Genomic DNA, 288358 nt, shown 5'->3' on the forward strand with positions numbered 1-288358 from the left:
AACGACAGGGGCATTTCTTGAAGGTTAGATAAAATGCTATGGGTGCAACAAAGAAAAGTGTGGAGAAAGCTTCACAGGGAGGAGGAAATGAGGGGAGGAGAAGATAGTAAGAGCTGCATTTATGGATTTACAGGATGCTAGATACTTTTTTTATAATTAAAAAAATTTTTTTTCAGAGAGAGGGAGAAGGGAAGAGGGGCAGGGGGGACAGAGAGAGAGAGAGAGAGAGAGAGAGAGAGAGAGAGAGAGAAGGTGGGAGACAGGGAGGGAGGAAGAGGGAAAGAAAATCTCAAGCAGGCTCTGCACTCAGCCCTGAGCCTGACATGGGGCTTGATCTCACAACCCTAGGATCATGACCTGAGCCAAAATCAAGAGTCAGATGCTCAACTGACTGAGCCACCCAGGTACCCCAAGGCACTTTAATGTCACCTCATTGTAATCTCCACAACAACTTGTAAGGTGGATGTTATGATTCTCATTTTACCATAAAGAAAGGAAGCTCAGTTGGGAAAGTCCCTTGCTAGAGATTACCTAGTAAGAGTCAGGTATGGGGTTTGAATCAAGCCCTGTCTGATTCCAAACCCATGGATATAACCACTCCAGAAACTTCCTCAGAAAACCTTCGATGTCTGTCTGCTCTTGTCCATAGTCCTGATACTATTGACAAGGACATGAGACAGGGAATGCAAGCTGGAGTTACCTTGTCAGGTGAACTGGCCAAATAAAATGGAAGATTTCCTGTTAAATTTGAATTTCAAATAAACAATGAAACTTTTTCTAATTTATTTTTGAGAGAGAGAGTGAGTGGGAGAGGGGCAGAGAGAGAGAGAGGAAGACACAGAATCTGGAACAGGCTCCAGGCTCTGAGCTGTCAGCACACAGCCCAACGCGGGGCTCGAACTCACGAGCCATAAGATGACCTGAGTCGATGAAGTCAGACGCTCAACCCACTGAGCCACCCAGGCACCCCTGAAACGTTTTTAATATAAGTATGTCCCAAACATTACATGGGACGTACTTAAAAAATTCATTGTTCATCTGAGATTCATATTTAACTGGGTGTCCTATATCTTTATTTGTACGTCTGTCCACCATATCAACAGACCAATTCATTTCCATTTATCTTCTAACTAGAGCTTTGAGGACCTAAAAGTTCTCCCATTGCCACATTGAAATTGGATTTCAGCAAAGCAAGATGGATTTAGGTGAGCCCCTGCCAACCCCCAAAACTTTCTGAGCTGTCTATTTGTTTCACTCAAGCATATGATGTAGGGAGAGAATGTCATGGAACAGACTGATTTCCAACAGTCTCTAAAAGAAAGGCAGGGGCAGAAGAGTTCTAGACCTTTCCAATTTGAGGATTCCATGATCCTATGGGGGCTTTCTGCTTCCCACCCCATCCTCACATTCTCTCCTCTTCTGGGCAGCTGCACCTCAGCTTTTGCCTCCTGTTTCAAGAATCTCTTTGTAGGCATTGGTGCACCTAACCAGTGGGAGCTGGGAGGGAGTACACTTTCAGAGCACTTAACAGCGACAAGAGCTTTCCTTTCTTCTCTTCTCCCTGCTATTTGACAAACAAGAGGGTTGTTTAATCACAGAAAGCAGACTGAAGTGGAGTTTTTATCTTGAGCCATTCACTAAAGGGATCAAATTTGGGTTGCCTTTGAAGAAATGAAAAAGAATGGCTTCTTTCCCTTCTTCTTTCCTGTTCCATCAGCTTTAAAAAAATTGACAGTTTGAAGGGAAAATGCTTACTGCATGGAAAAGGCATAGAAAGTTCCCTGTTGGTTAAAGATGCATAATCAAACCTTTCAGGCTAATGAAACATAACACTGTCCTACAGAGTTCTTTCTTTTTTGTTCTACCATATTTCTGCAAACCCTCTGACCCAGAGCTTCACATTTTTGCCCTCTGTATTGCTAGGACTGCCTAAAATTTGGGGTCTGATAGTTACGTTAATCTTAAGATTGCTAGGAAGTGTGGACTACTGTATGGGGAGAAGGAAATATAGAGGCAAACCCTTTGCATACATTATCTCATTTAATCCTCCCAACAATCCTATCAGATAAATACTGTTCTGCCTGCTTTGCAGATCAGGAAACTGGGGCTCAGGGAAGCTCTGGCCAGATGATGTAAGATGAAGGTTTGGGGAATCATGGTCATCAGGTGAGAGTCAGAACACAGAGGCTCATGCTGCAAATCTGACACCCACTGAAAGACTTTGTTGACTCACCCTCCTTGCTCTTTGCCTTCAGGGTTACTCACCCTTACTCTAATAATATTAAACCCAAAGCTACTCTTATAATGTAGGTATTTTTCTTCTCTCCTCTTCACATGGGATGATGTAGAACAAGTCAAAGTCTTCCCACCTTCCTGACAGTTCAGAAGGAATAATCCAAATAAGGGCAACTTGCTCATTAGAAAACAGATATCGGGATTTTCCAAATACAGGTGTGAGTGGCATGCTGGTGCTGGTCAGTGATGGGGTTTGCTGACCACTTTGGAAAAGTCCCTGGATTCTAGCCTATAGACTGCATCTGTTCACTAAGTGATTAAAAGCATCGATATATAGCCACTAGGGCAGGCTTCAGAAATATGCCTGGTATGGTCAATTCTCTGCTGCAATTTTTTTTCTACCGTGTAATGGGCAATGATCTGGTTATCAAGGGTCAGAGCTTAAAATACACAATGAAGAGTTGGAGGAGGGTTGGGATTAGGGCTGAGAGGGAAAAGAATTCAGGTAGTAATGATTAACCATGTCAGTCCACTCATTCATTCATTCAAATATTCGGGCAATCACTCGGTAATCTTTATTGAGTCCCCACTGTGTGCCAAGACTTGTTGAGAGTGTTGGCATTACAGCTATGAACACAAACAGATGCTATCTTCCAACAAAAAGTGTGTATTCTAGTAGGTGGGAGGGATACAGATAGCTTTGAGTGATGAATTACATTATTCATTATGTAATTAAACATGTGGCAACTGTTTCAAAGGAGTTATGAGTGTGTATAATGGAGGGGGCTGACTTCATGGGAGAAATCAAGCTAGTCTTCTCCAAGGAGGGGAGATTTTGAGTTGAAATCTTAAAGATGAATAAGAATTAATTAGGTGAGACATGGGTGGCAGCAGGGGTGAGAAAGAGTGTCCCAGGCAGAAAGAGTTGATGTGCAAAGATTTAAGGGAGAAGAAAAGAACAGGGTGGTAAGCTCTTCCTCTATCACTGGACCCCCCATCCCAGGGTTTGGGACATTTCCTTGCCAAACAGAGCTAGCGCTAACCAACAGGAGGCTTAGAGCCCATCTATAGCTCCCAGGATTCTTACCCGTCTGGAGCTCTAGAATCCATTGGAGTCTGATGGAAACCCAATAAATAGTTTTATCCCAGGATAATGCACACAGACACATAAACACAAACTTTGCAGAGAGCTTCAGGGGCTTCAGTGACCCCATAGACCTCTGGCTTCAAATACCTTAGTGTGACATTCAAGTCCTCTCTACATCTCTAGGTTCTTTTCTGGCTGCATCCCCAGCCCCAGTACCCATAAACTAAGCTGCTTCTGGGAAGAGGCTCTGTTCTCTCCTACCTACCTGCTTTAGCCTAGGCTCTCTCTTCTGTCTGGGACCTTATCTGCTCCCACCTCCACTCTTGAATAATTCTTATTTATCTTTCATGACTGAGCCATTGCTTCCTCTAGGAATCTTTCCATAACTCCCTTGAGCTGAGCCAAGGACCCCTCTCGAAACTTTTCCCATTAGAACATCAGTTATTCTGAGGGGCGCCTGGCTCAGTCAGTTAAGTGTCTGACTTTGGCTCAGGTCGTGATCTCACTGTTCATGAGTTTGGGCCCCGCATCAGGCCATGTGCTGACAGCTCAGAACTAGGAGTCTGCTTTGGATTCTGTGCCTCCTTCTCTCTCTGCCCCTCCCCTGCTCGCTCTCTCTCTCTCTCTCTCTCTCAAGAATAAATAAACAGGAAAAAAGAACATCAGTTATTCTGAATGTTGGATGTTGCCTGTTTAATGGTTTGGTTTCCTCCTACTGGATTGTGAGTTCCTTGAAAGCAGGAGCTATAGTTATAGTTAGACCCCCAGTGCCTAGTACAGCACCTTGCATTAGTAGATACTCAGTAAAAATTTCCTGAATAAATTAGTAAGGTGCCCTAACTTGTCCCCAGAAGTTCACTTCCTAGCCTCGTAGCTTTGATTCCTGTGGACCTGAACCTCCTTGGGTAAACACAGACTCCAGCTGACTTCTAAGCAAGGGAAGCTGGTTCACAATTATCATTACACTCAGGCCTTACAACCCCCATCTCTCTGAGCAACAGGAGCCACTCTAAAGAGTTACTCACTTCAAATAAGCCCCACACTGAAGCACCAGACCCCTTGCATCTTCCAGGAGTCTTTAGACTTACTCCTACTGCTGGATCACTCCCCATGACTCCAGAACTCACTAAATATCATTATACTTATGAGCTGACATTTACCAAAGCACTTAATGTGGATGAGACCACACTAGACTAGGCTTTTTTTTTTTTTTTTTTTTTTTTTTTTGAGAGAGAGAGACAGTGTGAGTGGGGGAGAGGTAGAGAAAGAGGAAGAGAGAAAATCCCAAGCAAACTGCACTATCAGCGCAGAGCATGATGCGGGGCTTGAACTCACAAACCAAACTGTGAGATCATGACCTGAGCTGAAATCAAGACTGGGATGCTTAACTGACTGAGCCACGCAGGTGCCCCTAGACTAGACTTTCTTAAACCTTGCTAGCTAGTCAAAGGTCTCTAGACCAGCATCCATGGCATCACCTGGGGGCTGGTTAGAAATGCAGAATCTCTGGTCCTACCTCAGACCTACTGAATCAGAATCTGAATTTTAATGAGATCCCCAGGGGATTCTTGATAAGCACTGGAACATAGTTTTTCATTTTGGTTGCACATTAGAATCACCTGGGGATCTTAAAAAAAAGTGGGGGAGGGGACCGGACACCATCTCAGACTAATGGAATCAGAATTTGGGGGAGTGGGGCCAGCCCAAGCATCAGGAATTTTAAGAAGTGTCCCAGTGATTCTAGTGTGCAGCCAGGGTCACCAGGGATAGAGGACCCAGCTGCAGAAGCAGCATCGCCATTATCATATCAATTCCTGGTCAGTGTTTTGCCCCACTTTACAGATGGGTAAACTGAGGCTAAGAGAGAGGTTATCTCTTACCAGGAGTCACAAACTTGGTAAGTGGAAGAGCCAAGAATTTGTATCCAGGTCTTCAGGCTCTATCCCCAACTTGCATTTAAACAAAGAAGCTTTTCTATTTCTTGCTGTACTAATGTGTGAGTTTGTCTCATGGGTGGGGATCTTGTTCCCCAAAATTTGGCTTTTAATTTGTTTAGGAGCAAGCCTTTCTTTAACATAACTAACCCAGAGTTCTAAAGCCAGGATGTTCACATCAGTTCTCTCTGTTTCCTAACTTTTCCCTAAATGTAGGAGCTTTCCCCCAAGCACTTGAGTGAAACTGCTTTATTTGCTATCCATTCATGACCTCCTTTCTTCTGCAACATACTGCTTACCCAGACTCTTAGGCATACAGTTGTAGACTCTTAACTGTGTGTGCTGTTGGCTCAGTATCAGAAAAACTGGCTGCCAAAGGGTAGACTCTTCTTCCCAGAGGATACCCAGCACCTGTCACTCTCCATGATGGTGGCCTGGCCTGGCGGTTTCTCCCCTGCCTTGGTTAATGCCCACGGTCTGGAGTTGGTAGACAGTTCAGGAGTCCAGTTACAACTCTTAACACCTCCTCAGTGTATGGCCTTGGGCAGATCCTGAACCCACTCCAGCCTTCTTCAGTTCCTTGACATGTAAAATGAGAGATAGGTTTCTAAAAACATGAAACATAGAATTCCCATATGATCTTAGCAATGCCAGCAACTCCCTAACTCTGTTCCTAGGCATATACCCAAAATAACTCAAGCAGGGGTTCAAGCAGATGTGTGTATACCAACATTCATAGTGGCATTATTGATAGTCGCCAAAAGGTAGAAACAACCCAAGCATCCACTGATGAGTGAATGGATAAGCCAAAGGTAGTGTGTATATACAATGGAATATTATTCTGCCTTGAAAAGAAATGAAATTCTGACACATGCTACTACATGGATGAACTCCAAAAAGATCATGTAAGTGAAATAAGTGAGGCAGAAAAAGATAAATAGTGCATGTTTCCACTTATAAGAGGTACCTAGATTCATAGGGACAGAAAGGAGAAGATAGGCTATTGGGGTTGTTGGGGAATGGAAGAGAGGGACTTAGTGTTTAATGGGTACAGAGTTTCTGTTTGGGATGATGAAAAAGTTCTGGAAATGGATATTGGTGATAGTTATACAAGATTGTGAATGTTCTTAATGCCGCTGAGTTGTATACTTAAAAATGATAAAAATGGCAAATTTTAGGTTATGTATATTTTATCACAATTCAAAATGCAAAAACAGTTGGGGGAGGGGGATTGGACAGGTGGGTCTGTAAGGTTAGTGATTCTGTGAACTTAACTTCAACTTTCTAGGCTTGGTTAGAAGCCATTGATTTTACTATTTATTTTAAATACATGCATTTAGCTGTGCCTGGGTGGCTCAGTTGGTTAAGCCTCTGACTTCAGCTCAGGTCTCGATCTCACAGTTTGTGAGTTCAAGCCCCGCGTCAGGCTCTATGCTGACAGCTCGGAGCCTGGAGCCTGCTTCAGATCCTGTGTCTCCCTCTCTCTCTGCCCCTCCTCCGCTCTCACTCTGTCTCTCTCTGTCTCTCAAAAATGAATAAATGTTTAAAAAATAAAAAATAATAAATACATGCATTTAATCCACATTCCAACCTCCTTTTGGCAGCTGGCTATAGAGCATCTAAGGCTCTGTTCCTGATGCTTAATCCTGATCTGATGTGGGTCTTTTCCACCAATCTGTGGCAAAAGGAGTAAAAACCCACTATGGACAATATTGTGTGTTTTTCAACAAGTGAGATTTATCAATTCAGGAGTAAATTCTTTATTCTGAGGTATTTTCCTGTCTCCTACATTTTGGATATAAAGTATACTTAATTTTGTGAAATGATCATAATTATTTGCACCTGACCAAAAAAACCTGGCAGCCTCTATTTATTTTGCTTATTTATATTCTTAAAGTTATATTTGCTTGTGGAAACCCAATATCTAGGAACACTCACTTCTAACTTAGAAGAGGTCAATAGTCTGGGTGTGATGGATGGACAGAGGGACAGATGGCTCAGTGGTACCTGGAGTGGTGGTTGAGAAGGGACACTCATCAGTGGTCTTAGAGTTCATGAAGATCCCCTCCTCTCCTCATACCTGCCTTCCTGCCCCCACCCACACTTTCTAGCACACTTAACTCGCTTGGACTCCTTGCCTTCAACTGGCTTTTTTTTTTGGGGGGGGGTGGATTTCACGGTGGGAGTTGTCATGGTCTTTGTGTGTCTTTTATTCTCTGAGTTTAGTTACTGAAAGCACTGCACAGGGTGAGGGTGGCAGGTTGCACAGGAGTGAACAAGGCAGACTGGTTTCCTCCTTTCTGGAGCTGTGTTTTAGCAGAGGGAGACAGGAAAAAAAAAACACATAATAAACAAGATGATTGCAGGTGGAGATAAGAGCTGTAAAAAAAAATAAAACAAGCTGATTGGGGAAATGAGAGCAGGAGAACTGTTTACTGTGTGGTCAGAGGAGACTAGCATTTGAACTGAGATCTGAATAAGGAGGAGTTAGTACTTTTAAAAAACGTAGGGGTAGAATGTTCCAGGCAAATGGAACAGTGAATGCAAAGGCTTAAAAGTATGAACCAGCTCTGTTGTTTTGAGGAACACTTAGGAAGGTAAAAGTCATGTCCTGCTTTTCTTAAAGTTCCTCGAAAGCTCCTTATTACCCTGAAGATAGAGCCTTGATCATATAAGGTTTTTTGGAACCTTGCATCACCCTCCTATCCAGGCATACTCTGGTCACTCATCCACAAAATCCTGTTCTCAGTGTTTCCCAAAGATAAACTTAAATCAGTCACCTGGAAGGCTTGTCAAAACACAGCCCTCTGGGTCCCACCTCTTAGAATGTGCAATTCTGTAAGTCTGGGGTGGGGTGGGGGGCTGAGAATTTGCATTTCTATCAAGTTCCAGGAGATGCCCTTGCTGCACTTTGAACCCCTGGTGTGCTCTAAGCTCTGTCTTATTTCTAGGTTCTCTCCCAGGAGAGAGTTCTCTCCCAGGAATGTTCTTTCCCTCTCCCTGCCTCCTTCCCCTGGATACGTCAAACTTTGGCTCTCATTTTTCCCTGATTGCCCCAACGCAGAGAAGAGTGCTCCTTCCCTGTGTATCTTCAGTTCTCTGAGTCTAGCCCATGATATCACACCACAGAGTCACGGCCAGTTGACTTGTCTGTCCCCCACCCCGGATTGTGAGCCTATCGAAGGCAGAGATTTTCTTCTTATTGAAACCTCAGCATTTGGTACAATCTCTGGCATGTAGTCTGTGCCCAATAAATTTTATAAGTGTGTTATAATAATTAAAAGGGTCATGTGACGGGAATCACTTTTCTAAGAGTCAGCCATACTCTCCGTGGTTTGGGGCCAGAGCCACATTAAATGGTCCATTTAATATTAATTCTGGCTTCCTTCAGCTCATGTAGAAACCCACAGAACTGTCTTTCAGGTCTTCCTTCCTTATTTCTTCCTTCTCCCTTCCTTATTTCTAAGTTTCTGACAGCAGGGAGTCTGGCTTTTGTTTCTGAGTTTCCCCACCTCCCCACGTCTCAGGAGACCTGGCCACCCCCAAAATCATCTGGCATGGGTCTAGTCAGCACCATGTTCTTTGTGTTCAGTGAACACAGGTTCTAAAGATTGTTCAGGGCCTCTGACTCAGCAAGACTCGCGAGTGGAATGGTTAAGAGCAGTCCCACCACTCAGCCAGAAAGCACATTTATAGCCACATTAGACATTTCATATTGAAGTACTTTTACTCAGCTCAGTAAATGATTTCCCCTCTGATCCCTCTCCAGGGCCCACTGTCTGCACTGTCCTGGCCACCAGAGCCATATCCTTGGTACCCAGACTGCCCTATACCTAACATCTATCTGATCAGTCAGCTCCATGCTGTGCCAGTTAAGTATATTGAATATCACCCCTGGTTAAGAGCATGGGCTTTGGGATTGGAAAAACCTAGATCTAAATCCCAGCCCTTGTACTAACCATCACCTGTGTTTCTTTTCAAGCCTCACTTTCTTCATACCCAAAAGGTGGATTACAATAATAGTTTCCCTCTTGGATTGTTATAAGGAGGGAACGAGATGATGTGTTAATTAATTGATTGGTTTATTAATTAATGCTTAATCCAAAGTGAGGCAGATAGTAATTGCTCAACAAATGCTAACTTCTGCTATTATTAAAATTGTGGTTATGAATAGTCTAAGCAGAGAAAAACATAAAGAGACTATAGAATGTCACTTCTGAGGGGGGGTTGCTGATTGGTGCTCAAGCCTCAGAGCTGCTACAGAGGTCAGGTGGGAAATATATACGCATGAAGAAGCTGGATGAGATGCAATTAGGAGTGGTGGCACTAGGTGGCATTAGGAGGGTCTGTGGCAAAAAGGAGAGCATCTGCCTTTGACCTGTCATCACTCAAATTTCCTATTTTCACGTATTTTGCAGAAATCCATCTGTAGGATAGAACACATCTGTAGGCCATATTTATTCTGTGAGCTGCCAGTTTGAGATCTCCAGGAGCCCAACCCCTAAATTTCACAGATGGGGAAGCTGAGGCCAGAGTTAGGTGTAAGAGTTGCTCAAGTTCAGTGAGGACAGGAGTCTTGGCCCTTCAAGCCCTCTATGCATTGCCCAACCTCACATAAAGATCCCTTGAAGGATATGGATGGGGCTGGGAGTGATAAGCTGTGATTCAAATTCCCAAATAATAAACCTAGTGAATTCTCCATAAAGTCTAGTTGGGAGGGAGTTCTTAAACAATAGCATTTATCACTTTTCTAAAAACAAAATTCTAAGACACATGTATTTAATCAGCTTCCTTTCCAGAGAAAAATGGCACCCTAGCCATTCTGGCTATATACTCTCAGACAAGTGCCTTCACTTCTACAGAGCCTGCTTCAGAGTGTCACTGCAAGAGGTAAATGCTCTTAAAGCGCTTGTCCAGAGAGAAAAGATTAAATACACCAGAAGTTATTCTGGGCTTTTGGGTTGTCAGGAGCTTGTGTAGAATCCAGCTTGCCTATAAGGCAAACTAAGTTTCCAGGAGGAAAATGATGCATTAACAACCGTGGTCACATCACTACACTGACTATCGATTTGTTTGGTAATTATTTCTGCAACATCCAATCCAGGGGCAAAGTGGGAGGAAGGGTGCTGCTGCAGAGAGGTATCCCCAAAGGCCCTGGCTGCAGAAGATGCCTGACTCCGGCTCAGCCTCCACATCTGCAGTGTATAGGGGCGTATGAACAGACTTTGCTTTTCTCTTTCTTGTTCTTTTCTTTTTTTTTTTTTCTCTCTAAACCAAAGGTCAGTTGCCTTTGTCTTCTGCTTCAAAACATTCCAAGAGAGAATTCTGTATTCCTTTCAGTAGAAAAGAAGTAGCAGACAAGACAAAGTGAGCCACATTCAGAAGTTGCAGCCTATCTTTAAAAGCAGAAGGCACTGAGGCAATGTAACACCACATACACACACACACACGCGTGCACGCGCGGACACGCACACGTGCGCACACACACACAATAAGGTGAGCCGTGGCAGATGGAAGGCTGCTTTTAGATGCAAAACTGGATTCTCTCAGCCAAGTTCTCTTTCCAGCTTCCTGTTTAGAAGAACGTGGATTTGTATGTGCACACACAAATCTAAATAAGACATCAGCTTAGTGTAGTAGATGTGATGCCCAGTGTGTACATGACAAATACGCGTTGCTTGTAAATCAAGGAGCTATGCTCTACACCTCTGCACGAAAGGCTGTTGCATCAGGGGCGCTTGGGTGGCCCCATGGGTTAAGCATCCAACTCTTGATTTTGGCTCAGGTCATGATTTTGCGGTTTGTGGGTTTGAGCCCCGCATTGGGTTCTGTGCTGAGAGTGCAGAGCCTGCTTTGGATCCTCTCTGTCCCTCCCCTGCTTGCCCTCTCTCTCTTACAAAATAAATACACTTAATGAAAAAAAAGGCTGTTGAACCAGACGCTAGCAGTGCCTCTTCCCAGGCCAGGAAAAGGTAGTGTCAGGCTTTTCCACAGAGAAATAATCCAGTGTGCCCTGAACATTAGTTGTGTAAATACAACTTCAGAATTTCTGTAGCATTTTGTCTCACCTGTGCTCTTATGATTTGCACTGTTAAAAAATGAAATAATTCTGAATGAGAAATATTATTTTAAGTAGAAGGATAAAGCATAAAAGGTTTTAAAATTATATATGGAGGGGCGCCTGGGTGGCTCAGTTGGTTAAGCGGCCAACTTTGACTCAGGTCACGATCTCGCGGTCCGTGAGTTCGAGACCCGCGTCGGGCTCTGTGCTGACAGCTCAGAGCCTGGAGCCTGTTTCAGATTCTGTGTCTCCCTCTCTCTGACCCTCCCCCGTTCATGCTCTGTCTCTCTCTGTCTCAAAAATAAATAAATGTTAAAAAAAAAATTTATATATGGAAGGGGAAAATGGGGGTAGGTAGATAGGGTGTCTAGACTTGTCCCACTATACCTTTTTGGCATTTTTGACTCTAGAAACATATAAATATTTGACATAATTTTTAAAAAGTTGTATTAAAATATAATCCCTAAAAATCCAAAGTAAAAGTAAATAAATAAAACTTAATGTGATTCTATTCCAATTGACTTAATACATAGTAAGTTGACAGGTTAAAAAACTCTTAAACTGGGTCACCTGGGTTGCTCGGTCAGTTAAGTATCCAGCTCTTGATTTCCACTCAGGTCATGATCTTGTGGTCATAAGATTGACCCCTGCATCAGGTTCCATGCTAAGCATGGAGCCTGCTTGAGATTTTGTCTCTCCCTCTCTCTCTCTCTCTCTCTCTCTTTTTGCCTTTCCCCTGCTTGCGCGCGCGCGCTCTCTCTCTCTCTCCTCTCTCTCTCTCTCTCTCTTTCTCTCTCAAAATAAATAAATAAACTTAAAAAAAATCTCAAACTGATTTTAGTAATCATATTATAGGTGGCAATGTAAGTCTGAGTGTTCCAAAATAGGCATGTGTGGTATTTGGGGAGAAAGGAAATGAGTAATTATGTTGGTGTTGCTAAACTTGGATTTCTGGCATGTCAACAAGGAAATACAAATGTAAGATTTATGATTTATAAGAAAAACCTTCAGCTCTTATTTGAGCTAGACATGTCAGTAGAAACTTGATATATTTTTTGTCTGAAAATAAAACTTCCTAGGTCTCTACGCTAAAAAGTCCTAGAAACAATGACTTACTAACTCTGTCAGGATGAATAACCCTGGAGCCCACTAAAAGGAACCAGTTCTGTTTGGAGAAATGGCTGATTCCTGATCTGGGCAGTTGAGTTTGAGACATCTTGATATATCAGAAAGCAACAGAGGGCCAAAGGCTTCTAGGGTCATATCAAAGGACTCAGAACCCAATTGAATACTCTCCTGACTAAAGGTGGGACAATTATAGCATTATTGAGAATACTAATAGAAATTAATTGAAACATATTAAGTATATTTAAATCTGTAAGTTCATCCTAAGGGAAAAAAATAACACTCAATAATACCTTAATGAGGTTGGTTAGTACACCAACCCATTATTTTTTTAACTAGTAAATAAAGGGAAAGGATCAAGTATTTATTCTGCCTTTTCTATACAAGAGTCCCCTGAGTTGCCCAGATAGTTGATGAGAGGATACTTCTCTATAGAAGTATTATAGCTAATACATGAAAATTAAGTGATAGAACACCACCACCATTTTGCAACTTCTAATACGTTAATAAATTAGGCAAAGATTTCAATGTCAGTTAGCATGACAAGAAAAGAGAAAAAAAATCACACATTATTAACTGGGTGGAATTCTTTTGAACATAAATCTGATTAAATTTCTAGGTCCTACCATCACTTAACAGGGAATAGAGGGCACAGAGAAACATTATCAATGCTACAGGTATACAATCAGAAACATACAGATTATGGGAAAGTTTGCTAGACAAACAACCAAGTTTCTTATCAAAAATAAAGAAAAAAGAAAAATGGAATGTATATATGTAGGAGGTGGGGGATGGGTTTACAGATTAAAGGATACTTAAGGAGGCTGCATCAACCAAGCAAATTAATGGGCCTTATTTGAATCTCAGTTCAAACAAATAAATAAACAAACACTGAAAGACAATTGCAGGAAAAATGGACATTAATGAGGAAATTAAGGAGCTATTGTTAATTTTGTCTGATAAGATGATATTACAGTTACGCTAAAAAAAAAAAAAGCAGTTTCTATCTTTTAGAGATACAGCCTGTAGTATTTCCAACTGGAATAACACAGCGTCTTGGATTTGCTTCAAAATAATTTAGAAGTATAGAAAGTGGGTTAGAGTAAAAAAAATCAACTATGGGGCGCCTGGGTAGCTCAGTCGTTTGGGCATCCGACTTCTGCTCAGGTCATGATCTCACAGTTCGTGAGTTCGAGCCCCGCGTCGGGGTCTGTGCTGACGGCTCAGAGCCTGGAGCCTGCTTTGGATTCTGTGTCTCCCTCTCTCTCTGCCCCTCCCCTGCTCGCACTGCTATCTCTCTCTCAAAAATAAATAAAACGTTAAAAAAAACAAGTATGTATCAATAGTTGTTGAAATTAGAAGTGGATACAGGGGATCATCATGCTAGTTCCTTTACTTTTCTATCGGTTTGAAATTATCTGTAGTAAAAAGTTTTTTGAAAAGTGAGTCACCTCTTTACCTAACAAGTTTATTTAAGAGGACATTTTAGGAAATGAAAAACCAGAAAAAAAAAAAAAGAAATGAAAAACCAGTATCACATGCCCATAGTGGAAGATAACTATAAAAATAAATTCAATGAAAACAAAACTATGTTATTAAATTTTAGTTGTCCAAGCTTCTGAACCTGAAGTCAGTTTTTCATTGTTGAAAAGTAGGTACTAATAGATGTGTTCAAGACATTTCAAGGTATGGAGATTTACCTATAATGGTTAGGAAGAAAATTGATAAAAAGGAATATTTTCTCACCACATATGACCACACACTCCAATGGTAGTTAAAGCTCCCATCTGCCTTGGTACCACCTAAAATTTTCTCAGGGAGTACCACCAGGGTTCCAAGGAATATCACTTTGAGAAATAATGGCGTAATTATCATTGGCTTTTGAAACTGGGTTGAATAATTGCATAGAACACACTCTTCCATCACTATTTTCTCTGGTCTTTCAGCCTCTTCCTTGAGTATATGCAACTCTTTTTCAATGGGAGGTCATTGCACATACCAGATCTTCTTACCACCCTGAGACTCAGTTTCCAAATCTGCAAAATTCAGATAATGGTAGTTCGTTGCGAAGATTAAATGGTGATTATAACATCCAACATAGTAACATATATATGATAAGTGCAGCTATTATTATTATTATCTGAGACAGCAATGAATGTGTTTGTCTTATAGACTTTTGGGAACTATCTGTGTTAGTCTAGTGGCATTGGAAGCAGTGTATATCTATGTACTAGAAATGTACAATCGACAGCAAAGGTGGGATTCAGATTAGCCATAAGGTGAAACTTTCCAGCAGTGAGGATTAGTAAACCCTGAGTAGTGCAATCATTCTTTCCTCCCCAAAAGTCTATGTGAAGAAGTACAGAATCTTATAATTCGCATAGTTTAGAACAAAGTTTAAAGGCACAAGGACAGATGAATTGGTCTCATTATCATATTTCCTATTATCTCAGAAATTATTTGAATCATTCATTGTTCATTGGACATCTGGAAATGGGAACAGACTGTCAAGTACCCTGATGTCCCTTGATGCTGGTGGATAATGGTTAATTTCATTATACTCAGAGAAGTCATGGGCACAGAGAGAATAAGGGTTTTACCTAAGGTAACACAGTAACATTAGTGAAGTGGGGTGCAAACTGCTTCAGAATGAGGGGTAGCTATTTTTCTGAGCTGCAGATGCTGCCCTTCTTGAATCACTAAGAGGAAAGATACATAAAAATATCTTAAGCTCATGTCCTAAAGTGCCTGGATTTGCAAATCATGGAATCACTTCTCCCTGTTTTCCCCTTTCTCTAATGAAAGCACAATACCAAAAGGCAAAGAAGCACCTTTTAGACATGGATGGCAAGTTGATTTTATCTGGAAGGCCAACTTTGGCCAATTAGTGGTAACTTTTTTTTAGTTTTTTTTTACATTTATTTATTTTTGAGAAACGGTGAGACAAAATGTGAGCAGGGGAGGGGCAGAGAGAGAAGGAGACACAGAATCTGAAGCAGACTCCAGGCTCTGAGCAAGCAGTCAGCACAGAGCCTGATGCGGGGTTCGAACCCACGAACTGTGAGATCATGACCTGAGCGGAAGTTGGACGCTCAACCGACTGAGCCACCCAGGCGCCCCAAGTGGTAACTCTTCTTTTTTTTTTTCAATTTTAGCTGAATTTTTATTCCATTTTATGGATATACTACAATTTATGTTAATCCTTTCTTTTTTTTTTTTCAATATATGAAATTTATTGTCAAATTGGTTTCCATACAACACCCGGTACTCATCCCAAAAGGTGCCCTCCTGTAACTCTTCAAAGAATGTGTTGAGAAGGATTCTGAGGTCTTGTCACAGAAAGAGTGCTGTGATGGACTGACTGGTAGACTGCTGGTTGGTGTCTGCCCCAGCCCACCACAGAGGATAGGCAGCAATTGTGCACATATTTGTTTTCACTAACCAGCATATCGACAGGTCTCAATTTATGAGGTGGACTGCTTGTACCTGGGAAAACAAAGCAATTCCCTGAGGGAATGAGAACAAGATGGTTATTTTTTTTTTATTTGTTAATGTTTATTTTTTTGAGAAACAGACAGGGACAGAGACAGAGTGTGAGCAGGAGGTGGGGGCAGGGGCAGAGAAAGAGAGGGGACACAGAATCCGAAGCAGGCTCCAGGCTCTGAGCTGTCAGCACAGACCCCGATGTGGGGCTCAAACTCACAGACCAGGAGATTATGACCTGAGCCGAAGTCAGACACTTAACAGACTCAGCCACCCAGGTGCCCCTAAGATGGTTATATTTTGATAAACTGATAGAAGAACTGGAGTTTATGTCATATTAGAGAAGCCACACCTACAGTCTAAGTCGCATGTGGCACAGTCGCTGCCTATCTCTGTGCTCTGCTGGTGGCTGAGATCACTAATCCATCATAGTACTCTTTCTGGGACAGGACTTCAGAATCTTTTTTTTTTGTTTTTAATTTACATCCAAATTAGCATATAGTGCAACAATGATTTCGGGAGTAGATTCCTTAGTGCCCTTTACCCATTTAGCCCATCCCCCCTCCCACAACCCCTCCAGTAACCCTCTGTTTGTTCTCCATATTTATGAGCCTCTTCTGTTTTGTCCCCCTCCCTGTTTTTATATTATTTTTGTTTCCCTTCCCTTATGTTCATCTGTTTTGTCTCTTAAAGTCCTCATATGAGTGAAGTCATGATTTTTGTCTTTCTCTAATTTCACTGAGAATAATACCCTCTAGTTCCATCCATGTATTGCAAAGGGCAAGATTTCATTCTTTTTGATTGCCGAGTAATACTCCATTGTGTATATATACCACATCTTCTTTATCCATTCATCCATCATCGATGGACATTTTGGCTGTTTCCATACTTTGGCTATTGTTGAAAGTGCTGCTATAAACATGGGGGTGCATGTGTCCCTTCGAAACAGCACACCTGTATCCCATGGATAAATGCCTAGTAGTGCGATTGCTGGGTCGTAGGGTAGTTCTATTTTTAGTTTTTTGAGGAACCTCCATACTGTTTTCCAGAGTAGCTGCACCAGCCTGCATTTCCAAGGACTTCAGAATCTTTCTCAACACATTCTTTAGATAGCCACTACAAGTCAGTTGGTGTTGGCTTTCCGGACTTGGTAAGGTGGAAAGAGGACAAATGTTAGGCAAGGAGGCCCCAGAATGTGAGTTAGACTGTGTACCCCTTCAGGGAAGGCACCATGTCTTGTTTACCATTGAACCCTCCGTGCCCAGGATTATACCTAACCAATGTAGGTATTGATGAATGATTATCAAGCCAAAAATGGGCTGACTTACGATGCTAACAGGTAATGATTCCAACAGCAGCAGCAACAATACTTCCCATTTAATGGGTATTTGCTAGGAACCAGACACTGTGCTACATCCTTTACAGGTAATATTTCACCTAATCCTCACAAAAACCATCGAAATACGGGTTAATATCTCCATTTTGCAGATGGAGAAGCTCTGGCAGAGATTTGTAACTAGCCCAACGCCATCCAGCAAAACTGTGAGAGAGCCAGACTTCATACCCTAGTTCTGTCTGACTCTAGAGGCTGTGCTCTTAACAATGCAAATAATAACTTCCTTTGTAGTAAACTATGTTCCAAATGCTGTTCCATACCCTGCACGTGCATTAGGTCCTTTAATCCTTACATTTAAACACACGATAGTTACACTCTATGGAACCTTCATTTTACTGATGAGAAAATTTAAGCACAGACATGTGAAGTCACTTCTCCGTGATCATGTAGTTAGGAAAGGGCCGAGCTGGAATTTGAACCCAAGCAGCCTGGCTTTCAGGCCCTGAATTTATCTACCCAAGACTCTCAATTTAGAAGCCTCACCACCATGGGTTATCTGATTGTTTTGGAATGCCTGGTATCCCAAGGACCCCCAAGCAAAAACAGAAGCTATTTTTCGCAGACATCCTTTGATCCCGACAGAGTCACTGTAGGTAAGTCACTTGACCATCCTACACCTCAACTTTTTCACCTTTAAAAGAGAGTAAAAACAGCTTTCCTTCCCACCTCCTGCTACAGTTCCAGGGTCAAAAGAGGCAATGTTATGCAAATGGCACTTTATCAGCATTCTGGGAACTTAGAACTGGAACGGGCTGAGAAATGTTGATTGATCTTGTGGGGGTAGGATCCCAGCTACATCTCCCCTGCAAGTGATTCAGTTCAGACCCCAAATGTCATGACTAAAGACGGTTTTAAATATCCCAGGCTACTTAAGGGGCCAGCCCTCAGTGGCATTTAAAATGACAGTCAACTTCAGGGTGGGCACTTGGGCCTGAGAGTAATAGCAGAGTGAGGTTGGGCTGGAGGGAGGGCAGGAGACCTGTAAAGCCTACTCTCCACTTTCCTCCACCTCCAAGCTCCCCAGCCAGAACCCCACCTCCTGGCTGCCGCAACCCACTTCAAGAAGCCGGCAAATGCATAGTAGTTGCCGACCAGAAGGGGTCGCTGGAGAGCGAGCAGCGCTCTCAGTCTCCCTCATAAGCGGGCTCACAAATCTCCAAATACACACATATCCAAAGCTATATATGTTTCTGAAGCCATACTCGGTTTCTCCAGGGTTCTTTCTTCCTTCTTCTCTCCCATCTTATTATCTTTGCCTTCGTTCTCCCCTTTCTCTCCCATTCCCCACCTGTTCCTTTCAAAGAATTTCTGAAGTTCACATGGGTGTCCAGGTCTCTTGGTTCCTGTCCTTACCAGCATCAGCAAGAAGCATGGGTTTATCCTGGCTGTGATTCAGACTTGGTGCCAGGCGCTTGGAGACCTTTAGGACTTGGCAAGGCTTCCTTCCAGGAATTTGCAACCTGGGTAGGGGGAGTAGTAACTCTGCTGAAATTAAAGGGCTCCAAGGGAGAGATGCACCGAGGGGTCCTGCTACTGTCTCTTTTTCTTAATGAAAACCCTGGAGGTGACACTAGGGAAATTTTGGCCATACCCTCTCCTCTAAGGGTTTATTTGTGATTCTAGACTCTTACTTTCTGGGATTAGTGTTGAATTGGGATGGGGTAGAAGATGGGGAGAGAGATCTAAAAGTAACTCCCCCTGTAATCCTGATTTCCCCCTCAAATCCCTCTCCCTACCCGCTTTACTTTTCCCAAAGGGACTCCTCTCCTGAGACAAGCTATTTTAATTTCTTAGCATTTCTTAACCACTTTTCAGTGGTTACAGCTGAATTCCCCAGGAGTGGATGGGATGGGGTGGGGTGGGGTGGGGACACTTTTTCCTTTGGACGGGTTTGGCAAAGGAGACATTGGGCTGGCTGGCTGTGAGGGACAAAAGAAATCTTCCTTACAGCGCCACATGCACAGATGTATCGCTGCGCCCCTCTGCGGGCGGGGACCCGGCTTGGCAGATGGCGAGAAGCCGAACTGGGTAGGGATTGTCCATCAAATGGCACTTTCTGGGTGGCGGGGATCTCGCGGCGTCCAGGCGCAAAGAGGAATACAAGGGACCCCCTTTGCTGGCCTAGGCAGTGCCTCCCAGAAGTGAGGGGGTCATGTTGGTTTGGGCGGATAGGTTAAGTTTTTTTTTTACTTCCCTCTTCAATAAAAGATCCGCTACAAGACTTGCGAAGGGGCTGAGAAGGGAGGTGGCCGGGCCCAGAGGGCACCTGCTATGGTTGGCGAGGAGAGCAGGCTGGGAAGCAAGATCTCCTGCACGGTTCAGTTCGGGGGTGCCGGGATTGCTTCTCTGAGGGGTCAGCGCTGCAACTCTGTCGCCTCGGGGCAGCGGTGACAGGCACACGCCCCGCCCTTTCTCCTCCCAAGACCTGCGGGCTTTTGTTATGCAGATGGCGGCAGGAGGCTGTGCCGGAGGAGGAGGGGGTTGGTGGGGAGGAGGAGAGACGGAGAGGGGGGAGGAAAGTACAGCTCGCGCGACCAGCCTCCTCTTCCAACGTCACATTGTGCGAGAGACAAAACCCGGGCGCGCCTGAGCTCACACGCGCACGCACACACAGACGACCCTGTCGCCTCTTCTCTCCTGGCGCTGCCGAGAAAGCCAGCCCTGCCTTCCCTTCCTGGGGCGCGGAGGCTCAGCAAGCTCAGAGCTCAGCCCAGAGACAACACAGAAGGCGAAGAAAGACGGTGGATAAGCCTTCTTTCTCCCCTGCCTGCCCGGGCTGAGGCGCCCCATCCCCCGCCCTGAACCCCGATCTCTCCCACCCCACCCCTCTCGCTTTCACGCGAACTGAGCCCGGAGCCCGGTGTGCCCCCGTTTGGAATCCACGTTTCAGCACTTCGGACAGCGCCCGGGCGCCCCGGGCCCCTTTGGGTTGGCTATGGCGAGCGTTCAGCAAGGCGAGAAGCAGCTTTTTGAGAAGTTCTGGCGAGGAACCTTTAAAGCTGTGGCCACCCCGCGTCCCGAGAGCATCATTGTCGCCAGTATCACGGCCCGCAAGCCGCTGCCAAGGTAATGACCTCCTTCTTAAGAGGAAAGAGACCCTGATGGTCCTTCCTTCTGGCCTGTGTGCCCCAGAGCCCTGAAGGGTGGATGCAGGCGGCTGGGCCAGGGCGCCTGTCTTTTCCCGTCACTACTCGGTATCTCCCGCTGGAACATGGGAACTAATTGCCTGTGTGAGGTGGCGGCTGGTGAGAAGGGACAGGGAGTCTTCAGGGGGAGCAACACTCAATAGTCTGCTGACCTGGCAACTGCTATTTGAGAGATTTTGCTTTCTTAGGGTGGGCAGTGTAGGTGAGATAGGACTTAACTAAGAAACTTTTCTTGGTATCAGAGCCCAGAGGATGGGGGGAGGGGGCGGGCAAAGGAATGGTGGTTCAGGGTGGTCGGGGGTGTTGTACAAGAAGAGAAAAAGAGGGCTGAACGAGCTCTCAGCAGTGTTCAGAAGTAACGGCACATTTCTATACTCCGCTCAGAAACTAGCGAGCTCTGAACATTCGACAAAAGCCCATATGCTGTTCCCTCAAATACACCCTAAACAGCACCCTCCTCCACGCCTTTCTGGCTGCCACCGTTGCTGAATCCTCTCCTCTCCTGCTTCCAAAACCAGTACTCTGAGCTCTGGAGTCAGGGGGGAGACTTCCAGGATCATGAAGATGATCTTGGAAGAGTTTTATTTGGTTTTCAAAAAGGATCTGATTGCTTTGAACTCAACCCTTAGATGGTGAAAACAGTGTGATGGGAGGAATAAGGGAAGAAAAGAAAGGCAGAAAGAAGGAGAAGAGGTTGTGGGGTGAAATGGAGAGGAGGTGGGGAAGAACATTCCAAGACAGAGAAAACCCAATCCTTTTCATAAAGCATCCAGTTTAGAGGAGTTTGAGAATGAAAGGAAGACTGTGCCCTCTGTCAGGGAAAATCAAGGCAGTAGGAAAACTCATCTTTTGCTGGTGTTGGATGAGTGGTTCGGTGGGAGAAAAAGAAAGAAGTGGACCAGGGGAGACCACTTGGAGGATTAATTGATCCTGGCTACATTAGAGAGTAGATTGAAAACATGTCTGTGAGAGTGGTTCAGAGAGAATGCCTGTTCTGGCACCACTGGATCTGAACTTTCCAGTGGGTGTGGTGTGGATGACAGGGAATCATATCTAAAGAAGCAAACTCAGACGGGAGAACTTTTCACAGTCTGATAGGAACCTAGCTCATACAGGTCTTTAGAAAAATGGGTACCTCATGTTGGGAATGGGTGGACCAGAGTCCGGATGTGGCCAGTATTTGTGGATTGGGGAGGGTGGGGGGACACCTTGTGACACAGTCTGGAGAAAAGGAATCATAGCAGCAAATGCCATCAAAAACTGGTGTTTCTCTGCTTGAAGAAAGGTTCTTTGTAGAGAGTTTTGACGTCAGCAGGTTTATCTTCCTGGGTTTCAGCCATCCATTCCACCTTTGGAGTGAACCTATGTTGGCAAGTCCATTGCTGTGTTAGCCAAAGAATATGCCCTTGTAGAAGAAACTAAAGACAATTTCATTGAAAACTACAAGTGTGACATTTGGTCCGGAGTCTTCCATATATTTAAGGGATACAGGAAGAGGAGAGGAGATTCCTGGTGGTATTTTAGTACAGAAACTACCTAAGTCCACCTGACCTGGCACGTTCACCCTTTCCCTGTCTGTCTGTGACACTGTCATGCCCCTTTCTTAGTCATATTCTCAATCATATGAATTGCCCAAAGTCTCCAAACCCTCATGCTTTCTGTAGCAAATCTTAATATCATGCATCTGATACTCCTATAATAGCCAACCCTCCTCCCCCAGGTATCATTTAATGTCCTGGGTCTCCTTTCCCCTGGAAACCACCCCTGGAGTGAAAGTCTGAGTCATAAGCCCCTAATTTATGTCATGCTGGGAAGGATCCCCTTCAATACTTCTGTAACAGGTGTGGCCTCTCTGTAGGATAGATTTGTTTTATAGCTGTTACTCCTGGTTTGGGGTGGAAAGTGAGTAGGGAGCTTTTGTATCCAAGTCTTCATGGAAGGCTGGGTTTGAGTGGTCTTTTAACAGACTGTCTATAAAACCGGAATCATCCCCATTCTCATTGAAGCCAGCCACATCCAGTGCAGAGGTCAATTTCTACCTCCTTCCTAATGTTGCATGCTTACTTAACAGTGGAAGTACCATGTTTCCAAAGCTGAGTTCTCAGGAAGGAAAGAGACAGAGACACTGGCATAGCATCAGCTGAGTGCCAGTGGCTTCATCTAGAGGCAAGCTAGGGACTTGGTCTCATCAGAAATGTCTTTTAGTTCCATAAGTCAAGCCCAGCACATAGTTAGCAGATCTGTAGGGAGATGGAGGAAGGAAAACACCAGACAGTTCTGTTGGTTACACACTTAATATGTGTTTATAGATAAGGGTTACCCTTCATCTGAATGAACTTCCCCAGGATATTTTCAGTGTATCTCTGAGGATAATTTAGTACCAGGATAGAAGCTTACATTCAATTGGTTGATTTCATAGCGCTATGCATACATCATACAATCGCACTCCAAGCAAAACCTCTCCTTACCTCCCCTCTTCCACTCCCCCACCCTCCATGAGGCATACTTGATGAGGCAATAGCTTTATATGTATCAAATTGCAAGCAGATGTCTGACTCAAATGTCAGAACAGTATAGCAGAGTGGGAGGCAGTATATCATAGTGGTTAAGGGCTCAGACTTGAGTTTCAGACAAACCTGGATTCCTGTTCTGGCTCTCCCATTTAGCTGAGTGTCTTAGACAAGTTTCTTTACCTTGCTGAGTCTGTTTTGTCAGCTGGAAAATAGAAATAATAATAGTAGCCATCTCAGACATTGAGTTATGAGGATTGAGTCAGGTAAAACACTTCCCACAGTGTGTGGTACATAGTGATTGCTTAACAGACATTGCTTCTAAAACAAACAGTTCAGAGTTTATAATGGCCAAAGGAAATGAACATTTTCTTTCAGTATTGTGTTCTTCAGGCCTACCTGTTTCTCCCCCAAATAATGCTGGCAGTAAACATTATGGGATTTCAGCTTCTGACAGGCAATGCATTGAGATGGAATTAACACACAGGAGGTGGGTTGGGTGTGGTCCCATAATTCTGTTCCCTGAGGGAAGGTTAGCTGCTTTCTGAAATGACTTTTTTAGTTATCGGGTGGAGGGCTGCTGAAGAATCATCTAGATCCTGAATGGATTGGTATAACATCGCACAGAGTATTCTTTTCATTTGTGTAGCAATGACCGGGTACTATTGTCAATCTAAAGAAGGCTCAAACTCCTTGAATATCACAGTTTGAGCCCCTAGTTCCAATATAATTTATTATTCATATCAATAGTGAAAAGGTTTGCTGTGAGTGGTTATCCAATGGAAGACCTAACAGGGACTACCCCAGAGGAACCAGGACGTATGGTTGCCATAGTGAAGCCTCACCCTATACCAGCTGGAAGACAGTCAGCATGAATCAGTAAGACACTTGGAGAGTAAGAGACCCCTCTTTTGTCTCCACCAAAGAAGTATAGTCATTTTTCCTGACATTAGTTAATTCTCTTTGTTAATTATTTGGTCCAGAAAAGTTTGCACCCAAAAGTTTAGGCTCAAAGTGGGAAACTTTAGTGTTTGAGGCTAACTCCAACTGTAATAATCGTATCACCGAACAGTAGCTGAGGGCTTAATGAATGAGTAAAAAACCCATTTGAAATTAGCGTATCAATTGTTTGTAGATGCAGGAGTGTTTGCAAAGGTCTAGAAAGGCGGCCCTCTTAAACAGCATAAGCAATTCTCTTTACAATTCTTTTGGCACGCTATTAATTTTTGTTCGAAAATCCTTTCTATGCAGAATAGTCCAGAAGCAGACTTCAGCCCAGGTCTGTCTAAAGGATCATAAATTCCAAACTATTGCAGATTTTACTGCATAAAGGGAAAGATGGCCAAATTGTAAGGCAGGAAAAATGCCTTTGAACCGTTTAATTCCAGACTCCCCCTTTGTGCCAAGAGATCAGTTAGCACATTTGTGCTGACTCTGTCCTCGGGAGCAGAGTGAGGGGCAGCTGGGAGGTGATTTCCTGACAGCCTGTGGTTAAAAACCAAGGTACCAAGGGTTGTGGAGAATGCTTGCCCTGGCAATGAATGATCATTTTTCCCTGGAAAGGGAGTGTTATTGTTTGGTCGAACCTTTCTCCTTCTGAAAGGTGAAATTTGCTGAATGGTGTACAGGGGTCAGTGGGGGTGTGGGGGCGTATTATTTCTGACACGGCTGTTTTCACTTGGCAACTGTGCTGTCTTAGAGACTCGGGCTGCGGTAGATGCTGAATGAAAGTTGGACGCATTAATTGAATGAGTCCACGCGGTCCAAATCCGTATCAGATTCGCTCTCTCCCAGCCCACCCCCACTCCTGACGGGCTGGGGATTCTGATCAATGCAGCCTAAGAGACACACACTCTGCAGATAGATTTGACTCTGACTAGTGTCAGAAGGAAGCTCTCTGGATATAGATGTCTGGCTGGCTGAGTGAGTAGACACGTCGGCTGGTGTGGGTACAGGAGGTTGGACTAAATACCACCTGGAAGTGTTTTCCAGGCCTGTGTGAACCTCTGTTAACTCCATCCCCACTCCAGGCCGCCAGAAAAAAAAAAAAAGAGGGGGGAACACCCCTAAAAACCTAACTCCTCTGGTAAGGAAAGAAGCCTGGGTCACGCGCCTTCCCACACTGTGAGCACCTCCAGCATGCCGCAGGGGCACAATAAATTTTTAAAAATATCCTTTCTTCCAGAGTGGCTGGATTTACCTTCCTGTGAGGTGGAAAGGCTTTCAGGGGCTTAACAAAACCAGAGTTTCTCAATTGCTCGTTACCAAGACTTATCTGAGATGTGACAGAACACCTCTGAAGGGGAGAATGTGGAACAGTTAAGAATTTGGGCTCTGAAGGGGCGCCTGGGTGGCTCAGTCAGTTAAGCATCCAACTTCAGCTCAGGTCATGATCTTACGGTTTGTGAGTTCGAACCCCGCATAGAGCTCTGTGCTGACAGCTCAGAGCCTGGAGCCTGCTCTGGATCCTGTGTCTCCCTCTCTTCTCTGCCCCTCCTCCTCTCTCTCTCTCTCTCTCTCTCTCTCTCTCTCTCTCTCTCTCTCTCTCATAAATAAACATTGAGAAACAAAAAAGAATTTGGGCTCTGAAGTCAGATCTGCTCAGGCTGAAATCCTGCTGTGCAATTTGTACCTTTGGAATCTGCTAATCACTTCAGCTCTCTATGCCTCAGTTTGCCCGGCTATGAAAGACTGATCTCATGGGGTCATAGTGAAGGGTGGATGAGATCATTTATATAAAGAACATGACACAGTGCCTGGCCAAAACCTCCATTTAACGTGCTCTTGTTACCAAGACATGAGTTACCTAATGAGATGTCGGGAGAGAGTGCTAAGCCCCTCACCACCTGAGCTGGGTGGGCTGCTTGGTGGTGATGGTTGGCATTCCTTGGCCTTACCACTTGACCATCCCAGTGCTCTGTATAAGTTTTTGATGTGGTTTTAGGATTCCCTAAAGAGCCACTGGAGATGTGTAGAGCTGTTTTTAAAACATCTGACAAACTCCAATGGCAAACTAACCAAAACACATGTTTCCTTTTACTATTTTCACACACTTAATAGCTCCATGACTTTTGGCCAGACCTTGACCTTCTCAATCTTGGTTTCCTCATCCATAAAACGGGGCTAATATTAGCAGCCCCCTCCAATAGCTGTTGAGAATATTGACTGGGCTAATTTATGGAAAGTGTTGTTTGGCACACAGTAAGGGCTCCATCAGTGTTAGCTCTTACCATTAGTAATGAATTGCAGTTTTTATTATTACTATGTGCCAGGCCCATCAAGGAGGAACAGATGAATGAAAGGCAGTCTCTCCCTTGGAGGGCCTCAGAGTTTAGCAGCAAAGGTGGGCACAGACACCAGTATATATGACATGAAGCAGATTGTCTTAAGTACTGTAATATAGGTAACAATAAAGAAAAGGAGATGTGGAAAACCAGAGGAAGGAGGCACCCTCCTTGAGGCATGAAGTCCTTTGCTGGTAGTCACACAGTTAGCCTTTGTTGTCTGACCTGTGAAATGGGAATGATTCTTTTATATTGTCAATTTTACCTACAAATGCAATGAACATCAGAATGATTAAGGTATTTGTCGCTAGTAGAGTCTCAAAAAAGACCTTCTCCCCACCCCACCCCCCCCCCAGAAGAAAAAGCAATTTACACTTTCGGGAGGGGACATTATCTGTTGTGGGGGAGGGGGTCATAGTCAGTGCTATTAAAGGAGGATTGTGGAAAGGAACTGCCCTTATATAAAATTTCCAACTCCTCTGTCATTGGCTCAAGCATGCAGACTCTGGTGTGGGCCATTAGGTTTCTTGTCCTTCATGGTCTAGCTCTGGCTGAAACAAAATCCAGTCTGCATTCCTTGAGCAGCCACCAATGGTGGGGGGATTGGAGTGAGCCCATACATGTTAAAGAGAAAATAACCCAGAGGGAATGAATCGCCAAAGTGAAGAGGCCACATGTGGCTAAAAAATAAAGTTATGCTTCCATTAATTGGACACTTTTATTGAGCTCCTACTTGATATAGCCGTGAACAACACCAGTCCCTGCTGTCACGAGGGAGAAAGGTAATAAATGAAGAAACAAACAAACAAACAAATCATATAAGGTCAGGTTGCAATGAGTGCTATAAAGAAGAATAAAGCAGGGGAACGGGACAGCAGGTGAGGATGGGGCTGCTTTGTTGGATGGAGTGGTCCAGGGACCTGGATGCAAGGAGGGAGCAAGCCATGAGGATAACTGAGGGGAAAGTGTTTGAGACAGAGGGAACACCAAGTGCAAAGGCCCTGAGGTGGAAGCATGCTTGGTGTATTTATTTATTTATTTTTAATTTTTTTTAACGTTTATTTATTATTGAGAGATAGAGAGAGACAGAGCATGAGCAGGGGAGGGGCTGAGAGAGACAGGAGACACAGAATGTGAAGCAGGCTTCAGGCCCCAAGCTGTCAGCACAGAGCCTGATGTGGGGCTCGAACTCACAAACTGTGAGATCATGACCTGAGCCGAAGTCGGACGCTCAACCGACTGAGCCACCCAGGTGCCCCGCTTGGTGTATTTAAAGATAGCAAGGAAGTCAGTGTGGCTGGAGCAGAGTGAGTGACGGGAAGACTAACAGGGATGACTCCCTAGATGCAGGCAGGAAACATATCGAGCAATTAACATTGTAAGCCAGTTAAGGACTTCCCAGACCCTCGGCTTCTAGACTGGGAGCGGGAAGAGGGTAACAGGGGTGCTCCTGCCCTCTCCCTCGGGGTCCTGGGTCTGATCTGCTTCTCTTGGCTCCTCTCACTGACTCGAATGCAGCCAGGATGACTTTGAATAGCAGTGTTAGAAGCTTAGCTGGGCCCCTGCATGTGTTATGGACAAGCATGAAATTTACAATCTCTCTGATTGTGATCAATCAGATTAGGAAATTGAAAAACACACTGTTTAGACTTCCAAATAGCAGTGGCAAATCTTGTTCCCATGACGGTGAGGGTTCGGTCTATCTCTCATATCCATGCGTGCAAATTTAGACTATCCCTCTCACCCAGCCACCCCCCTTCACTGCACACCTTTGAAGCTACAGTCTGCTTACTCTCAGTCTCTCCCTCTCTCCCTCCACCGCCCCCCCCATCTTCATTTGAGATTTTGCTGAGGGAGCTCCCATATGTCACAGCCTGTGTGCGGAGCTCCGTGAAATAAAACACAGAATTAAGATGTCATAGAGACAAAGCCAAACCAAATACAGGAACAATGCCGAACCCTAAAACAGTCATTAAGTAATTCACGTCTACATGTGTCTGTTCAAAACAAATATTAAGATCCTCTGGACGCAAATGTTTCTCATCAGGAGAATCCCCTCGTCGCCGGATTCCCTGGGCTTACATCCCGCTGACAGCTTCGCTGAGCAGAAACACCAGTGGATCACTGTTCTCTGGCTTCATTAAAAGTTGAGCTTATGCAAGTGAGCTGGAATTTTACAAGACAGTCACCACTCCTGCGGGAAGAGAGGTGCCATCTGGGCCTGAAGTGTGTATTCATGGTGTGTGTGTGTGTGCACACTCACTCATGGGAGAAAGTGTGTTTGGGGCTCCTTATGGCATTATGGGCCCAGCCCTGTGCTAAGCAAGCATGTTTGCTCTGTTAGCTAATTCTGTCTTCACAGTAACTCTGGGAGAGACGTATTTTTAAGACTGTCTTAGAGATGAGGAAACTGAGGCTCAGAGAGTGGCAGTGACCTGCTCAAGGATGAATGGCTGGTAAGAGTCAGAACTGGGATAAGAACCCAGAGCTCTTGATAGATGTGTGTGTAGTCCAGTACACTTTGCAGAGGAGGAAAAACAGGCCAGGGAGGCGGTGAAGGCGTGTCTTGTTCAAGGTCATACAGTTTGTTAAGAGGTGAACCTAGGATCTGAACTCGGGTCTGCCTGATTACAACTACATTCTTCTCTACCTGCTGTACATCCTGTCACTGTGGTTTGGCTTTTAAGGTTGTGGGTGTTTTTGTTTCATCTTGCTCATCTTGTTTTATGTCCCGTCGGCTTAGGCAATAGCTACTGTTACAATCCCAACTCATGCCACTCTCTAGAACACTGCCTTTCCCTCCTTACCCATTCTCCACATCAAGCCAGAAGAACCTCTTTGAAAAGCAAGTCAGACCATATATACCCCCTCCACCCATCTAACGCCCTCATCACTGACCCTTGGTTTGCAGAATACAGAGCTGATCCCCTGCTAAGGCCTAAATATTCTCCATGGTCTAGCTTCTGCCCACCTCCCCAAGATTGTTTCTGAAATGCTTACCCTCATTCCTTCTGTTCGGCCATATCCCTCTCTTTTTGAGTCATCCAAATTTCCCATGTCCTTTCTACCACAGGGCCTTTGCACATGATGCCAGGAAAGCCCCCCCCTCTCCCTGGTGGCTAATTTATATCTACCGCACTTTCTGATCTCAGCTCAAATGCCATTTCCTCAGGGATTCCTTCCACAATGCTGTCTGAGTTACAGACTTTCTTATCATCCCAGTACCTCTCGTGATTCTCAACATGGCTGTAATTTTATATTGATTTGTGAGATCATTGTTAAAGTGTACCTCTCCTAAGAGACTGAAAGCATCATGGGGACAGGGACTACGTCTATGTGCTCATTGGTGATCTCTCTCATCTGACACAGGGCAGGAGGCTAAGCAAGTGCTTGTTGAATGCATGAATTATAACACTTTCCCCTCATCAAGTCACTTTCACACCTAATAGTCAAGCATATGGAATTGCCAGTATTAAAAAACAGCAATATTAATTCCTTTGATTTGCAAGAGAAACATTGGAACTGCTGAGGACAGGACCATGTCTGTCTCTTTCCTGGCTGTATCTCAGCACCTAGGACAGTGGTCCACAGTTGAGGATCTTTGTTGAATGAACAAATAATGAGGACGTGCAGGAATAAACACATGGTACCGAAGGGGAAACCCAGAAACTTACAGAGGTATGGCATCAGAATTTAAAAAAAAAATTTATTTAACATTTATTTAGTTTTGAGAGACAGCGTGAGCGGGGGAGGGGCAGAGAGAGAGGGAGACACAGAATATGAAGCAGGCTCCAGGCTCTGAGCTGTCAGTGCAGAGCCCAACGCAGGGCTCAAACTCACAAACCATGAGATCATGACCTGAGTTGAAGCTGGCCGCATAACTCACTGAGCAACCCAGGAGCCCCCAACATCAGAATTTTAGAGCTAAAGAGACTTTCAAGATCATCCAATCTCCTCCATGAGGAGGTCTGAGGGCTATGTTTTATACTATGTGTAATGTATTGGAACCACAGTGTGCATGTATTTCTTACTGAGACCGATGTAAGATTAAAAGATCTTTAGGAACAGGGTGCCTGGGTGGCTCAGTTCGTTAAGCGTCTGACTCTGGTTTCAGCTCAGATCGTGATCTCACCATTTGTGGGTTGAAGCCCTGCATCCAGCTTTGTTCTGGCAGCACGGAGCTTGCTTGGGATTCTCTGTCTCCCTCTCTCTGTCCCTCTCTGCCCCTCCCCCACTGGCACTGTCTCTTGTCACTCTCAAAATAAATAAATAAACTTTTTTTTAAGTGCTTAAAAAAAGGTCTTTAGGACTCACTGCTCTAATTCAGATCTTCATTTTGCAGATGGGGGACTGAGACCCACAAAGGGAGAAGGATTTGCCCAAGTTTCATAGCCTGAGTCAGCCTGGGTGAGCTCTGGGTTCAGTGAAGTGGTGTTTGCCCAATGTCGTGTTTGTGTTTGAACTTCCCTGCTGTGATCAGGTGACCAGACACTGCTCTCTCTTGCCACCCTATCCCCTACTGTGAGATAAGGCATCCTGCCCCATAAAGACCTCCTGTGGCATATGCTGCCTGAAGCCTGGTCTGGGAATCCTGATGAGATGTCCATCTGTACCCATCCTGTGCCTAACAGAGCAGGTGAGCAGCTCTGGCTGTTTCTGGGATCATGTTTCAGAGCTTCCAGCTGATAAGGAGGATTTTGTTTGGCCAGCTTCCCTTGCACAGCCAGGTGGCAGGTGATTCTGGGGCTCAGCCCACTCCCATAAGGGGTAGGTGTCTGTGCAGTGGTGCAGGATGGGCTCAGGGCCACTGTTCACCATGTGGAGAGCTGTTTCCAGCAGGAACCCACCATCATAACAGCACCTTCTATTGGTCAGCTCCTTACAAACCAGTGTCGCGTTGCTGTGGCATTCAGCCTGCAGTCAGGATGGGAGGGCCAGAGGGCATCTTTGAGGAACTCAAAGATGGGGAAGCTGAGGCACAGAAAGAGCAAAGGAAGCTTCACAGAGCATCAGAAGGTCACTTGCGCAGTTATAGCTGAGATATGGGCCACTTGACACCCAATCCTAAGATATCAGAGTGCTCAGAGTTCCTTGGGGAAGAAGGCAGAAAAACGAATTTATTCCCATTTTACAAATAGGGTGAGTGAGGCTCAGAGATGTGAAATGACTTGTCTGAAGTCATATCATGAAATAAAGCTGCATCATCATTGTTCATTCTCATTTGGCCCTCACAACAGTAAGTGCCAGTTTTGTGTCCATTTTGCAAATGAATAACTGAGGCTCAGGGTCTCCAGGAACAAACCCCGGGTCTCTTGACTCCAAGTTCAGGGTCTCCATCCCACCGTGGGACAATATCTCTGACCCCACAAGCTTGTGCACTGAGAATGGATCCAAATTCATTCCTATCAGAAACAAAGAATCGTGATTGCCAGGATCCCTTTTTTAACTTATGCAAAGGATTTTATATCTCCCTTCTGATTGTTCATTCATACCTCCATCCAGCAGAGAACTTCTACTCAGGCAAAGCATAATAATGAATAAAATTTTCTCTTACTCTCAAGTTGTTTACCTGTCTATAAATGTATAAAAAAAGACATGTCTATAAATAACAAGCAATTAGCAGGCAGAGCAAGAGTTAATGTCATCAAAAAGTGAATCAAAGTCCAAACAGGTAAAGCGACTTGCCCAAGATCATACAAGTTAGCTGTGATGCCATGCAATTTTAGATCTCTCCTATTCAATAAACCAAGATCTATGCTAGGCAGTTCGTAGATATTATTTCACTTTATCCTCATGCCAACCCTATGCAGTAGATACCGTTGTCCCCATTTTGTAGGTGGTAGAAGTGAGATTCAGAGGATGTAAGCAATTTGGCCAGGGTTCTCACCTTGTGGGGGTCTGAGTTAGAATTACAGCCCAGATGTACTGCTCCAGACTTCTCTCTTACCCAACATTTTCTTCCCCAGAGGCGAGATATGGAGCACAAAATGTCACTTGTGAGACCTAGCTATTCTCTTGCTTTTAAGGTTCTAGATGATCACGCTGGTGGAGGCTTACTCCAAGACTGGGCTCAGGCAGAAGGGCATGGGCCTGTCCAGCAGTGACACTGACCTCACGGGGGTGGATGAGGGCTTGCCCCAGGGTATTGATGGTTCCCTCCCACACTGGGCAATCACTCAGAAGGAGAATCAGCCAGTGGGAAGTGCCTTTCACGGTAGAAGTGCTCTTCCCAGCAAGAGGATTATTGAACCATCCCTGAAGAGGGATAACCCTTTAAGACAAGGAGACAAGAGATATTGATAGTTAACCATGTGTTTTCTTGACCAGAACTAAACTCAGAGACGGCAGTGAAGAGGACCACAAGCTGAATCATTGGTGTTGAGGAAGAGGGTCGGATAATAGATATTTGTTAAGCACCAGGATTTCCTACTTCCTTGCGCTAACTTGGAGGGTGATTAAAAATAGCCTTCTTTACATTATAAGTGAGAACACAGGTCCAGAAAGGTTATTTTACTTGTCCAAGTTTGCCCGGTTTGGCAGAGCTCGGACTATTGGCCATCGGTTCACACGTTACCATGGAGACATCCATCATTCCTGCCTGCATGGCACCTTTCTGTTCTTGTGGGTTTCCCCACCTTCATTCTGTCTCTCCTCTCCCTAGCCTGGAGGCAGTCTCTTTCTACTCTGGAGAAATCTTTCTTCCCTTTGTGTTTCTTCAAGACTCTCTCCTAAGTCCATAAATCCCCCTACCTCTACAGGCTTTGACTTTTTCAAAAAGAAAAAGCTAAAAACACTCTCATATTCTTCCTGTTTTCAACCCATGATGTGCTTAAATGGTAAAAAAAAAAAAAAAAAAAAAAAAAAAAAAAAAAAAAAAAAAAGGAGAAAATACAGGGAGAAAAAAGCCACACAGGTCAGTATCTCAAAATATTATCCCATTTCATATCTCCTTAAATCCCTTAAGCTTTTGAGATGGTAATGTTATTATCTCTAATTAATAAGAGAGGAAGCTAAAGTTCAGGAGGATTATGTGACTTCTCCAAGGTAACACTTAGATCCAGGATTCAAACCCAAGCTTGTAAGGCTCCAGTAGTCAAGATTTTAACCACCATGTCCCACTAATGCACTACTTGTGAGAAAAAAAAAAAAAAAAAAATCAAAATTGGCCGGAGACAAGGAGTGACTTCCCAAAGATCCTTCAGCAAGTCAGCAGATCGGGAACCCAGTTTGCTGATTACAGGCACATCAATGAGTACTGACATTTAATGGGCATCCCCTGCGTGCATCTGACCTATGCTCCCATCCTCCAGTCTCTAAGGAGGTTATATTCAACTGAGCCCTAGAATAAAGTTCAGAGAGGAAAAAGACATTCCTTAGAGTGTTAACCAAACTATAGACCTATGTACCCGAGTGGGTAAGGACAGGATGGTGAAAAAATGTTTCATAGAAAGTGTCAACAGCTTCAGCTTCAACTAATTGGTAGTAGTTGCCTGAAGCACTGTGTTAAGATGACTTCTGGGGCTGAATCAGTAGCAAAGAGTGTTTTGATTGATTAGTGATGTCTGTCATTAGTGCAGGAAAGGGAGGTGACAGTATGCATGCCATATATTTATCTTTCCCAGGATGGGAATGCTACAGTTCTTGGAAGGAGCAGATCAAGTACCAACCATTGAATACTTACTCTGCTGCCATGCTTTTTACATTCATTGTTTCGATGTCTGTTGATCTCAGGACACCCTCTCTCCCCCATTTTACAAATGAGAAAACAGAACCTCAGAAAGATGAGGTTCCCAAGGCTAAAGAAGCTAGTCAGTGGTTAACCAGCTCTGATAACTACTGGTAAATACATAAGCTATTAGAGTGATGAATAGACTATCAATAGGTGAGCAATCCCAGAACTTGTTAATTAGTGTGTAAATGTATATATTTGACCAGAGGGCTTTGTCTTGTTTATCCCCATACACTTAGTAGCTAGCACAGGGCCCAGGACACCCAACATGTTGGACAGCCAGCACCCAATGCATAGTTACTTAGAACTACGGACAGGCACTGTGCTAGATACCCTTAAAGGGGTGCTTCAGAGAGTAAAGAGATTTGGCTATGCATATATTGACAGGGAAGACAGGATCAAGGGCCAGCCTGCCCACTGCTGATTCTCAAGATGCCAAGCTAAGCGGACACATTTCATGATCTCCTCAGGCAAGTCAGGGAGCTGAAGCAGGACAAGGGGGAGGAAACGGGTGTCCTGCACCAAGGGAGCTATTTCTGGCTTTGTGTTCTGCCAGCAGGATGCTGGGAGGCTGTAGGAGCCGGATCTGCTGCTGGGGCTTACTCAGAGTCAGGACAATGCCAGCTTCGTCTTGCCTGGAACACCTGAATGCCATGTAAGAGGGGGACGGCAGTGGGGAGGGTTGGCTCCTCATGGAGACCAATCTTCTTCCGCCACATCTTTTCCCAGCTGTGTCCAGCCTCTGTCAAGTTTGGGGGTGATTTATCTTATCTGCAGAGTTGGCATATTACATTTTTAAAGAGTTTCAAATTATGAAGCATTATGAGATGAGTAGAATGATTTTTTTTTTCTGTTTCACAGATGAGAAAACTAAGACTAATCAAGTTATTTATAACAGCAGTAACAACTACAACAGTATAAGTCAGACATTATGCTAAGCATTTCATACATGGTAACTCATTAAAACTTCACAATATTGAGCTTTATTCCCTGTGAGACAGGGAATATTGTCTCTGTTTTGCAGATGGGGAAACTGAGGTCCAAAGAGGTCAAGACTTCATTAGGCTCAAGTCCCATCTGATTCCAGAGCCCATGTGGCTTAATCTCCGTGCTGTACTGCCTCCTTGTCAAGCAACTAATTCACTTACTAATTAAGAGTTTGCATTTATGTAGTGTTTTATGTTTTCTGCATACTTTATGTATATTTGTGTCTTTGAGTTGTACTGTGGTTGAACTCTCATACTATAAAGGTAGATGGAAGAGGTATTCTTTTTTGCTTCACATCCTTTGACACATCAGAAACGGTGCCCTGAGTCGGAAAGATGCTTCTACTCTGCTCTGTACCGTGCTTTGTACGGCACATTTGATATACACGATACCTTGAATAGTACAGCAACGTAATCTCTGCACTGTACTGTGTTTCTCTTCCCCAAGCCTCAATTTTGTTATCTCTAAAATGGGAGAGAGAACCTTCTTCCAAGGTTACTGTGAGCATTGGAGACGATAAACTAGAAAGAAGAGCCTAATATACCTGATACATCAAAGAAGCACCCAGTTATATACTGTGGAGTCTGCCATTTTATAGGAGTGAGCAACTACTTCCCTTGCTGGTTCTCTTTAAAGATGGGGATGAACAATTATGAGGTGACTGGCTGGAGCTAGCCTGGTCATCTGTAACTGAGAAGTTGCACCAAGTTTATTCTTAGCATCCTCTTCTCTCCCCTGTGATCCCCTGATCACCAGAAAGGAAGGGACTCGGGCCCAGGAGCCATGAAATCTCCGATATGTTTAACCCCGGTGGATGGATGCAGCATTTCCAGTGATGGGTCCTGTGTTCAAGACCTTGGTGGTGTTGGTTTCCACCTGAACAGTGCCAGGCCAGAGCTTTAGTCAGGATTGGGTTAAACTGTTTCTAGGTGCAAGAGGCACCTCTGAAAAAGTACAGGCAAAAAGAACACAGAAAATGTATTTACCATTGGAACATAGATTTTGTGATTACAAGTCATCTAGCCACGCACAGCCCTATCCTCGGGCTGTAATTATGCTTGTTCTGAGGTTTCTCAAGAAAGCTAGAGACGGAGGCATTTCACCAGAGCCTAACCTAAGTGAAACCTTAGTGCTATCTGGAGTCATTGGATTGTTTGACCATTGGAACCTGGGAATCAGTGCCACTGGAGAGATGAAGACTTCCACTCCTCCCTTTCTTTCTTATGAATCACTCAGACCACTGCAATCAATTCCTAGCACTCCTTTCTCCGAGAAACATATTCTCTGACCCTGTCTGCTGGCTGCTGATACCATTTGGCCTCAAAAAATAAGCAGACTAGATATCACCTTGGATGCTGCAAGGTCATTAAATGAGGAAAATGTAGTTAGGGTAGGCAAGAATGACAGCTATAACAGATAAAGCTTGGGATCTCAGTGGCTTAATATGATCCAATCATGTCCTGCTCATATCTCCATCCTATGTGGGTTGAAGAAGGGTTTTTCTTCATGTAGCCATACAGGGACCCATTTCCATGGCATGGCTTCAAGTTTCTATGGCATGATCCAAATGAAAGATGAGGAAAATGAACCAAGGTGGAGAGATCCCACTTGCTCTTAACTGCTTCAACCTGGAAGTAACCCAGCACTTTCATTTACATTTCATTGGTGGAAGCTAGTCACAAGATCCCATCTAGGTGCCGAGACAACTGGGAAGTGTATCTAGTAACATGTCTGGGTGGAAAGGGAAGGGAGTTTGGTACCATCCTCTCTCATAATGGGAGTTGCCTGACATTCCTGAAATCACATACCAGTAAGCATCTGAGGTCTGCCCAATAAGTTTTTTCTCCCTATGAGAAGAGGGAAAGAAAAATAAGTTACTGTCCATTGAGCATTTACTACGACTCAGGTACTGTGCTAAACTCTTCACAGGCATTAGCATGTTTAATGTACATATTTTTTTTCAAGTATATGCTGTTGTTCCCATTTTACAGACAAAGGGAGTCCCAAAGAAAGGAAGAGAATGATTAAAATCACATAGCTAGAAACCTCTGGTGCCAGGATTTGAAGATAGATCTTAACCCTTTGACCACACTGCCCACATGAAGTACAGCATTCCAGATGTTTGGGGGAGGATAAAACATGGTGACAGACAAAGCGATTAGCCAGTGCATGGGCCACCATTACTGTTTATTTAACACTGGTTACAAAAAAGAAAACAAGAGAAGAACTTAGCCTCTAGAAAGTTCCTTTTTGATCTTTGGGAAGTAATCTCCCCTGATTGTTTTTTCCTTTGCAAAACCACTTACTCACTTGAATGTTCAGTAACTTATTTATTCAGTGTGTTTTATGTGACAGGCCTGGTGCTGGATGCTTGGGAAGTAACGATGAACTAGACACAGTCTCTTCTCTCAAGGAGGAGAGGTAGGGTATCGGATGGATTCATTCTCCCCAAATTCTTAGAGATTATGAGAAAGGACACCAGCGTTGTCGGAAACTTGGGTTCTGATTGGCTGTTGGGATGGGATAGAAACCCAATTGACTGGAAGGGTCTCTTTCCCATTCATGGGACAAACCAAGTAAGAAGGCAGATATAAAGGACTGTAGTAGTGTTTATTTAGGTCTTTCCAGAACGTTTTCCTTTTCTGGATAGTGACAGTGCCTTACTTCCATACCATTCAGGGCCACAATAGACACAATTATATTTCTCAATTACCATAGACACTCTATTGATATAGAGCTAGCATATGATACTAGGAGAGCCAGTCTCAGCCCTTCTCTGGGATCAAGTACAAGGGAGGGGCTCTCATTGGACACAGATGGTGAGAAAGGCCAAGCTGGATAGCAGTAGTAATAGTAACACCTAGCATTTATTGAGTGTTTACCCCATTGCCAGACACCATGCTAAGCATTATATGTGAACTACGTTGCTTAATCCTCACAACCACCCTATAAGGTGGGTACTTTTTCATCATCCTCATTCTACCATTGAGAAACCTGGAGCTCAGAGAAGTGATAGCACTGATTCAAGGTCACACATTTAGTAAGAAATAAAACAGGGATTTGAACCCCAGACCCTGTGCTCATAGCCACTCTACAATATTGCTGTATTATGTCTGTATAGTTATATCTGTGTCCTAGGGAAGAAAGGTATGTGAGAAAGCTCTGTTAGCCTTGGGGTACAGCCTGATCAAGGACCAGGGGTGAGTGGATTGAACTCATTCACTTGGGCTACACTCCTCTGCCTCCCCTTATTCCCCAAGAACTGTGTCATCCGATCAAACCCCCAAACTGCAGGGCTTTTTACCCTCATTGTCTCTAGCCTGCCTGAGCCCTGGTCCCCAGGGTTCTGTGACATCCTTGAATTCCTGATGCTCTCGGGGACATGCTGCAAAAGATTGAAGTCAGCAATTGTGTAGATCGCTGACTGTCAAAAATGAGGGCAATTTTATATATTTTTTCGGTTCCTATTTCTTCTACTTGCTTTCCCTCAAGGGTTTGAGATTGTTAAGCAGGTGAGCTGGTAAAGGTTACAAGGGGAGGTCACCAACTAAAAGTGAGATATCTCCAATGCATGGATATCCAGACATAGCTAAGATACCACTCCCAGCACGGCCCCAAAAGGAAGTCCTTTTAATGGGCAGTAGAAAGATTGGAGGGACACAGGAAGGTCCCTGTCCTCTCATATCTCAGTGGGATCTTTGGACCTGTCAACTACACACCACAAAGTCTTCCTAAGCAAACCATCATAGAGAAAATGCTGAATTATCTTTGTATTCTCTCTAGGGATGACAATATTACAAAATTGTCATATGAAGAGGCGATCAGAATATACAGCCAAAAATTCTAGGGAATAAAGTATGATAGATGTGTTTCAGAATGTTAATCAATAAAAAAAAAAGTGCTATAGGGGCGCCTGGGTGGCGCAGTCGGTTAAGCATCCGACTTCAGCCAGGTCACGATCTCGCGGTCCGTGAGTTCGAGCCCCGCGTCAGGCTCTGGGCTGATGGCTCGGAGCCTGGAGCCTGTTTCCGATTCTGTGTCTCCCTCTCTCTCTGCCCCTCCCCCGTTCATGCTCTGTCTCTCTCTCTGTCCCAAAAAAAATAAATAAAAAACGTTGAAAAAAAAAATTAAAAAAAAAAAAAGTGCTATACTCTGGATTTGGCATGTTAGTAGGTTTTCCTGGGTTTTAACTTTTTATCATGTGTTACCTTCTCATTCTAAATAAATATTCACATAAGGACCTAACTTCATTTTTGAGATTTCATACTCTTTTTCTTTAAAAAACGGCTCCCAAACTGTGTAAGCTTCAGGCCTCACACACTTGGTTATGCTCCTGGTTCAAAGATTCCAAAACCATAGGATTCTGTCTTGTTGTTATTGTTGTTGTTGTTAAGTTTATCTATTTATTTTGAGAGAGAGAGAGGAGGGTGGAGGGACAGAAAATCCCAAGCAGGATCCACGCTGTCCATGCAAAGCCCGATGCAGGGGCTTGAACTCACCAAGCATGAAATCATGACCTGAGCCAAAATCAAGAGTTGGACACTTAACCCACTGAGCCACCCGGACGCTCCTAGGATTCTGTGGTTTTTATGCCACATGGATCCAGCGTTTGTCATCAGCTGAGCCCTTTGGGGTTATTCCTACCCTCTAGGAGACAGTGTCCATTAGGACCTTTGGTTCTTAGACCTCACAGTCCTAGAAGTTCCCCCTTTGTGCCCCAAATATTTGTGAACCAGGACGGTGAACGCCAAGGGGTTCAGCAAAGCCCTGCAGTGTCGATGGCATCTGCTTCTCAATGGAGGAGGGGCGAATGAGGCAAAGAGCTCTCCGAGGAGGCCTGCTTTCCACTGGATTTCTACATTCATTGGGGTTTCTCTATTTTCCATCCCACGCTGACAGATCGAGTGAGAGAACTAGGTAGGTCAGAGTGAGGAGAGGCTCCAGCCCCAGGCAAGTAGGCCGGAGTGTGGCAGCCTACTCAACAAGTCGGCCAAGAGCCAGGACTCAAACCCAGGGAAGAGACCAGCTTTCCTGCATGCTCTGCTCCCTCAGATGCAGAGAAGGCTCTTTGCTTCCTGCTGGGGAAGAAGTGGAGACAGTTTCCAGAGCCTGGAAAATAAGTATGTCCCAGATGCCACCAAGCCACAGGCTCTGCTTCAGGAGCTATTTTCCTTCGTTCTGTTGGCAATACCCCAGGCTTCCTCCTCCATTATGATTTCACTATAGTTTGGGGGCACCCAACTGGTTTCCCCAGAGAAGATGGAAAAAAAAAAAAACCACTGCTAAGCCGTATCACAGTCCCTGTGGCCGCAGATTCCAGTGTCTACAGTTGCACAAAAGCCTAATTTGAAATAAACAGAATGAAAGTTGTACAACAGGCTTGGTCCTGGGTATAGACTCCCCAGGCCCTAGCTGACTGTGGGGGAGAGGGGAAGGACATGGGGGGACCATTCCCCCTTCTGAAGTTCTCCACACGAAGTTCTAGGAGTGGGGGGGGGGGGGGGGCTGGTGGTTAACCGTTTCCTAGCCTGAGCCTAGAGAGGCTGGATCCTAATCTCTCAAAGCTGAATGGGCTCCATTTTGCAGATGGAGAAACAGAAACTCAGGAGCCCTTCTGAGATGTTAAGTGGAATTGTCCCCAGGGAGATTGTAATATGACAGTTGCCAACCTTGGCCGCACGGTGGTATCCCCTGGGGATCTTTACAAAAATACGGATGCCTGGACCCCACATCCAGACATTCTGATTTAATTGATTCGAGGTGATATCTGAGCATCAGGAGTTTTTAAATGCTCTTTAGGGAATTCTAATGTGCAATGATGATTGTGAGCCGATGGGGCAACTGTGAAGGAACAGAGAGATCTGTGTTTGAGTCTTCGCTCCACTGTTTCGTAACTGTGTCCTTGAGCAAGCGATTTCATTCATGTGCACCTAAGTGTCCTTCATCTGTAAATTGGAGCTAATGGTAATATCTACGCCATATAGGGTCAAAGTAGGAACTAAATGAGATAATAGACACTAAGTGCTTAAAGCAGCGCCTATCACATTGTAAGTGATCAACACTTGTTGGTTTTATCATTGTCATTGTTGTTGAGATTGTATTACTAATATACATCATTACCCCAAGCCCCCATGTTGGGAAACGGAGGCTCAGATTGCTAGTCCGTTGATGGAGGGATTGGAATTCAAGAGACCCGATTCTCTTGTTCTGACAGGAAACGAGCTGTGTGACCTTGGGCAGATCTCTTAACCTCTCTGAGTTTAGTCGCCTCATCTTGCCAGATGGATCTCACAGCCCTTGGCCATCTACCATCCAGAGAAGTTGTGAGATTCCAATAAGATAATGGATTTGAATGAGCTTTGAAAACGGGAATGCACCAGAGGAATTTCAGATATTATGATTATGATGGCCATTTCATCCCCCTCGTGCCCTGGCTGGCCCATCTGTTCTGGGAGCTTTTGGGTCTCTCTCTGCCTCCTTTGGCCGCCAGTCCTGAACTGCTCAGTCTGACATTTGGGCAGGTTCCAGGGAGGATTCTGCCCCTCCTCCATCTGCCCCTCAAGTTAACTCTTTTCTGTCTCCTCATTTGGCCTACCAGGCCCAATATCTGACTCCAAAGTGTGTGGTGATGGTATGTGAGGAGAGGTGCTCATATTATTCTCTCCCTGGGGTTAGGAATGAGCCAAAGATCTTGGATTTCAGCCAGTGGAAGAGTTGGAAGTTTCCTGAGATGTTCTAGATGGAACAGCAGGTTCCAGGCAGAGTGGAGAGGTAGAGTGGGGATTTGAACCCAGTGCCCTGAGCCCCCATCTAGTGTTCTTGTGCTATACCATCCCCACCCCATGGCTCTGAATGCTGAGTGCTTGGCTTTGGAACATGGGTCTCCTCTAGTCCCTAAACTTCTCTTGGAAGAGTTAGTGCCTGTGGCAGAATATCAGAGAACAGAGCAGGGATGTGGGAGGCGGGGTGGGGGGGGGGGTTGGAATTGGGTGGGTGGGAGGTGGGAGTTACTGCTTCCCCCAGGAGCCTGGGCTGTCTCCCTAGGGGAATTCGTGACCTTGATGATCTTAGCCAAATCATGTAACTCCTCTGAGATGCAGGTTCCTCAGCCATGCGATAGGAAAACCACCACCTGTATATCTACTGGTCAAATGAGACCATTAGTGAGGAGGTTTGTAACCTCTCTTCCTCTCTTGCCTCTGATGCCAGTACTACTGCTGGGGATGAGGGAGATGAGCTGATTCTGCCAGCCCCATCCCCTGGCCAGAGAGCAGAACGGGGTGGGGGATGGGGGGGAACCAGGCACAGGCATCTGGGCTGCTCAGAGCTGTGTGGGCTGGGAGGAGCCTGGGAGAAGGCAGGGCCTGCCTGGGATTGGCAGCTGCAGACCTGCCGGCAGATGGTCTCCTAAGTGGGCCACCCCAGGGTCAGCTTTATGGATTTGTGCATTAACCCTTCTCTCTCCAGCAGCCCTCAGACACTAGTTAGTTTTGACTTTGACCTGACCCACAGAAGCTACCAGGTCTCTAACTGAGCTGTAGACTAGACCCTGGCCAGCATCTTACCACTCCCTTCCCCCCACCAAGGGACAAACCATTCCTTGCATGTATGGGACACTTAACAGTATGCAGAGCCAGATTCTTTGGATCCTCACGATACTCAGGGCTGGGCAAGACTGATGATTGAAAATACTTCTAATATTTGTCATTTGTCTTAGTACCAATTTTGGTAAATATTAATGTACAAAAAAGAAAGTATCACTACACACTGTGAATATTTTGGAGTTTAGTCTTCTGGATTCACTAACTCACTCTTATTCTTTCCCCCTCTCTCGTTTTCTTATCTTACTACTTCTTTCACTATGTCTTACTCAACGTGGGATAATATTGGGTATGTTTTTTTCACTTCATATTTTTTTTCTAATTTAACAATATAGTCTGAGTATGTTCCCATGCCAGTAAATACCCATCCACCTCATCATTTTTAATGCCTGCATAGTCTTCCATGGCAGATATTTATCAAAAGTAACTCACTCATCTCCCATTGTTGGGTGACATCATAGGATAGAGGAGGAAGCAAATTCAGAGAGGCTCAGTAACTAGCCCAAAATCACACAGCTTGTAAATAAGAGCTTGAACTTGAACTTGCGTCTTGGGACTTGAAATTCAGTTCTCTTTTTTAGGGTAAAAGAAGTTAAGGTTTAAGAGTGCTAGTGCTCTACACCAATATGGAACCAACCTCACTCCAAGGGGGAATCCAGACAAGCCTTGCTTACTGATTTTTCAGTTCACTCAATTCTGGGTTAGAGTCTCAGTCCGATCTCTATTGGCTGTGTGACTTTGGGCAGCCTCACTCCCCTCTCCGAGCTTCAATTTCTTCACCCATAAAAAAAAGACTATTAAAATCTAGCTTATCAGGCCATCGGGGGGATTAGAGTAGACAAGAAATTGCTTGCCAAGTATGTGACACATAGTGGGTGCCTGACGGTGAAGCTAATACTATCCCATTGTTGCTAGAATTTTTGGTATTATTACTTACAAGAATATGAATAATATTAATAATATAATCTAATATCTATTAGCATTTTCTAATATCTAATATCTAATATCTAATAATAATATCAGAGCTCTAATAGTAGTATTAGCCCCAGTCCCAGGGGCTGTAAGACTTCCAGCAAGTCCCCTTACCTCCGCTGACCTCAGTTTACCTGTCTGAAAGCAGGATGCTTCCCTTGATGATTTCTGAGCGTGATTCTATTCTCACTCCCAGCTCCCTATGAGAATGCATGTTAACCCTTGCAGGCCTGGTCTGGCTCCTCTCCTCCATCAATGATTTTTTTCTCTTCCCCCACCAGCCAGAGCCAACTGGCCTCCCCTCCCCCACCAGCTCTCTGGGCCTTTGACACTAATTGATACGGAGTATTCCCTCTAATCCTGCCTCTGCCTCGGGGGCCCTTGTTCCTAGGGCATCTGCTTGGTGAGAGGAGGAGGAGGCAGGGCCTACCGCCACCCGCCTGTCTGCCATCTGGTCCCCTTCCCCTCCCTCTTCTCAGAGCCACCAAGAAAAATCTGTAATGAATCTGTGGCCCCCCGCCCAAGGGGGTGGGGTGAGACCAGGCACATGCTGGCCGCAAACACGAGTTCGAGCTGGAACACACACACACACACACACACACGCTTATAGACACAATTATTAGCAAAGCTTTTGTGCAGCTCTCTCTGGCCTGCTCCGGCTGAACAGCTGCTAGGAGGGCTCAGGAGTGAAATGCTAACAGGAGGGGAACTTTAATTATCCTACCGAATGGCATCTTTGGCAGCCCCCAGGGACTGGACGAAATGGGGAAGAGGGAAAGCAGGGGAGAGAAAGACAATTAAATAAGAGAATCCATCCGGGGGCAAGAAGGGGTGCGCTAACTAGCTAATGGAGAGGAGTGACGGGGAGATTCACGTGGCTCCTCACCACAAAGAGCCAGACCTTTCTCAAATCCAGGGGTTGAAGAAAAGATCTGGAGAAGTTGCAGGTTCCCTCTCTCTTCCTGGGTCCTTCTGCCCTGCATGGCTTTCTCTCACACAGGCGACAGGTCCGCCTTCCAAAGCTTGGTGTCAAGGGCAGGACTTTGGACTCTGCACATCTGGGTTCTAATTCAGCTCTGCTCCTTGCTGGCTCTGTGACCTTGAGCCAACTACTTCACCCCTCTGAGCCTTGGGGTTCCTCTGTGTGAAATGGAAATAGCAGTAATACCTACTCACGGGGTTGTTGAAGCAGATAAGATCATTCATTCAAAGAGCAATGTTTATGGAGGGTGTACCAGGCCCTATGCTAGTCAGAGTTACAAGAGAACATAAGAGAGACTGGGGAGGAGGGGAGGTGCAAACAATGCACAAGGAAACCAACTAATAAAAAAAAGTAAATTGTGACTAGGGCCCCAATGCCAGTTACTTCAAGGAACTTTTCCTTCCTCTCCTGTCAGCCACAATTTTTCCCCTTTCTTTCTTAGTTTCTGAGCTGGTGTGTGGCACTTCTGTAAGGGGATATTCTAATGTTTCATGACTGTTTGCCAATGCAAGTATATTTTCCCTGTGTCAAACAGCATCAAGCTCAGCGCCTGGTACATAGCAGGTGCTCAGAAAATATTTTCAGACACACCTACGTATCTTAAGCAGTGGGGGGTGTAAAGGACCAGCCCTTACATGGGAGGCCAAGAGGGGATTATGCACTTCAAAAATCCTCTTTGTTCTTTTAGAGTTAAAAACTAGACATTTTGCACCCTCCAGATTGGCATAAACTAAAATGTGTGATAACAGCATATTTTGATGAAGAACAGGTATACCTGTACGTTCCTGGTGGGAGTATAAACTTGTATGATAGTTTGGCATTTGTCAAAGAAAAAAAAAAGTTGCCTACTCTACGCCCAGCTTTTGATATCATTTCTAGAGGAAAAAAGGAAGTGAGTTCGAGAGTGTTCATTGCAGCCAGGTTTGTTGTGGAAGAAAGACCACGAACAGCCCAAATACCCTTCAGGAGGAGAAATCGTTAAAGAAACACTGTGTAACTGTGAAATACAGTGCAACACTTGAAAAGGATGTATCAGTATAGATTTCTAAGAGATTGCGAGAGAAAAAAGCAATTTGCAGCATGATGATAATATTTTGTACGCTGTGCATACACAAAAGCGTTCTAGGTGTCTGTATAAGTAAGATACCAAAGGGCACCATATACTGTATATAAATATATATGCATAGAAAAATTTCTCAAAGGCTGTATACCAAACTGCAGGTGACATGTCACTGCTGGAGAAGGGGCCTGGGACTTGGTGGGTTTTTAGCTTGATCTCGGTGGCTTATGTATTTAATGAGAATGTTTTCATAAATGTCAAGATTCTTCTCTGTTTTAGTTTTGTACACAAACATTAATTTTAAAAAAGAATGGGTAGAGGGCAAATAAATAGCAAAACAAACAAACAAGTCCTACAAAGAAGCTTAGGATTTCCATAGTCAGGTTTTTCAACCTTGGTGCTGTCAACATTTGAGGCCAGATCGTTCTTCATTGTGGGGACCCTCCCTGTGCACCCTACACCCTAGGATGTTTAGCAGCATCCGTAGAATCTCCCTTGCCCCCTAGTGTGACAACCAGAAATGTCTCCAGAGATTGCCAAATGTCCCCTGGGGAGCCAAATTGCCACTGGTTGACATCCACTTATCCAGTCCTGGAAGTCCAAAATGGCTGGACAATCAGGACTTTAGGGCAACTGCTACAAATCAAAAGATGTCTGAAAGCTTTGGAAATTAAAAAACAAAAAAAACACATTGAGTGGTCTCTTGCCTTCCTATGGGACTAGGGAGGAGCAGTTGCTCAGTGGAAGGAGCCCAGATGGAGTCTGACAGCCTGACCTACAGCTTCCTGGGTAGCCATCTTCACATTTATGAAATGGGGAGACTAGCATCTCTTTTATGTGGGTCACTGTAGGTCTTGGGCATCTTGATACAAATGGCGTGGGTGGAAATCAACATACCTAGTTTCAAATCCCAAGTGAGTAACCTTGGGCAGGCCACTGCACCATCCTAAGTCTCTGACAGGGGGATGATGATAATACCAATACCAATCTTGTGGGTTGGGTTTGAAGATTAAATGAGATAATGTCTGCAGGCCCTTACCAGTGCTCTGGTATGGTTGAGTGCTCAGTAAATGGTGGCCATAATGCTTTGGACGGCAATGTTGTTGATTGAACATTAGCCACTGACCTGATATAAGCCAGTAGGATTTCCATGGGGAAGGGCATCAGAGTTTTTCTTTTCCACCTCCCCCCGGAGGCCAGATGTCTGCCCTAAAGTGAATGGGCACCGTTCATTCATTCATGCAGCAGGTGCTCACTGGGGACCACTTCCTTTGGACAGAGATGAATCACACAGGGTTCCACCCACAGAGAGCTCCAGGGCTCCACTATAACCTGGCATCTGACATGGGACTCACCTGGGTGTCTTTCTAATCAAGGTTCCCATGACACAATTCCCAGGAGGACGTCCCCTGACACAGCAACACTGCTTGGAGACAAAGCTTTCTGTGAACCATTCTCTACCACCCATCTTCCCTGCCTCCATAGTCAGCCTTTTCTACCTGTCTTCCTTTTCCCATTTCAGAATTGGAGGGCAAAATGATGGCAACCTTAATAATATAGTTTTCTGTTATTTTTCCTGTTTTTCAACTTGTCTGTCTCCCCTCTTCTTTTAATCAACCCAGTGATTATCTTTGTCTTCGACAGTGGCCCTCTCTCTTTTTTCAGCGTCACTCTAGCTGACTCAACCAACTTCTCCCTTCAATGCCACGTGGCCTCCATCTTTGCTCTTTAAACCATGGTTCTTTGCTATTTTTTCTGCAAAGACCCTGCAGATTTCCTTTATTGTTTTTTGTCGGTTACCCCTTACCTAAGCATTTCTAGTTTTCCTGTCCCAATTGATAATACCACCCCTGCTTAGTGATTTTCTCTGTTGACATTTCTTATGTCTCTGTTTACTCCTACCCAAGACAGAGTCTGACCCAATTACCTTCTCAACTTTAGGGAAGGCAGGAGAGAAAAATCTCACCAGGTGTTTTACATCAACCCGGGAGATAATGCTATTTACTCCCAGCATGCATTGGGCTACAGGTGTAATTAACAGAAGGATAGGTGAAAATTGGATCCCCCTCTAATGTCTCCAAATATTCCTGCACAATGGGGAAGCATCGTTATTATTTCTTTAACTAAGTGACATGAACTGCAAGAATATCAGATCGATGTTTGCACATGAGTAATAAACAAAACAAATTTTGGAGTTAAACAATTAAGCTGCTTACTTTTCTGTACCAATTTATCCCTCCAGCAGCATAAAGAACATCAGCAATGACAACACCACTAAAGGACTCCTAGTATCTCTAGTTCAGTGATGAGAAAATCGGGCCCAGAGAGGTTGAGCAGTTAACTCAGTGTAACATAAGTGTAAATAGAACATGAGCTGGGGTGAGTACTCATACTGATTTCTAGATTTTAAGGGCAGTACTGAATCATCAGCTTTCTGCTATTTTTAAAACAAGTTTTAATCATGAAAGTAACACATGGCAATAGTTTATCAAAAATACTACAAAAGTAGTGAAAGGCATTTCACTACTCATATCTGCTAGAGACAATTACTATTTTGCTTTCTTATACATCTTTCTAGAAATGTTTCCTATGAGAATACTATATACTGCATCAGGAAATGTGTCTCTTCTTCTTAACTTTGTATCTTGGGTTTTAAAATATATCACAATAGGGGCGCTTGGGTGGCTCAGTTAAGCATCTGACTTCAGCTCAGGTCATGATCTTGCGGTTCGTGGTTCGAGCCCTGTGTTGGGCTCTGTGCTGACCGCTCGGAGCCTGGCGCCTGCTTTGGATTCTGTGTCTCCCTCTCTCTCTCTCTCTCTCTCTCTCTGCCCCTCCCCCGCTCACACTCTGTCTTTCTCTCAAAAATAAACATTAAAAACATTTTTAAAAAATCACTACATTTGGAGTTTCCATGTTCTTTGTTAGAAGTAGCTACATTGTATTCTTTTGTGTGGATGTACTATTTTTTATTTAATCAATGCCCTGTGACTCACAATCAGGTTGTTTTCAGGATTTTTGCTACAACAACAAAAAAAATACTACAATAAGCATTTGGGTACATCTTTGTTATACACTTTGGGAGTAAGTATATATGCTATAAATTCATAGAAGTTGAATTGTTAGAAATTCCCAGAAGATACTGCCCAATTGCTCTCCCCACAGTTTGCAACCCCTGCCCCTCCCAAGGGCATGGTCTTTTTTCCTTGACCTTTGTGAGACTGCGGGGGAGGGGGGGGGGAGTGCGGGGGGGGGGGGAACGGGGAGGATTATCAATCTCTTTCCTCCATGCCCTTCTGAGAGTTAGAAGTAGTGTCTGCCTATTTAAGTTCCCTTACTTTAATAATGAATAAAAGCACACATCTTCACATATTTGTTGGTCATTTTGTATTTTTCTGTGATTGCTTTACCTCTGATGTCCTTCATCCATTTGGTAGAATCGAGTTGATTTTTTTTTTTTTTTGTAAGAGCTCTTTGCATATTAAGGGAACTATTCTTCTATCTGTCATGTGTGTTGCCTCAAATTTTATTTTGTTGCTGATGAGAATAGAGATTCAGAACAGACCAAAAAAAAAAATCATAGGTGGCTTTTAGAGAAAAGATAGAAAGTGAAGCTGGATTCTGTCTCCCTCCCAAGTCCTACTCATACCAACAATGATTTGCTGTAACAGGTAGAGAGCCATGAGTCAGAACAGGTATGAGGACTTAATCTCCTCTCCTCCTACTGGACCTGGGTTCCAATGAGGGCATGTATTAGGACAAAGAAAAACCATCTGCAAGGAGGATCCTGCTATTTCCCAGATCCAAGGTACAGTTAGCAGCCTGGCCCCCATTCCCAAAATGCCACTCCCATGTTTTTAAAGACCAGACATAAGGTAGTATGTGGCCTACAGGAACTCCATAGATTTTAAATTTAGGAAGGCACAGGGGCGCCTGGGTGGCTTGGTCGGTTAAGCGTCCGACTTCGGCTCAGGCCATGATCTCACGGTCCGTGAGTTCAAGCCCCGCGTCAGGCTCCTTGCTGACAGCTCAGAGCCTGGAGCCTGTTTCAGATTCTGTGTCTCCCTCTCTCTCTGCCCCTCCCCTGTTCATGCTCTGTCTCTCTCTGTCTAAAAAATAAATAAACATTTAAAAAAAATAAATTTAGGAAGGCACAGGAAGTGAAGAGGTGGGGGTTCCTCTGGGACTATTCAGCTTCAGAAGGTGGGGAAGGGATGTGCTTTCTCTGCTCAGTGAGGGACCAGCACATCAATGGCCACTGAACCCATGGGAATATATTTTGGCAAAAACCTAAATCCCATTAGAATGAGAATTTCCTACAACCCAGTTACACTAGCCTAGAGAAATCCTCAGATGTGTCCAAATTCTGTTCAAGAAATTGGTTGAAGACATGACCGATTGGGTTAATGTTTCTTACTATAGGATTGATGCAACTGTGAGAAATTAGGAACAACCTAAGTGTCCAACAAAGGAGAAATTTATAAATGATAAATCACCATCTACCCAAACTATGGAATGCAACGAAGCAATTGAAAGGACTGAAATGTTAAGTTTGGGCATGGAAAGAGGGCCCGAGGGTGTTTTGTTGGGTGAAAAATGCCAGCTGCAGGTGGACAGATGGATAGGAGAATAACTAGGACTGAAGGATCCTCCTTTGCTTCCCCAACATAGAATCGATTCATCAGCAAGTCTATCAGTTCTATACGTAGCCTGAACTCCTTCTCCATCCCCAGAGCTTCTGAACTAGTCAGAGTTGCCATCATCTCTCACCTGGGCTCTTAGGGACCGTCTTCCAAATCTCTGCGTCTATAGTCACTGGAGTGGTCATTGAGAAACCAAGCCAGTGCCTGTCACTCCTCTGCTCAAAACCTGCTCTCCTCTACTGTGATGAAATCCCAATGGCAATGACCTCAGCCTCTTTCTACCCTTACTCCCTACCCCCATCTGCCCCCGACTGTTCCTTCCTCCACATGCTGCTGCATCCACAGGGGTCTCCTTGCTGGCCCTCCTGCATACCATGTTCTTCCCAGACTTAGAGCCTGCACACTTTGCCCTGGACTGTTCCTCCACCAGATTTGTGCATGGCCAGGTCCTCCCTATTCTTTAGATCTTAGCAAACACGTCACCTGCTCTGAGAGGACCTCTCTGGCCATCTGTTGTGAGTGGAAAATGTCCCCTCTCAAATTCATGTCTACTCGGAACCTCTGAATGTCACATTAATTGGAAATAGAGTCACTGGAGTTGCAATTTAAGATGAGGCTGTACTACCCAGGGATACAGGAGTGCTGATGCATAGGGGCACTTGTACCCCAATGTTTATAGCAGCACTTTCAACAATAGCCAAATTATGGAAAGAGCCTAAATGTCCATCAACTGATGAATGGGTAAAGAAATTGTGGTTTATATATACAATGGAATACTACTTGGCAATGAGAAAGAATGAAATATGGCCCTTTGTAGCAACGTGGATGGAACTGGAGAGTGTTACGTTAAGTGAAATAAGTCATACAGAGAAAGACAGATACCATATGGTTTCACTCTTATGTGTATCCTGAGAAACTTAACAGAAGACCATGGAGGAGGGGAAGGAAAAAAAAAAAGAGGTTAAAGAGGGAGGGAGCCAAAACATAGGAGACTCTTAAGAACTGAGAACAAACTGAGGGTTGATGGGGGGTGGGAGGGAGGGGAGGGTCGATGATGGGTATTGAGGAGGGCACCTATTGGGATGAGCACTGGGTGTTGTATGGAAACCAATTTGACAATAAATTTCATATTAAAAAAAAAAGATGAGGCTGTACTAGATAGAGTACAGTGGACCCTTAAGCTAGTATGACTGGTGTCCTTATTAGAATAGAAGAGTCACAGATATACAGGAAACAGCCATGTGAAGGCAGAGGCAGAGGTGGAGTGACGTAGCCACAAGCCAAGGAACACCTGGGCCACTAGAAGCTGGAAGAAGTGAAGAGAGACCCTCTCCTGAGTCCTTGGAGGGAGCATGGTTCTGACAACACCTCGATTTTGGACTTCTGGCCTCCGGAACTGTGACAGAGTCAATATCCATTGTTAAAAGCCACCTGGTTCATGATGCATTGTTGTGGCAGCCCTAGGAAATGAATACACCCCTGCCCCAATCAACCCTTGCCCCCAAACACCTTCCACATCACTCTATCAAGGGATCCTTCCTAGAAATGCATAGGCTGTGCTCTTTGCCCTCAAGAATTCAGGGGCCAGTAATATATGATTTTTAAGAAAAACAAAAGGCTATTGCACTTCTCCAAAAGAACTAGTTTTCTAATCAAGAATTATGCAAATCCTATAACTCAGACTTTGTAATTTTCCTCTTTGTCTGCCAGGAGACTCACACCCCAATTGTGGATGAACACTCGTGACCCTGGGAAAGATTGTACCTTACAAATCCTTGCTGTTTTCCCTTCATTACCCTTGACTTCTGAGTGTCATTTATTTCTCTTAATTCTGATTTTGCATCCTTTATTTGTGTGTTTACCTATTTTACTGTGGCTTGAAGAGCATATTGGTAGTTTTTTTTTTTTCTTCTTTTACACCATCATGCTATGAAAGTGCTTGAGAATGGCAAGGGGACATAATGCAGCCAGGCAGCCTGAGTCTGAATCCCAGCTCCAACACTTACTGGCTCGGTGGCCTCACTGAGTCAGGTTAGTTCACATCTCTGTACCTCAGTTTTTTTCATCTGCAAGCTGGGAATAAAGTAATACCTACCTTATAGGATTGTGGTGAGGACCGAATTAGATAATATTTATAAATACCGTGGGGTCTGGAACATGGTAAATACTATTATGCTTGTTAAGTAGCCAACTTCAATATCTTTGTGAAATAAAACCTCTCCTGAGGTGGGAGCTGCATTGTCCATCTGCAGCCTGGGCTACAAGCTCCTTGATGTTCTTTATTCCATTTTGTATTTCCAGCTCCTATGGCTGGCACTGATAGCTGCTTGAGAAATCTTGGTTGGATGAGTGAATGAATGAGTGAATGAATGGATGAAACCTAGTTCTTTCACCCATCAGGTGCACCACGGTAGACAAGTCATTGTCCCCTTCTGGACTTCACTCTCCTCAGCATGAAACTGATATACCTTAAGGTTTCTTCCACTTCTAAAGTTTCCCTGATTCTATGCCTAAAGTGGCACACTGTGCACTAAAGGGTCCTTGGGTGAGACATTGCCCTGTCTCTGGATACTTTCTTCTGCAGTTTTCCCCTACAGACCATGGGCCTGGGTGTCTGGGCTGCCCATGAAGCACGTGCTCAGTGGGCAGGCAGCTGCTGTGCTCCCTGAGCTGGGGAAGCCAGGAGGAAAGCAGGAGGAGGTGAGGGTGGCAGGATTAGAAGGGTCTTAGGAAGCAGGGGTGGAGACATGTGTGGGTGAGTAGCACTATGCAGGGGACACTGGGAGACTAGAATCTTGGGGACTTGGAGATTCCTAAAAGCAGGAAATAGGAGTGAGTTCTTTACACTGAAGGAGGTGAAGAATGAAAGCGATCCAGAGTGAAGGTTTTCTGGCATCCTTTGGGGAGGGGTCCATCTCATTTTTTTTTTTTTTTACATTTTTATTTATTTTTGAGAGACAGAGCACAAGCAGGGAAGGGGCAGAGAGGGAGGGAGACATAGAATCCAAAGCAGGCTCCAGGCTCTGAACTGTCAGCTAAAAGTCGGATGCAGGGCTCGAACCCATGAACCGTGAGATCATGACCTGAGCTGAAGTCAGACGCTTAACCGACTGAGCCACCCAGGCACCCGTCATTTTAACTCCAGCATAGACCCTCCCTCAACACCCTCTTTCCCACCCTCGACAAGTGCAGCTCTGTCTCACTCCTCCCAGCCCTCTGCTCCCACCCGCCAGCTGCTCTCTGTCCCATCCTCTGGACTCAGACTGCCCTGTGTTCACTTCCTGCCTCTGCCACTTACTGGCCCTGTGATGTTGGGTAAGTTACTTAACCCATGTGAACCTCAATTTCCTCATCACTGATGGGGGGAGGATAACTTAGTAGGTTGTTGTGAGTGTTAGATGAAATATTATAAACAGAAGACTTAGCACAGCGTTAGGACATAGTATGAGCTCACAACATGCTAGCCATTATAATTATCAGAAGAAGAAGAGAAGCAGAGAGAGAGAGAGAAAGAGAAATGGGGAGGGAGAGAGAAATGCACTTGTTCAGGCACCTGAAGAAAGAAGACCGAGATGAATGGGTTTAATTGAAAATACTGGGTAGCACTCACACTGAAGAAGAATCCCATGGCCAGTACTCCAGAGTAACAGAGGGAATTACTCTGTCCAATTTTCTTTGTTATAAGTTGAAGTTTGATATCCTGGATTTATTTAAAGTGGGGCGTATCCACTCTCAAGCCCCCTAGGAGTCATGAGGACCCCACTGAAGATTCTAGAGCATCCATCCTGCCATCATTCCTAGTGGTGGCTGAAGTTTGTGTCTCCCTTAGGATGCTTTGGTTGCAAGAATCCCAGACTCAGTAGAAAGGGGTTTATCACAGAGAGATTCCCCCAGAACACAACCGCTCCAAATTGCCAGATACAGCCCTCGCTCTCCATCACCTCCTAATCTGCTCCCCACAACCGGCAGACTGAGTCTCCTTGTCCTCAGTTTCACATTCCCTGAAGAGAGGACCTGATTGTCAGAGGCGACGTGCAAATCAATTTGACGTAAATCAAATCCTAATTTAAATGCTCTAGGGGCTGGCTCCTTAAATATTTTAAGAGAGGCTTAAAAAAAGGAAGTTGAACACAAAATCCTTTGTGCAATATCAACAACGAAGCCCTAATCCAAGACATGTCGACCATCCCTGGGTTAAAATCACCAATTTTCTGCAGGCGGAAGCTGCCTGCAGACCCAAGCCTGCTGTCTCCTTTCCCGCAACCAGCATGGGATTCCCGCAACCAGCAGTCCCTGCAGATCCCTGGGATTTAAGTTCCCCCAAGCATTTTCCCACCACCCACCCACCTCAGCTACGTTTGTTTTCATTTTTTCACTCGCAGCCCGAAACCCCAAACAACAGCAGCATTTTGCCTTCTGTGACAGCAGCTGCCACTTCACCCTGTTACCTCCCCAAATAACACATTATTCATTTTTAACCCCACGCTTCAGAAAAGCCCCTTTCTCTGTTCACACAGACATCCTGCCTCAGTCTCCCTGAAGTCAAACTGTCTCCCTGAGAAATGCAATCTATGGCCCCAGCCACACATCTCTTCTCCAGCTATTTTTATTTGAAGAGGAGGGCTCTGTGAGTATTGAGCATTTCAGAGCGGGAAGGGGGGTGTTTGAAAGGGAAAGGAAATACTAGCAAATTCATAGAATGGCAGGGAATCAAGGGGTCCAAGAGGCTACATGAAGTAACAGTTTTGAATCCTGCAGACTAGGGTGTTTCGTGCAGCTGGAAAGGCATTTTTCCCAGAAAAAAATCACACACATATCACAGCACCAGGGCTGCTGCATAGCCACAAGGTGCCTTTGTGAGTTAGAGAAGGGGGTCCCCTTCTCTGGATGGACTTCAGCCTCCATTTACCCCCTGAATAGGGTATCCCTGTGCAGATAGCCACTTGTACAATTGAGGGTGGTAGCCCTGTGTGAACTCCCTGCTAGGGCTTTCCCTCTCCAGTTTAGTGCATACTCTCATGTTGCTGATGGAGCGCTGAGTTCTCAGGGTGGGGAAGTGACATTCTCAAGGTCACACACAGAGTCAGTTACCTAGGCTGAGAGTCTTGACTCTGTGCCCTTCTTGTGTTATCCCCCTCACCCCACATACACAGACCCTCCCACCTACCTCCTGATTAAATAGCCAATTGATTATCCTCACTCTACTCCGAGGCAAAGCCACCAGTGTAGCAGATAAAAATCTGTTGTCTAAATATCTAAATTAAATCCTTGTAGAAGATGCTTACATTGAAGTGTTGGTAAACCCAGTGGCCCCAGGCAGGGAAGAGCTATTCGCCTTATCAGTACAGTCTGGGTTGAATGATCCGTTTCCAACAGCGCAGGGAATGAAATCATGAAAAGGATAAGAGTCAGGATGGAGGGGGCGTGAGTCGGGGCTGGTGGCACTGAAAAGGTGCCACTCGGAATGGGGAGGCTGTCCTGAAGAGGGTTGTTCAGGTGTGTTAAAGACAGGCCCAGTGTGAAGGCACAAATGAATCGCCCAAAATAGATGAGATTTCTCTCAGTGGTAATTGCGGAGCCGGCGAAAGGTTTTATATCAAGAGCACCGGAAGGAAAGAGCTGGGGAAATAAAGAGGATCTTATTTTGGAGCCAAGAATGAGGAAGGGCTCTTTTTTTTTTTTTTTTTTTTTGAAAAGGGGTGAAGGTGGTCTTTTCCAAAGAAAATGTGGTCCTGTTGGATGGATGCTGATTGCCCTGCAAAAGGGCACTATCGTGGCAACAGGTGAGTGACTCAGAGGCAATGGAGAGGAACCCTGGGTTCCATTGGTTGCCTGACTGACTTTGCTTGTACTTGCTCCTTCTCAGCCTTCGTTTCTTCAATGAGTGAATTACTCTATTAGGCAACAACAGTTGCAAACTGAGTGTTGAACCAAGGAAACTAGGCATGAAGAGCACCTACTGTGTGATTCCATTTCCATTTAAGCGCAAAAACAAGCAAAACTCATCTAGAAGTTAGAACAGTCAGCAAAGAGAGATGAAGGAGTGACCAGAAAGAAGTGAGCACGGGAGAGTGTTTCCAGGTATTGGGAATATTCTGTTTCTTAATCTGGTGGAATTCATTGAGCTCTGCCTTGATAATCTGGGGACTCTTCTGTTAAGTCTGTATCTTTTTCTTAAAAGTTTGCCTAAACAAAGAAAAGGAGCTGACCCTGTATTCAGAGTCTCTCTGAGGAAATAGAATCTGTAGGGAAAGGGCCACCTGGAATTCAAGGGAGACAACTAAAGAGTTATGGAAAAGAGGCACAGTGACAGTCAGGAGAGATCAGCTGATTTGTAGGTAGGGCAACGTATGGTTTCATCAGAGAATAAGGACTCTTGGGACACCTTGGGTCACCTGGGCAGGCAGGAGCCTGGGCAGACCAGAGAAGTACCTATGAGGGGATATGCACACCACTGCCCCCCAGTGGCCGCTGAGGCCAGAATCCCTCTCCTACAGGGCTGTGAATTCAGGCTTTTGTCCTATCCCACCAGGGGTCCTATGCCTGAACTGAAGTTAGTAGACTTGGATGTGTTTATGTCTCAATCAGAAGAGAAGAATGCTTGTTTTCTTTCTCTAACAGAGAAACCTCCACTCCACCCTCTGTTGCGGGCTTCATGTTTGTGTGTTCATTTCAACACTCACTCTGTGCTGGTCACTGGTCTAAATGCTAGGGATATAACCACAGCCAAGGCAATCACCCCAAGGGCCAAGATTCTAGGTGGCTGTTGAAGGCAAAGAGAGGATCTCCACAGGATTTTCTTCACAGACAAAGAGCTCCTAAGTCAGCAGTAAAAATTTAAGCCAGATGCCAAGCAGAACTTCCTGACTGCTGGATATGAAGGAGGGAAGCTTTACTGGACATAGATTTCATATATCATGGAGCTGAGTTGCAGGCCATAGCCTACCCAGTATTGGCAGAGGGATTGTGAAATTTGTAAATCATTATATACACCTCAAATTGAGGCCCAGACCACTGCACCAGTTAGAGTGTTTTCAGTCACTGCCCTACCCCTCCCCCAAACTATAATGGAAAATGGCTTAAATAATAAGGAAAATGTATTCTCCCACTTACAGGAAGCCCTGCAGGAAGATTGGTTAACTCATCAACTCAACTAGATCTCAGGTTTGGTTCTGCCATTCTCAGGGTGTTAAAGATGTTTCCCCTCACCATGACGCGAAGGCCACCGTACCTCCTTCCATTATGTGCAGACACAGTAAGACAGAGCATACTTTCTCATGTCCTCTTGTAGAATTATATCACGTGCTGTACCTAAGCCAATTACTGCTGAGGAGAATGGGCATCCATGATTGGTTTCAATCAATCAAAATTCATTCTCTGGTACGGTGGGAGAGCCCAGCCTCCCCCCAGTGAGGCATGCTGTCTTGCCCCAGCCCAAATGCCTGAACAGAATCAGGATTCTGGTTAACAAGGAGTCATTCCTGGATCACTTGGCAAAGGGATGAACACTGTGACTGGCTTACCACTTGAGTGGTAAGGTATCTTTATTCTTCCCTCACTCCTTCTAGACCAGGAGTTAGGGGGACTATGACAGCTGAGATCCCAAAAGGTGTAGCAACTCCTTTGGTCCCAGTTGAGAGCCATATGACAAAGAAAGAGGCCACAGGTCTCAGGTCACATGGCCAAGGGCCACCTGTTGTGTCTTGGGGGAGCAGAGCTAGGCAAGTCCTTAATATCATCCCAACAGCAGCCCACAGGCACTGAGCCCTTAGTGCATACCAGGCTCTGGTCTCCTGAAAGCATCCAGTGTGATCTCACATGCAGATCAGATCATGTCACCAAGCTGCTTAAGACCTTCCAACATCTTTTTTTCTTATTATTCCGAGAGGAAAACTCCAAATCCTTAACTTACCCTCCACAGTGCTGAATGATTTGCTTCTCTATAAACTCACACCATTCTGCCTCTCCTCCATTTACTCGACTTCTTTCCCTTTCTTCATTGCCCCAGACCCAATACATAATAGGTGCTTAATAAATATTTGTTGCATGGATAATTGCTTTTCCCCAGCCAAAAATCTTACTTCCCCTCTTCCACATTCTAGTTAACTCCTATTTATGCTTTTTCCTTAATGATTCCTTCTCTTCTTGCAAATGAAACCCTCGCTGCAATTCTCTCACAGAATGCTAGACTTTTCTTCACTGTGCTTATCACAATTGTTTTTGGTATATTTATGTGGTTATTTATTTAATGTCTGTTTTCTCCATCTATTTGTGCATTTCAAGAGGACTGTCTATCTTTCTGTCTTCCCTGTATTCCCAGTGCCTGACACATAATGGGGCTTAAAAATAGTAGCTGAAGCCCTGGGAACAGGGTGGTCTGGCATCATCCAGCATATTAGGGGCTGATGAGGGCCAGAACCCAATTCTGCTGGCTTCCAGCCCCAAGTTCTTTCCTGGAGCCTGGGAGGCTCATGGTGCATTTCTGTGTGATTACCAAAGGTGCCCTCTCTGGGTGGTTGAGTTCTGGCTGATGCAGCCTGATAGCAGGGCACACAGGGTGGTGGAGAGAATGTGGGCTGGGTTCAGCCTCTACAAGTCCTGTAGGCTGGACACCTTTGTGCAACTCATCAATTGCACACACACACACACACACACACACACACACACACACAGAAACCCTGCTCTTCACAAGTCCCTGCGCTGTGTGTATTCTACTCTAAACATTTCCTTATATGTCCTGGCTGGCCCCCTCCTCCAACAGGCAGCTTGTCAGCTTTGATCTTTTAATCCAGGATTCGCTAGAGCATGATTGACGTGCTTTTAAACTGAGCCTCCCTGGGGCTGAGAGCTGCTCCCATGGAAGCACAGGGACAGACAGTCTGGCCAGGTCTCTAAGCTGGATCTTGGGGCCTTAAGACATTTTCTGGTCCCTCTACATTCCAACCAGGCCAATGTGGGGGGCATAACATACATGTCTTTCAGAGCTCTATCAGGGACTCTATGTGTCTCCCCAGCCTTGTATTGGGGCTATAAGAGGAGAAGGGGACCATCAATTGATAAGCATCTATTGTGTGTCAGGTACCGTTCTGGGTACTGGGCGAATAGGAAAAATGAGAGAACATGCTTCTGCCCTGCACAGAGCTTGCATTGTATGTGGGGAGGCACCTGAGTTAAAAAAAAAATACAGCATAGACTAAGGAGTGCCTTGACAGGGGTCTGGGAAGACTGTTTTGGGTATCCAGAGCAAAGGCATGGAACCTCAGTGTGTGTGTGTGTGTGTGTGTGTGTGTGTGTGTGTGTGTGCACAAAGGATAAGGATCTCCACAAGCAATGACACTTGTACTGTGACGTTAGCCAAACATGGAGTGTAGGAGTGGGGTAGTGTTGGGGCAGAGGAGCAGTGTGTACAAAGACTAGGAAATAAGGGGGAGTTGTCTGTATTTCAGGGTGGTCAGTGTATCTAATGCAAGAGGTAAGCAGTGAGAGCTGAGGCTAGACATGTAGACAGAATCCAGATTATAGAGGTGTTAGTTCTGTGAATCCAAGTTTTCTAGAAGCAGTTGCCAAGACAGGATTACACATGGAAGGGTTTTACTAGGGGAACTGCCTGAGAGATAAATGGGGGTGGGGGGAGGGAGACTGGGAAGGCTGGGAGAGCATCAGACCTTGGAAAGAGGGAAAGGAGGAGGAAGAAAGCTTGAGTGGAAGCATCGTAGCCAGCTGTGCAGTCTGTGGAAATTTCAGCAAGGTTCTTGAGGAGTCCTCAAGCCAAAGTTGGCCATTAGAGGAGTTGTGTGTGTCCCTGCTTTGGTATCCAGCTAGTTTTCCAGCTTCTGACTGGAAGCAGCCAGTGGGAAGTATGACCTTCCCTTCTACAGAGGTCAGAGCTCAGCATTGCAGGTCTTGGGTCAGTTATGCTGCCCGTGGTTGGAGATATGGGAGATACATGCTTATGACTGTCACATCTGAGTTTGATTTTCTTCTAGGGAGAATGGGAAGCCACAGAAAGCTTTAAGCAATTTATGTTATTTTTTAAAAACATCACTCTAGTGGTGAGGATAGGTAGGGAAAGATCAGTCATAGAATAAGTTCAAAACCAACAATTATGGGGTGGAGTTGTTGTAGAAACACAGGGAAGAGATGATGTTGACCTGGACTTGAGGGTTATGGGTCAGCCACATGCAGAAATGGACAAATTGAAGTTATATTCAGGAGACAAATAATTAGAACTTGGTGGCTGTATGTGAGAGGTGAAACCAAGGACTCAAAGAGACAGAGACAGAATGAGGAGAACATCCATCACATATCATTGGTGTGCTAAATATAGTATGTGGTACAACAATTTCGTTTAATTGTCACAACAACCTGGTAAATGTTATGGTTCTAGATAGTGGCATCGGTGCCCCCCAGTCCATCCACACCACACCAAGTGATCAGCCTAAGCTAATTGTGGACATCCCATTCTCTTACCTGCAGTTGTTTTAGGAATGAGTGTGTGACCCAATTTATGACAATAAGACATAAAGAGAAGTCTGCTGGGAGACTCTGGAAAGATCTCTCCTTTGTAAGAAAAAGTCATATTTAGAGATGGTCTTTTCCTTTCTCTGGACATTCTAGTAATTTGCGTATGATGTCTGGGACTGTCAGCCAATTTGAAATCATGACAGAGCAGCCTGAGAGCACAGCCCTCACATCAAGGATGGGAAAGCAAAAAGATGGAAGGAACCTGGGCTCTCAGTGACATCACTAAGTCAGTTGATAAACCTACCCTGTAGTCCACCTGACCAACTGGACTTCGTGGAGTTAAGATCATATATATTTACTTACGGTTTGCGGCAGTTTGAGCCAGAGCGTTCTGTTTCTAAACACATACAAAGTATAATCCCTGTTTTATAGATAAGTAAATGGAATCTTAAAGTTATCTATCATGGATGATAGATGTCAGAGTCTGAACACAATCCCAGGTCTTCTGACAAGGTCACTTTCTTTTGTCAATGACATTTTTCCTCTTTGTTGTTTTTTTAATGTTTATTATTTTCTTTAAGAGAGAGTGGGGGAGGAGCAGAGAAAGAGGGAGAGAGAGAGAATCTCATGCAGGCTCTATGCTGTCAGCACAGAGCCAGACATTGGGCTCAAACCCACAAGCCACAAGATAATGACCTGAGCCGAAATCGAGAGTTGGACACTTAATCGACTGAGCCAACTAGGTACCCTGACAACTTTCCTCTTTGATGTCAACTCAAATCAATTAATAAGGATAAAGCTAGATCTCTTGCCCTGTATGATCTTAAAATACAGGGCAATGAGAGTCAGATCTACAAGCACTAATTGTGCCCTTGCTGTATACTCTGCATGATGCAAATCATTGGGGAGGAGATAGATGACCTAGTTATTAGCCCTGCTTTTGAAGTTTATGATATAACTGAGGAGAAATGAACATAACTGGAGACTAGAATAGTAGATCATTTTTAAAGAGCACTTATTGTGTACTAGAAAATGGGATAAGTATTCAATACATCTTATAGTTTATTCCTCACAACAAACAACAGAGTATTTATTATAACTATTATTACTATTATTATTAATAAATTACTATTTATTATTTATTATTACTATTTATTATTACTATTATTGCTATTTACTATTACTATTATTATTATTACTATTATAATAATATCAGATATAGAGGCACAGAGAGGCTATTAAGTCACCCAAGATCACAAAACTGGTATAAATGGAATTTAGGGCAGCCTGACTCCAGAGCCTGTACTCCTAACCACTATGCTATACTGCCTCTCCTAACAGAGATTGATTCATGCAAGATAGAATGAAGCCAAATGGTGTACATACAGGTTGATAATAGCTAAAATTCTTAAACACGTATGTGTAGGTACTTTGCACATGTTATTGCTAATCCTCAGTGGTTCTCAAACTTAAGCATGCATTAGAAACACCTGAAAGGATTGTTAAGGAAAAAAATTGCTGGATCTTACCCCCAGTTTCTGATTAAGCAGGTATGGGATGGGAAGGGGAGTCTTGGGATTTACATTTCTAACAAGTTTCCAGGTGATACTGAATGCACTGTGAAAGCCACTGCCTTAGAATAACTCTGTAAAGGAGAGATTACTACCCCACCCCCCGTTTTGCAAGCGGGGAAACTGGCTTATAGTAAACAAATCATCTGCCCATACCTCACAGTGGGTAAGTGCCAGACCCAGGATTTGAACTTGGTTCAGCCTGACTCCAAAGTCCATGTTCTATCTATTGCACCACAATATCTCAAGATAGAAATGCACCACAAATTTGGGAGAGAAGACTGTGGGCTGCTCAGGGAAGGTTTCCTGGAGGAGGAGGAGACCTTGAAGGAAAATGAATTTAAATTAGCCATTTCCGGCTATAGACATGACCAGAGGAACACTGGTCTTGCCACATTATAGCATGCAAACACTCCTGCTTGGATTTCTACTTAGTGGGAGGCATTGTGGTGAGGACACACAGTAAGAGCTGCTCCATAAAAGGGAGGTATGGGCAGATTACATATCCTGGAGAAGGATAATAGCAGGGATCTCAGAGGCAGGAAGGGACTGATTAAGGAAACCACTTAAAAGGTAGACACAGGTGGGAAAGTAAGTACTATGCCCCATACCCAAAGGTGAGGAACAACTTGCAATATCTTCTTTCGTGAGAGGGGATGAGTAGCCTTTACACCACCCCTATTCATTCCCTCAAGTAAGAATGAAGAACATGGCTTGGATATGTGCCCATCAGAATCTACTCCCTTATTCCCATACTAATTTCCTCAATCAAAGCCAAGGACAAGGGCAGTGATTTCTCCTTTGTCATTGAATGAAAAGTGATAATATTCTGTGACTGAAGGCACTGCAATTGTTAAGCCTCAAGGAAACAATCAATGAAGACAGAGACACAAGTGTGAGCAAACACTTCAAAAACTATAAACCGAAGAGAGAAGGTTTATGCTGTGTGGTCATCAAGGTTAGAAATTGGACCAATAGGTGAAAATCCCCGACTAAGAACGTGCTAATAATTCTTGATGTCATCTGTCAATCCGGTCATCAAGCCATTCACAATTTCTAAGTTTGGGATTTATTTTTTTATAAATGATCTGCCAATATTCCGCTCTGTGCCAGGGATGGTCCTAAGAGCTTGTTGTGTCAAACAGAAATGGTTGTTGCCTTCATCGTTGGTCTAAGTCCATCTTGTTCCAACTTAGGCTTAGTTTTGAAGTTAAAATATTTTAAGCCATTTTTCAGTGAGAGAAAATGTGTATAGTTACAACTAACCCTTGTCCTATACCCCCGCTTCTTCCTGCAGTAATAATACACGCTTTGGTTGTAATGAAACTTGCTGAATATGCCAAAAGTCACATCACTCCTAGTCCTTTCTCCTCCAGGGAGCGGGAGCCTTGGATTAAATGCAGACATGACATGGTCAGGGACACATTAAGCAGGCTGCACCACATAAACGTGATAGGAGTGCATTCCGATGTAGGAGAATGCGTTTCTCCATGAGGACGACCTCCCAGCTAATGGCCCATCCCTCAGGGACCCACACAGCTGTCCCAAGGCATTTCTGGGGTCTGAGAGAGAAAATCCATCAGCCATTCACGACGAAGCTGGGGAGCGCTTCAGCTCTCTAATAGGGTCATTAGCTGGGTAACAGATGAATCTGAACAGCGACAGAAGGGCGGAGGTAACTGAAACACGAGAGAAAAATACACAGTGAGCTTCCATATTTTCTCAGAACACATGTTGTCTTCAGAATTCCCTCTACTGCCCAGCATCATGAAATGTCAGAAACCAAGGGATTTGTAAAGAGCAACTCAGAGAACCTGGGGTATGCCACAGGATGAGAAAGAACCTAACCGCAAGGGAGGGATGACAGATTTCCAGAAAACGGCAAGCTAATCCGGCAGAGCTGTTGATGATATCATAGGGCACTTATAAATGCACTCTTAGTGATTCTGTAAGCCCAGGAAGTCAGGCAGAATGATTTGTGAGAAACCAGGGACCATGTTCTAAGCAGAAAGTTTAGTTCTGGCTTAGGAATTTATTCCATTGTTGACTTGTATTAATTAAGCCTGCTTTCTGACTATAAAAAAATGATACGTGTTCACTGGGGAAAGTACAGCAAAAAAGAAAATAAAAATTACCTCAAATCCCATAATTTAAAGATAAATGCTGTTAACTTTTTATTGATATCCCTGCAGTCTTTGGTCTATGCATACGCATACATCTCTCTGTTTTGCGAAATTAAAATCATATTTTATAAATTCATAGTTTTAGAAACTGTCTTTTTCACACTTACCAATATATCATGAAATTTTCATGAGTTCCCCCCCCCATATTGAAAACTATTTCTCGGGGCGCCTGGGTGGCGCAGTCGGTTAAGCGTCCGACTTCAGCCAGGTCACGATCTCGCGGTCTGTGAGTTCGAGCCCCGCGTCGGGCTCTGGGCTGATGGCTCGGAGCCTGGAGCCTGTTTCCGATTCTGTGTCTCCCTCTCTCTCTGCCCCTCCCCCGTTCATGCTCTGTCTCTCTCTGTCCCAAAAATAAAAAAAAAAAAAAAAAAAAAACGTTGAAAAAAAAAAAAATTTAAAAAAAAAAAAATAATAAAAAAAAAAAAAAAGAAAACTATTTCTCATGAATACTATTTTAATGCCTATATTGTATAAATACATCTGGTTGAAACATACAATAAGTGATATTCAACCGGTTTTAACCTACAAAAATGGCAATTTCATATGGTTCACTGGTATTATAATTGATTTCTCCAGCCTTATATTCATTGACATTTAGACTGTTCCCAAATGTTCTCAATTACAAAAAGTTTGCAGTGAACTTCATGTGTCCAGATCTTTGCACACATCCATGATTATTTCCTTCTGGTAAATCCTTATGTGCAAGTTATATATTGCTGTGTAACAAATTAACTCTATACAAACTAGCAGCTCAAACAACACACATTTTTGGCTTAGTTTTCATGGATCTGGTTTAACTGGGTCTTCTGCTTCAGGATCTCTCATAAGGCCGACATCTAGGGGTGGGCAGAGCTGAGGTCTCCTCTGAAGGCTCAGCTGGGGTAGCATCTGCTTCCAAGTTCACTGAGGTGGTTGTAGGCAGGATTCAGGCCTTTGTCAGCCATTGACCTGAGACCTCCCTCAGGTCCATGCCATGTGGCTTCTGCATAGAAAAGCTCACAACATGGTAGCTGTCTTTGTTAAAGCCAGCAAGTGAAAGAGTCTGCTAGCAAGATGGAAGTTATAATCTTAATGTAACTGAATCACAGAAGAGACAGCCCATCACTTTTGCCATTTTCTTTCGGTTAGAAGCAAGTCATAGGTCTCAAGGGGAGGGGGTTACACAAGAAGATGGAGATTTGGTGGGGAGGGTATAGTCATCTTAGAGTCTGGCTATCACATTCCAGAAGTGACTGCTAGGTAAAATTGTAAGAACAATTTTTAGTGTTTTGAGATTTATGGATGAATTTCCCCTTGCCATAGTTGCATTAATTTGTCTTCCCACCAGCAGTAAACAAGAGGACCTAGCTGTCTGCAGTCTCACCAATGCTGCCTATTTTCATTTTTTAAAAAGTCCTTTCAATCTGATAGGGAAAAGATGTTATCCTGTTTTTATTTGTATTTTTTCCATAACATTTTTTTCATGTATTAATTGGTCATTGTATTTCTTCTTTTATAAATTTCTAATTCATGTCCCTTGCCCATTTTTTTTTAAAGGCTGTTCACAGTTCTAATATAATAAGTGTTTCAATAACTATCTGTAATGCATGTTTTAGATGTTTTTCAGGTTTTGTCATTTGTTTTAAAATCTTGGTTGAGGGGCACCTGGGTGGCTCAGTCGGTTAAGCGGCAGACTTCAGCTCAGGTCACAATCTCGCGGTCCGTCAGTTCGAGCCCCGCGTCGGGCTCTGGGCTGATGGCTCAGAGCCTGGAGCCTGCTTCCGATTCTGTGTCTCCCTCTCTCTCTGCCCCTCCCCCGTTCATGCTCTGTCTCTCTCTGTCTCAAAAATAAATTAAAAAAAAAACGTTAAAAAAATATATATATAAAATCTTGGTTGAGAAGTTTACAAAAATATTTAATATTCTACATGGTCAAATCCAACAATCATGTGCTTTGTGATTTCTTCTTTTACCTTTATTTCCACCCCCAAATCAGGTATGTTAGCATCTAAAGTTTATTTTTTATAATTATTTTATTGTTGCCTTATTTATCTTCAACTCTACAAACCAGTGGTTCATCTTTTCTCTCCTGTCTCAGCTGGGTGATGGTGTGATAGCACCTCACTAGTGTGGATTTCTGACTGAGAGCAAGGGGCCCCAAGTAGGGTGTCAGAATCTATCTCAGTGGCATGGAGGAAAAGGATGGAGGGTGGAGACACTAGTCCTGTTATTTCAGGATGTTGTTTTTAGTTTTGTTGTTGTTGTTGTTTTGCTTTCTTGCATTGATTATAACCTTTGACGGAAATTGTAAAATAAAAGAGATAGTAGCAGGTGTCTTTGTCAAAAATGTTCCTAGTGTTTTGTCATGAAGCATGATGTTCTTTTGTTCATTCGAAATTGATATTCTTTATCAAATTTATTCCCAGTTCAGCAACATTTCAAAATTATCTATAATGAGTGTTGGTTTTTAAGGGGGCATTAACTTAAGCAACCCCAATATTTTTTCTTATTTGACTTATTGGGATAAATCTTATGGGTTATGGCCCTTTTATCTCAATAAACTTCTAGTTTCCATTGGGTGTTATTTGATGTAGGATTGGCATTTGCATTTACAGTGAGATAATTGGTTGTTGTTATTATTATTATTATTATTATTGTTACTATTATTTTGGTACTAGGTTTATATTAATCTTTTTAAATACTTTGGGAAACTTTCTCCTTTTTCTGTGTTTCATTACATTTTATAAGATGGGATTGCTGATTTTTGGAAGTTTGAAAGATCTTTCTCTAGAGCTATCTGGGTCCAAGACTCTTAACAGAGTTAACTATGTAACAAACTGTTCAGATTCTCTGCCATCACTGGTCTAGTCAGTTTTTCTGCCTCTTGTGCTAATATGGTAATTTATATTTCCCCTATAAGTTGACTATTTCATTGAAAGTGTTTAAAACATATCAGCTAAAAGTTATAATTATAGTCCTGTCATAAGTTTTGATCTGTAATTATGTTCCTAATTTTATATATATTCATTTCTTTTACCCTTGATTAGATATGATGAATTATCTATTTTAGAATGAAGTTTTGTATTTAAATATCAATTCTATTAGCTTTTAGTTTTTTTCTAATTCATTAATGTCTTTATTTATTTGTATTCCTTTCTTCTCTTGTATTTGCTGACATATTTTAAAGAAAACCCTAGAAATCATTTCATTTAATCACTGCATACTTCAGAATGCATCTCTTAAAAAATATTTTTCTAATTTCCTTAGATATATTTTGTGGTTCTTCTTCTACTTTATTAGATTGCTTTTTCTTAATTGATTTTTTATTCTTTCTTAAAAGAAAAGCATTTAAGACTATGAATTTACTTCTGAGTACAGAACTAGCAGCATGTATTAATAAATTTGATGTGTAATATTCTCAATACCACAGTTTTCAAAGTTAGCTACAGTTAAAGTTTTGGTTCTTAGTCTAATAACTATATGGAATTAATACATATGTTCATATATATCCCTCTAGCTTTCTTGTTTAAGTATTTTAGAAGCAATTCTAGTTTTATTGCAGTGTGACCTGTTTTGCAGGTTGCTTTCCCTGGGAAGCAGGTTCTGAGGAGATTAGCATGCAAGGAATTTATGACAAGGGATTCTGGGGTCAAGTGACACCTGTGGTAGGGAAGGGAAGGAAGGGGAACAAGTTGAGCTGCAAGGGAGTCTCCATGGAAGCCTCATCTAACCCCACAGAGAGCTTTGAAGTTGGGAGAACCCTTCAGAGTTGCCTGGAGTTGGGGTAACTGTGAGGGAACGCATTTATTACCCGCATCAATCACTGAATGCAGGCTGCCTCTGAAAGGGGCAAAGCTTTGGACTCTTGCAGTAGGAGCAGTCTCTGAAGGGTCTGACAGCTGAATGCTGTCTGCTGGCAGGACTCCCAGGGGCTGGGAGAATACACTCTCCATTATTGAAAATGGATCTGGGCAGGATATCCGAGTCTCCACTACAGTTGCAGAAATTTCTAACTTTGGGATTTATTTTTTTTATAAATTATCTGCCAATATTCCGGAATCATGTTTATTCTTAAGAAGGCTAAATGTCTAACATATATAATCTATATAATTCAAACTCACTGGTTTTTATCTACTTGGTTTGTTGAGGAATATTAAAGTATTCTCAAGTAATTATGAGTTGACTGTTTCTCCTTGTATTTTTTATTTTATTTATTTATTTATTCATTTATTATAATTTTTGCTTTATACCTTTTGAAGTTGTGCCATTCAATACATAAATACCCACAATATTGTATCTTCATTATGGCATGAATCTCCTGCCCATGAAACCCCCTCTTTGAATATTGTTTTCCTTTGGTTTGGATTCTGTGTTCATTGATATTTTCACCCCTTGTTTCCTTTTACTTGTCTGATATATCTTTGGCCATACCTTTATTTTCAAGCATTTTGTGTTATTTTCAAGGTATGTCCCTTATAAAAAGCATATAGTAAAGTTTAATTTTTGGTTTTTAATTTTTGACACACAACTGAGAATACTGGTGTTTTGATAATGGAATTTAACCCCTTTATAATTATAGTCATAACCAATATAACATCTTACTTTATGTCTTATTTTAATATTTGCTTCATTTTCTGTTTTCTAATGTATGAACTATAGAATTCATTATGTTGATTAATTTCTTACTGGGCCGCACTATATTCTTGAATTTTTTTCAGAATATATAAATTACAACATTTAATACTTACCTTTTTTAAAAATTTTTATTTGTCTTTAAAAATTTTTAAATGTTTATATCTGGTGGCAGGCGGAGGTAAGGGGAAGAGAGAGATGGAGACACAGAATCCGAAGCAGGTTCCAGACTCTGAGCTGTCAGCACAGAGTCTGATGTGGGGCTCAAACTTATGAACTGTGAGATCATGACATGAGCTGAAGTCAGATGGTCAACCGACTGAGCCACACAGGTGCCTCAATACTTACCTTTTTAAAATGTGGACTTTTTACTCTTCAGTTGGAACATTGACTTCATTAAGTACGTAATCTCTGGATCATGATACTTCCCCTCAAAACTGTACTGTTCATTACATTTCTTGGTGTAGAAGTTTGAGGACTGCCTGATTTGGGATTTTTCCCCCCTTAATATTAACCTTTCTTCCTGCTTTGCTGGTAAAATTGCTTCTTATCATTGAAACTGAGAAAATTTCACCAAGATATATAGTTGTTTGTCTTTCTTCATTTTTTTCCTGTAACTTGCTAAGTCTGTTTGATCTGCGGATAAAAGTAATTATTCAGCTCAGCAAAGTTTTCTTTATTATTTATTGGTGCTCTTGCCTCTCCTCATTCCACAATGTTGGATGTTGTGGATCCATTCTCTGTGTCTTTTATTTTTCTTTTTTCCTTTACATGTGTCTGAATCAGGGGATATTTTCTTGAACTTATCTATACATTTTTCTTTTAATGCTCTGTAATATGCAACCTACTGTTTAATGCTTCTATTGCAATTTTATTTTGAATTCAGCCAACATGATTTTCATTTCCCTGGAATTTTCCAGATTTCATGGGTACCACTCTCTGATGATCTATTCTAGCTATATAGATGCAATGCCCTCTTTTATCAAGAGGGCATTTATATTAACTCTTTATGGTTGAGTCTTCTTATTCCCCTCTTCTAAACTTTGAGTCTTTTCATATGGCCAAGCATTATTCTCTGTTTGCCCATGCTTACAGAGTAAGGTCCAAGCTTGTTATAAATTGGAAGCCTGTGTGGGTTCTAAGAGGGATTTAGTAGATCTTTGGTAGGATATTTCAGGCCAGATGGAGAGAAAAGGGAAACATTTAGATTTATTGTAATTTTCCTTTTCCTTTTCATAGATTCAGCTGCTTGGAGAGATAAGAGAGGTAGCTGGAGCCAAAGATATCTTTGGCAAGGAGCTTTGCCTGTACAAAAGATTTTCTTTTTCTTATTTGTAGGGAAGCCAGAGTGGCCTCAGTTTTGGTCAGCAAGATCACAGCAGTGCCCTGACTTTCTTCATGACCTAAGTATGAATCAGTGCCATAGTGAATTCCATCTGGTATGGCCATTGGCTTCACTTCACTTTCCAGAGATACTGGTGGGTTCCCAAATTGTTCCTTGATGACTTCATAGCCCACCCTGGCTTCTTGCCAGGTGTTTATAAGGTTCAGCTATTGTCTCTTCCATTTATTTCTACGCCCTTTGTTTTCAGCACACAGTGGCTTAAAACTGAGCTTGGGCCTTTCTTCGTGTCAACCCTATACCTTGCTGATAATTTTGTATGTTCTTCTGTCTTGTGAGAGTTGCTCTTCTTCAGCTTTTAGCATAAACAGAGCGTCTTATGGTCGAATAAAGGAACAACACTGTTTTCTCTCTATGTTTATGGTCTGTTAGTCATTTCAGATGGCATTTTGGGGGCCACAAGGGGAGCAAGATGGATAACGCCCCTGGGGAGTTCTTGATTGCTTGACAGCAATTATGAGTAGTGCCTTAGGGAATAACTGTCCAAGTTTAAGGGAGAAAGAAAGGGGAAAAGAAGTTGAGTGCAGAAAGGTAAGGAAATGAGAGGTAAAGAAAGAAGACACAGGACAGAGAGGAGAATGAGCCTACAAGTTGGTCTGTGATGCCCACTTGAACCTTATGGTATCTTCCACTGCTCTAGCTAACTATGTCGAGGGTCCCTAGGATGTCCCCAGATCCTCTGGTGGTGTTTGAGGAGAATGATGATGCCAAGGGTACTGTTTTGGGTGAACTCCTTGCCAGTCTTCTTCACTTCTGCTACCTGCTGCTCGAGGGAAAGAGAGCACCCAGAGGAATTTTTTTTGTCTTGTTTCCAACAGGTCTTAAAAATAGGTTGTGATGGGGCGCCTGGGTGGCTCGGTCGGTTAGGCGTCCGACTTCAGCTCAGGTCATGATCTCACGGTCCGTGAGTTCGAGCCCCGCGTCGGGCTCTGTGCTGACAGCTCAGAGCCTGGAGCCTATTTCAGATTCTGTGTCTCCCTCTCTCTCTGCCCCTTCCCTGTTCATCCTCTGTCTCTCTCTGTCTCAAAAATAAATAAATGTTAAAATAAAATTAAAAAAAAAATAGGTTGTGATGGGAGCAACAGGGGATGCTGAAGGTAAGGCAGATGTCCACACCTCCTGCTGGTAAAAGCAAGCAGTAACACCATCTCTTTTCCTCCAGGTCTGGGGTAGATCACTGGTTTGGCCTCTCTTGCTCAGATGGGGACAGGAGGAGGATGGGGGCAGAAGGGGAAAGGGAGGGAGGGAAACAGAGAGAGAGAGAAGTCTCATAATGAATGCCATCTAGACTGCAAAGTGCCATACCATATGAGAAAGGAAATGCCCTAGGAGTTAAGGACTGTTATTGGAAAATAGACTTTCCTGTTTAGAATGCAAGAGAGTGAGGCCATGTGGTTGGAGCTGGAGGGGACACTAGAAGACAAGAAGAGAGACAGGGCACCACTAACCCTTCAGAATAAGGATTGGACTTCTCTTAAATTTATATAGATGTCTTTGTGCTTCTCCATCACATTACAGTCTGGGTGAAAAATTATCCCAGGCCTACCAAGGAAAATAGTTCTGTGTGAATCAAGGTTTTGTTGCCAAGGGCCACGTTAGCACATGGAATTGCTTTATGGGTCAACATGGCTGATTTATTTATATGTGTACCCTGTGGGTGTCCATTAGGCCTCTCAGACTGTGATCACCACAGGGACAGCTGGCTTATATATATGTTGCCTGAGCACGTGGTAAAATCCCTGTAACACATTTGCTAAAGATAAGGAGAAGGAAGGCATGAAAATGTATCTGGGCTGCCTCTGAGTCCAGGGCTGCTACCCAAGACACCTGGGTTCTTATTCAGACCCCTTAATTGCTGGGCACATAAATGGTAAATAGCATCATCTGGCTGAATTTCAGTTTCCTCAACTGTAAAATGGGGGTAGCAATATTCCCTGCTGGTCTAGAATGTCAGCGAGGTTTCATTGTGGCTGAAAGACTATAGGAATGACTAAGTTTAAATATATAGGAATGGAGGCACTTGCGTGGCTCAGTTGATTAAGCGTTCGACTCTTGATCTCGGCCCAGGTCATGATCTCACGATTCATGAGACAGCCCCACTTTGGGATCTGTGCTGACAACGTGGAGCCTGCTCGGGATTCTCTCTCCCCCTCCCTGCCCCTCCCCTGCTCATGCTGTCTCTCTTTCCCTCTCTCAAAAATAAATAAATAAACAAACTTTAAAAAGAGTACTGTAGGAATACTACAGCAGGAGGCAATAATACTATTATATCCATCTAGTTATTCATTCAGCAAAACCGTTACTGAGTGGAAGTCATCTCCACTACTATGGGCCATGCCCTTTGGTAGGTGCTGGGGACACAGCCATGATCAAAGTAGGCACCATCACTGTCTTCACTATGCTCACAGCCCAGTGGCTGAACGCATAACTAATCCTTCTTCCCTGTCTTGCTTGTAGACTTGCTTCTTTATCTTTGAAAGTCGAAACATTTACCAAGATTTTTAGGTGTTTGTCTTTTCTCATTATTTGTTCCCAGAACTTGCTAAGTCTATTTGATTTGCCGATAGAAGTCATTCTTCACTTGGCAAAGTTTTCCTTGTTTTTCTGCCTGATCTTTTTTCTCCTTCTTATTAGACAATATCGAGTGTCCTGCATTCATGCTCCCCATCTCTCTTTTTTTTTTATCCTCCTCTTTTCCACATCTTCATGGAATGTTACAAGGATATAGTGTCCCCAGGAACTTGCTAATGAGTCCTCTCACTGCCCACGTAGACCCAGGTTATTTTCAGCTCTTCCTGGAAAGCTTAGGATTCTCCCTCACTGTCCCTCACCTTCCATGAAGATGGGAGGCAAGGGGGTGGGAAAGAGTTGGATTGGCCTCTTGATGTCCAGCTGATCTCTTGGTATCTGGCACCACTTACTAAGAGCAGATTTGCCTGCCTCAGTCCTTCGTGTCAACACTGTTTAAATACAAGAAGCCACAAGAATTAAGGAAGTCAGGGATGGGACTTGGCTCAAACACAACAGGCATCATTTCAACCTTTATTTTTCAGAGCACTCTAACAGTTGAATCAAATGAGTTCTCATCACCAACAAGCACTGACATATGATGTTCTGCCATAGAGCTTTCTGGTGCTCCCCTTAGTGCACAAGACCATGATGCTGTGGTTGGTGTTGACATATTGCACAGTGCCAAGAAGGCATGTTTACACTGTAGCCCGTGTAAAGGGATGTCCTTGAGCACACAGGAATGTCTCCAGGTGCACCTGGCTGCAGTAGTCCCCTAGTGATAGGATTAGGGGTGACTTCAATTTCCTCCTCCTCTTCTTCCCCCTCCTCCCTCTTCTCCTTCTTTTGTTGCATGTTTCACATGTTCTATAATTTTCATGTTTTAGCACTAGTATCACCAATATTATTATTATTTGTTTCGGGAACTTAGCATATCACTCCTCACATCAAAGTTTGAACCAATGTGCAGGGTGATCAGTTGGTGCTGATTTGCTCACGACTTTCCTGGTTTTAGCACTGAAAGTCCTGTATATCAGGAGTGCCCCCCACCCCCAGTCCTGGATAAACCAAGATGGCTGGACATCTTACCAATGTAATATATAAGCAATGTGGCAGCTGAATAATGAAACAAAAAAGAAAATACTGACATGGATATTCAGTGCTGGACTTGGGAAAGCTGGAATAGAAAATGTGACCTGGAATGAGGCTGAATTGTGACGTTTGCCTTTGATACCTGAATGAAATACTGGAACTTGACATCCACATTTTCAGAAGCGGCTGGAGATGGAGAAAGCTTTCCTCACTCACCTAGACGTGGGGACAGGAGACAGTGCGTAGAGCATGTGCACTGCCTTTGTATGCAATGACCTCACACACTGATTAAACATGACCTAGTTATTTCCATACTCTGACCAATTGGACTGACAATGTTCACCTGGCAGAAGAGGCCAGAAATTCTCCTAATAACCTTCCCAGAATGGAGAGAGAATGGGTGGAAGTCACCTCCGCTAAGTGGCAAGGTATGAATGTGAGGGAAGGAGGAAAGAGGCACCTGTCCCAACATCAATGGCAATGAGAACAACAGTAGTAATAGAGGCTACACTTTACTGATTGTTCATTATGATCCAGGCATCGTATTAAGCTTCTTACCTATACTCTTATTTGATCTTCATAATAATCCTTACTGTCTAAGACATGTTACCCCCATCATTCAAGTGATGAAACTGAGGCACAGACAGGTGAAGCCGTTTGCCTAAGACACCCAGCTAATAGGTGCGCATCTGGGATTCAAATCCAGTTCCATCTGAGCGTAATAAGCTGATCTGGTCCTGAAACCACAGACCTCAGAATCTAGGAATGACCTTGGAAATCACATGGCCTAATGTCTTCAAATCGGAAGATGAAAAGAGCCTCAGGAAGACCCCAGGACTTTCCCAAGAACATAAAGCCAGTTAGTGACAGAGCCAAAAGCCAGAGATCAAGCCTCCTGACTCCCAGGTCAGTGCTCTTTCCAACTGACCAGCAGTCCATAATGTAGTTAGAATCCCAGGTAGGCGAAGCAGGTTGTGCAGTGGGGTGAGTGGGCGTAGGGAGCTGCAGGCAGGCTTGGTGGGAGAGAGAAATGAGGAAGAGGCTGAGGGTACAGGATAAAGAAGGAGCCAAGAAGGAAAGGGGTGAGAAGAGGGGAGATGGGGAAGGAACAGGAGGAGGCATGATGTTAGAGAAACAAGATCTGCAATAAATAGGAGGGATGCTACAGAAATTACTTTTTGAATGGCATTTAATTGGTTTATTAGTGTCATTCAGTTGTGGTTTGATTTGATTCAAACCTCTGATGTGTGTGGTCCACCATCCACTGAGGACACTGCTTCACAAACAGGCTTCACAAACAGCCACAAATGGCAGACGTGAGAGGAGGAGGTGGGGGGGGGGGGGGATGACAGAAGATGAAAGAGAGGAAAAGCAGGGTGGTGTGGAGAGGTAGGATGGATGGAGGTGAGGGAAGGGGATAGAGACAGAGAAGGAGGGGAAGGGAAAAGAAATGCGGAGGGTGGGAGAGAAGACAGAAGAAAACCAATGCAGCAAAGAGGAATTCAGGATCAATGGAGACCAAGGGGGTCAGAAGGCTACAGAGTATGGATGCTCAAAGGGGCAAAAGCAAAGAAAAGGCAAACAAGAGAGATAGGAGGCAGGGAAGGAAGAAAAAATTTCAGGGGCACCTGGGTGGCTTAGTCGGTTAAGCGTCTGACTCTTGATTTTGCCTCAGGTCATGATCTCATGGTTTGTGGGTTCAACCCCCGCATTGGTCTCCATGCTGAGCAGGGCGTCTGCTTGAGATTCTCTCTCTCTTTCTCTCTCTCTCTCTCTCTCTCTCTCTCTCTCTCTCTCTCTGCCCCTCCCCTGCTCTCTCTCTCTTTCTCTTTCTCAAAATAAATAAATAAACTTAAAAAAAAATCAGGCACACCTCAGAGATATTGCAGGTTCAGTTCCAGACCGCAGCAATAAAACAAGTCAAATGAATTTTTTAGTTTCCCGGTGCATATACAAGTTATATTTGCACCATAGTGTTGTCTATTAAGTGTGCAATCATATTATGTCTAAAAAGAAACCCGATGTCCATAACTTAATTTCAGAATACTTTATTATTAAATTCTACCCATCATCTGTGCTTTCAGTCATTATCACTGATCATGAATCACTATAACAAATATAATGATAATTAAAAAGCTTTAAATATTGTGAGAGTTACCAAAATGTGACACAGAGACACAAAGTGAGCAATCCTGTTGGAAAAAAAAAAAAGGTGCCAATAGACTTCTTTAATGCAGGGTGGCCACAAACCTTCAATTTGTAGAAAACGCAGTCTCTAACAAGCTCACTAAAATGAAGTACAGTAAAATGAAGTATGCCTGTGTAAGGGGAATAATGAGTTATAAACACACACACACAGCTATGTCCCAGGCATCTCCTGAGGACTCATTGGCTAGACATTCTCTGGACTAGCGGGCACCAGGGGTCTGCCTGCCATGGTCCAGGCTATTCTCCAGTCTCCTGCAAAGGAAGCCCTCCTTTGTCATCAGTGCTCTGTCCATCCGAATGATGGATGAGCACATAGATGAGCAGCTCCCTGTGGATACCTCTGGAGACAAGGAGATCCAGCTGGGAGGTACAGACTGGTAGCATCTCAGATCTGCAAAGACACAGTGTTTTTCACAGATAGGGAGATGGGGGCCCAAAGAAGGGAATGGAATCAGAAGTGAAGTTTCCAAAGCTGCTTGTTCTGCCTCCTAGATCAGAGCTGGAACCCCAACGTCGGGTTGTTGGGATAATTTCATGCAATGGTTGTGGGTACAGGTGTTGGACCCACACAGATCCAGCTGTGCAGCCTTGGCCAGGTTAACTTACCTCTCTGAGCTGCACTTTCTGTAAAACATAGATCAAGGTTGCTATAAGGCACCAGGGAGATAAAAATATATCAGAAGTATTTGGAAAAAGCCTGGCACATGCAAAGTACTTGATATGTTATGATTTTTATTATTAATAAAAGAAGGCACTGAGACACCCAGAAGAGTCAGGCAGATTCTCCTTAGCTAGGACTTGAGAAGGGCTGTATGGCATTGTGATTATGAAAATGAATCCTGTAAACCAGAATGGCTGTGTTTCAATTCCAGTTCTGCTACTGAATGACCTTGGTCAAGTTAATAACCTTGCCGTGCCTCAGTTTCTTCATCTGCGAACAGGGATGACACTAGTTCCTACCGCACTGGGTTGTTCACCAGGATCAAATGAGTAATACGGAGGAAATGCTTAGAGCAAGGTCTGATCTGATCCCTAGTAGGTATTAGATACTTTTAGATCTCAGTATTAGTATTTCTGGGGTATATGGATGTGGGGACCAAGGACCAAAAGGTGGATACACCCAGAGGCACATGCAGTTGATGCAGAGCTGAGATTTGACCCCAGACCTGACCGTTGGCTTAGGATTTCCCAAGACCCAGAATCCCTGTTCAAGAGTCTTCGCACATTGCCACACTTTCCAAAGGTGGTGACCCTCCACTCCAACCCTTCCCCATTGCCAGCAATGTGTAGCTTCTCAAGCCTTAGCCACATCGTTGATGCAGATGCCTTCTTTTGAGGAGAGATAGCAGAGAGTGTTGTGACCCAGACTTTGGAACTCCCAGACCTTTCTCTACCGCCTCTCACCCCCCCACCCCCAGCACACATAGGCATCCACACCCAGATACACACATGGACACGCCTCCCTCTCCAAGTGTAATTACAAAAGCTAAGTCAACGTGGCTGATAGTGACCGACTGGGAACATGGCTGGATGTGCTTCCAGTGCTGATTCCAGGGGCCAGTAATTTTCATATTCATCTGTGAAATGGGGGTGACATGACTTTTTATGGAACAGAAAAAATGCATGTGTAGCTAATGAGCTGTAATTCGGAAGAGCTCCTGTCTTGATTGGGACTAACTCTTTTTATAAAGAAAATAATTAACAATCACAATGATTCACTGGTGGAGAAAAGAGGTCTGCTTTGGGCACCATTAATTATCCCAGAGCTGGTGTTCTGGGCCTTTTTATCTCTTCTTAGACTGGCCTGGACAGAATGGGAGGGAAGCAGAGATCCTGCTTTACCCCCATCGAAAAGCCTTTACCACAGCCCCTGTGAGGGTGGGAGGGAGAGGAAATCACAAGTGTAACCTCTTAACCAGGGTAAGATCTCTTGGCTCCTGTCCACACTGAAGCTCACCCAGGGAATCTTGGAGCTGGAAGGGACTCTGAACTTTGGGTTAAGTCTGGAGGTCTGTGTTTGAATTCCAGCTCTGTGGCCTTTAGCGAGTTACTTAACTTCTCTGAGTCTCAGATTGCCAGCAGGACCTGGAAGGGTCATTGTATGGATTAATTGAGAAAACCTCTGAAACATTGTGGAGCTTAGCGGACATTTTATAAATTATTTTCATGAAGGATTCAGAGTTCAGTCTCATCATTGTGCAGTTAAGGCCCGGAGAAGCAAGAGAACTTGACCAAGGACACACTGTTTGTGGTAAATCTGGGATAAGAACCCAGGTTTCTTTTGGACCTGTTGTTACTATCTTTTGTTTGTGTCTCACTTCACCATGGTGTACCTGAACTGTTCATTATCTAATCTCTCTTGATTAGATCTATCCAGATATATCCAGAACACTGATGTGACATTGCTTCAGCCTCAATTATCTGAATACAATTTGGCTTCTATTTCACAGGTGTAAAGGAAGTATGGCCTGAAGTAGAACATGGGAGGATTCTGCACTCACAAAGTTCAGTGTTTTATGGCTTGGCTATTCCATTTTCTTACTGGATGGCATAAGCAAACCTCTCAAACTGGCTGTTCTTGTTTCCTTATCTTTAAAATGGAGATAGTCATTGAATCTATGACATAGTTCAGGAGATAATGTCTGTAAAGTAACATTTAGCAAATATGTTTATTAGCTATTGCCACAATAGTGCTATGTAACAAATCACCCCAGGATGTCCTTTTTAAAAAATTTTTTAATGTTTATTTATTTTTGAGAGAGAGAGAGAGAAAGTGTGTGTGGCGGGGGGGGGGGGGGGGGTGGGTGGGGAAGCAGCAAGAGAGAGAGGGACACAGAATCCGAAGCAGGCTCCAGGCTCTGAGCTGTCAGCACAGAGCCCAACGTGGGCTTGAACTCACAAACCACAAGACCATGACCCAAGCCAAAGTTGGACGCTTAACCAACGAGTCACCCAGGCACCCCTCACCCCAGGATGTCTTAAAGCATTAATCATTTATTCTTATTGATGCATCGGCAGGTTTAGGTTGAGTCTAGCTGGGTTTGGGTTTAGATCATTCATTTCTTTGGGTCAAGTGACTACCCAGGACAAGTTCTCATGGGATAGTAGAAGTGTAAGAGAGACAAGCAAGAGCACACGATGTCTCTTAAGGCCCAAATTTGGAACTGACACTGTCATTTCCACCCACACTCCATTGGCCAAAGCAAGTCATATGGCCTCCCCAACCTTAGTGGGGTAGAGAAATAAACCTACTCCTAGTGGGAGGAACTCCAAAGTCACATGAAAAAGGGTGTGGACGGAAGGAAGCAGGAAGAACAGAGAACAATAATACAATCTACCACAATATACAGTAGATGCTGGCAGTTCTTACAAGAGGCAAATATTTGAACTCAGTAGTTTGAAAACTAATACTGCCTTATGTATGCATGACATTTTACAGTTTTCAAAGTTTCCCTTTCTCAAATGTTCTCATATGTTGCCTTCACCACAACACAAGAATTAGAACATCCGTTTTACAGTTTGGGAAACTGGGTCTCAAGAGTAGTAATGGGGTGGGGGGGGAACTGGGTCTCACCTCCCAGATCACAGAGCTGGCCTAAACCTGGGTCCCTTTACCTCAGCCCCATATCAGAGCTGGATCCAGGATCTCATATGGAAGGAGATGGTTCCCAGTCTCTCTTACCTTCCTTCTTTTTTTCTAGAATCAAATCATCAAAACATATTCAGTCTGCCCATGTGATGGGGAAGAAGGAGCTAGACAGAGCAGGCAGAATAAGCATAAATCATATGCTGTGGGGTTTATTCTCACTATCTTCCTATGGTAGAGTTCTCTAAATGCCACCTGGTGTTGAAGGGCATGGAAAAGAGAACTGGGTTCAAATCCTACCTCCAGCTCTTATTTGTAATTTGATCTTGGGTGTGTGAATTGATTTCTTTGAGCCTCAGTTTCCTTACTTGTGAATGGGCATAATAATAATAGCTATTGCAGAAAGAGGTTGTGAGGACCCATTCCTTAATTCAAGAAATATTTATTGAGTACCTACTATGTGCCAGACACTATTCTAAATGTTAGAGGTATAGCCATAAACATAAGAAAGTCTTTGCCCTGTGGAGCCTAAATTTTAGTGGAAATAAAGAGGCTATCGGCAGATGTACCAGAAAATACACAGTATGATAGATGGTGATAAATGCCACGGGAACAATAAATCAGGGTATGGGGGTAGGGAAAGCCTGGAACTGGACGGGGGTCCCAGGTACCTTTTATATCATGTTTAAGGAAGGCCTCACTGATGAAGGGATATTTGAGCAAAGATTTGAAGGAAATGTGGGAACAGTCCAGGTGACATCTGGGGATGCTTTCCCAGGCAGGGATGTGCAAATGCAGGATGGTTGGGGAAAGTTGAGAGAAGAGGAGAATGAGAAAATTGGAGAGTCAACAGGGGGCCAGTTTGCACAATGATTTTAGGTGATTTATAAGGACTTTGATCTATACTGTTTATATTGGAGTGAGATGGGCAGCCTGGGTTTGAGAAGAACAGGGACACAGTCTGACTTCCATTAGAAAGGGTCATCCCTTAAGAGAACAGACTTACGGGGACTAGGGCAAGGATTTAATGAGATACTACATGTGAACTACTTAATATAGAGCCTGATATGTTTTAAATGATCAGGAGTGCATAAGTTGGCTTGGGCTGAGGGCTTTGGTAACAAGACCACAGAGCAGATGGCTTAAACTCTAGTTTATTTTCTCACATTTCTGGAGCCTGGAAGGCCAAGATCAAGGTGTTAGCAGGTTCAAGTTTCTCTGAGGCCTCTCTCTCCTTGGCTTAGAAATGGCTGCATTTTCTCTGTGTCCTCACATGGTCCTCCATCAGTCTCTGAATTGTCTGTGTTCTAGTCTCTGCTTCTTAAAAGGATACCAGTCATATTAGATTAAGGCCCACCCATAAAACCTCATTTTACCTGAATTACCTCTTTAAAGATCTTATCTCCAAATGCAGTCACATTCTGAGGTACTGGGGGTTAGGACTTTAGCATATGAATTTTGGGGAGACATAGTCAATTCAGTTTATAATACATAGTAATAACAAATGCAGTAGTAAATTGGGGTGCTGGGGTGGCTCAGTCAGTTAAGCGTCTGACTTTGGCTCAGGTTATGATCTCACTATTCATGGGTTTGAGCCCTGCATTGGGCTCTGTGCTGACAGCTTGAAGCATGGAGCCTACTTCAGATTCTGTTTCTCCCTTTCTCTCTGCCCCTTTCCCACTCTATCTCTCTCTCTCTCTAAAATAAATAAACATTAAAAAATTTTAATACAAAAATAAAATAAATTTTTAAAAACCTAATTGTAAATTATTGTTACTATCTTTATGCCCCATTTAGGACGTCTCTTGTCTCAGCCAATTATACACTCTTCTGTCTGAGCAATACCACCCAAGGACTGACACACACTTTGAGCCTTTTCCTACCCCCTTCCCCACACTCTTTAGTCAACAAATATTTATTAAGCACAGACTCTGTTTCAGGTAGTGGGATACTGTACTAAGCAAGTACAGTCAGGCTGTTCAGTTGTTCTTGACATGACATGGTTTTGAGAACCTTCACCATATTTAACAGACTGTTCGAAATCTTGTCTGGATCTCCTTTCAGGAAGTACTCGCTGGGGAGTCTGGGTGGTTCATTCAGCTAAACATCTCTTTTTTTTTTTTTTAATTTACATCCAAATTAGTTAGCATATAGTGCCACAATGATTTCAGGAGTAGATTCCTTAGTGCCCCTTACCCATTTAGCCCATCCCCCTTCCCACAACCCCTTCAGCAACCCTCAGTTTGTTCTCCATATTTATGAGTCTCTTCTGTTTTGTTGCCCTCCCTGTTTTTATATTATTTTTGTTTCCTTTCCCTTATGTTCATCTGTTTTGTCTCTTAAAGTCCTCATATGAGTGAAGTCATATGATTTTTGTCTTTCTCTGACTGACTAATTTCACTCAGCATAATACCCTCCAGTTCCATCCACATAGTTGCAAATGGCAAGATTTCAGTCTTTTTTTTTTTTAATGCTTTTATTTATTTTTGGAGAGAGAGAGACAGAGCATGGAGAGAGAGAGACAGAGCTCTCCTTTTGGAGAGGAGCAGAGAGAGAGGGAGACACAGAATTCGAAGCAGGCTCCAGGCTCTAAGCTGTCGGCACAGAGCCCGATGCAGGGCTTGAACCCACAAACCATGACATCATGACCTGAGCATCCTGAAGCCGGACGCTCAACTGACTGAGCCACCCAGGCACCCCAAGATTTCATTATTTTTGATTGCCAAGTAATACTCCATTATATATATATATATATATATATATATATATATATATATATATATACACACCACATTTTCTTTATCCACTCATCCATCAATGGACATTTGGGCTCTTTCCATACTTTAGCTATTGTTGATAGTGCTGCTATAAACATGGGGGTGCATGTGTCCCTTCGAAACAGCACACCTGTATCCCATGGGTAAATGCCTAGTAGTGCACTTGCTGGGTTGTAGGGTAGTTCTGTTTTTAGTTTTTTGAGGAACCTCCATACGGTTTTCCAGAGTGGCTGCACCAGCTTGCATTCCCATAAGCATCCGACTCTTGATCTCAGCTCTGGTCATGATCTCACGGCCCCTGCTTGGGATTCTCTCTCTCCCTCTCTTTCTACCCCACCCCCCCCCACCCTCTCAAAATAAATAAACTTAAAAAAATAAAGTAAACATAAAAGAAGTACTTGCTGATTACTTACATGTGCCAGACACTGTTCCAGGCTCTGGTGATGATAATGCTGAGCAGGACAGGGCTGTACTTTCAGGAAGCTCCTAGAGATTTGTTCAGGGTATCCAATCACATAAACAAACCCATCCTGATAAGTCAATGGGTGCTAATAAATGTTCCTCTTTTAGAGATCTTGCAGTTCTTTCGAACCTGAAGCATATGTTGTCTTGGATGCTAGCTCACTTGTTGGCATCTACTAGTTGGTGAGGACAGGCGTCATGGCTATCATTTTTCACTACATATCCAGTATGTAGCATCATGGTTGGCATACAGTGGGTGCTCAGCAAATACTTGCAGAATGAATAGATGGACCTCAAGGTGCACTATCTGATATGGTAACCACTCACCACCTGTGCCTCTGTCTGTGTAAATTAAAAATTAAGCAAAATTAACTTTCATTATTCAGTGTATTATTTACTTAAGATTAAAGTTATTACTGAAATTAAAAAGACATTTTCTCCGTCACCCTAGCCACATTTCCAGTGTTCAGTAGCCACGTGTGTTAGTGATTACCCTAAGGACAGCACAGATACAAGATACACAGCGTCTCCACCAGTACAGAAAGATCGCTGATCTGGAACACTGCTTCTCAACCGGGAGTGATTTTCTCTCCCAAGGGACATTTGGCCACATTTGGAGATGTTTCTGGTTGCCACAACTGAGGGGTTGCTACTGGCATCTAGAGAGAGAGGCCAGGGATGCTACTCAACATCCTGTATCCACAGGACAACAACCCCCTGCAACAGTAGTATCAAGATTAGGAAACCCTGTCCTGAATTATCTGTCTCCATGAGGGCTAGTCCAAAGGGTGTCCACCTGAGGCACTTTGTATCTGCATGAGGTTGTGCTGCGTCTTGGTGGATGACAGCTCACATATCTATAACACTCGACAGTTTACAAAGTTGAGCTGTCCTATGTAATTCTCTAGGGCTAGAATCACTCCCACTTTATGAGAAAAAGAGAGCAAGGCTCAGAGATGTGATGTCTCAGGAGGGAGCAGAAATGGAACTCAAGGGTGCAAGTTAAAAGGAGGCTAGGTTTTCTCAGTTAAGGAAGAATTTTCAAGCCATCAGAGTTTTCTTCAAGTAGGAGTGAGTTTCATATCATTGAAGGTATTCTGACTGAGATTTCTCCATGGGGCTGTGTTGCCCACAGTACTCCATGGAATACTAGCCCGCAAGATTACAAAACAAAGGCTCTATTGCACAGATTTTTGAGAAAGGCTGCATAATAACCCATTCCCTTCTGGGCTTTCATATTGCAGTGAATACATTACAGGCTCTGATAAGTCCCAGCAACAAAACTTGATTTTTTTTGTTTAACCCAGTGTTTCTCAATCCCATTTAAGTAGACGGTCCCATTCTCATGCCATATAGGGGAGCAAGCAACCATTAACATAGAGCCAGTGTTCAGTGCAGCACTTTTCGGTAAATGCAGCTTTATAGCTTAGTCAAGCATGGAATGAATTATCAAACAATCCCCCTGTCCCTTGGGTCTGTGTATACTTCTGTTACTGTCTGTGTGACCACAGGCAAGTCTTGGTGTTTGGCGAGTCATCTGGTGTGTCTGGATCTGGGCTAAATGACTTATCCAGGGCCACACAAGTAGCATGTACAGTTCGAAGCTTGGCAGGCATTTATTTATCATTTTCCTCCTTCTGACTCTTGGGAGTATATTTGATTCAATGCGAAGTCTTTCTGCTCCAGAGCCTAAATCAGACGCAGTGGGTCCCTATCATCTCTCTGATGCCACATTCCCAAGGAGAATTACATCACCTGCCTTGTTTAAAATATATCACCGTGGCAACAGCGGCTGTTCTTGTGTGGATGTGGATGGCTCCCATGTAGCATTGGATGTGGGTGGGTGCTGGCTTTTCCAAAAGAGAGAAGTAGGGCATGAGTTTCATCTGATAAGGACCATGTGTGTCTGTCAGGTGGAAATTGGGTGGATGTATATGTCAGCATGCAATGCAATGTTTGCAAGACGCACCTGGGGTAAGACCCTTGGGAATTGAAGACTTTTGTTTTTAGTTTAGCTTAATTCCAACCAAGTACCAACATAGAGATAATCTAGGGTGCCCAACTGATGAGAGAGAGTGACAGAGAGAGAAGACATGGTGGAACATAGAAAGAAAAGGTCCTTAGAGGATAGATAGAGTTTGGGGTGTGTGTTTTCCAGGGTACTGGACCCCTATTATTTTTTGTCAGAGATATTTTAGGTGGCCCGATGGACACAGCTTGAAATAACATGTAATAACAAGGAGAGAAAGCAACTGCCCTTTCAGTATGCTTTCTATCCTTCCCTGTCGTCAAAGAGTTGTCTCAGTTTGGGACTACCATGTTTTTAACACCTCTCAACACTCGCTAATCTTCCTTTCTTAACAAAAGAGGGAGCAGGTGTCAGGCTCAGAGCCTGGGGCGGGTAGCAGTAGATAGCTAGAATTTAATAATGTTCCTTTGTTTTCATCATATCTATTTTTAGGGCTATCTTCTGTTTCTGAACAGGACACTGGTTTAACAGTTTCAGATGTGAGATGAGGTTTCTTTTGAAACTAAATGTATTAGGTCAAAAAGCAAGTCAATTTCAAAACTAATATTAAACAAATACGGGTATAAGAAATACATGCATAAATGGACAAAAATCACGACTGGCCTTGTGTGAACAGCTGAGGTTTAGGAAATGTTTCGAGTGATACGTGGCTTTGGAGAAACCAGGTCTGGGTTATGGGCCAGCTCCCTCATGTACTAACTGTATTGTCTTGAGCAAGGTTTTGAGTCTCAGTTTTATAGTCAATTAAGTAGGGATAGAAAATTACCTATCTTATATGGTTAATGTGAAATGATTATATAAGATACATAGTAAGGGCTCAAAAAGGGATAACTCCCACTATACATATTTTGTGATTAACATTAGTTTGTATACATAGTGCCTGTAAAGGTATCAGGTTTGGGGTAAAACAAACTTCTCTCTGGGGCGCCCGGGTGGTTCAGTCGGTTGAGCGACTGACTTCAGCTCAGGTCTTGATCTCACAGTTTGCGAGTTCGAGCCCCGTGTCGGGCTCTGTGCTGACAGCTCAGAGCCTGGAGCCTGCTTCTGATTCTGTGTCTCCCTCTCTCTCTGCCCCTCCCCCCTCTCATGCATGCTCTGTCTCTCTCTGTCTCAGAAATAAACATTAAAAAAAATTTTTTTAAACTTGCTGCTCAACGTCCTATAATAGGAATATTTATTGAGTACTAACTCTGTGCCAAACCCTGTTCTAAGCCTTAGACATGTCTAATCTCATTTAACATTCCCAGTGATTCCACAAAGTTAGGGGATATTAGTATCCCACTTTACAGGTAAGGCACAGGTAAGTAAAGTAACTTACCAAAAGTCACACAGCTAAAAGGCGGCAGAGGCAGGCCTCAAAACCAGGCAGCCTGATTCTAGCATGCATCCTCTTAACTACTCTCATGGAGGGGTGGATCAGTCAGTTAAGCATCTGACTTCGGCTTGGGTCATGATCTCACAGTTCATGAGTTTGAGCCCTGCATCAGGCTCTGTGCTGATAGCTCAGAAACTGGAGTCTGTTTCAGATTCTGTGTCTCCCTCTCTCTCTCTCTCTGCCCCTCCCCCACTCATGCTGTCTCTCTCCCTCTCTCAAAAATAAACATGAAAAAACAATTTTTAACTACTCTTGTGGATACCAGAAGCCCCTATATTTTGTAGATGCACAGTAAATTTTTTTGTTGATGATGAGAGAGATTGTATTAGTTAGGAGTCCTTTGGTTTCCAGGGACATAACCACACCAAGGTAGCTCCAGTAATGAAGAGAATTGTTGATTCTCATAACTTAAAAGTTGAAAGGCTACAGGTCTAGCTGGATCCAGGAGCTTAAAGACTTGTCCCCCTATTGATTTCTTAGGCAAGCTCTCTTCTTGGAGTGACAAGAAGGCTTTCATTAGCTCCAAACTTTCATCTTATCCTTTTTAACAACTCCTAGCAAAGGAAGGTCCCTTCCCAATGGTTTCAGTAGAAGTCCCAGAATTGATTCTTACTGGGTCTAATTGGCCTGGTTTAGATAGGTGCCTACCTACGAGCCAATCACTGTGGCCTGGAGCTGGCCTGAAAACACCTTTGCCTGAGTCAGGTGGACTGAAAATGAAAAGGGGTGAACCCTCAGAGAAGAACCCAGTGCTTATGTTATAACTTCAGCAAATGGATGCTCAGCAGGGCAAACTTTGCTGCCTGCAAAATCTTATAATCTTCATTGGGAAGATTCATGGGCTGGGGGCCTGCATCAGGAAGGAGCAGACTGGGGTTTCATGACCTTTCTTCTGCAGATTTGCTCTGTGACCTTGGACAACCCTGTAAGCCCTCGTGGGTCTCTGTGTCTTTGGTTGTTCAGTGACTTCTTGTCATCATGCCTCCCAAGATTATTTTAAAGAGCACATGAAATAGTGTTATTTATAAATGTGATTAACATTGCAGCTTTTCTTCCTCCATGGTTTCTATAAAAAACACACTTTAGTCCAGGTTTTGGGGGTTCTTTTCCCAAATAGCTAATAATCCTCTCCCAATCCCCATGTTACCAGTCCCTGCTGGATTTTTAAGGCTTGCCTTTATCAAGAATAAAGTACCACAAGAATAAAGGGCCACAACATTCAGTATGCACTTTGAAATAAACAGTTTCAAAGAGCACAAGTGAAATCAAGTGACATCTTACCAAGATGTCTACATGCCAAGATACTACAGGGCAAAAGCTGTGCTCACTATTTTGCAAGCACCACCTCCTTCTGTTGCCCTGACAACTGTTTTGTCATGGGTAACAAGAGGCAGGGAGAACAACACAGGAGAGCCGCGTTCAAATAACGCCAAGTTTAAATAACACAAATAATGCCGGAGAACTGAGTTCAAATCTGCCTCTAAAATAGAAGCAGGACCCACCACAAGCCTGAGCTTCAGTTTCCTCATCTGTAAAATGGGAACAACACAGAAGCTATGTCGTAAGGTTATTGGAAGGACACAATAAGCTGTAGAACATAAGGTGCTTAGCAACATGCCTAGCACCTAGTGGACACCTGCCCTAGGTCACAGGGTGGGTGGGCTCCAATTCCAGCCCTGTCTGCCTCCAGACTCAGGCCAAACTGCCTTACAACAGAAACACATCTCTTCTGGGGTCATCTTTAGCTTCCAGCGATTCAGGGTCTCTGGCCCCTCCAGTCTGTCCAGATTTGCTCTGTATACTCAGGCTACAAATTGCTGCTGCAATGTCCTGAAATAACTCTGCTCTTCCGGCCAGCCCCCCTCCCAGGCTCCCTCCCACTAGGCCCAGAATAGCCACATACATCATGGCTCCAAAACAGCCTGCAGGATGCTTCCTCCCCTTTGATAATAGCTCAGCCCTGTCTAAATGCTGGCATAACCAGGGCCACAGTGCCTGATGCAGCCACAATTAGGCTTAGGTATGCTATGCCATCATGTAGGGATACACTTTGATTTCACTTGTGAGGAGAAGTCACACCTGTCATTATACTTGGCTGGGGATGGAGGCTGGACAGATGATGTTATCTCGCTGCCTTGATAGAGAAACCAAAAGGCTAGTTACAGGTCCATAGCCATGGTCTTATGTGACATTTCCACATGGCTTTCCCATTTATTAAGAAAGCCAACATCCCTGTCTCGCTTATAATTTCCATGCTGTGGCCTGTAAGGTTTTGCCAGACCCGATTCCAGTGCCCACCTTTCAGACATGATCTTACTCCTCTCTTCCCTTTTTTCATTTTGCTCATGCCTGTTTCTCCTCTTTTTAGGTCTTCAGACTCCCTAAGCACTCTCTCTCCTGCCTCAGGGCCTTTGCTCATGCTGCTGTCTCTGCCTGGATGCTCTTACCTAGCCCTCTTTTGAATGACTATTTCCTTATTGCCATTCAAATTTCAATCAAGTCTTTCCTAGTCCCTCTCAACCCTGCTTTCCTTTGTTGCACATACTGCAAATTATAATTATATTTTTTTCAGAACATTTATTTCTTTAATGTCTGTCTCCCATACTAAATTGTGAGCTCCATTACAGTAGAGACCTTACCTGTCTTGTTCACGAAGTTTTCTCCAGATCACAGTGTGTGCCTGACCCATAAGAGCAGCTCCATAAATATTACTGAAGGAGAGATAATGTTGACCACAATGTTATATGGGAAGCATCACCACCCCCCATTCAACAGATGAAAAGACAGAGGCACAAAGTATTGAGGAGTTTTCCAAGGTAAACTTCAAGGCTAGGAACAGAACAGAAATCAAAACTCATTTCAGACTCTCAATCCAGGGTTCTTTCTACCCCTCACAGCTGCTTTTAGAACAGTGATGCAACCATGATTTTCCCCAAGTGATGCGAGGACAGTCTCCTCCGAGCAAACAGACTGAACTAAATCTTAACTCATGGATACTTGATCACTGAAAAAGAAGAATGGGGGATGGTGGTCCCAGCAGAGGGAATAGGAAATGCAAGGCATGTAAGTGCCTCATAGCAAGCACTGAGCATATAACAAATATTTCCTTAACTTACTCATCCATCCATTCATTTATTTGTGCCATATTTCCTTGAGATCTACTATGTGCCAGACATTTGGGGGGCACTAGAAATACATAGGTAAATAATAATACAAGACACCTATAATATTAGTTAATATTTATCGAGCCCTTATTGTTTTAGACACTGTTTTAAGTGCCTTATGTGGACTATCTCATTTTTTAAAAAATGTTTATCTACTTATTTTGAGAGAGAGAGTGAATCCCAAGCACACTCCATCCTGTCAGCACAGAGCCTGACGCAGGGCTCGACCTCACGAACCATGAGATCATGACCTGAGCCAAAATCAAGAGTCAGACACTTAACCGGCTGAGCTATCCAGGCACCCATGGACTATCTCATTACATTACCATCCTAAGAATGAGATCTACTCCCTAAGACTGGTACGGGAGTCATGCCCATTTTACAGAGGGGTAGGTGGAGGCTTAAAGACATTAAGTAACTTTCTAGGGGCGCCTGGGTGGCTCAGTCAGTTAAATGTCCGACTTCGGCTCAGGTCATGATCTCATGGTTCGTGGGTTCAAGCCCCGTGTCGGGCTCTGTGCTGACAGCTCAGAGCCTGGAACCTGCTTCCGATTCTGTGTCTCCCTCTCTCTCTGCTCCTCCCCTGCTCTCACTCTGTCTCTCTCTCTCTCTCTCTCTCAAAAATAAATAAACATTAAAAAATTAAAAAAAAAAAAAAGACATTAAGTAACTTTCTCAGGTCACTCAGGTAGGTAGAAAAGCTGGAATTGAAATCCAGACAACATAAGCCAAACACTCAATAACTCAAGTGGTCATGTCGCTCCTCCTGTAACTCTTCTTTGGAAGAGGGTCCATCAAGTTACAGAAGATTTACAGAAATAATGGCAGGAGCATTCTTGAGAAGTATGAGCCGCTTGCATAATCCCTCTCCACCTCTTCTGATACTCCCTACAGTTTGAGACCCGCCAGCCACTGTTGTTCCTGGAGCACACCCTCTGGCCCCATTCTTCTGACCCTCCCCCACTCCCTTTTCTCGCAGACACTTGTCCCCTTAACACCCTTCACCTTCTCTCTAAGGTTGTCCCTGCCCATGGTGGCCAAATTCAGTACCACCCACCCCACCTGCCGCTGTCTCTGATACTCAGCGGACTCTCCAGTTGAGAGGTCTGTGATCATTTATTCCCCTGAGCAGAGCCAGACATGGAAAAAGTTGCCTTCAAATCCTGCAATTACCTCTCCCTGGATTGCAGCTATTTAGCCGGAGACACCTCCGCCCGGCCCTCCTGCGTGCCCAGCAAGCATAAGGCCTGTGAATAACAGAAGAGCATTTTAGGGCTCCTAGGGCAGTTCCCAGCCCTGAAATCACTTCTGTGTGTGTCTTGGCTTAAGAAACATTGATTCTACCAATTAAATGCCCTCTCCCCTACCCCCTCCTCAGGACTTCTACTTCACCCTTAGTCCCTTGCCCACTCTGCTGAAGAGGCTCAGTAATGTTCATTCATTCATTCATTCATTGTGAAAGGCACTGAAGTAGACTCTGGGGGTATAACACTGAGCCAACCAGATACAGACACCTGATAAGAACTTACCTTTTCTCTCTCCCTGGGTGACGGGGCTACAGAAGATGGACACTTATCAAGGGCTTGGGTAGCCAAGGACAGCTTCTGGAGGAGGTAATGACTAGGACAAATAGGACAATGGATGACTAGGATATAAACAAGACAGAAAGCGAGATATAAATAGGAGTTGGCTAGGAAAGAGAAGTAGTGGAAGGTGAACCCACTATGTGCAGACTGAGGTGAGAAAGCCAGGCCCACCTAGGGAAATGGCTACAATGTAGCGTGGTAGTTGGGAGTTGAAAGAGAGGGAGATGGTGATTATAGGAAGGGATTGAATTCTCCTGAGCATCACAGAGTCAGGATCTTACCTTAAAGGCAATGGGAAGCCTCAGAAGGTTTTAGGCAGTTACGTCTTCTGTGCCTCTCATGTCAGTGCTAAGCTGGTTCTTGACTTCTCTTTTGTATCTCTCCTAGGAAATCTTTGTCCAGGGCCACATCAGATCCTGGTAGCCCAGAGCAGGCTATATATCAAGACCGAAGTGTTCAGCACCTCTGGGGAAAGGAGAGAGGGTGCACAATCACTTCGTGTTGGAGATAGATGTAGGTTTGAGCTGATTGGCTCATTAGGCAGTTCTCTGCTTGATGCCAATGCAATCCCTTGGTGCTGAGGAGCATGACTAGTAGAGAGGAAGTAGCCTTAGGGTGGGCTGAGTCCAGACACTGACCTTGACCGCTGTGTGACTTTGTGTAGATTTAACTTACATTTCTGGACCTTGGTTTTTCCATTTATAAAAGGAAGTGATTGGAGGACCTTTCAACTTTAACATTCCATGAGTATAGTGGGTATCAAAGAAAAGGAAAATGATATTGGAGACAACTGAGACCTGAAAACATCTCATATGTCAGTCAATGATGCAAAATCCCCCTTTTTAACCACTTGGGCAGACACATGGACAAAACAACAAAACAAAACAAAAACAAAATTAAAGAGAATGATGGGTCCCAAGGAGAAATGGCTATTGATGTGTTGATGTGGCGCTCCTGTCCCACACTGCTAAACATTCATGGGCATTTCCATGTGTGTCCATGCAAGCATTCCCGTATATTCGCGCATACATGACATGGATGACTAGATGTGTGTACATGCACATGCATACACACATGTGCACACTCATACACACCCTCATCCATTTACCCAAACTCCCTGAGTACCCCAAATATTCTTTACAGGTGTCAGATCTCTGTAAATGTTCTACCGTTGTACCTGAGTTTGGTACACACACACACACACACACACACACACACACACACACACAAAGAATAAGTTCTTGTATTTTTTAGAGCCTACACAAGCAGAATATCCCAGGCCCTAAGATGTTCAGCCAAGTTTTAGTGGAAACAAAGGAGGTGAGGTCTGAGTTAGCTGATTGGGAATTAGTCAACCCCTCCATGCATTGTTTGTATGTATTTTTTAATTTTTATTTTTAATCTTTATTTTTGAGACAGAGAGAGAGAAAGAGTGAGAGCAGGGGAGGGGCAGAGAGAGAGGGAGACACAGAATCGGAAGCAGGCTCCAGGCTCTAAGCTGTCAGCACAGAGCCCAATGCAGGGCTCGAACCCATGAACCGTGAGATCATGACCTGAGCCAAAGTTGGTCGCTTAACCAACTGAGCCATCCAGACGCCCCTGTTTGTATGTCTTTGGCAAGAATCTCTCCCAAGTATGGCCCAGAGAAGTATAAGGACAGAGACTTCAGCTCCATTTCACTCAACTTCCCATTCCATCTAAGCCTTGGATAACAATTTCCATATGCTGGATTCTCTGCATCTCAGATTCTAGGTCTTCCAACTTACTAAAGACATAATGACATCCAAAAACAGGCTTCTGGGATGAGATCTGCTCACTCCTGTTCTTATCAAGCATCTTATCAACCTTAGCTCATAGTCTGAAATGGGAGGGCCGAACATAATCCTCACCAGTCAACCAAATTCTGGTCACTGGCTAGTTTAATAATGAAGCCCTAGACTCCATCACTTTACTCCCCACCTCCTCCTTTAGGACACCCTACTTCCTGGTTTCATCTGAACATGCCTGCTCCCTCCCTGCACCTCTTAATGTGGAGTGTGCGTGTGTGTGTGTGTGTGTGTGTGTGTGTGTGTGTGTATCAGCATGTGTGGCAGGGCTGTGTACACAGTGGCAGAAAAGTCCTTGAAGGTTGAAAGAATGAATAATGGAAGGGAAACAATCCCCCTTGTCAAGCCCCAGACCGAAAATTCTTCAAGATGGACTCAAAAATAGCAATGTTTCCCGCATGTTAATTAATCTGTTCCAAAGGTGAGGACAATGTCCTTGAGATTGGAGGCTAGAAAAGAAGAAGGTGTAGCCCTGTGTGTGCACTTGGCGTGTAGGCAGAACTTCTGCTCAAACCCAGGGGCTTTGCTGATTCATGTCCCTGAGAGCCCCACAGTGGTTCAGCACCGGGGACAGCGGTCATTGATGAAACAATTTAAAGATGCAGTGAATACAACCGTGGAACACTTACCTGGCTGCAATTCTAGCCATCCTTACCTATTGAACCTACTAGTTACATCACCTTTCAGATGTCTCTTTATGAGAAATGTGTGGTCCTGAAAAATTCTATGTAAATCTATATTTTATAATGTGGTCCGTTCAGAAACACATTTATATATTTCCAATAAATCTTCCAGGAGGATAGTGTAGGAGTTTTGAAGCTTTAGTCGCCCCGATTTCTGAAAAGATAGATGTGTCTAGAGGATATAGTATGACTTAGTGGTTAAGAGCATTGTAGGAATATATCAGGGTTTGTTGTCACTATTGGCATTTTGGCCCAGATAATTCTTTGTCTGGGGAAGTGCCCTGTACATTGTAGGATGTTTGCAACATCTGCAGCCTGTATACACTACATGCCTATTATACTTCCTCAGTTGTGACAACCAGAAGTGTCTCCAGATACTGTCAAATGCGCTCTGAGGCCAAAATCTCTGGCATTTATTGAGAATGTATGGAATAGATGTATCGGATCTGAATCCTGTTCTGCCACTTATTAATGGCCTTGGGCAATTGTTTTTTGTGCTCCATGGTTCTTTCTCATATGCAAAATGATGGCAACATTTGTAATTACCTTATGGGGCTACTGTAAGGACTGAATAAGCTATCGTTTGTCAACTTGTTCAGCATAGTGATAAGGCACAGTAAGCCTTCAGTAGATACTAGTATCATCAATAAAGTGGTTGTCTTCTCCTTCCTTCTCCTTCTCCTTCTCCTTCTTCATCACCATCTCAGCCATTTAACTCCAGAGATCATGCTGTCATATTTATAAATCATTCATTCAGAAAGCATTGCTGTTATCTATTAAATAGTTGATACTCTGCTAGGCAGTGAGTGTTCAAAGATGAATAAGGTACTGTCTCTTTCCCCAAAGAACCAGAAGTCCCAGATTTTATCTCATGGTCATAAGTGCATGTTACTCCCATGGTAAGTATGCATGAAACTTTATCCTGCATGTATCAGTAAGGATAGGCTTAGTCTTCCTGCAGCAGCAACCAACCCCCAAATGTTAGGCTTATGACAACAAAGGTTTCTTTTTATGGTCACACTACATGTTCATCATGAGTTTACAGGAATCTCTGCTCCATGATGTCCTCTGTCAAGAGCCCAGATCAAATGAACCTCTACCACCTGGAATGTCTGTAGTTACTAGGGCAGGGGTAAAGGGAAAATGGTGAACTGTACACTTGCCTTTAAAGGCTTCTATCCAGAGGTTACACACAAAAATCCCTTTCACACTTCATAATTCAAAGCAAGTCATGGCATCATACTTAAATTTGAGGGGGAGGGTAAGTATAATCCTACTATGTGCCTGAAAGCAGAACTGAGATATTGATTAATGGCCTTAATAACTACTACACAGCCATTTTATAAAAGCTAGCCATTTGGCTTGTGGGGGGATATTGTGAGCAAAAGTGAAAGATTCTATCTAAAGCGCTCCCCAGAAACAACCCAATAGTTCCATCCTTCTAGTGATGAGTAAGAAGCAGCACCCCACACAAAAAAATATGGCATCCTGTTCTCTTGAGCATGGAGAGAGCAGACAGGAGAAAAAGAGGGAGGAAGATGGAGAGAAATTAATGGAAGCCATGAGTCTGGTGTTCCACCTCTATTCCTAAGCCACAACATCAGATTCCCAGTATTTAACATGCAGTGATATTAGACTACATTCTTAAAACATCATAAAAGGGCTCATGCTTTTCAGAAGAAAACAAGAAACAAAACAATACCCCCACATCTGGTTGTTCTTGTTATCTTCTGAAAATAATTATAAGGAAATTTTAATTGGAGTGGGGTAAAACCAACTCCATTGATTTATAGCTCAAATAGGGATAATCCACATCAAGGCTCCATTGGCCATTTCATTTTGGCTTCCAAAGTCTCCATTATTAATTCATTTCTAAAGTGATCTCTCTCACTCCCAAGGGGTATATCCCAGTAACTACGTGCTTACAATACTCTATTTGATTAAAATTTAACAAGCTATGTTATTGGCAAATAAACTATTTATTTCAGTGCTGTTGCCAATGCCAAAAGGAATGTTTCGAACAAAGAAATGGAATTGACACACTAAAGAGATTGTCATTAATAATTCACAATAGCCAAAAATGCACGCATATACATATTTTTTTCAGTGATGGCATTAGAGTATAAAAAAAAGCAGAGGAGTCAGCCAAAGTCCTCTGGTTTCCTATTTATTAAAAGGGGGAAAACCAAGAAATTGAACTTAGGTTGTTATGTGGTGTAGTGGAAAGAATAGTTAAGAAAACTAGGCAGAGCCCTGCTATTAACTTGCTGTGTGACCATAGGCAGGCCACTTAACCTCCCTAGGCTTGTTTTCTTCTTTTTGAAAAATGGGACTAAGAAAACTTTGTTTATTTAAAACTCGGGGTTTTGGTCAGGATGCAATGAGAGAAAAAGATATAAACATGCTTTGGAAATGCAGCAAGTGCTTTATAAATATCAGAATTAGATTGGTAACTCTTCCTTGTTCCTTAAATAAGACACTGTTTTATCTGGCAGAAAGTTGTGGGAAAGGGTTGGGGGAGCCTGTTTGTCCCTTTGGGAGTTTTTATATAGTCTCGGGGAAAACCCCAAGCTAAGTTTAGCTTCTGCTGATGAAGACATTGATCTGAGCAGATTTTTCCATCAACCCATATGTCCCCTGCTCTATTGCTAGCATTAATAGTTATGATTTATTTAGCATTTAATTAATATACACCAGGAAATCGTGCCAACCTCTTCATATATATTATCTCGCATCCACCCCCATGAGATGGGCACTATTAGCACTCCCCTTTTCTAGACAAGAAAACTGGGGCTCACACATGTCCAAGGCTACTGGACTGATAAGTGGTAGAGAATCAGGAATCTACCTTGGATCTGTCTCTGGGGGCTCAATTCTTAATCACCTCTCTCCTTTGGTTTTCATGTTGGTTGAGGACACGCTATTCTTTTTTGCCTCCTGCTTACCTCCACCAGGGTGTAGTCTGCTCTGGGTAAGTCAGATCCCCTGAATGAAACATGGAAATGTGAGATGGTTGGAATGCCAGAAGAGCACAAATCGTAGACGAACTTGAGTAAGGGTTGTTCTCCATTGAACTTCAGAGTAGCTAGAACAGTTTTTCATCCAAAGTAGGGGTTTAGAAAAATCTATAGGTAGGTAGTTGGATGGATAGATGATGAATGGATAGATGGACAGATGGATAGATAGATAGAAAAAAGGTGGATGATGGATGGATGGATGGATGGATGGATGGATTTCACACTTAATAGATGGATAAAGAGATAGATCAGCTGATTTAGGATCCATGAAGAAGTAGCCTTTGTTTCCTGTTTGCCTTTGAAGTCTTGCTTGACAGAGAGTAATCCCTCAATATGTGTTACCAAATTGTTGTTACTATTCACCAGTATTAGCTACCCATCACTTCAGTGGCCCCAGGTTTTGAGTGCTCACTGAAGATATCATTTTTTTCAGTCCCAGTCATAATGTGTCATTGGCTAAGTGCTGGTTTAAGCTTTTCCCCTGAGTAATAACAATAACAACAGCTATTATTTATTGAGCCTTCTTTATGTGCCAAGCACTGTAATAAGGCTTTTACCTGATTTACTATAAATATACAACAAACTCACAATGTTGATAATGCTGGCCCCATCTTACAGATGAAAAATACTGACTGTTGGAGAGGCAGTCCAGGTCTATCCAGGCTAAACAGGGGCAGAAATTGGATTCAGCTCTAAATGAGTGCAGCTGCAAAGTGGGTGCTTTTTACTCCACTCTCCTGGTTCTCAAAATGTGGTCCCCACATCAGCAGAAGCAGCATCACCTGGGAGCTTGTTAGAAACGCAAATTCTTGGGACCCATCCCAGACCTACCAAATCAGAGACTCCAGGAGGGGGCCCCCAGCAATCTATGCCACAAAAAAAAAACCTTCAGATGTTTCTGATACCCACCCCATCTTGAGAACCACTGCTCTAATCCAGAAAAGTTGCTTCCCTAGATTTCACAGCTGCATTTATCCTAAATTATCCACACCCCTTCACCAACTGGATTTAGGGAAGGAATTTGTGCCAGGGAACAAGTTATATAAACCGCCCCCTCTTTCCTCAACCTACTGTCATCTCTTGTCAGAATCCCTTCAGGGGCCTCCTGCCTGCCTTCCTACCACTGGCTCTGGCCATTCTCCACACTATTCATGCATGCATGCATACATACATATTCGTAATATCATGCATACACTGAAGCCAGAGGGGTCTTTCCAAAGAGTGGACCTGACCATGTCACTCTCCTGCCTAATGACCATCAATAGCTCCCCACTGCCCGCAGGATAAAGTCCGCACAGTACTATGGCCAACCACGCTCTGCAAAGTCGGCTCCTGCTGGCCTTTCCAGTCTCATTTCTCTTCTTGCTCCCTCCTTCTGCTCCAGCCACCCCTACTGCATGGCCACCCAGTACTGTCCACTGTCCGCTGCCTTCATAGTTCTTTGGTTTAATTATGTACCTTTGGCATTTCCACAGGACTGTAATCTCCATGAGGGCAGGAATCATATCGGTTTTTCTCAACAGCCTATCCCCAGAGCCTAGAACCATGCCTGACACATAGTAGGTGCTCAATAATTTGTACAGACAATACCTTGGAGCCCTGTGCTTTCCATCACAACATACCATATTATAACCACCCTAGTATAGTTTGTTACATTTTTGTGAATCTGTCGGGTCAGAGCTTGGGCTCTAAAAGCCAACAAGCGTAGATTTGAATCCTAGCTCCTCTACCCACAGCCTCTGTGAACTGGAGTATGTGATTTAATGTCTTTGAACCTCAGTTTCCTTACCTGTTAAGTGGGGATAATAGAGTAGTTGGGGAGATTAGATGAAGTGTTGCACGTAAAACTCTTAGCCCAGTGCCCGGCAGATGTAGGCTAGCGATTGGTTTTTATTAAATCAGGTCTTCCCAGCTATCAAATAGTGGTGGCATAACCCTACCTTGAGGATGTTCACAAAATGCAAGTCAACTGGGGATGTCCATCCAGGTGGGGACAGAGCCTGGGACCATAGCCACATAACCTAGCACTTAAGTGTCAGGCTCCTGATTCAGAATGAGAAATGCCTTGCTCCTCAACCTCCCAGCTTCATGAGCTTGGGCAAGTTTCAGGGCTTTCCATGCCTCAGTTTTCTCATCTGTAATCCAGCAATGGTAACACAGGACCTATGTCATAACTGTTGCAAGAATCCAATGCAAATAGAGCACATAGAACAGTATTACTGCTGGCTATCATCATCATCATAACCACCATCATCGCTATTGTGATCCAGCCTGGGAGCTGGAGAAAAAGCAGCCTTTGTGCAGACTGCTTACCCCACAGCTGAATCCTCTGTTCTGCCTCTTTCTCCTTTCCTCCCCTTCCTAAACTGGTCCCTCCGACCAGCAAAGAGAAAGGCTGGGTAGCTGCAGTGGGGGTGGGGGAACTCCACTGGCTTTTCCTTTTGTGTGTGTGCAAAATCACCTTGAAGAGCTGCTGTTTCCATGGCTTTGGGAGTTTTAGATATTTATCTCCCATCCATGGTGGACCCCTGGGTGCGGTAATCCACACTCGGTATGCCACGGAGCTTCTACTGCCCTTGCTCAGAGCTGACTCCTTCCGAATACCCACCATGGAGGTGTCGGGAACAGCTGATGGGTCTCCAAAGCCTAGAGATAAAATGGCACTAGTTCCCATGAACTGATCCTAAAAAGAAGGCAAGGCTTAGAAATGGAGAGGACAGGGATGGTGGGGAGAAGGAACAAGAAGGCCTGGGGTCTGGGAGAAATCCCCATGCAAGGCTTCGGGTGGGGGTAGGGCAGTGCCTCTCCATGAAGATACTGTTCTGGGTGTCCTTTTTCCCTGCCTGTGTAGCACTGTGGAACTGGGCATTTGGGGGTTGGAGCTAAGCCCAAAGGATGTAATTCAGCGGGCTGAGGGAGAAAATGAAGGAAAGAGCCATCAGGCTTAGGGAGATATCCTTGAGGGAAGTTCAAGGTGAGGCAAAAATAGAAACAGGAGAGCCCCACATAGTACAGTCAACATTTAAAGAGATGGAAAGCAGAGCAGGTAGAATAAAGTGAGTGGTTTGGCCTGTTATCTATGGTTCACACCCCTGGCTGGGCACTAGAATCACCCGCCTGGAGAGCTTTCTATAAATATAGATACTAGAGTTTACCCCTCCCCAACCCGAGAATGGGGCCCAGGATTGTGCATTTACCGAAAGTGCCTTCCGTGATTCTGAAGTAGCCCAATGAGCACAGGCTGCAGACACACATTTGGGAACCATAGATTTTGATAATTGAAATACAACGCCAGCAGCCAGAAAGCACAGCATCAGCTTCATGGGACGCTCCAAACCTGATCAGGGCTGAGCCTATATTTTGGAACCTGGGGAAAAGAAGCCTGTGAGAGAAAGGAGCAGGTGGGGGACTGATTGTGTATTTCCTACAAGGGAAATGAGGACGCAGGCGCTGAGCTAAGGTGGGCAGCTCCTGAAGCACTCTTAGCCAATGGGATGGATACACACCCACCCTCTTGCTTCCTGGATGGAAGAGAAAAGGATGGGCCTCTATCTTCTGGGCCAGCCTTACAGAGGCCAGTTTGTTTCTTAGAAGGTGCCTGCAATCACCACCAGCTTACCAACTATCACCTAAGTAATGGCTGCTTGGTAAGGTTGGACCCAGATGTGGCCAGCTTTGTGTGTTCCCAGCACTTTTGAGGATAACAGTGGGGGGGGGGGCACTGGGGTACCACTGGGACCACTGCTAGATGAGTTGGGGGGGACCACTGGGACCACTGCTAGATCTGGCCAGTGGCTTCTTCAGGAGAGGAATTCAGGTCCTTTGTCTCCAATCATGATTTAAAACTAAAATGTGTACACAAAATGCCTAATTTGGAAATGTTAGCAATAAATTTGAGTGTTTGACAAGTACTGTGCAGTACAACCAAAACACGTCCATGGGCTCATTCCTTCCAGGAGCTTCTTCACACAGGGGATTTTTTTTTTCAAATAAAAATAAAAATAAAAAAGCATCTGACCACTTTTTACCTGGCCACTAAATGAATAGAGTTTCGAATCACCTGCCTACTCAACATCTCTTTATTGGGGCCAGGCATTGTTCTAGGCGTGGAGGGTTCAATGATGAGTGAGACAGACCACAGCCCCCTGATTTCGTCATATTTTAGAACTAGAAAATCTTAGAGCTCACCTATCTCTGTAGCTTCCAAACTGCACTCTGTGGCACTATCTCGGGGCTTGCCTTGAGTGGTCAGGTATCCAAATTACCAACACTGCTTCAAGCAGAAGGGCTCTGTTTTTATCTGTCTTATGGGGGAAGGTTTTAGCTGGCCATCACATCTACAAATGGAAAGACTAAGGATCACACAGAAATCGGTCACCAAGCCAGCAAGAAAAGCTTCATTTCCTGGCCACACAAGAGCTAGAATGGACTGAGAATTTGCTTTAATTCCTTTTCAGGCTGTCCTTTTTTCTGGTCCCAAGACCACCCTTCCACTATCCCCCTAGGGTGTGACTGGGCAATATCCAAACCTGAGTTTCTTCATCTGCATAATGGGTACTAATTATAGCAGCCTTCCTCCTCAGGTTGTTGTGAGATCAGGAGGTAACTCTTTGCAGGCACAAGAGGAAGAATTCAATCAAAGGTAACCATGAGAAGGTGTTATTACTCTTCAGTCCAGCTATTTTTTAAATTTTTTTAAATGTTTATTTTTTTTAATTTTTTTTTAACATTTATTTATTTTTGAGACAGAGAGAGACAGAGCATGAACAGGGGAGGGGCAGAGAGAGAGGGAGACACAGAATCTGAAACAGGCTCCAGGCTCTGAGCAGTCAGCACAGAGCCCGACGTGGGGCTCGAACTCACATACCGCGAGATCGTGACCTGAGCCGAAGTCGGACGCTTAACCGACTGAGCCACCCAGGCGCCCCATAAAATGTTTATTTTTGAGACAGATACAGAGCATACGCAGATAAGGGGCAGGGAGAGAGGGAGACACAGAATCTGAAGCAGGCTCCAGGCTCTGAGCTATTGGCACAGAGCCTGACGCGGGGCTCGAATTCACCAACTGTGAGATCATGCCCTGAGCCCAAGTCAGATGCTTAACCGACTGAGCCACCCAGGCGCCCCCAGCTATTCTTTAAAAAAAGTGGGGTCCTCGGGGCGCCTGGGTGGCTCAGTCGGTTAAGCATCCGACTTCGGCTCAGGTCATGATCTCGTGGTCCACGAGTTCGAGCCCCGCGTCAGGCTCTGTGCTGACAGCTCAGAGCCTGGAGCCTGTTTCAGATTCTGTGTCTCCCTCTCTCTCTGACCCTCCCCTGTTCATGCTGTCTCTCCCTGTCTCAAAAATAAAATAAACATTAAAAAAAAAATTAAAAAAAAAAGTGGGGTCCTTTCCCCCTCTACTTACTCCAAACTAAAATAGAAAATGGACTTACTAGAAGATAGAGGGAGAGAGTGGCAGCTGTCACAGAACCAGAGAGGCAACGGATTTGAAGAAAGATCCCTCCTGTCTGCCTCCTTCCCTACCTGCTCCCCAGACAGCCCTTCCCATGCCTTCTTAGTCCCCGATCTCGATCTCGCATCTGAGGGAAGCGTGAACAAGGGAGGCAGAAAGAAGACTTGTTTTCTCCCCCCAGGCTGTTGGGGAAGGGAGGGCAGAGCTGCCCTCTCTGAGTTGATTGATGTCGCGCTTGGGGATCTGAATTCTCTGATGTAATTACACTGTGTGCTCCGTGCGATAAGGAGATTAATCAGTCCATTACGCAGGGGCTGTTTTACCCACAGATGGAGGTAATTGAACGGAGACGTCGGACATCTCCGGGTCCCAGCCAGCCAGTCTGCTCCGGTTACAGCAGGTGGCCGGCCTCTGGGCAGCTAGACCATCTTCCCCCAAGAGGAACAGTAACTGCTGTTGCTACCACTTACCTAGCTTGTTTTGTGCCCCCACCCCCTTAGATTCAAGGTACTTTGTTACATCATCCTCAAGGTCACCCAGCGAACTGGCTACTCTCATTAGCCCCATTGTACAGAAGGAATAACTGAGGCTCAGCTGCTTTAAGACACTAGCCCAAGAGTCACAGAGCGAGTCAAGGTTCTGATGTGAATCTAGCTCAAGTGGATTCAGATGTGCCCACAGTCACTGTTGCCTCTGAAAGTGAACAAATAAATGAGGCCAACACCTAACAGCCAACTTGTCCATTGTCTGGCGACGTGAGTGAACCACTGGACAAGAGGCCTGTGTCATCTCAGCTGGACACACAAAGAAGGAAAGAATATGACTCTCCAAGGAAAGAGCTGGAGCTAGTTTGCAGAATGGATTGCCTGTCCCTGAAAAATAGGGAAGGGCAGTGATGAATATGCAAGAGGGCTTGACTCTGGCATTACCACTTCATTGTGTGACCTTGGGCAAGTTGTGTAACCTTTCAGAGCCTTGTGGAACCATTTTCTCATCTGAAAGCCAGCATCATACTACCTATTTTGTAGTGTTGTCATGGCTTAAAAGAACAATATAGGTAAAGTGCTTTTTTTTTTTTTCTTAAGAGCCTGCACAGAGTGTGGTCATGCTGTGGCTGATGGTGACGTTGGTGGTGGTGAGCTGTGGCCATTTCGGGTATTGGGTACATTTCCCCCTTAGGTTAAACACTGCTTCTTACCTTCCTTTCCTCTGCTTTCCATGGGACTTACTAAAGGGAAAAGAAAAAGCCAAATCATGTTTTGTGGGCATTTCTGACGTTCCTGGCTCCATCTAGGCCACTTGGCCAACATCATCCTTATTCGTTACTCACCATAAATCGCTCCAAGAAATAGACGTTATTTTCACCCCCAACGTAGAGGCGGGGAAACTGAGACTCAGAGGTTGCATGGATCAGAAACCCCATCTTCACAAACCAGCAAGGGTCATTGTGTTTAGTATGAAAGATTACCGCCACTTAATTCAGTAAATATTAAGTGCTTATTAATCCCTCTGGTAAGGCTGCAGATACAAAACCAATAAGATCCGTTCCCATTGAGAGCCCAGCCAGGCGGGCTAGAAAATCATATATATAAACATTATTTAAATGCCCAAAAGCAGTCATTATCACCTCTGGCTGTATATGGGAATAAATTTCTGGGAGGAAGGGAGTGCTTTTAAGAAATGTAAGTGCCCAGGTGCCTGTCCTAGAGATTGTGTTTACTTGATGGGAGATGGACCTAGAAACACCATGTTTAAAAAGCTTCTCTGGTGACTCTGTGAGGCACAGGTCTAGAGGGCAGGGGTGCTAGATGGGCTATCGCTGGCTACGAATGAGCCAGTGAATTTACCCCATCTAGTGTATGTGACGCACTAGAGTTATCATGCTCGTCCTTAGGATATCTCAGACACAGGGAGAATGGAAATAATGAACCCTCATGGGGTATGGAGGAAGATCCCAGGCGGAGGGGGGATTTGAGTGAGTCTTTCTTGAAAGAGGAACCATGATAGAGGCCAGTGTCCCTTCTATAGGGCTGATGATTTGTGTGAGGTTAATCAGTGGCTGTCATCCCTAATCTCCAATTGAAATAAATGTTAAGCTGGTCAAAACCTTGAGGTTAGTAATTTTGGATCTTTCTTATTCCTTCCTAAAACATCTAACCCAATTTTATTGAACACTTAACGATGTTGCTTACCAGGCATTGTTTCTTCTTATTTAAAAAAAAAAAATGTGAGCAGGATAAAAAAAATCAATAAAAGTTTTATATTAATAACCACTCATTGCGTGAGCGTGTCTTCTGGACCACCTGATGACGATGAGGATGATGGTGACCGGCTGCCATTTATTGAGGGTTTACTATGTACCAGCCACTGTTTTTAGCACTTTGCATGGATTAACTCATTCAGTCTTCACAATGCCCTTTGAGGTAGCATTTTTGACTCTCCCCGTCTTACAGATGAGAAAACCAAGACTCAGAGAGGTTTAGTAACTTCCATAAGGTTGTCGTAAGCTATGGGTAGAGATCTGAATTCCAGGAGGAGCAGCCTGGTCTGATCAGATGACCCCTGGGCTCAGGGGCAGGATGCTTGGGTTCTGGACCCAAGCACTGTGACTCGTGTGCTCTTTGTCAATTCAGATGAGTGATTCCTCACCCCACTCTGTGCCTCAGTTTCCTTATATGTGAATTAAGTCTTTGAACCTCTCAGGTCTTAAGATTTTATGACTCAGAGGTGTAAAATACAAAAATATAAGAGAGATTGGGGAGAAGGAAGTGGGGGCTGGCCCCCCGGGATGGAAGATTTATTTTGAGAAGTTGTCGAGGTCTGGTATTCAACCGCACCCCCCCCCCCCAAGGAAGTCAGAGTACAGCTGGCACTTTGCTGATTCAGAGGAACGGCTGGCAGGGGAGATGGGAGCCAAATACACTGAGAATCTGTGTAATCAGAGGAAATGTCTCCATGATTTGCCATTATAATTCTCGATAACAAACTCAGGACTCCAGCATCAATACTAATAACTAGTTGAAGGAGGTGGGGGTTAGGAATGAATTAAATTTTTTTTGAAAAACTGTTTTTTGGTAAAGCAGTGGGGAATGTTCTGGGCTCCTAAATTTAAAGGGGGTATTTTTAGCACCTGTAATCAAACCGACTTGCGTAAACACATCTGCTAGAGTATTGGCATCAAAATGTCTTTGCCGTCTTCATCGTCTTCATTTTATATCTCTTGCAGCCCTCCTGGGACCCAGGGAGAGTTTCACTGATTTTTTTTTTTTTCCTTTCATGATGTTTTTCCAAATCAACTGAGTGAGAAAGTCAAATGGAATATTTTCCTTTCTGTCGAAAGCTGCTGGGTCGCTACCTGAAGAGTGGCAACAAGATTCTCAAGCGTCAGTGAGTGTAGGAATCGCCTGGGAACTTTGTAGAAAATGCCGATTCCTGGGCCTTGGCCTCAGATTCCGGGGCTCTGTCTGGGCTCAGGATTCTTCATTTTACACAAACATCCCCAGTGATCCTGATGCGGGTGATCCACGAACCACCCTGAGAAATACTGGAGAAGGGAGTCAAGCAGCCCTAAGATAAGATTCCGGCTGTGTCATGTTGCAGTTACTATCTCTGAGCAATTTACTTCACCTTTTTTAATACCAATCACCTCCTTTATAAAATGGGATATTAATGGCACCTACCTGGTAACTCTGTTGTGAGAATTACATTCAATGTAATAGCTCAGCACAGTGCCAGGCATGTGATGAATGATCCACAAATGTTAACTATTATCATTATTGTTAATTATGACTACCTGGGAAAGTTATTTTCCTTTCTGACTCCAGGTTCCACATATGCAAAGTGGGAATAATTATAATGATACCTAAAAATCAGCTTTAATTCAAGGGTTGTGTATTAAACGAGAAAATGTCTGCAAAGCTCTTAGCACACTGCCTGGCTCATAGTAGGTGCCACATATGTATTTATTGAATGGATGGATGGATGGGTGGATGGATAGATGGATTGATAGATGAATGAATGAATGAGTTCAGTGAGTGGTTCAACATTTGCCTTCCACGAACCACAGACTAGACTGATTTTGAGAGACTTCCCCTCTCCAACACTGTAAGGTGTACCTGTAACAAACACACCCAGTGCATGGGGCTCTTGATCTCTAGACCCTTACTTCTTGGAGTCATTGTGGCTGTCACAACCCTAATCTTCATGTCACTCTAAACCCCACCCACTCCCAAATGCATCCATCTGAGGGATGGCTCTACAGGATCTGACTTATTTGGTGGCTCTGAAGATTCTCCCCCGCCTCAAGAAGACATGGGGATCTTGGGGGGGGGGCAGGTGGGATGAATGATATTCAAACATCTGCTGGGTATCATATTTGTGATCCTGAGAAAGCCATTGCACATCTCTGTGCCTCAGTCCTCTGCTCTGTAAAAGGAACCACTGCAAGGATCTATCCATCGCTTACACCCTGGTGGCGTGAGCATTTGCACACCTGTTGTGCATGAATTGTGAGTTATTGTAGGTTCCTGATCTCACCGTAGCTTTCTCAATCCCAGTATACTTCCTACAGAAGTATAGTAAATGGGGGCTGGTTGACTGAATGACTGATAACTGAATCATGATATCCCCAAGAGCTCTCGTCACTGCTGCCCACATCCTAACAGGGCCAGAAAAGCAAACAAATATTAAGCCTTATCACACTCACTCATAGTCAAAGAGGCAAGAAAGCCTCCCAGGTGAGAGATGGTGGTTTTGATGTTTTGTTTTGCAAGGAGGCTGCAAATCACGCACATTATCACAACAGTTATTGTGAAGTCGATGCCCACTCATTCAACAACATCTTTAAGGAGGGCTAGACACTGTGCTAGGTTCTGGGGACAAAACGAATCAACAGACTTAAGACCCTGCCCTCCCTGCGCTCACAGACAATTACCATTTCAGGTAATGCTTGGCATCATAGGAGAAAGCATGGCTATTCTGACAGCATTGAAGAGGGGCTGCAGGGCCAACCAGACACTGAGGGAGTGGCTCGGGAATATGTGATGTCGGGACTTAGGCGGGGAGGGGAAGGAAGGGTGTTTCAGGTAGAGGGAACTGCGTATGCACAGGCATGAAATCATGAGCACATGAAAGGTTTGGGGAAACTCCTCCACTGGTTTGATGTGCTTGGAACAAAGAATTCAGGCAGGAGAGGGAATCAAGGGCTGGAAAATGATGGTCTGAGACCAGATCATGTCTGGCCTTCTGATCCATGGTAGGGAGTCTGGGCTGCTCTGACATCAACAGGAATCCAATGATGGATTTTAATCAAGGAAGTGACTTAATGAGATGTGCTTTATAAAGATGCCCCTAGCTGCCGCAGACAGAGATTGGAAGGGCAGAGAAGGGAGACGGGGAGACCAATTAGAAGGCTGTAATCCAGCATCTGAACTGCAAAGATACTCGTCAGAGTAATTTCTTTGAGGCATTTGGTCACTGATTGCCGGCGATCTTCCCCAGCCCCGTGTGTTGCAACAACTCTGAACGGTTTAGAGAAAAGCCATTTAATCATGCCCGCCTGCTGCATTGCACGCTCAGCCCTGACCAGTGGACGCATTCTTTGTCGGAAGCATTGTGAGTTGTACTGCCAGAAAAGGGGACCTTGGGGTTGGCTACCCCCCAGTAAACCCCAAAGTATCCTGTGTTGTCGCATCCTCAAAAAGCTCTGTCTATTATGCCTGATCATTTCCACCCGTGAAACTGTCAGGATCGCCTAGTCAATTACTAGTCAAGTGGGGTAATGTGCATTTCATTAGGAGCCTCTCATTTCAAATACACAAGGCCATACATGAAATGAAACGTTCTGGAGTTATTTTTTTTTTCAGCCAGTGATTAGATGCTGTAATTAAGAAGGCATTGTGCCTGATTTCCAATCTTTTTTCTTTATTTAAATTTAATTGATTTTCTCCTTGATTTAATCAACCCAAATTCAGCTACCTGGGTGCCCTTCTCTGCTCGGATGCTTAGGAGAACTCTGGCGCTTAAAGAGGTAGGGCCATGTCCAGAAGATGTAGGGTGTCGATTTAGGATCCCCAACCTTGGTTAGCTGGTGTGAGAGGTGTCAGGGTGTTGAGGAGCCAGGTGGTTCTATTCAGGGCTAGAGAGGGAGGAGAGAGGAAGGGCTGGTTTTAGACTTTGAAACCTGGCTCTGCTTTGTGACATTGGGTGACTTATTTAACCACTCTGTGTCTCAGTTTCCTCATCTTCAAAATAGGAGGAATAATAATGTCACCCTCATAGCCTTGTCATGAGGATTAAATGAGTTATATATAAAAGATTTAGAACAGTGACTGGAATAGAAATGCTAAAAATATCACTGAGATGTTATTATTTCTGTATCATTGTCCAGTGACTCACTTAATCCTCTATATTGCTGTGGGATTGGGTTATTCCCATTCAAGGTATAGAAAAGGAAGCTCACAGCTAGTGAGTGGCTGAGCCAAGATTCAAGTCCCCATCTCAATTCCAAAGCTGACACTCACATATGCTGCCCCTCCTACCTTGTGGCTTCTTTCTTCCCGTGTTGAACATGAGCCTCTATTTATAGCTTCTTTAGTCAAGGTCACCCGGCTAGTGGTGGCAGAATTGGGACCCGAGCCAAAGTGCTCTGAGTGCAGTAATGGTCCCATTGTTCCTCAGCTATGTCTCAGAGAGGGCAGGCAACTTCTTTAAAGTCACACAGCAATTAAGGGCTATACCATACCCTAAAGCTGCTCCTTAATCCTATTTTTCTGAACATTCTTCCCCCAACAGTCCATACATATAACAGATGACATTCACCTACACATCACATACCCCTGCATGGACCCCAGATCACATAATGATAACAATTCAGCTCACAAACTGAATTCCACACCTTTCTTTCCTGCTCTAGGAAGCATCTCAGAACACAACTCAGGGTAAAGGATTCTATTATAGGAGGAATTTTGAGTCCATTCGCTTTTTCATTTAACAGATATGAACAGGACCCTAAATGTGTACAAGCACTATTCAAGAGTCTAGGGAAACACAACGGACAAAAAAAAATCCCTGCCTTCATGAAACTTAGATTCTGGAAGGGCGGGGGGTGGGGAACACATACCTAAACAAAACAAACACGTAAATGGTTATGTTATAGTACAAAATGTACTAGAGAGGGAAGTAAAGCAGGAAGAGATCAGCATACAATGGGGAGAGGTTGTGATTCTAAATAGGGCTTGTATAGGGTTGTCAGGGAAGAAATGTCACTGAGAAAGTGACATTTAAGCAAAGACTTGAAGGAGGTGAGGGAGGAAGTCATGTGGATGTTTGGGGGAAGAATGTCTCAGGCAGTAGGATGTCTCAGGGAATAGCATATGCAAAGGTCCTGAGGCAAGATTATGACTGACACGTTGGAGAAACAGCCCAGAAGCCAGTGGGGCAGGAGCAAAGAGTAGTAAGTAAGATCAGAGTGACAACAGAGGCCAGACTGTGTGGGCCTTGTAATTATATTGGCTTTAGGGAAGCCACTGGAGGGTTTTGAAGGGAGGAGTGCCTGATGTGGCTTGAATTTCAGCAGGATCCCTCCAGCTGCCTTCTGGGGAATAGACTGCAGGAAGACAAGACGGAAGCAGGGAGATCCATTATGAGGTTCTTGCAAAAACGGAGGTGAGAGATGATGGGGTGGAAGCCACCTGGGAGCAAAGACATGATTGGATGCAGGATATATTTTGAAGACAGCGTCTAGACTGCTGATAGGTCAGACCTGGGTCTTGCGAGAGAAAAGTCAAGGACAACTCCAAGGTTACCTCCTGAAAGGAGAGGATTAACTCAATAACTGAGATGATGAAGATCCATATATTTATACATCTATTTTAATTGGAAACTGTTCCCAGATTTTTGACCTTCATAACCATTAGGAACAAACCCATGACAGAGTATACAGTTGATCGTGATGAATCCACATGTCATGCTATGCTTGACAAGCGTGGAGTCGTTCTGCAGGGAGACATTTCTCCCATGAGTTGGTAGCATCCCTGGCTCTGGCGTGTGGGTCTCAGGATCCACGAGTGATGGAGAGTGGACTGATCTCTCAGTGGGGGGGTCTCTGGAGGGCTTTGCACCTCTCCCGAACGCAAGCCAAGACTCTCCACAAAGAGAAGGAGCCCTACACCCTGTCCAGTCTCTGTCCCCGCCCCTCCCGTCCTCTGCTAGGTGTGAAGACAGACAGTAGAACACCTTCCCTCCACTCCAGTGTGGCTAATTCCACCACCACCCCCCTCACCCCTGCCTCATGGCCCCTTCCTCTGTCTCTCCCATCTTCCTTTCAGCTGAGGTAATTTGGGAAAATGTGGACCTGTACAGGCTTTGGTTGAAAACATTTGATTGATCTTCTCAAATGGGCCATTCTCTGGCGAGAGGGAAGAACGTGTTTGTGATTTCCCCCCTTCTTTTAAATTGCAACAAAAGGAAAAATCCTATTTTCTTCCTGAGACTGTTCCAGTACATAAGGATGCGTTTGAAATGCTGAGCCATGCCAGCCTGGCTGAGGTGGGAGGACGGCTTTGTCCACTGCCAGCCCTGCACCCAGCAGCCCCGCCTGAACTCCTCTCCCTCCCCCTCCTCCCCCTCCCCCTCCCCCTCCTCCTCCCCCTCCTCCCCCCTCCCCCTCCCCCTCCTCCCCCTCCTCCTCCCCTTCCCCTTCCTCCTCCTCCCCCTTCTCATGTTCCTCCCCCTTCTCATGCTCCCCCTCCTCCTCATACTCCTCCCCCTCCCCCTCCTCCTCGTCCTCCTCCTCCTCCTCATGTCAGCCCTGCCCTGGGCCTCCAGCCAGAGGAAGCAGCTCTGGCCGAACAGGCGGGCAGGGATGCAGTTTCCAGGAAGAGCATCAGCAGGGTAGCCTGCAGCACAGGGCTGGCGTCTGACCCTCACTGGAGCAGGCTGGGTCCCCTGTCTGTGCTCTTTTGGAAGAAGGGTTTGGGCTGGGGGAACCTTAGAGTCCTGTCCAGTCTTTGCACCCTAAAAATGCTTGGAAGAGAGTATGCTCGAGAATGTCTGGGGAAGGAAAGTGAAAGTGGAAAGGAAAGGGGAGCAGGAAAGGGAGGGTATGACAAGAGAAGTGAAGCCTAGCGTTTCTCCGAGTTCAGGACTCCTTTGTGAAAGTTCCAGAGAGGTCAGGCATTTGCCTAGTGGCACGCCTCACTTGGTGCCTAGGCATGGCTGAAGCAGGGGTGCCGCGATTGCCCTGCCCGTATACCCTCAGTGACCACTGAGTTCCTGAGCATGCCAGCCTGACTTCCAGCCAACAGACCTGTATCGCTTCACCTGAGGGCTCTCTCTGGCCACCGAGCCCACTCCGCCCAGATACAGGGCAGGAATTAGTGCCCCTTGGGAGCTGGCCTTCAGTCGTGGCTGCTAAGAGTTGAAGAACAAAGCCTCGAGGTGCCTCAGGTGTTGTGTGGTCTGCGGGTTCCAGGGTTCCCCAGCGGGATTATTCTCCTGGTGCCCACAGTGGTAACTGGCTTGGTATCACACCCATCAGTGGCTCCTTGCTTCCAGATCCTCCCTCCCCACGCCCCTGCCAGAGCTTCCCGGCATCACATCACAAATAAATGACTTGCCCCTTCGTCTTTCTCGCTAAGGCTGGACGTAAGAGAAAGAGAATGGTCCCATGCCCAAAGGCCAGGGACATTTATTGGTCAGCTGATGCTTCAGAAAAGGGCTCAAACCCACTGTGTTCAGACAGAGCCGAGGGGACAGTGCAGCTGCCCACATATTGCCAGGTGTCTGACGTGACCCTGGATCTTCGCTAGAGGATGTAAAAGCAGGGGGGATGTAAAAGAGGTGTAAAAGCAGGTCCAGACACACAGGGGAAATCCACCCAACAGGACCTGGCTATGCAGGGACTCAGGGAGAAGGCTTCGGAAGTGCGGAGAACAGCACAAACAAGACATGGAATTTGCGAGCATTATTTAAAAAAAAAGTCTTGAAAAGCACTGTTGCACTCTTGCCATGTACTGGACACATCACAAAATGTGTGACCTCTCTGTGTTCATTGACACAGAGACATCGGCACACTTCCGTTGGCCCTGTGACGTTGGCACTATTACACGTTCCACCTTACAGATGGGGAAGCCAAGGCACAGAGAGGTGCATTTGTGTGCCTGAGGCCATATAGCCAGTATGTGGCAAAGCTGGGATCCAAACCCAGGCCTCTGGGCTCAGAAAGTCCGACCGGCGGGAGGGGAACACCTGGAGGAGAGAAGAGGGAGGCCAGTGGGGGTGGGGGCTCCTGGACACCAAGTGCTGGGATTCAGTTCGGCCTCTGCACCCTGGAGCTGAGGAGCTGGTCTTCTGGCAGGTGGAACGGATGGACACCTGCAGCGGGCAGCCAGGGGGAGAGCCACACGCCTTTTCTGCGTGCAGTGTCCTCAGGGGAAACCTGGCCGCCCTTCTGCGCCTGCTCACCTTGGAGAAACATCTGTTACTCGTGTCAGTGTCCCGGGACTCAGAAACTGTCCCTAGAAGGCTGTCTGTAGCCACTGGCTTGATTAGGCTATTTATCCATTCAGTTTTCCCATCCAACCAATATTTATTGAAGATGCACGATGGGCCTGGCACCTTCCTAGGTGCTGAGGATGCAGTGCAGCAAAAGGCTCAGACTTGGCCTCAAAGGACTCATAGTCTTGTGGCGGGGAACAGAGAATTAGACAATCGCAGCGGAGGGGTATTGTGAGAATAGAGAAGGCACACAACAGACTTAGTAGTCTGGGAAGGCTTCCTAGAGGAGGTAACATTCTGAGTTGCAGTCTGAAAAATGGGCAGGAGGTCCTCAAGTCGAAGAAGGCAGGGTAAGAGACATCATTTCTTAATTCGTAAACACAGAGCACTTACTGTGTGCCAGGCACTGTTCCAGGAGCTTTACGTCTATTCACTATTAATCCACGAAAGAACCCTGTGAGGTAGGTACTTTTACTGTCCACATCTTATAGATCTTATAGATGAAGAACTAAGGTGGAGCACAATGGCTGAGAAGCCTCAGAGGATGTCAAACATGGCGAGCGCCTCTGGGGCCATGGACCTTGAAGGCCACCACCAGAGCCATGTCGAGAAGGCGGGGCTTGCTCCTCGGGGCTCTGCAGAAGGGAGTGACGTGCTCAGACCTTTGCTTGGGAAATGACCCCACCTGCTGCACGGAGGGTGGGCTGGACAGGGCCAGGGGGACAGAGGACGCTGCCCCTGTTGTCTCGGTGAGAGATTGAAGGGGGGCTTGGACTAGGGGCGTGGCAGAGGAGGTGAAGAGAAGGAGATGGATGTTGGGGTTCTCTGAAATGAGGATGCTCAATCTGCTGATGCAGATGTGAGAGAGAGAGAGAGGGTCCAGGGTGATGGCCAGGTCACCGCTCGGATGAGGAGGTAGAAGGCGGAGCTAGAGGAAAGTGGTGGGGCCAGTGAGGTTTGCACAGGTGAGGGGGGAGGTGCCAGAGGCCCTTCAGGAGGAGAGGTAGAAGGGACGGTTGACACTCCAGTCTCAAAGTCAGAGACAGGAAATAACTAGGGTGACTCTACCCCCCTAGGACACTTACCGTCAGTGCCCCCCTTGTAGTCCCCAGTGTCCCGGCGGACTATGAATTACATGGTCACTCTGGACATACCTGACCCTGCTGCACGATGTGCCTTGACATTGAGAACATCTGGGTCCAGGCTCCACCTGCCTTACACACACACGTATCTGGACACATGTTGTATGTTCCTGTGAATAGTCATAACTGGGTGCAAGTTAAAGTGTGGCCATGAGTATGCACTGCCTAGGGAGGCAGCATCGTTATGGCTGAGGAGTACAGGACTAGTCTAAAGATCTGTGCTTTAGCCCTGCCAGGCGCCCACACTTGTCTCAGCCCTCGGGTCCCACACCAGGGACTGAGAAATTTGTTGAGGGAACCAAGGCTCTGTCTATACTCCACCAGCCCAATGGGCAATTGGTAGGATCAAGCCATTTCAATGATTTTGTTTTAAGTTTTATTTATTTGGTAATCTCTACACCCAACGTGGAGCTTGAACCCACAATCCTGAGATCACGAGTCACGTGCTGTTCTGACTGAGCCATCCAGGTGCCCCTCAATGATTTTTTTTTTTTAATGGCATAGCTTTCTGTCCCACTCAAACTATATTCTAAAGCAATCTGAGTGGCCAGTATCTCTCTCCATGAAAAGGGAGATGCCCTACCAGAAATCTACAAAGGCAAGTCCACTCGGGGCTTATGCAAAAGGATGCCACAGGGCCTTTGCACAGGAAAGGTATGAGTAGGACAGCATATAGCTTTCTAGCTGTGTGTTTCTCATCTCTACCGCCAGCATATAGCAAAATATCTATAGGAAGAAACCAAAGCTTTAGCTCAATGGTGGCTCCCTAAGGGTGATCAACACTCTCAAACAGGATTTTGAACCTGGGAAATATCCTTCTCAAACTCTTTGCCACCAGTTTCTTTTGAAGGCTCTGTGTCTCTCAGTTCTGCCCATGGTGATGGAGTCAGAAGGCAGCTTTTCCACGACTGCCAAGCCCCGGCTCTAGATATGGATCACGCAGCTGTGGGACACAAAGCTTTCTTGGCTCATTGCATGATGCTCTCAGAAGCCCAAAGCAGGAGACACTTTGGGTTTCACGGGGTCCACAAGCGGCCCCCATGGTGCCCAGCCCCAAAGGTACTATGCTGTAGGGGTTAAGACCACGGATTCGAGAGGCAGACGGTCTGTCTCTCCCACCTGTTAGCAGTTTCTCCTCTTGCCTTGGTTTCTTCACTGGTAACACAGAGTTGATAACTGTAGCAGTCTCAAATAATTGTGGTGAAGATTTGCCAGAATAAACAAATGCAACATAAAAATGGATGCCGGTGGAAGAAATTAGGAGCGGGAACAAAGAGAGAGAAGTGGCAAAAGGGCCTTTTGGCTGCCGAGGCCTTGCTCAGAAACCCCCGGGGGTTCATGTGATGAATTTCATTCAGACTGTTTTTTGCCAGATTGAGAAATGCAGGTTCTGTGTCAGAAATCATTGCAAATTCCAAATTAGTGAGGTTTCATGGTCCGCGGAAAGGCGCTGGAGGGGAAATTGGTCGACGGGGTGTTTTTTAGCTGTCGGAGCAAGCTGGCTGATTGATTGAGTGTCTCGGTCGATAGACTGTGCAGACAGCAGCCAGGGAACCGGGTGCAGGCGAGGAAATAGGAAGAAGACAGAACGCCAGTCAGCATGGGGGAGGCGAAGACATGGTCAGCAGCAGAGAGGGACACAGTTACACCAAAAGCTGGGGAGACACAGTCTGGACTGTGTAGCCCTTCTCGGTCTGGAGACCAGGGACACCCAGGCACAGTTCCTTGAGAACTCTTGAGGTCCCTCACTTGCTCGCTGTATGTCCTAAGGCAAGTCACTAGACCTCTCTGAACCTCTGTTTTCTGACCCAAAACCAACCCTTACAACACCATCTCAAGGGTTTATTATAGCACTTAAATGAAGGAATGAGTTTTAAATGTCTGATGAACTGCCTGGCACATGGTGGGTACTCAGTAAATGTGAGGTCCCATTACTTTAACACCGTGGGTTAGTCAGTATACCTGTGCTTCAGCTTATGGACTCAGAAAATATGTTTGTAGGTGACAACTCGCATCCTTAAATAGGGGGCTAATGGGCCACGTTGGTAGGTTCTGAGCCCTCCTGTGGCATTCCCAATGTGTTCAGAAAAAGGTCAGAAGATGGAGATGATCTAGACCCAAAGAAGCCTCTGACTTAACGAAAATCTTGGAATTAGGCTCTTCCGAAGTCACTGGGCCTGGTCTTCAGGGTCCCAAGCTCTTCTAGGCAGATTGGAAGCCATGAACTCCTCAAAGATGAGGGGAAATGGATAATCCACAAGACTCCTCACCAGGCAGAAATTCCTTCTCACATTGGAGCTATCAAGCCCCTTTCAATAAGAGTTGAAATTATAATTACAATAATCTGATATTGTGCTTAGTTTAATAAGTGTATATTTTCCGCCACCACCATGGGTGCCTGAGTGGCTCAGTTGGTTAAGCGTTCGACTTCCACTCAGGTTGTGATCTCATGGTTTGTGGGTTCGAGCCCCGCGACGGGCTCTGGGCTGACAGCTTGGGGGGCCTGGAGCTACTTCGGATTCTGCTTCTCCCTCTGTCTGCCCCTCTGCTGCTTGCACTGTCTCTCGCATTGTCTCAAAAATAAGTAAACATTTAAAAAAATTTTTTAATAAATAAAAAATAAATATATATTTTCCACCGCCACCTCAGTGAAGTATTATTGCCATTTTAAAAATGAGAAAACTGAGGTTAAAATCGAGGAGAGCTCTTCCTCAAGGTCATGCTGTAATATCTTAGAGGGATTTGCAGAGTTTCTGGAGCCTGGTGGAGTAAAGAATGTGCTCCTTATAGGGCTACGGGCAGGGACGGGGGGGGGGGGGGGGGGGGTGGTCAGAAAAGGAGGGTATGATTATTGAGCTGAACCTTGAAGGATGGGTGGGTTTCTTTTTACAGACAAAGAAAGAGGGGGCGCTGCAGGCAGAAGGATCAGCCTGAGCAAAGACAGGGAAGTTGGGCGCCTGTGTCCCAAAGGCTATTTACAATGAATAATTACAATTACAATGACAGCTAACATTGATTAAGTGCTTACTCTGCACCGGGAACGGTGTTAAGCACTTCATGTGCATCACTCTACGAGCCGGACAATATCATTAACCCTGTTCGGCAGAAGAGAAATGAAGTGACTCGTCCAAGATCACAGCTTGAAAACGGCAGAACCAGCTTCCCCGCTCCAGTTTGTCTGATTCCAAAGGTCTGGGTGGCTCCTGGGTGCTCCCCAGGGTACACAGAGACACCTCAGAGCTTAAAAAGACCTCAGCCCATATGCTAGGGAGGGGCTGTCCCAAGATCCCCTGACATCTCCCGTGATGTCTGTGTCCCTGCCACAACTCACTCCTGCTCCCAAGTCCTCCTAGAGCCGAGAGGAACCCATCAAAGTTGGTGGGCAATAATCACGAAGCTGACTGCCTAATAAAGATAAAGCTCTCTAATAAACCCGCAATCCTGCGGTAATGGGTTTGACTTTTAAAAGGCAGATAAAAGTCCCAGTGGAGGGACAGACCTTTCCCATCAACTCCTTAATCAGAATTACTGTGGAGGAGCCATTTCCTACAGGTGGGACAGCTGGATGCCTGGGCTGGCATTGAGAAATGACCACTTCTGCGTAAAGCCAGACGTCTGCTCCTTCCAGAGATCCCTCTCTCCCACAGGGAATCCTTTGTCAGGAAAGAACCCTGATGGCAAAGGATGGGGCCTCTGGGGCAAGCCTAAAGGAGGGCGGGGAGGCTGGAGAGGGCGTGGTTTGAGAACTCGCTGGTGATTTGTGCTGAAGCTGCGGGGGCGGAGTCTTCTGAGAGCTTCCCGCTGATTGGTGGAGTTCTGATGGGCCAACCTCTCCACTTATTCTGGCTCCACCGTCGTTGTCATCATCATCATCAAATAACCTATACTGAGCGTTTCTTATGTATCTGGGAAATGTGCTAAACATTTTACAACCACCTTATGAGGCAGGTAATATTAACAACTCCATTAACATTTCCCATCCTCAGATGGGAAAACTAAGGCTTGTTGATAATAAATTTAACATCCTGTGGGTCACACAGCCCAGAAGTAGCAAAGGGGAGATTCAAACCTATGTCTGCCTGACTCCGGAAATTACAGTACTTAACTAACCATTGTTTCTGCATTTAGTAGTTTGAAAGAGGAAACACTTGGTTTGGGTCTGGGTCTTTGATGGAATTCACAAGAAATAAAGCCCGAGACAGAGACTGGGGCGCACATGACTTGTTGAGGACGTGCTCTCAGGAGAAAGGAAGTGAGGGAGCAGGCTAGGGCAGGGGCAGAAAGCTAAGGGAAAATGTAGTTTCTACTGGAGTGTAGCCTCAGCCTGATGCCAGGGGGAGCTCTGGAGTGTGAATTAAACCTTAGAGTTGGTCCTACTTTGAGGCAAGTGGGCAGGTCTTTTGTACTTTAAGACAGTTAGTAAGTCATCAGCTATGGACTGCCTCTCTGCCCCACCCAGGGGTGGACATAACCTTCTGGAAAGGGGCGCCTATGAGGCATTCGCAGCCAATATTCACATCAGCCTAGGACCTGACCAACAGCATCGACTACAGCAGCAAAGGAACTGAGTGGTGGTCCCTGCACAGCCCCTAATTTGTCAAGTGTCTTTGAATGTAGCCCTTGCCCCCTCTGGACATCAGCTTCTCCAGGCTTGAGTTCAAAGTCCTCCCGGGCCTGGCCTAGCTCTGACAGGTTCTGACTCTGTGATCTGGCCCACTGCCCCAGCTGGCAGTCTGTGTTTCTGTAACCCAGGAGGAGAGACGGGGCCCCTCGGGTGGTTCCAACAGTGCGAGGCGAGGTGTCTGACAGCTTTCCCCCACTGAAGCCCTTTATCTCACTGCTCTGCTGTGTTATTTTAAAACTAACGAGCCCAGACCTCAGGAGCTCACCGCCTGCCCGCCGCCTGCCATCGAGATTTGTGGCTTGTCTGTTCTGTCCTCTCTGCAGATTTCAGTGGCAGCTTACTCTCTGCTTGTTAGGAATTTTCTTCCAAACCTCAGCATCAGGAAGGAGGCGTATGTGCATGTGTGTGTATGTGCCTGCAGGAACACGAAGTCCAAATTGCACCATACTCACAGAAGCCTCAACTGTAGTTCTAGATGATGAAAGAGTCTAGTGGGTGGCTCTGGGACGACAGGGAGAAACAAATTCATCCCTGAGTTATTGAAAAAGAAAGAAGGCAGGACACAGAAGGGAATGGGGCAGGGGCCATTGCTAGGTTCTGAGGTAGCCACTCGGCTTGGTGGTGGAGAGCCACGGTCCCGGTGTAGGGAGGAGCTCCTGAGACACTCAAGGGCACACCAACCTCCCTGCGCTCCCACTTTGCATAATCCCTTGCCTTGGGCTCTTTGGGGAAAGGGGCTCAGAATCAGCAGTGAGGCTAGAGAACAACGTGACCTATCCTGAGAAGCGTGGCTGATATTTACAGTGCCGCCATGGAAGTGCTGGGCGTGCATCGTGCCGTTTTATTCTCATTCCAGCCCTATGAGGGTCATATGATTTGTGTTTCACCAGAGAGGTGAAGAGATTTTCCCAAGGCCACCCAGTTGGTGGGTGGCCGGGCAGAATCTGTTTGATGAGTCTGATCACCATGCTCTACCGAACCCTCCGCAGACCAATCAGTCTTCCCCGTCTGTACGGCCTGTCTTGTTCCTCCAACCTTGTCCTCTTTCCTTAGGGCTTCCCCTTTCCTGGGTCACTTTCATTCATGAGAATGAATGTCAGGTGTGTGATTGCAATAATCCCAACTGGTCTTTCTGTATTTATCCTGGCTTGCTTGCCCACTACACTCAGCATGCCTCCAGGGAGACCCTGTAAAGCCTAAGTCAGATCTCATTGTTCCCCTTCTTGGAACCCTCCAATGGCTTCCTGTCTCACTCAGAGAAAAAGTCAAGTTCTTGCAATAGTCCAGCAGACAGTCCATGATCTGGTCCCTTATTACCTCTCTGATGCTCCCTCCTAATTTTTGTCCCCCTTAGTCAGCTCTAGCCTCATTGCGTCTAGTGTGTTCCTACCTCAGGGCCTTTGCGTTGACCGTGCCCTCTGCCTATCATGCTCTTCTCCCGGGCATGCATGAGGCTCCCTCCCTCAGTGCCTTCAAGTCTTGCTCAGATGTTACCTTTGAAGGGAGGCCTTCTCTGGTCACATTTAAAATTCCAGCCCCCTCCCAGTAGCATTCCCAGCTTTCCTTATCCTCTGTTTCTCTTCTGTATGCACTTTCCAATACCCTACGTATTTCCCACTTAATTATGTGTATTTTCTGCTCTCCTCCTCCCTCTGCCCATCCCAGTAGAATGCAAGCTCCGCCAAGCAGAGATGGTTCCTGCCTTGTTTTCTGTTGTGTCTCCGGTGCCTAGAACATGGCCTACATATAGTAGGTGCTCAATAAATATTTGTTGAGTCAGTGACTGAGCAAAGAATAAGCGAACGGTCCCTGGCAGCGCTTGTTGGAACCAGTCTTTACTCTCTTGGCTCTTGAACCAAGGCTCCTCCCTACCCTGGACTGGAGGCTTCTGTCTTGTTCCCAGAAGATCCTGCTTGCTTGGTGCCTCCTCCAGTAGTGGCTGTAACGATGCCCAAAGGGACTCACCTAGCACAGCCCCTCCCACGGCAGGAAAATATAGTCAGCCACTCATGCTCCGTGGAGAAACCTAAACCCTGTCTGCAATTCCAGCTGGTAGAAAGGTCCTGAGGATGCCCTGGGCTGAAGCCAGAGATGTTATTCTTGCCTGTGGTGACACAGCTTAGAGGAATCAGGGCTTGAACCCAGGTCACTAGGACCCCAAGACCATTGTACTTTCTCAGCATCACCTAATTACTTTTTGCAACCCGTTCAAGTGGAAAACCACAGCACTTTGGAACTTAGCCATTTCCCAAGTTACAGGCAGCCTATATTCCAGGCAGTCCCAAGAATCCAATCCAATCCAATCCCCCTTTCAGTCACTTGCCCTCTCCCTAGGCAAATAGGCAATCGACAGGCCAGCCTGGGGAGGGGGAAATGACTGGCTGAATTTGGGGTTGATGGGAGGGCAGAGGATGGATGTGTTCAGTGATGAGAGTCCACAACCCAGGCATGTCGGGGGCCTGACCTGCTTGGCTGAGCTGGGTAAGAAATGCTGAGCTGATTTTTCTCCATATGGTTCTTTTGTCCTTTGACCTGAACTTGGGAACTGGACAATTTTTGATATACAAGAGTGTTTACCACACACACATACACATGTTCCCACACTCAAATGCTCTCAGCCGTGAGAGCTGAACTAAACCATTGTCATCTTGCCCGAAGAGAGAGTGTGCTAGAAGACTGTGCTTGTCTATATAGGCAAGCCTTCAGGGTCGGGTCCAAATCCTTTGTGAAATCTACAATCTGATTACTCCAAGTGTGGGTTCCTGGGGCCACAGCAGAACCTGAGAACTGGTTAGAAGTGTAGACTCTTAGGCCCTAACCCAGACATGCTGAGTCAGCATCTCCAGCCTAACAAGATCCCCAGGAGATTCATGTGCACGTGAAGGTGTGAGAAGCACCTGTCTGTCCTCCACATGACCCTCAAGGACCCAGTCCCTGCCTTCCTCACCGGTATCAGCTTCTTTTTTTCCTGCACCCCATGTCCACTGCAACATTATTTACAATAGCCAAGACATGGAAACAACCTAAATGTCCATCAGTGGGTAAATGGAAAAAGAAATTATTTTACGTAAACACAACAGAATACTATTCAGCCATGAAAAGACAGATGTCCTGCTATTTGTGACAACACGGATGGACCTTAAGGGCATTTTGCTGAAGTGAAATAAACCAGGCTCAACTGTTGCTTTCCACCCTCCACCCCACTGTCTCATTCAGCCTACTGCCTCCTCTGCAGTTACGTGAAGTTCACTGCTGTGTCCTGATGTCGGGCCTTTGCACATGCCACTCTACTCTCCTGACCAATTTCCATATATCTTTAGGAAGCCTTCCATGGCCACCTGCCCACGTTCCCATGGCCACCTGCCCACGTTCCCATGGCCGGATTAAGTGTTCTCTCTCTCTCTCTCTCTCTCTCTGTGGTTCCATGGCCCTCTGAGATTACTATACCGTATTTCCAGTCGAGGGATCTGTCTTCCCCTTGCAGGCTGAAGGCAGACACAAGTCTTAATTACTATACAGCCCTTGAAATCTGATACTAAGTAGGTGTTCAGCAGACAGCTGTTGAACAAATGAATTAAATAATGAGGGAGATGCCAGCTTCATAAAATTTCTTATTTCTCATTCGGTTCCTAGTGGCATGAGCATCACTGACCCTGAGCCCAGCTATGTCTCCCTCAGTGGCTCTCTGGAATCCCCAGGCTTCCCCCCAAGCCCCTATACTTTTTCTAGCCATGGTAGCAAACTCAAAGAGTCACAGCTCCTGCAGATTATCCCCAACCAGGCTTAGTTAACCTTGAAAAGGACTTGGTACCAAGACCTCAGGCAAGGATATTAATAGGGCCCAAACTGAAGCCCCAGGAACCAAGGCACAGATTAGCCCAATCCATCTTGTCCGTAGGCTGAGTCAGCCCCGTGATAAGGCTTGAGATTTCTAGTGGACTCGTGAGCTGAGGGTGTGGGCCTTCGCTCTTACTGAAACAGGCAGACTGTAGGTATCTGGTCGGCGTGGGGACAAGGATGGACCATCCACAGGCCTGAATGCACGTGTAGAATAAGAACCTGGGGTGTGAACCTTGGATGGAAAGCAAGAGCCTTTTCCTCTCCAGGTCTCAGTGTCTTCATCTGTGTAATGGGGATAAGTTCACTACACTGGGCACCTAACAGAGGGTTGTCAATTTCAGTTGAGATGCTGGACTAGTGCTCTACACCCAGGAGAAGCTGTTAAGGGGATGAAGGCAGTAAGCGTCCCCAGTCTAATGACCAAATGCCATTCCTCTTTGCGGAATATAACATCCAAGCCAAACTTGAGATACAGCCCCTTCTCCAAACACATAAAACAAGTCCCTGTCTTATGATGAAATGACCAAGATTCACCCTCTACCCCCACGTATGACTTCCTTACATTTTCAAAGTGTTTTCCAGATTTCTCTCCTTTTTCCTCAGTTGATTCCTATAAACAGGCAGGGCAGCTACTATTCTTGCCTCTTACTATCCCCGGGTCTCAGGTTTTCCACCTGTACAGTAGGGATGACCATGCCTGTTCCTGGGTTTCTGTGGAAGCTTAAATGAGATGGTGCATGGCCCCGGTGTCTGGCACAGAGTAGGTGCTTGATAAATGCTGTCTCTGCTACTGTGATTTAGTGACACGGAAAGAGCACCAGACTGGGGGTCAAAAGGCCATGGTTCAGCCACAGCTCTGACATGAGTCATTCATTGTGCAGCCTTGGGCAAGTCCCTTGCTTCTTGGGGCCTCAGTTTCCCCACTCAGTACAGAGGAGAGCCAGGGTGGGGGGCCCTTCCTCCTCCCCTCCAACATTATTTGTCTCTTATTCCCCAGTCGGTGTTTAACTCAATCTAGTTCTTGGGGCACGGGGTTCCGTACCCAACCCAGGGCCCAGTGAGCACTTTGCTGGGAGCAGGGCGCTTTGATGTGAGAAGCAGGGAAGCAGCTAGGGAGCCGGGCATCTCAGAGAGTTTTGTAGAAAGTTCAGGCCTGACTTTTATCGGAGGCTGGGAATCTGCTGGTTGCCATGACTACAGAGAGCAGCATCTAAGCTCCAGGTCGTTGATTAGCAGGAACAGAGCGGGGAAGGCCTTGAGGAATTCAGCACGCACGGCCCCCTCCCTCCCTCTGTGAAGTGGAGTGTGCCGGCCCTTGACTTCACTGTTTTAGCTGTCCCCTGAAGATCTCGCCTCCTTTTAAGTGCTTTTTTATGCAACATCGAAGGGCCCTGTGGTAAAAATGAGGCAGCTGCCGGGACTCCTCAGCAAAAACAGAACACGGAATTTTTCTTAAAGCCCTGCAAGGCTGCAGAGCGGGAGGTGGGGAAGGAAGCTGGCGGGGGGTGGCTTGGGGGAGAGGGGCTCCACGGCTGAGGTCTGAGTCCGCTGAGATGTTGTCTCAACTGAGGCGGGCCCTTCTCCTTGGACCACTGCTTCTTTGTACTAAGGAGAGTTTGCCTCTGATCTGTGGTTCCCACCTGAGATCAGTCATCATTTATCTATCCATCCATCAGTCATTCATTCGACAAATGTTTATTGAGCAAAAAAGGGCACACTATGCCAGGCACCATATCCCTGGGGATTCCGTGGTGAGAAAAGAGACTAGTTCCCACTCTCGTGAAGCTAACATTACAGTCTAGTAGACAAGTGGTTAGCAAACAAACATATAAAATAGTCATTTCAAACAGTAACACAGCAGACTGCTGTGCTGGCGGCAGGTGAAGAGAGGGGCAAAATCACTTAAGGGGGTCAGAGAGGGTCTCTCTGAGAAGGTGACTTCTGAACCAAAGGAAGGAACTGGCCATGCAAAGAACTGGAGGAACAGCATGCCAGATGGATGGGACAGAAGGGCAAAGCCTCTGAGCAAAGGCCCTTTTCTCCATGAGGGACGACAGTAAGGAAGCCATGTGGATGGAGCAGAGTGAGGGATGGACAGAAGGGTAAGAGATGGGGTCTAGGGTCGGGGCAGACGCCGGATCATGCAGAGCCTTTTAGTTCTGGCAATCAGTTTGGATTTACTCTTAATCCAAAGGAGGCGAAATTACCAGGGATGTTTCTTTAAGATGCAGATTTCCTAGTTTCACCCCTTTGAGACTATTTATTATGGCTAGGTTAGGACTGAGAAGTCTGTATTTTTAAAAGCTCCTTGGGAGCCTCTGATACCGTGCCAGGTTTGGGAAGCCTGGGACTGCATGGTCTCAGAGCCTCTTTCAGTTTTAAGGAAGCAGAGAAGCCAAGTGTCAGAACATCTTGGAAAAAGATCTTAAAAGTTGTATGATATTATGGAGAATTCCTTTCTTCCTTCCCTCACAACTCCCTATCCGCCTGGTAGAATTAATTCTGGTTTTGTTTGTTTTTTTAGCTTGTTTGCAAAAATCCCAGATGGGGTACTTAACACAAGGAAGGTGAAGCCAGCGTTATGGGGGGAAAAGAACAATCGACCGTATCAGGTTATAACTGCAGCAACGCCACCAAAACATCATCGGGATTTGCCAGTCCCTGATGCTGGCGATGGTGGATGAGGGTTGTCCTCACCCTAAGCCTGGTCCACCAGAGCCTGGCAGTAGCATTCCCCATCTGTCCCTGTGCTGCAGATAACCCGTGCCTCCTCTCCCTCCAGCAGCGGAAGTCACTGAGACCTTCCACACAATGCCAGCTCTTACTCATCGTCTATTTATTCTCTGCCACATTGCTCACATCAGTTATTGTTGTTTATTTTTCCCTTTTGAGGGCTTGCCTCGGACACAGATTTGGGTCATGGTTTCCTATAATGCCCCAGAGTCCAAAACCCCATTCTTACGTGTGTCCAGCTCAAGGCAACACACATCCATTGATAAGTTCGCTGATCACTTTTCTAGGAGAAATACGGGGTACAATAGAAAATGCATCAACTGAGCCATCGGAGTTGACTGAGGCATTGGCTGGTTTATTTCCACCAACTGTGACGTGAAGGGATTAACTCAAAGCATCTCAAAATCCCTTTCTAACTCTTTGAAACAAATGCGTGTTCTCTTTAGCCAATGCATGTGCTCTTTCATTTATTCATTGCACAAATGTTGAGTGTTTACCACGCAGTGGGCTCTGGGGCAGTGAGACACAGTCCCACTCCCAGGGAACTCATAGTCTGGTGTGAGGAAAGATAATGAAATGGCAACAGCTCGTATCAGGAGTTGCAGTCATAGTAGCAAAAGGACTGTTATATCCGAGAATAGGGCTTAGATCTCCCCCTAAGTCTGCCCCCGGCGTCACCATCTCTACCTCATCAATGGGGACCCATCCTGCCGGTTGCTCAGGCTCAAAACCTTGGAGTCATCCTTGACCCCTCCCCTTCTCTTATTCTCTCCCACCCACCTTTAGCCAGCAGCAAATGATGCTAGAGTCCCACTTTCAAATATCAGAATCTGACCACATCTCATCACCTCCGTCACCAACCCACCGATCCGAACCTGGACAGTTGCATGCACCTCCCTCCCTGTTGCTCCTCCCTTGTGTCTAGTGTCTTCAGCCACTGGGCTGATCCTTCTAAAATGTGAGGCAGACCACGTGAGTCAGTCCTCTGTTCGAAAGCCGTGCCATCTCAGCCGCAGAGTCCCATGACCTACAAGACGCGAACTCTGGTCTCCCCTCTTACCACACCCTAGCCCTGCTTGCTCTTTCTTGTGAATATATGCCAAGGGTCTTTGAACCTGCCATTCCTTCCGCCTAGAGCACATTTTCCACTTCCCATGGATAACTTGTGTAGAATCTGTACATCGCCAGGCAACGGATTACCCCCCCCCCAAAAATCTTATAGCTTAAAACAACAAACAGATCTGATGTCTCCCCATCAGGAATTTGGCTGGGCCACTCTGGCTGGGCATCTCGCGTGAGACTGTGGGCAGATGTCAGCCTGGGCTGTAGTGTCATCTGATGAGTCACGACTGGGGCTGGAGGGTCCAATTCCAAGTTGGCGTGTGCGCGTGGCTGGTGGCCGGAAGCCTCTGCTGTTCTGCAAGCGGGCTTCCCCATAGCGCTGCCTGAGGGTTCTCACCCCGTGGTGACGGCTTCCCTCAGAGTGATCAGTGCAAAGGGAGCGAGGCAGAAGCCGCCTTTGTGACCTGGTCTCGGAAGTCACGTGTTATCACTTGCACTGCCTTCTAGTCATTAAAAGCGAATCGCTAAGCCCTGCCAGTATTCAAGGGGAAGGAAATTAGGTTGCATCTTTTCATGGCAGGGCTGTCAAAGACTCTGGAACACATTTTAAAACCACCACTCACTGCAAGGTGAGTTCCTATTCCTTTAAGCCCCCATCCCCCGGTTACTTCCAGAGTGGCCTTCTTCCCTGATACTCTGTACAAAAGAACAGTCACCCCCTCCCATTACAGAATACTGTTTTATTCTCTCCATGATTTATTGCCATCCAATAAGCCACGTTATTACTTGTGTATGCGCTTAGACCTGCTCCCCACCCCCACCCCCCGTCTGGAATGTAAACTCCGTTATCACAGGGGACACCTCTCTCTTGTTCACTGCAGCCCCACACTTAGAACTGGCCTGGACACAGGTTAGCCTAGGCCCGGTCAAGTATGAGAGGAGGCAAGTGTTGCTGGGCACTGGGCAGAAATTGTAAGCTCTGAGTTGTTTGAGCAGAATCAGGACAGAGTTCCATATGAAGAGACTGGAGGCATGGGAATGGAGCCCTCAGAGTAGGAGAAGCAGAGCAGAGAGGTGTAGGGAACGCCGGAGTTCTGGAAGCCTGGCGTGGGCAGTGAGGAGGGCCGGATGGCCCCGACAAGAATCTCCATCCCTCCTGGGCTCGCCACATCTCTCAGCTCTGCTTCTAAAGATGCACTGATAAGCGGCTGACAGAGACGGATGTGTTTTGCTGCCCTTCCTTCAGTATTGACTGGGTTTGGCCTGCTCTCTGGGCAGCCCTAAGGAGCAGGGGGCTTATCAGATGCATTCATCCTGAGTCATAAAACCAGTCTTGACGCACTGGCTGCAGGTGCTTGGTGCAGGAGAAATGCTATTGCCTGTGGTCAGTGCTTGACCCGGACTCTGCAGGCAGGGTGAGGAGGGAGGGGCACTCGCTGGATGATGCCAAATCCACCTGTTCCTCCCAAACTCCTGAGGTTGGGGGCCAGGAGATATGAGTGGCAGTGTCTTCAAAGACTGAGGACCTAGGTGACTTCCTTCTCCTTTCTGGGTCCCAAAGAAGGAAGTGGGACTCAGGTAGTTTTCCTAGAGTTGTCTGGGGCTCTTCTCAGAGGCAGAGGGATGAGCTTCAGGCCTTCATGGGAATTGCATCCCAGGTAGGTGGCCTCATACCTGCCAAGGACACCAAAGTGGAGCAAAGGGGAATGGAACAGACACTTTTTAAGGCCGTTTTGTTTGCTTTATGTTATCTCGTTTTCATAACCATCCAGCAATATAAGGACTAGTGTTACTCCCTATCTGATCACTGAGGAAACTGCAAAACAGAGAGATGGAGTCTTCTATCTACTAAGTGGTGGAAACAGTGTTTGAATCCAACTATGTACACCTCTTCCATCCGGGGATAAGGCAGGGAAATGGACAGAAGTGGCAAAGGGGCATTGGAACTGATTCTCTCATGCTTTGGCCTCTACTGAATGTTTTGAGCAAGGATGTGGAACACTGGTTTCCAGCCTCTCCCTGTGGTTTAGTCAGGATAGGATAGGATAAGCAATGCCACCGTAACAAATAAACCCCTAAATCCCAGTGGCTCAACCCAACTAAGGCTTATTTCTATCATGCAAAGTCCGATGTGGCTCAGGCATCTCTCCTCCGCCAAGTAGCTTCACCTTTCGGGGTATCTGACCTCCAAGGTCACTGCAACAGAGGGAGAGAGAGCTGGAGAAGGCACACAGACCTTGCTGGCTCAAATCGGAAATGACACACGTCACTTCCACCGAGAGAACAGTGGCCAAAGATAATCTCTCACGGTGCCAACCTAACTGCAAGGAAAGTTGGGCCATATTAGGATGTCTCTGAATGTCTGATGAACGCGAAGACCTTGTCATATCCTAACAATTTCAACCTCTTTATTTGTTCCCCTGTAGGACAGAACCCCAGAGCAGCCCTGTGGTTCCAGCTCAGGATGGACCCTCGGAAAAGCTGAGCCAGCATCTGGCCACCGAGGCCTTGGGCACCAACAGCTGGGAGAGAGACAAGGCCTGCCGGGAGCTCAGTCCTGCCAGAGCACGCAGGTGACATGCTGACCCAACCCTCTCTGGGGTCCAGTGAGGAGGTTCAAGTTGAGAATGCAGAAGTGAAGTTTGTCTTTCTGGCCACTCTTCCTCTCCTTCTGTTTGCAAATTCCTCTTTCAGACCCTTAAACCCAATCAAAAGTCAGCACACATTTTTTTTTTTTTTCTCCCGTAGAGGACCAGATAGCAAATATTTTGAGGACCAGATGGACTCGGCCACAGCTACTCAATCCTGCCATTGTAGCACAGAAACAGCCACAGACTCTACGTAAATAAGGTGTATAGATGCATTTCAATAAAACTTTATTTATAAAGACAGGCTAGATACAGCCTGGGGGGTCAAAGTTTGTTGCCTTTGCCTTAGATGATCGAGCTAGTTCCTGTCCATTTTAATGACTCTATAAGCTACTTATTCCCAAGTCATGACTTCAGCCCAGATCTGTCTCCTGAGATCCAGATCTTTGCATTTATTCCTTAAATTCAGTTATTCAACCAGGATTTCTTGAGCATCCATTGGTGACAGGCACAGTGCTGACATCTGAGGACACACCGTTTTACTGAGGTTTGGAGAGGTAATGTAACTTGCCAAAAATATGGCAGCCAGTAAGTGGCAAAGTGAAGTTTTGAAATATGGTCTCTCTGATCTTAAATCCTAGACTAACACCTACCACGTTATACTTTGATGCTAATGAAAAAGCTAATCTATCCCCTGGCTTCTATTTTCAAGTTTTGCACCCTGCACATATAAAGCCTAGTCTGCATTGGCCTCCGGAGAATCAATTTTGTTGACAACATGGTCCTTATTATCTGGTTTTATCAGCTGGTTGAAACTAACTCACCACTCTCTCACTACCCTGGGCTTGTACCTACCCCCTCAGTGACACGTGGAAAATGAACCTAGTGTCCTTGCCAATGGTGTGCCCTAGATATAATCCCTACCTCTTCCTGTTGCATCAGAGGGTGTCAAAGCCATTTTACAGGTGTGGAAACTGAGGACAGTAGGTGGCAGGATCAAGATTAGCCTGAGGACCCCTGATCTGGTCCAGATTCTCTCTTTATGTCCTGGAGTTGTTGGTTTCCTAAGGTACAGACTCTAAACTATATTAGGCACCCATCTGAGAATTACATGGAAGCTGTGAGTGCTGCCACCAGGGAAAGTGTGGATATGCTCCAAGAAAACTCCCCAAATTCCACGTACCATTTCAGAGGATTCATAGACTCCCAAGGCCCATGAGCAGGGTTGTCTAGTTAAGAATCTGAATTCTGGGGGCGCCTGGGTGGCTCAGTCGGTTGAGTGTCCGACTTCAGCTCAGGTCACCATCTCACGGCCCGTGAGTTCGAGCCCCGCGTCGGGCTCTGGGCTGATGGCCCAGAGCCTGGAGCCTGCTTCCGATTCTGTGTCTCCCTCTCTCTGCTCCTCCCCCATTCATGCTCTGTCTCTCTCTGTCTCAAAAATAAATAAACGTTAAAAAAAATTATAAAAAAAAAAAAAAAGAATCTGAATTCTGAAGAAGTGGCTTGGGAAGCCAGAATATCACTCACAGGTGAAGTCCACTTCTGTACCCAGCCTACCGTCTCGGCCACAGGGTTTATTTAGGCTCTGATGTCAATGGGGGAGAAAGAGTGAAGTCCTATCAGCTTGGAGAAGTGAAGGTCAACATCAGATCTGGAGAATTCTCTCCAGGAAACAGGAAAAAAGCTGTTTCCATAAGAGGCTGAGGGAGATGGAGAGAGGGGAGAGAAAGGGCATTTCTATACTTCAAAAACACTGTCTCTCAGCCAATCCAAGGGAGAGACTGTGTCATAGAGATAGACGTGTACTAACTGAGCAACTTTGGGCACTTAGTTTTCCTTCCCAGGCCTCAGTTTTCACAACTATAAAATGGGAATATTGAGATATACTTCTCCTAATCAGAGTGAGGATTAAATCAGATACGCATGTACAGATCTTGACCGTGAGCCTAGAATGTGGGGGGCGCTGGAAATGCCGGTGGGGGTGTCATGGAGCCTGAAGAGCAGGCTCTGGGCATGAAAATCTCAACAGGGATGCCATGTTGTCACTTTGGCTGCGGAGAGTCCCTTTGACTGTGGAGCGTGTTGCTCCCTTCTCTTATCTGAGACCCACTCTCTGACATGCTAAAAAAAAAAATAATAATACAATAATAGAAAGTACATTTTTACATGAACTTGCTGAAGACCAGGGCGCATTGCATGAGTGAGGGCCTCATTGCTTGTGACAAACGTGGGACACGGGTATCATGTTTTATTCCCATCTCACAGATGATGCACGTGATACCCAGAGAGGTAGCTGAGCTAGGAGGTAATGGAGCGGGAGTGTGTCAGCGTCTGTAGCCAGCGTTCTTTATGGTTGCAGAGTCTGCATGTTTGACCATTGTGAACGGAGCCACTCCGTGTGTAATCACTAAACACTTAACTGCTGCACATTTCGTGGCTGCTTGTGTAACTGCGGTGTTACTTACTTAACCACTCGTCTGGCCCCTCCAGCCCTGCTGTGAGGGCACACCTAGGCACACAGGTACAGGAGGAAGAAAAAGGTAGAGGGATTTGCGGAAGGGGTTGATTTTCCCCCTCACAGACCTCAAATCCAAAGTCAAGGCCTTTCTCCGTTGGACCCCATCGCTCACATAGGAGGGTAAGCGGTTCCCAAGCCTGCTTCCCTGGGACCCTGGGGTTCCAGAAAAAGAAGTGAGAATAATTGTCTGAAACATTGAGATCTTTCTCTATTTTATAAGATACAGCTTTAAGGATTTTTTTCCTTTTTAAGCATTTCTTCCTTAAATGTTTAGGGTTTTTTTTTTTTCTTTCAAATTCCTGGCAATGGTTACACTGCGAAGTGTTTATGTGAAACAAGATAATTTAACAAGTGGCTAAATTATTGCATCCATTCACCCCTCATTAGGTCACCCAACAAATATTTATTAGGCTCTTACTCTGTGTCAAGCACTTGTTGCCGGAAAAATTTGGAAGTGGCCTACCACAGTTACACAAGCAGCCCGTCTGCTTCCTGGACATGTGTACTGTGCTTTGTGCTGTATAGCACATAAGTGTAGTTAAGTAGTGAGGTACTTAATCCTGTGATATTTGATTTAAGCCTGCTTAAAGTGACTCTCTTGAAAACGTTCTAGATATAACTATGCAATTTTTATTCACTGGCAATGCAGAGACCTTAACAGATAGTCTAGTCGCTTGGTCATTTTTTCTACTACCCATAATGATCCAGATTCTTAGAATGGAATTCAATATGGCAGCATTTGATGATGGCCTTTTTTTTTTTTTTTTTTTTTTTTGGGACAGAGAGAGACAGAGCATGAACGGGGGAGGGGCAGAGAGAGAGGGAGACACAGAATCGGAAACAGGCTCCAGGCTCCGAGCCATCAGCCCAGAGCCTGACGCGGGGCTCGAACTCACGGACCGCGAGATCGTGACCTGGCTGAAGTCGGACGCTTAACCGACTGCGCCACCCAGGCGCCCCTGATGATGGCCTTTAAAGAGTTGGGTGACTTCCAAAAGAAATGTCCACATAAACAAGTTTGAGAAGGCAGTTGGTTTTGTGGGAAAGCTCTCTGGGTGGGAATTACACAGGACTTGACTGCAATCCCACCTCAGATGCAGCCATGGGCAAGCCAGTTCATGATTTTGTGCTTTATGGTCTGTGTCTGTAAAATGAGACCCTAAAAGTCATACCACCCTCAAAGCGTTTTTGTATATGTAAAACGGTTGGCACATAAGGGGATCAACGATAGTGGTCTTAACACTAGTAACGACAATAGTATTCTTATTGATACTACATTTTCCCGGTAACGTTCAACTGAGTGGGCATGTTTCAGTCCCCAAGCAGTTTTTCTTCCCAAACCCATCTCCTTTTGCCACAGGATAGTGTTTTAAAAAAAATCCCTGGAGCCTGCCCCAATTATAAAAGGAGATAAGTTGACTTCATTCAGCTGCAGCCAGAGCATTTGAATTTAATTGAATGGGAAATAATTATTCCTGAAGAGCAGAGGTTTTTGAGGTTCTGTGAAGCGATATAAGATATGTATCTCATTACATTAGACCTCAGCAAATATACTTTTAATAATCAGCTGCTACTTAACATAACTTCCTCCTCCTATTAAATTTCCGGCAAGAACGATGGACATGAAGTACTGGGGAAGGGGGGGGGAGGGCTGAACTGCTGATTAATTATTTAAAAAGTGATTTATTTACCAAGGTGAGCCATTTGCAAATTCAATAATAAATCTATTAAGGAGCAGTTAACCTCTATAACTGTTTTAAATAATCAATTGGTGTTTGGGTAACAGTACAACGTCTGTCTCATTAGGTCGGCATTAACTCCTTATTTGAAGTGCTTAATCTGCAGTATGACCAAATCAACCATGAGGTGGTAATTAGGTATTCGCCATGGGTCCTTCATCCTCCAAGGAACTGGGTCCTCCTTCCTCGGCAGCAGCAGCCCTGGTTGGGGCTTGGGGCGTCCTGGGTTCTCTAATGCCTGACTCTGTGCTCCCCACAGTGCCTCCTGTGACAAAGACCTGGCACCACCAACTTCCTCCAGGGGGAAGAAGAAAAAGAAGAAATCCACCCGGAAGAAGAGAAGGAGGTGAGCGTCCTAAGGGGAGATGAAATCTTAAAGGTGGGAGAAAGGATGAAGTAGGGGTAAAATGGGTTTCAGAGTCAAACAGTGACTCCCCTTGGGTTTGAATCTCTGCCTCTTATCTAGCTGTGTGACTTAGGCAAGACCCTTCACCTCTCTGTGCCTGTTTCCACTTGTATAAAATACTGTTACACCTGGCGTTTGTGAGAATCAGATGGAGGAAAATGGCTGTGGAAGGAGCTGTCATAGTGTCTGGCACACAACAAATGACCAGTGAATCAGCAGAATCATGACCATGAATATGACTTTTTTTTTTTTGAGAACTTACTCTGTGTGGAGGGCTATGCTCTAAGCACTGTGATCTCCATGTTGTCTTTTCCCTTTGACCACAATTTACCAAACATTATTGTACCCATTTCAGAGATGAGGAAAAAAAAAGGCAGGGGACAGAGGGTGACAGATTTACAGGGATCCCAGGCTCCTCAGTTGATTCTACTACTCCCACCTAGCAGATGAATGCCAAGGAAAATGAAGTTTATATTTTTGGCCAGCAATTAGTCTTTTGTACCCCATGGATTTTTTTCTTTGTAAAATCTCTTCTAATTTTTTTTTTTTAATTTAAAAGTACTTCCAGACTTTCTTCAAGACGACAATTATGTCCAGTGTTCCAGACCCAGAGGGGGTCAGGTTGAAAATCTCGCCAAACCTCAGAGGCAGTGTTTGAAGAGGCCTGCAGGGGGCAGCAGAGAGCAGTGTCTGGATGACTCGGGCCCCAACTCCAGATTTTCCGGGTTCTTGCTATGCCCTTTTAGCCTTGTTCTAAGGCCCAAAGAAGACCCAGAGGGGAGTGTGAATGAAGACCCTACATCGTAGGGTGAGGGGGGGGAATTGGGGCAAGTGGCTTTGAGGTTCCTGATTTTACGGGTGGGCAGAACACTTCAAAGAAGGAAATCAGGCTTCACTAATTCAATTGTTCATCCAATAAATGTCCCCTGGGCATGTGTTTGGGGGACAGGTGCTGTGGTCCAAGAGAAGTTGTTCTCAACCCTGCATTTCCCCCCAAAGACATGTTCTGTTTGACCTACAAGGGCTTATTTTGTCTTTTTTTTTTTTTTTAAGTTTATTTATTTATTTAGAGAAAGAGAGAAAGCAGGGAAGGGGCAGAGGAAAAGAGAGGGAGAGAGGGAATCCCAAGCAGGCTCCACGCTGTCAGCACAGAGCCCAATACAGGGCTCAATCCCAGGAGCCATGAGATCATGACCCAAGCCAAAATCAAGAATCAGGGCACTTAACCAACTGAACCACCCAAGTGTTCCTCTTTTGTGTAATTGGTGGCCATCATTTAAAAACCAGATTTCACACGAAGATGTGTTTTTCTGGTGACTTGTGTTGAAAAGGCAGGCGTTCCAGAAGCCCAGGGCTGCATTCCCACATAAGACCTCCGGCCGATCTGAGAAGCAGATGCTCTCTGGTTCACCACAGTCCTCACCACTCTCTATTGTCTTACACCCCTCCTGCTGAGAGGCCCCTGTTGGCATTGACTTTGAAACTCCTAATCTGTTTCAGCCTTGGTATTTTGTCAGTGGTGAAATGAAAGATGCAGAGATGAGCAGTGACATGCCCAAGGTGACTTCATGGGTCGGGGGTACATCAAGCTTGGAACTCAGGTCACTTGAACTTCAGTCTTCAGTCATAGTCAGGTTCCTGGGGTGGCTCTTGTTTCTTGGGTAACCCCTGAGAGCACCACCCGTGCCGACCACAGCCTGACGAGGTCTCCTCCAAGGGCTCGGCCCTACCGGGGAGACAGGGTGAGGCACCAGAGAGACCTCAAGTATCTGAGAGGAAGGGCAGAGCTGAGGGGAGAACAGCAGACAAAAAAGGGATTGAGAGCAAGGCCCCTGCTCTCAGTGAGGCTTCAGTTTGAAGTTCGGCTCGTGCACGTCCTAGCTGTGTGTCTTTGGACGAGTCACTTTACCTCTCTGAACCTCACTTTCCTTGTCTGAAAAAGGAAGGTAGCAATTGTCCCTACCTAAGGAGCGTGTGGAAAGATTACATGAGGTAATGCCTATAAAGTACATGGTGACGTTGAAAACAAATGCAGACTTGATTATATCAAATAGATAAATGCAAGTACTGTTAATGTCAGTATCAGTATTATCCTTGTGTGTGTTACCGAAAGAGCTGAGACCCTGTGTGGGGACCGGAGAAGGGTCTCTGAAAGCCCATGCTGGCCCTTAAGAACATCCCTCTGAAGGTGTCTCCTCCCCCGGCAGGTCCCCATCATACAGTCCATCGCCTGTCAAGAAAAAGAAGAAGAAAGGTTCCAAGAAACATAAGCGACACAGGTATTGTCCTTCTTCCTCCTCGGCAAACACCCTCCTCCTCCTCCGGGTGGGGTGGTGGTTGGGGTGGGAGTGGGGGGCACCCAAAGTTCACTGGGAAACTTATCATTTCACTTATGTACAGTACTCACCTGTGTGTTGTTATTTCCTTTTTCTTGTCTAACTTGGAACTTGGTTGCAAGGACCCGAGGCCCACTAAAGCCAACTCCGGCCCGTAGGGATGTGTGATGATAAGGAGGCAGGAGTGTCTCAGGAACCAGTCAGACCTCAGTGAGGGGCTGGGACCAGGCTGTGGAGAGCTGGTAGCACCCAAGCAGGATACACAGTCCCTGTTCCACACGGGGAGACATGGCTGCACCCTGTTCCCATGTCTTCGTGTGGCAGACCCAGCCACAAGAAGACACAGGAGCTCTCTGGCTTGTTCCTTATGCCAGATTCCCAAGGAAGGGCCTCTCTGGTGGGTCCCACTTGTCCTAGAGGATGGGACATGTAAAACATGGCTTCTGGGATTGTCCACCCTTGTGGACGTCGTTAAGGGGCATTGTGAGCTGGACACACATTCCGAAAGGTGCCCGCTACTCACACACGTACACACACACATGTATGTGTGTGTGTGGGGGGGGAGAATTAAAGAACTGGAAGGATGTACACCAGAGGACTCAAATCTGTGGCTCATGGGCCAACTCAGCATTTTATAATTGGGAGATTGCATAATAAAACAAAAAAATCAAGTTTTCCAGTTCCTCCGTTAAATCAGCAGCTCTGCCTTCACTGGGCCACTTTTCCCACAGGAGGCCACCAGCTAGGGTTGAGGGATTGCTGTGCATTTAGACACAGCATAGGTGCTCTCGTGTGCTACAGGCCCCACTTAGCGCCCCCTCACACACATTTACGAAGCCGGCTTGGCCCCGGGGGGGCAGGGAGTTTGAAATTCCCAGTGTAAGTTCTTTGCTGTGTTTGGCTGTGGACGGTACGGAAAGCGCGGTATATATCCTTTTTTGCTTATCCCTCTCTTCCAATGTGCCTACATCAGTGGTGGATTACTTGTGCAATTAAACAATCAGTGGAACAAAGGAGAAGAGTGCATGTGGGTTTCCCCCCTGCATCCCACCCTTGGTTCAAAGTTGCCCCCAAAGTGGCTTTTTCCAAGCCAGGGGTGTGGCCACATCTCAGCCCTTGTTGCCAGAATGGTCTCAACTCAGTCTGGTGTCACCAGCTATGTCCACTGCCTGCCCAGACATTTCGACTGTTGAGTCCACGCTTAGCACAACATGTGGGAAAGCTGATTAGCAAAACGTTGTTAATTTGGTGTTAGAAACCTTTCCCGACGTGGGGTCCCCTGTGGCGGCAATGCCGCCTTCCTCTGCTGACCAATCTGTCCTATTTTGGGGGACCTTTCCATATCAGGATCTTAGAAGTCAAATGGCTTCTCACTCAAGGGTTTCTCCTCATTGAGAAAGAGACTGTGCCAGAAAGTTAGGAATGGCTTTTTCTGCCAGCCACGCTTAGCCCAGGAGGTGGAGATTAAGAGGGGTAGATGCTGTTGCTGGTATTTTCCAAACCACCTGCTACGCACCACCCTACTTCTGGCCCTGCTTCTCCAAGCTCTTGAGATGTTGGGTTAATGATAGTGGACTTTTTTGGAGATAGGAGCTAGGGCTGGGGGATGCATAGAGATTTTTCTTTCTCTCCCCTCCATGACATGGCTTCAGGGCTAAAATAACAACAACAACAAAAAATCCCATTTTTCACATCTATTTATTGAATACCCAGTATATGCCATGAATAAGATTCTGGGCTTCGGGAACAGAACAGTGACCAAAACCCAGCCCTGGACCTCAAGTGGCTCACCTTCTAGTGGGGAAGATGAGTCATTATAATGTGCATAAGGTAGTATAAGACTAAGCTCAGAAGCTCACCCAAGCTTGGGGAACCCAACCAGCCTGAGGGGATCAGAAAATGCTACAAGGAGGTGATATCTGAGCGGAGCTCTGAAGAATCCCTAGGACTTACGTGGGTGGAGCTGTGTGACCTTGGGCAACTTAACTAACTTCTCTGCGCTTCAGCGTCTGCAAAATGGTTGTTACTAGAACTTCCCAGGGTTTGGGTGAAGACTGAGCGTGTGGGAGACGCTTAGCATGGAGCCTGGCGCAGTTAAGTTCCACACGTGGGAGCTGGTTGTCCCGTGATGATGAGGAGGAGGAGGATGAAGAGTCCACCGCTAGGCTCACCCCACCCGGGGGTAGGGGAGGAGGCAGAGGACTCTTGTATATCCCCTTCATCCACCCGCAACTGAGACAGGCCCGCTGACAATTTTGGGGTGAGGACTGAAGCTCCGGTGGGTTTGACTGAAATTCAAAATGCAAACCAGTATCTCCCATATGGTGTCCGTTGTCCGAAATCTGTGACAGAAGGAGGATTCGCCGGGTGTCCTGACCCCCGTGTAGCATGATCATAAATGCACTGATACGTTTGTCCCAGGAAAACAAACCTCACACTCACCTGTATTTATTTTCTTCCTTCCTCCCTCCTCTCTCCCTTCCCTCCCTCCCTGTCTCTCTTCCTTTTAATTCCTTTAATCAGGTCATTCTCCAAGAAGAGAAGGCACAGGTAAGAACCTTGTCATTTCTGGCTGCTTGCTTCTGTTTCCTGCTTTCCTAACAAGGTTTTAGGCAGCTTCTAGAGTCAGTTCTCCGTCTCCATCTCTGTGCTCTTGAGCACAACCCCTGCATCTTCCTGGGCCTCAGTTTCCTCCAAAATGAGGGCCTTGGGCTGGTTTCCCTGAAACTTCCAAGCCAGCTTTTGCCTTCCGTCAGGCTGGATGGTTGCTCCTGGACCAGCCCCTACCAATACCCCTCCCTGGAAAGTCTGGCTACCCTGGTCAGAGTCTGTTTTATCACGTTGAAATCCCAGGTTGGGGCATATAGGGAACCATCGGCCCCAGCCACCCCACCAAAGCCTTCCCAGATCTTAGCCAAGGGACAGAGACCAAATCCTACTGGACTGGAACACTGGGTGAGCACAGATCGAGCTGTCACCTACAGGGTAGCCACTATAAATTGGATCCTGCACTAAGCCCCTGCCATGTGTGTGCGTGTTCAACCTCCATTGATCTCCATCATAACCCTGTACAGTGGATGTATTTATTCTTCCCATTTTACAGATGAGGAAACTGAGATTTAGACAGATGTGACAGGCATGTCCACAGACACAGAGTCAGGTGACAGAGCCAAAATTCAAACCCACGTCTGTCAGACACAGGATCAGGACACCCTACAGTGGCTTCTTAAATAACAGCCACACCTAGAGCAGTTGGCAGAGTGCAAAGTTCTTTTGTTTATCCAGTTAACAGGTAGAGAGCGATTACCAATGTCAGCCAGCCTCCCAGCCCAGCAGCCTGAGCAATGGCCCCACCTCACGGTCAAGGAAACTGGGTCTTCCAGAGGACAGGTAACTTGCCTGATGTCACACAGCGACTGAGCAGCAAAGCTGGGACGTGAACCTGGACCTTTCAGTGAGGTCCTGGGCTCTTCCACTGCCCAGGCTGAGTCTCAAACACGGAGATAAATCACACGGCTGACGTCAAGGTGCAACAGCAGTTGTATAAGGTTTTCCCTTTATCCAGGACCTAGGCCGGTCCTGCATTCCTGGTGACCCCCCTGAAGCCAGTCTGGCTTGAACTACCAAATAGCATTCACCCTCCCTCTGGGGCCTCTAGTTGGTAATGCTGGGAACCCGCCTCATCACTGTCCACCAGACCCGTCCATACCCCAGCCCTCTGACTTAAAAAAACAGCAACAGATACTTAGATAATCACGGGCAGTACGTTACAGAACCGGCCAAGCTTCATGAAGCTTCAGAGTGTCTCCCTATATATTCCATTCTTTGCTCTTAGAAACTGATTGAACATCAACCGATAGCCTAGGCTCTGGGGACCCATGGTCTGGGGCCACATCCTAGCTCACCTGTGTGATCCCGGCCAAGTTTCTCAGCCTAGCTGAGGCTCAGTTTCCACATCTGTAAAATGAGTACGTATTAAATAAATGTGCCTCTGCCCACAGATTGCAGGGAGAGTAAAATAAGACTGTTGAAAAGTATTTAGCAGTGTTTGCTTACAATAAATCCTTCACACATGGCAGGTATTATTATTACCTTTATTTATGACTGTATTATTAAGCTCCCAGAGCTGGCCATGGCCCCCTGCGTCACCTCATTCTCAGTCTGTGTGTGGGTCACTGTCTCTAGCTGAACCTGCTGGGTGAAAAAATCAGCAGTGACTGCTCTCCTCTTGGAAATGATTAGCATCTGTCCCCAGACTGCCTGGGTCTTGTAACCTCGGTGTGTAAAGCATCTTAACTACTGTTTCTTTTTATCTGGAACTGGGATTCTGCATCTTTTAATTAATTGGCCATTTCTCCATTAGCTCCTCCAGCCCAAAAAGCAAAAGAAGGGACGAGAAGAGGCACAAAAAACAGTAAGTAGGGAGCACCTGGAACATTCTTTTCTCCAGTTTCGGGGGGAGGCGGGGAACTGACCTCTGCATAGCCAGAGTGTGGGCGTGGCCAAATAAACGTGAGGTGGGGGTGGGTGAGAGGAAGGAAGGCAGGGAAAGGCAGAACCGGCTGATGAAGGGCAGTTTGGGTTTGGGTATGTGTAAGTGCACGAGGTTGTGTATGTGACGTGCGTGTATTTGTGTGTGCGTGAAAGTGAATGATGTGCGTCTGTGTGCCTGCAGTGCCTTGTGGTTACATTTCTATGAAGGGCGTGTATGTACAGTATGCACATTGCTTGCAAACGTCTGTACGTTTTTCCATCCTGCAAACATTTGTGTGGAAGGCGTGTACAAACGTATGCAATGGGGATAGTCTGTGTGTGGTGTATATTTGTGTCCACACGGAAGCATTCTGTATGCTTCTGCTTACGTGAGCACAAACGCGAACAGTGTCACGTGGGTGCAGTCTGCCCGCGTGCTGATTTTCTGCACCCTGCGTGTGCACCGCTTATCTACCCGCGTGCATTACACGTATGGAGGGTGTGGGGGGGGGGGGGGGGGTTACCTGGGCACACAGGTGTGCCGTGTGTGCGTGAGTGGTCATGGGGGCATGATCACGTGCAAGCACACGCGTGAGTGTGCTTGTGAGTCCGAGCCTTGGCTGCGGGGGCTTACATCATGGAGATTGCAGCGAAGCTCCTACCCCCGGTCTCGGGGCCCCAGCTGGTTCACGGTGTATAGCTGGTGGTGGAAATTCAAATCAGCTGGTGCTGCCTGCAGAGTTCAGTTCCCAGACAAATTAAAAGTAAATGTGGTTACAACCCACCTACTTTATACCCTGCAAATGTTAGCACATGTGTTTTCCAATCAACTAATATTTTATCTCCCGCCAAGAAGCCTCTAAAGTGAGGACCAAATGCAATAGGATGAAAGGCGGTTGGCTGTTGGGGAGGGAAAAGAGGAGGCAGGGACGCAGAGGGAGGGCACCTCGCTTTGCTGCCCGAGGGGTCACTTCATCCGAGGTCAGTGCAAAGGAGGGCATTTGAGCCACCCCCACAGGGGCCTGGGCAATGCTCCAGAAGGAAACAGTAGAGCTCTGAATTAGCTCAGGGAACAACTTCCCGATCATCAAGCTTGTTCAGTTCAAGTCAAAAGGCATTCACACTAAGCGCAGACCAAGCACATACTCTGAGAGACCTCGGTATCACTTGTCCAGTGGGGCTGCAGTATAGACACACAGAGCCAGGGGCTGGACCGAGACTCTAAGAGCACTGGTGGGGATTGTGGGGGTGGTCATCACCGAGGCTGACTGCTTGAGGGCAGCAAGGGGGCCACTCTCCCTGGTGCCAAGAGCTGGATGAGCCCCAGAAATTACTAGGTGATGCAAAAGACAAGCATCATCAGGAGAGGGAGAAGCAAGAAAAACAAGGCGCCCCTAAGATAAAGGATGGTTCTTCTTGCCAGGTACTATGGTCGGGGATGCTTCTAAACAAGTGATCTCTGGAGAGATTGAGCCTGCTTGTATTCACCATCCCTTAGTAAGGCCCTAATACATGGCAGGCCCTGGGCTGGGCCCGAGGACAGAGCTTAGCCAAATATTCTTCCACACTCAAGATGCTCACAGTTCCCAGCGGAACACAGGAGCCAGACAAGGGACAGGTCACAGCACAGTGATGGCAGCTAGGAGCCCAGGGCATGGCGGCAGGCTTGGCAGTGAGCAGGGGCTTCCTACAGGAGGAAGTGTGTAGACTGACTGGAGTGAGGACAGAGGTAACCATTCTAGGCTACTGGTTAGGCACATGGTTTAAACTCTCTGCCTCGGTTTCTTCATCTGAGAAGTAAGAGAAGCTACTTCATACGTTGTTGTTGTGAAGGCAGAGATGGGTCCATTTAGACTATGGTGCCCGGCAGGCAATATGTGTTAAATATGGGCCACCTGTCATCATCATCCTCAGCAGGACATCATGAGCTGGGACATACATGAGCCAGAATACAAGCAGTTGGACTTCCTTGAGCCTGCCCAGCCAGAGCAGGAGACACCACACAAGGAAGCTAGAGAGCTTGGCAGGGGCTGACTCCTCAAGGTGCTCGGGGTTCAGGATCAGAATGCATACTTGACATGAGGGCAATGGGAAGGGTTAACCAGGGCAGGGATATGGTCTGATTATCACATTAGCAAGAATCCCTGAGTCCTTTGTTGGAATAAGCAGGCTACCTCCCGATAGAGCCCTCTCTAACTCCCACTGACATCGTGCCTTGGCCCAAACCACTGACATTCCTTGTACATACTCAGTGACCATTGTCTCTGCTGCTATTACTTCTGGGTCATTATTATCATTTAGGGGGAACTGAAGTAACCTGTAATAATACCACTATTAGTGGTAGTGGTGGTTGTTGATTGTTTGTTGTAATTTCTGTTGCCAGTGATGTTTCTAACTCTGAAAGCAGGTCTTTGACTCCATGTGAAAAATCTGGACTTAATTTTCCAGATCTGAGGTTATAAATTGGCAGCCCAAAGGCCTAATTTACTCTGCAAATGTGCGTTCTTTGCCCCCAGTGTCTTGTTAAAAAATGACCTTCCACTTAAAAATAGGAATCTTTTGCATAAAAATCTGTATTTCTACATTCACTTGAAAAATTAGAAGATCCAACAGCACGCCAATATTCTGGAGGCAAGGCCACTTCTTTCTTTAGCTCTTGCCCGACTGATTCACACAGTACAGTGGCTGACTGAGATTGAGACCCCTGTCTTAGGTGGGAGAGAGGTGACGAGGGGACGTGACACTCCTGGCAGGTGTGGTCTGCGTCAGGGCGGGTGGGTGCGGCGGGGTGGGAACCCGAGACCCAGGCTGAGTCCCAGGCTGGCTCCTCCAGAGGAAGCCTTGCCACTCACTTGTGTTCAGTATGGCTGGCTGGAGAGGCCAACCGCCCGAAGAGCTGGGGTGATGGGGAGTGGGGCGTGGGTAGGGGGAGATGCCTAACTTTGGGAGGGACAGTGACTCTGGTGCAAGAGGATGATGTATGTCACAAGATCAAAATCTCTCTCTCCCTCCCTCTCTCTTCCCCCTTCCCCACTCTCTTCCCTCTCCTGCTCCCCCACCCTCTCCTTCCCTCTTTCTTTCTCCTTCCCTCCCCCTCCCTCTCTCCCCTCCTCTGACTCACTACTTTTCACCGCCCCCAAGATCACGAAGCCGGCCCCGAAAGTCTCACCGTCACCGCCATCACCATTGCCCCTCCAGGTCCCAGAGTTCGGAGACCCGCTCCTCAAGCTGTGAGAGCAGGTAACCCCTCTCCCCAGGGAGCCTCCCCCGACACTATCAACACCTCCCTGTAGAGAAAAGGGACGGGCTGCCTCCAGGTACAGGAACAACACTGAGCACACATGTGTGTTTCCTAAGGGCCAGTGACCACTGCCACTGCCATGGTGTGAGGTGCTGAGCCCTCTCCCTGAAGTAACTACACGATCCCCTCTGCTACCCCATGAGGTAGCTACTGTTCTTATCCCCCATTTTAAAGATGAGGAAACTGAGGCACAGAGGGGTTAAGGAACTTGTTAATCAGCTACTAAGTGACGGAGCTAGGAATGAACTGTGGAGTCTGGCTTTGGACTTGGTGCACTCTCTAAGCGTTGCTCTAGGCACAGAGAAGCTGGACAGCCTATGAAAGCACCAAGTACCTAGTTCTGCGGCCCTTGCGAGTCGGGTTTCTCCTAACCAGGACCCTCTCTGTGCTGACACATTAGCTGTCCCGTGTTCAGAAAGGGGAGGAGGGCTCTCTTGTGGGTGAGAAGAAACGGAGCGCGGCTTTGTTGATGTCGATGTTTGGAACTGTTGATGGCCAGAGGATGCACCAAGGCCTCCGGCTTCTGGATGTCACAGGCCGCTTTGTTCACCCCTGTGGGCTTCCCACATATTTGGCGACACGCTCAGGTTACCCAGGGAGATTTTAAAGTGTCACTCTCCTGGGGGGGCTGGGGGGCTCAGTCAGTTAAGCGTCCAACTTTGGCTCAGGTCACGACCTCATGGTTTGTGAGTTCAAACCCCACGTTAGGCTGTCACTGACAGCGTGGAGGCTGCTTAGAATTCTCCCTCCCTCTCTCCCTGCCCCTCACTGCTCACTCTCTGCTCCCATGCCCCTCACTGCTCACATGCCCCTCCTCCCTCTCTCCCTGCCCCTCACTGCTCACATGCCCCTGCATGCTCACTCTCTAAATAAATAAATACATACATACATAAATAAACTCTTTAAAAAAATAAAATAGGGGCACCTGGGTGGCTCAGACGGTTAAGCATCCGACTTCGGCTCAGGTCATGATCTCGCAGCTTGTGAGTTCGAGCCCCACGTCAGGCTCTGTGCTGACAGCTCAGAGCCTGGAGCCTGCTTCGGATTCTGTGTCTCCCTCTCTGCTCCTCGCCTGCTCGTGCTCTGTCTCTCTCTCTCGAAAATAAATAAACATTAAAAAAAAATGTTTTTAATAAAATTAAATTAAATTAAGTTAAAAAGTCACTGTCCTGGTCCCACCTCATCCCGCTTAAATCAACCTCTAGAAGAAAAAGGAGAAAGAGGAGAGGGGGAATATTTTCCTAGTTCCTACAGGCAGTGTGCTACAGTTTCAAATACATTGTCTCTCTTTTTTTTTTAATTTTTTTAATGTTTTTTTTATTTTTGAGAGAGACAGAGAGGGACAGCATGAGCAGGGGAAGAGCAGAGAGAGAGACACACACACACACACACACGCAGAATCTGAAGCAGGCTCCAGGCTCCAAGCTGTCAGGACAGAGCCTGACACAGGGCTTGAACCCACAAACCATAAGATCATGCCCTGAGCGGAAGTCAGACGCTTAACCGGCTGAGCCACCCAGGCGCCCCGCATTTTCTCTCTTGATCACCCCAGTCACACCATCAACTAGACCAGGGCTTCTCCACTTTGGCTGTACTTTACGGTCACCTTGGAAAATTCTTGAAATGCCAAATTCCTGGATCTTACCCTCTTAATGTTCCGATCTAGTTCAGAGGAGGTGGGGCCAGGTCAGTGAGATTTTTAAATCTTCCTTCAAGAGGCAGATGTGGAGCCGAGCATGAGAAGCATTTGAGGAAGGAAACGCAGACCCTGACGTGTGCTGCCGTCACCAAGTCTTTGTGTTTCCCCTAAACACCAAAAACCGTAAAGAGCATCGGCATCAGACAAAGTTGCTCTGTGACCCTGAGTGGCCTGAAAAAAACAAGGCCCCTCTGTTGTCAGGCTGGAGCCCAGATAAAACAGGAACTTTGTCCAAGACCCAAAAGTGACCCAGCGTCTCCCTATCCTGGCTAGCGTGAGGGACTGTTGTTCCTTTTCCAGTTTTAGCCTTGGCCTTGGTCTGGGCTCCAAGATTTATGAAGAGACCCGGCCAGAGTATCACCTCCACTTAATGACAGCATCCAATCCAGAACAAAGCCCCAGTTCCTTGAAGTCACCTGCTGCCCGCCCAGAACATTCCCGTACAGGGACAGCCTACAAGTCCCTGTGGTGTGTGCTCTCCCTCACTGCAGGGAGCAGTAAATGCGCTTATTCAGCCACAGGCGTGCTCCTGGTGGCCTTTGTCCAGAGGGCATTGGCGCACTGAGCTCAGGTGCATTACTGACGTGGAAATGCAGAAAACTCCACCGTGGTGAGCAAAGGCATCTGAGCAAGGTAACAGTGAGTGGCAGAGTTGGGTCAGAGACCGGGTCCGGAGGTGACCCAGCCTGTGCCCTTGACCCCAGGCCCAGGCTGAATCGGCTCTCAGCGGCTAAGCCCTGCTGGCCTGGGTCAGAGGACAGTGCAGAGAGCTTGCCCTCAGCATGCTGCCCTCTACCTCACCTCTTAGCGAAATGGCTACCTCTGCAGACTCCGGCCTCGGCCGCCTTCTGCGGTCACCGCTCCCGGCGATGTTGCTGTCTGAGCTCCCCAATGCCTGTTGGGCTGAGGGACGCTCCAGTAGGCACTGGCCACACACCCAGTGAAAATGATCGGGAGGTCCCAGAGTCCAGAGGGACATTTCAGAGCATGACCAAGAGGCATTGCTTCCTACTGGGGCGGAAAAGTCTGCCCTGGCCCTGGTGCTGCCACTTTCAAGCTGTGTGACTTCAGGCAGGTTCCCAAACAGCACTGAGCCCCAACTTCCTCGTCTGTAAAATGGGAACTACCTGCCGTGTTTGTGTTGTGTCTTCAAGTTGCAAGAAATGCCCTAAGAGGGCAAGTGCCATGCAAATCAGTAAGGTGTTACTTTTATTACTACTGTGGCCCAGAGCTAACAGGCTAGCAGAATCTAAATACGCCCTTTCTAAAGAGTCAGAGATTCCTTTGGGTTCCGCTGCAGACAGGATAGCCAGGTCTGACGAGCTTACGCAAGGCATCTTTGCATTTTTGTCAGCTACGTTTTTTTCAAAAGTTTTGGGTGGCAGTCAAGATAGGATGTGTCTGTGTCACAGATGGCAAAGTCACGCACAAAGACATACGGATGTGTCCGGTCATATTTATAGGCAAACACAGTGGGACACACCCAGGCATACACACGGTCACATACAACCATACTGACAATCACACACGCAAAGGACACTAAACCAATCAGGCTAGGGATGTTTTCTATCCTCCCAGCTACATTCCCAGCCCCAAAGACAGTGTCAGGTACACGAAGAAACATTTTTGGAATGAACAAATGAGAGAGTGAGTGAATGAATGGGCAGGTGCAGGGGGCAGATGGGCAGATGGACGGACGGAAGAACGGTAGCACACGTGGTTCATACAAACATACCCAAACACATTCCACGGTCCTCAGATCCTACTGGCTCTGCAGCCACCCCTCTGCCATGCTCCCCTTCAAAAGACCCTCACGCCTGTCTCCCCTGCCCCCCAGGCACCGCGGCAGGTCCCCCGAGGAAGGGCGGAAGTCCCGCCGAAGGCACTCCCGCCGCTGCTCCAAGACCCTCGGCAAGGCCAGCCCCGAGGCCCGCTCCAGCCACCCGCCCAGCCAGCCCCTCCAGATGCTCAGCCTCCTGTCGGCCAGGGGTGTAGTAAGTATTCCACACAGCCTCCTCGGCCAGTCTTGGCCATGACACTGGGGGGAGGTGGAGACACAAGTTCAGGGCAGTGTACGGCACACTTTAATTCGGTTTTGGGCAAATACCCCACTGTTTTTCAGACCTCAGTATTGCTTAACCAAAGGGTCACTCACCAGCCTTTAGCAGCACTCGGTTGGGGGAGGAAGTAAAGCTAAAATACCCAGGCTTTTTATCAGGGAAACATTGAAAACTACATGTCGGTCTCCAGAGTGACATCTGCAGGAATGCATGTGGGAGACACTGGAGGAGGTTTCTTTGGGGAGGAAGGAAAAGAGGGGGTCTTTGATGTATCAGAGGCATTCCAGCATTTCAGTGAAGTCTGCATCTTTGACACCAGCTCGCCTGCAGCATTGATTAGCAGCTGGGCTTTGATTTCACCTATATATACACGGCCTTGACTGTATATGAGAATTTTCCTTCAAGGAGCTCATAGCACTTGATCTGTGTCCTCTCATGTGTCTACACAAGGTCTCAGGGAATTGGGGGTATGGCTGCTCTCACTGGTGCCTTTCACAGATGGGACAGAAAAACCAAGGCTCAGAGAGGTTACGGTCTGAGGTAAAGCCACAGAGCAAAGCAAGAGTGAATCCGATTGAGCAACCCCACATTGAATGGAATCCTGGAATGCTCCCCTCAGGTCAATAAGGAGGAGCTGGAATGTGGCTTCAGACAGTCTGACACCAGGAAGTTTCCCCGGGCAAGGGCTTTAGAGTTGGATCTGAACTCAGGTCCTAGCTTTGCTATTTGCGGGTTGTGTGGCTTTGGGAAAGTTGCTTAACTTCTTTGAAACTCAGCATTCTCATTGGCAGACTTGAAATAACACCACCTGCATATGGGGTTGTTGGGGACATCCAGTAAGATAAAGTATGCGAAGGCCTTTTGTCGATGCTCAGGGGATAGAGACACAAACGGGAGGAGACGCAACGTTGACACAGACTCCAGTCGCAGCTGACAGCTGGGAAGGGGCCTGTGTCTTCTAGCTACGAGTGAATCTGAAAATTCAGATGAGGTGAAAGAAAAGAGAAGTTCAGGGTGCTTGCAGGAAGGTCAAGGAAGGGAAGGCCGTGGTAAACACTAGCTGGGCCTGGTTGACGCAAGTTATCACCTGCAGTGCATTCTGGGAAACTCTTCTTTACCAGGCAAGGCACCCTGGCTCACCGAGGTCTCATTTTGTCCACATCCTCTGCCTAGCTAGAACCATCCACAACTTTCCCAGCTCCCTCCCCTCTTTGTAGAAGGGCCTTGTGGTTGCTGAGTAGTTTGCAGATGCAAAATGCCCACCTGCATTCCGCGCCCCCCCTCCCCAGCCCACCACCACTGATGTGTTATAAAATGTCTTCCCAGCATGGCAGAGAGTCTGTGGAGGCCTAGGTGGGTGCAAGTCTTGGCTTAGCTGGACAATTCCTTCTACTCCTCTCAGCCTCGGCTTCCAAACCTGGAAAATGGGCATGCCAAGCTCATCTGTCTCCCAGGGAATTGTTGCCAAGTTAGAAATCAATTTAAAATAGCAGCAAGAAGAGGCAGAAGAATTTAAATGAGTAAAACTCACCCTGTCTTTCTGGTCCTGGTATTTGTGGCAGCCCAATTGGTGGCCCCAACTGACTCTCGCTAAAAAGTGCCATTGGGCACAACTGGCCTGTTTGATCCCCTTCCTGGGATGGTTTCCTAACAGGCCAGGTCTGTCCAGATGTTGAAAAAGGCTGGATGTGACTAAAAACAAAAAACAAAAAAGTGTGGTCCTCCCACACCAGCTAGTAAGGAACCAGTTTGGCTATTGGTTCTTGAAGTCTCAGTGCCTCCCACGGGTCCAGCCCCTCTCAGAAGACCTGAAGGCCCATCTGTACCTACAAGGGACAGGCATTAAGAGCTCCCCTAGCTCAGTGCCCTGATTCCAAGAAGAGAAAACTGAGACTCAGAGAAGAGAAATGACTTCCGTGGGCTGTGGCAAGTTAGAGTTGTTCAAAACATGGGGCTGTGCTTATGCCGTCAAATACTGGCCCTGAGCTAGGGAGAGTTACTTAAACCTTTTCGGGCCACAGTTTCCTCATCTGTTTAAAAAAAAATGCACATAATAAGTCTTTTCTTCAAAAACCCTGCTGTTAGGACAAAAGCAAACTAGTATGAGAAACTGTTCGGCTCGGTGCTTGGCCCAGGGGAAAACTCAGCAAATATTAGTGGGTGTTATGACTACAGCTTTCCGGGTACTGCTTGTGCACTTAGCAACTGTGGGACCTTGAGCAAGTTGCATAAACTTTCTGTGCTTCAGTCTTCTCTAAATCTGCAAAATGAGGGGAACGGTGAGACCTGCCTTGTAAGAGGGATGTTACGAGGATTCGATGAGTTAATGTAAGTAAACGTTCCAGACTGTAACACACAGAGACAGCCCTATGAGCCACGCACTTTTGTTAGAACGAAAGTAGAGGAAGAAATGCTACTTAATGGTGGCTGCCAATAATAGGGGAAATAGTAATGGGGCAATGACAATAGCAGCAGCACTGGTAGCAGCAGGAGCTGTAGCAGCAGGAATGAGAGTGTGGCTCCAGGCCCAGGCTAGTCCTTGCAGGACTTGGGAGCAGAGCCGGGGCCTCTGTTTCCTCTGTTTTCAGTTTCCTTCCTCCTAAATAGCAGCTGCAGCCCCAGTGGCTAGCCCCACCCTACTCACGGTTGTCTGACTTCTGGGGGCGTCAGACACCCCCAAGTCTAGCCCTCCGAGTGCCCTCCATGCTAGACCCTTTCTCCTCTTCTCTCTTGCAAAAGGCAGAGATGGATGAAGGTGCCAGGTTGGACCACAGGTTTCCTGAGCTCCCTATTAAAGAGAACAGCAAAGGCACTGCCCTTGGAGAATCATTTCAATCACTCATTCAAATCTACCAAATATCCACAAAATAATCCATCAAGGGTCTGCCATGCCATGGCTCTCAGGATCCGGTGAACATAGAACAGTCTGTGCTTTCTTACGAGGGAGACAGACAAGGTAAAGACTGTAAAAGACAATACACAACAACGAATCAGAGATGCTGAGATGCGGGGGGGTAGGTAGTAGGCAGGGAAAGGAATTAGGGCTAGCATTAGGTTAGGGCAGAGAAAGTAACAACTAACTGAGAAACTGGTGGTGAGCAAGAATCAGCCAAAGGAAGCAGGAAGCAAAGATTGGAGTCAGGGATGGAGGCAGAATTCCGGGCCAAGAGATGGGGTTCTAGGGATAAGCAGGAACCTGAGTGTGAAGGGTCTTCTATGCCATGGTTCCTGCCACACTCCACTGCAGGTATTTCCTATGCACGGCTTGTTAAAAAATCAAGGACTGGCACATTACATCAAGGGGGGCCTATCTGCATACATGAATATGCAAATTCAGGGCTCTGTCTTATTGAAATCCTAGTTGGTGAGCTAAAGATAACCTGAAGCCCTCTTGCTCAGTCAGAGTCCAAATCCAAATGGAGGGTCCCAAGGAGATGATTTGGGGACCCTTCACAGTCTCATTCACGTTCTTTATCTCCACTCAACCATCTCTGTCCAAGGCATCGGGGAGACAGAGATGAATAAAACACTCTTCCTGAACTCCAGAGCTCAGTCTGGTAGTCAACAGCAGGCTGCAGTGCAGCGAAATAAGTGTTGTAATTAGGGCTGAGATTGAGTCAGTGAGCACGAGTTCCTCCTTAGTTGCCAGAATATTCAAAAACTTGCACAATAGTTGGTTAATAGACCCTCTCACCACACTACCCCCAAGTCACCAAAGGTATCCCCTCCCTCCCGTAGTACCTCTGGACCTTCTCACAAGTTCAGCAACTAAAGAGTGATACCTGATAGCCTTAGTACCAAGGCCAGCTACCTTTGGATGAGGCAGTATCCACACTCAACCAGTTATTGACTATTGTGACTATCAGCCATGGTGGTGATGGAAGTAAGTATAATAGGTAGTAAGACCACAGAGAAAGGACCAGACAGTGTTGCCTTGGCGCCTGACGGGGCTTTACAAATAAAGGAACATTTGAGCTGAGCTTTGAAGGATGGGTTCCCCAAATTGAGATGGCTGATGAATAAAGGGAGGGGGAGATATTGCTATGTGCCAGGCACTTTTGTTAGAACAAAAGTAAAGTAACACTATAAACTATCCCATATTTTGCACAGCTGTTGGGGTTTTTTTGGTCTCAAAAACACTTCTTTGAGGTAGATGCGACTATTATCACCATTTTTCAGAGAGAAAAACAGGCTCACAGAGCCGAAGAGACTTAGGTAGGTGGCCCAGCTGGGAGGAAGGGGAGCTGGTATGTATCATGGCTTGTGTCTCAGAAGCTTACTTTCATAGCCAGAGGACCGACTGGACGGCAGAGAGGTTGGTGGTGTGAAGCCTTGGCCAAGCCCTTTCCCTGTTGACATGGGGCTCTCTGTTAAATCTGCCCTCACTGGAGAGGGAATCTGGAAGAGGGCTGATCTCTAGGACACTAGACCAAGGGGAAGGACAGGCTCCCTTCCTCCTTCAGCCTCCAGCTTTGGCCAACAGTTGCCATGTATTCCTTGCCGACAAAAACCTGCAGACGCCATAAGAAAAAGAGAAATAGAAGGAGACGGAGAAGGAGGTGAAGGAGAAGGAAGAGAAGGGGAAGAAGGAGAAAAGGAAGAAGAAGAAGAGAAAGAGAAGAAGGAGGAGAAGGAAGAGAAGAGAAGAAGGAGAAGGAAAGGAACAGGAAGAGGGAGAGGAAGAAGAAGAAGAGGAAGAAGAGGAGGAAGGAGAAGGTAGAATGGCAGCAGAAAGAACCTGAGATCCATAAAAGAGGGCCTCATGAAATTTGTTAACAGGAGGAGGCAGGAGAGGGCAGTGATGAAGACATGGGCTTTGGAGCAGATCTGTAGACTCTGGGGTCATGATCTTGTCTCCCTGGGAGACCCTGGGTAACAACAACCAACGGAGCCAACTGAGCACCAACTATGTGCCAGTTGCTAGGCTGAATTCTCCACACGTGCCACCTCATCTGTTTCTTATAAGAGCCCTTCAAGAGAGCCCATTTTACATTGAGGAAACCATGGCCTACAACAATTAAGTGAAAAGGAGCTACATGAAATGGAGAAACCAGGATCCAAACCCAGAAAGTCTGACCTCAGAGTCCATGTGCTTCATTATAAGACTTTCCTTGTGTCATTTCACTTCCCTGGGCCTCGGTGTCCTCATCTGTACTTTGGGCTAATAATCATACCTACTTCATAGTAGGGCAGTTGTGAGGATGGAGTGAGTTGAGGTGTTCATTCATTTAAAAAATATGCATTCAGCACCCACTGTGTGCCAGGCACCATTCCAGGCAATGGTTGAACAGCAGTGAACAAGACAGACAAGGATCCTACCCTCATGCACTTTCAGTTCTGTATGAGAAACTTAGCCCAATGCTTGGGACATAATCGACACTCAATATGCAATCATTGCTAGTGTGATTATTTGTCATCGTAGTGGTGTTATTAAACTTACTCCTAATAAACCCAGATGTGATGGGTTCAAAAAGCCCAATCATATCCACGGTCTGAGGTGACCTTCAGAACAAGCCAAGAAGAAAGGCAGGATGGAGGTATACATCCCACTTTGCAGGCAGGGAAAAGGAGGCTAAGGGAAAGCATATGGCAGCCCTGGTCTTCAGACCCCTGGTCCAGGCTCTCGCACATCCTTGCAAAAGCCTTTCGAGCTCTCGCTCAGGTGAGAGACTCCACATGCCACACCATTTCACTGCAGTATAGAGAAGAGAAGGACCAGAATGCGGAGGAAGGGCAGTATGAAATGGGAATTTGCAGGACCTGTTCTGGTTGTTGCCGTTGCTGTTTTTTAATGGAAAGTGGCATGAGGTTGTCAACTTCCACCACGTCAGCTCAGAATAAAAGAAAACCACCATTTTCTATCACGTAAATGACATCTTACCACCAGAAGATGTAGTACTGACCTGCCCTCCGAAGAAAGGATGAGCCCTTGAATCAAACACATTCAGCCGGATGAAAAACTCATTACAGTGAACTTACTTTCCTCCAGTTCAATTTGGGCTGGTGCAAAATTTGCCTGACTGGATCCATATAGAGAGTTTTGAGAGCCGGTGGGCTGGGGGCCAGCAGGAGGGGCTTCAGAGGCATGATGGGACTGAAATTGCGATTCCCTCTCAGCTTCCTGTGGTGGGGAGGGGGTGGGGGAGACAGGAGGCTGGACCACCTCCTTGGGTCCAAGGTCAATTGCAGCGTATCACTCTGAGGGATCACCCAGTCCTGAAAGACTTTGTCATGTTCCCGCCGTCCCCACATCCCGCCTGCTTTCACACGAACTCCCAAAGGTCAATGAACCCATTCTTTTGCTGTCTTCCTAATTAGTGTACAAAGGAAGATGTACAACAGCAAGGAAAATAAACTTAATGTCTTTGTGAAACAAAAGGATTTTTTTTTAAAGGAATAACCAGAACCCTGTAGCTAAAAGCTCTGCCACACAGCTCTATATTCACATGAGAATTCCCAGTCCCCCATATGGCAGGGAGGGGAAAAAAATTTATAGCCATTTCTCTCCATGGGGCCATTTGAAGCTCAGTAAATGGACTTGTTCAGTTTAATTGGAATTCTCTTCTTGATTGTATTTTTGTAACCTATTAGGCCGTGCTGCCTCTTGATCTCAGAATTCAGCTGAAATTAAATTTTGAAGTGTAAGTGAGAGGTTGCCTTTTTTCCCCCGTTCTTGATTAAATAATGATTTGAAACAAAAACAATAAATAACAGTGCCAGCTTCCCTAGAGGGCTGAGAGAGACTCCCAGTGAAACGCCAGGAGCTGGGGTTTGTGGTGGGGGGATTTAATTACTTATTAGAAAAACCCAAGTGTTAATGTGGAGTATATTAAGGAACAAGGAGATGAGTCAAACTTGTGAGTTCAAGAGAAAAAAAAAAAAATCAGAGCTTCACATTGGAGGGGGCCGAGGGGGAGTAAAGGGGAAACACTTGTTTGCTTTCTCCCAATGGTCATAGATTTGTGAAATACAGTTTGTTCTTAGGAGAAAAAAAAAAAATCTGAGCTTGGCAATTTTGACCCAGAAGGGAATAGCTTGTAATAGCTCCAGGGTCTGGATATGACTTAATGGCTTTGGTCTCCTAGTTCCTTCCATTGACAAAAGCCTAAGAAGGATGCAAAGGATGGAGATGGGGAAGACAGTGAGCTCTATTTCATGGTTCTGGCAGGGAGAAATGGAGCATACAGGATGCACGGTCAAGGTAGCAGCAAACACTTAGAACACAGGGTCACAAACCTAGATGTCTCAGGGGCCAGGTAGTTAATTGATATAACCAACTGGAACCCCATGGGGTTGGGGGCCAGAAAAACTCATGCCCCCCCCCCCTAAAATGGGCAGCTGCAATTCTCTCAAGCCGATTATTAGTGAGCGGGAATGTGGACCCAATGTTGTCAGATCTTAGTCTTTGGCACAAACCAGAGACAGAGTTGTTAATGTGAAACTGTCTCATTCTACAATGTTGGCAGTTAATTCAGATTTACTGTCGAGCAGGCTCCCTACTAAGCACATATATACTAAGTGGGCTCAAGAAAACATAGCTGAAACAAAACATCACTTGGCCTGCCAGTTTTCCAGTGGTGATGTGGGGTGTTGAAGCAGACGCTGTTCATTTATATCCCTTCACCCTCTCCACTTCAGGGCACACAGCTAACTTCCAGCTTCCAGAAGATGCTCTCTGGCCGCCAAAGACCATTTTGCCTGGCCATGTGGCAGTTTGGATGTATTAGAGAAATGACACCCCTTGGGTGCAGCCTTCAACTTATGAGTGGTGGGGAATAGGTACATTAATACCCCAGCTCCCTCCTTGGCTGAGATCAACTCTGGAGTCGGTTCCTCACTGGCTCCCACAGTGTCCTCCAGCTGCTCACCGTGGCTGCCGGTTTGTGATAACCCATCTTTCATTGGTTCCTCCTCTCCCTCACCTCATTTCCCCACTCTCCTACAGAAGTTCCCTGTCCTCTCAAGATAAACTACCAGCACTCAAATTCCTGTCTCAATTTTGGGGATAATCCATATTAAGACAGATGTTTTTTCACCTAGTAATTAAGCAGATCTTACGGGGGCTGAGTTTTTATGCTAAGCCTTAAAGAGTTTTATGCCAGGTCCCGTGAGGGCATTGTTACTGGATCACGGTGGGTCTAGAATGACTCTTCCTAGAAAGTATCTTGAGCACCATGTTTTAGCCTAGCTACAAGGACAGGGGCAAGGATCAGTTAATACACAGAAGAGAAATTCCAAACAGAACTCTTCAAAGACGAATTTTGCGAAGGCTGTTATCTAAATGAGGAGCAAGTAGGAGGCGTCTTGTCATGTCAGTGTCAAGTGGACAACTGTTTGCATCTTATATGAGTATTTGTCTGGAAAGGAGCCACTCCGAGATGAGAGGACAGAGACAAGAACACAGAGGCCTCTGTTGTCTGTCATGATGTCCATGACTCGAAGGTCTCCTTTGCATGATCATGGCTGTCACACACCTCCAACACACACACATCCTACCTTCGGCTTGGCTCCCCTCCATACCTTTCCTGTTCTTTGTGTAGGGTGAATGGAGAGCTCTGGAAAAGGGAGAGTCTGAAACTAAGAGGCCATTAAACTATCCAAACATCTCTAATGAATTTATTAAAATGCTCCTTTCACCTGGAAATATAGACAGAGCCCATCAAGGCTTGTAAAAACAAAACCAAATAGGGTTAAGCCAAAAGAAGCAGAAATGAAGGTCTTTGGGCTCCCACCTCTTACGGCATCCACAGAGTAACCCTTTAAGCAGGTCAAATGGAATCAGAAGATTTGTATGTCCAGTGCCTGCTAGGGATGCTATGGAACGCTGGTTGTGCCCCATATGCAAGTGACTCATCTTGGAATTAAACCCCACCTGCCCTCCATTCACCAAGGCAACCGTGAATACCGACCTGAGCTGCTTCAGCCTAGAGAAAGGTATATCTTTTTCCTAATCTGTCTGGCCAGAGGAAACACCTGTTTCTAACTCCTGACCCAGGAGGAGCACCTTTTTGTAATCTGAACAAAGTCACTGTATGGGCTAACAGCCCCATTATGTGCAAATGGCCAGCCCCAGTCCATTTTGTAAGCTGATCTCCCAGAGGAGTAGAAGATGGAAAGGAATTCAGGAGACCAAGCATAACTTGTCTGGAAGGCTTCTCAGATCCAGAGCTTCTCACCTTAGCATGGAACTTGATGCCACTGAAATATGTGGACAGAGCCTCTGTGTGCTTTCTCCAAGGGTCCTGGGTCCGAGGAGGGCCAAGAAGGAGAGGAAGAACAGAAGGTGATTCCTTCTCTGCCATAGGCCTGGACCTAGAACTCAGTTCTAGAGGTTATCTCTTGATCACAGAGCCAGCCCTGAGCTGGTCTTGAGACATCAACCTTCAGCTAAGAATCAACCTAGTTTTTTAGAACTGTTTTGAATATGATGGAGGCCAGTCCCTCTTTTAAAAAGCCATCAAGTAAGTTCCCAAAGTTGGCAGTTACCCACTTGGGCCTCACCAGGGCCTGATCACTCGGCCATCTTCACCACTGAATTAAGTTAGGAAGGGCCCAGGCTTCTCGAGCTCAGGCTTCTAAAGGACTATGGAGCAGCTTCATTCATTCAGCCAGATTTAGTGAGCACCTACTCTGCGCCAGGCACTGGTAGTTACTTGGGTACCACGCTGAACTAGTCATGCGTGGCCTCTGTCTTCAACAAACTCCCACCCAGATGGAGAGACAGGCAATAAAACAAGAAATTACCCCACTGAGTAACAGTGCTGTGACACACAGAAGCCACTCATTTTTGAAGGAGTAAATGAATGAAAGAGCGAATGAATGAGTGAACTATGGACTGTTGTGCTATGTACTATGGACTGGGGGGTTAGAGAAGGCTTTCTAGAAAGTGATTTGTAACCTAAAGGATGTATAAATTTAGCCATGTGAAATGGAGTAATGGGGAAGAGTATTCTAGGCAGAGGAAATGGCATGTGCAAATGGCCTGGGCTTGGGAGGGCAAGATGTGGTGGCAAAGCCAAGAAAATTCTAACATATCGGCATAGGTCGTGGGGGTCACGGTGGGGGTATGTGGAAGAGATAAGGTCTGTGAAGTACTCAGGGGTGGGTTGCAAAGGATACTGTCATCCATTTTGAAGAATTTATATTCATCTGAAGAAATGGGACGTTTAAACAAGCTGGAGATGTTGGTATTTTCAGGCACCAGAGTCAACCCAATGAGAACATTTCAGAGGACCTTTATCTCTGTTTTCTGGAAGGATGGAAAAGCATGATGCCTTATACAGTTCTCAGTTCTAATTACACAAGTTACGTGTGTATAATAGTCATGGTCAGGTGGAGACAAGCTGAAAGCGTCTCTGTGAACTCAGAGTGTGGGGTTGAGAAGGCGAACAGGGCAAAGTCCCCTTCTGTATCCACTAGCCTGGAGGGGCCTCACACTCAGGAAATCCTTGCCTATGGGGACCTATGATGCACCAGGACAAATGCATTGGAAGTGGTAGCCAGGGCTGGGAACAAGTACCTGGGAAGAGAAAGGCCAGCCTGAATGCCCCAGGGTAGCAAGCCAGTTACAATGGATAGATAATGGAAGCTGTTATACTCACAGGCCCCTTTGTTTGAGTTACCTTCTAGCCTCGTTCTCCCCAAAAAGGGCTTGCCTGATTCCCTGCACCCATCCTGGAACCAAGCTCCAGTCTGAGAGCCCATCAGTTTTCTCATTCCTGACAGAGGTGGTAGAAATACACGTTACCAATGAACTCCCAGAGGTGGGAAAGATACAGCATCCGCAACTGCAAATGGGAAGACAAAAAGGAGGCGCTGAATGGGAACAGGGCCTTTACCTTCTTTCTAAAGAAGTCTCACTCAACAAAACTCCACTTGAGCAACGTTATTTTGAGATCCCTTGTCCCAAAGCAAAGCTTGCCAGATCACCAAGCAGATATAGATGACAGGGACGGCTGTGCTGGGGAGAACTTGGTAACGCTGGACCATCACCCTGTCTGTGTGCAAAGCCTCCTGGGAGAATCCACAAAGGAAGTTCCGCCTCCCCAGTCCAGAAGCTGACATCCTGAGCCGCCAGAGTTTGCTGTGATTCTCGCAGTTCTGGTGTCTCTGTGCCTCACCCTCGTGACCAATTGCTGAGAAGGCAGACATGGTCCTTTAAGAAAGCCCAAAAGTCCCACTCCTTTAGGCCCAAGTTACCTGTAATAAGGGGTGGGAGGGAAGCAGGCTCTTGACGGTGAGGTCTCACTGATACTGGTGGCCCCAGGACAAGAGTATAGAAGGAGGCCTACATACTGGATGTCTAAATGTTTATAAGTCAAGCCAGCAAACCTAAACAAAATATGTTCTCCTATCCTGGCAAACATATCTCCAAAATGATCTGGAAAGTCAGGTTTGAATTTAGAACCTCAGACCCCTAGAGTGGCCGGCCACGACATGGCAGTGGGGGGTGGGGGCGGTGTCCCTGCCTCAATGCCCTGGTCCCTCCCTTTCTCCTCCTGCCTCTTACACCAACCAACACCGTGATGGGCCTCCCACACGTGCACATAGACACCCCAGCCTGAACATCTAAGCTCTGTACAAAGAGTCACCCTTGGACCTAAGAGTGTGCACACCTAAAGCATGGTTATGTCCCCAGGAGAACAGATCCATGGATGAGCCTGCAGAGATCCTGAAAGGGGTCCCAAGGGCCATTTAAACAGAGAACAGACAATTCTGGGATCTCAGTTACCCATGAACTGGTAGTGTCCTCCTGGCCTCACAGATCTCTTGCCCCATGAGGATAGTTACTGCTGGAGGAGGTCCAGGGCAAAGATTCCTCTCGCCCACAGCTAAATAAGCACAGCAGTATTGGCAGGGGCCAGACCAAACCCACTGTGTCAATCACAGCTGTGACACTGGTCTGAACGTTTTAAGGAAACCACCCACTGTGCTTCTAAACACAGACACCATTGCTTTCCCAAGGGCTGCCTCAACCTCCTTTCTTCCTTCATCTGTCCCAGTTCAGACCCAAACAGGACTCTGGGAAACCCTCCCCATTCCCATTCACCCCAAATCCAAATGTCCAAGCCCCTCCCAAAGCCCTTTGTCACAAGCACACCCTCGTGGTCTGGATACCCAGACGGAGGCAAGCTCTAGCCCCTACTGCATTTTCAGCAAGGGTTTCTTGATCCAACTTGGGCATTAAGGGACTGATGAGGTTAGTGTTGATGGCCTTGAGGTCCCCTTGCTGAGAAAACCAAAAGATCTGATGCCTCACCTGTTAGGAACACTGAAAAACCAAAACTCAAAGCTGAGGGCCAAGTGTAAGGGTGTGCAGAAAGGTGTGTGTTTTTTCTTGTCATTTTCGACTCTAATGATGGACTCACGTTGCCCGCTCTTCCCTTTCTCTTACACCTTACCTACCTACTAAAGGAGGAGCTCTTGCTTGGTAAGTGGATATAATCCGCAAAGACATGAGAGAATTTATTAGAAGCCACTCGAGAGCCTTAGCTACCTTCTCCAGGGGGAAAAGGACACACACAAATAATCGTAGAGAGCTTTTTTTTCGTTTGTTTTCAGTCAGACTATTTGACTTCCATTTTTTTTGTCCCCCTTTCTTTTCCCCTTTAGTTGAAAACTACTAAAATGTCATTTTGTGACCTTGACTTTATATTTAAAAAAAATAAAACTTCTCTTTATTTCATTTCTTTTCCCCTTGCAATATTTGTTTAGGGTTCTATTCAGGGAACTTTTTTCTTTAAAAAAAAAAAAAAAAGGTCAAATTCGTTGAGGATTTGGTTGAAGTTTAAAATTTTGGCTTTATCTTTTTTTTTTTTTAAGTTCCAAGATATGTTTTTCATGTCCATTGCCCCATTTCTTTTCCCCTCCCCCTTCCTTTATTTTTATTATTGTTTTAGCTTAAGGGTGTTTATACACCCCCCCTTTCGATTGAGTTGTCTGTTTTGTTTGAGTTAATTCATTAGAAATTAAATTTTGTATAATTTCCTTTTTCTTTTGTTTAATCTGGATCGCATGCTTTTTCTCTGCATGATACCTAAATCTTCCAGTTATTCTAGCAGGGGGTAAAAAAAAAAATATCTCCTTTCTGTGGTATTCTTTCAGGAATTTGTGCTTTTGTTTTTTGGCGTCTCTTCTTTCCTCTTCTCTCTCTCTTTCCTTTCGTTACAGTGCATCATGACGGTAAACATTTCTTGGTTATTTAGACACAGTGCACAGGCCCGGCGATCAGCAGTGTCCAACGGGTGTTTTTGCTTTCAGATCACTGGGTCGGGGTCTGCAGCTGACCTCTTTACCAAAACAGCCAGCCCGCTCACCACCTCCCGAGGACGCTCCCAGGAGTATGACTCAGGCAATGACACCTCCTCGCCACCCTCCACGCAAATCAGCTCAGCCAGGTCACGGGGTCAAGAGAAGGGGAGCCCCAGTGGGGGCCTAAACAAGAGCCGGGAACTCAACTGTGGAAACACCTCTGATTCAGGGAACTCCTTCACCACCTCCTCACCCCAGAACAAGGGGGCCACTCTGGAGAATCTCTCCCCCACCAGCAGGGGCAGAGAGTCAAGGTCAGTGCACTTAGGCTGGGTGGGGGTGGGGGGTGGGGGGTCCTGCCTTAGCTCCACCTTCTGTCTCTCACCTTAGCCCTCTACCCACCCACTCCCCACTCCTAACCCAGGACTCTTTGATTTGCAATAGAGAGAAAACTCAACTCAAACTGGCATAATTTAAAAAATATATATCCAAGGATATCAGCTTTGGGTACAGCTGGATCCAGGGGCTGAAAAGTACATCACTGAGAATCTATCTTTCCCATTACATCTCGGAGCTCTGCTTCCCTCTCTATTGGCTTCATTCTCAAGCAGACCCTCCCAAGCATGGGCATATATGCCAACCATTCTACAGGTTAGCCAGCCAATGGAAGCAGAATGCCTCTTTCCCAAAAATTTCAGCAAAATACCAAGGCAGATTCTCATTGCTTCTGCTTGGCCCATCTTGGTTCATCTGCCCACCCTTGGATCAATCACTCTGGCCCAGGAGATGCTGTGCTTTTGGCAAGAATTTGTCACACGCTACCATCAGGGCTAATGAGTAGTCTTCCCACATACACAAAACTTGGGGGAGGTCTGGTTCTCTGAAGGAAAAGTCAGGGTATTGATATCAGGAGGGACAGAGGCAAGTGCACCCGGGTGTCTCATTCAGTGAAACCTCCGACTTCGGCTCAGTTCAGCTCAGGTCATGATCGCATCGTTCATGAGTTCCAGCCCCGCATCAGGCTCTGCAATGACAGCATGGAGCCTGCTTCGAATCCTCTGTTTCCCTCTTTCTGCCCCTCCCCCACTCTCGCTCTCATGCTCGCTCTCTCTCAAAAAAATTTTTTTTGAAAAAATTTTGTTAAAGGAAGGACAGAGGCTGGGCAGGCAAAAACAAATGTCAGTTTTACCATTAATCTCAGGAGAAAGTCTAACATTAAATCCATTGAAAGTCAACTGTCATTTTAAAAAGTTCAAATGCATTGAAAATCTGTGGCAACAGAAAAACCTGCTCCTGGATGTTTGTAGCAGCTTTATTCATAATTGCCCAAACTTGCAATCAACCGAGACATCTTTCAGTACGTGAATAAATAAACAAACTGTGGTCCATCCAGACAATGGAATATTATTCAGCAATAAAAAGAAATGAGCTATCAAGCAATGAAAAGACAGGGAGGAGCCTGAAATGTATATTGCTGAGTGAAAGAAGCCAATCTAAAAAAGGCTACATCCTGTATGATTCCAATTATATGACATTCTGGAAAAGGCAAAACTGTGAAAATAGTAAACAGATCAGTGGTGACGGGGCAGGGGGTTAGGGGGTGGGGAGGGATGAACAGGTGGAGCACAGATTCTGTGTGACATTGCAATGGTGGATACATATTTTACATTTGTCAAAACTCACTGGGTTCACAAGAGTGAACCCTAATATAAACTCTGGGCTTCGGGGGATAATGATGTCAGCGGCGGTTCACTGATTATAACAGATGTATCACTCCAGTGTGGGCTGTTGAATGGCGGGGGAGGTTGTGGGTGTGGAAAGTACAGAGGGTTCCCATATACCTGCAGAGTGTGTGTCTGTGTGTGTGTGTGTGTGTGCACGCACGTGTGCACGCATGTGTATCTTAACCCACTTGCTAGATGCAGTTTTTCTGCAGAAAACCCTTTCATGCGGTTGCTTATGAGCCAGCTGTAATTCTAGTTCATTACCCCCTTACTCTCTCATTCAAGAAATCACAGCAAAATGCTAATCACTGAGGATAATGTCACAATAATAGCTAGTAAAAATCGCTGATCATTTACTCTATATCATTCACTCAGTTACTTATCCCTCTCCTAGTTTTCAGGCACCTCCTGAATGCCAGCCACTCAGCTTGGTGCTGGAGATACAAAAATGGCATGGTCCCTTTCCTCGGGAGCATGTAATTAATGGGGCGGATGCAAAGATACAAGAGGGGTGGAAAAGGTTTGCGGGTATATTCTGCCATGCTAACAGTGGGGTCTTCTTTCTTCTGGGGGTGGGAGTCTGCTTTTGTTCAGAGTGGCCAAGATTTCAGAATGATAGCCGAAGCCCTAGCAGTGAAGCTGTTAATGGCTTCTTCAAGGACAGAGCACCCTTTTGTCCCCAGCACACACAGCCCACTTCAGTCCTGGACAAACAACTTGGCATCCACACGTAGCCTCTGGTTTGCCAGCCCCAGGACATCTCTGGCCTCAGTTCACGCCCAAGCCTGCCTGGGAGCAGGGCTCCCAGGGCTGGGTCAGAACAAATGTCAACATCTCAAAGAAAAAGGAGTGATGTCCCCAGATGAGACGAAGGACATACTTCAGGGCAGAAGAAAATAGAATAGCACTAACAACCACAATAATGATAATGGCTGCTAACATTTGTGGAGCCCTAATTATATGCCAGGGGCCATGCCAAGTGCTTGCCATGGACAATCTTCCTTGATTCCTCCTTGAACTTTTATGGCATAGGCATTACGATAGACCTTTTTTAGCTGATGGGGAAACTGAGACTCAGAGTAGTTAAGAAACTCAGTTCATAAGGGCCAGCACCAGGATTCAAACACGTATCTGTCATAGAGCTGAAGCTAAAGCCTGAGTAGCATCCAGCAGTTCCCCGTTTAGTTTGATCTTATGTGAACAGCCAAATTAAATAATTTAGACCCAGCCTTTCATTTTGAAATTAACTGATCTCTAAAGTCATGGCTGTGTATGTCATATCAGCAATGAGCAGAGGGCTGAATGGAAGAGGTTATCATTGGCTCTAAATCAAGGGAACCTTCAACAGTGAAGGTAGGAGACTGATGAAGTGGAGGGGGCATGGGCTTTGGAGCTGGACAGATCAGGGTTTGAGACTCTGAGTGGCCTTGAGGAAGTAATTAACCCTTCTGAAGAGAATAGTGCCAGTTCCATAAGGTCATTGGGAGGATCATACAAGATGATGCTTGTTTAGCACCCAGAACACTAAGAGGCTCAAATGTTTACTTCACAACTATTTATTCATGACCTAGGCCAGATGAATCAGGCTCTGTCCAAGGTGCTGGGATAAGTATCCAGAGACATGAGTCCTCTCCCTCAAGCTCAGTGACTGGAGGAGGAAGAGACAATTTTAAGACCAAGTGAGGTCTTCTAGGGACAGGGGCGCGGGAGGTGGAGGGGAAGTGGGGGTGGTGCCTAGGGGCTGGGGGCTGTGGCAACACATTGGAGGTCACCCAACTAGACTTAGGGGGATGTCAAGAAAGGCTTCCCAAAAAAGGTGAGGTCAAACTAAAACCTGAACCATGAGTAGTTATTGTTAGGTGAGGAGGGGAGGAAAGAGGGTTGCAGGCAGTGTGAATGTTCTGAGGCCTGGAGACAGGGAAGGAGCAGGGGGATTTCAGGAGGAACAAGTAGTCCGTTATGGCTGGAGTCAAGAGAGGAAAATGCCAAGAGCTGAGATTGGAGGGGTGAGCAGGGGTTGGGTCATTATGAGCCTGGAAACCCTATTAATGTGATTTGAACTTGACTCTTGGCACAAGCAAATGAACATGCCCTTACTGAGAATCCAACAGGAGCTTTATATGGCCCTAGGCAGGGTAGAAATACAGAAGACAGGACCCTGCCACTGGGTGATTTTGAACAAGCCATCACTCTTCTTTGGGTCTCAATTCCCCCATCTGCAAAATGGGCTACACCGAAAGTTTCCCAAACTTAAACCACCTACATGGCACCTGCTTGATTTTAATCATATCCCTGTACTACTGGTACTCTTATTTACCTTGACAAACTCACTTTTTTTTATATAAGGAAACTTATACTACTGTCTTATATAGAAAATTTATAGCATTCATCCTAAATAGAAAGCACCTGCAAAAATACATGATTTTTTATATGAAAATACATAAAAACAGTGGATTTAATTCTTGTTAGTAACAGTTGCCTGCCCAAGGCTCTTGAGCACCAAGCCTGGGAGACTGCCAGTGTTCCAGAGATGGTGGAAAACCCACTAGTACCCAATCCAGTGTCTCTAATGTACTCAGATGGGCTGAAAAAGACTCAAAAGGGAATAAATCTCTCACTATGTGATTTGATGTTATTTACCATTATGCTCGTGCCCACTAACCTAAAATACTCTCAAGTGCCCCCTCTGGAATGCATCCCCCTCTGTCCCTATTCCTCTACCAGCTGTGGCCTAGAAAGTCTTTCCAGAGGTAGTAAGATGGGACTAGGTGGAAAGGGGTTTCTGAGGGCACCACAGCCTGGGCAAAGGTAGGGAGAGGAGTGTTACCTAGAGATGCCTCCAGGCTAGCGGTCAGGCCAGTGCTAACAGGTGTTCTCCCCACATCTGCAGAGGATTTCAGTCGCCATGTCTGGAATGCGCGGAGGTGAAGAAATCCGGTTTGGTCCCAGCCACAGCCCGGAGCTCCCCCATGAGAGGATGCTCCCGCAGCCCCTCCTATGCCAGCACCCGTTCTTCCAGTCACTCCTCCCGATCCCCAAACCCCAGGGCCTCCCCCAGGTACACCCGAAGCCGATCCACCTCCTCCGGGAAAAGGTGAGTGCAGTTTTGACCTCTGTTCTGCAGCGCTTTCGTCCTTAGGGAGCTAGTTAAGGTAACTGGAGATGTCCTTTGACCCATGGGTGAAAGAAGTCAGACAGATTTGAGTTTGAATGCCCGCTACTCCCATTCCTAGCTGGTGGCCTTGGGCCACAGATAACCTCTCCAAGGCTCAGTCTCGTCATCTGTAAAATGAAAACATTAACCTCTCGTGCCTCGGTTTCCCGACTTACAGAATGGGCTTAATAGTACCTAACCCTAGGATCTGTTGAGGATTAAATGAGATAATGCACAAAAAGCATTAGTTCAATGTCTGATACATAATAAAATACATAACAATCATAGCTAACATTTCCTGTGTGCTGGCTCTGTGCAGTATGTGATTTGCCCTAATTTACTCATTTACAATTCTATAGGGTAAGTTCGATTATTTACCCCCTTATATAAATGAGAAAACAGAGGCCCAGAGAAGTGAAATCACCTGCCCAAGGTCACACAGCTAATAAGTAGCCTTAGATAGTAAGAATTCAGTCAGAGGAAGTGGTCGATATTATTATTAGTTGCCCAGGAAAGGGCCAGTCAGGTTCCTCTGCCTGGCGTCCAGAAAGAAAAAGGTCACCCCCTGGGAACCAGCTGAATAAAACCCTACACTTCCGGGGCGACCCCGGCGAAGCCCAGCAGGCCCCTCGGAGACTGTTTACTCTCCCGCAGGTCCTACTCTCGCTCTTCCAGCTATTCCTCCAAGTCTGGCAAGAGGAGCCCCCCCAGCAGAAACTCTCGATCGCGCCGCAGCCCCAGCTATTCGCGGTACAGCCCGAGCAGGTACAGGCCCCGCCCCCCAGGCACAGGCCACGCCTCCCAGCTCACGTCTGGGGAGCGTCACCCAAGCCCGCCCCGCTTCCCCCTTTGTCCAGCACTGCACGAGTAGGGATGGGAAGATGACCCAGCATCCTCGTCTTCGCTGGAGTTATGTTTGGGGGCCCTAATGCACCCGCTATACCCACACCCCGGCCTCTTCACACACCTAATACTCCCCTTCCCCATATTCAGAGCCCCCAGTTCTTACGCACGCACCAGAGCCCTCTTGACGTTCACGTCGTCGCCCCCGTAGCAGCCGCGCCCCTGTAATGCTCACCCTCGAAGGCTGACACCCCTGCACGTGCCCAGCCTCACCCCCACAGTACACACCACAGCCCCCTGGGGCCCCGGGAGGAAGCCACCACCTGCCGCAGTAGGGTGAAGGGCACAGGTGAGAGGCAGTGAGTGCCCCTGTCCCACGCGTTCACGCGGGAAAGCCAGCCGCAATAACCCCCGCACCCCTTCAGGGAGCGGGACCCCAAGTACAACGAGAAGGACTCGCAGCAGCGGGAGCGCGAGCGAGCGCGTCGGAGACGGCGGTCCTACTCGCCCATGCGGAAGCGCCGGAGAGACTCCCCGAGCCACCTGGAGGCGCGGAGGATAACCAGGTGAGGCCAGGAGGGCCGGGGGTGCCCATCTCCACCCTCATTCCCACCCCTCCTACCGTTGGGGCCTCGGGCCCTCCCCGTGTCCCCTTGGAGCTGGAATTCAGGACTGTGGGAGCTCAGGCACGCTGCGGGCCCTGCAAGGAGGGGGCATGGCCTCCGGGGCGGGGCCAGGGTGGGTGCCTGGGACAGGGGCGGGGCCAGCCTGAGGAATCTGGTGGGCCGAGGGGGTGTGGCCAGGGTCTGTGGAGCGAGCTGGGGTAGCGGTCGAGGCAATGCGGGCCACAGCCGTGGGGCAGGGCCTTTGTCTGGGGATGGAGCCGACCACTGGAGGCCCAGCACCCTCAGACCCACATGCCAGGCTTTAGTAGACTCTGATCATACCCTGCACCAACTGAGGAGAGGGCAAAAGTATCGTCTGGGTGCCAGAGGGACTTAAGCGGGGGAGAGCACTGAATCTGGAGTGCATTCTTGGCTGTGCCACTTTCCAGATGAGCAGGGAAAGTCTCTTAACTTTCCAAACGCTGTGTTTTCACCCATGAAATATTGAAGGAAATAACTCCCAGGAGTATCACGAAAATGAAATGAAAGGGGGGCAAAGAGATGTGAACAAACTTTGTAAACTTAAATGCAGAACACTGAAACCCGAGGCGTGCCATTGCTATTGATTGCATAGACAGACTAGGTGGATACGGTTTCTAACCAGTAAGCTCTTCACAGAGAAAAAGCCATAGAAGAGAAGCCTGAGGTCTGAGTGGACCCAAATTCCTCAGGCCTTGAAACCGGGAGGAGTGGCTGAGAGCTGCCCTAAAACTGGCTCCTGGCAATCGGTTGGGCTCCTCCTCCTGGCCCTCCAAGGGTCAGCTCCTCCTTCCAGAGACCCACGGGATGGGGCTGCGGTGGGGTTCGGGTGCCTGGTTCCTCCTCCCCAGAGATGACCTGGAGGAGGAAAAAGAACCTGTGCCCCAAACAATAAAATGGGGGTAATGGCATCACCTTCTCAGATATCCCACAGATCACTCTGGTACACAGGGACTCCTATACCCTTGACCAAAGGTGACCAAAGGTGCCCTTGGGGTTGACTTGGAGGGAGACAAAGTGGCATTTCTAAAAGGCTCTCTCGTTTCCTTAGTCGGTCTCAAATAGTCCATCTTGATGAACCCATTCAGTGTTTCCCAAACTTCAGTCACCCAGCAGCATCTTTTGATTCGTCTGTTTAGGAAGTGTACTACTGTTTACTTAATTTCTTCAAATAGATATGCCCTTTCTTAGAGGTCCATACATCTAATTCAAAAGGAATACACCACAGTATACTATAGTAAATGGAAAATCAGCCTCTCTTACCATAAATAGAAGGTTCTGGTAAAAGTAAAAATAGCAAAACAAAACTGCCATTAAAGTCTAGACGTAGATTCCTTCGCCAGCTGGAGGCTCTGAGCCCCCGGCTTGGTTTGTTAAAAAGTGAGGTTATCACTTCTCAAGACACCAGCGCTAGGGCTGAGACCTTGCCCTGGACGGTCTGAGGGCAGCGAGAGGGGCTTAAAAAGAGTGTTTCCGCTAAGGGCCTGGGAAGTGGAAGGCCATGCCGCCCCCCCCCCCCCCCCCGGGGGACCGGGCTGGCACGGTCCGGGTCGAGGCTGGGCGGAGTCTGGCCCTCGAGCAAGCTCCCTCTGGTCTCCGCAGTGCCCGGAAGCGCCCCATCCCCTACTACCGGCCCAGCCCGTCTTCATCCAGCAGCCTCAGCAGCACCTCCTCCTGGTACAGCGGCAGCAGCGGCCGCTCTGCCAGCCGCAGCTATTCCCGCAGCCGCAGCCGGAGCCGGAGCCGCAGCCGCAGCCGCAGCCGCAGCCGCAGCCGGAGCCGGAGCCGGAGCCGCAGCCGCAGCAGGAGCCGCACCCGGAGCAGGACCCGCACTAGCAGCAGCTCGGGCTCCCGCAGCCCCAGCCTGGGCTCCCGGAGCCGGAGCCGGAGCTACAGCTCAGCAGACAGCTACTCCAGCACGAGGCGCTAAACGAGGGCCCTCCCTTGAGCCGGCTGCCTGGGGGGTGGGGGGCCCTTTCCCTCTGCCGGCCTCCCCCGCTCCCTGCCCACCCTGCCTTCTCCTTGGTGACAGACATTGAGGGCTCCTGGACCCTGTCCTTCCTGCTCTCCTGGGGGGTAGGAAACAAAAGTACAGGGGCTTCGGCCTCTATGTCAAGCTGCTAGGAGCCTCCACCAGCACCACCCTGGGGCTCAACACAGGCCTGGTCATAGGGAGCAGAACCATCCTCTGTTGGCACAAAAACCCTCCAGGTTTTGTAAGAAGCGATGGCTTCATGACTCAACAGTTTGGGCCTGGCCAGGAAAAACAGTTTTGCTAACCCACTGCTCACAGGATGCATATGGGAGGCTAGGAGTCATTTGTCACACCTGCCCTCATTCTCCTCTCATCCCGTCATGTGTGGACCCTCACAGGGTGGGAGGGGATGAGAGGAAACCAAGAGCAGTGAGGCCCAGGAGAGGGTGTTGCGCCTTTCACCTCCCCAAACAGGCCCAAGCAAAGGCCCGGAGGATGCTTGAGGGGGATAGAAGGGGACCTATCTGAGTGGGGAATGTGGATGTTTCAGTTGATAAGAAGTGTCAGGAGGTAGGAGATGGGTTCTCTGCCTGTGAATATAGCAGCAAAGGGCAAGGGTCATTCTGCCGCTCCCAAGATCTCGGCACAGTCAGGAAGAGCAGTCCAGTAGATTCTAGCAACGGAGAGGCCACCACATGGCTTAGACAGCCTCTTGGCTGTTCACAGGGCCCCTGAACCTCACTGAGAAAAGACACAGTGGACAGTCAGGACAGCTTGGTGTGCAGCCCCACATCCCAAGTTTGCCTCGGCCCCCACTGGCTGGCACCAGCTTAATTCCACAGGACCATCTGCTGAACATTCCCCAGGGCCGTGGCCGGCTGCCAGTCCCCAGCGCCAGCCAGTCTGGCCTTACCCTCCAGTTGGAGCCTGCCTGCCCCCTCCCCACCGCCCAGACTGCCACACCCTGGATCCCACCCAGTGTGGCTGAACCATCTAAACCCGCCCTCAGCCTAAGCTACCCCCTTTGCCTCTCAGGAATGTTGCTGGGATGGGGTATAGTAGCTCAGGTTTTGGGGAAAGACCCAAGTCCAGAGAGTCTGGGGGGACAGGGGCTTGGGAACTCCATGGCTTCCGAGGCTTCCTGTCAGCCAGAGCCCACCTTTATTTCTGCCCTCACCCTGTCTTCCCCCTGCCCAGGGCTGGGCAGCATGGGTAAGCTGATCTCTGACACACAAACACCACCAGCTGCTTCACCCACAGAAGGCACTGAGAACAGGGGTGTGAGGGAGAAGATCCTTAAAATAAACTCCTGGGCACCCCCCTCACCAGCTGACCGGCTTTCCGGAGCCCTGTGGGTGAATGTCAAGTTTGCGGTGGCAACAGCGGCAGGGCAGGGCATGGAGGGAGATAGTGAGGGGGGACAGTCCGCAGCTCTGGATACTGGGGGGCGAGCTATGGGGAAGCAGGGACCAAACACTCTTCTTCCTTCACACCCCAGGGACAGCATTTGGAAAAAAAATCCCTTTTCTTGACATCAGTGACCCATCTCCCCGGCCCCTCGTCTTTCCCAGTCTATCAGCCCGTGGGGCCAGAAACTGCCCTGCAAACTCCCGCAAGTCCTTCTTCCACCAGGAGAGCAGCGAGAGGTGCCCCAGACAGCACGGGGTGACCTGGCCTTCCCCTGATGCCCTCTGGCCCGGCCCTGGGCCCCACCCGCCAAGACTGACAGATGCCAATGCTGTCACCACAGAAGGCCGGATGGCAGGTGCCTGGGACAGGGGCAGGTGCCCTGGGAGGGCATGTACAGCAACTGTAAATAACCCTCTTCCCTGCCCGGGAAACCAGCCTGGGCTCCAGTCTCCCATCACGGAGACAAAGTCTTCTCCGAGCCGCAGAACCTCTGGAGCCACGGACCCTCCTTAGCAGGACAGCAGGGAGAGAGGCCTGGGAGCCTCCCGTCAGACTGCCTTCAGACAACTCTAGGGGACCATTTTGCCTGGGGCTCCTAGCAAACCTATTATTTATTTTATTTATTTATGTTTATTTATTTATTTATGTGATGATCTCTCTCTCTCTCCCTTGGTTGCCATTAGCAGTATTCAACTATTTATTTATTTATATGGAGAGGTGTGTGTGTGTGTGTGTGTGTGTGTGTGTGTGTGTTGGCAGGGGGCGGGGTGCTTCTGAATAATTTTTGTGCATCTCTTTTTTTCCCTCGTGTCTTTGTGGATGAGATCTGAGAGGCCGGATGTGGCTAGGGATGTTGGCTTTGTTCCCACAGGTGAGACCCACAGAGCTCTAAGTCCAAACAGCCTGGAATTGGCCTGGGGAGGGGGACACCTCAGACCTAAGGTTCGTTATGTCAGTGAAGTTCAGGCTTGCTCCCCAGCTCCCTGCCCACCAGCTACCTCACTGAGGTATCAGAAAAATGAAAACATCCACAAGGCTTGTGAGCTAAAGGCCTGAAATGATACACTGGAGTCACAGCTCACATGGGGGTTGGAGTCTAAAGTTAGCATAAGCTAAGGTAAAACTTGCAGCCTCAAAATCGTCGGTGTGAGTGCTTTAGGGAGGCACCTGCTGGGAGACAGATGTACTGTATGTCGCCCACTGACAAGGCTTCTTCGTCAGTACTGCAGGAGCTGTCTTGCGTTTGGGGGGCCATGGTGGTTGAACTGGCATCTGGTTTAGCACTGGGATCGAACTTTGAGTGGACAAGGAGAAAGCAGGGCAGGAATTGGGCTGAGGGAGTGGAGAGAAGATGCACATGGGGTCTCACCCTTACTCCAGCGGAGACAATAGTGGGCAGGATCACTCCGTCTCTGAGCATCCTGGTGGGTTTCGTGTAAATCACACATCCTTCTGCTTCCATTGTAGCTAATTTCTCCCCATGCCCTGAGGCTTTTCCAGGCTGCTCTCTTCCTTCTGCAGGAGGCCCACTGCTTCCTGGAGTGGTATCAACCTCCCTAGGAGAGATACACAGACCCAAAGTAGAAGCCTTTTGCTGGGATCTCCTGCTTTCCATCAGGGAAGAGCACAAAGCTATTTCAGAAATTAGAGAACGGAAAAAAAAAAAAAAAAAGACAAGATGAAAGGAGCAGCCGGAAGTTCCCCCAAGAAGGTCATTGAGGGTCACATCAAGCCAGGATCTAGTGGCCTTTCTTTACCAGTCCTGCCCCTCTGACTGGCAGTGTCTTCCTGCTGCTTGCCAGAGAGGCCCCGCCCCCACCCTCTTTCCAAAGTCATCATTCACTGCTTTGAAATTGCCAGATTCTCTGGTCCAGCTTTGAGTTTGGTGAGACTTTTGCAACATCCCTGGTCGTTTCCCTGGCAATGTGACTTTACCCTGCTCTATCCCAACCAAGAAGTACCTCCAGCCAGGGGAAAGTTGCAAGAAGGCTGCTTAAATGCCTCCAGGGGGAAAACCTCTGTCCCTCCCTCTTGCCCAATGTGCTTCTCTAATTACCTTTACATTTCCTTTCTTTTGCATCCAAAATTAAACAGCTTCTTGGGATGCTGGTGACCTTGCTTAACCAAAGGCCCCAGCCACCCCCCGCCACCACCCCACGCCTCCACATCCCTATTTCTCTGCCTATTTTGCCCACATTACCTTCTGCTTCCAGGGAATGAGACAAATCAGCTGAAATCTGCTGGTGGCGAGCATTCATTTTAAAAGCCAGCATTGGAGGGTGTGACTTGAGGCCCAGAAACATACAGCCCACCTGCAGCCTTTCTGGATGAATGAACCTGGACAGATCGATTCATTCCTCTGGGCCAAAGATTCCCCCTTTGCGAAGTAGGCGAGTTTTTGAGATACAATCCAGAATGTTGACCTGAGGGCTGGGAAATTGTCTAAAGACAGAGTGAGTTCACCAGGACTTAGAAGCAAAAAGGAGAACACCCTCAAACATTTTCAGGAGGTTCTCAATCATTAGAATAAAACATATGTGAATTCCTTCAATTAAATTAAGAAAAGCTAACTCACTCAAAGCCCCCTCGAGGTCTGACCGCACGCATTCCTATCTCTGTCTCTTCCTTTCTTTGTGAAGGAAAGTCAGTCTTTCAGAAAAACAAAATTGAGATGTTTGAAAGACACAAGGGTCTCAGTCTCAGAGAGCCCCCATCATTTCATTAGCTCAGAACCGTCCTCTTTCCCAAAGGCTTTCCTTGAAGAGAGCCAACATTTGGGTACTCCTAAAGGTTCCAAAGCCCTTTTTTTTTTTTAAGTCTCACTCCCATCATGTCTCCTGCTATATTCTTTTCCATGAATATTCACAATCGTCTCACAAGCATCTGTCTTGCCTTGCTTGGCTCTCCAGCTAAACCAAAAAGTTTGATTAAAAAACAAACCAGGATTCCTCAAAATGTTCCCTCCTCCATCAGCCAGCTGCATCCAGTTGAGGAACTTCTGCTTAGATACAGTGTCATCAAGCAATGCTTTCCTGAAACCTCTTCCTTGTCATCTCTGCACGCATGAGCCAGTGCTACTGAGACTTGGCATCTCCCCTCTGTCTGTGGCTATTGTTTTGTTTTTTGTATTTATTGAGGGTTTTGGGTTTTGCATTGTAAATACCATGATGGGGGCCCCCTCATCAGATCATGGCTTATTTAATAATTTATTCCCTATTTATTAAATGGTATTGAGAGAGGAGAGGGACCCCTCTTCCCCTAAATTGCTATTGGAAATCGGTCCATCAATCAGCTCTGGGTGTGGCTGTCTGCAGCAGGGGCATTATCCCCCAGGTAATGAGTGCTAGAATCACCCAGCAAATTGGAATTGGCAGAAACGGAGTCTTCAGTCATACAAATTAAACTCAAAAGGAACTAAAACACTGGTTATCTCCGGGAAAACCTCATTTTGATGGAAATTAATTGAGGAATAAAATGCCTGTGCACGAACCAACTTGTATTAAAAAGTCACAACTCCTTGAAAAAAGAGAGAGAGAGAGAGACAAAATTGTAATTCCTTTTCTCTGGCCAAGAAAAGATATGCCTCATCTTCTAATGAGTTGAGCCAAAGAGACTGGAACAGGATTCCTTTGTGATTCTCTGGCCCGTGTGTGTCTGTCTGGATGAAACGGAGTGGGTCTCAGGCCTCAGTGTTACCATCTGTAAAATGGGATTTGGCCGAAGTGTTCTTGGCAGGGTGGAGGGGAGGGGTTCTAACTCTGATGTCATGAGCTCCAAACTGTCAGGTGTATGGTCCATATGTCTTCTGCCGACTATAGGTTGAAGGATGTCTCCCAAGGAAGGAAATAAAACACGAAGCATGGACTTCATTTGCAGGGTAAGGTTGTAGTAGCTGAGTCCCTCAGTCAAAAATGGGAGGCCTTCTAGTGCTGCCACCTTATATAACTCTTATATCCCGGGTTAAAGAAGCCCTCTCTCTTAGCTTGAACTTCTCTCCAAGCCCAGACATCCAGAGATATCAAAGGAGAGACCAAGAAGGCTTCAGCGTTCGCTGGATTTAATCACTGTTTACGTGTCAGGACATATTTTGTATGGTTGTTCTAACAAGCCAGTGACATAGGTCATGTTGCCATTTTCCAGATGAGAAACCTGAGGCCTGGGAAGGGGGAGCTGGCATGCCTAAACTCCCTGGAGCTCAGATCCACCTGGCTCCGTGTCCCACTCTCTCGGTGGCTCTTTCTTGCCAGGTGCATGTTTGAGAACTCTCTGCAGGGTCTTTTCTCTCCCAAGTCTTGGCTGCTCGCTCAAGCAGCCATTGGCCAAGGACCTAGCAGGATCCACTCTATCAGCCCAGTAGGCTTGGTGCACCCCAAGGCCACCTCTCCACACCGGGGGCTGGAATTCTCATCCGGAAGACCCCAAACAAGGGGACCCGGTACCAGCCTGGCTCGGCCTGAGAAGCCAGCCTCTGCCTGGGACATCCACATCAGAGGGAGGAAGCTCCTGTGTCCTCCAGCATCCTGGGACCCTGTCCTCCACCTAGTGATACCGTGGCCATGGCTTGTTTGATTTCTGGTGTCCACAGCTAAGCATAACCTTTCCGGGGTTTCTGATTTTTCAGCCTGTACGAAACATGTCTCTGTTACAATAAAAGGTCCCATGGTATGGTGTTCTCATATGTGGCCCAGCATCCTCTGTCTATGGGGGGTGCCCAGAAGCAGAGAGGGAGGTAGGGTGGCAGGGAGACAGGGACAGAGAACATCTAAGCAGTACCTGCTGCATGCACACATTGTCACGTTGCTCAACACGTTTCTTTAATCTTCAAAACAAACCTGCAGGCACTGTGTTGCCCTAAGCATTTTACATGCGGTATCTTAGTCATCACAACCCTATGAGGTAGGCATTAGAGTCTCCTTCCTACAAAGAAGGAGACTGAGGCCCCAGAAAAGCAAAGTCACTTGCCCAAGGCCACGGATTCAATGATAGGATCCAGGCAGGCCGACCCCAGATCCCAGACCGTTCACTGCTCTGCCCCACAAGACTTCAGCTCATGCAAAGGGTCATCAGTTCTCTTCGGTAGAAGAATTTTTCTCCCATGCATTAATGGTCAGGAGGAAGTTCAGTGCAGGGCACACATTTGGGGCCCCAAAGATCTGGATTCTAATATAGCCCCTGCCGTTACTAGCTGTGTAGCACTGAACAAGGACGGCACCCTGTTGGGACTTGGTTCGCTCATCTATGAAATGGAAACAACAGTAGCTCCCTCCCTGGGCTGCTGTGGGAATTAAATGGATGGCGGCTCTAAAAAATCATGTGTGTGGGAGGTGCTCAGTGAATGTTAGTGAGCGTGACTACCATTCCCTAAACCGAGACTGAGCCGTGGGAGTGGGGCTCGTGGCGACAGCCATAAGTGGCCAACTGGGAACCGTGGGGTTCCTGCAAGGCCCTGTGGAGGCCTCCAGAAATGTTCTCGGTGTCTGACTTTGGGGTTTCCTGCCGTAGAGAACAGAGGTTGAAAACACCCATGGGAACAGGCAGGTGAGGGAAGGCGGCAGGGTTAGGACTGTGGGGACCCAGGGAATCCAGGACACCATTGCCAGATCGCTAGCTCAGCTCAGGATTGCCAGATCTCCCCATTTCTTGAGAGAATGTGAATTTTTATTTTTCATTATTTTTTAAAATTTTTAGTGTTTATTTATTTTTGAGAGAGAGAGAGAGGGAAAGAGAGAACGAGTGGGGGCGGGGCAGAGAGAGAGGGAGACACAGAATCCAAAGCAAGCTCCAGGCTCCAAGCTGACAGCACAGAGCCCGACGTGGGGCTCGAACTCACAAACCCTGAGATCATGACCTGAGCCGAAGTCGGACGCTTAACTGACTGAGCCACCCAGGTAACCCGAGAATGTGAATTTTTAGACAAAATTTCCTGATTTTCAAAACGTGCGTTAACTCAATCTTTTTTCAAACATTATGCAAAGGCAAAAAAAAAAAAAAAAGTTATGCAAACACACATACGGATAATGTATATCATCCCAGGGGCCAGACAGGTCCCCCGTCCTCAGGAATACAGCCCCTTGTCTACAGCAGAGTGTCTACACCCGACTAGGGTATCAGCTGGGGGAGAAAGAGCAAACAAAATAGGTTACCTACTGTCACCTCCCCTTGTAGCTTGCCCCTCTAGAAATCTCCCTTGAAGATCAATTGGTGGGATGAACCTCGCTGGGGTACATCCATTGCTCTCTGCCACAACCGCCATGACACCACCACACACACATGGATTTCTCTCTTCCCAAACAGGCTGTCGTAGGGCAGCAACCAGAGTCCCCTTATGAGGCTTCACTGATAAGTAATAGTGGTCATAATAATAATAGTTACCTTTTATGGATCGATGATCATGCACGCACTGAACCTTATCAGGCATTACCTTCCTTAATTGTCATAACAACCCTGTTTAGCCCCATTTGACAGATAAGAAAGTTGAGAGTCACAGAGGGAGTGCCACGGAGCCGGTGGGTATTTGAACCTCGGTCTGTGGGTCCCAGGACCGTTTCTGCTGCACCTCTTTACCCCTGAAGGCAGGAGCCCCATAACTCAGAGCTAGCCCTCCGTAAGGGCCCCTGATGAATTTTTCTGGAAAATGTGTCTGCCGGGAAGCTGTCCCTGTGATGCCAGCCATCCCCCAGTGACTCACGGAAGAGGCCTTCACCTTTCCGTGTCCTGCTCTGGCTCCTGGTTGCAGGAATCAGGTGTTCTTTTGGCTAGGCTCTTGGTCTGAAGAGACCCCCCTCCCCCTCGCAGCCTCCACCGTCCTGGCTGCTAGAGAGGGAGAGCGGCTTCTGGAGATGGCTCTCTTTCAGGCCAGATTAGCAGCTGCCCAGGGGTGCAGCCGAGGTAGCATGCAGCCAGCACCCTTAGCGTCTGCAGTCCCAGGGACACACACAGCCCCCCCTCATGGTGAAGGCCGTGAGACAAACAGGGGTTCTGGAGGACATCAGAAGATCCAACTTCCCGAGAGGCAGGGGCCAGGGAGTCTTGTGACCTAAGCAAATCAAGCCCCTCTCTGAGTGCTATAGTTATTTCACCTGAAGAAATTGGGTCAGACCAGTGGTTCTTAATGCTGGCTACACATCAGAATGAGCTGTGAACTTTACAAAGCCACCCACACTTGAGTCCCACCCACTCCCAATAAGAAGAATTGCTTGGGGCGCCTGGGTGGCTCAGTCTGTTAAGCATCCGACTTCGGCTCAGGTCATGATTTCACGGTTCCTGGGTTCGAGCCCTGCGTTGGGTTCTGTGCTGACAGCTCAGAGCCTGGAGCCTGCTTTGGATTCTGTGTCTCCCTCTCTGCCCTTCCTCCACTCACACTCTGTCTCTCTCACTGTCAAAAACAAACATTTAAAAAGAAAAGAATTGCTGAGGGTAGGTGCCAGGCAGTGGTGTTTTTTAAAATGTTTAGGGGCACCTGGGTGGCTCAGTCGGTTAAGCGGCCGACTTCGGCTCAGGTCGTGATCTCGCGGTCCGTGAGTTCGAGCCCCGCATCGGGCTCTGTGCTGACAGCTCAGAGCCTGGAGCCTGTTTCGGATTCTGTGTCTGGAGCCTGTTTCGGATTCTGTGTCTCCCTCTCTCTGACCCTCCCCTGTTCATGCTCTGTCTCTCCCTGTCTCAAAAAAAAAAAAAAATAAAACGTTAAAAAAATAAAATATTTATTTTGAGAGAAAGAGAGAGAAGGGAGAGAATCTTAAGCAGTCTCTGTGCTGTCAGCACAGAGCCCTACATGGAGGCTCGAACCCACAAACCGTGAGATCATAACCTAAGCCAAAATCAAGAGTCAGGTGCTTACCCGACTGAGCCACCCAGGCGTCTCAAGGTAGCAGTGTTTTTAAAGGCTTCCTAGGTCATGCAGATATGAAACCAGGATTGGGAACCGCTGAATTACATGGCATGTTAAATGTCACCTTAAATTCTCAGGTGTGGTATCAGAGGTGTGGCGTGTTACAAGCCGCCACAAAGGTATTGATAACGCCAGCAACAACGCCACCCAACACTTACCTAAGACCCACTGTGTGCCGGGCATGATTCCAAGCACTTCACATATATCAACATAAATTACATTATTTCATCCTCACGGGGTCCTTAGGAGGCAGGTACTATTTTGATGCTGATTTTACAGATGCAGGAATCTGAGGCACAGACCGGGTGCCCCACTAACATAGCTAGTCAGGGGGTGCACCGCTGGACCCCAGGATGTGGGTAAGTTCAAAGGGACTCCTCAAGCAGCCTAGGAGGTTCAAGGAAGGCATCGCAGGAAAACTGACTGATGGCCCGGGAAATGAGCAGAGTGGGTCAGGCCAGGAAAGGGAACTCAAGAAAGGGGAGGAGGACAGGGGATCCCAGGCAGGAACAAGTGCGTGTGTACAGGACCAGAGCAATGACTTCCACCTGCCAAAAGTAGGCTCTTGGTCCCCCGCCTACCCTGGGCACTCCTTCCACAGTTCTATGTAACTGGTTTACTTGTTCACGTCTTCATTGCCCATCTCCAAAAGGACAGAAGCCTTGTCTGCTGCCTCATTCATCTCCCCCCTCCCCGCCCCCCCTACCCCCCCATCCCTGTGTGCCCAGCAGGGGCAGCTGTCAAATGATTAAATCTGCTGGGTTACCAGCTCTGCTTCCCTCCAAGTCCCATGCATTTTTGAGCTGGTTGATTTTTACTTTAGGTCGAGGTTGGGGAGTATGGTTAGGAGACTCTGGCAAAGCAGTGATATGTCCCACACAGGGACCCTAAGGATCTCTCACGCACACATTCTTCCAACGAGGGGCTGTGTCCCTCCCTGGAAGTGAGAGAAGGCAGCGTGGGGATGAGGCAGACACACGTGAGCACCTACTATTCACCCAGCACTGAGTGTAGTCCCTAGGATAAGAGGATGGTGTGATCTTTAGAAGGCAGTGTCTGAGAGCAAGCACTTGGGAGTCAGAAGACCTGGGTTTGAACCTGACTGCTGCTTCCTAGCTGTGTGTCTGTGTGTAAGTGGCTTCACCTCTCTGAGCCTCAGGCTCCTCATCTTTCCAGTGGGGATACGAAAAGTATCAATCTCATAAGGGTCTCATGAAGATTAGCCAAGGTGGTAAAAGGTAAAGCAGAGGTGATACACTTTGCCCAGCACCTGAGTTAGTATCATTGTTGCTGATACCAAAAAGGGGGGGGGGGGGGGGGGTAGGCTCAGTTGCCCAGGTGAGCTCATAAGTTTCTGGAAGGGTTTCAGGTCACCTTGGCAAAAGTCCAACAGCCTCTCCTCTCACCTTTCATCACCTCAAATACCAAATTCTCAAGAGAGGCACTCCCAGCCGCCGCCCTCCATGAGTATCTTCTCTCAGAAGAATCTAGAGTCTCCTAAGTAAGAACTTGGCGATCTCCCCGGGTATATCTCCACCCTGATATTTGATCATCTTCAGAGTAATTATTTTTTTTAATGCTTATTTATTTGGGGGGAGGGTACAGAAGATCCAAAGCAAGCTCTGTGCTGACAGCAGCAACCCAATGCGGGGCTGGAACTCATGAACCGTGAGATTGTGACCTGAGCTGAAGTCGGATGCTCAACCAACAAAGCCACCCAGGTGCCCCTCAACCAGATTAATTCTAACATCAATCTAGAGGGAAGACACGGGGCACCGTTCAGCCGTTTCCTCCCACAGCCACAGGGTTTCCACTGCCTCTGAATCCTGGCTCTAACACACGCTATATCATGGCCCACCAGTGATGAGATGACTCACAGCAGTTTTTCTTTGGGTCTTTTTTTGACCCATTGCCAGTGAAACTAGTCAAGTGCTTTCTCAAGGTGTAACACTGGGTCCCTTTGACAATCTGCTCTCAAATCTAAACCCCAAATAAACAACACCAATCACATCGAATATATTCATGTTGCCAAATGGAAAGGGGTTGGAACAGGTACACACACGCGCACACACACAGTTTGTTTTTTTCCTTCACTTTGAAGCCCATTTCTAGCTTAAGGCTCCATGACCTCCCGTGCTTGGGCTTCAGAGAATCTGTGAATCCTTTGAAATCACGGGCAAACTTTTAATGTATGAAAATACCAGCATTTAGGTGCAGAGAAGCACATATTCCCCACTATTTTCCAGAGGAGCCCAACTTGAAGCCTTTAGGATGCTTCAGCAAAATCTGTTGTTACTCTCGTGGGTATGGCAGTTTCTAGTTGCCACCCAGCAGTCACTTACCTTTTATCCACGGTAGTAAAACCCATGTTTTAACGAGCTTCATAGCCACCCAGAATAAAGACTGCATTTCCCGATGTTCCTTGCAGCTGCTATAGCCACGTGACTAATTTGGGCCAATGAGATACAGGCAGAATTTCCTCACATTTCAATAAAAGAAATTGTTATATGCTTCTCCCCTTCTTCTTCACCCCTTTTTTCTTCCTGCTGGCTGGAATGTAGACGTGATGTCTGGAACTCAAGTGGCTCCCTGGTCCATGAGGTGGCTTTGGGAAGTGAGCCCATATAAACAGAGCAAGAAGACGGAAGATTCCCAGTCTCTGAGGGCTTTGCAGAACAGGGGTAGCATGTCAGTAACAAGACAGAATGTCTCCAAGCTTTAATATTAAGAAGAAATAAATTTCTCTTCTCTTTTGGCCACGGTTATTTTGAGCCTCTGTTGTTCACAGCTAAGATGAATCTTAATTCATACTCAGGGTGAGGCTAAGAGAGTGCTCAGAAGGAGGTATCTTTTTTATCCTTGTCCTTCTCTATACGTCCTCCTCATCTCCTCCAACCTTCCTCCCCTCCCAGCACAAACCGTGAGAACCCTTTCAGGCCAAACCCTCCGAGGAGCTGTCATTCCCAGACCTAAAAACAACACAAAACAAACTTTCCAAAGCAGTTGCCTGGTGTCATGTCACCAACTGGTCAAACCAGCTCCTGCTCTGACCTCAGAGATGGAAACGGGGGGCCTCAAGATCACAGGCTCTCCAGCTCTCCCTCCCTCCAAGGATCTCAGAGCCACCCCTCTGCATTAGTGCCTCCAATGGCACTCTACCTAAAGGTCTCAAACTGAGAGGAATAGGTACCACTTTTCCAGCAAAGGCTCTTGGCAGAGAAGCAGATAGACTGGTTTATTAGAATGATATTCACATTGAGGAAGTTCTTTTGAAGCAATACCAACAACCACAAAAACGCAGAATTTGGAGGTCGATCCATCAGAATTGTCTGCATCATGATGGAGCAAACAAACAAATCCAAAATTTCAGTCTTAAGGGAAGAAAGGTTCGTCTGTCCGCCATGTCCATTGTGGACCAGCAGGGACACCCTACCCATCAGAGATGTTGGTGACCATAGTGCAGAAGGAAGGGAAATCACCCAAGGGTCCTCCCGTCATGGAGCGGAGGTCTCCCATGGGTTACTCACATGCTTGGAACTGACGGTGACAGATATCACCTCTGCTCACCACTCATTGGCCACAACTAGTTACATGGCTCTTACCAACCACAATGGCATCAGGAACTGTGTTGCTTCCTATCACGTGCCCTGAATTTTACTGAATCCCAACTACATGCTGGGTACTGTTCTAGGTGCCCGTGACACAGCCCTAAACAATCAGACCACAGTCCCTACCCTCGGCCCCCACGGAGCTTAGGTTCTAATGGGAGGGGCAGACAACAATCAAGGCCTAAAATGTAACTCAGTTCGCAGCCGGCGCTATGAAGAAAAACCAGCTGATGTAAGAGAACATGACTTCAGATCAAATGGTTGGAGAAGGTTTCTCTGAGTAGGTGAAATTTGAGTAGAGACACAAATGAAGTGAGAGACCAGTCCTAAGGAAATCTGGGGGAACAGTGTCATAGGCAGTGGGAACGGCACGAGGGAAGTCCTCAGACAGGAATATGTGTGGCTCTTCTGTCCAAAGGACAGAAAGAAGGCCACCAAGACTCCAGCACAGTGAGCAAGGGGTGGATGACAGCAGGGAATCAGATCAGAAAGGTAGCCAGGAGCCTCAATTTGCTTCATGAAACTTTTGTAGCATCTAAAATTGTTTTAACTGTTGACTGATGATTTGCTTATCGATAGGCGTGAGAACACAGACTTGTGTCTCATGTCTAGCCCCTAGTCTAGTGCTTTGCACGTAAGAACTTAGTAAATATGTGATGAGTCAATACATGAATAAATGAATGAATGGAGTCTCCCCACTCCCCTGTGTCTGCTCCTCCACACATGGTCAACGATCACCATCACCAACTCGCGGTTGCCCGTGTCTTACAACCAGACGGGGAGTCTGATGTGCCCTCTCCTCTCCTCCAGTCCAATCCCTCAGCCAAAATGTTTCTGCTTCTTTAATACATCATGGATTATGTCCACCCTCTATCTCTCCTCAGCCAACAACCCAACCCAAGCCACCATCTTCCCAGGACCCTACAACAGCCTCTTCTCTGGTCTCCCTGGAGTTTTGTCCCCCAGTGCCCTCTCCACAAGTAGCAGGTGATTTTCCTAGAACTCATCATACCACTCTCCTTCTCCAAATAGTTCAGTGGGTCCTCAAAATGCTCAGGACAAAGCCTAACTCTTAAACGGGGTCCAGAAGGCCCTACATCATCTGGCCCATGTCCACCTCCCCAACCATTTCCCCCCTCATGATCCATGCCAATTACCCAGTGAGATAGGTAGGTACTTCTGACATCCCCCTTTTACAGATGACAAGGCAGAGGTTCAGAGAGGCTAGGCCACTGGCCCAGAGCAGCCCATCTGGGTCTGTTCAGGTTCCTACCCCCAGGCTTCACTATCTTTCTTAAGCAGTAAGTACCAACACTGTTACTTCTTTAAAAAAACAAAAACCAAAAAACAAAAAGCCTGGTTAGTTGAGGTACTATTTCCCCTGGCTGCAGAATGACTATTTGGGCTGTGAAAGGGGATTTCAAAAGCCCTGATAAAGGCCCAGGAATAAGTAGAGGTTCCCTGAGAGCCTTGGCTAGGGATGTCCCTCTTTGAAGATGGGTGGAGAGGGGGTTGCGTGAAGCCTCTCCTCCCACAGCTGACCCCTGACTCCCTTCTCCCAGGGACATATGCAGCTAAGAGGAGCTCCCATTGAGTCCACTGAGCCCTTGGCTCCGAGAAGCTTTCACACTGGTAACACATAAGGATCTCTCTGGTTGACACGGAGATGGCTTGTCCCAGGCAGCCACCAGGCTTCCAAATGTCAGTGGGTTCCTGGTGTCACTTGTTCTACCGAGAACGTCTGGAAGGGCCCAAAGAAGTTTCCAGAGAAGGAGGCCCAACGAGAAGGTGGAGGGAGAGGTGGGCTGGTGAACTGTGGTCTTTCGGGTCCCTTATGGGTTTGGACAGCGCTTGCTCTGGCCATTCAGTGGGGACCACATAGCATAGCCCACTGGACAGCGAAGCATACAGGCTTAGCAATCAGCACACATCTGCCTCTGTGCCTTCAGTTTTCAACAGAAAACGGGGTTAACAATATACTACTATCTCATAGGGTTGTCATAAGGAATGACAGAGGTAAGGTAGGGTCTTTAGTGGAGCTTGGCACGTAAGAGTTCTCCAGCAATGGTGGAGATCATTACTATTTTGTTGTTTGGGGAGCTGTTATCCACAGGCTCATGTGGTGGTGCGGAGCACGGACTCTGGAGCCAGACTGCCTGGATTTGAGTATCAGCTCTGCTACTTTGTAGCTGTGTGAGTTCGTGCGAGTAATTTAACCTCTCTGTGCCTCAATATTGGTGCCTCAATATTGTCGTCTGTGAACAGGGATAATAATACCTATCTTAAAGCAATTTGGATGAGGATTAAATAAATCAGTTTATGCAAAAGACAACTATTACAAAATGTTAAATAAGTATTATTATTATTATTATTACTTGCAGAAGTGGTCAGAGGAAGCGATCCCTGTGTTCTGTATAGAGCGTGTTTGTGAGACTTGTCATGCATTTCTGCCCAGAGCCACACATACACCGTCATGGGGGGCTTAGTTGGCTTGTGCTCCGTATCTGGCCTCGGGATCAGAATTGGCCCTTCTGTTCCTGACGCCAAGGGGGATTAACTTGCCTCACCTTCTCGAGCCAGACCAGGCTGGTCCCCTGGAATGGATCAGGGCGGGAAGAGAAACGTGCACAGGCCCAGGCTCCTAAGATTGTGAGACAGGATAAGAGACACAGAGAAAAAACCCAGCTTGCTCAGGACTGCACTTAGGCAAACTTCATGACTAACCAGAGATCACACATGGGTAGTGTATATATTGCCCTGGCGGGAATAGTCGGAAGCCTCACCCGAGGGGAGGACATTCTGCCCAGGACCCTCAGTCGGGACTCCAGCGGGGGCTGTTCACCGAGGGGCTCCCCCAGCCAGAGGTTGGATGTTGCAAGTACCTGATTTGATGTGTTAACCCTTCCCTGTTCTTCTCTATACTCTCCCCCTCTTTATGTTTACTCGAATTATTTAATTCCATATATTCCCTTTCCCGTATAATTAATAAAACTTTCCTCCACAAAACAGAAAGCGTGGCTATCGTGAATTACTGTTATTCAGAACATTCTGGAAAGAATTTTGGACATAATAGTAACAGGAAGCTAGAGCTGAATAAATAAGCATTAGCTGTGTAGGATTATGAGGGCATTGACTTGGGTAGGGAGGGACCACGTGGGTTGTTTATTTATTTCATTTATTAATCATCTTGTTTTTGCCCGGGCATTTGGCCAAGGAAAGAGCACGGGGCTTGAAGTTCAGACACAGCTGGGTTTAGAACCCACAAGCTGGTGGCCTTGGACAAGTTCCCTCCTGTGCTGAACCTCAGTGTCCTCATCTGTCAGATGGAGATGATGATGGTATGAACTTCTGGGAGGGGGGCTGTGGTGAGGAATAAATAAATAGCACGCTTGGAAAGCATTCCACTGGGTGCTGGCACCTTCTAGGCACTCTGGAAATTTTAGCCCTATTCTAATGCTGTTATTGCGTACAGGGTCTGCCACATGTGAGCCAGGCAATTGTGACACTGGGTCGCTAACGGGACATCACCTGCTTGGCAAGACCTGCCGAGCTCCTACAACGTACCGGGCACCCTTCCAGGCACCGGGGATGCTGCTGCGAGCAAGACACCCGAGGGTCCTGCCCCCGTGGAGCCGAACGTGCTGGAAATTCCATCGGGGGTCTGAGAAAGGGAATGGAAAAAGACACGAGCATACACCTCTCCTATTTGCTGCAGGTGTGCTGGGCTCCTGGGGCGTCCAACGGAGGGAACTCTGACGTGGGTCTTTCTCCATCTGGAGCCTGAATGCGGCAGGCCGCCAGGATCTGCGCCCACGCCTGGTGTGAGCCTAGAACGGAAGGGCCAATTCTGATCCCGAGGTGGGTCTGTGAGCTCCAGACCCCTATAACTGTAGAGAAAACACTAAGCAAAAATGACATCCAGAAAGCCAGGCCTTTGAGGGAGCCACAGGGCACCCCCCCTGCAGGCCCTACAGACCCAACCCCCTGTAGAGTTAGGGCTCAGGGGTGGTGAGGCTGGGTGGGACGGTGTGGGGGGGTGGCTGGAAATACCTAGGGGAGGACGGAACGTGGAGTCTTGCTGCCATGGAAAGGCAGCACAGGAAGAGCACAGAATTGTGTCTGCGTCCTGGCACTTCCTGTGTGACTTGAGGCAGCTACTGCTCCTTCCTGGGCCCCTGTTTCCGGGCTGCAGGGTGATGTCACCCTCCCCCTGGGCTGTTTGAGAATGAACTGCAGTCCTTCCCATGTGAAAGCTCTAAGAGGAAAGTAGCCAAGAAAACACTTGTTCTGGGACCCGGGGTCGAATATTGCCCCCAACCCCTGCCCCAATACTCACACACGTGTGCGCACACACACACACACACACACACAGTCCACAGGGTCTTTCCTTCCCAGAGAGAGCCAGCCTGGGGGCCCCCTCCCCTACCTGGCTTCTCCTGGTCCTGGCCCCATGTTTTCATCTGGCTGATGACAGCCTGTAGGGCTTACTGACTCCTCTCCAGGAGGCTAGGTCAGCAGGATGAGCAGCTGCCTCCCTCCTCAGCTTCCCAAAACGGAAGGCTGGCCTGACCCAGAAACGTAGTGAGAATCTGGGGGCGGGGGCTGGGGGAGGGAGCACATACAGCAGGCACGTGGGAGGATCACTGGACAAGACCAGGGGTTCCCAAGTCCCACTGTGTGGCCTTCGGCAAGGGGCTTCACCTCTCTGAGCCATGAGTGTCCACTGAGGTCATGAATAAAGTGCTGGGCACATGGTCTGGTACACAGTCAGTGCTCAGTTAAATGTAAGCCATGACGGTGATTATAAACCGTAGTACAGCAGAGGGGTCAAGAGCCAAACTGCCTAGGTTCGAATGCCAGCTCTGCCACTTAACTGGGTGTGTAGACAAGGGTGAGTCGTGCAATCTCACTGAGCCTTGGTTCTCTCAGCAATAAAATGGGGATCATAAAAGTCCTTTCCTTATAGGGCTATAGGGGGATCGCATGTGTTAATATACATAAATTTTAAGTGCTTAGAACAGAACCTGGAGCGTGGAAAGTGCTGGATAAATGCTAATGTTTGCTATTTCTGTTTTCTAGCTGCACACCCTCCCTCCTCTCCTGCTGGCAGCATCCTTGAAATGAGAAGGTAGATGAAGGCTCTTGTGGGAAGGAGGCCTAGAGAGGAAGGAGTAGGAGGGTCTTCTAGAACGCACCCATCAGCAGACTCACCCATAAATAAACACATAAACACACTAAGCGCTCCACCCGCTCAAATCCACACACGAACGGCTGGGGACCAAGCCACCCACCCAGAAACCTCACCCTGGCCCCGGCCCAGGTCCCAGGCAGCTCCGGCTTTCTTCTCTGGGTCACACAGTGATTCTCCCCGTTCTGGCCTCAGAGCCAGCCAGCCAGCCTCGCCCCTGCTGTAATTATAGGTGCGTTGAGGCTTCTGTGCCCGGCCATGACGTCAGCCTCAAGCTTCTAGCCTGATGATCTCACCAGAGTCAAGTGGGGACCCAGTCACTCGGGATGGGGGAGCGGGGGCACCTCAGCCTTCCTCTCTCTGCTAGTGGGGGAAGGAGTGTGGGGTCTCTACCAGTCAGCTCAGCACAGACCCTGGTCCCCCCCACCCCAAGCCCTGTCACCTGGCAGCTGTGTGCATACCTGCAAAATGGGGGTGGTGATAACATCCCCGATGTTGTGACGGTTCAACGGGCTGGCACGTGCTCGCCACAGAAGCATAAGAGGAGGCCAAAAATGATGGTAACTGTTGCTCTCCATAGTATTATTTTTAGCAAACGGCCTCATGCAGGCACTGCTGAACATCAAAACGATTTCTCAACCAATGACTCATTGAATTCCTTAACACCCCCACCCCACCCCACCCCACCCCAGGAGGAAGGCAGGGCGGAGACCCTGAAGCCCACGGGGGAGGGAGGGAGTGGGGGAGAAGGGCATGCCCAACTGCCCACCTGTTGTTGGGGACTGATCAAAGTCAGAACCCAAGCTCAAGGGGCTGTTAGGTAGAAGGACGGTTTACAAATTCATTCTCCAAGCTATGGGGGAGGGGCAGGGAAGTCTAGAACAGGTCCTCTGTGGGCTCCCTGTGTCAGACCAGACCGCCTGCCTGGGTACAGCACCTTCTGATAATTATCATTATTAACAGTCACGCGGGGCTCCCATTGGCTAACACTTCCTGTGATAGTTTCCTCATCTGTAAAATGGGGACAGTGGCACTCCCCTTACCTCCCGGGATTGGTGGTGCCGTTGAAGCCGGTTTAATATTTGGAAAGCACGTAGAACAGGACCCAGCATACAGCAAGCATCATGCAATGGAGAACTCCTAACTGAATATGCGAAAGTGTCAGTCTGCTAAATGTTTAAGGATGGTTACCTCATGTGTTCCTCATGACACATCCATGCAGTGGCTGGCTACTATGGGGTCCATTTTACAGCTGGGAAAACTGACAGCTCACAGGTGGCTGGGGAATAATGTTACTGCTCTCAGAGGACACTGAAGGCAAGTGTCCACGCCGGGTTGTAAGTGGGCATTGCGGCCCAAAGCCACCTGCCTTCAAATGCACTGGGCTCCCAACCCTCTCCCCTCCTTCTGCAGGAGGCAGCAGGCTCTGGGGAAGGTATTACCGAGGGTGACCTGAGCCCTCAGCAGGCAGAGGGTTATTAATAGCCGGCCTTTGCACTGAGAGTGGGGAGGCGGCTCCGGGAGCGAGCCCTGGGAGAGGGGGCGGAGCTGAGCCCAGCGGAGGGGGGGTGGGGGGGGGAGGAGAGTGTCCGACTGGCTGGCTGAACTCGGCCCCTCCCCTACCCCTGGGAGCCCAGCTGTTCCCTCAGCGGATTCTCAGGGGCTGGTTCATCACCTCCGAATACTCCTGTGACAGGAGGCGCTGAAAAACCCGCCTCCAGCCCCAAGCAGCAATAAATAGAAGGCTCTCAGCCCTGAAGAAGCAAGGAGAAGTTTCTAGGCCTGCGTCCCTGGGTTTATTAAGCTCCTGACTCTCCTCTAGACAGCTCAGTGGCTCTGGCTGAGAGCCTGGACAGTCTGGGAGGACAGTGACTGGCGGATCTCTGGTGAGGCAGAGCGGAGAGGGGCCCTCTGGAATTCTGCTGGACCAGCTGGTGGTAGCCTTTGGAGTGTCTTTGGGGGCAGGGATCCCAGCCGGGTGCACACCCTCTGTCCTTGGCAGTGGATGGTTCAGCATTTTCTGAAGCAGAAAAATAAGCTTGGAGGGCCAACCCACCCACATCACCTTGCTGTGTGACCTTGGGCAGGTGGCTCCCTCTCTCTGAGCCTCCGTTTCCCCTCCAGCTCAGCAGCCATGGCTGACGGTCAGATGCCCTTCTCCTGCCACCTCCCAAGCCGCCTGCGCAGAGACCCCTTCCGAGACTCTTCCCTCCCCTCGCGCCTGCTGGATGATGACTTTGGCATGGACCCCTTCCCGGACGACTTGACTGCCTCTTGGCGCAACTGGGCCCTGCCTCGATTCTCCCCGGCATGGCCTGGAACCCTAAGGTCAGGCATGGTGCCTCGGGGGCCCACGGCTGCAGCCAGGTTCGGGGTACCTGCTGAGGGCAGGAGCCCCCCACCCTTCCCTGGGGAGCCCTGGAAAGTGTGTGTTAACGTGCACAGCTTTAAGCCAGAGGAGCTGATGGTGAAGACCAAGGACGGTTACGTGGAGGTGTCTGGTGAGTGAGGGGCAGGAGTGAGAGAGAACCCGGGAGAAGGGTGTAGGCCTCAGCCCCGGGAATGGCCAAGAGAATGTTTGTTCCCTTAGAGGGTGAGCTGTGACAGCGTGACACAGGTGACTTCAGGGCTCAGGAATGCAGGCCACAGAAGTTATCTTTGTGGAAAAGCTGTCCTCTCCCTGGCTTCCAGGAGACACCTCAACCTGACCCAGTGGCTGGGGCCTTTGAGGGCTGAATCTATCAGTCAGAGCACAGTCAGGGAAGTAGAAACCACGTCACAGGTTTTGACAGAGAAAAAAATTAATAGAAAGGGTAAGTCAAACAGATAGAGAAGAAATACAAAGACAAAGACGAGATGGGGCACAGTGTCACAGCACAGTCTAGAAGAGTGTGTCAAGTGCTATGCTACGATAGAGCTAATGATCAGCGCAGGTTTCAAGAGGAATGGGGCCCCTTGTTCCAGATAAGGGCACTGAGGCCTGACGGTCACTATGAGGATACTAATTGGGACCTTGATTGAGCATTTACTCTCCGCTAGGCACCGCACTCCACCCTTTACCTGCATCTCAGTGAAGGCAACCAGAGGAGGTGGGGCCTGTTTGTCTCCTCTTTTCACAGATGAGGAAACTGAGGCACAGAAAGCTGAAAGTAACTTGTCCAAGGCCGCCCGGATTCAAACTCAGGCTGTCTTGGGAATTGGGAGGCCAGAAGAGATTTGATGATTTATTGAGCACCTACTAGGTACCAAAAACTGGACTAAGACTCTTAGATTCCTTCTTCCAAGTAATCCTCACTCCGGCCCTGAGAAGCAGGGCTGTCTGCTCCCATTTCCCAGCTGAGGAGGCTGAGGCCCAAGCAGAACTTGTCCGAGGTCACGCCATGAGTCAGCAGCAGGAAGAGTCTAGGCCTGCCCAGGACGCCAGGCCCGGGGTCCTTGCCGCCACATCCCAGCCTGGGAGAAAGGAGGAGGAGACAGGAGACTCAGTCCCTGCTGGGCAGGGGAACAGCTTTCTCTCTCTTCCCTCCCAATTAACGCTCCATTAAAAAGAGTGTGTTCCCGGCACAGGCTGGCAGGCCAGAGAATCAATAAAAGCCATTGCAAGGCAGGCTGGGCGGATACAAGCCCTGGCGGGGGCAGGCGGCGTGTAGGGGGAGTTTTCAAAGCCTCACAGGGCGGAATTGTAAACATCAGAGGCTCTGCCGGGGGTGGTGGGCCAGGAGACACGCTGGGGCCATGTGCGGATGGAGGGGTTCAGCCAGGGCGTTCCGAGTTGGCTGGTGGCCAGGCCTGAGTTCTGAAAGTGGCTGTGCCACACTAACCAGCAGGATGCTCAGAATGTTTATCTTTCCCGTGCTGTGTTTCCTTATCTGGAAATCGGGGTTCTGGTGCATGAGGATTGTTGTATTAAATGAGCTGACGGGGGTCAAGTGCGGACAAGGGTTCAGTATTGTTATTGCTGTGATGCTGCTGTTATTAAAATGCTGGGCACAGAGCAAGGCCCCAGTACACCATAAATCGTAGATGTTCTTTGAGACCTGGGTTCAAATCCCGACACTGCCCGATGGAAGACTGCTCAGAAAGTCTTCTCACTGTTCTGAGCCTCAGTTGCCTTATCTGCAGAATGGGGATCATGATAATATCTGTCCTGCAGATCTGTAGGGAAGATTAAACGTGAGCTGACAGTATATGATAATAAATGCAGAGAGTCTGTAAAATGGAGCTAATAATAGTGTCTGCCTGGCACTCTGTAAACGATTATTATCACCACCTCTCCCGTCTCTGGTTTTCATTCGGACTCCAGAGTCTTCCACCCTTGGTTGGAGGTGTCCCCGTGCCCTCTGGCCCCTCCAGGAGACCCCTGAAGTATATCTCCCCCATTCTCTTCCTTTCTACGTGCTTCTTTAAAAAAAATTTTTTTTTTTAATGTTTATTTATTTTTGAGAGAGACAGAGTGTGGGAGGGGGAGGAGCAGAGAGAGAGGGAGACACAGAATCAGAGGCAGGCTCCAGGCTCTGAGCTGTCAGCACAGAGCCCAATGCGGGGCTCGAACTCATGAACCGTGAGATCACGCCCTGAGCTCAAGTCAGGTGCTTAACTGACTGAGCCAGCCAGGTGCCCTTCTAGATGCTTCTTAACAGGTGGGTCCTGGCAGCTCCAGGCTGAGATCTCAGCTAAGCACCTTACTAATGCAGTGGCACTGAATGAGGCTTTGAGTGGATCATGGAGCCTCAGTTTCCATGTTTGTAAAATGGGGTGGTTGGGTGCTTCAATAAGACAGACAAAGCCTTTTTAGGTTGTAAAATGCTTCATAGGTATGTACTTAGCACCCTCAGCTTGACAGAATCCAAATCCCCTGAAAGTACCTATAGAGACTCTCATAAAATGGATATGAAGTCAGATTGATATCAGGGTTCCATTTAAAGTCAGCTCCAATCTTTTATCCTATATCTCATAATGACAGACCTATTCTTCTTCAAGCACTCGGTGTAGGCACTGTGCTAAATGCCTACAAATGTTGGCTCCCAGGTTCCTCATGTGGACTTGCAAGGAAATATAGGTAGGTTTGTGACACCCACTTTACAAGGAGGAAATTGAGGCTCAGAGAGAGTAACTCACCTGAGATTCCCTGGTCCTCCATGGCAACGTCTGAAATTCAAAGCCAGGCCTGCTGAGACAGTTCCGAGTCAGAATGGCTGGATTTTCTTCTGATTATGCGGCCTTGGGCAAATCCTCCCACGTCTTGGGCTTCAGTTTTACTGTTGGCCTTAGGTCTTAGGAGGAGTTGAACTAAATCAGCATTTGCCAAACAGTACATTTTAAGATACCACGAGGCACCTGAGAAATGGAAGGAAGGCAGTACAGATTTTTAAAAGGTGCCAGAGGAAACAAAATTGTAAACAGGTCTCCTTACTGCAGGACTTATCAGAGCTTTGATTTGCTACATTAATGTAGTTTATGGCTCTCTGGAGACAGCCCTGTCTTATCTGACCATATATGAGTGTATAGTTCCAGGCAAGTGTTTGGAAAATGCTAGACTAGATGCTTTCCATGATGCTTATACACCCCAACTCGCACCCTGCAGCCCGCAGCCAAGAAATGTTCTCTTCATGGGCCACTGGGCCCAGCCCTTGCCAAGAAGAAACTGGAAAACCCAGAGGCCTTATTCCCACCCCCTCTCCTTAATCCCAGGGCCTCTGCCTCCCCTGGAAACAGCACCTTCTTTCTTTAGCTGGGCCAGTGGCTTTCCCTGAAGTGCTGACCCCTGCTTCTTGGCACCTACACTTCTCTGAGGCATGTTGAAAAAATAGCAGCTGTGAGGGGCCTCTGGCTTGCCCTGCCTCCAGATGAGTTCTTTTTTTAAAAAAAGAATCATAATTACTTTTTTCTGTTTACGAAAATAAAATATTTCCACGGTAGAAAACATAGCTAGGAAAGCAAAATAAGAAATTAAAAATCACTCATAATCCTTAAGCTGCCCCAATAAATAGATATTCAAATAATATGCAAATAGAAGCTTCAAGATGAGCCTCTGGTAGCAGCATCCACTTTCAACCAGGCTCCTCTTTATGGAAATCTTGGAGCTGCCCCTGCTCAGAGATCCTCCCCTCCCCAACCCCAATACCCTATTTTCAGGGCCTGGACAGGGAAGCTTAGCCTTTCAGGAGTAGTCCTTTCTCCAAACATCAAAAGAAGCCACAAGCCTTCGCCTTCACACGATATTTTTACCACTTACAAAGCAGTCCTGTGACTCATTTTCATTTGCTACTCACAGCAACCCCCAAATTAGGAAGCTATTGTCACCCCCATTTTAGAGAAGAATAAACTGAGGCTCAGAGAAGAGTAGAGATGGGCTAGAAAGTGTTAGAGCAGAGATGGAAATTCAAAACCCAAATACCTTTGCTCCAGCACTCCAAGCTGTGTGACCCTGGGCATATCACTTAACCTCTCTGAACTTCCGTTCCCCATCCACAAAATGGTAATAATGAGAGTCCCTGCTTTCTAAGGTTGTCACGAAAATTAAAGGAGTCGCTATTAGTAAGGGGCTGGGACAGTGGCTCACACCAAGAAAGCGCTGTATAAGAGTTTGTTGTTGCTTATTATTCCCAGGACACCAGCGGTGCAAAAGGGCTGAGTCAGAGGCATTGGCCAGTCCCCAGGGGAAGCAGGCCTCTCTGGAGGCCCAGGCTCTGGGGGGGAGGGTGTCAGAGAACAGACAGTGCTCCTCGGCCACAGGCCCGGTTAGGGCTGGACAGTTGGCACTCACGGATCTGGCGGGCCCAAATCAACTCTCCCGGGGGCAGCGTGTTCAAAGCATAGCATGTTCTGGGTACCCAGACCCTGCAGTTAAACAACGAATTCCTATCAGTGGACCCCTTTCCACCCAGCCCGTGAGAGAATAAATTGATGCAACCTTTCCTAAGGGCAATCTGGCAATACAGAGCAAGTCTCAGAAATTCTAGAACTTAGAATTTATCCTAAAGATGTCGTCAGGCCAGATGCAAAGATCCAGCTGTAAGAACGTGTGGTGCCGTGAGGTTCTCTCTAAGGTCAGATACCGTCTCACTGCCCAAAAAGCCAGGGATTGGCTAAATGAACTTAGGGATCCCCACAGCGGAACGCTGCGCAGCCGTTAAAGAAATCACGTTGCCGAAGAATATTTGGCAAGACGTGGAGAAATGATTATAATGTGTTGGCAAGAGATAACAGTTTTGAGCATAATGCGCAATATGATCCCATTTCCTAAAATCTGCGATATGTATCTATCCTATATAACACTTATGTCCATACAAAGAAAAGTCTGGAGCGTATACAAAAAATGTGGTCTTGTCGCAGTGATGGGAGGACAGGTAGTTTTGATCATTTATTTCGGCATTTTCTACATTTTCTAGCATACACATGTATTATCTTACAGTCAGAGCAAAGTCAGTAATGAAGAAATTAGGAATAATGAAAAAGCAATTGATAACATAATCGCCTATAAATCGTCAGTTTTTTTAAGACTGGGGCTGCCAAAAAAAAAAAAAAAATCCCACGAGGTTATTTACACTCTGGATTCCACAGCCTCTCAGAAGGGTGTCCCCGTGGAAATGAGGGTTCTTGGCCTGGGAATGTGGCCCCACAGATGAGGAACAAATAAAGATAGGAGCTGAAAGGCTCCACCCTGCCCTAATCCGGTTTGTTTAAAGAGAAGTTAGAGACTCTCCCCATTAAAAAAATTAATAAAAAAGGAGTAAGGAGCAGTCAATAGGCTCAGAAGTTGCTATGTAAATTGAAGGTGATAGCCAGTTTGGGCCCAAACCTTCTTATCTTTTCTCTTCCTCAGGTAAGAAAACAGCCCCACCCCTGCTACCCTCTAGAAGGTGGGGCGGGTGGAATTTCAAATCTGTGGTGTCTAAGGTGTCATTTCTTAAAGAAAGCCCTCTTTCAAGAGTCTGGGTGGGTTTTTTCTGTTTTGTTTGTTTGTTTGTTTGTTTGTTTTAGCAGATTGAAACATTATTTCCAGGCAGTTCATCCAGTTTTAGGTAGAGATAATGTGGCTCAAAGAGCTAATTTCAGGCTGGAACAGGCAGAGGGGCATCAGACCCGCAGCCCTCGGTGTAGACTCAGAGGGAGCTGGTTCAGAGCTAAGGCCTGCCATACACCTGCTGGGTGACCTTGGACCCATCACTGGACCTCAGTTTCCACATCAGTAACCAAGGGGGAAAGAAGCCCACCTTCAGAGCTAGGAAAGACTGTGCGTCGTAAAGTCAATTGGGTGGCAGACTAGGGCTCAGCATGTGACCCCACTTCTTTTCTACCACCCCTCCTGGGATGTTAGCTTCAGGGTTTGACTGGCTGGTTAGGGGAAAGGGCCCAGAGGCAAGACTTAAAAGATACAACATGTGGTTCAGTTTCTGTGATTTCCTAAATCTAACTTGTAATTGCCTACAAACCACCGTCTAGGCCTCCTGTCTGGTCCGTCGTCTTAGTTCATCTTTACGACAGCCTCGGCTCAGGGGGGTCCGTTTAGTAGACGAGGGACCAGAGAGGCTCAGAAAACTGGTGTCTCTGACCCCAAGTCAAACGGCGAGGCAGGGGCAGGGGCAGGATTCGAACCCAAGTCTGAGTCCTGACCAAAGTCTGGGGGACATCGATGCTTACGCGTGGCATTCCACTCTCTTCTAGGCAAACATGAAGAGAAGCAGCAAGAAGGTGGCATCGTTTCCAAGAACTTCACAAAGAAAATCCAGTAAGTGCCCTGGCGGCGTGGGTTCCAGGGTGAGGGTGGAGGAGTGGGTAGGGCCTGGGACCCAAGATACGGAGCGTCTCCGTCTTGGGCATCTCTCTTTCCAGACGAGCCCCAGTGAGGGAATTGAACCCTCACACCTAAAGGGGAGAAAGTGTCACAGCAAACCTGCCGTAGGGTCCCGGAAGAGGTTACGTAGATCATGCCGTCACACATGGGCTCAGTGCCCCGCGAGGCGGGAAGTTAACAATGTCACTTTACAGATGAAGAGCCCGAGAATTAGAGAAGCAAAATGATTTGTCTGTGATTCCGTGAAAATCGAGGCACTCACCCCGTGGCACGCTTGAGGGAGGATCTCCACCACCATCAAGAAAGACCCTCCCTTGGTGCCCAAGTGCCCAGTGGATTCTTTCAAAGGGTGCCTGCTCTAAGTGTCCCAACGCAGGAGAGGGTACGCCTTCCCTACGGTATCCACAAGAATGAAGGCCGAACTTGTCCTGACATTGCTGTTTCCTCCTGGGAGGGGTTTGGAGGCTGAGAGGTTGGGACATGTGAAGGGTGGGTTTCGCTGAGGGCTGTGGGAAAGGCTGAGCCAGGGGAATCATGGGAGCGGCCGGAAGACCACCAGGCTGGGCCAGTGAATCGAAGCCACACCGGGGCCCTAAGGGCGATGCCTGTAGGGAAGGAGATGACAGCCGGGTGCTGCTGGTAAACACCTCTTCCCTGTACTCAGCAGTTGTCCACTGCGTGCACTCTGGCTCCAAAGCCCTGTCCCAGTCAATGCCTTTAATCTTTGCAGCGGGCAGAAGAGACATTACCCTCCTTGTTTGCCGGGGAAACTCAATTCCCAGAGGTGTAAGGGGCTACCTAAGGTCCTTACAGTTAGAATTTAGCCCCAAACCGATCCCTGAACTCGGTTCAGTGCTCGTGCCCCGGAGCAAAGGATGCCCTTTCTTCACCCGTAAAAGGGATGGGGGTGGGTCTTGATTCCGGAATCCACCGACTGAAAATGAAATGAGATCAGAGCACAGCCACCAGCACCCAGCTGGTCCTCATAAGTGGCAGGCTATTATTACTATCATTGGTGTGGTTATGGAGTCTCAACTCCACCCTCGGCCCTGGCAAAAATGTCCTGGTCTGGAGAGATTGCACCAGCTGAATTCTGAGGCTTCCTTCAGCTTGGGGATTCTGCAGTCCTGTCTCTCCTGCCGTGTGCCCATTCCTGACCCGCCCGGCGCCTCTGAGTTCTTAGAAGCCCATGGACGCTTCCCAGTAAGGCAAACAGCTAACTGTTTCTCTTTACGCTCGCTGGCTCGCCTGCCATCCCCAAGACCCACACCTCCTCCTGGTACAGCAGCCAGATCACACACTGCTGAGAGGGAGGGGGGGGGAAAGAAGGGGGGACAAGTGTGGGGGAGCTGATGTTTCTTTGAAGAGACTCAAATAAGGTCTCAGGATGGAGTCACTGACAGGGCAACTCCGTGGAAGGGACTGAGCTGGAAAGAAGTCAGCGGGTTAATCATCTTTTAAAAACGTGGATTTCCCCATCTCTGATGCCTCCGGGAAAACAGCTTGCTGGGGTGATTTGACCAATGGAAATGTTTAAAGTTTCTCAAGGCACAGGCTGCTATTCGGCTGGGGTCCAGCAGCCGAGCTGAGCTTCTTGTTATAATATTGGGCTAGCCATTGTCTTGAGCCCCACAAGTGCCCTCCCTAGCCAACCTGGCCTTCCTGACCCTGTCCCTGGGATCCTCTGAGCCTCCCCACATGCCAACAACAGGGGGTCCCCAGGACCCTCCTCCATCACTATGCCATGTATCCATCCATTCTGTCTGGTCATTGTCCAGCTGTGCCAGTTGCTAAATATTTTGAAGCTCACCTCTGGGTATAGGGAGACCTGGCTCCATGATAAAGAAAGTGGGTAACTTAGAACAACCAGCTGAACTGCTCTGAGCTTCTGTCCCCGCGTTTCCTCTGGACCAAGTTGTGATGGGGAATGAGAACATGTGTGTCAAACATTCAGCACAGGGTAAAGACTCAGTGTTCAGTCTGTGAGGACTAATATTATTTTAAAAACTCTGCAAGGCTGGAGTCACATGAGAGCAGCTGGGACCTCCCGGGACCCCCTGGCTCTGCCCAGGCTCTAGACACCAAAGATGGCCCTGGCCCACTCTCAGGAGGCTCCATTGACTCTCCCCGGAAAAACTCTGGTCATCAGAGAACAGGGGGAAGTTCCTTCAGCCAGAATGAGATCCTTGGAGTTTTCCACCCAGGCAGGATGCTACAGCTGTTTGCCTTAGCCATGACTAGGAAATTCGTCCCAACACATCCATCCCCATGTGAAAGGCGCCATGTTGATTGGATGAGGGGGTGCAGGAGAGATCTTGTGGGTTGGGAGCAGGGCAAGACTGTAGATGGGATCTTTCCATAGCCAACTTGAATGTAAGGACAGGAAGCAGGGGACGCAGGAAGTCATTGATGGAGGATGCTCAGAGTCAAAGCAAACTTTAGGTCCCTGCTCTCCATCTTCCCAGGTATCTGTTTTGCTATTTACTGACACCTGTAATGTGTCAAGAGCCATAAGAGGGGTATAGGTGTAATATTATTTCACCTGTAAAAGAATCCTGTGGAGCCAGTGTTATTAAGTCCATCTTGTGGATGAGAAAACTGATGTTCAGAGGGATGTTGGAATTCCACAAAGGTCACACAGCTAGTGATGAACCAGGTCTGGAATTCAAACACAGATCTCCCCACCTTCAAAGCCTATGACCTTCCTGCCCAGGTAGGGGAAACCGGATTGCAGTCATTTGAAGACCATCTTCAACTACTCTCTGCTTTATGTGTTTACATTCCCATATTATTAGTTGCTTAAGACTTCTTTCCTTTTTGATCAGGTTGCTTTTGAGAAAGTTAAAGTACCACCACTAATATGTTCACTGAAGAAGGCAGTCATAAAACAAACCCAATGAAAGAAAAATGTGGATAAGTTCCAACTAGATAGCATTACCTGCTTAAGGGTTTAAGCCTTAGATCAGCTCTGTCTGTGTTAAAAAGCGACAATAGCAAGGGATAGAGGCTAACAGCTTTAAAGATCATGGCAACACTTAGCTGAGATGTTCATTCGGATGCAAATGGAAGGATTGAGAGAGAATGGAAGAAGAATAATTTTCCCACCATGGTGGTTCAACATATAGGTCACCTGGTGAGAGACCTTGAACAAGTCTATTTTTATCTCTGGGTCTCAGTTTCCCCATATGTAATATGAGAGCACTGTCCTGAACAATCAAGAAGATTCTTTTAGGTTCAGACATTTTTTAGTTTGGTGATACCACAATGTGTGCTAAAATATTCACAGCCATCCAGGTTCCCATTTAAATGGTCAGTGACCGTAGTAACAATGTAGAGGCTAACATTTATTGAGCACTTAGGGTATGCCAGGCACTGGGCTAAGCCCTTCGCTTTCATTATCCCATGTAATTCTCCCAGACAGAAACTGTTAACCCACTTTTCATATAAGGACGTAGGTTCAGAGAGGCTAGATCACCAGTCCAAGGTCACACAGCAAGAGTCAGAATTCAAACTCAGATCTGCCTGCCTGCAAGGGCCATGCTCTGGACCATGGCTGCCCTGCCCCATTGCACCAGGTATGCTACGGGTTAGCATGTAAATAGTTAAACGGAGTCGGCCCATCCCCGGCAGTGGGAGGGAGGTCCAGACTTTTGGCCTTGTCTGTGCTTCAAGTTTGACTTGGTGCCTGCCCAAGTTCCCTCTTTTTCTTCCATCCTTCCCAGAAAGCCCCTTGTTAATCTCCGTGGCTCTAATTTGGCAGGAGTCTCCTGGGTAGATTCCACTCATGTGGCTACATGTTGCTACTCACAGAGAAAACTCCCCAGCCCCTTCAGGAAGGATCCTGCCCTGGCCAGGAACGGATCTGCCTCATTTCTTGGTTCTGTCATCAAAACCCCTGCGTTTATAACAGGCAGAGTCATCCTGGACCAATGGAAAGATCTATGCTGATTGACCCTCCTAGCTTCCCTACCATAATCCTTTTCTCAAAAGTCTGGTGCCAGAGGACGCAGTAGAGCAGAGCATCATGGGTTTGGAGACCAAGATTCCAATTCCATTTCCATATGCTTCTTACCAGCAGCGTGACCTTGGGCAAATCACTTCACGTCTCTGTCCTCAATTTCCTTGTCTGTAAATCGGGACAGTGAGGGAACTTGCCTGGTGGGATTATTGTTAACAACTAAATGAGATGATATGCAGGTGAAGGTCATAGTTTCCATCATCTTTATTTATAATGGCATCCCAGCGAGGCCATGAACATGTTCTCACAATACCAGTAGTTTGATGAAGGAACCATGTCTCAAGATTGCCTCATTTACCCAAAACGATCCAAAAAATTATAATATATAGCTTCAGAACTGGAACCAGAGTTGGATTCAGAAATCCTGTCTTTGATGTTCTCACTCACTGAACATGTCACTTGATTTCCCCAAGTCTCTGTTAAATGTTTTATGCAACAGGCATATTAATTCCTACATATTAGCCATTGGAGGATCATTATAAAGTTCTAGCCAGGTAATGCCTATAAATGTGTTTTGAGAACAAAGCAATTATGACCTGCCAAGAGCTACTTCAGATGTGACCCAAATCAAGGCTCATTCTTTTTTTTTTTTTTTAAGTTTATTTATTTACTTTGAGACAGAGAGAGAGAGAGCACAAGCAGGTGAGGGGCAGAGAGAAGAAAAGACAGAATCCCAAGTAGGCTTCCCACTATCAGCACAGAGCCAAATGTGTGGCTTGAACTTACAAACTGTGAGATCATGACCTGAGCTGAGATCAAGAGTCGGACGCTTAACCAACTGAGCCACCCAGGCACCCCTCAAGGCTCATTCTAAGCATCATAGAGTAGCTTACTGTGCGACCATCCTGTTCCATCATTAATTCACCAATAACGCGTTCTCAGCAGGCACATGGCAGATGAAAATGTATTGCCTGCTGTGACACCTTACCTATGTTCTACAAAGGGAGGGGAGTGGTGGCCATTTCTGCCAGCAGCCGGTCCATTGTGAGTAGAGGGACCTCAACCAAGGATCAAATATCTGGGCCCCAAGGACCTTTTAGGTTACTGTTCGAACACCACTTTACCACTTGCAAAGCATGTTCAGACTCTGTCTCACTTCAAATACTATACAATTTTAATATTCCTATCTCTGTTTGCAGATGAGGAAATTAACTCAGAGCAATTGAGTGACCTTCCCAAGATCATACAGCTAGACAAGGGCAGAGCCAGGATTCAAACGCAGCGTTGTATGCCCTAAGAGCCCAAATTCATATCAGAAACATTTTCTTTTGGGGCGTCTGGGTGCCTCAGTCGGTTAAGCATCCGACTCTTGGTTTCAACTTAGGTCATGATCTCACGGTTCGTGAGTTTGAGCCCCACGTGGGGCTCTGAGCTGACAGTGCGGAACCTGCTTGGGATTCTCTCTCTCCCTCGGCCCCTCCCTTGCTCACGCTGTCTCTCACTCTCTCTCTCAAAATAAATAAAGTTAAGAAAACTTTTCTTTCAAGTGAAAAAAAGAATGTTTAAGCCATATTAACAATAATACATGAATAGTATCTCGTGCTTCTTTCTCCTAGGCTTCCTGCAGAGGTGGATCCTGTGACAGTTTTTGCCTCGCTTTCCCCAGAGGGCCTGCTGATCATCGAAGCCCCCCAGGTCCCCCCTTACTCACCATTTGGAGAGAGCAGTTTCAACAACGAGCTTCCCCAAGACAGCCAGGAAGTCACCTGTTCCTGAGACCCCAGTCTTGGCCCATCTTTATCCCTCCCCAACTGCAGGGCTTCTCTGTATCCCAGAGTACATTACTTTAGCTGAATTCATAGATTTAGTGACTAAAATGTTAGGGGTGGGGGTGGACTGACCACGGACTCCCTGGATAGTGTAGTAGTAGGTTTTTCCACAGGACGGTACAATTGGCAGGGTCCTGCTCAATTGCATTAGGCCAAAATGCTGGGAGATTGTTTCTTTACCTTTTCTATCATGATGAAGATGCTGCACATTCTATAGTTGCAGAACAGATAGAAGGGGACATGACATTTCACACTGTATCTTACCTTGCAGCTAATGCAAAAGGTTGCTTTTCTCTGGGGACCTCCCTGTCACCCAGATTCCTATTCTGGGCTCCTGGTTTCCATGCCTGCTCCATGGTTTGGTTGATGGAGCCCACTGGCTCACCCCACTGTGTTTCTGCAGCCCTGGTCTGCAAAGGGGTATAGATAGGTCTTACATCCCCATATGGGATTTATCCAACAGCCACATGAAAACAGTGCCTTCTGCTCTTCACCCAGGCATTTGTAGCATGTTCCCAAGTTGGCACTCCCTGAGGACTCTGGAAACCGATGTATTCTCTGGCTAGAGTCTCCCCTTTCTCGTGCCTCCTATGTCCAATTTGGGATTTTTACAGAGGGGGCTGTCTCCAAACAGCTCCACCAGGAACCAAGCAAAGGCCAGACAGACTGGCAGGCAGGCTAGTGGTATTGTGTATATGAGTGAGATGTGTGTGTCATTGTTATTTGAATTGTGCTGTTGTTTAGGGGGGAATTAACAGTAAATAATAATAATAAAAAAAAGGAGCTGATGTTCTTAGCTTTGTGTGCTTCTTTTGGTGACAAACTAAATGCTATGCCACTTAGATACCCAATATCAATTAGGAATGCTTGTGGCTGCAAGCAGTGATACCCAACGAGGAGTGGTTTAAATGACATAAACATCTGTGTCTAACTTTGTAAGACGTCTAGGGGTGACTGATTTCAGAGCTACTTTTTCAGTTCTTATGCCATGAAGAGCCCAGAGATCTTCTTCCTCTGCCATCTCTGACAGGTCTACAAGATCTGTCCTCATGTTTGCAAGATGGCTGCAGCAGCTCCAGTCATCTCATCTTCGCGTGACAACACATAGAAAGAAAAGGTGGGGGTAAAAAAAAAAGGTCTTCTCCTCTGACTTTCTTTTTTATAAGTGCACAAGATATTTTCCAGACGCTCTTAGAAGACTTTTTTTTTTAATCTCATTGACCAAAACTGGGCCACATGCTCTGTCCCTGGAGCCAGTCCCATTTAATCCCCATGACAACCCTGAGAAGTAGACATCCATTTTGCAATGAAAAAGCTGACGCTAAGTGGCTTTGGTAAGTCACAGGATAACAACAGAACTCGAACCTAGATGATTGCTTTTGGAAGAATTAACGAGGAGCTCCTGGGCTGATTTTCAAGGGCATCTCTAAACCCACAAATGACAGCGGAAGTCAGTGAACATTTCCCGAGCACCTACTTGCTGAGTCCTGTGCTAGGAGCCAAGCATATAGTAAACAACGAGCCACAATTTCTGCCCATAGCAGCTCACAGATCCATAACAAACAGGCAGATAAAAGCATGCCTGTCCCTCACTTAACTCCTTCTTGTGTACCAGACACCATGTTAGTGCCTCCTGTGTGTAATCGGTGTTCTTGCTCAGCAACTCTATGCGGCATGTTCAACCCTCCTCTCCACTTTACAGATAAGGGAGCCGAGGCATAGAAGGGTTAAGGGCGCTACCCCAGATCACACACCTGGTAAGTAGGGGGCCCAGGCAATCTGACTCCAGACTTACTATGAAATATTACCTCGTGCTGCCTTTCTCTCGACAAAGAAAATGTAAGGGTGGCTTCAGTGAGTCCGTCACCTTGTGGGAAGAAGAGAGAGATGATATTTCAAGTTGGGGCTTTGCAGGGGGAGGAGGAGAGGGATGACGGGTAATCATAAGAGGGGGAGAACCTGTCAGACTTGAATACGGGCAGGGTTGTATGACTTGGGCAGGTAGGGGTAGGGTTGGGGGGAGAGGCCTCACCAGCAGAAGAAAACACATGAGCCCAGATGAAAGGCATGCCCTTTTTAAAATCTTTTTATGGTTCCCCATTGTTGGATGGATTGAGTACCTGCCACTATGTGAGACTTGCAAGGCATTATGGGATCTGTCCTTGGGCTATCTCTCTCTGCCCTACCTTAGCCCCTTACCCACACCCTCCAGCCCCACCTAACTTCCCCTCTGTTCCTCCAACCAGACAAGCCCTCTCTTTGCTACTAGAACCTTGGATACACTGTTCTCTCTCTCTCTCCATGATTCCTTTCTGGCTAATTCACCCTCCTCACTGGCTAATTCTTTAGGGTCTCAGCTCAGACTCCCACCAGGCTGGCCAGAGCCCCCACTCACTTACCCCTACCCGCATACAGCACACCATATAACAGCTTGGGTGTCTGTGCAGCGGGAGAAGTAATAACAATCATAAAAACCAAAAGTAACCCTAACTGCCCTACTTTCAAGGATGGGAGGAGGAAAATTTCTACTCCGTTGATGTTTGTTCAACAAATATTTACTGGGCACCTACCACGAGTGACACAGCATAGTGGGTGCCTTTACACTGTGAGGGTCTGGTGACGGAGGGAGGAAAATGAAGCCATTATTTCCACGGTTGCCACTTCCGGGCTCATGAACAGGGGGACCCCGAGTGGGGAGAGTGGGAAGCCCACCCTCTGTGTCTGCTGTGCTAAGTGCAATGTTCGGGACATCAAGTAATAAATGTGTAGTGAACAAATGAATGGCGAGGGTAGGTCACCCTGGAAAATTGGGCCAAAGGCATGATCTCAGTTCTGAGAGCTTCCAGCTTAAAGACACAAGCCTTGACATCAAGCTAGATGACTCGGCCCTTTGCAGGAGATCTCCAGCAAAATGCAAGAGTGTTGTTCCTGAGCCCTCACTTCGATGATGATGCTGGGACAGGGGGTGCCCGGAGCCTGCTTCCCCACCGGACTCCCTTGACCTGGCTCTCAGGAAGCCTTATTCTCAGCCCCCACCTCTGCCCCCTCCCAACTGCCTGCCAGCCAGCGGCTGCCAATGGTGATATATGGAGATGCCTTGATTTGACCTTGAAGGGAAGAAACAAATTAATGTGTCTTGAAATAAATTCCCGGAATCAGCGCTGGCTTCTCTCTCCCCCCACCCCCCACCCCCCACCCGGGGCCTCACGAGTTGTGCATCATAATGTGAAAATCAATACTGTCTCTTAAATGAGCCAACACCTGGAGCTGGCAGGGGGTGGGGCTGCTGGGAGGTCCCTTCCCACACAATGTCCGGACCCTGGGAGTTGTCGAAGGGGTGGAAGGCTCAAGGCCTGCTGGGGGACCTGCTGTCTGGTTGCTGAGGGCTGGCCGAGTCACCTTGTCTGCAGCAAGGCTAATAATGCACCTGATCCCCAGCTCCAAGCCTTCCTGGGTGCAAGCAGAGGTGCTCTACCTGGAGATTCCTGAGGGAAAGGGAAGGGTAGCCGCGTGCAACAGCATTGCCGTGACTATTCTCCAAGGATAACTGAGATATGGGGAAAGGGAGACACTCCAGGCCCAGCCCCCCCAATTCAGCGATTCAAGGTCTATTCACTGAGTGCCTTTCTTCAAGGTCGGCACCAGTTCAACTGTATGCCCAGGTACGGCGGCAACAGGTGTCCAAATATTGAAATACTTCAGTACCGCTTGATAAGCAACACTGCCTGAGCCTCTAAGGTGACCCCATTGTCCTAGCCTGTCTCAAGCATGTCTTTTTATTCTGATGCTTTGACCACTTGGGGACTTGCCTGGGGACTCCCCCCCACACAAGCTTGGCTAATTCCCAGAGGTAGTAAAGGGCGCACCTGAAGGCACACTTTTTGTATGAAAACCAATGAATCCAGAGCCCATACCGACCACATTCTTCATCCCAGCCTTACGCTCTGAACCACTATCCACCGGCCGTTCGCTGTCATTCATCGTCCAAGGTCAGGTGCCAGACACTGAGAGACAGCCCCTGCTCCCCAAAGCTGGCTGAAAATATTCGGTCGAGCCCATCCTAAGCATGTCTACCCTGCCTCACCTGTTCCTTCCTGCAGAGACCACAGGGAAAACTCCTGCTCACATTTCCCCATTCCCTCTGCCTCTTAACGGCCTCTGGTGCTTCTCCACACGGCCCCCTGCAATGTGACAAGCCATCTCCTCTTGGGACCTGTGAGCATAACGAGCAATTTTTTCAACAGTCCATCATCTCCTGATCTTGTGGCTTTGCCATAACCAAATAATCACAAAACCTCCATTCTAAAACACAGATACCTCCCCTGCCCTTCGAGTCCCTCTGGGAATAAGCAACTGCCTTGGGAGCCGTGGCCATTCTGAATAGTCAGTGCCCGGCCCTGCCGGTTGTTAAAGGTTTGGAGTATCACCCCGCCCTGCCCAGCCTACTCTGTATCAGGGACAGTACTAGACCCTGGAGAACAGGACAGATGTGGGAATCCGCCCTCATGGGTGTAATGGGGTTTCAGGCAATAAATGAGTGAGCAAAGAAAACAGCAGGTTCCAGGGCAGGACTGAGCAGGGACTCTGAGATCAGGAAGCAATAGGGCTGGAAGGGATCTGCGTTCAGACACCACTGTGTGTGTCTCCTTGTCACTTGACCTCTGCAAGTGTTTTGTTTCTTCACCCACAAGAATGGAGGGTCGTGATGCGAGGCTGATATGAGGATCCAAGGTGTGTGTGAAAGGCTGAGCCCACAGGCGTTAGCGCAGGGCGAGGCCACAGTAAGCGAGGAGCAGCAGGTGGCCTCAGCCCGGCCCCTCCTGAGAAACTGAGTCTAGGGTCTTCCAGGGACCCATGGTGGGTTACTGAACCACTGGAGACCCTGAAGTCTGCACCTGCAGCTGACATTTTCCCAGCATCTGCCTCCCACTGCTCAAGGTCTCCATTTGGGAGAAGAAAAGCAGAAATGAGGGGCATTGGAGGGATATCAGCTTCCATTGTCCGAGCTCTAGAAGAAAGGAGACACCACACCTCCACAACCTCAGTGGCCAAGCGCACTCCCTGCCTAAGAATGAACCTGTTCTTGTACATCAGGAGAAAACGGCATTTTTAATGAAAGAGGAGGAGGGTTGGAGCCCCTTCAGCTGTCAGCACAGTCCTTAGGGCACGGCAAAGGCTCAGAACATGGCCTGTTATCAGCACCATTGTTAGTGTGGGTTATCTTGCAAAACTGTGGAGAGGGTTCATTTAAAAAGAGAACACAGAGGGAGGGACAGAGGGAAGGGGCCGAGAACACACTGACGGTTTGGCCCGTAGCATTTTCCTCCCTGGAAGACTTGGAAGCAGGTTCCCTCAGAACCCTGCTTGGCTGGCTTCACACTTTTGCCCCTCCAGGTCCCAAGCGGAGGTGCTGAGATTCTCTCCTTGGCTGGAGCCCAGACACCCAGCCTCCAGCACCTCTCACTGGCCCAAGGGAAGGGTAAGGGTGAGCTCATGCTCTAGAAACATTTCGAGAAATTCTGGTGTTAGTGGTCTGGGGCAGGGGGGGGCGGGGGGCGGAATGCAGCCTGGGCATGGATATGTTTTTTTAATTTTTTTTTTACATTTATTTATTGTTAGAGCACAAGTGGGGGAGGGGCAGAGAGAGAAGGAGACACAGAATCCAAAGCAGGCTCCAGGCTGTCAGCACAGAGCCTGACGCGGGGCTTGAACTCACAAACTGTGAGATCATGACCTGAACCGAAGTCGGATGCTCAACCGATTGAGCCACCCAGGCGCCCCGGCGTGGATATTTTTTAAAAGCTCCCCCGGGGGATTCTAACTGGCTGCCAGGGTTAGGAACCACTGGAGAACAAGGTGCTGGGACAGGGGCCTCACAGGAGGAGCCCAGAGGAAGCTTGGATTCTGTCCACAGAGGTTGGGAGGGTTATCAGGGGCTAACAGGAAGAATTGATGTCAAAGGTGGAAACCCCAAGGATGAGTATTAACAACAATAGCAATTACCAAATGGGTGTTGTCTGTGCCCTTCACCTCCCGTTTTCCATTTAATCTATAGCCAAACTGCAATGATCCAGAAATATGCCCAAGGTCCTGCAGCTGGGAAGTGGCACAGAAGCTAAGACCGTTTTAAACTCCGGCAGACTGGTGCCAGAGCACTGTGTTACCTGAGCCAGGGAGCAGGTGGCGGGCGAAGGGGTAAGAGTTTCTGGCGTCCAAGTAGACGTGTATCTTGGAAAAGACAGAACCCTTAATCCTCTGTGTCTTCATCTGTAAAGTGGGACTCCTTTGCTGCCACCCTGAGTATCCCCCAGAAGGTGGCTGGGAAGATGAGCAAAAAGTTTATTAACTACAGAGGATACTACCTCGGCGGCTCAGGAGAGCAGGGAGAGCAGAGGAAAGGCAGTGGCCAGCTATCTTGGAGAGGATGCCTCGTGACCTGATACCACGGGACGATTTCATTTTTCCTATGCCTGTTTGTGCTCTGTCAGAGCTGCGTGACAGATGGGCTTGTTCTGGTCCTGACAGTGACAGCTTCTAAAATCCACAGCAGACAGGATGACAGAACTTCCTGCCGATAGCTGTGCATGCTTGTGCGCACACACGCGCCCGTCAGACCCTCAGATCTGAGCCGGCACGGACGCGGTTGTTGGAGGGCAAATAATGTCTTTGCAGAAGTGACAGAAATTGAGAATCTCTGGGTGCGTCCAAGATTTCACACTAGATTGGCAGCTCCCCAAGTGAGTTCCGTAAAAAGGAAAAGAAATGGGGTGTGTTCAACTGCCATAGAATTTTGGAAAGTGCTGGGGTAGACCAACTTAAATGTCTTTCTTTAGGGGCACCTGGGTGGCTCAGTCGGTTGGGTGGCCAACTTAGGCTCAGGTCATGATCTCATAGTTCGTGGGTTCGAGCCGTGCATCGGGCTCTGTGCTGACAGCTCGGAGCCTGGAGCCTGCTTCCGATTCTGTGTCTCCCTCTCTCTCTGCCCATCCCCTGCTCATGCTCTGTCTCTCTCTCTCTCTCTCTCTCTCTCTCTCTCTCTCAAAAATAAACATTTTTGAAAAATTTGTTTAAATGTCCTTCTTTAATCTGGCAATGTGCATTGGGGGCTGCAAAAGGCAAGAACAGCCCATAGCTCTTGATGGATAACAGATTAGCCCTCAAACGTACTGACCTAAAACAATAAACATTATTGTACAGTTTCTAAGGTTCAGGTATTTGGCTGAGGTTCAGCCGGGTGGTTCTTGTCGGTGTCTCATTACATTGAGTCAACATGTCAGCCGGGGCCGCCGTCATCTGGAGGTTTGACTGGGGCCGGAGGGTCTGCTTCTGAGCTCGCTGTAATGGCTGTTGGCTGGAGACCTCTGTCCCTCACCATGTGGGCCTTTCCATGAGGCTGGTTGAGTGTCCTCAAGGCAAGGCAGTTAGCTTCCCTCGGAGCAAGTGGCCCCAGAGGGAGCATGAGGCAGGGAGGCCTGACGTGTCTTTTGTGATCTATGTAGGCTGAATATGGCATGCTGTCACTGTAAAGGAACCTAGAACAGATCAGAGTCTGTTTCAACCTGAGTCAAGGGATCTGGGCTTTAATTCTTGCATGCCAACACTCATTGGCTAAGGTCTGCTCCAGGATGGGAGTGGAGTGTGCAGACATCAGGCTCCTTGACCCTGTGAGCAAAGTGGTCCTAGCAGCCCCAGGACAGTTCTGCAAAGAGTCACAGATGCAAATCTGTGTCACAAGAGTACCCAGCAGCCTGGCGAGGTGTGCACAGACAGAAAAAGGTGTAGAGGAAATCTGAGCAGACCGCTGGCAGCGTCTGCTGCATTTAAACTCACGAAGAATTGGAAATGACAAAATGGCTCAAGGTACGGGGTTCGGTAGACAGATGATGGTCCTTCCATACATTGGGAACAAGTACGCAGCCATTAACTCTCACGCTCCTGAAGATGATTTAGTGTTGCGGAAATAGCACACGGGGAAAGCTGGCCTCAGATAATCAGTATGGATGATAGTCCATTTAAAAGAAAAAGAAAATTGCAGCTGCTTTTTAGTTATTCAGTTGTTATAAATTTGTGTAAAAGTTGTTATTTTGGGGGGCCTCTGGGTGGCTTCATTTGGTTAAGCGGCCGACTTCAGTTCAGGTCATGACCTCACGGCTTGTGAGTTGGAGCCCCGCGTCGGGCTTTGTGCTGACAGCTCAGAGCCTGGAGCCGGCTTTGGATCCTGTGTCTCCCTCTCTCCCTGCCCTTCCCCTGTTTTTGCGCGCGCTCTCTCTCTCTCTCTCTCAAAATTAAATAAACATTAAAAATAAGGTGTTTTGGGTTTTTTTTTTTTTTTTTTGAAGAAGGTGGATGTTCAACTTATTTTTTTTTCCTTTGTGTGTTTTTGGGTTTTCCAAATAGTCTGCATAGAGAATGTATTGCCTTTGAGACAACGAAAAGCAAACCGAGTGGTTAAATCTAAGACTCGATTCTTGTAAGGGATGCTTTGATGTAATGCATCACCTGATACAGATTTCACTTCCTCTCCTACAACGTGGCATTTGCAGACCATATGGAGAAATCATGTACACAGTCTGCATACAGGGACTGCCCTAGTTTGAATTCTGCTCCACCATTTACTGGGTGAGCCTGGGAGAAGATCTTAACGTCTCTGTGCCTCTGGCTTGCGGGCAATGACATAGGGGTGATGAGAGAATGTCCTGTAGAGCTGCGGTGGGGAATAAATGAGTTAAGATATAAGAATAAATGAGTTAAGCAATTCCTGGCAATATAGACGCCTTCCCCTACCCGGCCCTCGATCTAATGACTAGTCTGCATGGCTGAGGTCTTGTTTTGTGCTTCCTCCTCTCGTTAAAACTACCTTGTCCCACCTTTGGGGCCCTGCCAGGCCTAGGTGGGTAGTGATGAATGAATCATGTTGCCCCATCACATGCATCTGTGCTCAAGTCTCCGTACCGGAAGCCCCGGAGGGCCCTGTGCAGGTCCCTGGGGTGCTTACCTAGGGCTTCTGCCTGGCAGCATCTGTGACCCTTTCCTCTGGTCTCAGCCCCTCAATAGCTCGTGATTATGTGTAGCTTTGCAGGGACTTTCCATCAAAGAGCCCTGTCCCAAGCTAAACCTATCAAGGCCTTTCTCGTGGGAATGTGACATTTTTGCAAAGATTCTGGGATGGGAAGTAGCTGAAGCTGATTCATCCCAGTGACAGTCCCCTGAAGAGATGTTCATTTTTCTTACTTCCTAGATCCCTGGAGTGGCCCCCTTCCTGGCCTTCCTGGGGTCCAGTGCTTAGCTTTCCTGTCAATTATTTGAGTTACACCACATCCTTTTCCCCTGAATTAGGCGGAGTCTATTTCTTTCACTTGAAAATGACAAACATCAGCTGCTATTATAGTGAGAGAGGGAGAGGGACAGAGAGAAGGGGAGGGACAGAGAGAGGGAGAGGGACAGAGAGAGGGAGAGGGACGGACGGCAGGTGAGGGGCATTTCCACTGCAAGGTGAAACCCGGACATCTAGTCCAGCTCGATGACTGACTCCTTCCGTGACACTGGGAAAGTCCTCCCGCCTCTTCCGTTGAGCCTCTGTCTCCTGGAACCATCCCACGGATCCAGTGACACTGGGAACCCTGTCCTAAGCTCCCTGTGAGTCTCCCTGGGATTATTCTACACACTCCGTAGCCCCAGCCATCTCGTCTAAGCTGGCACACCCATTTCTGGCCCAGATCAGCTCTCCGGAGCTCCAAATGCCTCCTGGACATTTGCGTGCAGGGGCTTCTCAAACTCCCCACCTGCAAAAAAGAATTCAGTGTCTCTTCTTGCAGACCACTCCCTCCCTTCCTCTGCCACTTTAGAGCAAGGCATTAACACACACCCCTTCTTATCAGCCGGTCATCAGGCATTGTACATACTCTGACGTCCTCTGTCACATGAGTCTTCTCTGTCCAGGTGTGGTCACTTTACAACATTCATCCACCTGCTTATCACTAAGTCCTTAGAAGTCCCAGAGGTGGGTAGTATCCTCAACTGGAGGAAAATGGGGAATCACAAGAGAAGCAATCTGCCCAAAGTCACACAGGAAGTAGGAAGCAGAGTTGGAATTTGAACGTGGGACTGTCTGAGCCCATAACCCATGCTCAGTTCTCCCAGGAGCCCCTGTCCATGTGCCCGAATTCAGGAGGAACAAGATTTGGGCCAAGCGCTTTCTGGCCGGTTACTAAGGTCCCCCATGCAAACAGCAACAGTGTTGTCCGTGAGCTCATCTGATCCACTTTGCTCCACCCAGTTCCTAATCTGGGCTAATCTCCTAGACAACCAGAGTGATGCAACAAACAGAGGGGACCTGCCAACTCCTAGATAGCTTCCAGGGCAGGACTGGTGCGAGTCCAGGATGTGGTGGTGGTTGGGGGCCACTGACGTCCGCAAGGGCTCCAGCCCAGAACCTCTCCTCTACCTAGTTACCACTATGTGCCCCGAAAGGACCCAGAGCCATCCAACATCCAGTCTTGGCAGGGCGACCAGGAGTGGAAAGCCTTGGGATGCTGGGAGCGTGTGACCCGCAGTGAGCACAAAACACTCGCTGTGTGGTCCTGGGATCCTAGGGAAGGTTCCGGAGACCCGGGTTCCAGCATGGCCCTGGGAATCACTAGCTCTATCTGGAACCTGTCAGGAAACACGCAAGTCCCAAGTGTGTGGGCATCTGAACACCTCTGACCTGCCTCCACCGTGATCTGAGCCCACAGATGCTACAGCATCTTCCACCCTTGTGCCCACAATTTTTTAAAAATATTTTCATGGTGGTAAATAAAATACATAACAAAATTTGCCATTTAACCCAAGTGCACAGTCCAGTGGCATCAATGCACAGAATTAATAATGCAAGCGTCATGGGGCACCTGGGTGGCTCCATAGGTTAACCTCCGACTCTTGATTTCGGCTCAGGTCATGATCTCACGGTTTCGAGAATTCGAGCCCCGTGCCGGGCTCTGCGTTGGCAGCCCGAAGCCTGCTTGGGAATCTCTCTCCCTCGCTCTCTGCCCCTCCCCTACTCACACTGTCTCTGTCTCTCTCAAAACAAATAAATAAAAAAAAAATAATGCAACCATCACCACTATCTAGTTCCAAAACCTCTTCATCACTGCAAATGGAACTCTGTAGGCGTTAAGCGATTGGCTCTCCATTCTCCTTCCTCCGGTCCCTGGTAATCTCTAACCTACACTCTATCTCTGTGAATGAGCTTCCTCTAGATAGCTCATAGAAGTGGAATCCTGTAATACTTGTCCTTTTGTGTCTGACTGCTGTCACCTCACGTCATGTCTTCAAGTTCGTCCCTGCCGTAGCAGGTGCCAGAACTTCCTTCTTATGACTGGATAATATCTCATTGTATGGATACACCACATTTTGTTTATACATCCCTCTGCTGCTGGATACCCCACGGTCAATTCATCCACGACAGTCAGAGTGATCTTGGGAAAATATTACTCAGATCATGACTCAACTTTATTCAAACCCTCCTAAACTCCTTAATTCATTCAGAATAAAAGCTGTAGTCCTTATTATGGCTACAAAGTCCTAAAGGATTCTCTCTGCACATACATTGCATTACCTCTGTGCCCCTCTAACCTCACCCCTTCCCACTTTCCCCACTCCACCCCTTGCTCTTCCGTGAACACCTCAGGCACACTGCTGCCTCAGGGCCTCTGCATATGCTCTTCTCTCTTCCTGGAATTCTCTTCCTCCTTCTGCGTGGCTGGCACTCTCATCTCCTTCAAGCATTTGCTCAGCTGTCACCTTCTTCTTGAGGCTCATCCTGGACTCCCTCTTTAAAACTACAGCCCACCTCTCCTTCATCCATCATTCCTGAGCCCCCTCATCAGGATCTATTTTTTCCATAAGACTTGTCATTTTCTTTTTTTTTTATTAAAAAAAATTTTTTTAATGTTTTTATTTATTTTTGAGACAGAGAGAGACAGAACATGAGCAGGGGAGGGGCAGAGAGAGAGAGGGAGACAGAGAATCCAAAGCAGGCTCTAGGCTCCGAGCTGTCAGCACAGAGCCCGACGCGGGGCTCGAACTCACGGACTGTGAGATCATGACCTGAGCTGAAGTCAGACGCTTAACCGACTGAGCCACCCAGGCACCCGAGACTTGTCATTTTCTAACATGTTATCTAATTTATGCATTTATTATTTCCATTGTTTGTTGTCTGTGTTGCACCCCTAGAATGTAAGCTCTATGAAGATAAGGATATTTTTTGCCTGTTTTGTTCACTGACATATCAGAAGCTGGTATGCAGCAGACACTCCATAAATATTTGTTACATAAATGAATGAATACGAGTTGGGACAATTGGCCTCACTTCCCTGAGCCCCTGAGCTTCCATGAGTCAGGGATTATGATCCATCCATGGGGCTCCAGTGTCTCGGTGGGAATCACATAATGACTGTCACGACCCTTTGTAAATTGTAAAGCATTTTGCAAGGTAGAAGAAAATGGATCTTCGTGAAATGCCCCTGAGGCCGGATACTTTCCATGACGTAGCTCATTTTATTATCCCCATTTTACAGATGGGGAACACGGAGGCTCAGAGTACCTTGCCTCAAGATCTCACACAGATAAGGGGCACCTGAGTGGCTTAGTCAGTTGAGTGTCCAACTCTTGCTTTCGGCTCAGGTCATGATCTCGAGGTTGGTGAGTTTGAGCCCTGTGTTGGGGCTCTGCACTGACTGTGGAATCTGCTTGGGATTCTCTCTCTCTCCCTCTCTCTCTCTCTCTCTCTCTCTCTCCCCTTCCTCTCTCTGCCCCTCCCCCTCTCTCTCTCAAAATAAAAATAAACTTAAAAAAAAAAAAGATCTCACGTAGAGAAAGTATAGGGAGTCAGATCTTCAACCCAGTTCTCTGGCTTGTCCTGTAAGTTGCTTCCTGCTCTGGTATCTCAAACGCCTAAAGGAAACACCCCCTTTTCTCCAGGGACCAGCTGTGAGCCCAGGGGAATAATAATGAGGATACAGATAGGAATAATAGGTGCCTTTTATTAAGAGCTTCCTACATATGTCAGGCTCACTTTACTATGTGTCAGGTGCTTTAGGTATTCTATCCTCACGAGATAGAGGGAAATGGGTATTATTATTCCCTCATAACGGACGAGGAATTCAAGGATCAGAGAGGTCAGGCCATTTGCTTGAGGCCACACAACTAATAAATAGCAGAGACAGTATTTGAGCCCAGAGCAATCTGACTCCTGTCGCATCTTAAAAAGGTCCACGATTGTAAGACGTGGTTTCTCTAATGCCACGGATGCCCTCCACCTCCAGCACCACCCCTGGGACCTCCCCACCCGAAGCAGACCCAAGAGGGTGCGTCTGCTGGTGGGGAGGCAAACCTACCACGAGCACCTCGTGCCTACCCCCTCCATGTGAGCAGCGAGATCCAGAAGGAATAAGGCGTTGGCAGGAGCTGAGATGGGGATCCCACGGGGCCTGCACTGCCAACAAAGACAAATGAATGAACCAGTCAGCAAACCAGGGCAGTTCTACCCCTGAGCAGAACTGTCACCGGTAAATAAATCATCGAGGCCCCACACCGGACATGCCAATTTCAGCAGGAGAGGAGGAGCACATTTATCTGCCTGGTGACACCCTGGCTGTCTTCAGGCGGTGAGGGGGTACGAAAACACTCCCCAGCCTGCACCCTGCCCGGGGCTGGTTCCAGCGGGAGGGGGAAGGGGCGGGGGGTGGGAGGGGAGAGAGGGTCTCTTTGCAGAATAGTGTTTGCCTCAGACTTGCCACCGATGCCCAGAAGCAAAGTCCTCATGCTTTCTATGCCTTTAAAAATGATCAAGGGGCTCTGGGTGGCTCAGCGGGTTAAGTGTCTGACTCTTGATCTGGGCTCAGGTCATGATCTCAAGGTTTGTGAGTTCGAGCCCCGAGTCAGGCTCTGTGCTGACAGTGCTGAGCCCGCTTGGGATTCTTTGTCTCCCTCTCTCTGCCCCTCCCCCCCCCCGCCCCAAATAAATAAATAAGCTTTTTTCAAAAAAAATGATCAGACTTCTAGTAATAGCACATACGGAGTGCTTCCTATGTGCCAGGCATTGTGGAGAGTTTTTTTTTTTAATTTTTTTTTTAATGTTTATTTATTTTTGAGACAGAGAGAGACAGAGCATGAATGGGGGAGGGTCAGAGAGAGGGAGACACAGAATCTGAAACAGGCTCCAGGCTCTGAGCTGTCAGCACAGAGCCCGACGCAGGGCTCGAACTCACGGACCGTGAGATCATGACCTGAGCTGAAGTCGGCTGAGAGAGTTTTTAAAGTAAACATTCTCTCACTAACAGGCTAGAAATAAGTTACCGTCCAGGAGTTTCTTTTGCATAGGAAAATGATTGCTTCGCATGTCTATTCTTTTTTTTTTTAAGTTTTTTAAAATTAATTTAGAGAAAGAGAGTATAAGTAGAGGAGGGCCAGAGAGAGAGAGAGAGAATCCCAAGCAGACTCTGTACTGACGAAGTAGAACATGATTCCGGGCTCGAACCCGTGAATTGCGAGACCACGACCTCCGTGGGGAGAGAAAGGATGCTGAGGTCCAGGGTACCAGGGTCTCAGAGCCAAGCTCCCGCCGTTCAGAGGAGCCCAGTCACGCTGCCTTGCCAAGTTCTGCCGCATGCTGCCAAACTCCACTAAAATCCCATTGTCCTTGGGAGGGGCTTGCACACTCTCCAGCGTCACTGGAGATGTCTGTGTTTGATCTCAGAGGGAGAAGGGGCTAGCACTGGGTTTGTTACATACAATTCTCCAAACGGCCCAATTTGACAGAGGAGCCTAAGAAGGTGAGGGCACCTGCCCACAGCCTCAAGCCACTGGCGGAATATTATTGTAAGGGCTCCCAGACTTTCCCCATAGGAAGACTCCTGAGCCCCGACTAGCCAGGGACACTCTGCAAGTGGCCCCTCCTTACAGACCCACCCACTAAACCCTCTTAAGTCCCATCTGAGGGTCCCTGACTCTGTCAGCCAACACCCCAGGTAAGTCCTCATCGCCACGTCTCTCACCTCTTCGGGGACAGAGAATGAAATCATCAACAATCGGAAATCTGCAATTAATAAAAACGATGCGAAGTTGGGATTTGTTTTGTTTTTGTTTTTTTGAACAGGATCATAATAATGAAAGAATCAGGTTACAAAATAACATGTGCAATGCGATCCCATTTGAAAATTGCATAAAAACAAAAGCCCTGGGGGAAAATATATCCATTATTAACAATGATTTTTTGGAGTAGGGGAGGGAAGATTTATTGGTGATTTCTGTTTTATTATTTTAGCTTATATGTATCTTGTTTGTTTATCAGCAATATATAGGCAATGTGTGTCTTACTTGGATAATAAAGAACAAAATAAAAGGGCTTTTTTCCCCCTTGAAAGAACGCGGTGAGTATTTTGGAAAACTGTAACGTGGCTGCTTGAAGCATTGCAAGCTTCTATGCCAGTGGCTAACATTGGTCTCCCATGGTTCTCTGCTTATCTTTTTCTTATGTCTCAGGGAACATAATATAGCTGAATCTAAGCTCTGAGTGACAATGGGACAAATAAATAGACAAGTAGATCATCAGAATTTTCATCATCTTCATTTCTAGATGGCATAGAGAAAGGAAAGGGGGCTTGTCCATGTAACTCATAAGTTCCTTCTCCGGCTTTCTCTCTTGGTTCCTCCAACATCCAAATGGACATGCCATCAAATGCCCTTACGGCTCCTAAATTTCTTCATTGCAAAACCCCATGCCTCCATACATTTGTTTCTCTGTTCACTGATTCTTTTTCATCTTTGTGGAAGAATATACAGTCCAATGGCCCAGGCCCCTGGTTCTGAAATCCCAGTGCCTGAGTTCAAATCCCCTACTCCATCTGAGTTCGTAACCCCCACTCTCTCTGAGTTCATATCCCCTACTCTGCCTGAGTTCAAATCCCTACTCTGCCTTTGTTCATATCCTCCACGTCTGAATTCCTATCTTCTACTCTGCCTGAGTTCATGTGCCCCCTCTGCCTGAGTTCAAATCCCTACTCTGCCTGAATTCATATCCTCTATTCCACCTGAATTCATATCCCCTACTCTGCCTGAGTTCAAATCTCCACTCCACCTGAGTTCATACTCCCATTCTGCCCTTGAGTAACTGGAGAATGTTGAGAAAGTCACTTCTCGTGTCTGAGGCTCAGTGTTCTCACTAGGAAAAAGGATAATTTTCATTTCAACTCCTTGGGTTGATTAAAAGAAATAATGTTTACAAAGTCCTTGACAGTATGTTGCAGCCACCATGAGCGCCTCTCTCTCCTTTTCTCTTCTGTATTTTTCCCTCTCACGGAGGTGAAGGTGGTGTTTGGGGACATAATGTTCTCTTATCCTTGTAACAGGACTTGTCCCTCTCACGTCTTCCCAGAATCGAGAGATGCACAGTCTCAGACGGGCAGAAGAGCCTCGGACAATTACATGCCCAAAGCCAGATCACCAACTCACCGCTTGCTAAATTTACCAAACATGGCTTGAAGACTAGCTTTCTTGAAGATGTTCAGTGACTATGAATATGGCCTTCTTAATAAATTGGTCTTAAATATATTCTCAGCAGCTCACTTTGTCTAAAAGCTAAATATCATGGGAGCTGTTTAACTCTCTTATGACTATCTTCTAATGAAGAATATATTCTTGAATATCTTAGAGTCTTGAATATAATTAAAATATCTTGAATAAATTTTTTGATAAGAGTATTCGAGAAGTATAAATTCACTGAAGATTATCAGTGAGCATATTAAAATACTGTGTGTAGAAGAATGTAGTCATTGGCTACATTCAAGAGGAGTATGTTGATATTCATTAACAATACTTGATGAGAATTCTCCTGAAGTTTAGAAAAATTGGAAAATTTGATTTGGACAATTGGCCGTTAGCATTTAGATTTTTCAGAGAACTACATATCATAGATTTGATTTTTCGTGGATTTTTGGTGGAATTTTTGGTGGATTGGCCTCAGCGCATCTCTTATGAGATCTGAGGGAAGTCCACCAAGATTCACCTCCAACTTTGGCCAGAGTCCTGACCCTCCCGCTCTGCCCTTGACCCTCTGGGGTATTCCTCCCCATTCTGGGCTTTGAGGGAAGGCTACATTTTGAGAGAAGCCTGCCCTCTTCATTTTTTTCAACTCACAAGCTTTTAGTTATGTTCCCGGAATGTGGATAATGGACTGAGCCAAAACTCAAACACAGAACTCTGGGTTTGAATTCCAGTTTCTACTCCTAGCCAGCTGTGTGATCTTGGGCAACTGACATAACCTCTCTGAGCATTTCGTGGGCCTATTATTGTTTTTAAATGGATTTATAAATACATATTTTAAAAATCTATCAGTTTTAATTTCTAATATGGTACATAATGGCAGATATAACCACACAAGCACACTCTTTGGGGGTCCCCAGTGATTTTTAAGAGTGTCAAGGGATCCAGAGACCAATGAGTCTGGTAACTGTTAGATTAGATTATTTCAGAAAGTCCAAGAATCTGGGGTTGTTGTGGGCCAAGCACTCATGAGTTCCTCATTCATCTTCATTTATTCTATAACACATATTTAATGAGTGCTTCCTATATGCCAGACTTTTCTAGATCCTGGGGATAAAATGAAGAGCAAAACACAGTTCCTGGCAGGGAGCAAATCAACTCAAGGGTCCACTGAGTGACACAGGCACGCACATCTTATGATGGTCGTGAGGCAAGAGCAGGGAGAGACTTGTGTGGACTGGGGAGAGGGGGCAGGAAGGGATGACACCCCGGTCGAGAGACCAGCGTTTGCAAAACAAGGCAGCAGTGAGAATGGTTTGCCAGAACACCCTTGGCGTGAAGAGGGAGACTCAAGTGAAGAAGGTGAGCAGGGGGCAGCAGAGGGGATGAGGGTCCAAACATCTCGGGCGTTGATCAGGAACAATGATCTCTGCCTTCAGGCCAGGAGAAATCTCAGGGTCTCAGAGAGGCAGCCAGAACAGATGCACGGTTACCCAGAATGCCACAGACTAGTGATTTAAACACTGGAAATTTAGTGCTCACAGCTCTGGAGGCTGGAAGTCCGAGATCAAGGTGCTGCTGATTTGGTGTCTGGTGAGACCTGCCTTCTTCGCTTGCAGACAGCCGTGTCCTCACACAGCCTTTCCTGCGTGCACGTGTGTGTGCATGTGTGTGCACGCACACAGTGAGCTTATAAAGACACCAATCCTATCAGATCCGGGCCCCACCCTTTTTTTTTTTATTAAAAAATTTTTTTTTAAGTTTATTTATTTTTGGGACAGAGAGAGACAGAGCATGAATGGGGGAGGGTCAGAGAGAGAAGGAGACACAGAATCTGAAACAGGCTCCAGGCTCCAAGCTGTCAGCACAGAGCCCGACACGGGGCTCGAACTTATGGACCGCGAGATCATGACCTGAGCCGAAGTCAGATGCTCAACCGACTGAGCCACCCGGGCGCCCCATGGGCCCCACCCTTTTGACCCCACTTAACTATAGTTACTTCCTTGGAAGCCCCACGTGCAAACACAGCCAACCTGGGGGTTGGGGCCCCAAAATATGAGTGTTGTGGGGAACACAAACCTTCCAGTTATCACCACCTCCCTGCTGCATTCTCCTACGCACACCCACTGAGAAAGAAATTGCTGGTGGCCAAAACAAAAGCTTCCTCCCTCCTACAGGGGATGGAGAGGAAAGGCAAAAGAAAGAAATATTCATCCAAGCAGGGAGTATTTACAAACTTGGCAAGTGGGCAAAGCCCTCCCTGATGTCCCCCCCAAATGCAAACAGTCACCCGAGGCTTCCATTACCGCAGCCTTAGTTTACCAAACTAAACATATTTGCCACCAAAATGCTTTTATTAGTGGTATGATGAGGATTTTTTTTCAGCAAAGTCATTACTGGAATAGGAGCCTGTGGACATTTAAAGAGACGTCACAGAGGAAGCCTTCGCTGGCGGCTTGTCTTCATTTCCTCTCACAGGATTTACATCAATTCCTTTTTTGCCCCCTCTCCTTATTATTTTTTAACTCTATAAAAATATTTTTTTAATGTTTATTCTTGAGAGAGAGAGACAGAACGCAAGTGGGGGAGGGACAGAGAGAGAGGGAGACACAGAATCCGAAGCAGGCTCCAGGCTCTGAGCTGTCAGCACACAGCCCGATGCAGGGCTCAAACCCACAAACTGTGAGATCAGGACCTGAGCCGAAGTCGGACGTTTAAACCCACTGAGCCACCCAGGCGCCCCTATATAAAAATGTGTTTTGAAGGAGAATCAGAAACTCAGAAGAAAATAATCACTCACATTCCCCCCTTTCAGAGAAGGAAACTACTATTATAATTCATTTGTTTTCTCTTCCACAATTCATATTTTGAATAGAGACCTTATCATTATTATTACGACCACTATGACAATTTCTATTTTACAAAAATGGTATCAAGCTTGGCTTGTATCCTCTTTTTTATTATTATACATCATGAGTACCTTTCCATGCCAAGAAACACTGACTTCGTTCTGGATGTCTGCCGACTCCACTATTCCATTATATGGATGTCTTATATTTACTTAAGTTGTCTCCTATTGACGCACGTGTAAATGATTTCTCGTTTCATTCTTATAAGCAAAGCTGAGGTAAGCATCCCAGCAACTAAATACTTGCAGTCACTCCGGCTTTCTTACTCAGGATAAATTTCTAGGATCTGTAATATTTGCACTCACTCCAGCTTTCTTTCTCAGGACAAATTCCTAGGATCCGTATTTCTGAATTAATGGAAATACACAGTTTTGCTGATTATTGTTGCACGGCCACAAAACACATGTGTATATATTTTGGTATCAGAACGAAAGGATTCTTTTCCCCCTTTCCTACCTCTTGTTGGGAGGCATTTTCAGAAAGACAGAAGGAATAGTTTAGGTGTGTTGAGAAATATAGCAACACTTCAAGGTTAGAGTATGGGATTTCTTTGATTATGAAATTGGAATTGCATCACAGAAATGTAACTAACTTGAGTTCAACTGTCTTTCATTAAGTCCATCATCGATTTTTTTTTAGTTTACTATTATTTTTTTCCTGTTCTTTTTGTTTGGTTTTGTTTTGTTTTTTAATGTTTATTTATTTTTGAGAGACGGAGAGAGACAGAGTGCGAGCAGGGGAGGGACAGAGAGGGAGACACAGATTCTGAAACAGGCTCCAGGCTCTGAGCTGTCAGCACAGAGCCCGACACAGGGCTCGAACTCACAAACCGTGAGATCATGACCTGAGCCGAAGTCGGACGCTCAACCGACTGAGCCACCCAGATGCCCCTATTATTATTATTATTATTATTATTTAGTCATCTCTACACCCATTGTGGGGCTCAAACTCAACGACTCGGAGATCAAGAATCTCATGCCCTTCAAACTGAGCCAGCCACGCACTCCCATCATTGATTTCGATGCACCGTTATTTTTCATAAAATTAAGAAATTTTTTTATAAACTCTTGCAATTCCGTTACCACTCAATGCCTTAATAGTCTTTTTCAACACCTTAGTTGGTCACGCCATGCCTCCTCTGAAATTCCCTTCATCTCTTCTGAGGGATGTGACACTTTCTCTTGGATCTTGTTTCCTGACTCGGTATGTGACAAGAAATCCTTCGGCAGCTATCTCGGTGACAAAATGCAATACAGCCTCATCTACTGTGGTTTCTTTTTAGCGGTGCAGTAAAATTTGATTGTTACCTTGCAAAAGGATATAAGACTGGAGTCATTCCCCCAAAGACAAGCATTTGCTTCACTAATGTGCAACCTCTACCCCATTGTTCTGCTTGGAGGCCTTTTTGTGTATAGGGAAACTTTCCACTTCAATGCCAAAACATATCACAGTGTAATCTTTTGGAAGACATTTTAAGCAGCAACTAAAATCAGCCTGTGGGGGCACCTGGGTGGCTTAGTTGATTAAGTTTCCGACTTTGGCTCAGGTCACGATCTCACAGTCCGTGGATTCGAGCCCCGCGTCAGGCTCTGTGCTGACAGGTCGGAGCCTGGAGCCTGCTTCGGATTCTGTGTCTCCCTCTCTCTCTGCCCCTTCCCTGCTCGTGCTCTGTCTCTCTTTCTCTCTCTCTCTCAAAAATAAATAAATATTAAAAAAAATTTTTTTAATAAAAAAATCAACCTGTGAAGGACCCGCAGTGTGCATAACTCAGCAGAAGTGATGGCAGTTTGAACAGCCATGACCAAGTTTGCTTGGACACAAGGAATGGACCACATCATGCCTGCTGGCTGGCCGGCAGCAGACTGGAAAATGCATCTCAATTGCAGAGAGGTTAAAATTAGAAAAAGTGTGCCTCTTAGAACTGATGAAATATGATTAATGGGAGGCTCAAAAGTTAAGATAAAAAGAGAAATATCAGCACAAGTGTGCTGTTAATTATGTTTCTTTATTCTACTCAGTAAGTGTATGCCCCAGAACAGGCATGAGATGGGAAACATGAATTCATCAAATTCCCAGTTGGTGTCATTTCCCAGTTGTCTGTCAGGGTGAAGACATCTTTGACACACTGAGCATGGTTTTAGAGTTTAAAGATACACTGGTTTGGGGCACCTGGGTGGCTGAGTCAGTTAAGCTGTCGACTTTGGCTCAGGTCATGAGTTGGTTCGTGAGTTCGAGCCCCAGGTCAGGCTCTGTGCTGACAGCTCGGAGCCTGGAGCCTGCTTCAGATTCTGTGTCTCCCTCTCTCTCTGCCCCATTCCTGCTTGTTCTCTCTCTCTCTCTCTCTCTCTCTCTCTCTCACACACACACAAATCGTCTGTTAAGTTAATAAATACCGGAACTAGAATCCAAACCCAGATTTGAAGGCTCTAAAGGCCATGTTCTAGATCATCGTACTTTTGAAGAAATATTAGAAAATATAGAATAAGCAAAGAAAGAAAAAGTATTCCCATTCAAAATCCCAGCAAGTTATGAGGCTATTGAGAAACTGATTCTAAAGTTTATGTGGAGAGGCAAGAGACCCAGAATAGCGAACACAATTTTGATGGAGAAGGTCAAAGTTGGGAGGATGGACATTACCTGACATCAAGACTTACTATAAGGCCACTATAATCAAGGCAGTGTAGTATTGGCGAAAGAATAGACAAAGGATCGATGCAACAGAATAGAGAGCCAGAAATAAACTCACACAAGTATAGTCCACTGATCTTTGACAAAGTGGCAGAAGCAATTCAATGGAGAATGGCTAGTTTTTCCAACAAATGATGCTAGAATAACTGGGCATCCACATGTCAAAAAGCAAAAACAAAAAAGATTCTAAACATAGATAATATACCCTTCACAAAAATTCACTCAAAAGGGATCATAGACCTAACTGCAAAATGCAGAATTGTAAAACTTCTGGAAGACAATAGGAAAAATCTGGATGACCTTGGGTTGGTGATGATGTGTTAGATTCAATATCAAAAGCATGACCCACAAAAGAAATAAATTGCTAAGTGGGACTCCGTTAAAATTAAAAACCTCCACTCTGTGAAAGACATTGTTAAGAGAAAGAAAAAATAAACCACAGATGGGATAAAATCTCCGAAGGCTCATATCTGATAAAGAACTGGTATCCAGAATATACAAATAGCCTTTAAAGCTCAACAATATGAACACAATAATTCACATACAAAAAATAGACAAAAGATCTGAATAGATGCCTCACCAAAGAAGATATATAGATGGCATCTCAGGATATGAAAAGATGCTCAACATCATAGGTTATTAGAGGACTGCAGATCAAAACAATAATTAGATGCCACTGCATACCTATTAGAATGGCTAAAACCCAGAACACTGAGAGCACCATATGCTGATGAAGATGTCGAACAGTTAGGAATGCTTATTCATTGCTGGTGAAGATACAAAATGGTACAACCATTTGGGGAGACAGTCCTGAAGGTTTCTTACAAAACTAAACATATTCTTACCATACAATCCAGCAATTGCACTCCTTGATATTTACTCGAATGAATTGAAAACCCATCTCTACAAAACAAAAACAAAAAAGGCTGCACTTGAATGTTTGCAGAATCTTTATTCTCTATTGCCAAATCTTGGAAACAACCAAGATGTCCTTTAACAGGTGAATGGATAAACAAACTGTGGTCCACCCAGGCGATAGAATATTATTCGGTGCTAAAAAGAAATGATCAAGCCATGAAAAGACATAGAGGAACCTTAAATGTGTATTGCAAAGTGAAAGAAGCCAATCTGAAAAGGGGTCATACTGTATGGTTCAAGCTGTATGTCATTCTGGGAAAGGCAAAACTATGGATACAATAAAGAGATCGGTGGTTGCCAGGGGTTTGGAAGGAGGGAGGGAGGAAGGGAATGATGAGCTGGTTGAGAATAGGGGATTTTCAGGGCAGTGAAACTATTCTGTATGACACTGTAATAGTAGATACATGTCACTATTCTTTTGTCAAACCCATAGAACGTACACCAAGAGTGAACCCTATGTAAACTATGGCCTTCACTTATTAATAATGTACCAATATTGGTTCGTCAGTAGGAACAAATGTACCACACCAATGCAAGATGCTAATAATGAGGGAAACTGGGGGTGGGGGGTGGGGGGCAGTACTGGAAACTGTACATTCTGCTCAATTTTGCAGTAAATCTAAAATTGCTTTTAAAAACACCCATTAATTTTGAAATATATATCCATAAAAACCCACCACACAAAACAACCACTGTTCACTGTTCTGTGGTTAAACCTCCAGTCTCCTTCCCATGTAAATACAGTTATATATTTAATGAGAGCACCATCCACAGGAACATTTTCAAGAGTTTCAATGCAAGTGGCCAAAATTTTCCTCCAGAAAGGTATCTATTTCCACCACCCACAGAAAATATGAGTGCCCTCCTCCCTGAACCCTGACCAACACAGAAACTCCAACCAGGTTCACAAGCGACCACGTGGCTCCTTGTGTTAGTTTTCTTTCCCACCGCAAGTGTTAAGTCCTCAGGGACCCTCCTCCTGCTGCCTGCTGTACCTAGCTGTGCGGGCAGGAAGCAAGAGCAGACCTGGCTGTCTCCTGAGGCTTCAGCTGCAGAGAATCTAAGAGGCAGAGAGTCCAGGGAAACTTGAGGCAGGATGAGATCTGGCTGTTTGCCAGGCTAAGATTGGTCGATAACGGTTGAAAAGTTTTGTTAGGGTCAAGTCGGACCTCCCCGACACGTCTGCTCCAAACTCTGGCCCTTTTGGGACAATACCAAAGTACATTCTACAGAGTCCTACACACGATTCCAGTCCAAGGGCAAGACAGCGCAGAGGACAGGAGAGCAAGCTGAGCATTGGACTGACATTTGGAAGTTACAAACCTAATTGTATGTGACCTTGGATAAATAATCTTCCCCTAAACTGTAAGGTTAAAAATTGTCTAAACCATTAACAGTGTGGCTAGCAAAGCTAAAACAGAGGGATTTAGACTGTAAGCTCCATTGCTGGCATTCAAATCCTGACCCAACACCAAATAGCTGTGTCCCCTGGAACAAGTTACTTACCCTCTCTGAGACATAGTTTCCTCACTTGTCAGATGAACATTAAAATGGTTACCTCATAGTATTCTTGTAAGGATTAAATGAGATAATCCTTATAAAGTGCTCTGCACATCGTAAGCCCTCCCTAAAAGGAAAATGTTCTGAATATTCAAGAGCCATTAGGGAACCAATGAATGTCCTCCTTTCTCCACTTGTTTGTATATGGGGTGACTGAAGCCCAAGAAAGAAATGTCTTGCCCGAAGCCACGCAGTGAGTCACTATTCCTGCCTGAAAGTTTGGGTTTTGAAGCCCCAATCCAACAACCTTTTTGCTGAACCACAAAGAACTCTTGCAGAATGTAAAGTGCTCAGACCATGACCTCTCTCCATTCACTGGGCTCTGTTTTGCCTTGGGAGCCCCAATGAAATACAGGACAGATGCATTTGGCATCTCAGGCAGTGGGTCTCTTACAGAGACATTACTTAGGACCCGAGTCTGTTCAGCACAAAATGTAATCACTCCATCAATACTGAGACACAGCTTATCAGAAAACTGGGGACTAGCTCCGAGGCACCCGGTTGCCAAGAATGCGTATGTTGGTTTGCTTTGTCCTTCGGATCTTAAAGAGCCAGCCTCAGAGTGTGGGGACCAGGGAGCTTCATTCCCTGGATGGGGCATCTAGTTTCCAACTAACAGCAAAGCCCCCAAACCTTCATTTGCATGCATTTCATTGTTCCCTGGGAGGAAGGGTAGCTCTTCACAATCCATGAAGACCCCCTGTGCGGTCTCACCTCTGTACCTTCCGTCACTAGGGATCCCCACCACGCCCAACCTGGAAGATCATTCCCCACCAGGTGTTTCTGGCTTGTCTCTCTGTTTCTGCGCCGACTCCTTCTTCGTCTGATCCACAAAATGACTCCAGTAGGGGGCACTATGCTACGCTTATCAGATCCCCCTTCAAGCTTACTTCCCAAGCTTTGGAGGAGAGTACACTGCCCAATGTCTCATTCCCTTTCCAAGACAGCTGGCATAGACACTGGTCGCTGTAAGAGCCTAAGACCCAGTGTCTTAACCCCAGTCTGGTATACTCTGAAGGCATGGACACGTGGATCTAACAAAAATCCCTGCCCTCTGTTGCTCACATCCTAATGGTGAGGACAGCCAGATGTGCATACACATGCCACAAACACATACACACATACATTATATATGATGTATGTAGTGTGATGGTAAGTACTATGGAGAAAAATCAGAGGAAGAGAGTTAAAGAGAATCATTTTATTTTTTTTTTCGTCAACGTTTTTTATTTATTTTTTTGGGACAGAGAGAGACAGAGCATGAACGGGGGAGGGTCAGAGAGAGAGGGAGACACAGAATTGGAAACAGGCTCCAGGCTCCGAGCCATCAGCCCAGAGCCTGACGCGGGGCTCGAGCTCATGGACCGCGAGATCGTGACCTGGCTGAAGTCGGATGCTTAACCGACTGCGCCACCCAGGCGCCCCAAAGAGAATCATTTTAAATGGAGCGGGGTCAGTCAGGGAAGGCCTGGATGAGAAGGTGGCATTTGAGTGAAGTCTTGAGGAGGTAAGGGGATGAACCACATGGATATCTTGGGAAAGAGTGTCTCAGGCAGATGGTTCAGCAAGTGCAAAGGTCAGGAGCATGCCTGACATTTTTTAAGAAGACAGCGCATAGTGTGGCTGGAGGGAGGCATTAGAAGATGAAGTTAGAACTGGGTAGGATTCAGGAATTAGGATTAGGGCTTAGTAAGCAATTCCAAGGACTTTGGCTTTTACTCAGAACATATGAGAGACCACTGGAGATTTTTGAGCAGAGAATAACATATTTTTCCAGGACTTGTAGCCGTTGCTTTCAGAATAGACTGAACAGAGCCAGAGTGCAAGTGGGAGACTATTACAACAACGCAGGTAAGGAGCTCTGGTGATTCAGACCCCGACTAAGACTGCAACAGATATTGTCAGTTTCTAACAAATTCCATTCTCCCTTTGTTCCATAGTAAGAGCAGAGCACATGGCTGCTCAGTTGAAGACTACATTTCCCAGCCTCCCCTGGGGCATCACAGGACCACGTGACTAAGTTTTAACCAATGGAATGCGCCTGGCAGTGATATGTTTAGCATTGCCACATTTGCTTAAAAGAAAATCGTGCATCATGTTCTTTTACTTCCTTCCCCTTTATACAAAGGCCTAAGGATGTGCTTGGATGCAACCGAACCACACGGATGACAATGTTAGGGAAGGAAGCTGGGTCCCTGAGCGAGGGTGTGGAGGAAAGCCTGACATATTCCAGTTACCGCTCACCTCAGGACAGTTTCACGAATAAGAAATAAACTTCTGTCTTCCTTAATCCACTGCATTGGGGGGGTTCTTTGTTACAGCAGCTTAACCTTTACCTCAACTAATACGCAGACTTTTATGGAAGGTTTAGTGATATCAGGAGTGAATTACAGTTCAGTGCAGAACAGGAAACAACCAAAAATGTAACACTCAACATCTCCATTCTTAAATCTCCTTAAAGTCTCACGGACTGTCTTTTCCCTTAGGTCCCTGCCTGATACCTTTTCTGTTTATGGCTTCTCATTCCCCTCGCCTACATCCTCCTCCAACTTCCCTGTGCCAGGGGACATCTATAAAATCTTATTCTATTTTGCAAAGCAAATGAATATTTTCCCGATCTCCATCGCAGACAGCTCCAGGACTTTCCGTGGCATTATTCAAAATTCTTGGTGGCACGTCCTCAGAGAAGAAAGATCCACCTTACCCAGGTCTCCATCTTGATCCTAAGAATTAGCAGAAATTTTGAAATCATGTTTTCCTTTCACTCTGTTAAGCAGAAGGGAAGGGGCTGGTGGTGCAGAGGAAAATATTATTTTCCTCGAGCCTGAGAAAACCTGAGTTTGCTCCTGGGGTTTTAGAGTCCCTCTCCCCTATCCTCAGATAAAAATACACACACAACGGGCACCTATACATATGCATCCACATGGTTCTTTCTCATGTACACATGCTCGGGCACACAGACAGCAGAGTCGTGAGGGAAGACCCTGGGTTTGTTCCTTTCTGTCCCTTTCTGCTTTCAAACCCCAGCTCCCAACAACACTTCCCTGGCTGACGGCTCTGTGACCTTCCCGTTCACCGATTCTTTGGGTGTCTCACCAAAATTCACAGTGGGGACATTCTGCTCTCTTATTTCCTCCCTGCTTTTATGGTCTGTTATATTCGTTAATAGCACCATAAAGTGAGTTGTAAAATGAATTAGAAACAAGGTCTCGTCTCAAGGCCCCCAGAAGCCAAGCAGTCAGGCTTTGTTATCATGTCAGAAGGGCCGGCTTTTCCCCCAGAACAAAACGAGATGTCTAACAGGGCTACCTACCCATGGGATGGCTGTGGTTGGCTGAGTGTCCACACCACCTCTCCATCGGGCAAGTCAATGGCAGAAACACCTCCAGGATCTGACCAGGATTAGCCTCCCCTGCTCCTGGGCGTGAGGGCAATGGAGAGGAATCAGTGAGGGGAATTCTGGGTGTCTTTTTGTGTCTCTGTATGGACACGTGTGGATGTATACTATCTGTTAACTGGGTGAGTTGTGCACATCCAAGTGTATGTTATAGACACGTAGTGATCTCTATGCACATGTGTGTATGTTTATGTGTTAACGGTCCCTGCTTATCCCTCTGGGCTGTTTCATACCATTCTTCATTCTCTGTGCTAAATACAGGTGCTTCTAAAATTCCTTAATTCTTTCCAATCTCTCTGGTCCTCTCTGTATGCTTCTTTCTTTCACTGTCTCTGTTCTATTTTTCCCTTTTTCTCTTACCCTCCTCCCCCCCCACTCCCTTCTTCCCTCTCTCCCCCTCCTCCACACCCATCTCACCTGGCTGACTCCTACCTCCCCCTTGCTCCTCAGTTTAACCTCACTTCTTTCTGCCCCAGCTCACTGTTGGGTAAGCACCCACAGACCCCCTCCCTCCGCCTTCCAGAACTCTCATCAACGGTATTGCCAATTCCCTTTTCTTCCCTGTCTACAGTGGCTGTGCATGGTGTCTTCTTAGTTAAGTGCCAACCTTTTCCCCAAATTACCTTCCCTGTAGGGTTCTGCATTCGAGTAGGAGAGATTTGGGGGAGCTTTGAAAGGTGGATATTATTAAAGTCAAACACAGAGACCACACTTGAGAACTCCCTGAGCAGACAAAGCAGTTAGTCATACAAGCACAGTTTAATACGGCTTATTTTGTAAGACAAGTGGGGTTAACTTGACCTGGAAAGCCTTGCTTATGCCTCTGAAAATCCTAAGCGACCCTTAAATATTTCCCCAAAATTGGTATGAGGTAACCACTAACCAACTCCCTTTAAGAGAATTCTAATATTGTAACCAGTCACCGTATAGAATAAACACTCACTGTTTGCACACTAGATAAGGTGCATTATAGCAATGTATCCCTGAACATCATTCCATGTTTTGGTTTGAGTGCTCCAGGCTTGCAAACTGTCTTTTTGGTGAGTGCACAAGAAGCTGTTAGTAATTACAGGTAAGTAACTCATTGGTTTTACTTTTTTTTTTTTTTAATAAACTTTAACAACATGAAGCGGCAGCCATCTGTGTTTGTGCTAGGAGCGTCAGTGTAAAGCTCAGTGCTGTTGTAACTCCCACCCACAGTCATGGAGCCGGTGGCTCATCTCATTAGGGGCTTGCGGCAGAAGATGGGCCCGTGGCCCCTCCATTTCCTGCCAGCTCTTCTCTTCCACCTTCTCCAAATCCCAGGCCAGATTCGGATGCGGCTCCATGGTCTTCCTAAGGATCACAGCATCACCGAAGTCTGGACGCACCGAGAGCCGTACGTGGGTCTCGGAGAAAGACCGGTGGGGATTCTAGCTCATCTTCGTGGGTTCGACTTTGCTCTTGCCATCTTGCATTTCACATACATATGTTCTGATCAGCAGCCCTGCTGACTTCAGGCTCAGCATCCATGCAGGGGCAACGGATTTACATCCATGCAGGGGCAACCATAATGCATAATGGTTTTGCTTTTCCAACCTGCTGGAGAGCCTGGAAACTCTCTGGGGACAAGACTCCAGCTCTCAACTTTTAGGTTAATGCAGTCGTTCACGGCTGAATCCCCAGGGCTGAGAGCCCACCCACCACTTGAAAATAGCTCAGTAGGAAAGCTCCACACTCAGTCTTACAGTATCTGTGTCTTCACACGGTGATGCATGTGTATGTGCACACGCATGGATTTCTACATCGTTCTGACTAGATCAGCGGTCACAAACTGGCAGCCCTGGATTAAATACGTCACACTATGGGTTTTACTGGGTCCTCGGTGCTTCAACATTTAGAGGTCGGGTGACAACATACCAAACCCAAGTTTTAAGCTTCTCTTAAAAGATCAAAAGATCAGGCAGTACTGAGACTGGGTGATGCCCCATGGCAGCAATTGGGTGAATCTCGGTAACCACTGCCCCCCTTTAGATGGGACTTGTTTGCGTTATTTTCTGGTTCCCGTAGAACTTGGAGTTTGGACTCTTCTACCCCTGGGCTTCTTTTTTTGTGAAAGGACATAAACTTCTAACTTGTGTCTGTTTCTTGCAGCTGAATGGGATCCTAAATGATACAACAGGCAGCACCATGTTGCACACTTAAGAGAAGGGGAGCAGGGTACGTGGGTGGCAAAGTGGGTTAAGTGTCTGATTTCGGCTCCAATCACAATCTCATGGTTCATGAGTTCGAGCCCTGTGTTGGGCTCTGTGCTGACAGCTCAGAGCCTGGAGCCTGCTTTGGATTCTGTGTCTCTCTCTCTCTGCTCCTCCCCCGCTCGGGCTCTGTCTCTCTCTCCCTCTCAAAAATAAATTTAAAAATGTTAACAAATAATTTTTTAAAAACAGTGGAAGGGCAGGGATATATACTACACTATCAAACGCCTTCCTGTGAGTCAATCACACATATACCGTGAATGCAAACACACACAACAGTCCTTTTCATTAGGCTTCGGTAAAGCGTCTCCACCAGACAGAGTCCCCTAAGGGTAGGGAATTGGGGTGGCTATCGTCTATTTAAGTCATTCTCCCACTCCCTAATTGCCATGGGATCTTCACTACAGACTCTTGGAGCTTCCCATTACCGCTTTGGAGACCTCTCTCTCTCATACCTAAAGCAGATGATGCTAGTACTCTGCCCATCCCCTCATCACACACCAGCACACCCCCCCCCCCCCATCATCTATCACATACCATTGACTCACCATGAAGATGCCTCCACCATAACCTGGCTTCAGGATGAGCAGATCCAAGATAATTGAGCCGGTGGTGCAGCCACACTGAATCCCTCGTAGCATCCCAATCCAGAGGATTAACTCTGCCTTGAGTTATTTTATCAAGACCCCCCCCCCCTTTGGTTAGCACAGCTTTAACGAAGTACCTGATACTGTTTCTGTATGCATATTTAGGTGTGTATTCATTTCTATTTGCATACTTCCTTCTCTAAACACATATGGGTCGGTGTTTCCCATACTAGGTGCATTATGTGATTTTAAATCCATTGAGTGTATGTGTGTGACACTGTGTGTATGTGGATATATTTACCAGGGGCTGTCTGCATACTAAAGTGCTTCGTATAGACCTGGAACCATACAGGATTCCTTAGGATCTCGTTCAATTTGCACAGCCCCTTACAATAAGATGGTGCTTTCCTCAATTTATGCAGACAAAATTCATGCTTAGAGGAGAAAGTCTTTCAGCCAGGACAGAGCTACAAATTGTAAGCTTGTTGTGTCTGCTGATGATGCCACCCTCCTCTCCACATACACCCCCTTCACCAACCACTGCAAATGTTGGCCGCGAACAGCTCACACCTGCACACCTTGCTCCGAGATGCCCGGAAGGTTGCATCCCTTTTGTGGGGGAAGATTCCGAGGCCACCGACTGGCCGATGCGGGCGTACAAGAGGCCGCCAGTTATTTACAGGAGAAGGAGAGTGAGAGAAGCAGATCTGGGCAGAGCAAGGAGCTAGGCACATGTGATTTCAGGAGAAATCTAGTCTGAATCCCCATCTCCGGTTCGGCTTTTTGGGATCCTGATCTAGACATCGCTGGACAGAGTTGGAAGCTAGGTTCTGTCTAACTAAGAGCCTGGGGATTTTCCTCCCCAACACACTGCCTCCTCCCTTGATGTTCGTGTTACAATTCATGCTCATCTGGGTTGATTTTCCCATACCTTTCTCCAGAGGTAGTCATGAATAGGAATTGTTTGTTTGTCTAAAAGCAGAGTGGAAGCTAACTGTTTTAGACTGTGAAACAGTGTAATGGACACTGAGCCTGTTACATTACATTTTATGGGTTTATAGCAATTACACTGCATTTTATGGTGTCATAACATATTACATTTTATGGCTTAATATCAGCTTTAATACAAGACACCATGGCCCAGAATTTTAACAAGGGGAAGCTTCTCCTGGTGGGATGGTAATGGGCTTTCCGCATGACCACAAGCCTTCCAGCAGGAAGCCAGGGAAGGTGCAGCCCAGACTAGGTCTCCCTCAAGCCTCGATAGCCACCCCATCCTGTGCTTCCTCGGTCAAGCTTCGCTTTCTTGCTAGGGGTCCTTGTGCAAACTAGGAGAACAGCTGTTTCTCTGGGCTTCCAGCCCCACACCCCATCTCTCTGTTACCCCCATTTTCTTGTTCACACAGTAAACAGGATGATCCTTCTGGAGCACAAAGCTGATCATGTTACTGCCCTGCTTAAAACCCATCTATATCGGGGCACTTGGGTGGCTCAGTAGTTTAAACATCCAACTTCGGCTCAGGTCATGATCTCACGGTCTGTGGGTTCGAGCCCCGCATCGGGCTCTGTGCTGCAGCTCACCTCCTGGAGCCTGCTTCAGACTCTGTGTCTCCCTCTCTCTGTCTGCCACTCCCCTACTCATGTTCTGCCTCTCCCTCTCTCTCTCTCTCTCAAAAATAAGTAAACATTTAAAATAAATTTTCTTTGAAAACCCGTCTATATCTTCCCATTGCCTTCAGGGCCAAGTCTATACTCAGGTCCAAACTCAGCCTATGGTTCAAAGACCTTTCTACTCTGATCCACAGCCTTGACTCACTCATCCCCCACCCCCCTCCTGCCACATACCCAATGCTAAAGCCACAGTGACCTTCCTGCCATTCCCAAATTTGTTGTGTCCTTTTGAACTCTCCTGACTTTGCACATGCTGTTCCTCCTGTCTGGAATCCCTTCCTGGATCTTTATTTTTCTATGCAGTCATTCACCAGATATTTATCCAGCACCTGCAATGCTGGGCATCATTGTGCCCACTAGGGATGCACTCAAAACGTCTACTCTCATAGAGCTCACTTTCTAGTGGGAAAAGATGACATTGTATTAGCCCTTCAAAAGTCAACTCTGCGGGAATACAGAGGACAGAGAGATAAAAAGTAAGTAAGGCAAGAGCAGTCTGTGCTGAACGCGGCACATGCTGTACAAAGTAGCTGCTCAACCAAGGGGAAAACAAGACACACCGAAAACAGAAGTGTTTTTCATTCCAAGATGAAATACTTAGGTTACTAAGGAATGTTGAGCCCACCCTTACCCCTTACTTCACCTCTTACCCCGCCCCCATGCATTCTTCCTGAGTTTGCTATTGTAGATGCATAAGGGGTCACATACGTACGCAGAGTCATGGTGTCTCTCGTAACTTATTTTTCTGCTTTCGTTTCCACATTCTATTGTTCAAGTCCCAGTAAATACAAGAGAGCTACCCAGGTTGGGGAGTTGCTTAAGGGAGTTACATGATCCTCTTTGTGCTGCAGAAGGATCATTCTGTTTACTGTGTAACTCCCTTGCTTAAGGGAGGTTTTCTTGGTGGAGTCCCCTCTGGGCCTCTCATTGTTCCAAACCATTTGGACTCTCAGTAATTCTTTTGTCTCACATGGCACAGAGCTGCGAGACACAACTCAGGTCACCTCCTCCTGGAAGCCTGCCCTGATGGGCCCAAGTAGCGAGATAGGCAGTCCATCCTGTGTCATAACACTTACCACAATTATAGTCATCTCTTCCTTTCCCCACCTTCCCCAAAGGCAGGGATGATGCCCTACCCATGTTTACTATCTTATTGCCAAATACCAAGCCCCTTGGAAGTGCCCAGAAAGATAACCAAAAAAGTGAACGAATAAAGTAAGAGAGAATGAATGATTAGTGTGATTTAGGGGTGCCAGTGAGATTGCATGCCCATCACAAAACGTCTCCAGCACAGATGCCTCAAATCCTGCCACCCGGAAATTCATTACTTTAGGTTAAGAATTGTTCACTCCCAGCCATGCTTTTGAATGCAAATGGCCCTGAAAGTAAGATGTTTGCATGAATTATTCCATTAAGGCTCTTGGAAGCTGGCTGGAGAAGACAGGACATAAGTGAGCTGCTTACTGCACTGGAAGATAAAGAGTGAAGAAAAGGAAGGACGATTTGCCCAGGGCTCCAGCCTGAGCTCAGGAAATTGGTTGCAGATATTGACAAGTATATTGACTAAGAAGGCTTGGGAATCATAGCACTATTAGAGGGCTCCTAGAGGGGAATGAAACCAGCTCTGGGCGAGGCATGGGGTTCTAGCTCTGGTTTGCTGTGCAACTTCTGGTAAGACCCTCAGCCTCTCTGGGCCTCAGTTTCATGAACTATAAAACAAGGAGGTTGGGCCAGATGTGATCAGAGCCTCTGAGACACTGACAGAGCTAACTCTCTTCCACCAGCTGTGGCCTTAGGCAAGCTACTTAACCCTGTGTGCCTCAGTTTTCTCATCTATAAAATGGAGACAGGTGTAAAAAATACACACTCCTCAGAGGTTGGTGTCAGTACGTAAGTTAATACAAATAAAGCAATGAGCACAGAACCTGAGCGATTGTAAGCACCCAATAAATGTCAGTTATTATTAAATGAACCAAAGGATCAACACTGGAATCTCTGCAAACCACAGAAGGCCAGCGCTGGCAAAGACTTTACTGCAATAATAACAGACCAGTAATAGGGGCTCACCATGGGCCAGGCACTTGGCAAGTGCTTCATAAACTGCATCTCCCTTGCACCTCACAGTGACCCCGTGAGGTGTGCTCCTCAGTGAATCCAGACTCACCACAAAGCTCAGAGCAGGTGCGAATGTGCCCAGGCTCACACAGTGGCAAGGGGCATACTTGGCATCTTGAACCAGGATATACTTGATGCCAAAGCTTTTCATCTAACATGGCAAATTTTCAGCCCTTCTTTCTGCGTATTTTTCAATAATTCTCTTCTTTCCGTCAAGGCCTCCGATGAAACATACATCGGGCCGTTTCAAGTCATGCCACGGCTCACTGATGCTCTGTTTGGGTTTTAAAATTTCTTTTCCCTCTGTGTGTTCAACTTTGGATCATTTCTGTTGCTAAAGTCTTCAACGTCGTGAATCTTTTCTTCTGCAACATCTAATCTGCAATTCTTTCCACTTGGTGTATTTTTCCTCTCACACGCTGTAGTTTTCATCTGTAAAAGTTCAGCGTGGGCCTTTTCGGTGTCTTTCATATTCCTACCTAACATCTGAGACTCGTGGAATACAGTTAGAATACCTGTTTTAATGTCCTCATTCGTTAATTCCAACATATGTGTCTGCTCTGGGTCCATTTCAATTGATTGATTTTTCTCCTCATCATGAGTTGTGTTTTCAGGTGAGAATTTTGTCAGGGGGGTGGTCATGCGACCCACTGGTCTGGGCCAATAACAGATGTTCTGTTCCTCTAGCAAGTGACTGGGCCAGGAATGTGAATGGAACCCAGGTCTGACCAATGGACCATGAGGGAAAGTCTGCATGCAGGGAGACTCTTGGCAAAGGCTTCCTCACTCTCAGGAAAGAAACCAGTTGCCCTGGATGTGACCATTTCTCGATGGAACACCAGGAACTGCTGTGTTTATTGGACACTCAGAGTGTGCCAGGCCCTGTGCTAAATGCATTAAGGCATGTGATTCTAACCACACACCTTTGCAGCATTTATTATCGTGAGGATCATTTTACAGATAAGGACACTGAGGGTCAGAGTAGCAAACGCTCTCTCCCAAGGTCACAAGGGGTAGCAAAGGGCAGAGATGGAATTGGAAGTCAGGTCTCTCTGACTGCAAAACTAGTGACCTTAAAATCCTACTCTGCACTCTCTCTGTGTTTAAAAAAACAAAAAAACCCACCCTTATCCACATGATCCCATTCCTCTCTGATCCATATTCATGATGCTCAGAGCCAAGTAACTGGGGCTGCCAAAGGGTGCCGAGAAACCATCCTAATGAGCTTGCTCAGCTCCTCTTCCGAAACCGCATCCCCTGCTAGGCAGTGAGGCCTCTTCTGTCAATATTGACGCCTCTCTGAGACACTCAGAACCCGCCATGGACGGAGGAGCAGCTGCTGCTGAGATTTAAAAAGAGAAAGGAAAAGAAAAAAAAAAAAAAAAAATACAAATCCCCTCAACAGAGCTGCGGCTTGGCATTGCAGACCCAGCAAACCCCCGTGCATCTGGGGATCCTGGGGTAGAAAGGGCCAGATCACAAGCCAGCTGACCGGCAAGGTGCGTGGCCGGGCCCCTGCGTCCGGGGTCTGCTCACCTGCCGATTCTGCAGCACCACGGAGCACTGGGGAAATCTGCTCTGGCAAAGGGATGATGCCTCCTTGCTAGACGTGCCCCGGGGGCAGCTGTGGTTTTAATTCCTGGACCTCCTCATGGGCACCACCTGGCCTGCAGCCTGCTGGAGAGCCAAAGTCATGCTCCAGAAGGACATGTTTCTGGGAGGGGAGGAATCAGGTTGGAAAAATAAAGGCTTTTTGAGAAGGACGATGCGATGCAAGAAGCACCGGCTGTGGACTCAGACAGTCCTGGGTTTGAATCCCACGGCACGCGAGTTACCCTCTCTGGCAAATGGGGTTTGTTCACCCAACAAATATCCATGCATCCGGAGACGACAGTCCAAGGTCATGGGGACATAAGTAAAATGCCAAGCACACAGCCTGGCACCTCGTGCATCCTTAGGAAATGCAAATGGATCATGCAAGGGTCACCAGCCCTTGGCTGTCGTGTCCAAAGGGACAGTACCATGCCTGCGAGACAGAGTTTGTCATCCAGCTCTGTCACCGACTGTCATGCCACCTTGCCATGACTCCACGTGATGCTTAATTGTATGTGTCTACTTGACTGGGCCACTGGGTGCCGGGACATTTCGCCAGACATTATTCCAGGTGTGACAATTAACATTTGAATCAGTAGACTCAGTTAAGCCGATGGCCCTCCCCAGTGTGGGTGGGCCTCATGCAGTCAACCGAAGACCTGAACAGAATTAAGTCTGTATTCGAGGGAACTTCTCCTTCCCGACTGTTCGAACCGGGGTGTTAGTCTTTTCCAGCCTTCAAACTTGGATGGAATCATCAGCTTTTCTTGGATCTCCAGCCTCGCAACTTTCAGGCTAGGTATGTATCATTGGCTCTCCTGATTCTCGGGCCTTGGGACTCAGACTGGAACTATGCATTGGCTCTCCTGGGTCCCCAGCTTGCCAACTGCAGATCCTGGGATTTCTCAGCCTCCATAATTCATTCATGTGATCCCGTTCCTTGTGTTATCTACCTGTCTATCTCCTTCTGGTTGTTTTTCCGGAGAACACTGACTAATACACTCCACCTTCCCAATTCTCTTTCTTCCTCTGGAAAGTGATGATAATCAGTCCTACTTAGTGGAGTTATGAGAACAGGCAATTACAGTGTATGTTACAATATATTTTGCCAAGTGCTATGAAATGGATAATTACAGCTTACTGGGGAACCCAAAGGAACACATGATCCAGTCTTAAAAGAATATCTTCTTGGGGCGCCTGGGTGGCTCAGTTGGTCAATCATAAGGCTTCACCTCAGGTCATGATCTCACGGTTTGTGGGTTTAAGCCCCACGTCAGGCTCTGTGCTGACAGCGCAGAGCCTGGAGCCTGCTTCAGATTCTGTGTCTCCCTCTCTCTCTGCCCCTCCCCGGCTCGCATTCCATCTCTCTCTCTCTCTCAAAAATGAATAAATGTTAAAAAAATAAAGAAAAGAATATCTTCTTAGAGGAAGAGAGTTAGTTGATACCAGAAAAGGGTATGGAACAGAATTTCAGGAAGGGGGAACAGCACATGCAAAGGCCAGGAGGCCAAAGAGTATGTGGCCTTCTTGGAACACTGAACATAGCTCAATATGACTAGTGTTGAAGCACAGGGCTGTTTTGTATCACATTACTAGCTTGGTGCTTAACTGGAAGGCAGTGAAGAGCCATTGAAAATTTCTTAGGCACAATAGTGCCATAAATGTATGGGACTTTAAACAATTCATCTTAACCTCTTGGAATACCAGTCTCCTAGGACTAACATCAAATAGCTCCACCTGCCTCACTGCGTTTTTGCAAGGCTCAGATGAAGCTATGTACCCTAAAGGGCCTTGTAAATCATTGAGTGCTTGGCAAATAGAAGGCAGGGTTATCAGCCAATAAGTCAATATCGTTATATCAACTTCAAGGCTTTTGCGTCCCCACCAGTTTTCTGTAACCAAAGCCACAGGTCAAATAAAATATGGGGGAAGAACTTATTGGACAAACCCGAGAACTTTTGATTAAAGGTAGAGATTTGTTAGTTGCCTCCCTGGCACCTGTGTTAATCCAGGTCTTCCAAAAAAAAAAAAAAAAAAAAAAGCTGGGAATGGGCCTGCCTTAGTATTCCTCCTACACTCAGCCACTGGCTGGAAGCCACCCCAGGGAAACGCGACCTTGGCACAGACAGTGGATTTCAGAGCACGGCCGCTGATCCACTGTGCTCCCTGCAGCCAGAGGTCTGAGAGGTGCATGCTTATCGCCACAGTCTCCAAGGCCCTTCTTGTGACCACAGTCCTGAACCGTTTTAAAAATATGTCTCCTTCCTGTTCTCACTCCACGGGACTCCGATCTGAGACATCATAGTCCCCTGGCTGTGACTACACGGTTGATACGTTCATGGGCACGTGACCTAAGTGGTCCAATTAGAGTTTCTGAGTTGCAGGAGGCCCAACCCTCGGGGAAAACACACTGATTTCTTTTCTCTGGATCTGAATGTACAAGGATGAAGTCCAGGAGTCGTGGCAGCCCCGTTGGCCATAAGAGGTGGGCCCCTCTGGGAGAGGGGAAACCAGAGAATGGAAAATTACACAAAGAAGATATCATGTGAGCTCGTGGTTTGTTTGTTTTTTTTCTTTCAGACACTCTTGGAGCCAGAATTCCTCCCTTGACTGTTCAATTTTTTAAAAATCTATGCATTCACATTTTTTTCTTTTTTTAATTTAAGGGCTCCATTGAGGTATAATATGCAATAAACAGCGCAGATTTAAAGAGTACAATTTGAGGGGCGCCTGGGTGGCTCAGTCGGTTAAGCATCCGACTTCGGCTCAGGTCATGATCTCGCGGTCAGTGAGTTCGAGCCCCGCGTCCGGCTCTGGGCTGATGGCCAGCAGCCTGGAGCCTGCTTCAGATTCTGTGTCTCCCTCTCTCTCTGCCCCTCCCCCATTCATGCTCTGTCTCTCTCTGTCTCAAAAATAAATAAACGTTAAAAAAATAAAAAAAAATAAAAAAATAAAGAGTACAATTTGATATTTTAATATATGTGTACACCGGTGAAATCATTACCACAATCAAGGTAAGAGCATTATCCATCACCCCCCAAGTTTCTTTCCACCTCTCTTAATCCTTCCCTCCCGCCCCTTGCCTTGGGCAATCACTGATCTGCTTTCTGTCACTAAAGATAAGCTTTATGTTTCCTGAATTTTATATAAAGAATCACATGGTACGTAACTTTGTTTTTTTCATCTCACTTCTCCCATCCAGCATAATTATTCTGAGATTCATCGCTGTTATGTGTATTAACACGTCATTCCTTTCGATGGTTAAGTACTACGCCATCATATGGATGTCTCAGTTTGCTTATCCATTCACCTGTTGATGGGCACTTGGGTTGGTTCCTGTTCAGGGCTATTACAAGTAAAGTTGCTACAAGCATTATGTGCCGGTCTCTATATGGACATATGCTTTCATTTCTCTTAGGTAAATGCCTAGAAGTACAAGAGCTGAATCGTAGAATAGGTATAATTTACTTTTTTTTTAAGAATGCCCAACTTATTTCCAAAACAAGCTGTACTATATGACATTCCCACCAGCAGCAGCATCTAAGAGTCACAATTCCTTCACTCCTTGTCAGGGCTTGGTAGGGTCAGTCGTTGGAATTTTAGCCATTGCAATGGTTGTGTAACGATATCTCATTGTTTTTTAGTTGGCTTTTTCCTAATGACTAGTGACGTCGAGCATATTTTGCTGAACATATTTGCCGGACCCATAGCTTCTTTGGTGGACTGTCTGTTCAAATACAGTCCTACACTTGTACAGCCTCTCTTTCTCTTCCCTTTGTCCCTCTGCGGAAGAGGACCCCTCCCCTCTGTGCCTACGCCACCCATGTTATCTCTCCCACTTTGCAATCACGCACTTACGGCCCACCAGGTTGTCCCCGTGGGCCCCTGGAGACATCTCTGTCACTCTGCAGCCTGGACACTTGGAATTCAAAGTCCTTTGGCCTCAACACTGCTGTGTTTGAGGGACAAGGGAACTTCGGGTCCCCCTACTTCTCTGCCATGTTGGATCCCCTGCTCAAATAGTTTGTGCAGAGGCACCTGGGTAGCTCAGTCAGTTAAGCGTCCAACTCTTGGTTTTGGCTCAGGTCATGATCTCATGGTTCATGAGTTGGAGTCCTGAATCTGTGCCATGTTGACAGCGCAGAGCCTCCTTGGGATTCTCTCTCTCCCTCTCTCTCTCTGCCCCTTGCTCTCTGTCTCCAAAATAAATAAACTTAAAAGTAATAAAAATAATTTTAAAAATTAATTAAAAACTAGTCTGTCCATTTTTAAAATTGGATTATTTATTATTGAGTTTTGAGAGTTCTTTATATATTCTGGTTACAAATCCTGTATCAGATGTACTATTTGCAAATATTGTCTTCCAGTCTGTGGCTTGTCTTTTCCTTCTCTTAACAGTGTCTTTGAACGGCATGCAATGAACTGAATGTTTACGTCCCCCTAAAATTCATAGGTTGAAATCCTAACCACTGAGGTAATGGCATTGGAGGTGATGAAGTCATGAGGACAGAACCCTGATGAATGAGATTAGTGCCCTTCTAGAAGAGAGCCCAGAGAGCTCCCCCTCCCCTCCCACTGTGTGAGGACACAATGAGAAGGTCCAGTCTATGAAACAGGAAGCGGGTCCTCACCAGACACTGACTCTGTTGGCACCTTGATCTTGGACTTCCAGACTCCAGAACTGTGAGAAATCAATTTCTGTTGTTTATAATTCCCCCAGTCTGTAGTATTTTGTTATGATATCCCCATCAGACTAAGCGCAGCAGATTTTAATTTTGATGAAGTCTAATTTGTTCATTTGTTTTTATAGACTATGCTTTTGATGTCATGTCTAAGAAACTTTTTGCTTAAACCAAGGTCACAAAAGTTTCCTCTTATATATTCTACTAGAACAGAATTTCCCCACCTTCATGCTACGGACATGTTGGGCCAGATAATTCTTTGGTGTTATTAATAGGTCTTTGCTAAACTCACTTATTAATATAGTAGCGTTTTTGCAGATTCCATAGGATTTTCTACATAGATGACCCGGTTGTCTGCAAATGAAGATCATCGTTTCTTCTGTTCCAATTAGATTGTCTTTTATTTCTTTGTCTTGCCTTATTTCACTGGCAAGGATGTTGTTAAATAGAAAAGGTGATAGTAACATCCTTGTCTTGTTTCTGATATTAGGTGAAAGAATGCAGTCTTTTATTATTAAATATGCCAGCTGTGGGGATCCCACTTTACAGATAGATTTTTTTTTATGGGCAACATGTTCAGTCAAGGGCTAATTATTCCCCACCAGTGAGGCCAGACCCTTCTGCACTCTCTCCGGTGCCCTGAGGTTCACGAGGTGTTCCATTCAGTCTGGTAGGAACCGTCACTGTCTCAGCCCAATGTGAACTCTCAGCACTGTTATCTCCGCTCCTTGCAGATGGTTCTTTTCCAGGCTTTGGGTAGTTACCTTGCACTCATGGGCTGATCAGTAACCCTCTCTCATCTCTGAAGTTCTCTGCGTGGCCTGTGTCTCTCCAGCACCTTAGCTAGGAACTCTCCCCACTACAGATTCCCCAGACTCTCAGCTCTGTCTTCTCAATTCTGGTCCATCGGGCTCCCCCTTCCCATCCTGCAGCCTGGAAACCCTGTCATGCCAGAACACCGGGGGCACACCTAGGGCTCACGTCACTTGTTTCCTGCCTCCCACAGGTCACTGTCCTTTGTTTCTTGAGCTCCAATAGCTGGAACATCATTGTAGCATATTTTGTACCATTTTGTTTGTCTGTTCCAGGCAGGAAGTTAAATCCCATCCCTGTGACTCCAGCCTCACTAGAAGCAGAAGGCTGCTCAATGGTTGAACTACTGAGTCCCAGGTCGTGTTGGACTCCCATCATCTGTTAACGAAAAGTGTTGTAATTATTCCAGTTCTGTGGCTTGTCCGGTCTGGGGCAAATGGAGCCAGAGAGCCCGATCTTGCTCTGGATAAAAAGCCAGAAGGGTCAAGGGGGCGACGGTTACTGCTAATTATTCCAAAAGAAGGAATTGGAACAGACATTATCTGGGTGGTATTGAGAGGTAGTCACAGCTGCAGGATTTGAATTGAGAAAAGGCTTGGGCTTGAATTCGGATCCAGCCACACCCGAGGAAAATTACTTAAACTTCCCGACCTCCAGTTTCCTCATCTATGAGATGCAACTAACAGGAGTACCGAGCTTGCGAGGTTGCTTGAAGAGTCACGAGGATGACGCCTGTGAAGTTCGGTGCTTGGCATGTCGTGAACTCCGTGCCATGGGACAAAAAGTGGTGCTGTTAGTATTATTTTTAAAAAAAAAAATTTTTTTTTAACGTTTATTTGTTTTTGAGACAGAGAGAGACAGAGCATGAACCGGGGAGGGGCAGAGAGAGAGGGAGACACAGAATCGGAAGCAGGCTCCAGGCTCCGAGCCATCAGCCCAGAGCCCGACGCGGGGCTCGAACTCACATACTGTGAGATCGTGACCTTAGCTGAAGTCGGACGCTCAACCGACTGAGCCACCTGGGCGCCCCTAGTGCTGTTAGTATTATTAATGTGAGTGCTGTACTGCTCTAACTCCTCTGATGGCGATCCAATTGCGATGTTTGCCTCGTCCGCATCTATCGCTTGAATAAAGCCTCGGTCAGATCTCTGTATCGCAGGTCCTAGACCCCTGGCCACCCCCACCCCAACCACATTGTATGAGCTATGATGTCAGTCCAGAGATCATCGGGATCAACAATGGTTTAGTTTAGTTGGTCAAAGCAGAGCACGGAGACAAAGGATCTGGTTCCCATGTGGATATGTGGGCTCTGAATTATTCAAGTTCTTCGATTGGACGTTGTGCAGAAGATGCCTATCACTATGGCTGCCCAGCCACAGAGCCTCATAAAGGGAAATGCCTCTCCCCCCTCCCCTGGTTAAGACCCCGGGCAACCTTGATCTGCTGATTGGACCACACCTGATTAGACCTACTCCACCTGACCATATATATAGACTGGCTGGTGACACAGGGCCACAGCCTGCTGAAAAGCAGATGAGCGGGGCCACTGAACAGCCTCTCTCCTTGAAATGTGGACTAAGGTACATCCAGAGACTGAAATAGTCCGACGTTGGCCTTGAAATAGTGGGGTGGGTCTCTCGCTAGGGAGGCTCTGATGGAGCAGGAGCAGGAAGAGGCTTTGAGGAAGCAGAATGATGGGTAAGCAGAAGGCACAGTGAGGGCAGAACACAGAGCAAAGAAGCCATGCTGGAACAGGACTCAGCTAGCTCCCAAAGTGGCTTCAATTCCCAAATGTCCTCATTCCATTTCTGGCTGCAATTCACACGTATCCCTTTTGGAAATAACTTTTTCTTTTCAGAACAGGGGGGAAAAAAAAGTCAGAACAGAAAAAGCTCAGGAAAGAATGTAAAAATAACCCTCATTCTCATAGTGGCACTATATATATATATATATATATATATATATATATATATATATATTCCCCCCCCCCCCATAAAACTGAGGTCATACTATCTGCTATCCTGTTGGGTTTCTCTCACCTAACAATGTGTCATAGACTTCTTGCCATTCGATACAAACTCTTCTCAGATATGCTTTTAAATGATTTTATTCTAAGGATACGCCATCATTAATTTATGTAATTCCTTGTCAGTGACAATTAGTTTTTTCAAGGTTTTTTTTTTTTTTATCTTTTGCTTTTATAAATAATGTTGCAAAGAACACAGCTTGTAGTTAAATCTTCAAACACGTAAGTGATTATCCTCTTATAGTAAATGATTAGAAGGCTAATTACTGGGTGAACAGGCATGCATATCTCTTAAATCTTTTGATAGGTATTGTTAACTTACACTCCAGGAAGTTTGCAAAAATTTATATTCCCACCAGTAGTATATGAATGTGTCTGATCCAAAGAATTTTTATGATTGATTCTACCAGATCTTGGAGACCATATCTCCACTGTCTGGCATGGTGTCTTGGTATACAGCAGGCACTCAATACATGTTTGTTGACCCAAACGGAAGTCACCTGGAGTGACTGAAGAGTCTTCTTCTTTCTTCTGAGCTCAGTTGACGGCTGTTGTGTTCTTTGCAGGCATCACAACCCCTAACATACTTCCCTGCAAGGTCTTCTCTGGGAAAAACACTTCTAATTTCCTCAGAGAACCACAGAACCCCTGGCTGGCAGCTGCAAGTCTGAGACCCTCCCATCTTGAGTCCATGACTTCCCAAGAGGGGAGCCTGTCCTTTCTTCTCTCTGAAACCCACTACCGAGTAGAGAAAGACAGAAGAAAATAAGACAGATGGAGGGCTCATTAAAACAATCAATTATTTTGATGCATTTGGACATGATAAAGTACACCAGGGCGTATGGGTTTTAATAAGGCCTGTGCTGGGAGAGCAGCCGCGGGACCGAGAACGGCAGAGAATGAGACATTGCTTTCTAGAAGGCACCTACTGTGATAATGTTACCTGCGGTTTATGCCATGGCAGAGAATAGACACGGAATCAGAGAACGTTAAATCTGAGATAATGGGTTTTTTAATTGTTTTCAAATTTTGGATGAGCATTTTAATTGAGGTGGTTGGGAGGTTGATATAACTTTTGTATTTGATTATCTGGCAAAAGGAGAGGGGAAATGAAGACAAGTGGGGAAACGGAGGTAGCCCGTTTTTTAAAAAAAAACCACTCATAACACATAGCATGATAAATTCCATCTCTCTACAATCGTTTTTATTATACGTGGCAGAAACAAAATGATTTCTGTACATAATTAGTACCAAGATTAGAGAAATGTTAACAGCCTGGGGTTGTAAGTTAACCCTCTGCATGCCGGGAAGGGGAAATCTTCATTCTCTCAATCCATTTGTGTTAAGTGTTGAGAAGGATCTAGTATTTTGGAGGTGGCCGCTGTTGACAGATATGACACCAGGCACCTTCCATATTTTCTTTTTCCTTCTCTCACCAACTCGATGGGATGTTTTATTGTCCTTATTCCACGGATGAAGGAAATACAGCTCAGAAAGGGTAAGTGGCTTGCTGAAGGTCACACAGCAGAGAAGAGGAGGCCGGAGGTCTGACCCAAACCCAGTTGAAGCCAAGGTCAACACGCTATCAGAATAACAGAAGGGAGAGCCACAAATCTGGGTTCAGATCCCCCCCTCTAAGACCTCTGTGACTTTGGACTTTATTTACTCAGCTTTCCTGAGCCCCCAATTTTATCTTCTATAAAACGGTAATAATAATATAAAATAATAATAGCACTTACCATCTGGGCTTTGGTTTTCATTTTGTTTCTGAGGATTTACTGAGGTAATGATTACTAAAGCACTTAGCGTGGTTCCCGGAATATGGGAGGTGCTCAATAAACATTAGCTGTTAGTATTAACAGGAATCCGCCTGCCTCTGTATAAAGCTTCTAACTATTTTCAAGGTCCTGTAGGGAAAAGCAGTTTCTGAAGGAGTCATTTCCAACCTCGGGGAGTTTACAGTCTGAGATGGTGGATCAGGATCCCCCCAACTTCCAGGCAGTTCCAGTCCGCTGAGTGGACAGAAGCGACCAAACCTCTCTCTCCCAGCTTCCTAGGATGTCGAAGATTCAGTTTTATTGTCAAAACATGCCTGTCCCTACCCTACCTCCACGAACTGCATGGATTTCAATTCTTTATTTTGGAACATATGATCCTTTTCCAGGGGACTCAAGGCTGGCTTACTCTAATGAGTGGCGGCTACAGATACAGACACAGCACGTCCAAGGGGGCAAATGCAAACATTCAATGTTGAATATCCTATTGGCAAATCATATTGTGCCATTTTGGATCTGGGGGGAAAATGGGTACTGTGGGGCTGGGGTCTTTAGGTTGCAAAGGAAAAGGGAGTCCTGGGGGACTTGAATGCACAAGAAATGGCCTCGGGCAAATCACTCAGCCTTTCTGAGCTTGTCAATTCACCTGTAAACTGGCTCCCAACACACCAGGCATCTCTCGCTTTCCCCTTTCTCTCTCCCTCCCTCTTTTTCTCTCTGCTGTCTTCCAGAATCTGTTTTGGCTGCACCCAGGGAAGCAGGATGAGCTTAGCTGGGGAGGAGGAGGGAGAAGATGGCCAGGGGTCTGGTCCCTGCCGGAACCTGAGGCCAGAAGCTGATGGAAACATTGATAAAAGTGTCCGTGCTATGTGAGCACAGGCAGAATGGCTGAAAAGCCCAGAGGCCTTTCTCCCCATCTCTGCGTGGCACACGGTGCTGTCCTAGCATCCCCAAGACCACAAGCTTTGAGGTGCCTCCCTGGCACGGATGTTGGTGTTCTCACAATGAGCACATTGGGGGCGTGTCACCACACCGGGTGGCATTGGTGACGAAGGGCATGTGGAGCCAGAACAGAAGAGAACAGACTGTGTTGAGTGAATCTGCCTTTCGGGCTTCTGGGCACAGGTAAGAGCTGGAGAACACGGCTCAGGGGCTTTCCATCCTGTGTGAGTCCGCCGGGACTCACGTCAACCCAGGATGGGTATGGAATCCCACCACTGCTCCCGCGATCAGCCCCACTGTGGCCACCTGGTCTGAGCCACCATTGTCTGTCACCTGGATCCTGCAGCAGCCCCCTGCTTCCTCTTTTGCCCCCCCCCCCCAGACTACTCTCGACACAGCAGCCAGATTTGTTAAAACCTAAGTCAGACGGAATGACTTCTCAGCGGCAGATTCTGCGGCGGATCAACATTTCATTCAGAATAAAAGCCAGAGTCCTTTCAGTGGCCACGAGGCCCACACATGTGCCTTTTCTGCCCCCACCTACCACCACTCTCCCCCTCACTCACTATGTTCCTGAACACTGGCTTTGTTTCTAGTCCCCAAACACACCACAGGGCCTTTGCACCTGCTTTTCTTCTCTTTCTGTTATACTCTTCTCCAAAATTTGCCCATGGCTCACTTTTTGCCTTTATAATAAGAAATACATACATTTGGTCTTCATCCTCATTTCTGGCACAGAGCTCCTAAGACCCTTGGAATTTCCTAAGTAATGAGAGTGATACAGGTAGCTTTTTTATGTTAATAAGGTGCCTTTTGGACCCCCACCTAAGGATGGGGGCTCGATGCCAGGAGAACCAACCGTGTGATTGAAGGGCTGGACTTTCAGTCCCACCCGTGACCTCCAGAGAGGATAGGCCAATCGCCAATGGCCAAAGAGTTGATCAATCGTGCCTATGTAGTGAGGCCTCTATAAAAACCCAAAAGGAGGGGCTTCAGAAAACTGCCAGGTTGGTGAACATGTGGAGATTTAGGGAGAGTGGCATGCCCAGAAAGAGCATGCAAACTCCACACCCTCTCTCTATCCCTTGCCGTATGTTATCGCTTCCATCTGGCTATTCCTGCTTATTATATCTATAATAATCCAGTGGTCTAGTAAGTAAAATGTTTCTCTGAGCCACTCTAGCAAATTACTCAAACCCAAGGAGGGGGCCGGTCCGTTGGAAGTAAGGGGAACAATCTGGAGTCAAAAGAAGGGGTGGGGGGGGGGCAGTCTCATAGAACTAAACTTTTAACCTGTGGGATCTGATGCTACCTCATGATAGATAGTGTCACAACTGAGTTGAATTCTCAGACACCCTTTCTGCTGTGTCCCCAGTATCGAGAACAGTGCCTGCCATATGCTGGGTGCTTAGTAAACGTTTGTGGAATGAATAAATGAATGTATGAATGAATACAGAAAGTGTGATCTTTTTTATCATCCACAGATTGATGAGGACTGACACATATGGGCTATGTGGCCTCATAGGGTCACCAGGAGCATCGGCTGGGCTAAGGTGTGTAAAATATCTAGCACATAGTAGACACTCTGTCAGTGGCAACTATAATTATTATTGCCATTGTTGTTGTTGCATTGTCTCTCCTCCCCTCTCTGATCCTCTGTCTCCTCTGCACAATATTCCCACCCCCTTTTGTCCCCGATTTTGTTCTCAATGGGTCTCCTCTCCTCATTTATCAGCTCCTATCAGCCCCTCAATTTTCCTCTCTTGCTGCTACTCAGGGAAGCTGTCTAGCCCAGCGGGCCCCTGGGACCTCATTCTGTGTCTCCACTGGGTCTGCCTCGCTCCCTGGAAAAGCGAATCATCGTGAATCACTTCCTCCCTGGGCCAAAAACCCAAAGCATCCTTGACAACATGCACCGGTGCTGGCTACCGACAGACCTTTTCAGATGGGACAAGCCTCAAATCAATTTTCATTTCTTCCAGGTGAGAGAGAAGGGCTGTTTGGTGACCCGGGGGGCCTCTGTGAATCTCCAGCAAGAAATCACTCTGGTTTCTACTTTTCTGCTTAGGTGAGCTGCGGGCCTCTCTGCAAACTCGGATCTTTCTCCGAATGATTCACAGAAACAAATGCTCCCCGGAGGCAGAGGCGGGCCCACGCCTGTGTGCTGTGCTGGCATCCCGCAACATTATTAATTAAATTTGAGACAATATCAAAGTAGTGATAATAATCATTAAGGCTCATAAATACTAACCAGGTGCCAGGCCCTCGACTGGCTAATAGTAGTTTATTTAACCCTTAACACAACCCTTTGTGGGAGATACTCTCCCCACTTTATAGAGGAGGAAAATAAGGCACAGAGAGGTTCGGTAATTTTCCTAAGGTCACACAGCTCGTGAATGGAGAAGCCAGGATTTCGACTCAGGCAGTCTGGCTCCATTACCGAACACATACCATAGGGCCAGACACTGCTGGGTGCTGGGAATACAGAAAGGAACAACGGAAGACACAGTCTCGCCTTCTCAGAGTTTATGGTCTACCAGAAGGCAGGGGCATTAAACCATGAAATGTATAGCTACAGGTTGCAATGAGGCCAGGAAAGGAAAAGAGTGTGACAATCCCTTTGGATTCCTCTTGGAATAAATGCTATCTTTAGAATTCACTTTCACCAGGGCCCACTGGTAGCTTTTAGTCCAGTAAAACCTGGGTTTAGAGAAGCCAAGTGGCTATTCTTTCTTGGGCACTAGGTAATAAATGGCATGATTTATATCCAAACTTCCTTCAATCATTCCATTTTCATCCCCTTTGACAGGTGGGAAACAGACTCAAAGAAGTCAAGGGACTTGCTCAAGGTTCTCTGCCAGCAACAGCCAGAGCCAGGACTGAACTCGGTGGAGTCCGCTTCTTTCTTCCGCATTGTAGATCCAATTTCTCAACCTCAGCCCCACTGACGTCTTAGGCCACATAATTCTCCATTTGGGGGACTGTCCTATGCACTATAGGATGTTGAGCAGCAACCCAGGCCTCCACCCAATAGATGTCAGTAGCGGGCCCTCTCCAGCTGTGACGGCTGAAGATGCCTCCGAACATTTCCCAGTGTGGGGGGTGAGGGATCAGTCCTGTTCGAAAGCCATGGCGATGGATGCCCACCCATCCCCATCCCCAGGCTGTCTTATTCATCTCTGACGACCTAACACCCAGCACGGTATCTGGCCCGTAACTGGTGCTCAACTAAAGTTTGTTAAACATAAGGAAGGAAGTGAGTGAGACAGGGAGAGGAAGAAAGGGACGGAAGGAGGAAAGTTCACCCAGTATGCGTACTACTGAAAGTCTGTAGATAAGTCAACCCAAATTGATTTTGTAACCCAAATTCTATTTGCAGTACCCTGGGGGAAAGACAAGGTTTTAGGGAATCTTGTGAGAAATTCTTACATAAAATGAGCAGTCTTTCTGTGACAGGATTCAGGGTACACATACAACCACGTGCACATGCACACACACACACACACACACACACACACACACACAAGTAAAACTCTTCTGCAGATTTGGCTTTTCTGCATGGTTTACCCAGAGAATACCACCCTTGGCTCAAAGTGGGACGAACCAAGCTACTGTTGCTCTTTTCCATGGGAATTCAATTACACATTTGGCAAAACACCCCAGGGCTCCTCCAAACTCCTTCACAGAACAGTATTTATCAGCGATTGACTGTTATTTATGACCAAGAGGGTCCCAGCTGGCTTTTCACCACTCAGTTTCTCCCACTTTCAGCCTTGTGGGATAGGGCTGACAATACCATAATCTCAGCTCAGAATTTCCCTGGCCTCAAGGACAGCTTTTCTGTTTGTATGTTTCAATCAACAGAAGCTCCAGTGTTTCCAGGGCAGATGTTTCCTGTCTGTACTCTCTGTGGCCTGAGCACAAAGGCCCGTTAAGGCTGCACTGTTGGACAAGCCTTTCAATCAAAGTTTTTATTCCTGGATATGAGTGATGGACAACAGGAAAGGGAGTTCTGGATGTGAAATCCAGGCAGGAGAGAATTGTGCAACCAGCCGTCTTCTGCGTGCTTCCAAATGAGACCAAGATATGTCCTTGTATTGGGCGCCTGATGACGAGCAGGGCATATGGGAACCACTTACATCCAACCTTCAACACTCAGAAGTGGAGTGACTATGAGATCACGGAAAATGAGTATATATTGGCCTCTGCCCCTGGCTCCTGACACAAGGGTCCCAAAACCGTTGCGATTTCCTAAGTGCTAACAGCACCAGGAGCATCTTTTGCTCTAATAAGGTGACTCTGGATGGGCTCCTGGATGGCGGCTGGTCCCCAGAAAGCCCAAGCCATGATTAGAAGCTTAGAATTTTTAGCCCCAACCCCTCATTGTCTAGCAAAGGGACAGGATCTGGAAATGGAGTCGATGATCAATCATTAACTGCGTGCCTGCGTGAGGAAGCCTCCAAAAAATCCCATGGGGCTTGGGGAGCTTCCAGGTTGGAAGGATGGGTTTCCAGACGTGAACCTATCACACACTGGGGTGATGCAACTCAACCCCACAGGAACAGAAGTTCCTGTGCTTAGAACGCTCGCCACCTCGCCCTGCGTCTCTCTTCATCTGGCTTTTCATGTAGCACCCTTTATCATGTCCTTTCATGAGCTGGTAAACGTGTTTCCCCGAGTTCGGGGAGCCGCTCTAGCAACTTAATCGCACCTGAGGAGGGGGGCATGGGAACTTCCTATTTACAGCCAAGCCCAACAGAGATCGTGGGTAACCTGGGGACCTACTATTTGTGGTCAGCATCTGAAGTAGGTTGGGGACAGTCTCCTGGGACTGTACCTTTAACCTGTGGCATCTGACACCAAATCTAGGTAGTTGTGTTACAATTGAGTTAAATCCCAGACACCCCACCAGTGTCATAGAGAAATGCTTGACATGGGGAAAAACCTCCACACATTTGGTGACCAACAGTGTCTGAGGTGAAGTGCTCTGTGTGGGTAGTAAAAGAAACACACAGGAGGCACAAACCGGGTTTGTCTTAAGGAAGTGATTTTGGAGGAGCTATTATAGGTCTCTGGGTCACAGTGCCACCATTTGCAAAATAGAGGTGCTAATATTACCTACCTTATAGGTATCTAGATGTCTTGTTAGCCAGTTTCAGGCACTGTAGGCATAAGCGATTGTTGCGGAGAAGAATTGGAATCCTGGACAAAGCAGTGTGGCCGGGGAGGGGGAAGTGGTAGGCAGTCACAGTGATTTGATTTGGGACATAAGAATTCACTTGTGCCACCTTAAACCTGAGTCAGCTTGACTTAGAAGTTTAGAAGGGTGTGGGGCCTTCAACAAAATACCTGAAACTTGCATTCATACTACTTCCCATGACAACGCTGGAATTCCTATGCACTCAAGACAATGCCAAGTAGCAGATCACTTCCTTGACTATCTGGAGCTTGGGCTCTATGTTCCGAATGGGCACGGACAGGAAGTTCCTGGCTCAGAATGATGGTCACCAGTTTTCCAGTGTTGTTTTTAAGAGCAGAGCTAGTAGAGAACTGTGAAGGATAGTTGGATAATTCTTCAGGTTTCTAGAGAAGCCTGGTGTTTATGGCATCAGATGTGAGACCAAAACCTGAATTTGTATCTTAGTCCTAAAAGTCAGAGTCTGTGTGACGTTGGACGCACCTCCTAACCTCTCCGAGCTACCGTGTAAAGGATACTTTGTTTTGTTTCTCCAGATCACTTCTCCCTTTTCCACCAAAGCATTCAGCATCTTTTTGTGAGTAACTTCACCCCCACTATCTTCAGCTCTGTTGTTTCCAATGAGATTGATCCCACTCTCAGCTCTACGGTGGGCCCTGATTGGCTTGAGTCAATGAGCGCATACTACCCGTCCACCTACTATGATCGACTGATGCATAGACCTCTGACCCAGTTCCCACCAATAGGACATGAGCAGGGGTGTTCTGAGCGTTGGGGGGGGGGGGGGGGCAGACGAGTGCTCTGCCCTGCAGGAGACTTACCAGAAGAACTCATTTGTGTCCCTTTTGGGCATTGCCATGTGAGGATATGAGAATAAGAGGCTGCAATGAATCAACTTGAGAAAGAAGCCAGCAAGGCAGCAAAGAGACTCATCCAGAAAAAAGCCAGAGCCTTAATGACAGCATGAGTCCCTGGATCAAACCATTCTTGAATCAGACTATCCCAGGGCAATTCAGTTATATGAGCCAGCCATCTTCCCATCCCCACTCCCCAGTGTCTTTCTTCCCCAAGCTAGTGTAGGTTGGACTTTTCTGTTGCAACCACAATATTCCCAACTGGTACACTCTGTTTTCTCTGCCTTACTCCCTCCCCAGATTTCTGGAAGAACAAAATAAGATAATAAGGTATGTGGAAATGACAGGTAAACCGTAAAGCCCTAGTACCAATGAGATGTGACGAAAATCAGAATAATTAATGACCCTGCCTCAAGGACTTCCTAGCCCAGGATAATCCAATTTGCCGCAGATGTGGAATATTTCCTTCCACTACTCTGAAATATATTAGTTTCATTATGTTGAAATTATTAGATCACACATTGATAATGGTGTTTAATGGGGCTAACAGTATTATTCTCCCGTAAACAGAAATGTATATAACAGAAATTAACAATTCTGTTAAGGCTTCTTCTATTCACGGTTACTAACCACAGCCCAGCTCTTATCGGTGTGAGTCCACTCTGTGTAGAGTCTGCATGAAAACGGACACCCCATCCCCGAGGAGAGAAACATGAAGCCTCCGCTTTTGCATCAACTGCCAGTTCGCAGCCTTGTCTGAACAAGACAGCATGACGCGGTGTTCCAGCTCTGCCACCGAATCTCTCTGTGACCTTGGGCACGTCACTTAACCTCTGTAGACCTCAGTTCCCCATCTACAGAATAAGGCAGTCAGACTTACCAGAGATTTTTAACTTTTGGTGAACGCCTGTGAGAAGCTGCTAAGAATTCTGGGTCTTCTCCAGAGGAATGCACTCCTACTTTTTATAGCTGGAATAGCGTATAACTTCTTGCAGAAGGCCCATAGAAAGCTTAATAAGCTTTTCCCTTTTCATGAAGCCAAACCAACAAGTAAGAAACCTAGATTAAATGACCTCTAAGGGCCCTTTGAGTTCTATATATTAAGTGTCCATAATTCCATGAGTCCCTGGAAGTAACACAGTCATATTTGAGTTTCAGAAAGATTACTTAACCAAAAAATGGAAATTCTTTGGGCATAGGTATCAGTGAAGAGAGGCTAAAAGCAGGGAGTCAGTGAAGAGGCTCTTGCAGTCATTCTGGTAAGAGATAATGTGGCTCAGACAAGACTAAGAAAAGGGGATGGATTAGAGAGAGAGCCAGAAGTCAGGACTTGGTATAAGATTAGATATAGGGAAGAAGTCCCAGGGTTCTGGCTATCTTAGGATGAAGTTCAGCTGCAAGAAACAGGAAACCCAACATTATAGTGGCTTAAACAAGAAAGAAGACTCTTCCTCAGCTCCCTCTCTCTCTGGGGGTAGACAGTCCAAGGCTTTTTGACAGCTCTTCAATATTTAGAGAATTTGGCTCTTTCTACCTGTTTCACCACCCTGTCACATTAGTTCTATCCTCGGGGTCCAAAATGGCTGCGGGAGTTCCAGCCATCACACCTGCGTTTCAGGGTATATGAAGGAGAACAGGTGGAAGTGCAAAATGGAGCCCCCTTAAAGAGCTTTCCTGGAAGCAAAGTTTCCACTTGTATCTTTGCCAACTAGAACATAGTCACTTGGCCACACCTACCTGTCAGGTAGGCAGGGAAATGTAATAAGTTGAAATTTGCTAGGCATATTGCTCAAGATTCTGTTACTAACGAGGAAGGGAGAACAGGTATTGGGAGGCAGCTAGCAGTTTCTTCCATGGTTTCCACTGACAAAGAGACACCAGGAGGTGGAGGAAGATAGAGGAGAGTTGGATTCTGGGGAGGAAAATAAAGAATTTGGTCTGGGCTATGCTAAGTTTCAGTGCCTAGGGAACAACCATGAGAATTACAGGATAGCTGGATACACAAGCATGAAACTGAGGGCAAAGGCTTGAATGGGAGCTAAAGACTTGACAGTCACTAGGGTATAAAGGACATGTGGAATGAGTCATCTCATCTCCCTGCCCACGGCCCTTGTGGGTGTTGGCTGACCACCTACTTCCATCGCCACGTCTAGCTCTCACAGTCTACTGAATTACCTGTGTTGACCTTGACAAGACTTACAATGTTGGAAAATGAGAATACTCACCCCATTTTACGGGAAGCGTAATACCAGCTCAAAGAGTGACGTGGTATCTGTAAGGTCACACAACTAGTAAATGGCAGAATCAGAAATGAGAGCCTAGTCTCCTCGCAGGCGATACCCTGGTCTTTCCACTCAGCATGCCAGCCCGCTACCATTGGGTGGCTCTCTGTTCTCCAATAAGAAAAGGTGGATAGAGGGGTTGGGGGAGAAAGACAGACAGACAGACAGAAAGAGAGAGAGAGAAACCCAAGAGTCTCAAAGAACTGACTCCAGTGAAAGGCTTATGAAATCAGTCTGGACAAAAGCCTGCCTCCTCAGTCTCTTCCCCCTGCCCTCCCACCTTTCCTTTCCACTTCCTAGAAAAACTTGATTAATCCATTAGGTTTAACCTCTCTTTAACTTCCTGATTAGTTACATTTATAAACTCCATTTGTTTTTGCTTTCTCATCAAGCCAAACCAACACCCCCAGAAAAAAAAATAGGCCAATTTTCAGTGCCACTGATTTACTGCAATTTCGGAAAATCAGGCCGAACTGAGGAGAGACACGACTGGAATTTCAATTCCTTCTGTTAATATGGCAGGGATCTTTGGTGAATGAGAGGGAAGTGTAATGCAGAAGGAAACAGTGATGGCAGGACCCCAGATTTGACCAAGGCGGCAGGGTACCATGTCTGTTCACAAAGCAAATTAATAAATTCTGTAATTTCCACCTCCTGGTTGAGGGACAAAGCTACAACATACAACAACAACAACAGCAACTAAAGGTAAGAGAGTGTATGTTTTTATTGGCAAAGACTCAAAGTGATGGTGTTTTTTCTGCTTCCATTTTCCCTCCCTGTAGCCGGAGGCTCCCACGGCAGCTAGAGGGGATATTGAAACATTACATTGACTTTTATTTAAACAAAAATAATGCATGTACACAAAGTCCAATTTTATTATAAAATTGATGACAAACTTTCAGGAGTCCCTTCTACTTCCTCATACACTGTCAAGCCCCTGTCTTCCACCAAGGTAAAACTATATTCAATACTTTGGGCTGTCTTTTCTGGTACTTATCTCCATATTTTAACATACCGATACTGCTATTTGTTGGGTTTTCAACTGTAAGCATTGGCTATTATACTTCTATTATGAAAGATGAGAATTGTCTTACATCATGACCACCCCTCACATCTCTCTCCCTATAAAATACACTGATGTATCGATTTCAATCTTCCAATATTGCTGTTAGCTGACATCCTATTTGGATTCTTGCATGCAACCATGCTTTAAAAAAAATTTTCCCCCCTCTGGATGCTTTTATGATATTCCTTTTATCCCTTCAATTTTATTTATTTTTTATTTTTTTAAATGTTTTACTTATCTTTGAGACTGAGCGAGACAGAGCGCAAGCAGGGAAGGGCAGAGAGAGAGAGAGAGGGAGACACAAAATCCGAAGCAGGTTCCAGGCTCTGAGCTGTCAGCACAGAGCCCCATGCAGGGCTCAAACCCACGAACTGTGAAATCTTGACCCGAGCCTAAGTCAGATGCTTAACTGACTGAGCCACCCAGGCACGCATCCTTCCCTTCGGTTTTAAAGCAGCACAGTGTCTGGTGCATAGTTGATTCTCAACAATTACTTGTTGAGGACTATCGATTCCTGTATTGTTTATATTAGTGAAAAAACTGGAACTCTAAAGCCTCTAACTTTTTATTACGGAAATTTCAAAGATTCATAAAAGAAGAATGTAATGATACCCCACATACTCATCATATTTGGCCAAATTTGTTTCATCTATCTCCCACCCTCTGGAGGATTTTCCATTCATCTGGAGGAAGGAAGCCCTTTTTGACACATTGCCTTTTTGCACATGGGAGTAATCTCTGTGGTTGGAACTCAAGATTATGGGGGTTTTCATTCTCCAGTTCCCCTTGGTTTCAGAAGCAGCTCTTTGTCTCCCTCTATAATGCTGGGTCAAACCCACCAATGGCTTTGGGCTCAACTCAATGAACATTCTTTGGAATATTAGCCCCAAGGAAACAATAATTAGTTTTAGCAGAATCCAGACCTGTCCTTACCAGGTCTTGCTCTTTGACAAATGAGGACACAGGCAAACCTATTAGCACAACTTTAGGAAGTTTTATTGTCCTCAGGAAAGCCTATGGTATCATGGCAGCAGGCGATGAGATGTTTAAATCTAAACTCCCACAAGGAAAGCCATGTTTTGTGAAGCTGAATCTGCAATACCACCTTGAACAATCCCTTTTACTTCTCCTGTCACTATAGCAACCCATAATAAGTAGTAAGGACATTCTCAGAAGAGACAAAAGGAGTTAGCCTGAGAATCCAGACTTCATTTCCAATCATTCTCAATTCCTTGATGCTTTCTTCCTGTGGGTCCTTGGCATCTTGTGATCACAACATCTACCTGTTGGTGTCTGGAAACAGCTCTGGATGAGTCAGGATGCTCATAACATCTTGGCATTAGGCTCATTCAAACCCAAATTTCTAATGTCCTGCACCCATCAGTATTATACGAGTCTTAGGAATTTCAGCTAAGACTTTCCAACCTGCTAAAAGAGTGGTCAACCCATGAGGCACAGTTTCTAAATCAATGCTTCTAAAATTATTGTGAAAGATTCATTCATTTTCCTAATTCTTCATAAGCCAATACTTGTGGTCTATACTTTGTTCAACACAATGAGTCTACTTATCACACACTTGAGTATTGTAAAAAAAAAATGGTAAATTGCTCTATACATTTCTAAATGCTTACCCTTGATTTCTGTGTTTATCTCGTCATGGCAAATAACAAACAGTTCACGAACCAATGTAGCCTCTATCAGTGTTTTCTGCCATTCATGGATGGAGTGGGCATCCATCACGTGGCCATGGTGTCTTAACATCTACTTCTTCCTCTCACTTCTTTCCAACTGCTTTTAATTCCCCATCTGGGTACCCATGTTTCTCTGGGGAGGATGATACCATTCCCAGCTATAGGCATGGGTCATCTGACATAAGAGAAACCAATCACTGAATTCCATCCCATTGGCCTCAGAGATTGATTCCAGGGTTGACACGTGACCTAAGATGGTCCAATTGGCCGACTGGAGTGAATCTCGAAATATTTCTTCCCCTGGATTTGTGGTGTGTGGGTGTGAGACCTGGTTCTGCAGCAGCTAATTTTACTGTAATGAGGTAAGCCTTCTTGAGGACAAGGACACGAAGTATGGCAGACCTGAGAAAACTGTAGAGAAATGAAGTCATAGCCTGGATCACACTATGAACTTATGGACCAAAACATGCCACAGTCCAACTTACTTCTGAACACTCTTCTTTTTTGTTTAACCAGATTGAGGTAGATTATCTGTCCTTAGTAACTGAAAGCTTCTTTTTATTTTAAATATAATTTATTGTCAAATTGGCTTACATACAACACCCAGTGCTCATCCCAACAAGTGCCCTGCTTAATGCCCATCACCCATTTTCCCCTCTCCCCCACCATCCCCCATCCATCCTCAGTTTGTTCTCTGTATTTAAGAGTCTTTTGTGGTTTGCCTCCCTCCCTCTCTGTTTGTTACTATTTTTTCCCCTTGTCTTCCCCCATGGTCTTCTGTTAAGTTTCTCAAGATCCACATATGAGTGAAAACGTATGATACCTGTCTTTCTCTGACTGATTTCTTTCACTCAGCATAATACCTTCCAGTTCCATCCATGCTGCTGCAAATGGCATGATTTCATTCTTTCTCATTGCCAAGTGGTATTTTATTGTATATATAAACCATATCTTCTTTATCCATTCGTCAGTTGATGGACATTTAGGCTCTTTCCATAATTTGGCTATTGTTGAGAGCACTGCTATAAACACTGGGGGTACATGTGCCCCTATGCATCAGCACTCCTGTATCCCTTGGGTAAATTCCTAGTAGTGTAAATGCTGGGTCATAGGGTAGTTCTATTTTTAATTTTTTGAGGAACCTCCACACTGTTTTCCAGAGTGGCTGCACCAGTTTGCATTCCCACCAACAGTGCAAGAGGGTTCCCGTTTCTCCACATCCTCACAAACATCTGTTGTTTCCTGAGTTGTTCATTTTAGCCACTCAGACCAGTGTGAGGTAGTATCTCAGTGTGCTTTGATTTGTATTTCCTTGATGATGAGCGACGTTGAACACCTTTTCATCTGTTTGTTGGCCATCTGGATGTCTTCTTTGGAAAAGTGTCTATTCATTTCTTCACTGGATTATTTGTTTTTCAGGTGTTCAGTTTGGTAAGTTCTTTATAGATTTTGGATACGAGCCCTTTATCTGATATGTCATTTGCAAATATCTTTTCCCATTCCATCAGTCGTCTTTTAGTTTTGTCGATTGTTTCCTTTACAGCACAGAAGTGAAAGCTTCTTTTTTGATCCCTGGGTTCCACACATTTTTTCTAACAGGTACTTATTAAGCATCTACTGTGTGCCAAGTGCCGTGTTAGGCCTAGCTCTACTTCTGACAAAAAAAGATTGTGAATGAGCCCAGTAAGGGATGGGTGGCTAATATAGCTAGAAACATTCACGGATAGAATCTGGCTCACTTCAAGAGTCCTATGTAATTTTAAGATAATATTTAAAGCACAGGTGTTTGCATTTTATTTGCAAATTATTAACTTTGAAATTAAAAAATAGAGCAATTTTAAGGTCATCCCTAGAAGGGACAGCCTGACTTCCTTATATTACAATATCTGTTAATTTTACGATCTTTCCCACTTTTGCATACCACCTATTCATTTTATTTTAATATTTTTAAATTCAATTCACATACAGAACTTACATAAATGTGTTTGAAGAGGAAACTTCTGTAATCTTCTATAAATGGAAACCCAGTACACTTTACATGAATAGAAGGCAAGCATAAAATAAATACAATGAAATTATAGAATGTTAATAAATTCTGAGTATTGTAATGCCCTGACTCTGTGGACTCCTCTGTCTTTCATGAAAGGAGAAATGAGCAAGTGTTTAAAAGATGTTAAAGACATGTAAGCACCAAAGCTGAGATTTTTCCTTTTTGTGTTTAGATGGGATGAAAGGAAATTTTAAATGGGGGATTGATGGGGCACCTGGGTGGCTAGGGTTAAGCGTCCGGCTCTTGATTTCAACTCAGGTCTTGATCTAAGAGATCTGGGACCCAGTGCCATGTTGGGCTCTGTGCTAACAGCGTGCGCGGCTCACGCACACTCTCCCTCCCAAAATAGATGAATAAACTTTAAAAAGAATAAAAATTTAAAAGGGGGTTAATTTCTCACCAAGCAATTCATTGCTATTTAATACTGCCTCCGTGTATAACCACAAATTATCTCCTCTGCACAAAATGTTTTATCCTTACCACTTTTTGGGAAACACTATTCTGGCCAAATCCCTTTTTATAGCTGAGCACACTGATGCCCAGGATGGCAGTGGGGTTCTCCCAGGGCTTTCTGGTTCCCAGCCTGCTCAGCCCCCCAATATTCAATACTATTTGATTACTTTCATCGGATTCACATTGTTATTACCTTCCAATCATGACAAGTGACTCTGGGTTTGTTTGTTTTTTATGATAATGATATCAAATCTCCTTCTCTAATAACCTTTGGTTGCTGTTAAAACTTCCCACATTTGAGGCCAACTTGAAACAAACAAGGCCTTTAACAATGATGCCAGCTCTGTGTCTACCCCACCCCCACCATCACCATTACTCCCTGAAGCCAGCAGATGCAGAGGATTTCACCATCCTCCACTGCCCCTTGCTGGAATCGCCAGAGATGCCGCATGATTTCAGTCCTTCCCCCCATCCCCAAAGCCTATACAGAAAACTAGAAGCTGAGATGTAGAAAGTCCTCTAAAGCAGCGTCTCTCGTTGTTGACATTTGGGACTGGATAATCCTTTGTTATGGAGCCCATCTTGTTCATTGTAGGATATTTAGCAGCGTCCCTGACCTCAACCCACTAGATGCCTACAGAACCTCCATTTGGTTCCAAAAATGTCTCCAGACACTGACAAACGTCCCCCAGGAGCAAAGCCATCCGTCCTCAAACCACGGGTTACTCTGGATGACTAACACATTCTTATCCCAGCCCTACAAAATTTCCCAATAAATTTGAAATAGAGAGCATCCCTTTGCCACTAACACTGGGATAACTGGAGTCATTTTTTAAAAATGTTTATTTATTTATTTATTTTGAGACAGAAAGAGAGAGCATGAGCAAGGGAGGGGCAGAGAGAGAGAGGAAGAGAGAGAGAATCCCAAGCAGGTTCTGAGCTGTCAGCACAGAGCCCAACATGGAGCTTGATCTCATGAACCACGAGATCATGGCCTGAGCCCAAATCAAGAGTTGGACGCCTAACTGACTGTGTCACCCAGGTATCCCTGGAGTCATTATTTCAAAGACCAGGATATTTTCTAAGAAAAAAAGGAAGTAATAGCAACTCCCCATGAAGTTCACTCTTTTTAGACAACTCATCTGCATTGTCCCAAGTGAAGGAAGCTTAGAACCCTTTGCATCTTGACTTTTGAAATTTAAAACCAGGGACATTTTTTGTGCCTCATCCTGGCATTTGGAATCTGTTCTTGATGATTGTGTTCATGTCTAAATGCTGTACATGAGAAAGTTTGAGTAGGTCTTAGGGTCCCAGAGAGCTGTCTACTCTTCTTAGGGGAATCATAGATGTTAAAATACACGTACCAAGGTATAGCATGACTGACTGACTGACTGACTGAATGTATATGGATATTTCTCCATTCATTATAAAACACCATTGTCTTATTTTGGGTTTCTCTGACAAGAGACCCTGAGGTGAAAAGTTGAGTATAAGGAGTTGATTTGAGAGTGATCCCAGGAGGTACAATGAGAGAGGAGGGACATGAGCAAAGGAAGGGAAGACAGCAACATGAAGCACATTAATGAGCACATTAATGAGTCCACTACTGTGGACTGCTGGGGCTCAGTCCTTCTGGGCAGTTCTAGAAGGCAGGGTAGAACATGTTGCAAGACTGTCCCACTGAGGGGCAAGGAAGCTGGACTATCTGTCTATCTCTTCTTGTTGAGGGACACTACTGAGGTGTCACTCCTCTGGCTTTTCCTGCCTCCTCTGAGGGGTACCCAGAACACTGCCATAGCCAGAGGCACAGAAAGTCATCAGAGCACACAGGATGGCACCAGAGCACACAGGAAGGCATCAGAGGGAACAGGAGGTCATCAGAGCACATAGGGAGTCATCAGAGCATACAGAAACTGCACAGTCTCAGGGGTAGGCCTAGGGGACATGGGTAGACACCAACAGTATCTGCCTGGAGTAAGCACAGGAGGCTGCAAAACTTTGGGGAGGCTCTTGCACCTGGACCACCGTCCCATCCAGGCCACAGTCTCTGGAATTATTGTAACAAGCTCCTTGTCCTCATGTATCCACTTGCCTACTCTGCACCCAGCAGCCAGCTGCAATCCTCCTAAAACACAAGTTTGGTCATTCACCCCTCCCCACTTAAAACTCCTCAGGGGCTTTAAAATGAAGCCCAAACCTTTCAACAATCCAATCTCACTTATCTCTGTGGACCACACTTTCTGGACTGAACTCCTTGAAAGCCCCCCACAGAGTACCTATTAATCCCCAGAACTGGAGATGAAGAAGAAGGACCGTCCACCCGCTGCCCTCAATGATATCCTGAGGTCGATGGAACAGTCTATCAGGGTGGCGGGGGCCAGGGAGACCAAGATGGAAACAAGGAATTCTAATGCTGTGTATGCCCAAGGAAGCTGCCATGGAAAGAGCACATCACTTAGATGTAATCCACAAACAGAGATTCACTTATTTTAGGATTAACCCTTTCTCCTCTGGAGTTACCTAACAGAAAGGCAGAGGACGGGGACACAGGACAGCTACGTTTGAAAAGAGTCTGTCCCGATGGGAGCAACAGATGGCACATGGGCACAGGGAGCAGTGTCATGGTGGCTGTGCTGGAGGGAACCAAGAGGGATGAACAGAGGGCGCAGAGTTTTGCCTCTCTTTGCAGCCTCCGTGGCCCCAGACGACAGCCCCTCTGGTCAGGACCTCTTGGGATCCTTGGAGCTCAGCAGCTGCACAGACCTTCAGTCTCTGAGGCTAATCAGAGCTTCAGAGGTGGCTGGGCAGCTCCGGGAAGCCAGAAGCAGAGCAAACGCGGGGGGGGGGGGGGGGGAAGTGGGAGGGTGGATGGGTCTAATTATGCAGGAACCATTTTCTGTTTACATAAAATATCTTGAGTAATCAGCAGTGATGAGCAAGAGGAGGAAAGAGCCTGCCTGAGAGTCTGAGGATGTTATGATCAATTAAATATCATCTTTGCAAGCATTTGCAGAGGGAAATTTTAAGGTGGAACTGACTTTAATTTGGCAAGGAAGATTTGAAGTGCTTCTCCTTCGGGCTCCAAAACTCATGCATATCTGCCTAGCCTATGTCACTAGCTTCATAAGGGTATATACTCCCTGAGTGTTATCACCCTTGTATTTTTAAGATGAGAAAAAAAACACAAAACCCTGTAAATTATGAGTGCCATCTCTGTGCCAGGTGTTGCAAATATTATTGCTGGCCTCGTGAAAACCCCATAAAGATGACCATTGGAACTCCACTTTGCAGGTAAAGAAACTGAGGCTTTGAGAGGTAAAGTGATTACTCTCAAAGGACCCAGCAAGGTGAAGAGGTAGGATCCAGGTTCACAGTTATGCAGAGTTGGTATTACTACCATGACTGCATTTCCAAAAGCAAAGGCACGGCTGGAGAGCTGCAAATGTACCGCTGCCCCAGAGGACAGAGGCTGGGCTCCACATAAGGACACTAAGATCCCACACCAGGCTCTTCCTCCTGCTCCACTGCACAGCAAGGCTGGACTCGATGAGAAACAGCTCCGACCAGACTCTTGGCACCTCTGCTGGTCTGTGGGTTTGGCCACCACCTTGTTGCTAAGGAGAAGTAGACATTCTGAACAATAGAGCAAGGTGGAGATTAAGCGCATTTTGGAGCCACACGGGCTCCCCTTGAAAGCTGGGTGACCTCAAGGAAGTCATTCAACCTCTCTGAGCTTCAATTTTTACATAGGTGAGTGGGAGGTAAAACTCCTAATAACCAGTGCAAAATTCATGTGATGATGTACATTAAGTGCCTGGCACGGGGTGGGTGCTTGTCAAAGTTAGGCCCCTTCTGGCCCCTTCTCCTTCATCCTTCTAGCCAGCCCCATGCTTGGGGTCCTTATCCCTTCATGCAGTAATACGTGCCTCACGGAGCTGGGCTATGTTCAGAATGGGTCAGTTCTGCAAGCTTCACACAGCCACACACACAGAACTCATAGTAAGAGTGCAATGATAAGAATTACTATCATATCATAAGCACTTTAAAGTTTTTTTTTTAATGTTTGCTTATTTTTGAGAGAGAGATACACACAGTGCGAGTAGGGGAGGCACAGAGAGAGGGGGACACAGAATCCGAAGCAGGCTCCAGGCTCTGAGCCATCAGCACAGGGCCCTATGCGGGGCTCAATCTCACGAACCGTGAGATCATGACCTGAGCTGAAGTTGGACGCTTAACTGACTGAGCCACCCAGGCACCCCTCGTAAGCACTTTTAATTATTATTGTTTAAAAGTATACCCCTATTATCCAAAGATAACCACTATTAACATTTGCACACATATCCTTACAGATCTATAGAGTGTAAGAGAGAGATCATGCTACACAGTCTTTCCCCTGAACATCCACCTAACTTCTATATTGTCACCCTCTTTTCTTTAATTTTTTAATGTGTATTTATTTTTGAGAGAGAGAGACAGACAGAGCTCGAGAGGAGAAGGGCCAGAGAGAGAGGGAGACACAGAATCCGAAGCAGCTCCAGGCTCTGAGCTGTCAGCACAGAGCCCGATGCGGGGCTTGGATCCACAACAGCCAGATCATGTCCTGAGCCAAAATCCAGCGCTTAAGTGACTGAGCCACCCAGGCGCCCCAACCTCTTTTCATGTCCATAAATCTCCATCTACACCATTATTAAAAAAAAAAACTATGTAGTCTTCCAGTGTATTTACAAACATAAACCCTTGTTGTTGGACATTCCACTTCACATTCTTTTTGCTCTTTCAAAGAAAGCTGCAATAAACACCACTGTAGCTAAGCCGCCATGCACGTTCTTACTTCTATTCATCCTAGTTTTAAAGCCCAGAATATACGCATGTCATAAATTATATGTTTATCTATTCATTTATGTAGACCAATGTCCTATAGCTGGATATTTAGGTTATATGCAAATTTTCAGCTCCTTTGGATAATATTGATACGAATGTCTGCATATCACATCTTCATTCATACCTTACCTGATTATTACCTTGGGATAAATTCTTAAGAAGGGGAATGAATGGGGCCAGAGGAAATTTATATATTTAAGGCTTTGCAAACGCTCAGCGAAATTGCTCCCGGAAAGCTTTCCAAGGGCTCATTCACCCACCATCTTACTCAGTGGCTTGTAAACATTAAATTTGTTAGGAGGGGCTCCTAACCTACCTTTTCCTTCTCAATAATGCATTGCTGCAATGGAGACCCAGCTAGATGTGCATGGAGACTTGGCTCTGCCCTCCTTTATCCTGCATGACCCTGGGCAAATTGTTCACTTCTCTGAGCCTCACCCCCTGCCCCCCCCCACACACACACTGCGCCCACCATCTCACCAACCTACAGGTTCACTGGGACAATCATGTGGGAGACGGGTCTTTGAAAGAGCTTTGGGGACTGAACCAACAGACCAGACGTATTTCTAATACAAAGGGAATTTCTCATGCAGCGTTCTCGTTATTTTGTTTTTGCACAGAAACTTTAAGTTTGCCGGGAGACTCCTTATTAGGTTTTCTTAACTCTCCCCTGCTGTGGTTACCAAGACGCAGATGGAATATAATTTCTGGCGGAGAAAACAGGCCCAGAGAGACTCGTGGTTTTCTCTAGACCACATCAGCCTCAGGACTGCTACCAAACTTGCTGTCAGCCTGCTCTCTGAGCCGTATTTCCTTTTTCTAGATTAGCAGCATAAAAACGGCTATTAGCCCCAGAAGATGCACTTGTATTCATAGTGAATCTGATGCTGCCAGCAATTTAAAATGGAAAGGCAATTTACCATTTAGCACTTTGTAGCCAAATAAAATGCAGTGACCCTTTCTTTCTCTTTCCAGAAGGTTTGGAATTGTCTCTGAGGGTTGGAAGGGAGGAGAGAGAGATTATAAGACTGCAGGTTCCTTGAGCATTGAGACTACTACTTATTTCTGTATTTACTATGGCATCTTAGCACAGCCCTGGGCCTCCATCAGAGGTGTCTACTGGGACAAGGAATAAACATTAGTCCCAAGCCTGAAACCTACAGCCTAAATGGCTTTGCCACCATGTGACTTATCCAGTTGCCTGCTTATGTATCAAACCTGCCGTTGGCACTGTGCAACTTTGAGCAAGTTTGTTAGCCTCTCTGAAACTTTGTTTCCTTTTCTAGACACTGGAAATAATTTCTACCCAATATGGGAACAGAAGGAAAAGGTCTAGAGAAAGACTTGATCACCTGGTAGAGGTTCAAATAAGACTCCTAAAATGATTGGTCAGATGAGACAGCAGCACTTCCTTGCGTAAGTATGTAATTGTGCCCAGGATGTACACTCCCCAAAACTTTGACAAAGGGGAGTGTGATCGCCCTCTCGGAGTATCCTTTCAAGGCATATTAATAATGCAGGATCAGTAATATATGGCATATATGCCTATATCCTCCTGCCCTTGCCCACAGCAGACATTACTAATCAAACACATCAATCTTTGCTGCAATCCTTCTCAATAAGGAGTTCCAGCCAGTTACGAGCAACAGAACAGTGTTGACTAATGTGATGAAGCCTAGTCAATCCCAGATTTAACTGATCAGAGCACTGGACCAATGCCAGGAATGCCAGAGACTCCTCAAGCCAGAAGCCATCAAAGTTCAAGCTTACGAAAGACTGGGGTTTGCTGCCAGCTCTTAGTGGTTATTTGCCCTGCCCTCCCATCCCTCCTGCAGAGACTGTGTCCAGTCCAAAGACAAAGTCGCTTTTCTACCAGATGTTTAACCTTGGACGAGTTACGTGACCTCTTTGTCCCTTCATTTGCTCAACTGTAAAATGGGACAATTAACACTATCTACCTCGTTGATTTGATAAGAGCATTAAATGAGATGATGCGTTTAAAGCCCTGACATCTGGTATGTGCTCAGTAAGCTTTACTTATTATTAGCTATTATTATTAAGCACTTACCAAGTGCTAGGCATCATTGAGCATTATCTTAATTGCATCTTGAAAACAATCATATGAAGCAGGTTTCGTGTTGTTACATTTTTTTAAAAACTAATTGTTGATTGATTTGCCCAAGCATATGGTGTTTGTTGATACAAAACATTTAATGAGGAGTGTGTTTAGTTCCATGCCCACACGTTCCTGGGAGTCCTCGCCAATGCTGCAGGAACGCTGTGCCGGAGATATGACTACCTGAACTCGACGCAGCTTCAACCAAATGATGCACCCATTATGTGGCGGAGGTCAAGATTTGAACCCAGGGTGTGTTGCTTCTTCTGTGGTGCCATGAGACCCCCTCTGCTTCTCTACCACCCCCTCTTCATATCTACTTTGATAGAAAACAAAGACACAAATGAAAATAAAACAAACAATAACAGAGACCTAACATTTGTGCTCTGATTGTGTACCAGGTAATCTCCGATGTGTTTATCCTCTCTGCTTTATGTAACTGTCAGAAGAGCAACCCTTGAAAATAGCATTCCTGACATTAAAAAAAGAAGAAAGAAAATCTGAATTAGAGCTCCATTCTTTCAGGTAAATAAAATATAAATAAGGAATATCTTAATTTTTTAATAAGAAAATTAGCACTTAAATGTGAAAAAAAATAAAAAAAATAAAAATAAAAAAAGAAGAAAGAAAAAGAAAGGAAGGAATGAAGGAAAGAAAGAAAGAAAGAAAGATGAAGGAAGGAAGGAAGAAAAGAAAGAAAGAAAGAAAGAAAGAAAGAAAGAAAGAAAGAGGGAGGGAGGAAGGAAGGAGGGAAGAAAAGAAAGAAAGAAAGAGAAAAAGAAAGAAAGATGAAGGAAGGAAGGAAGGAAGGAAGGAAGGAAGGAAGGAGGAAGGAAGGAAGGAAGAAAGGAAGAAAGCAAGGAAGGAAGGAAGGAGGAAGGAAGGAAGGAAGGAAGGAAGAAAGGAAGGAAGGGAGGGAGGAAGGAAGGAAGGAAGGAAGGAAGGAAGGAAGGAAGGAAACATTAGGGGTGCCTGGGTGGCTCAGACAGTTGGGCATCCAGCTTATGCTCAGGTCATGACCTAAGGGTTCGTGAGTTCGAGCCCTGCATTGGGCTCGCTGCCGTCAGCTCAGAGCCTGCTTGGGAACTTCTGTCTCCCTCTCTCTCTGCCCCTCCCCCGCTCATGCTTTCTCTCTTAAAAATGAATAAACATTCTAAACAAAGAAGAAAGGAGCCTTCCTGCCTAAGATCCCTCCACCACTTACTAGATATGAGAGCTTGGGTCAGTTATGGATCCTTCAGCCTCTTTATCTTTTAGAGATGGGAGTAATTACCTCTAACCCACAACACTGTCATTCATTCATTCGTTTGCTCAACATTATTGAACATCTAATATCAAGAATCATGTTACATGCTTGATATATACTCAGGAGAACAAACTGGGCATCGTCTCTGACCTCAGGGAGCTTCCTGTCCTGGATTAAATGAAATTATTTGTATAAAACTTTTAGCACAGAGCCTGGCAAATAAAACTTGCTCAATTAAAGTTAACATCATTGTTACTATTACTACCATAGCCCAGTCAGGATGTAAACACACATATCTTTGCCTCTGAAATCCTTTTTAATAAAATAGGGTTTTGTAGGGGCCCAACAGGAGACGAGGCTAGAAGGGGACTTAGGGATGCCCAGAAAAGACGTCAGACGTTAGGTTTTTAATATGTACGAGAGCAACCTGCACCCTTGTACCTCCCAAGCATTTTTTAGGTATTTTCACTCTCTTTCTCATGATCCATCCAAGCCAGATGTATTTTTAAATCTCCATAAACATACCCCTCTCTGTGGGAATAAATGTATTTTCCCTTGAATGTGGACCCCGTGTGTTTGATTTGCCTGGAAAGGTGTGGAAACCACCCAGACACGGTGCTAATGGGATGTGACAGAACTCGCAGCTTCCCCGGGCCTGGAAGGAAGAATGTTGACGGAGGGGAAGCTTAATGAGCTTCCACCCACATTTCAATTATCCTAACAAGCTGCCAAAGGAAGGCCTGTTTGCAGTACCGTGTTCTGGAAAGTTTTGACAAGCCCAGGAGGAATCTATCCGGGCCGGAGCTGCGTATGTCTAGGGAAAGAAAACACTCTTCCTTTGGGAGAGAGGATGACAAGGCCAGCTGGCAGTCAGCTTTGTCACCTAGTACTTGAGGGGATCCTTCTCCAACACGACACCCTCATTAGCTAACCCAGTACAGTTGTATCAGCTATAATGCCACCACCATAATGCCACATAACAAACAGCCACGAAACCTCAGTGGCATATCATGACAATTTTTAATCACATGTCAGTGGGTCAGCTGGGCACTTCCAGTCATCTGAGCTGAGTATGGCTGAGTTCATACATGTCCCCGTGGTCAGGTAGGTGGCATTTTGCTGTTCTTGGTTGGGCTGCCTCGCTTGCCTGGGGCAACTGGGCTGACTCAGTATTTCTCCACACGACCTCTCATCCTACCCACGGGTTTGTGCATGGAGCAGCAGGAGGGTCCTAAGAGAAAGGCCAACATTATTGTGCAGGGTCTCTTGAGCCCAGGCATGGGAAAGGCATGGCGTCACTTCTGCTGTGTTCTATTGGTCAAAGCAAAAACAAGCTTAGCTGATAGAAGGGATGACAAAGTCACGTGGCAGAGAGTAGCTACAGGAAGAACACCGATTGGGTCCATCAGAGCAGTCCCACAACAAAATATAAATAACAAGCACCATTACTGAATAGCAACTCGAGGCCTGTTTTATGTGTAGGAAAGGATGTTAAACTGGGACGCTTTGGGTCTTGAATTCAGCCAAAGCCCAAGAGTAAGATGAGATGTTCAAACACCTGACATTTCAGAGCAAGATGCTGGCCTTGCAAAGATTCCCCAGGTGAAACTCGTTTTGTAACCCTTGATCCAACACCCACCTCCAGGATATGAAAAGGTTGAGTTGAAAACTGGGGAGAGGATTTTTGGAGGGAGAAGTCCAGTGTGAGGTGATTCTCTGCCCCACTTGACAAGGAGAGAGGCAGTTACCCTTGTCTTGTGAGAGGAACTTTCAGTAGGTAGCTTGAGTCTGCTATGTGTTTCCTGGAGTCTGGAGGGACCAGCCTGACTCAGACCTGAAGAATGTACAGATTAGCAGACTGTGGCTAAAGCCTAGCAGGATTACAGGATGAGGGGAAGGGGTAGCAGTGGAAGCAGGTGCCAAAGATGTATGTGTTTCCCATGAGTCGAGTAGATAAAGGCATCTGCTGAGATGAAGGCATGTTAAAAGGAGCTCCCTCTGCCCAAAAGAAGCAGAGGGAGGCACTGATGTCTACCACTTGGCATGGGAGCTGGGAAGGACAGGGGGAAACTGAAGAATCCCCACCATGTCAGGGTACTGTGCCACGTGGAAGGCAGTAGAGGGGGGCCCAAAGAATCCACAATGCACCTCAAAGAAGAGACTTTTGAACAACCGCTGAACACAGAGAACTTTAAATAGCTGCCAAGCAGTTTGTGCCAACACCAAATCGTGACAGTACTAGCCACAGAAGTTCTTTCCTGCCCTCATCAATTGCCCCTCTGCTCCCTCAGGCCATTGGACAGCAAGCAGGAAGGAGGAAGAGACATAGGGAAGCCAACCTCCTTCCCCAATGCCTGAGCTGAGTAAGAGGAGACACAGAGCCACTACCAACCCCCACAAATACTATGCCTTGAACTAGCAAAAAGATGCCACCTGAAAGAAGCTTTACTTCCATCGGTCTGAAATTTGCTCTAATATACTCTAACAGTTACCTGTTAGTGTATAACAAATTTTCCCAAAACTTTGTGGTTTAAAACAACATTTATGATTGCCTGGTCTCTATGGGTCAGGAGTCTAGGCACATGAGCTGGGTCCTCTGGCTTAGGATCTCTTACCAGATTGCAGTCAAGGTATCAGTTGGGCTGTGATCTCATCTGAAGACTAGACTATAGAAGGATCCACTTTCAAGCTCACTCACATGGTTGTTGGAGGCTGTTGGCCAGAGGCCACACTCTTCATTCCTTGGGCCTCTCCGTGAAATAACTCAACATGGAAGCTTGTATCATCAGAATAAGCAAGAAAAAAAAAAAGCAAAGAGGAGAGTGTCAGCCAAATGGAAGTCAGTCTTTTATAATCTAATCTCAGAAGTGACATCCCATGACTTTGAATGTATTGTATTAGTTAGAAGCAAGTCACTAGGTCCAACCCCAAGGGTAGGAGATCACATAGGGTATAAATATCAGGAGGGAGATAATTAGGGGTCATCATAGAAGTCTGCTTCCACACACGCTGAATTCATTACAGCTACACACCATGCCATTGGCCAAAAGTCTGTTATAATAAACACACAGATCTCTAGTGTCTACAATATGAACAATACCCATGTCCTATGTGCTATGCAACCTACCAACCATATGTGGTTGCTGAGTGGAGATGCTTTAACATTTTAAAAACATTTTATCATGGAAGTTTTTGACCATTTCCGAAAGTAAAAGAAATAATAACATAAAATAATAACATAAAAGCAGTCATTCTTGTTTCACTTATGCCCCAATCCGTTCCCCCAAAGCCCTCAGTTGTTGAAAAGCAAATCTCAGACATCACACTATTTCATCTTTAGGAATTCAACACGAATTTCCACGTACCCAATTTACCATGACACCATTAACAAGAATCCCCCAATTTCACCGACTAATTCAGTCAGTGTTCCAATTTTTTCCAACTTCAGAAGGGTCTCTTTTACAGTTGGTTGGTTTGGGGGAAAGCTTCGACCCAGATTTTAAACCATTACTTAAGAATGGGCATTTTAATTACTGAGACGGAACTATCCTGAGGGTGAGAATGACTGCCAGGCATCAGTGTGGAAAAAAAGAAGGCTTCTTTTTTTGCAACTCTATCACATCCCACTTGCTCATCAGGACGGTGACACTAGGTTATCTGAAATCCTCAGTGTGGTCCATCGAGGTGGGTGTCAGAATCCTCATTTTTACACAGGAGAAAATGTAGATGCAGGAGAAGGAACTTGCCTCAGGTCACACCGCGATTACTTGATGCAGCCGATGCCCCAACTGAAGTCTGTCTGACCTCCCCAGGGGACTCTGGGAGCTGGCTATAATACTGTCATAGCTTCTAGGACAGGAAGATATCGCGAATGCCTTTTTACAGGACCATACTCTCCCTCGTGAAACCCTTTTTACCTGTTGTCGGCAAGAACCGAACCATATGGGCTCTTAGCTTTTGTTTCCTAATATTCAGCACAGAATTGGGTACATTGCAGGTGCCTATATATAAATGTAGCCCATATAAAGCCTGGCTGTCCTGCTTCAGCCCTGAAGCCACCATAGCATAGAACCCCACGCAAAGAAAAGCCCATTCTGACAGCCAGACAGCCAGTCTGAGGAGCAAAGTCATTCCACTGGCCCAGCCTCATCAGCTTTAGCTCCTTGACAATGGGGGCAGCTCGTGAAGGGAGCTGCGGCTCATGGGGGAGTGAGACAGATTCATGTCCCCACTGTAGACATTCACCTGAGAAAATGTGATTTTCTTTGCTTTCCCAACTAGGTGTTGGGAAGAATCTGACGGAGAAGCATTATTTCTTTTGATGGGGCAGCTGTGGTCAAGTGAATGGTACTCTTCCATTCTGGAAAGTCTCCGCAGAAGCAGGTCACCTGGCTCTGGAACCATCCATACACCCCACCCTCTTCTCTGCCTGACAAACTCCTAATCCTCCAGGGCTGGACACAAATCTCATGTGCTCGAGGAAACCTTCTCTGTCTTTCCAAATAGAGCGTCACCCCCCTCTGGTGTACCTATCCCACGTTCATCTGTCTGCCCCTCCAAACTGTAAGCCTGATAAACAAAGCCTGCGTCTGTCATACCTGGAACATAGTAGACAATAAGTATTTGTTGACTGATTGTTTCTTTTTATTAAAAAAAAAAAAACCCACAACTTGAAAACTGCATTTACTGAATTGCTGAAACTGGTATTAAAAAATACCACGGAGCCCAGAAGGATTCTCTCCAGAAAACAAAGCAAAACTTGAAATTTACTTTCTTCTCCCCACTACTGTTCCCACCAAAGTCCTCTCCTCTATTTGGTCAACTTTTTAAACTCTCCATACCTAACCAAGCCAGGGGTTGGTGTTCACCATCTTTCTCTTTTGATGTAGCGTTTTCTCCTATAACTAACTTGGCCCTTCTGTCTCTTTTGAGTTCTTGCATTCACCCATTACCTAGATCCCAGAGAGCAAAGAAGGCCTCGAGAGTGAAAATCAGCCTACCTCTTTAGAAGGTGAGACGCAATTATAAACTCCTGAAGACACGAAATTTTGGCCATTTTGTTACCTGCTATGCTCTCAGTGCTTGGGGTAGTGCCGATCACATAGCTGGTACTCGATCAAGATCGTCACACGTTTTTGTAGTTGCTAAGAGGATGGATGAATAAATAACAGGAGGTGTTTCGAGAGAGACAGGAAGCAAGGGAAAGATGAACAAAAACACCACATTTTTTTCCCCTCTATTTGGAGGTCTAAGCTGGGATGTTTGCCTGAAGAACCAAGTAGCCATAGCTGGTAGGACACAGCCCCTGGTCATTCTCAGACTTGAAGGGCCGTCTGCTGCTGAATCAGCAGGAAACAGCACTGGAGACGTGGGCTAGGTGCAGCTTGGCAGCGTGGTGGCAATTTAGCTGACAATTTCCTTCTATGTTTCAGCATAATTGAATTAGCATCCATGGAGACTGTCTCCCAGACATCGGCAAATGCAATACCGTGGAGCAGGCGCTGCAATTCATCTGGCATTATGAGGCATTGAATTGCCATCCAATCCCGCACCTCTCCTCGTTGCTTTGTGTGTGCTCGTTAGAGGAAATTAGGTGGATGCGATGAGCCTGGGAACAATTAAAATCTTCCCACTTAGGCGATTCCCAGCAGCGGTACCCAACTTCTCTTGATAAGCACTCAGGTTTGCTCAGCTAGTATGCACGCACGACTTTCTGGATGTGCTTTCTAATTCCGAGCAATGGATGACAATTCATTTTGCTTCAGATAGGGCTATGGACTGTTAGGACACAGAGGAAAGACAACTTACCGGGACAGCCATGATATGAACCAACCAGAACAGCATCTGTAACGGACAGTGCCATGGCCGGGAGTCTTGGGGCTCAGTCCAACTGGGAAGAGTATTGCTCAATATGAGTCTATGCAATGGGACTTGATGGTGGACCACAGATAAGGGCCATGAAGACAGTACCCAACACAGCAAGTTAAGGTGAAAAGTTGGGAAGATTAGGAGCAGGATGAGTGGGGACTGAAGAGTGGCATTTGGGCAAATGGTTCAGAACCAAGGTTGTGAACATTAAGAGTGTGCTAGACTGAACGTACTTTGAGGCTAGGGGTGGCCACTTAAAGGACTGTGGTTTACTGGGTAGAGGGAATGGCAGTCAGCTGCTAGGGAGCAGAGTGGTATGGCAGAAAGAGCAGCTTTTGGAGAAATATGGATTTGAGACTGAATACCAGTCCTGCCATGTTTGATGGTTAAACCACTTCACTCCTAGGGTCTTCTGCCTCCTCGATAGAGAAAAGAAGACATCTATCTTGCAAGGCTTGGAGAGGCTCAGGGTTGTGCGAAGCGGTACTGGAGGTATCATATGCATAACAGGACTTTGTCTTGGCTTGGGTTCCACCAGAAAGGGACTCTGAGATAAGGATTATAAGGACTGGAGTGCAAGCAGTTTCTTCGGGAGATGATGGAGGGGAAGCGGGAGGAGGAAGTGGGGAGAGAAAGCCAAGGAAGTATTCATGATCAAGCCAGAGAGCACTGTGAGCACCAGAACTCATCCCATGGGGAACTCCGGGATCCATGCAGAACACAGGTCTCAGAATTAGCTTAGTGAGGGATCTGGAAATTTTTAAAACCGACTCCCATCAGTCATTTGCTGAGGGCTGTTCGTTGCCTAGAGCTTCAGGTCTGCCTTGGCAGTGGGCAGACTTGCCTTCCTCATCTTCAGAGAAAGTCCCCAGGCACACGGATGCTGATACAGGCAGAGGGAAGCTGGCCTTTCCGCTCTGATGTGTTAAGTCCTGATGGGGTTCTGACAACTTCTGCCGGTGGGTGATGCATTGTCCCAATTTGGACCGGGTCCCCTAAGCAAGCCAAGAATGGAACAGGAGGTGCCAGTGTTCCCATGTTCCAAAGAGAGGTGCAAGACCTCCAACAGGGGTGGCAAACTATTTCGTGACCCTTAGCCTCTCACCACGTTCCGGGAGAGTAGGGAATTGGAAGGGGGCTTTCATTAGACAGCATGGATGGAATGACACTGATCTCTCCCCGGCCCCACAGGGCAAGAAGGGCTGTGTTTCCCTCACCGGAAGCCCAGAGGGAGGAGCTTAGGAGGGACACATTAGAGCATGATTTGTGTCCTCTGAAGACTGGAAGCCCTACAGGCTGGAGTCTGACTTGTGCCTGAGGGATCTAAGGAACACAAGGCAGGCTGAAGAGGCAGCAATTCTCCCACCAAAGCGTTTTCCTTGGGGAAGGAGAGACAGAGAAAGCACTGACCTGGGGATATTTGAAAGATGCTTTGCCTAACAAGGCCCTCTGGAGGAATGATGAGCACCCAGGCCATAGAGATGGACCGAGAATAACCAAAGCCAGAGGGAATGTCATTACTGGACAGTTAGAGCATTTCTTTTCTTTTCTTTTTTTAATTTTTAAAAATGTTTTATTATTTATTTTTGAGAGAGAGACAGAGACAGAGTGTGAGTGGGGGAGGGGCAGAGAGAGGGAGACACAGAATCCGAAGCAGGCTCCAGGCTCCAAGCTGTCAGCACAGAGCCCAACACGGGCCTCCAACCCACGAACCGCAAGATCATGACCTGAGCCGAAGTCAGACGCTTAACCGACTGAGCCACCCAGGTGCCCCTCCCTATACAGGTTATTTAGAGAAAGTATCCATCAGGTGTTGTATATCGAGAGCATCTGAAATGTATTAATAAATAGCAGGTCTTGTCATTATGAGCTGGGTGAAAGTTAAACCAGAATTCAGGCTGTCAGAGCTAACTCCCAGGGTGTTAAAACTTGCTGATCAGCCCTGGGCTGTACCAGCTCCTGGCCCAGTGGGAGGAAATGAATGACAGAGACCACGGTCTGTGTCACCAAGCAGAACATGAGGGGTCCCTGCACCCCACCACTGCTGTGGGGCATCAGGCCCAGGTAGGCTACGTTTGCTGTGTTCATGATGCTAGCTCCTGGGAGGGCATCTTGCTCGTTCCCACTGGACAGCAACTGTAGAAGGAGGCTTGCTCATTATTCTTCCTGAAGCTAAACCTCAGGATGGACTGAGGAGGGCAGTGGGGGTGGGAGCCAGGACTGGCTGCCGCCTACAGCAGCATCAGAGCACACGGCAGACTGCTCCCCTGGAGCTCAGATCCCAGGCAGGTGCTGACAAAATAAAATCAGAACTGAGACAAAGGGATTTCTACACACAACCTGTGCATTTCCAGCCTTCTTCCGTACTGGAAAGCGATGGAGATGTGCTTTCTCTACGCATGCATCACGGATCCACGGGAAACTTCTTCACTGAGCTATAGCTCTTTATTCTGCAGGACAGGAGCTCCTTGAGGGCAGGGACAGGGTCTCAAGTCCTTTTTGTGTCAACCAGGAGGAGTCTGTGAAGCAACCAAAAGCATTTATTTGGGGTCTTCAGGATTGCAAGCCAGGAGTCAGAATGGACAGACCTTCCAAGAGGGGAGTGAAGGCTCATCAAGGCAAAAACCACAAGTTTGCTTAATTTGTTTTTAAAGAATTATGACTGGTGCTGAGAGAGTTAAACTATCTACTACACAATTGGTTATTTAGTTAACAGAGGCTACATTATCTCACTTTGACTGACTCTCTTAGCAATGTTTATTTCACTTTGGAATCTGATTTCGCATTTGAATCCCAGGAATCTAGCCTAGGGCTGGATACAGAAGGAGAGTGGGCTTTAAATTCACACAAATCCTGGTTTGAATCCTAGCTCTGCCACTTACTAGCTGTGTGACCTCGGGTAGATCACTTCACCTCTCCGAGGGTCAGCTCCGTCATCTGAAACATGAAGACAAAAATACCTACCTCCCAGTTGGGGGGAAACAGAACCATATTTAACGTGCTGGTTCCAGTGACTAGAATGGTAGCTGCCATCATCATTATTTTCTATTGACATTGTCTCATTTCCTCACCGTTGTGTTCAGACAGCTCTGGTTCTCTTATAGAATTCAGCGCAAAAATGGCCAGATCTTTCATCTACTCAAAAGACGTTTCCCATTTTTGGTAAAAATCCTTAGTGACACAGTCCACAGACATTGTCAGAGCCGAAAATACTTTTTCATTATCAGATAAGAAGATCCCTTCTGCAGTCTCCTCATGCTCTAATTCTGCCTCTAGTTGGTCCTGAGGGAAAGTAATCTTGCATGACACTTCAGCTTTACAGCTAAAATCAAATTTAGCATCCCGGTTCCCAATGGGGCAAACCCAACATTTTCACGTGCTTCCCACATGTCAAAGAGAATAGACGCATCTTTTGTTTCAAGCCAAATTTCTCCAGGTCGGTTTTCTACATCGTAGTTTATTTGAGCCTCCGCTCTTCCATCTGTGAAATGGAGCCAGTGAGAACGTCCTCTCTCATAGGGTTGTTCTGAGAATGGATGAATGGCCAGAGAACTCAGGTTAGTCACACTGTTGCTTCCACAGACCCCTGCTGTGTCACGGAGGAAATCTGTGGTTCCAGTCCATTGTGGTTGTTGGCCAACTTTCTGTCCAGACTCCATTGGATCAAATTTGCTCCGTTAAGCAAAACTGATCAACTTGGACACTTTTTGTGAATTCTGGCCAAATACCCCAACTGTTTAGTTTTTGCTCTCATTAACCTTAAAAATTAAACTGTCAGTTGTTTTAGCGGCAAAAATGGGTTTATTTGGAAAAAAACAGCAGAGAATCACAAACCCAGACAATCAGGCTATGGCAAAACCACAAACAAGGGCCCGGAAGGAAGGAGAGGAACCTCTTTTATAGAGGAGAAGGCGAGGGGTGGGGGCGGTAGTTGGAAGGGCTGTTGTAAACAAAAAGTCCATTGGAGTAAACCAGGGGTTTGAAGTGTACTGGCTTCTCATTGGCTGAGCTGTGACTGTCTCTCATTGGCTGGGCTGTTGCTGAGGGAGGAGAGAACTTTTCTTCCTCCTATAGGATAGTAAAGTACTATCACTTGTAACTGTCTCTCATTCTGTTGGGTCTGCAATTGATTCTAAGTAGTAGGGTGTGAGAGCTCCCCCTGCTGGCCGTCTGACTCCATTTTAAGGAGGTTTCCTTTGACTAATTTTCACATTGTGGAACCAACAGAACTCTAAGCTACAGAAAGAACATGGAAGGGAAGCAGAGTGCTTTAGAGGCGTGGAGGGGACAGGCCACAGGGTGTGTGGGCGGGAATGGTTAGGGACAAGGCTAAAAGGAAGCAGGACAGGGCCGTGAAGGTGAAGCAGCTGGCTGCCAAGTAGAAGTGCTCTAATTCTCTCCTAAGCATCAGGGAGTGATCAGAACAGAAAAGGGTGCCTACCCCTTGTCCGACTCAACTCAACCTTGTCCGACTCAACCCCACGTGGCAAAGTGCATCTCCGGCATGGAAAGTGCCCAGAGAAGGAAAAAGGAGGGTCAGAGAAAGTAACAATTGCAGCTACCACTGTCTGAATGCCGTGCCTGCACCTTGAATATGGCATCCACTCACCCCTCCCGATAACCCAGCGAGGTGGGCATTATTATCCTCATTACACACAGATGGTCCTCCAGCCCTGAGAAGTGAGTTTCTCCACATCCCCCAGCTGCCTCTTTCTATCTGCCAGGCCTTTCATGTTTCCATCATTTATTCAATCTTCAACAATCATTTACTGAGTGTCAAACCCCCGTGTCAGGCGCTAGGCAGGTTGGTATCAGGAAAGCAGAGAAAAGAGAGGATTTCAGATGAAGAGGTCCGGGGGAACAGAAGCCCAAAGCCAGAACCAGGTTTTGTTTCTTGCAAAGTGCCTGGAACAGTGGCGCCAGCAGCCTGTGCCCAAAGGCAATCAGACACAAAAGTAGAGCCACAGCCCCTGGCGGGGAGGGGGAATCACCTCATCCTATCAGAGAGAGGTAACTGTCCTTGAATCAAAGGCTTCCCAGAAGCACTCCTAGTAACAACAATCAGCAACACTGATTATTGAGCAATTTGCTTTGTGCTGAGCAGTTTATAGGCTCACTTCACTGACACCAGCCCATTTAACCGTCACAGTGACCCTAAGAGGCAAGCAGGGTAATGGTCCCCATTTAACAGATGTGCTGAGGCCCAGAGAGGTGAACTCACCTGCCCAAGGATACACAGATCGGAAGAGGCAGAGCTGAGATTCAAATCCAGCTCTCCCCAGTTCTAAAGGCTGCTTCTGAACCTCCACAGGCCCGCATCCCTCCCACAGCCCTGCAGTCACGGACTCACCCCTCTTCTCTGTGGATAGGGGCTGACCACCCCAGGAAGGCTGTAGCAGGTGAGGGCTGAGTGGCAGGGAAAACAGCACTGGAGCCCTGCCACTTAGAGCTGTGCGACCTCCTGGAGCCTTGGTCCCCTCGTATGTAGAATGGGAACAGTATCATAGAATGGCTGTGAGGACTTCACATGTGACCTCACCCGCAGGAAGTGAGCACACTGTCCACACTCCACCCCTCTTAGGGGCCTCCCGTCCCATCGTCATGCCCCACAGGAAAAACGAAGGCAGAAGTCCCTGAAATGGCGAAGAAAAGGCCGCAACTCTCCAGCTACCACTAGACTGTGGGCCCTCGGGAGGAGTCTCATCTGTGTTTCCCACGAGACTGGTCACGTGACAGGTAGGGTTGCTTCTGAAAACGCGCATGCTCGCAAGCACACACACAGCGCAGGAGGGAAATACACCAGCAGGTTCTCCCCGGTTATCTCTGAGTTTCGGCACCTTATCTTTCTTTCTGCTTATCTGCATTTTCTGACTTTCCTATGATGCACATGTATTATTTGTGGCATTATCTGAGATCCTGAAAGACATACACCCAACTAGTGCTATAGGTTACCTCTGGGAAATAGGGATGAGAAGACCTAGTTAATGAGGGGAGGTCTTCGGGGGGGGGGGGGTTGTTTTTTGTTTTTCTTTTACTTTATGTGCATCCCTACTTTTTGCCTTACTTTTGTAATTTGTTTTGAAAGAACGATATAAGCCACGTGGCACATGACGGCAGAAATAGCAAGAACATCACATGAGAAAGACTTGCCTTCCAATGCTGGCGAAGAGTAACCACTCTAAATCTCCGAAGTTCTCCAGCTGTAAAATTGGGGTTAAAATGCTGCTTTGTCAAGTTTGTTGTAAGGATTAAAAATAAGGGCGCCTGGGTGACTCAGTCGTTTAAGTATCCGACTCTTGATTTTGGCTTAGGTCATGATCTCAAGGTTTGTGAGTTCGAGCCCCACATCTGGCTCTGTGCTGACAGCATGGAGCCTGCTTGGGATTCATTCTCTCTTTCTCTCTCTCTCTCTCCCTTTCTCTCTTCCCCTCCCCCACTCATTCTCTTTCTCTCTCTTTCTCTCTCTCCCTCTCTCAAAATAAATAAGTTTTTTAAAAAACTTAAAAAAAAATAACCTGTGCATAAAAACCTCAGCATACAGTAAGTGATCAGTAATTGAAAGCAGTTATTAAGAGCTTTTTGTCTGTGCTTTTATGCTACATAAACAGGTGCTTCTCCAGGAACCAATATGGTGAAAAATAAACCCTTGCTAAGCACCCAATCAAAATTCTGCATCTCACTACAATGAAACACATTAGAAAATGTAAGGTGGGGGCCCCTGGGTGGCTCAGTCCGTTAAGCATCCGACTTCAGCTCAGGCACGATCTCAAGGTTGGTGAGTTCGAGCCCCATGTCGGGCTTTGTGCTGACAGCTCAGAACCTGGAGCCTCCTTCGGATTCTGCATCTCCCTCTCTCTCTGACCCTTCTCCGCTTGCACTCTGTCTCTCTCTCTCTCAAAAATAAATAAGCATTAAAAAATTTAAAAAAATAATATGTAAGGTGTGTCTGAAATAAAATATCCATCTACACTCTCTAGTATCAAATTTGATCCCTCAGTGGCCAAATATACTCAGTGGTCAGTGGTAGATCTTGGACTTCTCTAAGCTGGGCAGAAAAATCTGGAGTGTTCTGTTTTGTTGACTTTTATTTGGTTCTTTTTCTATTCCACCACAAAGCCTCCCTCTGGCTGGAAAATTCACCAAGACCCCCTCCGCCTCCCCAGAATCCCACGAGGAAGTGAGATTTGCCCCGGACACAATGGTGGAGCTGAGCTAATCTCGTCTTACATCTTTGGGAATTCGCTTGCCTGTTGACCCAGGTGCCCTACACATGCTCACAAAAACCTTCTGCCAAACTTCATTAGCCATTGAGGTTTCGGTGCCGTTATTCTGAGCCCCTTATTTTCTGGCATTAATTTAAAGCAACATTTTCTCACCTCCTTGGCGTGCTTCCATGAGTTGGAGGCTTAAAAAAGGAATTGCCATGGATTTTGTCACAAATTGCCTAAAATCAAAATGTTTGGTTTCATCTCCTATTTCATTTCCAAATGATTAGCAGCCGCCGCCTGGAGCACCTGTTAGCAGGACTCTGAGACCATTCCCAGGCAAACAAAACAACCAAACGAAATAATCAACAACTGAAAAACACCACAGCCGTATCAGTTCATGGTTTCCACTAATGAGTTACTGATGTCTGTCACGGGCATGTGCTCAAGGACTGGTGACAATATCTGACACGCCAAATCGAATAAAGCATTTTTTTTTTCTGTTCACTCCAAAGAAGCAAACTGGTGGGAATTTCATGTGGTGTGGTGTGACCATTAGAACAACTATTATTTATGAAGTGCCCCAAGAGCTAGGGTTTTTCCCGTACATAATACATCTTAGAACAACTCCTCAATTATCAGGACGGTCTTGCTTGCAAGGGTCAGACAACCAACCCACACTAGCTTAAGCAAAAATAGACTTATTTGGGCTCATGTAACTAAGAGGAGAACTGAGCTCAGCAACAGGCTCCAGAAACTTCCTCTCTCATGTCTCATTTTTACTTCTATCTATCTGTCTTTGCCTATTGGTCCCATTTCCTCCTACTATAGACAGGCCTGTTCCATATGAACAGGAACATGGCTGCCACGTTCCCAACAGGTATAAAGTGCTACTTTCTCCCAGCATGTGTATATCGGTTCCCAGGGAAAACTCTGGTTGGACTGTTTAGGTCGCATGCCTCTCTCTTGCAGCAATCACTGTTTGTGGTCAGATGATTTGGCCAGAATTGGGTTATGTTCTCATCCTTTTGACCAGAGGTCTGTGTCTGTTCACAGGAGAAAAGTTTAAAAAGCTTAATAAGCAGATAAAAATAAGGCACTATGAACAGTTGGGCAGGTTTCATGCTGCACAAGGGTGCCAGCTGAGGGGTAAAGTAGGAAATAAAATCCTGCCTGTGCTCTGCTCAGCCAGCCATGCACCCTGGCCCCCAGTACATCTGCTGGAAGAAAGGATGCCTTTTTCTAATTCCTGCAAAGGGGGTAGCGACAGCTTTGGACAAAAACAACAGTTACTGTAGGCCACTACAAATTCTAGGAAGTAAATAATGATTACCTCATTTTTTTTTTTTTAATGTTTACTTATTTTTGAGAGAGACCGAGACAGAGCACAAGCAGAGGTGGGGGCAGAGAGAGAAGGGGAGAGACAGATCCGAAGCAGGCTCCAGGCTCTGAGCTGTCAGCACAGAGCCCAACGTGGGGCTCAAACTCAAACCATGAATGAGATCATGACCCGAGCCAAAGTCGGACACTTAACTGACTGAGCCACCCAGGCGTCCCAATGATTACCTCATTTTTAAGATGAGGAAACGGAGGTCCACAGAGGTAAAGCGACTTGCCTAAGGCTATATAGCAGGAAACGCCAGATCCAGGATTTGAACCCAAGTCTCTGGCTCCAAAGCCCATGCTTTCCCTGTAATAACTCATCAGCGACCTGTGGGGAGTGGGGGGTGGGGGCTCCCCCTCCTACCTAATAGCATGAGGAAGAAGTGAGAAAAGTGGATTCCGTGGGCCTCTTGTCTCTGAAAAACCCAGCTATCCCCATGGGGATAATCTAACTAAGAAAAACAAGCCAAGCCCAAGACAAGACACTTCACAAAAACTGTTTGCAAACAGCTTGGAAGTCATGGTGTTTCCTTTAAAAAGGTAATTTCTTGCTTGGAACAGTGAGAAATTAGATGCAATCTGTTTTGATTTCTTCCCAATTTAGGACACGCTTTAGTGACCAATCTGAAGACATGCCAGCATCCTTCTGTCTCGAGGATATGTTAGTTTCGTTTATATCTCTGTTCATAAAGGACATCTAAATCATCCCACAGGAAAAGCGGCCCAGAATTGATACAGCAGACATGGAGACAGACTGAGCTGCATCTTTCTGGATATTATTATTAATAAGAATAATAATAATTGCCATTCACTGGGCATTTACTGTGTGTCATGTCTGATACTAAAGACATCCATCACCACACAGCCTTATTAGAAAGTCAGGGGAGGGTTATTTGGGCTACTCAACATCTGAACACCCTTTCTTGGAGGAAAATCCTCCATTGGGTGATTCCTGGCAGAAGCTTGACCTGTTCCCTCCACAAAACCAGAAGAAATCAAGAGTTCCATGAGCTCCCCCACATCCTTCCAGAACATTCCATGGTTGCTTAAGTTAACCGGTGTCTGTTTCCATTCTTTGCATCCAAGCATCCTGCTATATAAAAGTGTTCTTGGGGAGCCTGGGAGGCTCAGTCAGTTAAGCATCCAACTGTCAGTTTCGGCTCAGGTCATAATCTCACAGTTTCGTGAGTTTGAGCCCCACCTTGGGCTCTGTGCTGGCAGTGTGGAGCCTGCTTAGGATTCTCTCTCTCTCTCTCTCTCTCTCTCTCTCTGTCTGTCTTCCTCTCTCTCTACCCCTCCCCTACTCAAAGTGTCCTCTCAAAATAAATAAATAAACTTTAATAAACAAATAAATAAAAAATCAAAGTGTTCTTATCCCCATTGTACCGATAAGACTCTGAGACTCGGAAAGAGTATAAATAAGACTGGGTCAAAGAGTTAGAAAAGCTAGAGAAACGCAGAGCAGAGCTCCCTGAAGGCGTAAGAGAGGCATAATGTTAGCTATGAATACAAGTTTCATCCTCTGGGGGACCCCTGACAAGTTATTTCACCTCTCTCTGGGTCTCAATTTCTTCATCCCAAAAATGCAGATGATTATGCCAGTAACACAGAATTCCTGAGAGCACTAAAAGAAGTCATCAAAAGAAAAGAAAACAAAAAGAAAAGAAAAACAATCATGTAGGTATTGCTCTCAACATCAGGTCTGGCACACAGAAGGTGCACGACACCCGTTAGCCATTGTGTCTGTTGTATCTGTTATTATCGTTTGTGCTTATTAACCTTTTCTATCGTGTCACAAGCGGGGCTTAGCTGACCATCTAGTAGGACTGTGTGCTTTACCTTGTCATCCCTTTCACCCCCCAGAGACGCGGCTGAAGGAAAGCGGAGGGTGATTAATAAGTCCACCAGGAGAGGTATTCTACCTCTTGGCACGGGGGTGACTTCTGAAACCAGACATTCACTCTGGTTCTGTGTCTCAGGGGGACCCCAGCACAGACTGGCAGAGGCTCAGCCAGGGCTCATCGATCACGCTAATGACGATGGATTTCCACCCTTTGCCACTTGATCACCAGCTGCCCAGGGTTTTATCACCATTTCCCAGGGCAGAGCAGGCCACCCACCCCCCCCCCCCACAACTCCTGCCCACGAGGGCCTTTGTTTCTTACTCCCTGTCACCCAGAACAGAGCCAATTAAAGAACTCACTCATGTCTCCACCCTCCACCCCTTTAATTACAAACAGTGCTGAGAGTTGAATAACACAGAACAAAAGACAGATTTATTTACCCCAGGATATAAACAAGATTATCAGAAACAAGCATTCAGAAGCCCTTAGCTCCTGGGAGAATTTTAATTTGCTGACCCCCTGCCTTACAGAAATCTCGGGGTTTTTTTCACATAATTATAAAACCCCAAGAGTCTCGCCTGCTTGAGTTGTTTGTTGGCACACATTCACCACCCTGGCTCCTTGCTCTCATTGGCCAATCTTAAGTATCTCCACTGGGGCTTTAAACCAGGCTCTTTGGAGACAATGCAGGAAGCTTGAAAGAAATTCTCTTTTCCTGGTGAAATTGTCCTGTTGTGGGCCACCTAGGATGACCAAGGCACACAGACAGGAGCAGAGAGGAGGTGACGTTTCATTGGCTTTTCGTTACAAATCATTTAAACTCACATTGAAATGGCATTAAGCCAAAAAAGGAACGTACCGGCTCCTGTAACTGAAAAGGTGACCATTAAAGCTATGTTCAGGTGCAGTTCAATGCAGGGGCTTCAAGCATGTCACTGAGCTCAGGCTAACTCTATACCTCCTCTCACCTGTGTTTCTCTGTTGGCTTCTTTCCCTTGAGAAAGAAGGTCCCCAGTATTCTCAAGTCTCCAACCTATCAACTCCTAGAATTGAGTGCCACTGGATCAGTTTTGATCATGTGCCCACACTTGAACCAATCACTGAGGGAAGGAAGAAATACACTGTTGGCCAGATCTGGGTCACATGCCCAAGGCTGTATATGGAGTATAAGACCAATTCTATTTGAATCATACAGACTAAGGATGTCAGGTGGGTGAGTCCCCAAAGAAAACTCTAGGTGCTGTACCCAGAAGATGGGAGATGGATGCTGGGCAGATGAAAACAATGGATGACCAACAGAGTATTATGCTGGGGTAGAGATTGTAGAAGACAATCTTCCTGGGGCAGCTTGGAAGTTGTCCTTTAGCATCTATTATGGGCTGAACTGTGTTATTCCCCCTCCTCCCCAGTTTATATGGTGATGTCCTAACCCCCAGGACCTCAGAATGTGACCTTATTTGGAGACAGGGTCTTTACAGAGGTAATCAAGTTAAAGTGAGGTCATTAGACTGGGCTAAGAGCCCAGTCCAATATGACAGATATCCTTATGAGACAGAGAAGTTTGGACACAGACACACATACAGGAAGAATGTCATGTGAACATGAAGATAATCATCTCTAAACCAAGGACAGAAGCATGGAATGGATTTTCCCATATAGTCCTCAGAAGAAACCAACCTTATATTGATACCTTGATCTTGGATTTCTAGTTTCCAGAACTGTGAGACATTAAGTTTCTGTTGTTGAAGTCACTTAGTTGTGGTGGGTTTTTTTTTTTTTACTGTTAGTTTTGTTTTTGTTATTTATGACAGCCCTAGAAACTAATACAACATCCTTTGAGGAAGACGTCAAGCCAGGTGGTTGGCTCATGTCTCACTTCAAGCCCTAAGAGACTCCTAAGATCTGCCCCCGCCCCTACCCGCCCAGACTCTTGCATGTTGCTGGAGCTTCTGCTACCATGGTCATTCTTCATTTTGGATACCTATTGCCATATGGGTTTTCACTGCTCGATACAACATTGATTCCAGTGTGAAGCTCAGCCCTTTTCCATACCTGCCACACATAAAAAGAATCCACTCACCCAAAACATGTCTGTACACTTTGCTGAAGTCTTGGAGTAAGGAGGAGAAGATTAAATTGCAAATTCACACAAAGCTTCAAAACTGAACAATGAGAATTCATGTTTTCCACTCATTCATTCATTCATTCATCAAAAAAAAATTTTTTTGAAAGCCTACTTTGTGCCAGACTCTGAGGCATGAGAAGACACA

At 46.4% G+C, this 288358-nt stretch overlaps 2 protein-coding genes and 6 long non-coding RNA genes across 9 annotated transcripts in view; 3 read left to right on the top strand and 5 right to left on the bottom strand.

Annotated features, from left to right (window-relative positions):
* The window catches only part of LOC132665051 (uncharacterized), a 2802-nt gene extending 2755 nt beyond the window's left edge, over positions 1-47 (bottom strand). Inside the window, exon 1 of the long non-coding RNA XR_009603940.2 lies at positions 1-47. This exon is cut by the window's left edge and continues 97 nt beyond it. This is a non-coding gene — a long non-coding RNA (uncharacterized LOC132665051).
* Positions 48-19584: 19537 nt separating this feature from the next.
* SRRM4 (serine/arginine repetitive matrix 4) lies at positions 19585-175864 on the top strand. The gene is made up of 13 exons (XM_060611824.3): positions 19585-20387; positions 128559-128705; positions 133237-133323; positions 135591-135662; positions 138243-138269; positions 140083-140133; positions 143334-143432; positions 147030-147186; positions 160513-160817; positions 165118-165321; positions 166036-166146; positions 166650-166790; positions 168471-175864. The coding sequence occupies exons 1-13, from the start codon at positions 20257-20259 to the stop codon at positions 168796-168798; spliced, it is 1860 nt and encodes a 619-aa protein (XP_060467807.3). The 5' UTR covers positions 19585-20256; the 3' UTR covers positions 168799-175864.
* Positions 139800-167574, bottom strand: LOC132665047 (uncharacterized). Of its 2 annotated transcripts, none has more exons than XR_013551359.2 (4): positions 166847-167574; positions 145139-145299; positions 140827-140925; positions 139800-139913 (listed from the first exon to the last, which is right to left on the bottom strand). It is a non-coding gene; the product is annotated as an uncharacterized LOC132665047 (long non-coding RNA). The 2 variants fall into 2 exon arrangements; XR_009603934.3 differs by having other exon boundaries at positions 140827-140892; positions 166847-167564.
* Positions 175865-188590: 12726 nt separating the features above from the next.
* On the top strand, positions 188591-202317 carry HSPB8 (heat shock protein family B (small) member 8). Its single transcript, XM_060611836.3, has 3 exons — positions 188591-189438; positions 195605-195668; positions 201309-202317. Exons 1-3 carry the CDS (start codon positions 189072-189074, stop codon positions 201466-201468), a joined length of 591 nt encoding a protein of 196 aa, XP_060467819.1. The 5' UTR covers positions 188591-189071; the 3' UTR covers positions 201469-202317.
* On the bottom strand, positions 189434-195598 carry LOC144613905 (uncharacterized). The gene is made up of 3 exons (XR_013551358.2): positions 193335-195598; positions 192056-192274; positions 189434-191092 (listed from the first exon to the last, which is right to left on the bottom strand). It is a non-coding gene; the product is annotated as an uncharacterized LOC144613905 (long non-coding RNA).
* Positions 202318-202439: 122 nt separating the features above from the next.
* On the bottom strand, positions 202440-211775 carry LOC132665049 (uncharacterized). The gene is made up of 4 exons (XR_009603938.3): positions 211387-211775; positions 205606-205734; positions 203330-203388; positions 202440-202609 (listed from the first exon to the last, which is right to left on the bottom strand). It is a non-coding gene; the product is annotated as an uncharacterized LOC132665049 (long non-coding RNA).
* A 34638-nt stretch (positions 211776-246413) lies between these two features.
* On the bottom strand, positions 246414-253704 carry LOC132665092 (uncharacterized). The gene is made up of 2 exons (XR_009603963.2): positions 253075-253704; positions 246414-246817 (listed from the first exon to the last, which is right to left on the bottom strand). It is a non-coding gene; the product is annotated as an uncharacterized LOC132665092 (long non-coding RNA).
* Positions 248047-250149, top strand: LOC132665091 (uncharacterized). The gene is made up of 4 exons (XR_009603962.3): positions 248047-248135; positions 249437-249505; positions 249730-249934; positions 250021-250149. It is a non-coding gene; the product is annotated as an uncharacterized LOC132665091 (long non-coding RNA).
* Positions 253705-288358: the final 34654 nt, after the last annotated feature.

Source organism: Panthera onca, chromosome D3, assembly GCF_046562875.1.
Source record: "Panthera onca isolate mPanOnc1 chromosome D3, mPanOnc1 haplotype 2, whole genome shotgun sequence".
Lineage (NCBI taxonomy): Eukaryota > Metazoa > Chordata > Mammalia > Carnivora > Felidae > Panthera > Panthera onca.

What these genes read in the sequence shown, in the direction of transcription:
- SRRM4 (XM_060611824.3), top strand. Translation starts at nt 20,257, where the DNA reads ATGGCGAGCGTTCAGCAAGGCGAGAAGCAGCTTTTTGAGAAGTTCTGG. An exon ending in TCCACCTCCTCCGGGAAAAG is followed by an intron (nt 165,322 to 166,035) that starts GTGAGTGCAGTT and finishes ACTCTCCCGCAG; the next exon opens with GTCCTACTCTCGCTCTTCCA. An exon ending in TCGCGGTACAGCCCGAGCAG is followed by an intron (nt 166,147 to 166,649) that starts GTACAGGCCCCG and finishes GCACCCCTTCAG; the next exon opens with GGAGCGGGACCCCAAGTACA.
- HSPB8 (XM_060611836.3), top strand. Translation starts at nt 189,072, where the DNA reads ATGGCTGACGGTCAGATGCCCTTCTCCTGCCACCTCCCAAGCCGCCTG. An exon ending in CGGTTACGTGGAGGTGTCTG is followed by an intron (nt 189,439 to 195,604) that starts GTGAGTGAGGGG and finishes ACTCTCTTCTAG; the next exon opens with GCAAACATGAAGAGAAGCAG. An exon ending in AACTTCACAAAGAAAATCCA is followed by an intron (nt 195,669 to 201,308) that starts GTAAGTGCCCTG and finishes TCTTTCTCCTAG; the next exon opens with GCTTCCTGCAGAGGTGGATC.